The sequence below is a fragment of the Crotalus tigris genome, unplaced genomic scaffold (genome assembly GCF_016545835.1).
Source record: "Crotalus tigris isolate CLP2741 ecotype Arizona unplaced genomic scaffold, ASM1654583v1 scf7180000024362.2655971311:6658466, whole genome shotgun sequence".
Taxonomy (NCBI): Eukaryota; Metazoa; Chordata; class Lepidosauria; order Squamata; family Viperidae; genus Crotalus; species Crotalus tigris.
Window position 1 is genome coordinate 3,816,908 of NW_024100530.1, and position 288,358 is coordinate 4,105,265.

The following is a 288,358-nucleotide window of genomic DNA, read 5'->3' on the forward strand; positions in this document are numbered from 1 at the left end:
TTAGGTATGCATATTGTGTCCCAGTAGAGGCAACTGTATAAAAAAAAATTCAAACAAACTTTTTTTTTTAATAGCCTAATGCAGGCTTAAGGGCAGCTGTTAAAATACTGACATGTACCTTATTTAATAAAGACTATATACCTGAGTTCAAAGATGACCCCAGATTTTGGCCAGTGTGAGTCTGCAGATACAATTGATATTCAAGGCTTCTTTTCTGCTTGCGGTAAACATAAAGTCCATGCTGGGCCTTTTCCATTCAATTCTGCACAGCATACACCTTCTTGCAAATGTGGCCTGAACAGATTGTACCTCCAGTCCTTTCCACCTGAGCTATTTCTACACAGCTGGTTTCCTGAATGGGGCTTTTATCAAACAGCCCTATCCAAATAGATCACCCTGGAAGGTCGAGTAAATAGCAGTGTATTTGACAATTGGAGAGAGAAGCATGAATCCTGCCAAAATGCAACATGGGGGAAGGGGGGGGGGAAGGAAAGCTACCATTGAGTTGACTTCTTAACGTCCTAAACACACCTCCATGTCTTGATCGTGATTGCTTTCTTTTCTGTGGTGTCAGCCCAGTTCCCCCCAAAAGGTTTCTTTTTTTTTTTGGGTGGATGTTGAAATGAAAATAATATGAGCAGCTCAAAGAGGAGGAGGGAAATGGCTCTTTGGGAAATGGCTCTTCTCCTAATAATCCCTCCACCTGGCATCAAAGCTTTTGGAGGTGTTATATTCCCACCCCAAAAGCCAACAGCAGCGCACACAATATTATTTGCTCCAACCCACGCCCCCCCCCAAGCATCCACTTTATGAAGATGGTCTGAGAGAGAGAGCAACTGACTCAGAGTTATCTAGTGAACATCTATGATAGAGAATAAATATGGATCTGGAATAGAATAGAATAGAATAGAATAGAATAGAATAGAATAGAATTATGGAATAGAATTATGGAATAGAATAGAATAGAATAGAATAGAATAGAATAGAATAGAATAGAATAGAATAGAATAGAATAGAATTATAGAATAGAATAGAATAGAATAGAATAGAACAGAATAGAATAGAATAGAATAGAATAGAGCTGGAAGGGAGCTTGGAGGTCTTCTAGTCCAGCCCCTGCTCAAGTAGGAAACTTTCTTCCCTCATGTAGATGTAGTTCCATTGAAGACTAAATGTTGAGTGTGGTTTGTTAACCAGTTACAATCCCTGTGGGGATAATGTAGTCTTTCCCACATTTTTCTAGCTTATCAAGAAGTAGATTGTGGTCTGCTTTGTCAAATGCCTTACTGATCTTCCATGTACCATAGCATTTCTCTAGTCTCTAATTTAATCACTTTGTCAAAAAAAGAAATCATATTTATTTGGCATGCTGGCTTCTGGTTATAACTTTGCTTTTTTCTAAGTGCTCGTGGATCTGAATCTTCCAAATTATAGTCTGAAACCTTAATTGCTTATTATCCTCGTCCTTGGTGTAGAACGTAGAACTTAAAGTTCAGTGAAGGGTGGTGGTTTTTTTTGGCATCTACTGGCCATTTGGATGGATGCAGTCAAGTTCTGATAGCTCTCCACTAGCTTAATTGAAACAGAAAGCAACAGCGAGCTGCAGGAATAAGCAGCATGCTGTGCAAAGAGCAAGATGAAAGAGCTGAATTCCAACATCCCAGAATAATGCCTGGAGAATACATCGTTTAAGATATTGAACAGGGACTCAGGAGACCCAAGTTCAAATCCCTGTTCAACCATGGATATTTACTGGATGATTTGGGCCAATAATTTTCTCTGGCCTAATTTGTTTAATAGGCTTATTGGCGAAAGTTAGCATGATGAATAATCTCCTAAATTACTGGCTGAAAAAAGGAGGTATATAAATCCAACAAAGGGGACACGATTCAACAGTTAAAGACGCTGAGCTTGTCAGCTGCATTGTTGACAGCCCTGGTTCAAGACCTGAGCATCGCACCATGGGATGAGCTTCCATTCTTGCTCCAGTGCCTGCCCACCTAGCATTTCAAAAATATGCAAATGTGAGTAGATACACAGGTACCACTTTGGTGGGAAGGTAGCTGCTTCTGTGCACCTTTGACATATAGTCATGCTGGCTACATGACCATGGAAAATGTCTTTGAACAATGCTGGCTTCCTCAGACAAGAAACAGAGATGAGTAGCATGTTTTAGACTCAGACATGACAGGACAAGGAAGTCTTAACTAACCGTAGCCCTAACCCTTCTTATAAATCCAACAAATGTAATGCATAGAAACACATATGTCAGCTTGACCCAAATGGGATTAAGTCTGGAATCTTACTCTGAAATTGCAATGTTTCTTTGATTCTGCCTTGCCTTTGGTCTCTCAACCTAAGGATTGAGTTAAAAGGAATCTCAAATATCCCTTAGTCCTGAACCACAGCTTTATTGTGCATTATATAATAAAGCAAACACAACGTTACTTAATTTTGTAATGTTTTCTCATTTTGGTTGGGGATTTTTTGGTGGATGCTTCAAACCAGTGGGAATGTATGCTTTATGACTGAAACAGCCATTCTTTTACATAGGTACTCTGTTTTACATATGTTCTTGGATGGCATCCGTCACATATGGGTTTTTTTTTTTTTTTGAAGCCAGAAACAGAGGGAGCAGGCTGGTCCATTCAGTTGGTTCATCTAAGAGACTAACTGTCTTGGGGTCCTGAACCATCTCGATTCAGATCGTGATTATAAGAATAATCCTGCAATTTTAACAATGGCTGACCCCCAACTCTTTGTAGGATCTGTATTAAAATCAGTGGCATTTGACCTTGGAAGCACAATCGGGGCATTGTGCTTGGGCAAGGGCAAACATGGAATTTAACTGTAATTTATAGTGAATTAGAATGTAATTAATTCAAGACAGTTATGCTTCTTCTCCATCCTTGTCATAGAGTTGTACACAAGGCTTCCTAAAGTAGCTCTGAAGGGCTACTTTGCTTGTTGCATCATGAAAGCAAAGCACATTTCTGAAATTGCTTTAGGAAGCAAATTGCACTCCCTCCTATAAAAGCCAGTTGCCAGATGTGCGAAAGGAGCTGCCAGCAAAGTTCCTTGCTGAGGCTAATTGCAGTTGCTTTGCACAAGAAATTTATTAATTTCCCACTTTTGTCACATTAAAAATTTCAATTCCCTGATAACTTTTTGAGATACTGTAGGAGTCACACTAATATTTGGATAGATTCACACATTCTTGCAAACACTGGCTGTGCATATTGATATTATTTGAGATCCTAGTAACTATAACAGCAAAAGTTAGCAGGCAATATTATCACCAGTTGATCTAAAGATAACATCACCACATTGATCAAGACTAAGGCCAAAGGTGCTTTTTCAAAAGGCAACTGGACTCCCTTTGTTTTTGCTTGAGGACATTTCACTTCTCATCCAAGAAGCTTCTTCAGTTCTGATTGAAGGGTGGAGGATGGAGGAATTTGTATTCCTTGCAGTCATCTGGTCATTAGCACTCTTTCTGAGAATCATTGACGCCACTTGGAGGTTTATCTGTACCCTCAGGACTGTGTGGTAAACAAGACATATGTGTCTCCATAGACAGATCAAGGCAAAAAACTATTAACAGCCAGTAGCTCCTTCAAAGTCTATGTCCAAACTACATTTTCCTGGAAATTTTACTTAAATAGGTTCAAATCTTGAAATCAGCAAGCGCAGAGTGAACAGTATGACTTTTATGGTATTTTCTCACTTTTGTACTTGGAAAAGTTCTGACTGGATTTCTACAATCATGAGCTCTACTTGCAGCATCAAGCAAGAACACATTTCACTTAACATCCCCTGAATTACAGATGGCTTCATTAGTCAATTAGGCAGAAATTCTGAAAACTCCAAGCAACCTGTCACCATGCAGGTGTCATACAGCACCACTGGTGAGAAAGTGAAATCATCTTGTCAAACAGCAGGAGTAATAGCAAAAAAAACCCCACAAAAAAAAATTCACATTGCCATTAGACCAACAACGGTTCCTTCTAAATTTTAGTGATCCAACTGTGTATTTATTTCCCATCGGTTTCACATTAGAATATTACGCATTTACATGGATGTTTCATCCATGTGAGAGCCGTATTAAGGATTATTCTTTCTTTAACTGTTTTTAAACTAACAGTTAACTAAACAGTTACCTCTCAAGGGATTGCAAGATGGAAAAACCAAGAACCATTACAGCTGTAAATTGAGGACTGCTTGTATGAGGTTAATGTGTATTATGTCAGTTTAGCAAAACTATGAAACAATGTCTCACTTATTTGGTCATGCAGGGAAATTCACTGGAGAAAGCAATTATATTTGGAAGAATTGGCGGTAAAAGGAAAGCAGGCCATCAAATAATACAGTGACTGGACATCAGCCAAAGCACAAAACATCTCAAAGAGATAGTGCAAGATTGGAAGATGAGGAGAGACCCAGCCCATAGAAACCCCAAAAGTCAGACAAAACTCAATAGATAACATCATCATGTCAGCCTAGGTATTTTAAGGAGATATTCCATTTCATTTCTTCATCTAGAATTTGTTGTTGTTAATTGCGAAGTCGTGTCCAACCCATCGCGACCCCATGGACAATGTTCCTCCAGGTCTTCCTGTCCTCTACCATCTTCTGGAGTCCATTTAAGTTCACACCTACTGCTTCAGTGACTCCATCCAGCCATCTCATTCTCTGTCGTCCTCTTCTTCTATTGCCCTCAATCTTTCCCAGCATTAGGCCCTTCTTCATCTAGAATAGGGTTGTTCAATATAAGAAACTTTAAGACTTGTGGATTTCAATTCCTAGAATTTCCCGGCCAGGAATTCTGGGAATTGAAGTTCACAGATCTTAAATTTGCCAAGGATAGATATTCCTGATAAATGTAGATAAAAATTTGATCATCCAATATACTTATTTTGTTAACTGGATGTGGGTACGAAACCTAGTTGAACATGACTCAACTGCAAGTCCTATTAGCATGCTAATCTCTGACATCAAGCATATGTATGATCTTTGCGCTGGCACAAACTAAATGGGCATCTCATGAATACAGCTCAAGTGAAGGTGACAATTTGTGGGTTGAGAATTTTCCAAAGAGAAAGGAAGATGGAAAGTCCATGACCCCACTCTTGTTTTATGGAAGGTGCTAGTAAGAGATGGGGCTGTCCTCATCCCGTGTTCTTGGTTAATTAACTTGTCAGGAGCCTCACCCTTCTTTTGTCTTCCTGGTTCTAAATCAGTTTTGAAAAGCACTTTTCTAACACATGAATTGCAAATTTATCATTGCACATCTATTTGGCCTGGCTGATGCTGTTGTTATTTCATTCTTCTGAGAATAAGGATGCATTTGCATTACGTTCTGTATACTGGCAAGCAATTCATTTTCCAAGTGTCTATCTTTTGGCAGCTCAGAGAGGAAGACTAGATAAGATTTGCAGCACCCATGAGTAAGAAAGAGGTTTGCAGCTTCAGCACAGCTTTTCCCCTTCCAATCGATGGATTCAAAATCAAGACAACCTCAGCCTTGGGTGAGAATTTTGGGACTTGAAAACCTGCTACCCCAAAGGCATTCAGAAGTAAAAAAGGCTGAAATAGGGAAGTTATGAATGGGAGTGAGCAGTGAGGATTGATGCTCTCTTGATGAAATGGTAAAGGTCTATGGGTAGAGACAGGTGACTGGGAAAACAGAATAGTGCAAACCGCAAGTCAGCATGCCTGACGAGCAGATAAGCAACAAATTGGAACACTGCAGCTAGTCCTAGATTTAAAACCATAATGGAGCCTGCCCATTAGTTGTAAGTCATAATGGTCCTAAAATGGGTCACCATGTGACCAACCTGATTTTGCAACCACAAAATGGTTGTATATAATAAATGCTGCAGTCATTAAGCAAACCCATTGTTTGCTGTAGTGTGGTTTTGGTGAAAACCAAAAGAAAGTGCTGTTTTTTTTAATCAAACTGTTGTAAAATGTGGTCACATGACCATGGAATACTGTAAATGGACGTAAATGTGGCTGTGTTGCTGGGTGACCAAAGTGCAGTCACGTGACCATGAGGAAGAGTGCCTGACACTGGAACTTCAGATTTTGGTTAAAACTCCCCCCCCTTTTTTTGTCTGTTGTAACTTGGAGTAGTCGTTAAGTAATTGATCATAAGTCAAGGACTACCTGTATTCTTAAATGGCTAGTTCTACATCTCAGAATTTGCACTAAATGCCTCAGAGCATTCTTTGTTTCCCCCTGACATTTTAACATACAGTACATGTATGATCACATCTTCTCCAAATTCTGTTTCAAGTTTAAGCCAGGCAATTCAATTTTCCAAACAAAATACACAATCTAAAAGGTATGCAGGCATTGAAGAGTTTTTTTTCCATTTTTTAAAAAGAAAGCTCCTAATAGCATCACTTGTTCACTAAACAGTTGGCTAAACAGCTATTATAATACATTTTAGCTATTTATACCCTTCGTGACCTGATGTTTATTGTTTTCATGATGTTTCTTTTGTATAAAGTATATACAATATGCTAAATTGCCTCTTGTAGATAAACACCTAGTTTATGACTTAAGATAATACAAAGGAAAGTTTGTGTATGGGGAGATTGAAGAACTTTGACCAGGAGACTATAATTTGTTTTGAAATATGAGCAGGAAAATGATCACATTGAATGCCCTTAGTTCATAAAGTACCATGCTCTGTGTGTTTAGAGAACAATTGTATGAATGTTTAAGATTGCAATCCTACATCAATTACACAGCTGAACTGCATGGGATTTATATACTGGTAGAGGGATGCATGATTGTAATACTTGATTTGGATTCAGAGTTGAAGTAGACACCATAAATGAGTGCTGATTAAACTATTCATGACTATGTGCTCTTTTGAGTACAATGACCTTCCTAGAAATATGACTCAGCTTGTTTCCAACAATAGGAGTACAAGTGGCAGGACAAGAAGCAATGGATGGAAACTAACCAAAGAGAGAAGCAACCTAGAACTAAGGAGAAATTTTCTGACAGTTAGAACAATTAATCAGTGGAACAACTTGCCTCCAGAAGTGGTGAATACTCCAACACTGGACATTTTTAAGAAGAGACTGGACAGCCATTTGTCTGAAATGGTACAGGGTTTCCTGCCTGAGCAGGGGATTGGACTAGATGACCTCCAAGGTCCCTTCCAACTTTATTATTATTATCAATCATCGCACAGTCAGCCAGATGTTCAGACTGGATTTGGCATTTTGTCTACCTATCGAGTCCTTACCCAGGACCTGGGATAGGCAGATGTAGATGTTTGATGGTATTACAGGTATCGTCGCAGGATGGAAGCAGTTCCTAATAAGGCCGCCTTTTGCAATTGACTAATAGCGAATTTGTCAATGCCAATGGTGTTCAAGTGTGCTCCAGTTGTTTTGGGATTGCACCCAAGGAGCCTATGACTATTGGTACTACCCTTGCTTGCTTTTGCCACAGTCTTTCTATTTCTATTTGTAGGTCTTTGTATTTTGTTATTATTATTATTATTATTATTATTATTATTATTTAAAGCCATTTCACTTTATTCATTCCTCTGCTTTCTATAAAAAGACAAAAGTCATTATTAATTTCATATTTTTGGGGACTTCCTACTTTTGCTTGTTTATTTACTTTAATACTTTAATAGTTACAACTTCTAGCGGCAAATTGTTCCCACTGATTAATTATTCTAACTGTCAGGAAATTTTTCCTTAATACTAGGTTGGTTCTCTCCTTGATGAGTTTCCATCCATTGCTTCTTGTTGTCTCTCTTTATTTTACTATTTCTTGTAGAAACAACCAGCCTTATGGATGAGTTGTGGATGCTCCATCACTAGAAGTTTTTTTTTTAAAAAAAAATGCTGGCAGCCATTTGTCTGAAATTATTTGACGTTTTTCTTCCCTGGACAGTTAGTTAAACTAGAAGACCCCAAGTTTCCTTCTAACGCTATGATTCTTTGGGAATTCCTCTGCTAGTACTAACACTTCTACTAGTGATGTTATTTTTATCTCTTTGGAAGTTTCGGGGTTTTTTTTAAACAGTTTTTACATCTTTCATATGCAACCATATAATTAATTTATTTATAATTATTCCATAGTTTCAATTACTGGGTTTTCAGGGAAAACAGTTGAGAGACAGATGGAGGATCTTTGTACGAGAAAACACTTGAACTCCTGCACAGTAAAAAAACAGACAGGGAGATGCATAGGCACCCGAATAAGATTTGAAAGGTTAATTACTATTAATTATTGTGAAATGCAGGCTTATTAGCCATTCATAAATGCAAAACAAATCCCTTTTGCTGACAAGGAAACTTTTGAAATTGACCTCTCACTGTGGATTAGGTTCTGCAAAACTGAATAATGGAGAAACGAAGAACCATTTTAAGAATTGTGTGTTTATCGCACAAATCCACATACAACACCTTCCTTTTTTAAAAATTAGATTGATGGACTAAATTCATGCAAATTAATACATGTTATTGCCAAATTATGACCATGTACTTGCTCAAAATAACTCCTGAACTAAGTTTGAATAGTATTATAAAGCTAGTTATATTTTTGTATCTTTTTTAATGATAAAAACACCCATTTCACTTTCTCTCCTGGTACAAATTAATCCAGCTCAATTCATTTTTCCTAAATTAAACCCAACACCAGAATATATTGATACCCCCAAAATCACATCTTTTGCAACATAAGAAAGAAAATGGAGAAATAAGTAAATCAATAAATGTTTGCTCCAAACCACATTATTTGGAAATATTTGGAGAAAGATGAACAAATTTGTCTGCATTTTTCTGCAGCCTTTTGGATGAAGTAGACTTGCAAATCAATGTGAAATGAAACCAAATATGAAATTTAGAGGAAGGAGAGAACTTTAGATTAACTGAAACTGACAGTTTTCACAGGAAGGGTTTATTATAAGGATTCTGTCCAAGCAAATTTATTAGCAAAGAAAGATCCAAGAATGCATGTGTATGTATGTATGTGTATACACACACTCACAGAGAAAGATGCACAAACACACACACACACACACGTGTGTGTGTTTGTGTGTGTGTGTGCATGTGTTTGTATATCACACTCAGATATTTCTTTCTCTCTCTCTCTCTCTCTCTCTCTCTCTCTCTCTCTCTCTCTCTCTCTCTCTCTCTCTCTCTCAGAATTATATACATTTCTCTACCCAATTTTGTTCAGCCAATATCTTTACTTCTTGTCTTTGGTTATAAACATGAGGATAACCTTCTCTTACTGTGGAAGTATGGGCTGCTAAACTCTATTGATAGGAAATAGTTTTCTGAAAAATATCATAAAGTGAGGGAAAACATGCCACAACAATAAGTCACAGACAATCTGTGCACCTGTTGCAGAGAATTGCATACTGCATTTTGGATTGTTTGTTCTGGTTCAAATTCATCTACCAAACATCAAAGTCAGTTCTTATTAATATATGTATGTATGTATGTATGTATGTATGTATGTATATATATTTCCTATTAGGAGAATAACATTTCTGAGATGTGGATTTTTGGCATGTACCTTAATAATGATCTAGTCAATGATATAATTTTTCCCCTGTAATGTCATTTCCTGGAAGTCCACATCCTTCCTGGATTTCCAAGTTTCAGTTGCACCTCACAGGAAATTATCACAACACCTTTCTTCTCTGGGACCTTTCCAGATCAAGAAGGTCAGCCAGGGAGGCTGCAAAGGGATGACACAATGGTGGACAGAAAAACAAGAGAGCAATTGCCTTCCACGTTCACAACAATAATGTCACCTCATAATCATTATCTTAGGACAGCCTGAAAGATGTTGTAACAAATGATGACTTTGAAAAGAAGGAAAAAAAGAATGAGTCAAAAAGTAGTAAGCAACCAAATACGAATCGATCTGCCAGGAAGAGAACACTTGGAAATCAGAAGATAGTTTTCAATACAATCTTAAGAACCGAAGAAGTAGAAGCAGTAGGACAAAATTGTTTTCCTACATTACGGCTTTTACTACAAGCCACTTCAGTTGCTAGAGCAGGAAGAACCGGTGAGAAAAATGAAGTGGACTCATAAAGGATGCAGATGGGATGTCATTGTGATTGAGATCTGCAGAAATACCGTGCAAGGCAGTGTTGTTTTCTTTGTATAGAAAAGTCTGTCATTGCTCCTATCTATAGTAAACAATTCATAGTTTTTTGCCTGGCCTACGAAATTCTCAGCTGTAAGATTGTCCCAAAAAGAAATTACTGTACAGTATATTCTCATTATAATGTTATGTCTGCGGCTCAACTATGAATCTGCCTTTATGTTCATGTTATTCAGGTTGTAAGTCTAATACCTACAGTATATTTATTTTCCAGTCTCATTATCTTACGTTTTACAGCCTGACCTCTGCAATCTCATTATCTGTTAATGGTTAAGTCTCTTCAACTCATTCTGAATATATTTGCTGATTGCTCCTTATTTCCTATGTATAATTCTATCCAAGCATTGTAAATCCTACAAAGGCCCAACTTTTCTCCTTTTTTATGGTTTGTTTTTATATCTTGACTTGGGAATGGCACTAAATTCTTCTTCATCATCACTTTTCCTCTGCCTTTTAAATGTATTTGCATTCTATGGAAGCTGGGTTTTGCTATGGCTGGCAGATTGCCTCTCTCTCTCTCTCTCTCTCTCTCTCTCTCTCTCTCTCTCTCTCTCTCTCTCTCTCTCTCTCTCTCTCTCTCTCTTCTCTTTCATCAAATCTTTATTATAATTATAGACCAGCATAATCTCTTTCTCTATGCCACAATTGGTATCTTTCCTCTTTACGGTATATGTTATATATACTTAATAAACTGTAACCTCTATGAAACCAGTCTTATGCATTCAGTACCCTCTGCATTTAAATGTGGTGGCTTATCATTCATTGATGTATTTGCTGAAATAATACTTGAAACTTAGCATAAATATCTTTTGTGACTATACTGTTCGTTTTCTTTGATATTTTTTTTTTGGGGGGGGTGTCTATTTGTATTTATTCTTACTCCTCAACATTAGATCACTTTTTGGAGTTATTGCTTTCATCCTTAATTTTCCTTTAATATTTTCTAGATTGCTTCCATTGTTAGCTTTCATTTCTTTAACATGTTGCAGTGTCTTTCCTAAAATGTGTTGCCATGATATCCTGTCCTGCTTAGTGGCTTGCTTATTAGAATGAATGCTAATTGGATTATTTTTAGTCAGGGTAAAGATTTTGTGATGTTGGTCCCTGGATTGATTTTATATTCATTTCTATTTTTGTTCCGAAGCCCAAAAATAGAGGCACTATCAAAAAATGATGGGAACATTTCTGTGTTCATATAGGGAATCAATTTATGTTCATTTTACTGATGTTCCTTCCACCTGGAGGGCCTGAACTGGTTTGAATGTGCCTACTTTAATTCTAAGGTTGTGTTTATTTGTCTTCCATCACAATCAAAGATGATTCTAGGTCAAATGTTGAAGTTAGAACAATCATAAAAAAGTAAATACAACAACCTTATTACTAACAACAAAACAAAGTCCTAGGTGCTCTCTGAGCTTGGTTGTTTGTAGTAATAATAATAATAATAATAATAATAATAATAATAATAATAATAATAATAATAATGACGATGATAATAAAGTTGGAAGGGACCTTGGAGGTCACCTAGTCCAACACCCTACTCAGGCAGGAAACCCTATACGATTTCAGATAAAAGGCTGCCCAGTCTCTTCTTAAAAACTTCCAGTGTTGGAGCATTCACCGCTTCTGGAGGCAGGTTGTTCTACTGATTAATTGTTCTGTCAGGAAAATTCTCCTTAGTTCTAGGTTGCTTCTCTCCTTGATGAGTCTCCATCAGTTGCTTCTTGTCCTGCCTTCAGGCACTTTAGAGAATAACTTGACTCCCTCTTTTTTGGGGCAGACCCTGAGATATTGGAAGACTGCTATCATGTCCCCCCTCGTCCTTCTCTTCATTAGACTAGACATACCCAATTCCAGCAACCATTCCTTATATGTTTTAGCCTCCAGTCCCCTGATCATATTCGTTTGCTTGAAGACATTTTATTACCCAACTAGGTGTCAGACCTACCACTACTTAAATCTTTAAGTAAAAATGATCCTTGGCTCCATTCGGTGGGAAAGGAATAGTTTTATTAGAAGTCAAGTGTATTGCAATCAAGCATAACTAGAAATGCCCAAATCCCTAAGTTCAATTTCCCCTCCTTTAACTGCCTGCTATGCTGACCCTCCCATAACCAATCAGGTTTAACAAGATGTTTTCAAAATGGTCACTTCAAGTGTAGGTTGGTATGCAGCTGCCTTCTTCTCCCAGCCAGGTGATCTTGAAGCAGCCTCTCAAGGAGATACAGAGGTTACTTTCATTTTCCCTCAAGCATTCACCCTTCCCAGAATCCATGGCAGATTGTCACTGCATAGTAGTGAAGCACAAGCAAGCATAAGGTGGCAGCTGACATTAGACAACATTATCAGTGTTAGTGTTTCAACCCTGAGCTACATATATTCTTTTCTATTAGCGTAAGAACAATAGTTGTGAATACAGAACCTCCAATATAACATTTGGGTTGGTGTTTCCAATTTTTTACTAGCTTCCTGAAGATTATGACAGGGAGAACCATCCTTCCTTTGGAGGGAAAACTGTTCTTTAAAAACAGCCTACCTTTATACCTTCTCACTCCATGCTTTTTGATAAGCAGGAATATTCAGCAGACATTCTCAAATACACAAATCTAAGTTGGAAAGACAGGCCCAAGCAACTATTGGCTTGAAAGATAGCAATCAGAACCTAGCATTGGACTTCAAAGCATACCGGCAACCTTATGAGGCTCCTACAAGCAGCAGTAGTCCAGCAATACTGTGACTGATCCTTAAAATAGGTCAGTTAGAAAGCCAGTTTGCTATATTAAGTTAAGGCATCAGCCTAGAAACTGGGTGAGTTTTTGTCCTGCCTTAGGCACAAGTGATTGAACCAATCACTTTCTCTCAATTTTAGAAAGCAGACAATGGAAAACTAGTTTTGAAATCTAGCTAAGAAAATTTCATGGACCTGTCCAGGCAGTCACCAGAAGTCAAACCAATACTGGTTTGAAGGCACCTAGAAATATTAAGATTAACTAGGTGTTTGCCATCTAGCTGGGCCCTAGCAGTGAACTGACAGTTATTCTTTACCTACCCATGTGTATTCTCTTTTTTATATTTGGAGAATCAATTCAAATCCTTCATTTTAAGCTTCAGTGAGTAGCTAATGGTGTTTATATATACATATATCTACACCTAGCCCAATCTCTATTCAATCAGTGCAGCATAAAATTCATCCCCTCTGCCCACCCACTCATGGCTTTGCATCTCTTTTATATCACAACTCATTTAGAAAGAATTAATTTCTCATCTGTGGGGCAATCATGCCTAATAATTTCTATATTTGTTTACATGGTGGAGTCATATCCATCAGCACCATGTCAATAAAACAATTACAGTCTAACCTTATTAGAAGCTTATTTATAGTACCATCCTTCCAGCCAATCTTCAGTGCCAACACATTCATCACAGAAGGACCATAATCATTTGCTGAACATTCTGCAAATATGATTTTGCATATGAAAAAATGGGAGTACACAAGAATCAACACCCAACAGGAGATGACCTTGGAGTAATATGAGTAGGGGATTACTGTTCGGTAGTAGATTACATGATTGACTTGCTTTTTGTCTCTCTTTTGCATATAATCCTTTGTGCATTTCCTGGGATCTCTTATGATGCACTTTTTTGGGTACATGCTCCAGCTCTACCTAAAGACAATAGTGTGATTTCTCCCCAATGCTTTTTAAAAAATTGTTCTAACTCAATCATAGATGAAAAACACACCATCTGGGTTTAACTGAATATCTTATATTTCATCCCTGATGTTGGTGGCTCAGAGGTTAGGACACTAGACTTGTTGGCTGGAAAGCCAGCAGCCCATGTTCGAGACCCAAGCACCATGTGACGAGGTGAGCTCCCATCTTTGCCCCAGCTCCTACCAACTTAGCTGTTCAAAAGCTTGCAAAAGCAAGTAGATAAATAGGTACCACTTTGGTGGGAAGGTAAAAGCACTCCATGATGACATGCTGGCCACATGACCATGGAAATATATTTAGACAGTGCTGGTTCAATGACCTTGAAACAGATATGAGCACCACCTTCTACAATTGGCAGCAAATAGCAGAGTAAAATCCACAAGGACTCCTTTACCTTGTTGTTATTATTTTTTACAACCCAGAGATTATAATTTCCCTGACTCCCAATATTTAAATCCAAGGAAAAGCAATACACGAGAATACATGTATTCATTTCAGATAAAAAAATGTGGAAAACCAGGAAGCTTTCAAACCCACGTCAAAATGTGATATTCAAAAAGATTGGATAGTACTTTTAGTCCCATCTCTCAAACTGATACTATGAAATACACTTAACAATAAGTCAGCAAGCTAAATTCTGAAACAATTATGAGGAGGAGACAAAGGAACAGGGGAAAAAAAAACCTGTGGTGAAGTGGTTTCAACAGAGATGAGACTAATAAGAGGCTGTTGAACTACACTGTCATTTCCAGAATATGTAGATAGAACACAGCTAACTGCTTGGATGATGCACCTCTGTGACATTTTGAGATGTCCTTCTTAGCTCTGATGCTGTATATAACAAAAGTGTGTGTGTGTGTGTGTGTGGGAGGGGGTTCTTGGTGCTGTCTGAGTTTGGTTGTTTTCTTGCAGACATTTCATTACCGAAACTTAGTAACATAATCAGTGCTGGTCTAGATTAGCATTGATGCTGTTACCCAGTTTGGGTAATGAAACATCTGAAAGGACACAACCAAGCTCAGAAAGCACCAAGGATCCCACATTTCAACAAATATTCTCTTTCATGGGGGGGAGGGGGGTTTCAAATATTGGTATTTTAGTGAAAAGGCTATACTGAGGGTAGGAAACCTTGGCTCTTTTATGATTCATGGACTTCAACTATGCTGACTCAGGAATTCTGGGACTTGAAGTCCACGAGTCATAAAAGCCAAGGTTGCCTACCCCTGGGCTATACAAAATGTAATGTTGGGGGAATGTTGTTGCATATGGAGAAATCCAAACATCCACAATATGAAATGAAAATGAAACAAAAATGAAAACGAACAAAAAGGGGGACAGTTCCTTACTGGAGGTGGCTGTTAGTTTCATGGCAAACTCCACCTCCCTCCCCCTTGCTCTCTGCTCTCCATCCACCTATCTTTTTGGTCATCATATTGATGTATTTATTCTTGCGATGTCCCTTTGTCATTGTTTACTTTGTTTATTCTATTATTTTACTTTTGTTCTGTTTGCACCCTTTTCATTTCTCTTCCTTTTTATTATTGTGAGTTGCCTAGAGTAGCCCCATGGCAAGATAAGTGGCAGATAAATCTAACAATTAAATAGAAATGAAATATATAAACTAGAGTGGGTGTAGGTGTCGGCCGTCACCTTATGCTTGCTATGCTTATGCTGTTATGTGGTGATGGACTGCCACAAACTGTGGGGACAGGGCATAGAAGGGGGATATTTGGGGAATGGAATGTAGAGACCGTATCTCTTTGAGATGCTGCCCCAAGGTTACCCAGCTGGAAGAAAGAGGGAGCTGTGCTTGGACTGACCATTATGAAAACATCTGGCCTAGACTTGATTGGTTACAGTGGGGTGTACAGCGAGGAACAGTTGGATGGGGAAATAGAATTTAGGCATTTTGGTGTACAATTCTCAGTTCTGGCTATGCAGTACTGCAGTACACTTGACCTCTAATAAAACTATACCTTTCTCAATAAGTGGAGACAAGGATTGTTTCTATTTAGAGGTGTAGGTTGTGGCAACCTGACAGTAGGCTTGTATATAATTCCTACTGGACATAGTAGGGAAACCCCAGAGACTTTCAGCAATTAACTCCATCATGTATTGTCTATATAAATAGCCTATCTTTGAGTTTGTAAATAGAGCAAATATTTCATATGCGCTCATTGAGAATGCCCTTGTAACATGCTTTTTAACATTTCTGCCAAACGCTAAATAAATAAATAAATCTCTAAATCTGACTCGACACCCAACCGTGGTGGGATAGCCCTATCCAACACCAGTGTCCTTTGGTGCACCCGTTGAGTGGGTTTTATTTTTTTAAAAAACCCAGATTAATTTAGAAAACAGACTGAGAATAGGAGGGAATCAGATACTGAACTGACTCGGTTCAGAAATCAAGTGATACGCCAACCCCCGGATAGTGGAGTAAGGCCACGGAAGCCAAAACGCAAGGCTCTTGAAGCCTAGAAAGGGGTCTATTAGGTTACCTTGCATGTTTTTGCCACTTGAAGCCAGAGAGACACTTAAGGCAGCGCGCTGAATAGACAGTCAGTGGTTTTGCTCTCTGCTAAGAGAGGGCTGCTGATTTATTTATCACTTCACCAAGTGCGAAAGGAAGCTCCAGGCAAATGCTTGGTCCTGCTCCATGGAATGAGTTATTTTCTCAGGTTGGCAGCCAAAAGTGACATGCCGCCGTGCTTCTCAGATGTTTCTCTGTTGCAAAAAACAAAACAATAAATAAATAAATAAACAAACAAGCAAGCAAGCAAGCAAGCTCCATAAGGTTCAGCAGAAGACATAACAGCTGTTCAGAGGTGGTTATATGGATTTCCAGTGACATTTCACTTTATGTAGAGGAAAATGTCTTATGGATGAAACCTGATGAATATTCCTGCCAGGAATACTTGTTCTGCCTTTCTTAGGACAGGATGCTGGTGTGCTCTTCTAGGTGCTACTTATCAAAATGAAGACTTTAAACTAAGGCTGATTCTAAAATGAGGAAGTTCTGCTTAGAAATCAGTTGCGAAGGCAATTGAGAACTGCTCTTTCATCTAGGACAGAAGTGTCCAAAGCTTGGCAACATTAAGACCTATGGACTTCAACTCCCAGAATCCCCCAGTCAGCATGGCTGGCTGGGGAATTCTGGAAGTTGAGGTCCCCAAGTCTTAAAGTTATACATCCCTGACTTAGTAGGACCAGGACTAGAGCATTGGTGTGAGGACATCTGAGATCAATGTCAGGATAAAGCTGAGAATGATCATGCCCATGCCATACCAAGACATATACCTGATGGACCAGCCATAAACATAAATTAATGTTCACAGTCCCAAGTCTTGAGAACCATTATTTGGGAACCAAGATATAGAGCATAGGAGAACCCCATTCATGCCTTAGAAACTCAATCAAACTTCAACCTCACATCTTCTGTGAAAATCAGACTTGGATTATTACATAGTGCTGCACTCCAGGATGAGAGGTGGGATACAAACCATGTTTTTTCTGTCGACAATTTACACAAGATAAAAATCCTCTGTAATCCTAGTAAGAGGTCTTGCACATCCAAAACTTTTATTTCACCACTATAACTGGCTCCAATACATTTGTTCTTTGTGGTGAAGAATAAGACAATGTTTTTGCTGATCTTTCATGTCTAAAATCTATTTGGACTAGTAGATTAATCTTTGTTTACCGTTGATGATCTATGTAGGATCTCTCTCCCCTCCAAAAATTCATAAACTCCATAAATATGTGGTGACATAACTTTTAAAGAATGATATTTTTTGTCCTGTATGGTGCCCAGAGTGGCTACGAGTTGGGCTGCCCATACATTTGAATTATTAATAAAAAAATTAATAATGGTATTAGAAGTCTGGTCATGTTTCAGTAATTCACTGATTCATTTCATTCCTTTGATTCATTCATTATGCTCACGCATGCCTGAACAGAAATGTTTACAAGCAGGTTTACGGCATATATATTCCACCAAAGTAGGAAGTGCAATACAGTTTATGGATCCACACATAATTCTTACACAGCAAATCACTCTTCTCCCCTTGAAGTGTGGTAGTGGAGCTCTGAAGGACTGTCTTATTCTTATAAGTAATGGATGGAAGCTAATCAAGGAGAGAACCAACCGAGAACTAAGGAGAACTTTCCTGACAATGAGAACAATTAACCAGTGGAATGACTTGACTCCAAAAGTTGTGGGTGCTCCAACACAGGAGGGAGGGGGGGTTAAGAAAAGATTGGACAGCCATTTGTCTGAAATGGCATAGGATTTCCTGCTTGAGCAGGGGGTTGGACTAGAAGACCTCCAAGCTCTCTTTTAATTCTCTTATTCTGTTATCCTATAGGCATCTATCCTTGCTGTTGTTACCTTCAGTAGCATCTATCCTTGCTGTTGAAAAGAATTACATTACAGTAATTACAGTAAATCCTCAATTTGCAGCCATTGTTACAACAGTTCCAAGGTACTAAAATTATAACTTATAATCAGTCCTCACTCTTATGATCACCTGATCAAAATTTGGATGCTTGACAGCATGTATTTGTGATGGTTGCAGCATCCTGGAATCCTGTGATCACCATTTGTGAACTTCCCAACTGGTTTCCGACAAACAAAATCAATGGGGGAAGCCAGATTTGCTTAACAGCTGTATGCTTCATTTAAGAATTGCAGCGATTTTCTTAACAACCATGGAAAAAGGTCATAAAAACAGGTGACTTACTTAAAATTTGCCTTGTTCATCAATGGGAATTCTGGTCCCAATTATGACTGTAAGTTGAGGACCATCTCTACAGAAGTTTGAAGCATATAATCTTGGTGAATCCTGATAGGAACTGATTAGCTACGTATTATAGGACTTATAGTCCAGATACATTTAGTATTGACATACACTGAGCTGTGGTGAAGCAGTGGTTAGAATGCAGCATTGCAGGCTAATTCTGCTCACTCCCAGCAGTTCGATCCTGACCGGCTCAAGGTTGACTCAGCCTTCCATCCTTCCGAGGTCGGTAAAATGAGGACCCAGATTGTTGGGAGCAATAGGCTGACTCTGCAAACCGCTTAACGAGGGCTGTAAAGCACTGTGAAGCAGTATATAAGACTAAGTGCTGCTGCTATTTGGTGGATGCTGATTAGGAAACACTGCTTTCTGCTTTTTCAGACAACTCATACACTCAAATACCATTGATTGAAAACTATAGTTGGACATACAAAGGAAAGGTGAATTCATCCTTGGGCGGAACTCAGTGGGATTCTGCTCCTCTCAGTTCTTATTCTCATTTGTTAGATGGATAAGCCCCTTGTCTTCCAGAAAACCAAGGGAATATATGTGGCATGCTCCTGTTCAGATTTTCCACTCAGTGCAGCCCTGTGAACTGGGTTAGGCTGAGACATCATGTAAGCAAATCATTTAATTGATCTAGTGTGTAGAATTAATTTGGACTCTTTGAAGTCAATGGGCTTTTGACAACACACAGAATTTTTTTTTTGTTAAATTGAACTTTTGAATCAATATATTCTGTCCAAGCAAATAGCTCTTTGAATCAAACTGCAAATTTGGGTGAATCGGCATTTCAAATTTAAGAATAATTTTGAATTGATTGAGAGGGTTTCCCCCCCCCCCATACCTATAATATCTGTTTTGTGATCAGAGACCAAACAAGCCTTACCTTACTAAAACTACTGTTTATACTGCCACCAGTGGGGTTTTTTCCCTCGGTGCTATGCATCCTTCCTTATAAAAACTACCCATTAGTTTTATAAAGGATTAAAGTTTCCAATGTGAAAATAATGGGGGAAGCTTTCTAATCTCCTTTCTGCTAAAACAGAAACCTGAGCATATTATTCTTTGCAACATAAGGCAATGCTCATAAGCCATTCAAATCAGGGTAAATGAGAAATGGTGGGAGAGAGAAATAAAGATTTTTTTCCCCCCTGACAAGCTTTGATATATTCACCTCAACCTTCCTTTGGGCTTGCTTTATTTATTGCCTGCTGATAAAAATGAAAGTGTTGGAGAAATACAGCAAAGAAAATATAAGCTAATACTCAATTAGTTTTGGCACTGAAAAACAGAAATTTGGAGTCAAATTATTCTTTCTCTCCTCAAAAGTACTTGGCAAGTCCAAGAAATGACAGCATTTGTAAATTATACTATATACTTGGTATCCAGGGCTTCCTGCTGGAAAGATATAAGGAATTTCAAGGCTGGTTCACACCATACATCTTTTTTTTTTTTTTTTTTGCTTTGTCAGCAGTCACAGGCTCACTCAGATTATTCTCCTGCCTAAAGGAATGCTAATGTTGGACTAGGACGTTTATTGTTACCATCAGTAAGAATTTATCCGAAACACACTGAAGAGTTGGCCAAGCATAGTTGCTGTTGCAATGATCTCTAATTGTTCTTGTGAAACTAATGATCCAGCCACCTTCCCTGCAGTCAATAAAATTCACCCATTGTACACGTTAGTTGTCTTTCATAGCCTCTATGGTTTCTGTCTGCCCCATCAGATCTGGCATGTTGCAGGTCTCCTTCGCAAAATAGGATCAGGATACCTTTTCTGTCCTGGTGGAATAGCCTCTGTTCTGAGATACAGATGGCTCTGGCAGCCAGCTGGCTTTCTGAATTCAATGAAAACCTGGCTGCTCTCAGCAATCCTTGGACCAGAACATTGACAATCCTTTGGCGTGTATATCATATTGGTAATGAGATTTTTAGATGAGGACCCTTGACTTGGTTTGATTTAGTTAATTGTATTAGGTTTTGATCTCTGTTTGCCACCCAGAATTCCACTGGTAGGTAGACAGTCATAAACTTTGATCAGCTTATGAAATAAATAGTGCGTGGTACAAGATCAGGGCAGGCTGCATTGGCATGAAAACAGACCCGATTTTGCATTCTCTCAGCTTTTGCAATTGTTGCTCTTACTTTTGCTTCTGTTTATTGTGGCTATTATTGTTGGTTCCTCCCCCGCAAATCAGAGCAATTAAAATATAAAGGCTGAGTTCAGAGGGAATATTGCTAATTTTTTTACTCTCCTCTGACAGCACGGGAATGGGACTAAAAACAGAGAACTGGTTGTTCAGATATTTGAACCGCACCACTGAACTAAAATATATGTTTTCTGAATTAAACAATGATCTCTTCCTACTTTGGTCTGCTACAGGAAACCTTAAATAAATATTTAGTTGACACATTAGCCAATATAAATAATATATAGTAAATTGATGCTTTTTTAAAAAAAAATCATGCATATTTTTTTTTAATTGCTGGATCTCTCATGCCAAGCTCAGAGAAAGTTAGATGTGTTTTATGGAGCAATTAACTTGCAACTTTCAACCAATTTGTAGGATAGCTTTATCAGTTGGACTCTTTTGATTGCCTAACTTCAAAAATGCCTCCTCCCTATTAATTTGATTGCATCTTTCTGTCTTCATTCATTGACAAAAGGACAATCAAAAGCTGTGGATGGCAGATGCCACCTTTGAAGATTCATTCCACTTTCTCTTCCTAATGCATGAGGGAAATTCTCTTCTAAGATTATGCCTATTGAGGCATATTCCAGTATATTTTAAAAAGAATGAAGCCATATGTGTTTCTTACGTATTCCTGTTGTTGAAAGATTTCTACTGGCAGATTAAAGGGAAGGAAAAGAACCACAAGAGATCTAAATGGGCGAGTCTCTAAGCTCCCTGCCCAGCTGTCATTTCTTTAAATTAATTTTGGAAAAAAGGGTCAAATCTAATATTTGTAAAGTATCATGTATTTTGGGTGGTGGCCCACCTTTCGTTTGGCTTGGAAACCCACTGGAACAATCCCAAAGGTGCTTTTTCAGGAGGCAGTTGGACAACAGCATTCCTGAGAAAGCACCTGTCAACCTCCAGCTCTATCTAAATAAAGGCCTAGCTACATGCCTTATTGGTTTCATCTTGTCAGCAGCTTTGGGACAACCATGACCTGGATGACTGAGAATCTCCATAGCCATTGGAACAATATTGGCATCGTTTTCTTCTAGTGTTGGTGTTTCCCAGTCATGGCAACTTCCAGATGTGTACATTTCAACACCCTGAATGTTTGTCAATAGGCATGTTGTCTGTGGAAATTTGGGATCTGAAGTCCTGACACCAGGAAATTGAAAAGGTTGGGAAGCCCTGTTCTAAACTAAAAGAATAATGGTTGTCAGCTGATGAGTCAGCTTTGATTGGAAGTCTCTAAATATTTTGCTTTTTGGAGGCCTTTGGACTCAGCAAACTCAAACTCTTTTATGGTACAGGTAATCTTCAACATACAACCGCAAGCGAGATCAAAATTTCCATTGCTAAGCAAGACAGTTGTTAAGTGAGTTTTGCCCCAATTTATGGCTTTGCTTGGCATGGTTGTTAATTAAATCACTGCAGCTGTTAAGTTAGTAGCACAGTTAAGTGAATCTATCTTCTCCATGGACTTTGCTTCTCAGCAGGTAGCAAAAGGTGATCACATGATCCCAGGACTGTGCAACCATCATAAATACATGCCAGTTGCCAAGCATCTGAATTTTGATCACATGAGTGTGGGGATGCTGCAGTGTCATAAGCGTGGAAAAAACGGTCAAAGGTCATTGTCGTTCAATGCTGTTATAACTTCAAATGGTCCCTAAACAAATGGTTGAGAGTTGAGGGCTACCTCTACATGGTCATATCTGTCTTTTCCATGAAATGACCTTACAATTGTAATAATAGGACTCTTTGTCCTATCCTATATAAGCAGGGCACACAACTACTGACAACTAGCCCTTGAAATCCTGTTGCAGGGGTAGGCAACCTTGGCTCTTTTATGTCTCGTGGACTTCAACTCCCAGCATGCTGGCTCAGGAATTCTGGGAGTTGAAGTCCACGAGACATAAAAGAGCCAAGGTTGCCTATCCCTGTTCTAGACTATGTTGCCAAAATAGAACAGAAAATGGTCAGAGATCCGTGGCATCATTTCTTGCTGATTTCTGGCAGAAAACCAAAGGAACAATCTACTTTAAAATATGGGACTGCCTTAAATAAAACAACTCAGAATTTTCATAAACAGTAATTAGATTAATCATCCTCATCATCTCTTGGGTCCCCTGGCTGCTGAAACTAAAAAGGAAATATTGCCAGTCCATTTTCCAATAGGATCTCTTGTTGTGTTTGTTTATTTATTTAGGCATTTACCCCCTCCTCAATCCAGGGAGATCTAGGTGGTTAATTATCAATTGTACAATGTAAATCATGGATTGTATAATAAGACTGCATCAAACACATGGAAAATATATCAAAGTTCCACTGTACTTTGAAATAACTCTTTTTTTTCTTCTAAATAAGTCTTTTGCTTCAAAGTAATTGCACAAAGGACGTTCTCTTGAGTTTCATTATTTTCATACAGTTTTCCTGCTATTCTGTACAATGTTATCTGAGAGTACAAAAATAACTGAATTAAATTTGACCTACTACTGGATAGAGATATAAAGGATTGCCCTGTTCATTTGCAGTATTTTTTAAAAACGGCCCTGAGTTTTTGATATACACACAGAGACACACATATATGATTACTCCTTCCTACTGAATTCTCCTTCATCTGAAGGAATCTTGCATGGAAGTGTCAATGGAGATTTTCAATCATCCAGGTCATGGTTGGCTTAAAGGCACTTTTTCCAATAGGCATCTGGACTTTCTTCTTAAGTGAGAAGCAAAACATTTTCAAAGAAAAAAAAAATAACAAGAAAATCCAGTTGCCTTTTGGAAAAAGCACCTTTGCTTGTCCAGTCTCTTCTTAAAAACCTCCAGTGTTGGAGCATTCATAACTTCTGGAGGCAGGTTGTTCCACTGACTAATTGTGCTATCTGTCGAGAAATATCTTTTTAGTTTTAGGTTGGTTCTCTCATTGATTAGGTCTGATCCTTGTATTATTCTTATTTAGAATCTGATGAGCATACTCTCTAATCTTTGCACACAAAGACTGGGGAAAAATTGTGTGCCACAGCAGAAAAACACAAATAATGAGACTGAGCTCTGTGATGACAACTTGGTGAGGAAAAAGTTACACACAAATAGTTCAAGTAATTGATTCTTAACATCAACCTAATTAAGTATATTACAAATAACAAAAGCTGTTAAGCAGGCGGGGCTTACAAAGGAAAGAGTAGAAGTGGGCTAAATTTAAGTGGATTTTATTCTTTCAGGTGCCAAACATCGCAAGTGGAAAATACTATTTTGCATCTAATACTGACAAATGTGAAATAATCAATGTGTAGGCAATGAAGCAAACTAAAGAGCATACATAAATGGAGCGGAGCTGCCACAGAATGACAAAACAAAAAGAGAACGGCTATTATGGATGAATCTATGAAATTATTAGCATTATATGTATGGCCATGTGGATTGTGAACAAAGCACTTGGGAAACGTATGTATGTATGTATGTGTGTATGTATATATACACACACACACACACACACACATATATATTCAAAATTTGTGGCTGGCAAAGAGTTAGTGGGAGACTAGTATAGCTATTTCAGGCTCATTGGCCCTCATCAGCTATTCACATCCTTCAGGGATTCGAACCTGGGCTGCTTGCATGTTAGGCAGCTGTATTAACCTATAGGCCATGGGTTCTCCTCACTTCTGTCAGCTGAATATAACTGCCTCACATGCAAGCGGCCCAGGTTTGAATCTCCAAAGGGTATGGCTAGCTGATGAGAGCTAAATAGCTTGAAATAGCTATACTAGTCTCCCTTTAACTGTTTGTCAGCAAAATCTAAATTTAACAATAGTTTATCGCAGTAGCGACTTTAGCCTGTAAACGCTCCTAGATTGGGGCTGAAAGGCAAAAGCAATCATATTCTATTAGACTGGTTTCACCTAGGATGAGGGAGGAGGTTCATTCTCCAAGCTTGTGGGTTGGTTTCCAAATGTTTCGTTACCACGCTAGGTAACATTTTCAGCAGAATTTAGGGCATATTAGTATTCTTCTGCTTATAAGGGCTTTGTGTGGTCAGTAGGTCTTGCGATGGGGAGGTCATTTCAGGTGAGGGTCTTGTGATGGGTCTTGTGATGACTCAAGTGTGAATCACATAAGATACACACACACACACATACACACACAACATGAGACAAAATACAGTTGCAAGTATGTGAGTTTTTTGTTTTGTATTTTTTGTTAACTGGGCCACCAGTTCCTGGCCACAGTTTCATTTAAATGATGACATGCAATTTTCAACGTGGCACTCAAAGTTCAAGACTAACTCTCAGTTCAACGGAAAAAAAAGATTTTACACTCTTGGTGTATTCAGCCTGGAAACAATGCTCCAATTTCTCTGGCAAAGGTTCCTTCCAAGGACTCAAGATATTTTCCCAGCAGTTGATCCTTTCACTAAAATGCCAAGGAATGAATTCTCATTTTATGAATGCAAACTATGTAGAATTCCATCAACCCTAATACAATTTGATTGAATCTCGTGATTCATCTTTAGAAGAAAATTGATTTCTTTGGGCCTAGTTCTAATGTGATACGTGGGTGATGTTATCAGTGATACAAACAAAGCCCTTGTTTTAGGTGAACTTGGGCAAGTTTTTTTCAGTTGCATAAAATGCTTTTCTGGAATTAAACAGTTTGCTGAAGTTAAGCTCAAAGACTGAAACACGAGAGTCCTCCAATATGAAGGCTGCAGAATCGTAACAGGTTAAATCTATTTTGTGTGTGTACGTGAGCATTTGTGTTGTGTGTCTTCAAGTCGGTCCCTGCAGTTTTCTTGGCAGTATAAGAGAGCAATTTATATGCCTACAAAAATCCATCACCAGATTTCTGGAAACGACAGATTTTTGCCTTCCTGTTTATAGTCAGCATTAGCATATTCGTTACCTTGCAGAATGAAGCCATTGTGACATTTCCTCTAACTATATGAGCCACAAAAGTTAATTGAGGAAGGCAGATCTCATTTGAAATCCACATTCCATTGTATTTTATCACTTGCTCAGAACACAAGATGCATTTACCATTGTTGAACAGCAGATATAAATGGCTGCATCCACAGGAATAGCACCGTTGGAAGACCTAAAAGACCTTGTTAGGAACAGATTATCATGGAGAAAATATAACTGTGTGGTTGCTAGAAATTGAAAACAACTTATGGCACATAATCAATCAATCAGATGATTGATCTTGGAATCTCTAGAACAGGGGTGTCAAACTGCCGGCCCGCAGGCCGGATGCGTCATGCCAAAATCACACCTTCCCCAGCTCTGGCAATGAAAAGAAAAATCTCAATACATTGTTACACGTCACATGACATTGCGAGTTAGAAACCAGTTAGAAACCGGCATTGTACCATTGTCCTCTGATGTTCCTATGTAGAGCTTCCATTCCTCAGACTCCCCCAATCTATTGAAATACAATATCAATCCTGACCATTCCTTCAAAAGAGATAGGAGTTTCTGCAAATTTTACTCCACTAGTAGTTGCTGTGGAGGGGGGCAGCATTCAATTCCATTTTAGGTCATGGGCCAGCACTGTCCAAAGATATTTCCATGGTCCTATGGCCAGCATGATGTTTCCTCCTCACCAAAGTGGTACCTAATTATCTACTTGCATTTGCGTGCTTTTGAACTGCTAGGTAAAGATGGGCACTCACCCCACCATGTGACACTTAGGTCTGAAACCCAGGCTGTCAGTTTTCCATTCAACAAGGCCAGCATATTAACCACTGACCCATTGCACCGCCTGCAGAAGAGATAGAGATGTATACAATTCACTTCATAACTAGCACTTCGATGTTACCTAGTTTTTAGATAATGGAAGGTCTGCAAGAAAACAACCAATCTCGTAGAGTACCCCTCAATTCACTTCATATTGTCTACATGGGGCTTCCACAGAATTTAGAGGGTTTCTGAAGTAGTATCTGTCTCGTTTTCTAACAGGGAAGAATTTCAATCACTGGGTTCACTTAGAAGTATCCAAGAACATGCTTTCTTCCATTTGCTTTGGTTCTTATCTGCTGCTCTTTTAGCTTGGGGTCTCCTAGCTTGCTTTCTGGCCTTGAATTAACTATATTATCAATGAGAAGGATAGAATATCCTATTCTTATGGATTATTCCTACCCAAACGTTACCTCCTTGACCAATTTTTTTTGACAATTTTGAGTAAGATGTAAAATTGGGCAGTAGTGACAAGAAGAGCAGATTTTCACCTGGCTATGCTACTATTGAGAATTTCTTCTCCAGATGTGACTTGGGAAATGAGAAAGTGCAAATTCATGAGTCCTTAATCTTCCTCCTTGAGGTTTATTTTGCTTTCCACCACAAAATTTATTTTGTATAGGCTGACACAGAGAGAAAAATACTGCATTGTCACCTAAGGCCCCAGAAGATCTTATTCATTTAGTGCTGTTCCCCACACTTCCTTAGAGGCCTTAAACATCCTATGTATATTACTAAGTGATCCCTCAGCAATGGCCAAAAAATGTCACATTACAACGATACTTCTCAAAGCAGAGAAAAGGCAACGTTACTTTGAAAAAAAGGTAAAATTATTTGAGCTTGGAAAGTTCAGACTGAAAGTAAATCTTTAGGCCCTTTTATTAGTCTGATATACTCCCTAGTCATAAACTAACTCCTTTACTTCAAAAATAGTAAGCACCGAAGAGCAGATGAAGAACATACTATATTGTCGTAATTACTAATGAAACTCACTCATTTCACACCATTTATTTATTTATTTGTTTGTATCCCATTTTTATTATTTTTTACAAACAACCCAGGTAATGATCATCTTCTTCCTCCTATTTTCCCTACCACAACAGTGCTGTGAGGTGTTGGCTGTGAGGTAACTGGCCCAAGGTCACCCAGCTGGCTTTCGTGACAAAGGTGGGACTTGAACTCACAATCTCCAGCTTCCTGACCTTGGCTTAACCCCTAGACCAAACTGGCTCTCATATCTTTGAACATGATTGATAATTCTTTATATTTATGCCTTCCCCCCAAATCAAACCTCCCAAATACATACTGAACTTATATATTATTTAGCTAATAAATTTGTACTGAAATGGTCACTGAGGAGTTCTAAACAGAGATCCTAAAGAAAATGCCCTGTAACTGCTGTAGGATTTCCATCAATATATAGGGTATGGCTAGCTGATGAGAGCTAAATAGCTCGAAATAGCTATACTAGTCTCCCTTTAATTTTTTGTCAGCAAAATCTAAATTTAACACAGATTCCTAGATGTATATCTTTAAAATTAAATCTAAACATAAGTTCCACAGTTGTATATTCAGAGTGACACAGTCTGGTGACAATTTATACACCAGGAGTGTGCAATCAATGGCTCTTCAGTTGTTGCTAACCAAAATTTCTAACACAGCTCACCCCAGCCATGCTGCTGAGGCTATTGAAATTCAGCAGCAATTGGAAGGCAATGAGCAGGACTAAGAAACTCTTTGGGTCATAATTTTCATGGACTTCAACTAAATCGGTACCTAAAGCCAAGGATGAGTCATGGAGCGTATTCGGAGAGTGGGGTTTCCTAGGCATTTAGATGGGTGGGTGGGTGGATGGATGGATGGATGGATGGATGGATGGATAATTGTTCCATGCAAAGGGGAGGTATCAGCATGTATGAGGAAACCACAGTTTGAAAAAAAAAATTCCATGGGAAAATATATTAAATGGCAAGGAAATCTAAGAGCCCTTTAATAAGATTGCAACATGTTAAGTAGGTTACCAAATTTCAATTGGCTGCTCTGGAAGTAGAGTGGGACAAAAAATGGGATCAATCATTTTGTGAAAAGTATATAGCTTTGTAGCTTGCATTTTGCATTACAATTACCCTTTTAAAATGAAACAAGTAAAACCAGAGACTACCAAACTCAAGTCTGGGAATAATGTTCATTAAAAAAGAATATGCATGCACTGGAAAAATGTGTTTATAGATGTTCAATTAGAGAGGCCACATCAATCCTCTACCAAGAATAATCAAGATGCTTGTTTCACATTCCTAATGTGGGATACTATTGCTTTCTTTAGTAAACTGGCAAATAGTTAGGCTTGGTCTAATCTTTGCATACTTTAGCTATGTCTGTATCTGGCAGGATATGAAGTTATGTCCCCCATGACTTCCTTTAGACACCCTAGGAGGCTTTGAAGTTAAACTTGTTTATGGTACCTTATCTACTGTGGTCCGAAGACATTTGTCCAGAAAACCTTCATCTACATCAAAGGAATGACACTTTGACGTGTGATTAAAAAGTTGACTGGGAAACCCCAGACCAAGCACAGATGGCCACTCACTTGTCTTGCCTTTTAGATGATTACAGTTGTTTATAGGAAGGGAAAGGGTCAATATCTCCTGAGTTTATCCAGGACTGTTCTGCTGACTGTCTTCTCAGTGACAGAAATGATTACAATAGTAAAGTTTCAACTGTGATGTCTTTTTCCCACCCCCACCCCAAGTAACCTTTCTTTCACTAGTGACTTTGATTTGTGTGCATGTTTGTGAGTGAAAAATAGGGACAGGAAATGAATATGGAGATATGCATTCACTCAATTTTAGTTTATGTGAGAGCAGAAAAACCTTTGACAAAGAACAATTTCCTGGAGATCATCTGCAGATAAGTTCTACATGGACTGTTACGATCGCTTCTTAAATAGGATGTGATTTATTTGCTGCAATTTGTCAGAATTCACAACAGTTTTATCTATTTACTCAGGTCAACACAAATACTGTATATTTAAGTAATTATTTTTTAATTATTATTTTTTTTTAAAAAATTCCTACAGAAATATGATTTTTGGATACTACAAGAGAAATTACAATGCACAAAGGACTAGCGAAGAGCTCTATATTATCAGAAGTATGGAACAGAATCTGGGCCACTAAGAACACTCACTTCCTTCTTTTTAGCTTAATCTGAAACTAAATTCTTCAATAGGCCCAGTTCCTAATAAAATAAGGTGGAGTGTAACTATAGATCAGTGGTTCTCAACCTTTTTAATGCCGTGAGCCCCAACTGGTCGTAAGTCGAGGACTACTCGACTGGTGCAGCACCGTTTGCAGAATGGGACTTTTGGCGGGCTCAGCAGGGCAGAGACAGCCTGGACAATTCCTATTGGCTTTTGAAAGCCAATAGAATTAGACTCTATTCAAGAGAGTCTATTCTATTGGCTTTCAAAAGCCAATAGGATAAAAGGAAGTAGCACAACTAAGGAAAAGGGGAAAAAATGGTGGACTGCGTTGTTTAGCGACCTCCGTGAAATGGTCGTTCGACCCCAAATGGGGTCCCAACCCACAGTTTGAGAACCACTGCTATAGATATAGATATGTTAATGGTATACGTTACAATGGCTTTTTACATACAATTGCTGTTATCCGATCAGTATGATGCAGCTTCTTTGAAGGGAGCTCAATTTTGTTACCCTGCCTAGAAAATTAGGCAGACTGTGACTGCACACTGACAATCTACCACTAATTGTTGTGTGTATGTGTTTGTGTGTGTGTGTCTGTATGAATAGAAATTATTCTATTCATTGCAATGGCAACTGGGCAGCAATCTCAACATGTTTATCTTTGATTCTGTCATCATCTGTAGCACTTAGATCTGTCAGTCTGTAGCTAAAGAAACTGATCCAACCAATCAATCAGAACAGAGCTGGAGGTCTCCTAGCCCAATCCCCTGATCAAGCAGGAGATCCTATACAATTTCAGACAAGTGGCTATCCAGTCTCTTCTTAAAAACCTCCAGCGATGATTCCCTAGATTCCTTGGCAGTCAAATTCTGGTTCTACTGAAAGGACAGTTAGAATTATTAGAACCATGATCTCCCTCATCCTGGAAGGGGAAACCGGAAAGGAATTCTTGAGGAGATCAACAAGTTCCTCCAGGCAGGGGTGGAATTAGATGTCTTTTGAATCATGGCAGCTCCCTATGGTTTCAGCTTGGCTTCTCATTTTGCCGAGATGACAGCCAACATGGAATTCTTAAAAGCATTGCTTTCTCTGCCTCCCTTCCCCACCCATTTCACAAAAAGATTTCTGCCCAGAAGCTACCAACTGATCAACTTAACTGAATGACTTTGTAAATTCTAGCATTCCTGACTTCCCACAAAGCTTCAGCAATCATAGAATAAGTTATGCTCCAGATATTTATGAGACTGATCATGTGGATATGTGTTAATATAAATTGGGTTACCCTAACTGAGAAAGAATCCTATATTACAAAAGCAGCGTAAGATCAAAGTGCAAGAAAATAAGAAAGCCAATTTTATATATATTATCATGTCACTTTTCACAATTTATGAATCTGGTGCTAGTCTCCTCTACAACTTTGATATTGTCAAAAGTCCAGATGGAGGTTATAGTTTGAAGCTGAGAGTGATTATTTTTTTTAAGAGACTTAAGAAAAATATCCCAACTATGCACATTAGTCTATATTTCATTTCCTGCACTGGTTAATGTGAAATTGACTCCTTTTATTTTTTAAAAAAATATACAGTCCTATTTAAGAAAAGCAGATAGATATTCAGCAGAAACACCAAATACTGATCCAGTTGTATCTGGGCAATAGATAAATAAAAAGCTGCAGGAAAGAGTAGGTGACAATAATTAGTTTGTTGTTTTTAAATTAAGAAGGTCTCCTAGGCCAGATGCTGTCTGTCAGGGTGTGATGCCCCCCTTCTGGGAAATGTAATGAAACCAAGATAGCTACAGGCCTTGGTGAAACTGGAAGCAATGCATTCTGTATTTGGGGATTTTTTTAAAAAAAACAAAGCAATGCTTTTTTTCCCCCCTATTCAAAATATCTTGGGTCCTGCCCTGGTGAAAAGAAGCATGCTTGAAGTGACAGCAGGAATGTTATTGCAACATTTGTATTAAATCATAAATGTGGTCATCAAAGGATGCTTTTAATCAGAGAAATGGAGAGGAGCTGGTTTAGATTCACCATCAGAATCTAAACAGGAAAAGAGTAGGGTTGGGTGCCAAATGTAAGATACATAAAGTATATATATCTGGATGTGCTTGTAACATGTCTTTCATTTTTAGCACCGTGTAGACATGCTGATCTGATCCAAATCACAGACATGGGGAAAAAGAAGACTAAAGTCCAACCTTTATCCCAGCTCTTCTGATTTAAAAAAAATGGCAAATTCCCCAATATGAATGAAAAAGAATCCTAAACCCTCACACCTGTCCCTTCTGTGTGAAAATAGGAGGCCCCACCAGAAACAGTAAAGGCATGTTTGATGCTCACAACTTCAATATCATGTGCATATTATATGGAAAAGTACTTTTATTTTCCTCTTGGAATTTTGGAGAGATTTGATCATTTTCCTTGGAGAAGACTTTCTTTCCCCTGCTCCTTGTACACAGAAATTTGTGTGTCATGGTGGAGGAGACTATAGCCCAATAACTGTTGGGATAGTTATTGTAAAAATAATGGTGGCAAGCTTGGATATTCAGCTGTCTGATGGACCAGCGATGCCATCCATTGTCTGCAGAAGTTGTATTAATTTGGGAGAATATATATAATCATCTCTCTACAAGGGCAATGCAGCCTTCTAGGCTTCTAAGATGCATCCTAGCAATATCAGAAAGGGAGAGGTAATATTTAATTTGATCCCATGTCCTAGGTTTGGCATCTTACTCATCCCTGTGCTCTCACCATTGTATCACACTGTTTTTCATGCCATCCATTTCCTGTACAGTCTTTATATGTTTTAAATATGCATGTATTAGACTCTAGCCCTTTATTTGAAGTGATCATAAAATCTACAGTATATTTTACAACTTCTTACTGTTCATTGAATACACTGCATCGTTTTGTAGAAGCAAACTAGATTTGGCATTTTTATCCACCTATCAAGTCCTTCCCAAATATACAGTATGTGCCAGCAGCATAGTAGTGTCCTATTAATATCATTTAATGACTTCTAAATAAAAAAAGCTCCATTTATGGAGCAATGCAGCATGAACATTATAATGATAGACTGAACAGCTCCTTCATTTCCATCAAGGGGCAGTTTCAGTGCAGCTCTCAAAATTTATAGCAAGGTTACAGATCCAAAATATTGAGGAGCAGAAGACATATCTCACAGGACCTGGTTAGCATTTGATTGGGAGACCACTAGGAGATCTAGAGGATCAAATAGGAAATTGAAGAAAGGCACAAGACACTTCCAAATTGTTGCCTAGAAAATGACATAGCTGTAACAGCCATCTAGAATTGAGTCCAATTGTATCCTTTTTATATTTCTTGTAATTACTCTGAAACTTTATTTGGAACATAAATTGTGGCTCTGAATGGCTCTGGGTGGCTTTTTCTACCGGAGGGATGGTAGAAATCACACACACACACACACACACACACACATGCACAAAACCCATAAAGGGTAAAACAGTAACATGAAAGGGCTTAGGAATATAAGCAATGTTTGGAACTCTTTCTAAACAATTATGAAGAAGGGTCCTAGTGAATCTTGGCTGAACCTGAAAAGCTAAGCAATATGGATACAGCCAGACCTAGTTTACATTTTGATCTTAGAGCTGCTGTAATCTGAACCGAGAAGTCAAGAAAATATCCCAGAACAAGCGAGTAAGAAACCATTTTTGTACTGTTGTCAAGAAAACTACATGAATGTGTCCCTGAAGCCACCAAGATACAAGCTTGATTCAAGAGAAATTTTATCTAACAAGTAAAAAAGCCCTCCAGGGCTGTTGTTAAATCTACATTGGCAGGATCATGGACAGGATCAGGGGTTTAGAATGTGGACCCAGTTTTGAGATCTGAATATGCCAGGCATTTAAGTGATCTCAGTATACATATGCTGGGATGGATCATAAAGTGTAAATTCAAATACACTTAGGCAGAGAATTAAAAAAAAAAAATAACTGCAGAAGTTATTCCATCTTTTTCTTTTAAAATTAACACAGGGATGGACACAGCTCTGTCTGCTATCTTAATTCCCCAAATGCTAAAGTTTAGCACAGGGAAGGAAGGAAGGAAGGAAGGAAGGAAGGAAGGAAGGAAGGAAGGAAGGAAGGAAGGAAGGAAGGAAGGAAGGGAAGGAGGGAGGATCAATTTGATGCTAAATGCATCCTTTGTAACAAAGGATAAAAAAGTCTTAGAAAGAAACAATGATGCAGTAGATGAACAGATTACAATGAGATCCCTTTTATTTTTATTTTTTTTAATTCTGGGATGTAATCAGGCTAAACAATGAAGAAGAAAGCAATGATACCATATCTTCCCTCTATGTGACCTTCCATACTGTGGATTCCTGCAGCTTCATCTTATTTATAATATCAGATGCTGATTATGCCTCCCAAGGGCTTGCCTAGAAATGTTTTAGGAGTTTAATCTTTGTGAACACAAGTTGATTTGATCCATATCTCCTGGAAAAAAAAAAGTAATTATCCCTTGGTTTTTGCAGCACTTGGCTTGCACCTATGAAAATGTATGTGCATGATTCAATTGTCTTTGAACAGTTATTATTATTATTATTTTTAATTCATGGATGTAACCCAGATATAAAACAATAGGAAGTTATTAACATATCTATGTGGAAGCAGCGTGATTAGAAATAAATTGATTCCTCTGTCTAAAGCATTGCCCAATTTGTAAGTGGCAGATTCTTTGGTGCCAGGAAGCCCTCATTTATCTTAGAGGAAAGGCAGCTTTGTAATTTCAAAATAGACTGTGATTGATTAGAAAATCTGTGGTATTGATATTGTTATTTAGCCATGGTCATATTCAATTAGTGCAAATAGCACTGTTTCTAATCAACAAGCCAATGGTGCAGAATAAGTGCTGTCTGAAAAGGGTAACTATTTAAGCCTTCCAGGCAGGCATGTGCTTAGCTGTGGAAACTTATCTAGGACACCCAGTCAACGAGCCTAACTTACTGGCATTTAATATACAAAGTGCTCTATTTTATTAATTAAGATGATCCACGTTTTAATTAAAGTTGTAAGTTTATCAGTTGGCTATGCAAGCTGGGGGGTTATGGAAAGTGGCCCGCTCATCTGAGGAGGCTTTAAGCATTTGGGAAACTCAAAGAAGTTGGTTTGGTGACATTGTGATGGACGGTTGGATGCCTCCAATGACCTTGATGAATTGGTCTGATGATTTGATCTGAGAAACTTCACTTGGGGATAGAAATGATCATCTGGCCTTGATACTGTAGCCAGGGAGTAAATGACAAATACATGGGGGTCACATGGATCTTTCGGAATTTTCTGGAACCAACCTAAAACTAGGGAGACATTTCCTGAAAGTTAGAACAATTAATCAGTGGAACGACTTGTCTTCAGAAGTTGTGGGTGCTCCAAAACTGGAGTTTTTAATAAGAGATTGGACAGCCACCTGTCTGAACTGGTATAGGGTCTTCTGCTTGAGCAGGAGATTGACTAGAAGACCTTCAAGGTCCCTTCCAACTCTGTTATTCTGGAATGTTTACAAGAGCTACAAAATAGCCTTTTTTTTTGTATCCTCCTAATATCAGATGGGAGAGATAGTCATCAGGACTTCAGTTCTTCCCTTCCTATGACAGCCTAACTCCTACATTAGCCTTGGAAGAAAACATATACAAGACAAGAAGTAATGGGTGGAAACTAATCAAGGAGAGAAGCAACCTAGAACTAAGGAGAAACTTCCTGACAGTGAGAACAATTAATCAGTGGAACAGCCTGCCTCCAGAAGCAGTAAATGCTCCAACACTGGAAGTTTTAAAGAAGAGTCTGGACAGCCATTTGTCTGAAATGATGTAGGGTTTCCTGCCTGAGCAGGGGGTTGGACTAGATGACCTCCAAGATCCCTTCCAACTTTACTACTATTATTATTATATATAGTTTTCATCTGGCCAATTTAATGGGGTTAAATTCTAATTTATGAAGCTAGTGGATTTTTAAGTTTACCCGCCTAATTATCAGTTCCTTGGCTGATATGCAGATAAAAAGTTCTTGAGGCTTCATGCTGATTATGTCTTCTTTTCTCTATTTTCAGAGAGGGAGGGAGGGAGGGAGGGAAGGAAGGCACTTTCCCATTCAAGGGAATATTGTGAAGATCAGAAGCTTTTACCATAGTGCAAGTCTCTGAATAATTGCTAAATGAGAATGCTGCATCTTTCAAACTCCATCTGGGGGTAGGTTCTAAACATAAGACCTGGTTAATAATATCTACTCATCTTGAATGCCTGTCTCAATCTAAAAGGTTATAATGATCGAATCTGAGGTTGGCCTTAACTCAGAAAATTGAACTACTATCCTCTGATGCCTTGCTTTGAATGGAAATATTCAAATAAATGAAATAAACTTCAAACAAACTTCATATGCAGCTTTGATGCCCCTTTTAGTATCTACCTTGAACTGGTTTGAGAGCTGTGATCCAGAATTTTGAAAGAGAGTATTGTTTTAATCTGGCATTGGGCTTCAAGGGGATATTTCAGCATCATTGGACATTGCTACAACTCTTTTCAGATCACGAAATGTGAGCAACTAAGGAGATTGCAGAGCCCCTCATGAAATCTTTCTTACTGAAGCCCAGAAAATCAAGAAAGTTGCAGAGTACCGGAGAAGTGATTGCACAGTCAAATACAAGACTCATCTTTCTGATCAGCTTTTAAGAAATCTGTATTTCACCCATAAGAATTGTATGAACATTCTTCGTATGAAAAGAAAACAATTTCTATCCCATCACACTGAAAGAGAAGAAGAAAAAAGTTCAGCCTAGCATGAAGAATGGCATTCACTGGCCCCAACCTGTGAGCCTCCACCACCTGGAAGAAACAAGATTGGATCTCACCTCCTTTGGGATCAAATTCTGCATAGCTGACAGACCATTTTGGACAATGGATTATGATTTCTTTGGTTTGGCTTCTTTTGTCTGCCTCTTCAGCTTCAAATGCCTTTTCCTCTTTTAGCTGAGCCTTGAACTGTGTGACCTTGTGCTAAAACTGGAATTAGCTGCTAACTTTAATCTCCGACTCCAGCACTGCTGACTTGATGACCCTAGTAGAATAGGAATGCTATAATAAAATAGGAAGGGATCCTGGATTGAGGAGGGGGGATTTATTTCCCAGGGCTGAAAAAGCCACATCAGTTCTGGTTTTGGCTGGACTTGCAAAGTAAGACCACATCCTAGAAGGCATAATAAAACTGAGCCAACCTCTCTCTTGCTCCCTATCTTGATGCCCTTTACTAAATTGTGCCATCTGACCCAAGCAGTCAATCATTTATACAGGCAGAAGGAAGATCTTTCCCTATGTAGTGCTAATCAGAGAAATGCAGCGCCCTGTCCATATCCATACCAAACAGTACAATTTTCCTTTACATCAAGGGCACACATGCAAACCTGTATTTGAAGGCTACGAGATATGTATGTTCCTTCATTTAAAAAGCCAAGATACTGTAACTCACAGGTTTGAAATTTTGCAGAGCAATTGCCAAAACCATAAAGAGGAAGGCAAGCATAGAAGATGCAGCACTTTCCAATTTCAGGTATTATTCCATAAAAAAAACTGCCATTATCAGTAGTTCGGTTTTATCATCCCAGCAAAATGAATTGGCTCCAGTGAATGGCCCAAGGCCACCTGGGGAATGTAATGAATGAATTTAAATCTTTCTGAAAACCATCAGCCAGATCAATCCATTGCTTGTTAAAGGCTACTTCATTGAAGGTTTGGGATGGCAGTCTATCATGCTAGTCCAGTGTGGGTTGTAGATGTGTTTTTCAACTTCCTAGTCTAGGCCTGTAAATTATGAAAGCATTGTTTTTTAAAGCAAACTGCTTGATCATTCAGAATAATTCTGCACAGAGGAAAGTGATAAGGGGCTGAATAAACACAGAATTATCTCCTCCGGGTTTCTTCTATTTTCAGAATTACTGTACCTAGATGCTTCAATAACCCACTTTCCACCACCACCACCTCAAAAAAATAAGGGGAAAAAGAGAGTAAAGAGAAATAGTAGAGGGAAATAGCCCCTTGACCTTCATTACTACCCATCAGTAGTTTATTAGACCGGATTGCTAGGTTAAATTGTTTGTAGTGTCCAATGACATAAGGTCACTCAGGATGAACATTGGTTCCAAAGATGCTGCAGTCTCTTAAGTAGACAAGAAACAGAGCAGAAGGGGAAAGAATCCCTCTCTGACAGCCTATGATGTCACGTTTGGGCAAAAAGCTGGTCAGTCAATTCATGTCAAACTTAATCAACACTCAATTGATCAACAAAAAAAAAGAGTAGACCTTGGACTTGTGGGAAAATGCTAGCAAGAAAAAAACAATTCTAGGGCTGAGAGACAGTGACTGACCCAAAATTGATGAGCCATCCTCTAACCTCAAGTCTCCCCCCTCTGCTAGTCCACCCGCTGCATCATGTGGGTCAAAGGAAGCAAGACTGGTTACAACAACAACAACAATAACAACAGCAATAATAATAATAGTAATAGGCATCTTGGGTGCAATCCCAAAACAACTGGAGCACTACTTGAACACCATTGGCATTGACAAATTCGCTATTAGTCAATTGCAAAAGGTGGCCTTACTAGGAACTGCTTCCATCCTGCGACGATATCTGTAATACCATCAAACATCCACATCTGCCTATCCCAGGTCTTGGGTAAGGATAGGTAAACAAAATGCCAAATCCAGTCTGAACATCTGGCTGACTGTGCGATGATCCATAATAATAATAATAATAATAATAATAATAATAATAACAACAACAACAACAACAACAACAACAACAACAACAACAACAATAATAATAGGGAAGGATAGGAGGAAAGATGTGAGAATATCAATAGTTCTCAATTCAGCAAAATATTGCAAACAGTCCTCTGAGAATTATGGCCCAGAAGTGTTTGGAAGGAACAAAGAACTTATTTTTTTGCTCTCTAACATATTCTTAATTTTACAAGTAAAACCACATTTTGCCTTTTAGATAGGGCTCCATTCCGTGTAATGTCAACATGTTTCTCTCACACAGAGATGTTCTCAAGAGTCAAGAAGCAAACCCCTGAGTTCCTTTGTTGCTAGCCAGCTTGAGTAGTAATTCATACTTTATTGCAAATCCTAATTAAGTAAAAGAATCAAATGGGGGTAAAATATAAAAGCATAAAGGTTTGGAGGCCGATAGGCAAGTAAACCAATATGCGTACTAATGTCTATTATTGAGCTGTTTTCTGCTTGGTCAAAGCTTGGTGGAAATAATGCAATGTAAATAAAAGGCAATGCATCTCATTCCAGTGGGGAAGGCTTGGGGCCAGATCATCTGTCAACCTTGTCTGTTTGTTGCTTGTAGAGATTTGCCATGGGCAATTCAGAAGTTCCTGCCTGACCTTCTTCTTGCAGAGGAGAGAAATAGATGGCCTATTTCAGGCCAAGATGAATAATAAGCTGGCCAGGATAAAAGTCTGAATTTGGTCAAGGTAATATAAAATTAACTTGATTGAAATTTAAGCAATTCATTTGATTCATTGAGTTATTTCTCTTCAGAGGCCAGTGGTTGAATTGCTGGACTAGAATAAGGGGGAATCTAGGTTTCAGACCATACCCAGCCCTGAAAATTAACTGAGTGGAACTAACTAGATGATTCAGCTTAACTTAATACACTGGATGGTTGCTGTTGGAATAACATGAATGAAAGAATATAATATATACCACATTGTTCTCATGGAGGAAAAGTGGAAGAAGAGGGAGAAGGAGTGGATTCTCCCTACAGTCTTAATTTAAGTTAGACTTTGACAGCAAATATTTTCAGTGATTTGATTGCTTCTCTTTTTTCTATTCCATAGAATAGGGATGCTTTCAAAGAGACTACTGTCCTCTGATAACCCAGCAATAAGGAGCTATCATCATTAACAATGGATACCCATTAATTACTGTCATACATCATGCTAGCTATAGCTTTCTTGGTCCTAATTGTGAACAAGCTTTGCTGTCTCAATGCTAATTCATAAATCATGGTTTGCAAGTCAGAACGAAGGGTGATAGGTGAAGCAGGCCTATGAGTGAAGATATGAAGCATGATTACTGAAATCCATGTCCAAGCATCTAACTCTGCCACACTGATTCTCATAGTTTTCAGTGTTAAGGCCAGAATGTTATCATGAAGCAATTTTTTCCCCCATCAGACTCATGAAACCAGCATTTCTAGAACTATGAGCAATCGTAGTGAAGAGAGAGGCCCACGAAAAGAATTCCCTCCCCCATAAAGTGCAGGGATAGAATTGATGCCGTGATTTGGGATGCTGGATGAATGCTAGGAGAACATCAGTTGTAACCGGGAGAGCATGAAATGCAGTAGCTTCAATAGAAGCATCTCACCCAGCAAAATTCTGATGCACATTTCCCTTGCATACTGTAATGCCAAAATAAATTAGCAGACTATCATCTGAAATTGGAAGGGGGAAGACCGATGGCCTGTGGCAATGATAAATGGGGCACTTTTGCATAGCCCTACAGACTTGTCTGATGTAACATGGTACTTAAAATGCAGCTCTGTTGTAGGCTGGCATTTGTTTCCTACCGCTAATCTAAACCCTTAGGACTGAATAGCCCCACTGCTTTTCTTAGTAAAACAAACAGAGATTGATGAATACCATTTAGTACCTAGATGCTAAGTCTCTTGGTTATCATAATTTTCTTGCCAAAATAATTAGCCTCTTCCAGTGAAAAGGGCTTATTCTCTCCCCCCTGCTATATATTCCATCAGTTCAACAATAATTCCTTGTAGGAACTGGTCAAAATAAAATAATATGTTCTTGAAATACAGTCCACTGTCAGCGGTGGGGACTGGTTGGTGAGAGAAGATTAAAATAAGTTTGTGGTTAGAACTTACAATTAGTGGTCTTGAAAGTGAAGATTCTGCTGTTTGGGAGGTAATGATCAGTTCTCCTGCACATTCCCCCCAAAAATTATTGGTACAAAACATTGGTATACAATTCCTGTCAGCCTGTAGTAATCGGGGATGTGCACATAAAAAAATAAATAATTGTAATGGTTGTGATTATGTTATCAAACTTTGACCTCTTTATATATGAGTGTAACTTCAACACAGATCCAAAAGAGACTTAAGCCAAAATCACTTGGTTGCAACCAGTATTTTGACTTTTTGACACATGTGTCCATATAGATTCTACTTACTACTGTTGTGGCAAAAATTCGGTGCTGAACATCTTTTTTCTACCAGTTTTCATTAAAACCGATGAAGAATTTGTTTTTACAATTTATTTGCAAAGAGGAAAGCATTCCATACAAATCTTCATGAGTGGAATTGGTATTTCCTTCCACCAACCTAATTTTACAGGAAGCAAAGCAATGCACTCATGTGCTGACTTTTATTGTACCACAATCTGTGCAGCCTGTGCTTTCTCATGATCAACCCTCCCAGCTAAACCAGATGGGAAACAGGATTAGATGAACTAATTCTACTTTACTGGAGGGCTACTTTAACAGAATCTTGCCACTCTGAAGGCACAAACTTTTAACTGCTGGATCCATTAAGTCAAGTTCTTCCTAAGTTTCTTTCTCAGACTTTTAAGCTACTGAGAGCTCCTGCTTCTCTTGTCAGATTGTTTCTTAGGTAGCAGCTCTCGCCCCTCCCCCCTCCCCTTCACCCTAGATCACCCACAGATTACACTCATGCATCCATTAAATCCCAATGGAGACACGATAAGAAAACGCTTCAATTTTTAAAATTATTTTTCAGAGTAAGAAGTATAGGAAGCCAGGATGTTTTGGAATGATAGAAAGTATATGCAACAGAAAACAGCACCAGAAGCATAAAGTCTTTCCACCATTTGTGGATATACCTATATGGTACAGAGCTGGCTGGTTGGCTGGCTGGATGGATGGAAGGAAGGAAGGAAGGAAGGAAGGAAGGAAGGAAGGAAGGAAGGAAGGAAGGAAGGAGGAAAGAAGGAAGGAAGGAAGGTTCATCAAAAGGTAGTAGCATCATGACACAGATATACACAAATCACGTAGTTTGATTCATGCCATTGAAGCACACAAGTTCTTGTTCTTCCAACCCAACCCCAATGGATGAGAATAATCAGGAAACCTTCAAAAGAATGTCTCTTTTACAGGGGAAAAATAAGTTTTGAAGCGCTACAAGGATGTCTTGGCATTATAAAAAAGAAAAAAAAGAATGGTCCCCTGCTCTAAAATCTATACTTCTTGCTTCAGAGCTGCTATTTTATTTTATTTTTTTAAAAAAAGCATTTTCTGGAAAGGAAAAACTTTCTGTTTTGTATAGTATCCCAGTATTCACATTGTGGCCCTAGGCTTCACTACCAAATGAGAAAAGCATATGAGAGTTACATGATGCCAAAACTTCTATGTATTGAGAACATATGGACAACTCATACCTTTTACTGTGTGTATTACAAACAGGGAACTATTTCTGCAATATTATATAATTGGAGTATATTTCCATGATGAAAGATAAAAAGTTGTCAAGGAAGACAATTTATTGGGAGCTAGGGAGCTTGTCAGTGTATTGTGATAGATCTGGCAATATATACATATACATGGTCCTCTGTCTTGTTTGTACACTAGCCAGCAAGTAATTAGAGTACAGTTTTCATATTCTCTGTAACATTATTAAATAGGAAAGAAAATCCCTCAGTCCAGAGTGCTGTGAACAGGGTATTTTTAGCTATCTTGGGATGGGGGCTGGGAAGGGGGAGAAAAAAATAACTAATTATGTGGTTCCAATTTTATATTTTCAGAAATGATTTATTTTTTTTGTCAAAGTACCAGCTGTATTGGTTAACTTTAAATAATCTTTTCCCTCAGTTTCTTTGTAATCATTTCACACATAGAAAACTAAACCAAGAAGAGAAGGTGTAAATGAAAGAAACATAATAACTTCAGATCTTATGCCTCCAGTAGGAGAAATGCTAGGGGAAAACATACTTATCCCATAGATTATTTTAGATAAAGATTCCCCGTGAAGAGATGCACAGGCATTCAGGTATTCAGTGGTTCTGATTTTCTAATGAATGACATTGGTCAAACTAGATTTTTTTTTCATGCTTGTTTATTCTATGGGATGCAAAATGAAAGTCACTTACAATTTGAATTTGACCTCTGCTGACTTCATGGATATTTCTTGGTTTGCCACTGCTTTCTGAAATTTTTATTCATTTCCCAATCTAGCCTAGAACTCTAGTATGCTCTGAAAGTTTTCTACTCAAAAGTAGTGAAGCCCAACCCTGTATAATTTTCAAGCTCTTAATGCAATTTTTGGAGCATGTTCCTAAGTAGAGAGAGGCAACTTGATATTCTCCTTGGTTTTTTTTGTTTTTTTTGGACTTCAGTACCCATTAATTCCAGCAACATGGCCTAGGACATGGGATTACTGGAAGTATAGTCCAAAACATTGGGAAAACACTGTTTAAGAATGAAGATTTTCTGAAATGGGTTGCTCTTTCGGCCATAACAAGAAGCAAAGCTGAGAATGTGAAAGTGTAACAAGTCTTCAGATATAGAAGAATATATGTCTTCTTTCTCTGCCCCCACTGCTATCTTTTATTTACTTCAAAGTAGATCAATGAAATTTACAACAGAAATATCTATCTATCTATCTATCTATCTATCTATCTATCTATCTATCTATCTATCTATCTATCTATCTATCTATCTATCTATCTATCTATCTATCTATCTATCTACCTGTCTGTCTGTCTGCCTGCCTGCCTGCCTGCCTGCCTACCTATCTACCTACCTACCCACCTATCTATCTCTAACATCTCTCTCTCTCTCTTGTCCACCTCCACCTCCACCTCCACATCTCAGTCCCATAGGCAACAGGAAATGCTTCCTTCCGGACAAAAACAAAGCATTCCTTTGGGAAACCTCTTAAGAAGAAGAAACACTGTGAAAATGAAGCTGAGACCAAACTTAGAACTTTAGTGTCAGACTTCACGCCAGGCTTTGCAATAAATCTCTAGTTTCCAGACACTTAACTCTGTACTTTAGGACTTGCTTACAGCAGAATTTCTCCAAGACAACACTGCTATAAAATTTGTTTTATTGCAGACAAGATAGAAGTCATACATAGACAAAGATCTGCTTTATGCAAAGCAGAGATCTCAAGGTCTCTCTCTCTCTCTCTCTCTCTCTCTCTCTCTCTCCCTCCCTCCTCTATTTTGAGAGAGGAACCATACCTCCTCCCTCAAAATATTTCTTTATTTGCTTCATTTGCTTTCAAATTTTTACAAACAGAACTGCAATTTGTTTATGCTGAGCATTTGGACACTATATTTCTAATTATCTCCTTCCATTCTTTACTCTCCTGCCCTCTCCTAGCTATTTCCAGACAAATGTCCAGTGGAGAGTGTTGCAGCTTTAAAAAGATGTTCTTTCCCCATGAACACAAAAAAGTCATGCACTCATAAAAATGAATAAATTAGGATCAGCAGCTCTGTTTTTATGATAGTTCGCTTCTCTTTTCCAACAAGAGACTGGATGGCTCAATGCTACTGCCCAAGTTCACTCATGTGAATCTAGCTTTATATTATTTATCCATAGCTTCCTAAGGGAAGAATCTCACCATTAAAGCTTTAGTGGGATTTGATGGCCTGTGTTAAACAGCAGAGCCAGCAACACCTTTTCCCACAGATATCTGAATACAAGGAGTTCCTATTTAAAGGTCCTGTTTTAAAGAAAGAAGCAGAAGTATCAAATGTTGACATGTACCCGAGTTATGTATATTTATTTATTTTCTCTGCTACAAAAAGCAGCCTGCGAATGGTGGTGTGAAAAACAGTGAGACAGGGAAGCAGAGAAGATGTCTTAAAAGGGATAGGTCAATGGAAGAAAATGGGCCAACTACCCAATGTTTGCATCCGAAATAACATCTTTATAGGTGAATAAACATTTTAAGTAGAGCTGCTGATTTGAAATCAGTTGCTTACATGATGAAAAAGCCTAGAAGCACTAAAATTTCTCCTATTATTTACTAAAAAGTGTGTTCCTTCCACTGTGAGGCAGAATAAAATTTAAGACAGAGCTAAAGCTCTCTATAATCAAATTACGCATGCTTTTTGCCAAGTGATTAGAACAAAGTCATGGAAAAAAAATATTGTCTACCTGTCTCATGATAAAGCAAAATATCTCATATCTCACGTATAATTGCTGAAGACTGAAATTTATAGGCAACTTAATGTACTGGATAAAATGAATCCAAATTTCTTCTTGTTCAAAATCTAGCTTCAAACACTAAAATGATTAATCTTAACTCGCGTGTTATTTGAAATGTAAAATATATCTGACATCGTAAAACAACTTAAATGGAATCATATTAAAATTTATTTTAGCTCCCGGTAATAATCGTAGTGTTTCTCACTCTGAGAAAACAATGGACTTTTATTCTTCAACCTCACCTCCCAAGATAGCAAAACAAAACACTGAATCAATTTGAATATAATAACCCAAGAATGAATGTCCTAAATTTCTATTGTGTCTTCATTTTCCTTGATAAAGTAAAATAATGAGGAACACTTTTGACCGTTTCCGATTAGCATGGTGAGTAAAAAGACAACTAACAGAGCCCGAGTGTCTTCTTAGCATGCTGAACAGAAAGGGGTTGTTTTTATTTCAATTTAGGGATCTCCCATTTTGTCTCTAGTATATACATTTGTGAGGATTTAGAGTATCCACACAGGTAAACTTCAATCATGCTGATCTTGACAAGGGCGTGCTTTTTCAATCCAGAGTCTAAAAGGAATTTTGCAGACACAGGCAGCTCTTGACATGGCTAAGCAAGTTGAGTTAGCTTTCTTTAAGTTGTCATGCCAAGGCAGAGCAGAAGCAAAATTTCATTTCTGGAAGAGCCAAGTTGGATCAAAGTTGTGCACTTTGACACTTCTGCTCAACGTACTGCAGACAGAGTGCTCAAAATCAGCCCCTAATCACCTCACTTCACCTCCTTTGTTTCAATCCTCTTCTTTCCATTTTCAAGTGAGCTGAATTGTCCCATTTTGTGGAAAGAAACATCTAAAGCAAGCAAGTGGTTCCTCGGTTCTTGAACCATGGCAGAAATAGAGAAAACAGTGGCACTTCCATTTCCACTTATTAAAACCAGGTTTTAATAAAGGGTAAAGTTTCCTTCGAGTTATATTAGAGGATTATTATAATTATAGAACTATTTTTTTGCTGAATTTCAGATCAAAAGGATAATGTATTTTATATTTGTAACTATCAAAGACAATTGGAAGTTACTTTTGTTTATTTTCATTTTTTCCTTTACAATTTTTCCCCTCCTTTTTGATTTTTTTGCTTTTATACATTATTTTTTTATAGAAATTTAATGAAGAATAATTAATTTAAAAAATAAAAAAGAAATGCACACAAGAACGATTATAAAGATTAATAGTGATACTTTCTTTACACTATTTTGTTTACTAGGCTATGAGTTATCTCACATTAAAAAAAAAAAGAATGTTCAAGGCGATCCATGGTCTGATTTAGGCTATATTTATATTCAGTTCAGTTTTGATTAATACATTACATGTGTTAAAAAGACAAATGGTTCATCAACACAAATGTATTATTATTTTCATTGTTTGACAGCCCTAGAATTAAAACCTCAAACAGATATGGGCAACTGAAACAGAAGACAAGGCCAACAGGGAAAATATCATTGAGCAGGAAGGCGGCATATTATTTGCATGTGATTAGGGCGATTTACATATTTTGTCATTGCCAACAAAAATGTCAAATGACAGTTGTTCCCAAATATGCTTACCGTTACTTCCAAATGGTATTCACTTCAGTTTTCCCCCTGTCTTTACCAGACCTGATTCAATATATGAACATTGATACATGAGGGGGTGGGAAGGGGGGGATTCAGAAGCCTGTCTCTATTTTTCCTCATTTTGCTGTTATTTTTTGATTGTTTGTTTTTCTGAATGCTGTGAGAAAGTAATTAAAAGAAAACATCTTCTAATCTTTCAGGGCTCAATTAGATAGCAGCTAACAGTCATCTAAATCCTGTGATTTTTGGTATCTCATCATTTTAAACACATTGACACTTTTGAACATATTGATGCTTTCATTAATGTGATGTCTATAGAGCTAAATGCTCCCTTACATAAGCCAGCAGAATAAGCGGGTAAACAAGTCCAAATATCTGAAAATCTAATGGCTAAGGACAGAGATGCGATTTGGCCAGTTCACACCACTTCGGAAGAACCGGTAGCTCATTTTTTGTTGCCCAGGCCCAGAATGGACTTCTGGAAGCGGCATCCACAAGATTCACATATTTGAATCCCACCACTGGCTAAGGAGGCAGACAAGCAATTAAACATTGTGGACAAATCTGAAACAGAAGATGGCGTGAGAAAGGAAGGTAAACATGTTGAAGGAATATGAGAGGACATGGGTTCTCTTATATTTACCCAAATTACTAGTGGCTTCCAAAACCTCAAAGAGCCAACACAACCCTACTTGGCCTCTGGCAAAACACTCATAAGTACTCAAGAAAGGTGAAAAATAAAAAAATTCCCCTGTTCAGTCATGTCCAACTCTAGGGAGCAGTGCTCATCTCTGTTTCCTAGCGGAGGGAGCCAGTCTTCTCTGAACACATTTCTGTGGTCATGTGGCCAGCATGACTATATGCCAGTGTTTCTCAACCTTGACAATTTTAAGGCATGTGGACTTCAACTCCTAGAATTCCACAGCCAGCATTGCTGGCTGTGGAATTCTGGGAGTTGAAGTCCACATGCCTTAAAATTGTCAAGGTTGAGAAACACTGCTATATGTCAAGGCGCACGGAACACTGTTACGTTCCCACTGTTACGTATTTATCTACTTGCCTTTGTGTGCTTTTGAACTGAGAGGTTGGCAGGAAGTGGGGCAGGAACGAGAGTTCTCCCCATCACATGGTGTTTGGGTCTCAAACTGCCAACTGGCTGGTTGATAAGCTCAGTGTCTTAACTACTAGGCCACCAGGCATAAGTACTCAAAGGCTAGTACTAGCTGGTTACTCTACCACTCTTCCGTCAATTGTAGTACAACTCTGGTTCCTCCACTACTTTACTTTGTGAGTCCTGCTTCCAGAGAATAGTAACTCTTCTATTTGCCTTAGGCCTTCAGGCTATTTTAGTTTCCTAAACAAATACAAATTAGTTTCCCAATCATATCAGCACACCCAGATGCTCAGTTTTTATAGGCATCGGTTACTGGCTGGCTGGAGAGAGGTCTTAAATGGACAGGGCACCAGCAACCCAAGTGCTGACCATTTTGAGGCAGCCTGTCCTCTCAGAGGAAGAAATTTCTTCTTTTCCTTTCACTATGTTGTTGTTGTTAGCTGTGAAGTCGTGTCTGACCCATCGCGATCCCATGGACAATGTTCCTCCAGGCCTTCCTGTCCTCTACCATCTTCTGGAGTCCATTTAAGCTCACGCCTACTGCTTCAGTGACTCCGTCCAGGACCTCATTCTCTGTCTTCCCCTTCTTCTCTTGCCTCAATCTTTCTCAGCATTAGGCTCTTCTCTAGTGAGTCCTTCCTTGGCTACCAAATTATGGGGCTTGTCAATGACCTCCACCCAAGATGAACTTTATGTCGGAATGTGCATGATTTGAAATTGCTTGGGTGATTTGCTCAGGGATGGATTTCAGATTTCCTAAAGCAACTTCTATAAATGAAGTACATTGAGCCACCAGAATCTTGCTGGACTTTACAGAAGAATGCCCCAATTTGATCACTCCAAAGCAGCCTTGAAACTGTGATCCAGCTTCACTTCTCAGTGGCTAACCCGATTACCTTGGAAGTTTACAAAATGTAAACTATGGTACTAATTTTCTCTTGGCAGTTTGAGTGCAGCAGTATGATTCAACGTCATGCTGTCTGAAGCAATTGTCAGACAAGTTCATTATCATCAGTCAATTTCACTAGATAATCCCGAGTTCTGAAAAGCAGTTTCCCAGCCTTTTACAAATTGATAGTTTTTAAATATGCTACAGAATCACCAGCCAGCATCAGACTGCAAATTTTGCATTCCGATGCTCCAATACAGCTGGAAGGCACCAAGTTTTTTTTTTAAAAAAAGGCATAGGTTTCCAAAAATTATAATGTATATTTTGAATTGCTAGTCACTTACATTGCTAAAGGTAAATCTATTAGGAAATACACATATTTATAAAGCTAAAAAAAGGAGCCGGGTATACAAAAATGTTTTAAAAAATCTGTGACAAATTTGCAAACAGTGAACTCTAAAACAGCATATGGAACGGAATAGAATAGAATAGAATAGAATAGAATAGACTAGACTAGACTAGACTAGACTAGAATAGAATAGAATAGAAGCTGGAAGGGACCATGGAGGTCCTCCAGTACAGCCCCCCACTCAAGCAGGAGAATGTATACCATCTCAGACAAGTGACTGTCTAGTCTCTTCTTGAAAAGCTCCAGTGATGGAGCGTCCACGATTTCTGGAGACAAACTGTTCCACTGGTTAATTGTCCTCACTGTCAGGAAGTTTCTCCTTAATTCTAGGTTGTTCAGTTTCCAACCACTGTTTCTTGTCCTGCCCTCTTGTCAGTAGGGTCCAGTATTAAACAACAGAAAGAAAAAAAATTGAGCTGTCTTTGGAAGAGAAGACAGAAAAAGAACAAGAAACCCCACCTATTTACAAGGTTACATTTGACAGGTCAAGGATTGATTAAAAGAAATAAGATAGAAGTGAATTCAAAGATAAATTAAGACAGAAGTGAATTCTCTATGTTTTTCTCTGTATCTACAGTATGTCTGAAATGGAGGATCACCATGGATGGGACAATGATGCAAAACCATTGGCTTGCATCACCCTAGGATTTTCTTTTGCTTTCCTAGGTTTATTTCCAAGATTTTTGGAGCTTGGAATGTAGGATTTTTAGTTTAAAATAATTTGAGGTAGCTTTCCCCTGCCCATCACTTACGCTACATCTGTAATGTATTCTCTACCTCAAAAAGTGTCAAAGTAAGCTGCTGATTAGATTGATTAGCCTGCATCATAGCAGCCTTCAAATATTTAAAGGATTATCATTGGGAAGAAGATGTGGATGCTTTCTCCATTAACTCCCAAGGGTAGGACAAGAATTAATGGGTAGAAGCTTTACAGAGTGAGAAACATACTAAAAAGAAGAATTTCCTGACCATGAGGGCAATTATGCAGTAGAACAGTCTGTTTTTGGAACCATGGGTGCTCCATCACTGGAGGTTTTCAAGAAAAAGATGGCCATATTTTGTCCGGGATGGTTTGAAGAATCCTGAGATGAATTCTGTTTCTCAGAGGATACACCATGCGAAGAACAAAAGATGGCGATTTGTAAATATTCTCATAATTAACTGAATTTGCTAGCCTATCAAGGGTTCCACTTCACATGTCTGATGAAGCAAAGCAGTACAAGCTTATGCACCGAAGGAAACCATAATAACAGAACATCTCTCTAAGGTGCTGACTATCAGAGCTCAGGGTTGTTTCTTTAGTACTCTGCCCTTTTATTTTTCTTTTTGACAGGCTTATTATGGATGTACATATTCGACTTCCTGCACAAGAGTCGGATTTCCCCCCTCCCTTTCAAATCCAATCTGTCTTCATCAGAAAGGCTTTTCACTCTCCCTCCCCCCCAACATATACTTTCATAAACATCTTTGAATGCTTTGCTTGGGAACAGGAGACAGGAAATTACCTGTCCATCTTCCCCTAGGCACAGCTGTGAGAAGGCAGACAACATGGCTTTTGTGGTGTAGCACCTGTACTTTTATTATAAGGAACATCCGAAATGCTGGCTGGTGTCAGCTGCTGCCATTGTTCCATGTGCTGAACAGAATTAACCTGCAATACAAGTAGTTCTCCACTTGCAACCACAACTGGAGCCAGAATTTTGGTTGCTAAACAAGGCATGTGCTAACTGTGCCTGATTGTATGCCTTTTTTTTGCCATATTTGCTAAGCGAACTATTGAGGCTGTTAACTGAAGCATATAGTCATTAAGTGAATCCATTTTCACCCTGCTTGTCAGAAGACAGTTGGGAAAGTTGCAAACGGCAATCACATAACTCAGGGACTCTACAACTATTGTAAATAGAGGCCTTCCTGCAAGTACTCACATTTTGATCATATGATGATATAGATGATGTGACAGTCATGAGCGTGAGAACCGATTGCAACCCACTTTTTCTCAGTGCCATTGTACCTTTGAATGTCTGCTAAATGAATGGTTGTGAAAGGCTATTTGTAATTCTGTGCCGAATTAACTCCTGTTCTGCTACTGGGAGAAATGGGCCAATTCATGTCCTACATATAAAACCCATTGGAAAAGGCATCATAATGGGCAGAAATACTTTTAAGATTATGTGGATAGGACTGTACCAACAGAAGGAAATATTTGTAGCTCAAGAGTTGAACTGTGGAGTCCTTGGCCCTTGGTTGTTTTTGTTTTTGTTTTTGCAGACATCTCCTGATCCAAGTAGGTAACTTTTTTGAATGATGATTGTTGTTGTTAGTTGCGAAGTCGTGTCCGACCCATCGTGACCCCATGGACAACGTTCCTCCAGGCCTTCCTGTCCTTTACCATCTTCTGGAGTCCATTTAAGCTCACGCCTACTGCTTCAGTGACTCCATCCAGCCATCTCATTCTCTGTTGTCCCCTTCTTCTCCTGCCCTCAATCTTTTCCAGCATTAGGCTGTTCTCCAGTGAGTCCTATCTTATCTAGTTGGTAGTATGTACTTGGGTAATGAAACACCTGCAAGAAAACAACCAAGCTTGGATAGGAATGTCTTCTTAGGACTCACTGACCCTGCTCTGAAAACTACACACAAATACTTAGAAGGTAGGATGATCATAAGAGGCGCAGAAGATTGTGCCATCTTACTTGGCAATGTGGTTGATGATATTACCCTGTAACATTTGCATAAGAGAACAGCTCCTTGCGTCCCACATTTTTGTGATGCCAACAGGGCCAAAGCTAGAAGATGCTGCTATGAAGAAGCAGCACTGATGCTGTAGAACAGACCTTCCCACTGAGTTCAGATTGGCTTCCCCCTGGTAGCGTTTAAGACTTTATTAAAAACTGAGCTTTTAAAAAGAAACTTCCAGCAGCATTACTGCTCTTTGAGTTGTTCTTATTATCTTGCCTCTCCTACTTCACTTTTATTTTTGCCATTTGGATTATGTGTTGTTTTAATTCTGTTGCTTTTACTGTGATGCTCTAGCCTCTGAGACTCAAGAGATTACCATGCGATAAAAATCAGATAAATAACATAAAATAGGTTTTGAACTCATTGAACTTCATTCATTTCCATTATTACTGTTTTATTACCCATTATAAAAATTACAGAGCACTGGATTGCTGGATCTTTATACTCAAACTCTTGTAAATTGAACTGATTGTATATTCTGAGATATGGAACGCAGGCCACTCATAACCAGATGATGAAAAGTGTTTATTGGTTCTCTTCTGCTTAATGACATTTCGGTTCCTTCTCTTTCTTGGACCAACATGATAGCCACTGTCCGACACAGCAGAAAAGAAACTCTGTTGGACTACAATACTATAACTAGCTGTTCTACAGGAAAAAAACGGCTTAAGAATTGATATAAATGATGTTCAAAGAGTAAATTCCATTTAACGTTTAGAAAATGTAGAGTTTTTACAACAGTGTTTTGGTTTTTTTTTTTTTTTTTTGCGCACTAGAAGCTTCTTCTCTACGTTTCCTGGAATGACCATGTAATGCAAAGTTATGCAGTCAGTTCAAGAAGTCTAGTAAATGGAAGAAGCCTACGAACAGGGTGAGTTTGATAAAAGTTATTTTTTAAGTTCTGGAAGAGATCTTAAGATCTCTTAAGAGATAACAGAATAACAGAGTTGGAAGAGACCTTGGAGGTCATCTAGTCCAACCCCCTGCTCAGGCAGGAAACCCAATACCATTTCAGACAAATGGCTGTCCAATCTCTTCTTAAAAACTTCCAGTATTGGAGCATCCATAACTTCTGGAGGCAAGTCATTCCACTGATTAATTTTTCTAACTATCACGGAATTTCTCCTTAGTTCTCAGTTGCTTCTCTCCTTGGTTAGTTTCCATCCATTGCTTCTTGTCTTGCCTTCAGGTGCTTTGGAGAATAGATCTCTTCTTTATAGCAGTCCTTTAGATATTGGAACATTGCTATCATGTCACCTCTAATCCTTTTCATTAAATTTTAAACTGAGTACTTTTTGAAAAGGAAGCAGAATTATAATTACCAGTATCAATCCTGGGAATTTCCCCCCTTCTTTTAATTCTCAGAAAAAGAATTCCAGATTTGAAATATGCTACTAAAACAGAAATATGAATGGATTGAACCTACTGTGGCCCATTTACCTATATCTATGACAGTTTTTTTAAGACAGGAGCTATGTGTCCCTATGCAAGCAACTATTATGTTACTGTTATGCTATGAATGGGATTTTTAAAAACCATATATTGCTTTTTTGATGAACATACTGTGTTTAGAAGAGACTAATAAAACTTTAATCTATCTTCAGTTAACTGATCCTCTGAGGACAACCCATATTATGTCAAGCGATTATCCAATGAGAGCTCTGATGCACGGGCAGCTCGTACCTCATTTGTTCATCTGAGCTTGCTTTAAACTCTTCTCTTCCTCTGCTAAATACCAGGGTTGAACACAGGATCTGGCACATTCTTTCTCTCCTCCAATTTCACCTTGCAAATGAATAATAGATAATAAAGAGCGGGTCTATTACATGAATAAGGCACTAAGCTTGTTCCCTTGGGATTGACATTTCCATTGAATCTGCTGTGATCCGTTGCAATAGAGGAGAAAAAGACACATCTATTCAGTGCAAAGAAATGGCTTCTCTAGATTTCTTTTCTTTTCCGTAGAGTATATAAAAATGCAGCACAGTACATCACACACCTTCTGTGTGGGGAAAGGCCAGAGATTATGTTAACAATGAGGGCAATTTCCCTCCCTCTTGTTCAGATGAAATGCTCTAGGTCAATATCTAATAGGCCGCTACATGGAAAAATTGGCTGGTAGCTTTTTGCTACAACGTGGTGTCCGTAAGCCAAGTTATTCTTCCTCGTGTTTATTTTATACAACATTTTGTAGAGGCAAAACACACTTCTTAGTGAGTTTTATTTAGATCTTGCTTTTTCCTCCATGACAGACTTCAAATTGGCAAGGTAGAGTTGAACACCTGGCTAGACTGGGCAGGTTGGTCCATCTAGATGAAGGCTTGGCTGTTGGTTCACATGGATACTAATGTGCTTGTAGATACCTCCTTGAGCTACGGCCAGGCCACCTGATTATTTTCATACTCTTTTAATAAAAACAAATTAAAATGGGAAGCAGACTGCCAGTTCCTGGCATGCCTTGTGTTAAAAGAACGTGCTTTGGCCTCAGGTGGGACTGCTGGACATTCTTAGGAAATAAAGGCATGTGTGGTTGAAAGCAGCGTGCTTTGTAAACAAATGTGGATTGCCCAGGAGAGAGGGAAAAAAGACTAGGGTTTCAATATGTGTGCATTTTGTTATTGTTGTCATTATTGCTGTTTTTGTTTTGGGTGTTTAACAGCTGACCACTCCTGTTCTCTGAATCCTCTTGTAAATAGGAAACCTAGCTTCAAGCAGACACTTGTGACATGTTTCTAAACTTGCTGTCAATATTCCATATGTCATAAACCTGGTCATACAGTTTCCTGCTTTTTGCAGAGGCATCTGCAAGGCACAGTGTCCTGGGGGTGGGTTTTAATGAAAGCTGTGTTGCATTATTATCGTTCATGTTCCATGTCTTCTGAATCTGCCTGTAGCATCATGATGCATATAGAAAAGGGTCAGAGCTTTCACTGTCTTGGTGCCATGCCACTTTCATCCTTTCCCTCCTGTTAGGATGTCCCCTCCCCCAAACATCTCTAACCTCTTATCTGAGTCTATATTATCTTATCTGACAGCAGTCTGTTGGATTCCAGGCTCTGAGAAATTGTAATTTGTCTCTAAAGTATGCCTTTCACCATTGAGAAAAAGTTGGTCTCTTTGCTACTCTCTCCAGACTACCACAAAATGCTGGAAGAATAGGTCTAAACATTTGGATCAGTAAAAGCTTTTTCCAGTGGGTGGCAGATGCATTGAGAGTACAATTTTTCTCGCCCCATGGACAATGAAACCTAGAAGTTGCAGATGTAATAGTGGGAGAAGATGGAAGGTTGATATTTAGATGTCATGTTGGATCTAAAGATGCATGAGCCAGTGCTTGGCACTGGGTGCTCAGGTTCCCAAGCCTCTGATGATCCAACAAAATACATGGATCTATCTTGCTGGACAAGACTCCTATGAGTCCCCTGGACTGCAAGGTGTTCAAACCGGTCAGTCCTAGAGGAGATCAACCCTGATTGCTCTTTAGAAGGCCAGATACTGAAACTGAAACTCAAGTACTTTGGTCACCTAATGAGAAGGAAGGACTCACTGGAGAAGAGCCTAATGCTGGAAAGATTTAGAGCAATAGAAGAAGGGGACGACAGAGGATGAGGTGGCTGGATGGAGTCCCTGAAGCAGTAGGCATGAGCTTAAATGGACTCCAGAAGATGGTGGAGGACAGGAAGGCCTGGATGAGCATTGTCCATGGGGTCGCAATGGCTTGGACATGACTTCACAACTAACAACATCAACAATCTTGCTTATGGTCTATAGATGACTTCACAACCGTGTTCTTCTCTGTGCAAAATACAAGTAGATCTTGACTTGCCACAGTTTTCTTAGTTACCGTTTGAAGTTACAACGGCACTGAAAAAAGTGACTTACGGCCATTTTTCACACTTATGACTGTTGCAGCATTCACATGATCATATGATTTACATTCGGATGCCTGGCAATTGGCATGTATTTAGAAGGTTGCAGTATCCCAGGCTCATATGATCATCTTTTGTGACCTTCTGACAAGCAAAGACAATGGGGAAACCAGGTTCACTTAACAACTGTGTTACTGATTTAACAACTGCAGTGATTCACTTAACAACTGTGGCAAGAAAAGTCTTAAAATGGAGCAAAACTCAGTAAACAAATTTCTCACTTAGCAGCATAATTCTGGGGCTCAGTTGTGGTTGTGAGTCAAGGACTGCCTGTATAGAATATGTATTGCATGAGCTGAACATTTTCAAATACAGTAATGCTAATGCACCAAACCTTCTTCCCCATATGCCCATGATATTTGAGTGAGTCTTGATATATGAGATGTTTCCAAATGAGATGGTTCAATTTAAAAATATTTTTTACTGAAATCTTTGATGGGTTTGAAAACCGCCATGTTGAGTCCTTGGTTGATCAGGTTGCCTTAACTAGGAAGAAAAAACTAGAACCTTGTAGTTACTTGATGTGATGTAATGAATCTTATTTTAAGGGCAAAGTTAGGGTTAGGAAAAGATGTTAGACCGTCCCAGGTGGGGTATTAAATAAATTAACTCCTATCAATGTTGGAAGTGTTCACTACACTTGAATAGGCTGCCTATGCATTCATACATTTCTACTGTGGATTTGCATGTTAGGAGCATAAGTCTAAATTAGAAGCTGGAAGAAACTTGTTTTGCATAATTTTTAAATCCACTGGAATATAATGGCTTTGAAAGATTGATTCTGCCTCGGATGCTTGCTTTCCCCTTGTGAATACCACATAGAAATCTGACACAGTGAAGGAAATAAAATGAATGTTGCCTAGGATGAAAATAAGCTTTTCCAAACAGAGCAAAAACTGGCTTGGTCTGAACTAAAGTGAATAAATGGAGATGAAACCTCCATAATATGGAGAAAAAGTCTTTTCAGCTCTTGTGATTAAATCTGATTGCCCTATATAGGGCTTGGAAAGAATTGGCCATCAAGTTGAATTTGTGAGGATCTGTCTGTTTGCATCTAGTGGATGCACTGAGTCCTTGGAGTTATTTGAATGAGATCTATAAGCACCTTCAGTGGAAAATATAGTATCTATGGTCTTTTTGTGCTAGTCAAATATGGATGTACACGATGCATACTTCATATACAAATTCCATGTATGTATATCCATAGAAGTGTCAGGGTGGATCCATTCCAATGCAGTCTGATCCTGCATTCATGCAAAAACATGAATGAGACAACATGCATTATATATTTTTGCACAGAGAAGAACACAACTGGGGGCCACAGACCGTAATCAAGATAGATCCATTTATTTTGTTGAATCATCAGAGGCTTGGGAACCTGATCACACATTTTATATAATATATATTATATCTGTATATCTACTATATTAAATGCTTCTATTTCAGATCTTTGGAACTATGTGGGTTGAATGGTTGAATCAGACTCAGTTCAGTTTCATTCCAAATGACTATTAAAATGCATGGACATCTGAATTATGTCGATTATTTGGAGTTCTTAGAGGAACAAGCTCATAATCTTTGGCTTCCTCTTACTTTTTGTTTCATTGAAATAATGGAATAACTAATTAAATGGGAGGTATTATGATCATTTTATGTTGTTAAAAAGATGGATCAGAAATCCTCACTCAACCTTTGCAAAACACCAAGAGATCTACCATTGATTTTCAGTGCTACTTATTTTCTATCAAACTTTGAAATAGTGCCAGTAAATAATGTTCTGTTGCAGGTGGAGTAGGAACAAATGTTTGTGGACACAGAAGCTTGATTTTATCACAGTTGAAAGGGATTGAGCATTAGTTTCAGCAGAAGTCAGATTCTGAAATAACATTTTGCACCTATGGGCTAAATTGCTGAATGAAAACATCCAAGCAAATGTTTTGTCAGAATAGCTCAAAGACAATACAATAAATCGGACCAATTTTTCCCCTTCAGTTTCAACACGCAACATCATTACTAAACAAGTTTCATGAACGATTCATTCTGGCATTGCTGTTTCTTATATGGTAACAGGGCAATTATTGACAATTCTCAGTTTATTTATCTTCCAAGGAAAAGACACAGACAGAGCCATTTTGGTGTAGTGTTTAAGGCATCAAGCTAGAAACTGGGAGACTCTGAGTTCTAGTGCTGCCTTAAGCATGAAGTCAACTTGGCGACCTTGGACCAGTCTTTCTCTTTCAGCTCTAGGAAGAAAGCAAACCACTTTCAGAATCATGCTAAGAAAAACACAGGGACTTGTCCAAGCAAGCACAAGGAACTGTCAATCATCTGAAGAGCTCAGACTGCCATGAATTCAATTCTTTTGATCCTGACTGGCTCAAGGTTGACTCAGCCTTCCATCCTTCCAAGGTTGGTAAAATGAGGACCCAGACTGTTGGGGGCAAGATGCTGTAATTCTTTAGAGAGGGCTGTAAAGGACTATGAAGCAGTACTGTATATAAGCCTAAGTGTTATTGCTATTCAATGCCTGCACGTACATATGGACACACATAGACACAGACCCACAGACACATACAGAGAAACACACACAAAGCAGAGACATTTACAATGCCTTTTTAAAGGACCTCTTTGTCAAAATAACTTCGGTAATGTCACTAGGATCAGTATTGGTGCTGGTAACTGAGATCAAGGTTTTGGTTTTTTTTAACAAAACTGAATGATCCACATCTTACAACAAAGCTGGTTACATGTCCACAGTTTAATGATTCCAATATTTCGTGTAGCTCTGCTGGTGGTGGGGGAAGTGTGCATGTCAACAGCATGTTGAGATTTTAAAATAAAATGTTTCAACAAAAACATCTGAAGTGTGCCACTTATCTACAATAGATGAATGAGCAAAATGTTAAATGTTCTCACTCAAGTGCTTCTTGTGGTAATTGCCCTATTAAGAGCTTTTTATGTTTCTATGATGCTTATTCTATATCCCTAAAGGTAGAGCAAAAGGAGCATAGATTTGAGAGAAGAAACTTAAATGAGGTGAGCTACACTAAGATGTAACACTAGATTATGGCTTAGTCTAGGAAGAGTTGAAATTTGGGAGGCCCTAGGCATATTTGGAATTTGGAAATCATGTTGCAGACTGTAGAGAAGGAGGAAGATGACCTTGATGAAAATATGCAAGAACCTAGAAGGAGGAGGAAGAGGAGGAGGAGGAGGAGGAGGAGGAGGAGAAGAAGAAGAAGAAGAAGAGGAGGAGGAGGAGGAGGAGGAGGAGAAGAAGAAGAAGAAAAAGAAGAGGATCATGATGAAGAAGAAGAGGATGAAGAGGAGGAGGAGGAGGAGGAGGAGAAGAAGAAGAAGAAGAAGAAGAAGAAGAAGAAGAAGAAGAAGAAGAAGAAGAAGAAGAAGAAGAAGAAGAAGAAGAAGAAGAAGAAGAAGAAGATGATGATGATGATTCTGATATCAGAGCCACAATAAAAAGTAGTTTTGGCCTTGGTGTGGAGTTAATTTCTCAGTCTCATCTTCCTATTGAAACTGACACAGATGATCCAATCTGGCTCAGTCACTGGGACCAGAGGTTTAGTCTTCTGAGCTTTCTGGCTCATGCTGGAACTTCTGTCTCACCAAAATAATCGACCCTTATTGGATTCTGCAACATTATCCTGGGACACAGTATAGTTGCCTTCATTCATGACACAGATGATTTCATAGATTGCTACTGTGAGAAGATAGTTCCTGACTCACAAAATTTATGGCACGGTGGGTCTGGCCAGTTAAAGAAAAAGAGACTGCCATTAAGGTGAATTAATAGGTTGACTTTGCAATTCTTTGATGTCCTCTAGGATGTTGTCTAGTATCCATTCTTAATTTACATTTCCTTTTGAGAGGGAAGGATAAGCAGAGAACTGTGGGCTACTTCTATTTAGCATTATTGTTTTCTAAGACTGCCTGTGGAGCTTAAACGGGGCCCAAAATGATGATGATGATGATGATGATGATGATGATGATGATGATATAAAAGTTAGACTCTGGCCTTTTGAGTGGCCTGATTTTAATGTCCTCGAAAAGTGTGATTAAATATGTAAATACCATGACTTATTTATTTGTGTTTGCAAAGTGGGATTTCCCACATAAGGCCACAGCTGTGAATTTTGTGTCAATGTGGCTAAAAGGACATGAGTAGCAGAGCTGTTCCTCTTTCCTCTCCATCATTTTTGCCCTTTTGTGTTAAGCCCTTTAGACCATCAGCCTGTAAGGAGGGAACCGTCATTTTTCCAAGGATTATATGTACATATTAAAGTAATGCTCAAAGGAGGTGTTAGTTATTATTTGATACATATTTTTAGGGCAAGAGGGTTTTTTTTAAAATAAATAAATACATTTTGACATATTTTGGTTCTAATGAGACACAGAGGGGAAAAAAATGAATCTGATAGAGAAGCGTTTGAGAAAAAATTGACAGATGTTGCCCTCCCTAGCTGGTTATAATCTGGTCTGCATTGGAAACAGTGGTATGGATTTTTTATTTGCTCCACAATTGATGAGAATCAGATGTGCCCATTTGGTGCTGCAGAAGGAGGCATTTCAGAGAGCGAGCCACCTACAGCTTCCTGTACCAAATCCGGCAGAAGCAACTTCCTGTTTATGAGTTTGAGAAGCAGGGGAGAGCAGTTATTTCTACCAGTTAGGCCAGTGATGGCAACCTTTTAGAGACTGAGTGCCCAAACTGCAACCCAAAAACCACTTAATGTATCGTTGGGTGCTGGGTGGGTGTGGCCCATTGGGTGGGCGTGGCTGCAGTGGTAACAGCAGACTGGGTGGGACTAAAAAGTTCAATCAATCAATTCCAATTTTGCGAGATCTTTTTTTCCCATGAAAAGTTGAAATTGATTGATTGAACCTTTTTTTTTTTTTGCACCCGGTGGCGGAGGCCTAAAACGAAAAGGTTTTATAAAACCCAGCTGAAGGCCTAGGACTGGGGCGATGGCGCACGTGCCCACAGAGAGGGCTCTGCGTGCCACCTGTGGCACGCGTGCCATAGGTTCGCCACCACGGGGTTAGGCAGAAAGTTCATTAGCATTTACCAAGCATCCTTCCATCATTAATAATCTCTCTGTGATTATCAAGAGCTACAAAACAGTTTGAACACTTCCTCTGTAGCGTTGCAGGTAAAAGTAGCTGCTGCACATTTTAAAGGAGATGAATTTTCAGTTAGCTGATCAAACAGTGGTTCTTGTTTTGCATCACTTAGGGAAAACCTCAATTCTTTCAGCCTTAAAATCTAGACAGACATGTCTGTTTGTCTAATATGATTGTGATGAACCACTCATGATTATAAATAGCCTTTTTTTTTTACAGTCATAGTTTCTAGATGTACATCAATGGGTCCTGACTTTACTACCCAAGGAGTGCCATTGTATTCTTTCAACACCAAAGAAATTATAGTACAAATCCGGAAGGAAGGAAGGAAGGAAGGAAGGAAGGAAGGAAGAAAGGAAGGAAGAAAGGAAGGAAGGAAGGAAGGAACTCATCTATAAAAACAGAAGTAAAACAAAATCCTGCTCCTACTATATAAAATATCCCCCCATTCAGCAGCTCCTTTCTTAACAACTTTTTAAAATAATGGTCTATGAGCTTCAAATGTTTACTCAACCTGAACTTGGATGATATCAAAGTCAAGGCCTTTGAGTGATTCCCTATTTTCATTGCAAAAAAAATAAAAAATCAAACATTCTTTAAGAGAGCCAACCAATGATACACACTGTTAGGGAGCTAGGGTGCACAACAGCAACAAACCAGCAACCACCCAACCCTTAAAGAAGCAAGAGGAATACATTTCTTGGAAAGTCATTCAAGTATAGAATCGATCATGTAAATGTTAATAAATTCCTGGACACGTCAGAATGATCTTCATCCTACAATAATAGGCTGGTCATTTCCTCTTACTATCTGGCAGCTGTAGAATGGAGTATGCCATTAAAATAAGAAGGACAAAAAATAGTAAGATAATTATCCTGAAACTATTCAGCTATAGCTTTTAGTAGAGGCATTCGTCATACGTTTGAGTTTCTACTTGAGCATCAGAAGCATTTAATAGTAACAAAATATGCCAAGATCTCTCTCCCTCCCAATGGGCGAGAGAAATGATAATTCTGGTTATTTCAGTCTCCCCAGCCTAGCTACATCTACAAATGTTTTATTTTCTGGAAAGTGGCTGAGAGATTTGAGTTTTGCAGAAAGATGTACTTGTAGTCCAAGACAAATTTCCATTAACAAAAACCATGTTTATTCACAATGATCCATCCTATTTAAATGGTGAGTTTGTGTGTATCCCAGCATAATGAATAATTGGATAACGACATCAGCACAAATCAATTTAAAGTATACACATCGTTTGCATTACGATGACCTGAGAACACACCTGAATAGATTGTCGCTTTTTTTTTAAACCATGTTAACCAAGCCTGGCATTATGAATTAGCTTTAACTTTAGCGCTGAATGTAAATTTTGCTGGACAATGACTGAAATAAAGGATCATTCTATTCTATTCCTTCTTCAGTTCAATTACCAGGTGTGTGAAATGAAATATTTTGAATTTTTTTTTAAAAAATGCATTTTTGTCCCTTTTGCACTAAAGGTAAAGATTAGGTTTCATACATTCAGAGGGTAGAATTAAAAAAAAATAGGATCATAGACACTGGCTTCAATAAAAGTGAATATTTGTAATTCAAGGTTGAACTATGGAGTCCTTGGTGCTCTCTGAGCTTGGTTATTTTCTTGAAGATGTTTCATTACCCACGCAGATAACATCATCAGTGCTAGCAGAAGGGTGTGGGTTTAGATACAACCCTAAACCCTTCTACCGGTCTCTTCCTCACCAGAATCTCCTAATTTGAAATCTGAAGAGATCCGAAAAGGACTTACAATCCCATTTATTCAGACAGCATAAAACTCACACAATTCCACACAGGGAAGTCAAGGAGAGAAAGAAACAGAATGAAATAGGAAGCAGAACCACTACATACAACTTACCCTCTTCTCTTTTATTTGCCTAGATATCATACTTATTTACTTATTTAACATATTTCCACATTGCGTCAACCAAAAGAACTTTTGGCAACTTATGTTGAAAAATACAATATAAAATATATACAATAAAAAAAGCCCACTGCAGCTATGCAAAGAAGAAAGATTAAAATGATGACAACATCAAATCAAATCAAATTGCAGGAAGGCTGTCCAAAGCAGTTTGGTTTTTAAAGAGCCTTTGAAAGGTTAGCTACTTTGATTTTTATCATGTTTTTTTTAGTGCTACTTCCATTCATGTACACGCACATAAACACACACACACACATGCATACACACACAAAATTGTGAGCCAAGGCCAAGGGACACATCCTTCCTTGATTGCAACTTCAGTGGAACAGGAAAACAACAGGACCCAGTCATTAGCAACTTCATTCAATAGTGTTGTACCATTATTCCTCACTTTCTCTTATGCTTATATATAAGTGACATTTCACTTGACCTATTTATGACTGTGGCACCAGAACACCTGGAGGGACTAACATTTTTAAATGCATAGAGGCTGACCTGCACACTGCAGCTAATGATGGAAGTTAACTTCCTTTAATAGCCATGACCTGTAGATATGCCTTCCGTGCTGCCTTGAGGATAACCGTATTCTAAACAAGTAGCAGAAGAAAGGAGTACTAGCACAATACAGTGTCAATTAATTAGAGCCGGAGGATTACAAAAAACAGATGCTAGAAAGCTTTCTTGTTGTAAAGTTGAACAGATTCTCCCCTGCTTGGATCCAAAAAGGACTGGTGGAAAGCATTTCTATATTAGCTTTGTGACATCTTTGGAAAGCAGAAGCTTTTAATACCCAGTTCACTTTGTCAAAGTTGAAATGGCAAAATATTTATATGCCAACCCATCTAAGCTAGAGAGACCGTTAGGGGGCTTACAATCAAATAAAAGCAACATGATGAAATAGTATTAACACTATTCCCTTGGTTATCATCAAGGGAACGCGATGCACCTGGGGAGGAGATAGCGTCTCATCTCAGCCCATTAACACCTCCAGGATGACATGCCCCCATAAGGACCCCAGGCCAATTGGCAGAGCCAGGTTTTCGGGCCTCTACTGTCAGGCATGAACAACCAGATTCACACATGAAGAGTTCAAGCTAACTACTTTATTAAGCTCTGCCTAGAATACAGGAATCTCCCAAGTCTGGCAGCTGTTCCCTAAGAACAATTAGAAAAGGCTCCAAGGAATTCAGAGAAATGCAGGGTGAGTCTGGAGTCAGCCAGCCCCTTTATGGTTGGGCAGTGATTCCAGGCTTGTCCTGCACTTTCTCCTTCCTCCCCGACAGGTTGGATATTTCCCAGCATCCAAATGGGCGGGTGCGGATCTCATCTCAGGGGTCACAATGTTCCAGATGATGGGAGCCATGGTATTCCTGGAGCCCTGCAGCTGAAATTTCTTAACCGACAAGGTTGGTATAGCCACAGAGTGACAGGACTGGAAGAAGACATTGGGTCTAGCCTCATCTCAATGGCACCCACTTGAACAAATCCAGAAAATGTGACCTTTCCCCTTCTATGGGTCAGTGATTCCCCTGCCAAACTGTCTGCCCTTCATGTTTGGGAGTGTTTTCCTAAACTTCCATTGGAATCTGCCTTCCTATAACTTGGTCCATATCTTGCACTTTGGAATGAGAGAAGAAGTAGAGATCTCGTTCTATGCGACAGACTTTCAGGGTAATTGGAGAGTGTCCTCACATCCCTCTTAAGTCATCCTTTCTCAGGGTTATTCCAAGATCCTTCACTCTTTCTATACAGAGCTTAATATGAGAGAGAGAGAGAGAGAGAGAGAGAGAGAGAGAGAGAGAGAGAGAGAGAGAGACAGACAGACAGACAGACAGACAGACAGACAGACAGACAGACAGACAGACAAAGAGAGACAGAGAGAGACACAGAGAGGCTGAATAAATTATTGGTCCTGATGGCATCTGACATGGAAGAATGGGTCCAATGTATTATTTTATTTGTTTGCTTTTTAAATTAGTTCATTAATACCTAACCTTTTCTGCATGTATAGCACTTAAGGGGGCCTTAAAGCAGTTACAGATGCAAATTATGAAACCAAAGAATAAAAACAAGGCAATTAAAATCAAGGAAAAATTAAAATCAGGATCATTAGCATCAGTGGAACAAACAATTCAAAGGTTGATGGAAAAAAAGGTTTTTTGTCTCTTTCCTAAATACCGGAATCATAGGAGCCAACACATCATTTTAGGGACTGCACTTCAGCATGAATGCCCTGCACAGTAGACAAACCTCTGGCCATGTGGGGATTTTCAAAAGTTCTTTTCCTCCTGATATGAGCAACAACAACAACAACAACAACAGAAGTGTTACAAATTGTTGTTCTTCCTTGCAAGTCACCTTTCCAGTATTTTTTTAGCAGTTCACAGTAGCCACCCGTTCTCAAGACCTATTAAAATGTGGTTCCAGCCATCAGAACCTCATGCACTGAAAGAGTTTTCGGTAGCAACAAGAACAAACATAGCCTTCTGGTTCGAAAGACACTACAGCTTTATTACAATATGCTTGAGGAATGTTTAGAGGGAAGCCACTGATTATCTGGAATGCAATGCTCAAGATTGCAGTGCAGAAAAGCAATTCAAAGTTTGTTTCTGTAGGCAGCTTATTAAAAACAATGATGTCCTTTCAAGGAGAGTTCAGACTAGCAAACTGTTCTTCAGATGTCTTCCTTTCTTTTCGAAACAGGTATTTGATTTGGATTCCCCTCCCCCTGCCTCATTTCAGTTGTCAAGTCCTCAGAAATTATTTCTGTAAGAAATCAAAGGCTGGCTATTTACAAGTCTGGTAGTTGCTAGCAAGTTGAGGAAAAAAAATAATTGCAGGAATTCATTTCATTTCACAAATGCCAAAATATTCAATGCGTTTTTTCCCTATCATTTTGATTTAATGTATATCCCCCGAAAAGCAGGGGTACAATGGTTGTCAGTGGAAAAATTGACAGCCTGGATTTGAGACTCAAACCCTGCACAATGGGGTGAGCTACCATTTCTGCCTCAGCTCCTGCCCATCTATCTGTTCAAAAGCATGCAAATGTGAGTAGATAAATAGGTACCACTTTGGTGGGAAGGTAACAGCATTCCATGTGCCTTTGGGTATAGTCATGCTGGCCACATGACCACAGATGTGCCTTTGGACAATGCTGGCTCCCTTGGCCAAGAAACAGAGATGACCATCATGCTCTAGAGTTGGACACCACTGGACAAGGAAACCTTTATCTTTTATATCCTCAAAACCTATTCAGTCATGGTAACTTCCTGAAACAGACTTCAAGTCCACAAATTTCCCAAATTAGCTTGACTGTTGAACACTTTGGGAACTGAAGTCCACCTATCTGAAGGGTGTCCTAAATTGGAGAAAGCTGTTAATTGAGTGGAGGTACTATTCAGACTTCCAGTGTTTGAATGCAATAGATAGATGTAGAGAATAAGAGACTAAACTCCAGCTTTTAAAGCATCTCTATATCTTCCTAGTCCTGAATGGGCAGTTTTATCCTCTTGTTCCTTCTTCTATCTATATTATCTCTCTCTAGTGACCAACTAACTCTTCAAGAAGAATAGAACCTGCAGCTTCTTCTGTTTCCCGTTGTTTGTCTTTCACAGGAAGAAAATGGGACAAAAATAATAAATAGAAGGAACATCAAGGAAAGAATTCTAAGACCTTCACAAGTGTCCACAAATGCCAATTCCTGGTGCTTACAGTTTTCTTCATACTGGCACTATTGGCCCAACAGGAGATAAGGGGGAAAAAAAATCCGCCATGATGGATGGCTTGTAAACTGTTGAAGAATGTTGTAGTTGAAAGGATGTCCATGACTCAGATCTAGTCTCTGTTGCAATTGTTCTTTGTGGCTTGCTTGAAATAGTTTCCAAGAGGATAGTAAATTGGAATGTCAACACATATACACGATTTATACATAAGAACAGCCTTTCTTAATTTAAACTGTAAAGAACCTTATGGCCTTTTTAAAGGTGTGGATGCTTTATTTTCACATAAGCTTTAGAAGATGACAATAAGCTTCATCAAATTTGCAATATTAAATAATGCTAAATTCTTTACAGGGATTCCAGCTTGTTTGTTTTTATCTTTACATAGATGTCATGAAATTCTGACTGTCAATGACTCTGGGAGCTTTTGTAAAAAGCCAAAAAGATGATAAAGGTAGATAAGAAAGGAAATGTTGTGTAACCAGAAAGACAAAAACAAAAACAAAAAAACCCCTACAAAACAGCAGAAGATCTTACAGGGGCTCACCCACCACCTTACCCCAAGTCTTGGAAAATAACCAGGTTTCCAATGGGGTAGGGGACATTCAGATCTCTTGGGAGATCCTGTTCTAGAAGGCAGATGTCCTGACAGTGAAGATACACTTCTGGGATTCCACTAGATGTCATTGTTTAATTAACCTGCAGGTTTATTTTTAATTGGTTTTTCCGCAAAAAGTTTCACAAAGATCATCATTTGGTAACTTTGTGAATTTAAGCCACATTTCATAGAAATATAACCACATCACATGCGTCCCCTCAATAATCAGCTGTATATTCATCTGACAAGACTGCCAGATCAAGGTTACAAATATCTGAATTATCATTAGTTGAAGCAATACATCAGAATTTTATGTGTCACTTTGCTACCATTTATTGGTCATTGGATTTTTTGCAGCCTATCATACGACTACGTTATTGCATCTTGAAATAAATGTATGGGGGGGGGGAAATAAATCATTGACTTATGACAGCAGATTCAATCTGTGTCTTAAAAGTCATTTAGACCAGCTTTTTTCCAAAAGAATCTATTATAATCATTGGATTTCCAGCTTAAAAAGACGTGATTGGTATTGACCTTCTAATACTATTGATTTGATATCATAGGATCAAAGGGCTGGAAAGGAGCTTGCAGATGCTTTAATCCCAAACCCTGCTCAAAGCAGACCACCTTATACCACCCCAGGCAAATGGCTGCCCAGACGAGTCTTGGGGGGAAAAAACGAACAAACCTTCCAGTGATGAAAAGCCCAGTCAAGTTGTTCCATTGATTTATTGTTCTGGGAAATTTTTCCTTAGTCAAGCAAGGCATTTTTTTAAAAAAAAATCTCTCCCTGAGATTTAAAACAGTTGGTTTTGGGTCCTGTTCTCTAATTCAGTGAAGAACACATTTGCTCAAACATCTATGTGACAGTCCTTTGATTTCTTTTTCAAAGAAAGCTATTGTATTGCCTTTTAAATTTTTCAAGTGTAAGTTCTAAAGGCACCTTCATCTTCTTTTGGTCTTCATCCTGTCCCCTTTTCTGAAAAGGGCTCAAGGCACTTCCTAGAGACTTGGTGTGAGTTCTTCACTTTGATAGATGTTATTGCCCAGCCTTCTTGAGAGAAGTCTAGCAGTTAAACAATTTCAAAGGGAAAGGAAACCACAGTGCCTGTCAGAGATAGACCCATGACATCACTTTGTGACAGATGTGGCTGTCAACATCACCTTACGTCAACCAGTCTGAAAGGGAGTGGATACAGGAGATAAAGAAGTTTGCTATTGCCTAGGATCTTTCATGTTCACTTAATTGTACTTATTCCTCAAGCTTGAAACATTACACTATGGCGCCTTGTGATTCTACTGTGATTTCCTCAGCTGCTTTAATCTACAGATGCACCCAAACTCAGCCCTGTTTTTCTGGAGAAAAGCAGACTGAAAAAAATCTAGGTGGCGAGCAAAGGTCAAATTCTTTTTATTAGAGGACTATTTCTTATAACTATTTTTTTCTGAGCAGCAGAGCAGAAATGGGGAAAATTGCTGGACATACTTAAACCCATCCTTCATACTTTTCTACTTTCTATGTGTCTTCATCTCAGTGGTGTCTGCTACTTAGGTGTCCAAATGGTAGCAACAATTCCATCTCTCCTCCTACAGAATTAAGATAATGGCTGAAAGAAAGTCTAGGTTATGGGAAGGTAACCAGCTTAAGAGAAACAATACAATCTTAACCAAAGTCACAAGGAGGTAGAGTGCTACTAAATACCGTAGGAATTCTTTTCATTTTAACAAATCCACAGCTTGTGATATATCTAATTTTCCCCTAGAAAAGAAAGATCTTCATATCAAGATCCATTACCAACATTCCTGTCACGCACAAACAACCAAGAGCATTTGTTGAGTTCAAAACACAGAAGACTTTATTAGTGCTACCTCTACTACAAAAATCTTAATCAATTAATGTTCAAAGCTAAATTGGGGCTAAACTATGAAATTCATGGGGGGCTGGACTTGGCTATGACAACGAAGTGACTCAAACGGATGACACGTTTAATTGGCTGGATTACAGCCAATCACATCAGGTTGAATTTTGCAACCAGCGCAAGTAGCTTTCAGCAGAAAGCTTCATCTTTGGAAGACTATGCACCACAATTGGTATTTAGGTTGTGTGTTTGTATGTGTGCACACACTCCCCCAAAACATGTAGACTCTACAGTAAAAAAATTACATTTAACTAGGACAAAGCTAAATTTTATTTGCCTATATTTTCATTACATTAAATCCAGTTCACAGGATTAGCCTCTCTGTTATTATATTTTTCTCTTTCCAAGAGAAGTGGAGTTGCAATTTAAGCATCTTTGATTTATATTAATCAATCAAGAGATCGGTACTATATCTATTTTCCATTAGCTAGCAGTTAAGTGCAGACCATCTTTTTTAAAAATGGAATATGTATTTAGGGTCTGCTAGCCAGTAAGCAAGGATCAGTTCTATATATTTTTAGAGCATCTGGGATTATACATGCTGCAGAAATTCAGCATATATTTATTTGCTAGATCCGCCAAACAGACTCATTGGAAACAAGAGAAACAGCACTGAACAGAATTTACGTCTTTTCATCTTTCTTGATCAAGATAAGGTAAAGGTATGTTAAAGAACACATTTTTAATAAGAAGTTTAGGAAAGACTAAAAATAAAGACTAGGGGAAAATATGTTTCTCTAAATATGTGTGTGTAAGTTACACAGAAAGAGAGAGGGAAAAGATGGGGGGGGACACTCCTTACATAAACAAAATTCATATTTTAAATGTTAACATTAAGGACATTAAAAGAAAAAAATGATGACAGAGGAAATTGAAGTCAGATATGCTATCAAATGGAGATTTGATACAAGAGGAACTTACACAGAAGAGCTCCATGTATTATGAGAAGCTAGAAACAAACACAAACATGCATTCTTTATGCATTTGCTTATGAATTGTAAAATGAAAGATGGATTGAATTACTGCCTTGCAAGCATTAATAATGAAATGAGTCAGTCCTGCATAGAAGTGCAGATCTTTAGTTGGTAATATTCCAAGAAATATGTTGAATCCAGCTTGCAATCCTCCCTCACAAAGAGAAGCTGAATTTATTAATGATATTTTGGCTGGACCCCTGCATGCCCACCCTGAGAAGTTCTATTAATCAAGAACTCGTATCTCTATGAGTTTATTTTTGATTACAGCCTCACAACGGGTCAGTTAGTGCCCGTTCAAAGTGTCTTATGACCGATTTTCACACTTACAACCTTTACAGCAGCCCCATGATCATGTGATAAAATTCAACTGCTTGGCAATTGATTCATACTTAGGATGGTTGCAGTATCTGGGGGGGCTGTCACGTGATCCCCTTTTGCAAGCTTCTGACAAGCAAAGTCAATGGGGAAGCCCAATTCACTTTGCAGCCATGTTACCGACTTATCAACTGCAGTGATTCACTTAACAAGAAAGCAAGAAAAGTCATAAAATGGGACAAAACTCACTTAACAAATATCTCCGTTAGCAACAGAAATTTAGGGCTCAGTTGTGGTCATAAGTTACAATGTAACAGTAGTAAAGTTGGAAGGGACCTTGGGGGTCATCTAGTCCAACCCCCTGCTCAGGCAGGAAACCCTATACCATTTCAGACAAATGGCTGTCCAGTCTCTTCTTAAAAACTTCCAGTGTTGGTGCATTCACCGCTTCTGGAGGCAGGTTGTTCTACTGGTTAATTGTTCTAACAGTCATGAAGTTTCTTCTTAGTTCTAGGTTGCTTCTCTCCTTGATCAGTTTCCATCCGTTGCTTCTTGTCCTGCCTTCAGGCGCTTTGGAGAATAGCTTGACTCCCTCTTCTTTGTGGAAGCCCCTGAGATAGTGGAACACTGCTATCATGTCCCCCCTCATCCTCCTCTTCATTAAACTAGAGATCCTGAATTCCAGCAACTGTTCCTTATATGTTTTAGCCTCCAGACCCCTAATCATCTTTGTTGCTCTTCTCCGTACTCTTTCTATTCCTTGTACATTTGAGGGCCCCACGGTTGGCTAAAAAAATCTATTTTATAGCACCCGGCGAGGAATATCTGCAACAGCCAAATGATTTTCAATTATGTATTTTCTATCAGTACTTGAATTAGCTCCTCCCTCTTAATGATAAAGGAGTTAGCAATATAGACACTACGTTCCTCTCTGGCCAGTTTGGTCTAGTGTGTAAGACATCAGGCTAGAGAGCAAGAGGCCTTGAGTTCAAGTCTTGCCTTAGGCAAGAATGAAGACTGGGTGATTTGGGCCAGTCACTCTCTCTCAGCCCAACACACCTCACAAGGTTCTTGTTGGGGGGGAAATAAGAAGAGGAAAGTGGATTGGATATATTTGCAGCCTTGAGTTATTTGTAAAAATACTAAAGGAGGGATACAAATAAACAAATATAATTAAATAATTCAATCTTAAATTCTGAGCCCCCTGTCCCCCAAACCCTCCCTTGTGTCTCTAAGTCTCAATGTCTCTGCATCTCTTTTCTCATTCTAATTAAGATTGAAGTTAATATGGTTTTATCAATACTGGCAATCAATCATATTATATGCAAACATGTTTCCCTTTTGTTATTTAGTTATCATAGTAAAACAACAGAAATCAATAAGAAATAAACTGAAACGTGAAACAAATCCACTCATCCTAGTAGAGACCATAAAAGGGTTGCTTTTTTCTGAATCATAAATAAATCAATAAATATTGATTTATAACTATGGTATTCCAGCTGAAAACTGGGTATCAAACAGATTTACACAAATAGGTGTGTACAACTACATACCACGTATATACCTGTGAATGGGTGCATACTGAAACGTATATTTATTCTTTCCTCAAAGTCTGTCTATATAACATGTGTGTATGTACTTATGCATCTCTGAGCACATAAACTTATTTTTAAATTGTCAGCAAAATAAAACCGGTAAAAAATATATGCATATGGTTGGGAATTTATGGTGAGTTTTTATTTCTAAACAGATCTGTAACTAAAAACAGAAATATCTTTTTATGGGAGACAGCTGGTTGGCAAATTAAATAAAAGCAGCAAGAAAGAGGGTTCAAATTAACAAACAAACAGACACACACACACACACACACACACACACAGAGAGAGAGTTTAGAATGTGAGGACAGCTACTTGCTAGCCTTATTTTAAATGTACTGCAAAACATGTACTGCAAAACATGCTGTCGAGGCACTAGTATTCAAGAACAGAGGAAAACTCATAAATAGGAATATGGGGAGACCCCTAATATACCAGCAAAAGAAGATTATTGCAATAACAAGCCAGGAGAAGATTAGTACTGTATTTTCCGGCATATAAGACGACTGGGTGTATAAGACGACCCCCGACTTCGGAGACGATTTGCATGCTTAGAAAGTCGTCTTATACACCGGAAACTACCATAATTTCCAGCGTATAGGATGACTGGGTGTACAAGACAACCCCTGACTTTGGAGAAGATTTGCATGGTTTAGAAAGTCGTCTTATACACTGGAAAATACGGTACATATATATAATTATACTAAAAATGAATTTATTCAGAAGAGAGTCTCAGATTGTTGGGTTGTTATTTGTGTTGGCTACTTTTTCTTGTCATCCTCAAAAAAAAAAAAAAAAAAAACTGGCAGGGTCCAACCTTAGAGAAAAAGAGAAATAAAGAGCTTTCATGTGGTTAGCTTAATGCAGCACCACAGAGATTCACATGTCCTGACGCATCTATTTAAGTGATTAAGACTGGGCTAACATTTCAGGAAAAAAAGGAAAAAAGAAAAAAAGACTTCAGGAAGATAAATTTATGTCTATGCTGATGTTCAGAATGTTAGGCTTTGATGTTGCATTAAGTTACTGGTAAAAAAAAAAAGGAGTGTGTTCATATTTTGTGTGTGTGTGTGTGTGTGCGTTTTGCTATTTATTTATTTATTTTCCCAGAAGGCTTCAAACCAAAAAAGAGAAGAAGTTTGATTGCCCTGAGTCAATCTGGATGGCTGAGAATCTTCATGGCCCATCTGGCTATAGTTACTTTTGCATAGAGAAGTATAATCCAGCTCCCTGGCCTGCATGCATGAATCTTAGATCATATCATAACAATGGTTTATGCCTGCTTCTCTGGTTTATAACACTACTTTGCTTTGTTGAAGGTAAAAAAAGGAGTCCCTGCAGATTTTACTCTGCTAGTCATTGCTGATTGTAGGGGCTGGTGCTCATCTCTGTTTCAAGGCCGTTGAACCTGAAGTCTGAAAACATTTCTGCAGGTCGTAAGGCCAGCATGATGTCACTGAACGCTGTTACTTTCCCCACTGAAGTGGTACCTATTTATCTACTTGTCTATTTGTATGCTTTCAAACTGCTAAATTGGTAGGAACTGGGGTGAGGATGGGAGCTCACCCGTCGCGTGGTGCTCGGGTCTTGAACACATAGATGTTTGAGCAAATGTGTTCTTTACTGAATTAGAGAATAGCACCCAAAACCAACTGTTTTAAATGTCAGGGAAATATTTCCAGCCAACAAGTCCAGCATTATTGAGCCACTGCATTGATCCCTTGTTGAACCTGGAGAATAAATCTTTAAGTAGTTCTGTTTCTTTCCTTTTGTGGTTATTGTCTCCTGAGCTTCTATCTCAATTTTGCTCCCACAGAAATGGGGAGCAATTTTATGTCTTTTAGGTTTGTTGGTTTGTAAAAATTATTGGCAACCCACCTTACCACAGGGTAACTCTGGGCAGCTTACAATTTTAAAAAGGTAAAACTATATAAAACTTAGGCCATATAAATAAAACTTAGGTCATATAAGATCCAAATACTAAGTTTCTTTGTTTTAATGGCTTGGGTGAAAAGAAGAGAAATAAAAGAGCTTTGAACCAATGGTGGTTTTTTTTTTTTCAATCAGAGTTGGATCTTTTGTCTTCTTGGCTGTTAAGTACATAAAAGAAGTCCTGCTGGAGCTGGTCCAATATTCTGTGTCATACAGGAGTCTTCCTTGTGACTCTGCTCGATAGCATCCCTTCAGCTTTTGAGGGGTCAGAACCGTATACCAGCAAACTTTGCACTGCCTCGGTAGCACAGCTGGGGAGTGGTGCATGATGCTGTTCTTGCAGATTTACTGTAGGTATAAGTTAAAAAAAGTGACTGGATGATTTTCCTTTGACTTCCTTTGACCTGCTGCAAACATCATCAGATGCTGGAGTAAAACCTTATTAGCAGGGGATTCATGTATGCTGGCTATGATTCTTGTTTGAAGCTTTAAGCATATGACCTGGAGGGAGCCTGAAGAGACATTTCAGAGGCTAGTCTTATAGCTCACTGCTGAGGTCAAACAAATTGGCAAGTATCAAAGACGTAGCTTTTCCTTTGGTGATGGTTCCATCCTTGTGGAATTTTTTTCTCTGATAGCTTTGCCTGTCCACTCTTCCATCCATCACTGTTTGGCAACTGTTAAACTTCCTTCATCTGCCATGCTTTTCTTCATTAGATTCCTGAATTCCATATATAATTTAATCCAGCCTGCATGCTCTTTTCTTCATGCTTCACTTTTTAAAAAACCGTGAACAGGAAAGAAAACAAACAAACAAGAACAATTGGCCACTCATTGTAGGTCTGGCTTTTTCTGAGAGAAGTCTGTTCAATCAGATTTTAATTTCTCTTTTAATGATCACCACCTGGCATCAGACATTCCTTCAAGCCAAGATGGAGATAATGGAAAATGGGTCATTCCCTGGGCCATCAGTGTGAACTTTTATTCTCCTTGAGCTGTTTCTAACCTAGTTGCTCATTTCAGTGATTTTGTAATCAGGACCAATGCCTGGATTTGTTTTCCTGTTCCCTGTTGTTTTTCAAATAGATAAGTCTTGGGGTAGGAGAAGGTTTGCAACTTAGCCATTTTAAGCCAAAAAGACAGGGGAAAAAAAATGTTCCAGATAAATAAGTGCAAAAACGTTTATGGAGGAAACGATAATTCAAAAGACCAACTTGATTAGAATTAATGATCAGTGCAGGAAGTTCTAAATGAAGTTGAGATCTTTGCCACTTCACATTTATTTTAGTTTCTTTTATTTAAAAAACTTTGAGTTGCCCAGTCTTCTTGTGGAAGTCTTCTGGATACAAGGGTCTCTTTGTTTTAGTTTCTCTCCAACTCAGGTCCTTTCAACTAAGCCTTTTCCTTTGGATCCCCACTGAGAACATGTAGAGTCTTGATGGACCTCCTATTCCAATTTTTTCCCCTTCTCTTGGCTCCGTTTCTTTTCTTAACAATTTACAGAATGAAGTTGCCCTTAATTTGACCTCATTTCTGCTGGGGTTCTACACTCCATAACCATTCTGAGCTATGGGCGAGCAACTCTACTCTACTCAACTCACAAATAAATACATAAAAATGTCCCTTGCACTCTAAAGAGAAGCAACATATATATCCTGGAGCAATTTCTGTACAGGTATAAGTGTTATTGAAGATAAAGACTCATACTCAACTTTGAACTGCTAAGACACTTAATAGTGGTTTTTTTTCCCCTCAGCTGCCAAGTCAGACCTTCTTAATAGTGTTCATCTATTTTGTACCCAGCCAGACTTTTACTTTTATTCAGGCTGAATTTCATTGTGTAGGTTTCAGTTCAATGTCCTGGCCTTTCAACATCATTTTGTGTGTTGCCTTTGCTGATATTTATCAACATCATAGGACCGTATTAGGCCCTTGAGACTGGCCATCTCAGCAAAGAGAAACCATTGGGTTTGATGGAATTATTTTTATTGCTAGTAGGGTAAAGCAAAAACATCATGCAAACCTGACAAGGCAATTTTCTAGCTTAGCTTATACCTAGCATAATTAAGGCAGAGTTATTTTGAGTTTCTTCCTCATGTTTTCGCCCCTCTTCTTGACTCAGGAATTTTTTTCAGTAAAGGTCCTGCTCCCTCGGTGTTCCCAGAATCTGCTAGACATTTCATTACAGATAGAACTAACTTGTAAGACAATTAGACAAGAAAATATAAACAAACAAACAACACAAAAAATAGAATCTTCTTAAACAACAACAGTTATCCAAATAAAGTGTGCCTATTCCCACATTTCATCAACCCAAGATAAGAATGAATAAAATCTCTCTCTCTCTCTCTCTCTCTCTCTCTTTCTCTCTCTGAAAATACTTTCACATTTTGGAACATGCTACCATTTCTGTCTTAGTGCCAGCACAAATACATCAGGCTATAGGAAGAGAAAAGTATACTTGGGAAATAAACAAACAGGGAACCACAAAAATAGCAGAATTCATATGGCAATTAGCACTTTTTGCATCCTTGCACGTCTAACAGCCCTACAAGAGAGTTTATTTTCTCTTTGATTTCTCTCAGGTCCTTAAGGTATGGAACATTTTTGATTTTATAGGTCACTTCAATGTCATCACATTCTTTCTTTCAAGTAATTTACACTTTGAACAATACAAAGTCATTGCTGGCTTTCTTTCTTTTTTTTTTCTTTTCTTTTCTTGGTTCCCTTTTAAACATATTCCCCAGTCAAGCATTTGTGTTTTTCTCAACATTTAATTATTTGGGGATGCTGAGCAGGATGCTTTAAACAGGAAATATTGGATTCATTTCTTTTGTCACATCTTTTACAATGAATGAAGATCACTTCTGGAAAAAAATGGGATGAAAAAACTCTAGATACTGATTTTCTTTTCCCAAATCATTGTCCCATCAGCTTTAATTAGCAATGGTAAATGATGCTTCAATAACATGTGAAGGGACAAATGTTCTCCATTCCTGTTATACATGGAGATCTGAGATAAGACAATCTGAACTTACCAAGGCACTACTTTTAAGAAGATATAATAAACCCTTTGATAGAAGATTAGAAAGAATAGAATAGAATAGAATAGAATAGAATAGAATAGAATAGAATAGAATAGAATAGAATAGAATAGAATAGAATAGAATAGAATATGAAAATTGGGACAAGATAATATAGAATAGAATAGAATAGAATGGAATGGAATGGAATGGAATGGAATGGAATAGAATAGAATAGAATAGAATAGAATAGAATAGAATAGAATAGAATAGAATAGATGACAGCCCCTCAACTACTGGAATATTGCTATTATGTCACCCCATAGTACTTCTTTTCTCCAAATCCTTCAACCATTCATATGTTTTGGTCTCCAGGCCTTTAATCCTCTTAGTTGCTCTACTCTGCACTTTTTCCAAAGTCTCAACATTTTTTTTGTAATGTGGTGACCAAAACTAGATGCAATATGGTATAGAGTCTCCAGCTTTAGCAGAAGATTGGACTAGAAGACCTCCCAGATCCTTTCTAGCTCTATTCTGATTGATTGATTGAATGAATGATTGATCACCAGAAACAAGAATGGTGAGGTTAGTTTTATGCGATAGCCAGTGTCACAATCTGGTGGCTTCTTTTCACCTCACTGATCCAGAAGATGTTCAGTCTTTAGCTGAGGTCAAGAAATGATGTTTTTCTCTTAGATGTTGTCTTCTTCTATGCATATGTGACCAGAAGTGCACCTTTTCCCAAAAAAATGTGAAGCTCTGGAAATGTTCTTTAGAAGAGATGATTGGTGTAAAATAAAGCCAAAGGTGTGAACAGTTTCTCTGTCTCTCTTTTCATGTATATAAGAAACACAAGAGTACCAATTTTCTTTCTTTACCAGATTTACAAAGCACATCTTGGGAGATATGAGTCACTGGCAGCTGAGCAACCTTGTCCCTTTCTGTTGTCTGTTGTAGCTTTGGGAATGGATTTCTTCTCTGCGGTATGTTGGTAATGGCTGAAATGGGACAGGCTGAGAAATGTTTGTGGTTTTTTTTCATCTCTCGTTCATGATTTCGATGATGAAAGAAGGTGTGCTTCATTTTTTCCTCCTCAAATTCTCATGCATGGCATTTTGATATTTATTTTGAAATAAAAAATTATTTCATTCACGTGGAATCATGGGTGTTTGCTTCATTACCCAGCTAAGTCACCTCAGTGCTAATGAGGGTGGCTTTATCCCTGTTTATATATAGTAGCTTGTGCTGGTTTGGGGGGTGGGTGGGCTACTTCTTGGTCATCCCTTGATTTTGGGTATTGTTTTCTGCTGGACTGTCTGGGTGTTGGTTTCTAGAAAGATAGTATTCTGGTCTTTTTGTTTCCTTCTTAGCTTTTTATTGTCTGTTTAAATGAGGTTTAAATGTGATTTATCTCTATGTGCCTACACAGACATAAGATACTGTATATAAATAGGGAGCAACTTCCGCCCTCGCTACCATTGATGATGTTATCTTGTTGGGTAAATGGAACATCTGCAAGCAAACACCCAATCTCGGAAAGCATTAAAGACTTCACAGTTCAACTCTGAGCTACAGATATGCTCTGCTATTAAAAGTTAAAATCTAGAGTATACACTAAACACATTTACTCATAACGTAGACAAGGGGGTTCTGGGAAAGTGTGACATGCATTGGGCACTCATCCTTCCAAAATTCTGCAGCTTCTCAAGGTTCAAATCAACATCAAAGGAAGAGAGCTGAGGATTCTTCCAATGAAACTTTCATTGAGGAAGAAATGGGGGTCCCTGGATGACTGTATCAAATTGTAAAAAAATTCAGCAGAGAAAGAAAAGCTGTATTAAGAACCCTAACCATAATAAAGAAATGTAAAGAATCACTCAGAGAAACTATACAGAAATACAAACGTTTGCTCACAATGATGCTGAAAAAAACAGGAGCTCTTTTGTAGAATAATCTTTTAGTAAAGTGAGGACTAACTCTGGTGGAACATTAAAAAGAAAAGGTGAAATAACTCCCAGTGAATGCCTTTCCAGTCCTTCCTTCCTTCCTTCCTTCCTTCCTTCCTTCCTTCCTTCCTTCCTTCCTTCCTTCCTTCCTTCCTTCCTTCCTTCCTTCCTTCCTCCCTCTCTCCCTCCCTCCCTTCCTTGTGTCAATACTCTTCACATTTGTGTGTTCACATTGTCTCTCATCTTAACAACTCCTATTTGGACAACAGGGATGGATCACTGAGAAAATTCAACTTCCAGGTGTATTTTCCTACTGCTGCTTTAAAGTATAGTCTCCCCCCCTCCCCCGTATGTAACCTTGATGTAGAACATTTCAGATTTAATAGCCAATAGAGACTTTTTTTAATTAATATTTTTCTTTCTTTGAATATTTTATTATTCCCTGTGCTTTTTTAAAATAAAAAATAAAAAAACGATCCAGCACTGCACAATGTCCTTATCACTTCAGTCATTTCAGGGTTTTGTCTTTAGTGCCCAACAATCTATTTATAAGGCTTACTCATTTTTCTCAACTGAATCATTATTTTTTTCCAAGTCACTTCGACCCAATGTAATTATTCCATCCAATAGAACTGACTCAATTTTATGAATCAAACAACTGATTCAAAATAGCCTGGCCAGATTCATACACCCCTGTTGATCAACATATACCATGCTGATCGTTTCCTATGCATTACTACTTTTCTCCACTTTTGTCAATTTAAAAGTGATATTTTGAGAAGTGTCTCTATCAAAGTCTTTGGGGCTGAATGCAGACTTACAACCTTCGGGTTAAATCTTTTATAAAAGAACATCATATTATCTCCTCTTTTAATATATGTTTGATTTTGTAGTAGAGGCACAAGGCTTTCAGATGCTGCTGAACCACAATTCCACTATCCATAGGAATTATGGGAACTAGGTTGCATGTTGGTGGAAAATATCATGTTGCTAAGGAGGTGGTGATGAATCTGGCAGAGTCAATGTTGCTGATCAACACCTCCCACCCCTATACTGACATTAACCTTCCTGACTGGAGGGCCATTGAGTCCTCATCCCAGATTCCAACTAAATAACATGTTTAAACAAAGGGAGTTCACAGAATAACGGTTGGGTTCTTGGAGGTCTTCTAGTCCAGCTCCCTGCTCAAGCAGAAGATCCTATACCAGTGATTCTCAACCTTTCTAATGCCGTGACCCCATAATACAGTTCTCCATGTTGTGGTGACCCCCAAGTGGGTGTGGCCACCAATAAGACGGAGTAGGACAGCTAGGGAAAAGGGAAAAAAATGGCGGACAGCGTGGTTTGGTGACCCCCGTGAAATGGTCATTCGACCCCAAATGGGGTCCCGACCCACAGGTTGAGAACCACTGTCCTATACCATTCCAGACAAGTGAGTTTCCAGTCCCTTCGTAAAAGCCTCCAGTGATAGACCACCTACAACTTCTGAAGGCAAGCTGTTCCAGTGGTTAATTGTTCTCACTGTTCTTACTGTTCTCAACAGTTCTGATTCCTTCCCTCTTTTTTTTTTTTAAAAAAAATTGCTTTCACAGACTTTGAATACAGATTCAGTATTTTGATGGTCAATGAGGCTTATATCTCATTCCATACAAACAAATGCCCAATAGCGTAACCTTGTTATCTTTAATATTATTCTTGCTCTAATATTTAGCTTTCTTTAACGATTCTCATTCATCTTTGCATATCGTCAGCACTCTATGATGAAGAAGTTGCAGTGTTGTTTTCAAATCTGCTTGTATAATTAGAAATGTTTGCTTCACAGTGTTCGTACCCTTAGTCTTGGTTTCCAATTATTTTAAAAGTTAGACCTGTGATGATGTTTCAATGTACCCCAAAATGTAGGAAACACAGCCATCACATGCTTGCAATTAAGCTCTCCTATTATAATTATGTATTTAAAGAGATCTTATCCTGCTGCCTAGCCACAAATGTTCCCAAGACAGATTATAGCCAGAAAAGCTCCACGAGATTACAACGGACAATCTGGAGATCTTTTTACACACCCCAGGTTTATAATTTAAAAACTATGGAAAAGACGGAACATGCATTTGTGGATGAGGCAGAAAGAAGAAAAAAAAATCCCAGGTATACTTGTTAAAGCTACAGTCCTTACACATGGAGTGAAAATGTTTTGGGTACAGGATCTGATTCAGAATGTTTAGTGTTCACCGGTCCTTGATAGTTGCAGGAGACCCATTGGGGAATGTTTTTTACACTTTGCAACCAAGCATATGATTAAGGGCTTTTGAGCATCAGGACTTAAAAGGCAAGCTGTCAAAAAAAAAGGACCTAATAAGTAAGTGCCAATGAAACATTTCTATTGAAGAACAGAGTGGAGGTCTCATAAATGTAGCTTTGAGATTCCTTACCTTTGCAATTGATTACCTGTTATCTCTCCACTATGTTCTTTCCATTGTTCTCTGTTGCTTGCCTGCCAACTTTTCAAATCCCCTAAACAGCCTCTCCAGCAGCTGCAAATGTATTTTACTACAAGCAGCAGCTCTTGAAATGCATCCAGCTCTCCTCTAGTCGGGCAAATCTTGCAAATTGAAAAACCATGGGACCTCAAGGGAAGGCTCTGCTTATGATCATGTTTAACCTTGTATTAATATCCTCTTAGTATCTGAGATCCTGAACTCACTGATTAATATCCACGGAAACAAAGAACAACCAACCCATTAGCTTAGGAGTTCAAACAAGGTAATGTGTAATTAATAAGTGTATGTGTTTGAAAATAGATGCAGAATGATTTAATTGACCTTTTGAATTCAGTGAGGAAAATGTAAATCAGCTTTCTGTTTTATAATATTTTGATCCAAGAATTATACACCGATTTAGATATACGCGCTCTTAAGCTGCAGTGCCCTTGAACCATTTTCGTTGCCTTCAGCAGCCTTCCTAAAGTCTTTGGCAGAACTTCTCATCCTATTGCATCAGGAAATACATGAAGCCCCTAAAATAGTCTGGATGCAGTTAAAACCAAGCAAAACCAAGCAAGCAAAGTAGCAAATTCTCATATCCCAAACAGATCTTAGCTAAGGTAACATATCAGAGAGGAGTGCAAATTTTATTTTATTGCTTTGCCCGGTTCTGTCCTTGCCTACATATAAAGGCAGCCTCCAAAACCTATCTGTGTGTACCTATTCTTGTACATCTGGCTGAATAATACCAATTCTGGTAGTTCTCAAGGTGACATCTTTGTATTGTGTTCACAAAGTATCTAACTCTGGCTGAAAAAATACCTGGGAAATTAGATATTGGGAGTATCTGGAGATTACTGGATTGGAAAAATATGTAGTAAATTTCTGGAACTCCTTCTCTTTCTCCTTTCTCCTTCTTGATTCCTGGCAACTGCCTGGACAAATCCTTACAGTTTTCTTGGTAAGACTTTGGAAGTAGTTTGCCATTGCCTTCTTCTCAGGCTGAGAGAGGATGACTAGTCTAAGGTCACCCAACAGACTTTGTGTCTAAGGCAGGACTAGATTTCAGAATCTCTGACTTTCTAGCCAGATACTGTACCTTAATCACGACACCAAACTGGTTCTCTTATGGAAATAATCAATTTGGGGCAGAGCTCGGGATGAATACTGTATGCATAGCAGATCCAAGCAATGAATTTACAATGGGGCTATCAAAGAGAAAGTTTTAAATTGGGCTTAAATTTGGAGAAGGTGTCTCTTTGCATCTTTAAAACAGACCTTTATGCAGGGATTTTTGAAATCTTGGGCTGGTTTTTACTGAGAGTCTCCATGAAAATATGTGCATTAAAAAGATTTTAGGTGGTTTATTAAGTCACCTAATAAACATACAATAAAGTGAAAAGGTACAATCATTGTATTTGGATCTGAATTGCAATTTTTAGGCTTCTGAGGAAAGATGATCAGGGAATATGATAGCAGCAGCTTCTGGAGTGAGTTTATGTCAACTGCCAACTCCTATACATTTTTTCGCTAAGAACTCCTGACATTATTTGATGTGTGAAACAGATAATCTTTGCTAATTTCTGGAGGAGAATAATTAAAGGGCAGAATGACACTTGTTCCAGTTATCAAATAATTAACTAAATCTAGGAATACTGTTTCATCTTCTGGGTTATATTTGGTTCTCAGAAAGAGGTGTCAATCAAAGCTAGCTGATCCCAGAAACATGTCATTGTCACACTTATGAAAAACTTGAGCTATCCTGACCAAGGTCAAATGCCATCCATGTGAAAACAGAACATCTTTCTTATTTAATAAATACACAATCCAAAGTGGGCACTCTCTCTGTGTGTGTGTATGTGTGTGTGTGTGTGTGTGTGTGTGTGTGCGTGCGTGCGTGCGTGTGTGTGTGTGTGAGAGAGAGAGAGAGAGAGAGGGAGGGAGGGAGGGAGGGAGGGAGGGAGAGAGAGAGAGAGAGAGAGAGAGAGAGAGAGAGAGAGAGAGAGGAGAACACAACAGCCTATTGAATCATCTCTCTGTTTTTACTGGGAAATCAGATGCCTACACAACAGTTGCTCAAATTCTCATCCCTGAATGGAAACAACCAAAATCACAAATCCCAAAACAATTCAATTGCCAGGACTGGCACTGAGGCTGGCATCCATGTTGGCCAATCCTATTAGTAGGTTATTAATGAGAAATATGTCGTCTCTTTTTTAGCATCAGTGAGATCTGTGTCACAGCAGATAGAGGCCTCCTACTCAGGAGCAAGGAAATAATCACCTTAATGTATGCAATCCAGGTGTTTGATTACAAGTGTATAGGCTTCACTCATGACCTAAGGGTTCCCCCCCTCTCCACGGATATTCCATTAGTGGAGTAAAGCTGTGAAAATTAAATAGGGTGTGCTTTTTCTGATTAGCTATGGTGCTTACGCTTTATATGTATGAGATTTATACTTGCAAAGCTGTACTTGTATTTCCTAGTCTTCTAGTATTATCATTCCATTTTTTACTATATTTATCTATCTACTCTATAGTACACTAACCATATAGTATCAACCTTGTTAACTATGAAGATATATATATATGAATATGTGTGTGTTTATATGTATATACACACACACACACACACACACACACACACACACACAGCAAGTGTATGTGTGTGCGTATATATAAAATGAAATTCTGATGCCTACCCCCCAAAGAAGATATGGGTATCAGAATTTGAGTGAAGGCATTAGAATTTCATTTTTTAATGTGGGCCAATGGGTTCACAGAAAAAGTGACAATAAAGATTATTTTACTTTATGCTGTCTGCCTGCCTGCCAGCCTGCCTATCTACTGGTATCTACCGGTATCTACCGGTATCTATCTATCTATCTATCTATCTATCTATCTATCTATCTATCTATCTATCTATCTATTAATTTATTTTATTTTAATTTAATTTTCCATAGATTCTAGTTGGTAAAAACAATATATAACTATAATATAAAATGTTAAGAACATTAAAAAAGACTAAACACATTCAACATTAAGAATTAAAACATTAAAATTAACCAAGAACTAACTAAAAATAAAAAATAAAAGATATGGACCTGTATATGTTTGCTTAGACCAAGATCATTGTTCAGTTTTAGCTGTGCACCCAATGACATCTGAATCCAGTCCACAAGATCACCTAATAGGTTTGGGGAAACACCTATCTGAAATTGTGTGGAGGCATCACCAGTTACCTAAGCAAGATGAAACATATTGAATCAGAAATATGTCTTGCTGAGTGATAGTTATATCTGAAGAAATATGTAAAGGCTTCCATGCCTTTCAGTGACAAAGCATTGAGATTAGCCAAAACCTACAGAATACAGAATAATAAAGTTGGAAGGGTACTGGAAAGTCTTCTAGTCCAACTCGCTGCTCTGTCCAGACCCTAAACCATTCTTGACAAATGGCTGTCCAGCCTCTTCTTGAAAACTTCCAGTCATAGAGTACCCTCAACGTTTGGAGGCCAACCGTCCCACCTATCCTTGTTGAAAGTAAATGCAGGTCTGAATGATGATGATCATTATGACAATGATGGTAACTTATTATTACATGGAATTTAAATAATTGATAACACATTGGTGTAATATATCTTCGGCATGGATGCTATTTTCAGCTGCAAACAGGAAAGGCTCCATTTATAATTGTTCCCAGGGAGGCAGAAGATAACAACTGACTCCTCAGACTAATACAAAACTGCTACTCAGACAGCAGGGATAACAGTGTCACTGATAAAGACCTTGAATAGGTAGCTAAATAGCTATGGAGTCATAGAGGCAAGAAATGCATAGTGGTAACAAATCACACCGACACACACACACACACAATGTGGACACACACAAATTGCCAATGATAATAAAAACCAAACCTGGAATACATGCTGGGCATGACTGACTATCTCAAGCTGTGGGCTTTAAATGAAGAAAGTATTACTGATAAGTATTACTGCCTGTAGTTCCTCAGCACAAAAGGGTTAGCCATGGTGTCCTCTCGTAAATCTATTTTGCATACATCTTGAGATGTTTGCAATCCGGGGAATCAGATGTAGCCCAAAGCGAGCATAAAATAAGCTGAAATGCACTTCTTGGGAAGAGAAGAAAATCGGGTCTTTAGAAGGCCGCAGAAATTGGAACAAAGTGGAAAGGGGAAGATTTTAAAGTACTTCTTTTGATACGAGCTTGAACAAGCCAAGCCACTGATTAATAATGCAGTCGCTTTATGTGTACGAGAAGCAGCAATCAGATCAGAGTGATTTTTGAACCAGGTTTTCCATAACAAGGGAAATGTACAGACAACACCTTTGTCTGTTTAAAAAAGGTAGTTTGCTGAAATATCCAGGCGTATAATTCTTTGTCAGCTAACAAACTGCCTAGAGTCACCTTGGGCAAGATGGGCAGAATACAGGTTTACAGAATAATAGAATAACAGAGTTGGAAGAGACCTTGGACATATTCTAGTCCAACCTTCTGCTCAGGCAGGAAACTCTATACCATTTCAGACAAATGGTTGTCCAATCTATTCTTTAAAACCTCCAGTGTTGGAGCATTCACAACTTGTGGAAGGAAGTTATTCCACTGGTTAATTGTTCTAACTATGAGGAAATTTCTCCTTAGTTCTAGATTGCTTCTCTCCTTGATTAGTTTCCATCCAGTGCTTCTTGTCCTGCATTCAGATGTTTTGGAGAATAGCTTGACCCCCTCTTCTTTGGGGCAGCCCCTGAGATCTTTGAACATTGCTATTATGGCACCCCTAGTTCTTCTTTTCATTAAACTAGACATATTCAATTCCTGCAGCTATTCATCATATTTTTTAGCTTCCAGTCCCCTAAACAACTTTGTTTTTCTGCTCTGCGTTCTGTCTATGGTCTCGGCATCTTTTTTGTATCATGGTGACCAAAACTGGATGCAATATTTCAAGTGTGGTCTTAGCATTATAAAGTGGTATTAATATTTCACATGATTTTGATTCTATCCCTCTGTTAATGTAGCCTAGGACTGTGTTGGCTTTTTTGGCAGCTGCTGATTCTGGCAGTTTGATTGATAAACAAACAAACAAATAAATGTTTCTTTCCATAGTAGAATTTAACCATCAAATAAGCTGTCATGGCAGTGCTAGCACATCAGCTGCTATGGATGTCCTAGCATTTTGACATTACTTACTTTAAAACTTGCCCCTGAAAATTCTCTGTGTCTGTCTGTCTGTCTGTCTGTCTAGCTAGCTAGCTAGCTAGCTGCTTATCTACCCATCTGTCAATCTATCACCTATCACATTTATTTAGGTTTCCTGTTTGAAAATTTGAGTTTGTCTACCATTGAGATTTCCAGGAATACCTTTAAGCATTTCACATTAAGGAGAACAGAGCAGGAGATAAAGATAATGCCCATGTTCTTCATGTTGCCTATGTTTGTAGCCTAAGAAAGGAAATGTAAATGCCTAACCTGTAAAATAAAATCTGATTGAAGTAAATAGGATGTATTTACAGGATTGCACAACTGCCTGGGTAAAAAATAGCACTGATGTAAAAACTGAAACATTCAATACAAATGATATTATGGGAATTAGATAGGATAACCTTTATTGTCACTTTTTTTTCTATGAACACACTAGCACACATTAATTATGATATTCATGATTAGGTTTATCTTGACTTTTATCGTATTTTTGTTTTAGTCCTCTGTATCCACACAGTTCATCTTGACCTCTGTCTGAAGACCTAGGTTTCTCCAGCAACCAGCAATTATTTAATAGGAATCAAAGAAGCAACTTATGAGAAATATTCTCATTATCTTGGAAAGAGGTGAATGGGGCATGGCTTGAATATTTTCCCCTTAATATCTATCTATCTATCTATCTATCTATCTATATTTTTAAAAAAGTGTGATGTCTGAAGTGAACCTCCAGTTTCTAATAGTAAATAATACCTTATCTAAATAAGAAATCTCACTTTATGAGCCATGTCTCTAAAAGCCCATTATCAAAAGCGGTGAGGCATTAAAAGCTTTATGAGGTCCACCATACAGTATACCTCTTCAGCCGTCCTTTTCAGTTCTTCAGCAGTTATGTTTTGTCAGATATTAGGTTAGCCTTGTATAAAATAGATTGTTAATGAAAAGGCCAGAAAATCTGAAAGCTGCATCTGCACTGGAATATGCCTATGTCTTATGCTAATAACAGGCATAATGGTATACTTTACCAAAGTTCACCTCCCCTTACCCAGCAGTGAAGTGTCAGGCAAAAGTAACTTCACGAATAAAATCCTGAAAACACCAGTGGATAATCTGAATGCCTTTAAAATGTACATGGAAGACTTCCTTTTTTGAAAGGTAGAAGGCCTCAGTTGGACAATCACTGAAATATGAGCCAAAAGTGTGCTGCAGCTGCCAAAAAAAAAAAAAAAGCCAATGCAGTCCTAGGGTGCCTCAACAGAGGGATAGAAAAAAGATCACATGAAGTACCACTTTATAAGGCCTTGGCAGGGCCATACTTGAAAAATCCAGTTTTGGTCACCATGATATAAAAAAAAGAGGTTGACACTGGAAAGAATGCAAAGAAGAGCAATTAAGGTGATTACAGAGCTGGATTGGAGGCTGAAACATATGAAGAATGGTTATAGGAATTGGGTATGTCTACTCTAGTGAAAAGAAGGACCAGGAGTGACATGAGAGCAGTGTTCCAGTATTGGAGGGACTGCCAAAGCACCAGAAGACAAAACAAGAAACAATGGATGGAAACTAACCAAGGAGAGAAGCAACCTAGAACTAAGGAGAAAGAGACACCAATGTCCCTTCTGTTGCTCTGGATTAGAAAAAGAGGTAAGCTGGAACCAGGTGTGTGACATAGGTATGGAGGTGTCTGTTTTCTAACCCTAATGATATACCCAAATGACAAAATGTGCCTAGTGGTATCATAATGCAAGATGTGCCTTTTTTGTATTTGTGTGACAACATGCAGTGCCAGTTTGATGTAATGGTTAAGTTGCTGGCCTAGAAACAGGGTCAGTGAGTTCTAATCTCATCTTACGTATGAAAGCCACCTGGGTGGACTTTGGACCAGTCACTCTCTCAGTCCACCCAGCTCCGAGGGTTATTGTCGTAGGACAAATAGGAGGAAGGTTAGGTATGTTTGCCATCTTCAGTTATTTATAAAGTGATGAAAGCATAATTTTAAAAAAAATATCTAATGAATAAATAAGTACAAAAGGGGTGAAGCTTACGTTTTGACATTTCCACCAAGGCTTCATCACTTCATCACACACAAAGAGCAGCCAATTTATAAATTATAGCAGTTTCAGAACCACAGCTCATTGGAATTTTAAAGTTTTCTTTCCTATAATGTGGACTCAACACAAACAGTGACCTTCGAAAGTCTACATATTTATCTTGGAAGGGGAGCTCTATTGATTCCTATGGAAGACCTTTCCCCTCTCAATGCAAAAAGCAGGTCAAATGGACAGTTTTATTCACAATTATAGCCAGGGTGTGGATGTCAAAATATCCCCACCAGCATTTGGCGTAATGACTTTTGTCTCCTCTGAAGCTGCTACTTAGAATTTTTAATCAGGCAATTTACGTCACATCTCGTTGGGGCCTATAGGAATTGCAAATATTCTGCAAGGGGAAGAGAAGGGAGAAAGGGAAGAGAAAGGGGGAACCAGTTAAATTGGCAGAAAACAAGTCTTTTTATTTTTGCTAATTCATTTGGACAGAAATGGTGTGCTTTTAACTGCATTCCTAAATCACGTTGTGTAAGAGGATTCTGCTGAGTGTCATTCTCTTCTCCTTCTTCTTCTTCTTCTTCTTCTTCTTCTTCTTCTTCTTCTTCTTCTTCTTCTTCTTCTTCTTCTTCTTCTTCTTCTTCTTCTTCTTCTCCTCTTCTTCCTTCTTCTTCCTTCTTCTCCTCCTCCTCCTCCTCCTCCTCCTCCTCCTCCTCCTCCTCTTTCTTCTTCTTCTTCTTCTTCTTCTTCTTCTTCTTCTTCTTCTTCTTCTTCTTCTTCTTCTTCTTCTTCTTCTTCTTCTTCCTCTTCTTCTTCTTCAACAAATCTAAATGTATTGTTAACTCAAGACAAATATAGACTGTGTTATAATGAACATGAAATATATACTGTCTTGCTGTAGAAGAAGGAAACAATCTCTTTACCTTTTGCTCAAGTGTGGGGAGCAGTGAACATGCAGTCAAATCATAGATTAATCCTAAACAGGTTCCGCCTCTCTTTAAGAAATAACTTGGCAATTATTCAAGTTATTCAAGAAATGTGGAGGTGATAAGCCACCAGGGAAAGCCAAGGGAAATCATCAAAACAATTAAAAAATGAAAATTAGAATATTTCTGACATGTGATGCGACACCCAGAAAAATAGGGCATACTCCATTTAATCCTCCAGGGAAAGATTGAAGGCAAGCGAGGTCCAGGGCAGAAGAAGAACATCATGGCTTCAAAATCTAAGGGACTGGTTTGGATAAAACTCAGCAGCACTTTTTCATGCAGCTGCTGATAAGAACAGGATCGCCAACATGATCGCCCAATGTCTGATAACAGATATGGCACAAGAAGAAGAATTATTCAAGTTATTTTCTTTGTGGGTCCTGGATCAAGTAAGCTGCAGATCCAAAGCTTTCTGAGTAAAATCAGAAAAAGACTGCATTTGTTCTTCTGCAAAATATTTTCCTCTCCTCCTATCTCACATTCTTAAAAATGCATTTCTGTGAATGTGCGAGGATTTTCCTTCTGTCTCTTTCTCTTTCCCCCGCACTGCCAGATTGTTCTCTGTAACCCAGATCACATGTTGCAGCTTTTTATGGCCAAAAAGGAAACCCTATCTTTCCAAATAGCTTTAAAAAAAAAAAAAAAAAAAAAAAATCCATTATTTCCTTGCATGTGCAAGGGGGCTGGGAGTCTGTGTGAGATCATAACAATTGGGTCTAAAGGCACTTTCTGTCGTGAAATGTTTTGGAGAGGAAATGTTTTTAGTTGCACCAAAATCAGAAGTATTAGAGACACTTAAGGAATCTTTGTTGAAAAAAGGAAAAAGAGTAACAATGAGGAGCTGATTGTGGAATAAAACTCTTTCCCCATGTTCCAGTTTTACCTCTAGATATTTTGTTATTGTTCTTCCTTTGTCCTCTTTTTAGCCTTTAAAATTTGTGGAATTACAAGGTATTGGATTCCTGGAATAGACAAACCTCTCATATCTACTTACTTTTTATTTTGCAACCAGGGTTATTTGGCATCAATATGTGTATTTTTCTAAAGTGTATATTTTCTCTATTGTACTTAAATTTGGGGGCGTAATTTTCTCATTAATATCTACATTCTTTTGCAAGAAATTTTCCTTAATAGAAGCAATACATTGTTACTTTTTAGTGCATTTGTTTTTTTCCTTGTAGATCATTTCAGCCATGAAGGGTTAGAAGATATACATACATACATACATACATACATACATACATACATACATATAAAGTACACACACACATACATATTTATTTTCTGTTTTAATACATTTAACTTCTAACTTCATGGCTCAAATGACCTTTGAGAAATTATATATATATATATATATATATATATATATATATATATATATATATATATATATATATATATATATATATATAGAGGAGCATAAGAGGTTAGTGTGTGGAAGGCCATACAGTATCTATCAAATTACAGAGTAATGTAACATGACGAACTAGGTGTTCATTAAGTCTACATTATGAAACAGGTCATATTTCAGTGAATTTTGAATACTGTTATGAAGAATTGGTAACATTGCACATGTATTCCTCAAATTACAGCCTGTCTCTGCATGATCCACACATGATCATGATCAGGCACATGATCCAAATTTGAAGTCTCAGAAACCGGCATTTATTTGCAAAAATTGCAGCGTCCCAGGGTCATGTAATTGCCATTTGTGACTGTCTCAACCAGTTTCTGATAAGCAAAGTCAATTGGGGAAGCTGGATTTGCTGATGACCACATGACCCACTTAGCAACTGAGGCACAAAAGTTTGTAAAATTGGACACAAGTCAATAAAAAATTGCCTTGCTTAACAGTGGCAATTCTCATCTCAATTGTAGTCATAAGCGGAGGACTATTTGTATATTATAGCAAGGCTGGTATCTGAAAGTAGCAGGGAACTGTAGAATTGTTCTCTTCTTATTTTGGCTTTTTGGCTAACATCAAATGTAGAGCAACATCTCTCTCTCTCTCTCTCTCTCTCTCTCTCTCTCTCTCTCTCTCTCTCTATATATATATATATATATATATATATATATATATATATATATATATATATATATATGTATATGTGTGGGCTTTATTGGCTGGAATATAGCCAACTCTGGTTATTTTCTTTTTTAAAAAAATGATAAAATTAGCTAAAGTAGAAAGCTGGCTGCAAAGCTTTAAAACAACATCTGTATTATTCAACAATAAGATCTCAAAGCAGACAAATCACCTTTCTCTTTAAGGTTTGCAAATGTGTTATCACAGATGTTGCTAACAGAAACATATTGCTGTGTGTAAGTGTGTGTGTGTGTGTGTGTGTGTGTGTGTTTGAAAGTATGTATAAACTTCCTATGTTTATGTCTGAAACTTATGTCACTTTAACAACGTATGAGATAATGGAACGTCTGAGCCAATCCTTGCATTCACTTGAGATTAATGTAGCCTCCCAGATTCTGCAAATCTGCTAGAGAAACATTAGAGCAGAGTAGACTTCAGCAATTCTTCCCAGCGTATTCTTCTTCACTTTATTACTTTTTTTTTTATTAAAAGTTTTATAAATTTTACAAAAAAGAAAAAAGAATACAAAACAAGAGACAACATATACAAAAAAATAAAACTAAACAATACATATATATAAAAAAAAAAAAACCCCACCCCTCCCAAAACCCCCCCCCTCCCTTCCCCCCCCCCCTGAGCTTCCCAGAGCAGAATATAGGCTTAAGAAAGTAAAAATAAAAATTAAATTAAGAACTTTATATTTATATATATAAAAAGATTATCTATAATATATATAAAAATAAAACTTATGAAAAAACTATATAATATTTTTGTATACCCAATCTAAATTGTATAAATTTTATCCATTTATCCCAAACAGCAAGAAACTTCTCTTGCGTTTGTTGCTTTAAGAAAGCCGAAATCTTTGCCATTTCCGCCAGATAAGCTACTTTAAGAAACCATTCCTGCAATGTAGGCAAAGATTCCTTCTTCCAATATTGTCCTACTAACAGCCTAGCGGCTGTAATCAAATTTAACATCAAAACAACCTCCTTTGTATCACAATCTGTAACAATACCTAACAAAAATAATTGCGGAGTAAATTTTACCCTCCTTCTAAAAATTCTCTGGATATTCCACCATATTTTGATCCAAAATGCTTTTATCTCTCTACATGACCACCAAATATGATAATAGGAAGCCTCCTTATAACCACATCTCCAACATTTGGGTTGCACGTCAGGGTACATATAAGACATTTTTTGTGGATCAAGGTGCCATCTATAAAACATTTTATAAAAATTCTCCCTTAAGTTCTGTGCTTGTGTAAATTTGACATTTCTCACCCAAATATTTTCCCAGGTGTCCAATGAGACTGGCTCACCAAAATTCTGCGCCCATCTTATCATACAATCTTTAATTAGTTCCGTTTCTGAATCCAATTCAACTAAAACCGCATAAATTCTCTTAATGTGGGTTTGTCTTGAATCCTTCACTTGCTTGATAAGATTTTCATCTTCTCTAAAAAAACCCACCTTACAATCCATCTTCCATCTGTCTAATAATTGCCTATATTGGAACCAAGAATAAATAAAGTTTTCTTGCGCTAACTCTTCCCGTGATTTTAATTGCCAGTTTTGTCCATCCCATTTAAGTAACTGTCTGTAAGACACCATATCCATTTTAACCCCTCTTTTTATTGCTTCTATCGCATGCCAAGGTATAGCCCATAATGGTACTTTGAAATCACTTTTATAATATTTTCTCCAAATCCTAAGTAAAGAAATTCTTAAGATATGAGATTTAAAAGCCCAATCCATTTTTTTATTGAATATTAAATAGGCATGCCACCCATAAAGTAAATCCCATCCCTCTAGATAAAGTATCTCAGAATTTGTCAGGGGGTGTCCTTTATCGCCATTGTTGTTTGTTTTAACATTGGAAATATTATTGATCAAAATTCGAGAGTCTCAGGAAATTAAAGGAATATATGTTAATAAAAAAGAATATAAGTTAAGAGCTTTTGCGGATGACTTGGTTGTTACTTTGTCGCAACCTGATTATTCTGTAGTAAACTTATTACAGTTGATTCATCATTATGGCTTGGTCTCGGGTTTTAAGATTAATGTAAATAAGACCAAAATTTTACCTAAAAATATGTCTAGTCAGGAGAAGCAGATTTTGACTAACCTGACGGGTTTTGAGATTGTTAATAAGGTAAAATATTTGGGGGTGATGTTGTCTGTTTCTAATGTAAAATTATTTAAAAATAATTATGAAAGGTTGTGGGTCAGGGTACAGAAGGACTTGAAGAACTGGGAAAAGTTGCAATTATCCCTCATGGGAAGAATTGCAGTGATAAAAATGAATATTTTACCCAAGTTTCTTTTTCTGTTTCAAATGTTACCAATTTTGAAAAATGAGATTAATTTAAATGAGTGGCAGAAGGGTCTTAATAAATTTATCTGGGCAGGGAAAAAGCCAAGGGTTAAGTTTAAAATTATGCAAGACTTCCGTGAGAGGGGTGGACTTAAGGTACCAAATTTGAAATTATATTATGATGCGGTGGTTTTAACACTAATCAGTGACTTTATTACTTTTTTATGTACTTTGGTCTCAGGCATAAATGCAGGAATGTAATGTTTTTGGAGTAGTGGTCCCACCAAAAAGGCTAGATCCGTCATGAAGCTCTGTAAGAATAAAAGCTCAAGATGGAAAATTGATTGTGCTATTAACATTTGGCAGCTTTGCTCTTGTTGAATGTTTTCTTTGGGTTTCTTTGATTGATTTGAATTTCCTGCTTCAGATGCTGCATCTTTTTCTCTTAGCTATTTGCAGAGGAAAAGGTTATAATTCAGTTGCAGAGCATGTCTTCATCTGTGTTAAAGTTGCTTAGAGCAGAGGCTCCCAATTTTTTGGGCACCAGGGACCAGTTCCATGGAGAGAGGTTTTTCCACGGCTTTCATCTTCTGCATGGGGCTTCGCTTGTTTGTGCGGACGGGTTGCTGGCATGCCGTGGCCCAGTACTGGTCCATGGACCAGGGATTGGGGAACCCTGGTTTAGAGAAATCTTCCTGTATTTTTTTTCTTTCTTTCAGTTCTCATTTAATTTGATGAAAGATAATGCACCTTCAAAGGGGAAGTGAATTTTGATGCAATTGTTGAAAGGGAACTGGGTTTTTTGTTAAAACAATTTTCTTTTAACAAAAACAAGAAGAGGGAGCCAACATATTTTCTAAAGCACCAGAAGGCAAGAAAGAATGGATGGAAACTGTGCAAAGAGAGAAGCAACCTAAGGAGAAATTTCCTGACAGTGAGAACAATCAACCAGAGAAAAACTTGCTTTCAGAAGTTGTAGGTACTCCAACACTGAAGGCTTTTAAGAAGGGACTGGACAACCATTTCTCTAAAATGATATAGGGTCTCCTGCTTGAGCAGGGGGCTGGACTAGAAGACCTCCAAGATTCCTTCCAACTCTGTTATTCTGTTGCATTCTTGCATTTACTTAATGCCAAATGGCCAAGAGAGAGAGATATGTTAGTCTCCTGCCTTTCTTTGTATGATTTTGCCTTTAACGGTTTCCATCTTCCCAACAGGAAATATTTTGGTTCTTTTTTTTTTTTCAGATGAGGAAGTTTAAACAGCTGGTGAAAAGAGAGGTAAGGAGAAACCACAACACCATCCATAACACCCACTGATCCCTCCAGTTATAAGCAAGTCCATAAATATCACCAAGTGATTCTCAAAAAAAAAAAAAAAAAAAAAATGTTCAAGGTGAAGAAAGAGAAGTGACTTTTTTGGCATGAAACTCCGAGATCAAACAAGGTATATTTTAACAGTGCATTATTTTGAAAAGAGTCATACTTCAGTTTGAGAAGAACATCTCTAAACTGCTATCCTTTTCCAATTCTCAAGTGGGCTTTCTTGGTTTTAAATAGAGATCTATTGTGGCTTAAGGGGCATGGTAGATGCTTCTCAGAAGTTGATAACCAAAACAATTTGCATTTTAGTTCTGTAAATATTGTTAATATAGCTGGACACAGATTAAGTAAGCCCCCAGCTGAGTCTATTGATTTTGAAATGAACTGTTTGCTGGCATGTCATCACCTTCACTTCTTTAGGAAGTGAAGCTGACAATACAAATGTTCACAAGGATGAGACTTGATTAGTTTCCATCTTTGAGATTTTGTCTCAGAAAGCTAAATCAAATACCAACCGACCACTAACACCAGGTCAGATAAGCTTACATTCATTTGTTACCAAGGTACGAATGAAACTTTTCCATTATAGATCAATAACTAGCATATGGCTTCACAGCAGCATTTATCCTGTAACTTACAATCAACTTTAGTTGTGTGAGTTTACAACGTAACTGATTGTGTCAAAATCTGAGTTGGCATGTGCATTCAGGCGCATGCTTGTGTATGCGTGCAATTCTCTGTGTGTATATGCCCCTTTGAATCAGTGTTGACTTCTGGCAACTGCCCGGACAAGTCTCTGCAATTTTCTTGGCAAGATTTCAAAAGTGGCTTGTCATTGTCTATTTCCTAGGGCTGAGAAGGAGTGACTGGCCCAAGGTCAGCCAGCTGTCTTTGTGGCTGAGGGGGACTAGAACTTACACTAGACCAAACTGATAAACTGGCTTGTGAACAGAAAAGTCGTAACGGAGAAGGGGCGTTGTCTTACCTGAACGCCTTTTCTCAGCACGGAGATGGAGAATAACCAATTCAATTTGCTGGTATTTCCAAAAAAAGTCTGGCGGTTATGCAGTTGAAGGATAGTTTTGTGCTCAATCTTCTAGAAACAATTCCCTGGTTCTGAAGGCTGAAGCTGATAGAAAGAGAAACAAACAGTCTCAGTACAAAAAGGCCCAGCATTAAAACACTCTGTTGGCACCGTCTACACATAAAAGCCAAGAAGACAATAATAATAATAAAAAATAAATCCCACATCATTGAAGGATGATCGAAAGAGACCTAGGATTTAAATATGGCTTTATTCCTTTAGATGAACTCCTTTGGCATGTGTAATAAAAGCAACTTATCTTTCCAAGCCTTGTCCTTGACTCTTTACTGATAGCCCCTGAGTGAATGTTTGAATTTCTAGAGAAAACGATTTATTTCCATCCCCTGGGTAAAGCTCTGACACAAGGGATAAAATGAATGGCCATGTCATAGATCAATTTGATTTAAAGAATGAGATGAGGTAGAAGAGGCCATTCAGGAAACAACACTGTCTCCAAGAGGAAATGATGATAGGTTTTGAAGCATTTAAACAACAACAACAAGAAACGATCGAAAATACCATGCTTGAAGGTGTCAATCTGGAGGACCCGGAAGAAGGAAAATGAGACATATTCTTCTTCCTAGAATTCTTCACTTCCAACTGCTTTTGGTAGCATGCTGCTTCCAACCTCAAAATAACTTCTAGTCTTCAACACCAAGACCTTGACAGACGTGTTCTCCAATTCCCTTTGAAGCCATCCAAGTTAGAACATAGAACAATAGAGTTGGAAGGGACCTTAGAGGTCTTCTAGTCCAACCCCCTGCTCAAGCAGGAAACCGTATACCATTTCAGATAAATGGTTGTTCAGGTTTTTTGTGGGAGCACCCACAACCACTGAAGGCAAACTGTTCCATTGGTTGATTGCTCTCACCATGAGGAAATTTCTCCTTAGTTCTAGGTTGCTTCTCTCCTTGATTAGTTTTCATCTGTTGCTTCTTGTCCTGCCTTTTGGTGCTTTGGAGAATAGGTTGACCCCCTCCTTTGCAGGAGTCCCTCAAATAGACAATTCAGTGGGTTGATCAAAGCAACTAATTCAGGATCATGGTTTGACTTCTGATCAGATAGTTCTACAATACAATGCGATACAAGTTAATGGCCATCAGCACACCATGGGATAAGGACTCCCACAGATTAATGGGGGGTGTTATTTGATGTAGTTGTGGGGAATGGCTTTTTTATGATTGAAAGGGAAAATAAAACATTGACAGGATAACCTAAAAATGTTTAGAAACCAGAGCAGATGCCAGCGTCAGCAGAAAAGCACTCCTGTCAACATTGAAATTAATAATGTCTCAAAATCAGCTCGAAAATTGGCTTGCATAGTGAAAGGGCAAAAGTTTTCCCTTTCTTTCCTTTGGTTTCAGGATGCTTTAGAATCTCTTCAATTTCTTTTGGTGGCATTTTTAAGTTCGCTGTTGTAGTAGCAGAACATACTACTGGTGGCATTGTTGTTTTGTGTTACCGTATGTATCTTTCCATCTGTATCAAAGCTTCCTGGCAACATATATTTTCCATTCTGGGAAAAAAAAATCACACGTGGGTTGTTCCTCAGGACTAATTGCACTAAAACAAGCCAGAGATACCTCAACAAACTAGGAGTTTGATGGTATAAAGACAGGGCATTCAGGCAGATATTTTGCACATCCTGTTACTAAAACACACTCCTCTTGAAAGAATTCCCTACAAATCCTTTTCTCCTTTGAGACCAATGCTGAAAGCAAATTTTCTTTCATGCACCTGAGCAGTAGTTTGAAAAATTCAGATATTTTTTTCTTCAGGACACTACTTCCTAGGACAAGAGTGTCAAACTGCTGGCCCACGGGCCGGATGCATCATAGCAAAACCGCACCCACCCCATTGCCAGCAATGGAAAAAAAGTCACAATATGTTGCAACACGTCAGGGTGACATTGCGAGTTTGACACCCCTGTCCTAGGGGAACAGACACATCTCCTATGCTCAGTGCTTAGTCCGTCTCTTGCAGATCTCCCTCTGAGTATTTCTAGAAACCCTTTCTCTAGTTTCTCAAGTGGATGCTTCACATATGCTTAGCAGAAGTTGTTCTTCTCCAACAAGAGGGAGGATGAGAACATGTTGTTGTTTTAATTTGTTTGATGCTGATTGTGCTGCAGCTGCCAAAAAAACCCCAATAGGCTGCATCAACAGAGGGAGAGTATGAAGATCACGTGAAGTGTTAGTACTGCTTTATATAGCTTTGGTAAGACTACACTTGGAATAATGTGTCAAGTTCTGGTCGCCACGATACAAAAAAAGATGTTGAAGACTCTAGAAAGAGTTCAGAGAAGAGCAGTAAAGATGATTAGAGGACTTACAACGAACAGTTGTGGGAATTTGGAATGCCTAATGAAGAAAAGGACTAGGGGTGACATGATAGCAGTATTCAATATTTGAGGGCCTGCCACAAAGAAGAGGGCGGCAACCTATTCTCCAAAGCATCAGAAGGCAGGACAAGAAGCAATGGATGGAAAATAATCAAGGAAATCTTAAAACTAAGGAGAAATTTCTTGACAGTGAGAACAGTTTATCAGTGGTACAACTTGGCACCAGAAGCTGTGGATGCTCCATCGCTGGAGAGTTTTAAGGACCACCATTTATCTGGAATGGTATAGGGCAGGGGTAGGCAACCTTGGCTCTTTTATGACTCGTGTACTTCAACTCCCAGAATCCCTGAGCCAGGATGGCTCAGCTTGGAAACCTCTCCCTTTCCCCTCAGCATGGCTGGCTCAGGAATTCTGGGAGTTGAAGTCCACGAGTCATAAAAGAGCCAAGGTGGCCTACCCCAGGGTCTCCTGTTCAAGTAGGGGCTCAGATTAAAGACTTTCAAGGCCCCTTCCAACTCTATTATTTTGCCTTCTATTCTGAATCTAAGTCATCCCTCATATAAGTCTCTTTTTCTTCTTTCATTTCCTTCATTCGTTTCCATGACCGAAACCCACAAAGCACAGCAAGACATCCGATCTGTAATGCTAATATAACCATCATGGAGCCGCATAATTTATTCTAGCCCCCTGATTTTAGAATATATATTTTATCTTATTTGGGCTTAGGGGAAATGGGGAAAGAATGCAGTTTTGGCCCGGGGTTATGGTGAGAAGAAATATTTTTTGGTTTCTCCAATAAAACATATGCACAGATGCTACCTCTGCTTTCAATCAAAGCCAAATATTTAAAGAGATTTTTCTAAGTGGATAGTTTGGTTTAATACCATTACAGAGCTACCAAAAAGTAGTATGAAGTTCTTGCTGACCAAATCCTTTTCAAACAAAATTCCCCTTTCTTTTTCCTGGAAGATTAGTACATTGGTTTAAAAAAGAAACAACAACAAAAAAAACCCTCTGCTTCTCAGACACATTCCTTCCTTTTCCAGTGAGCTCCCTTGGGCCTTTTCCTATCACTTAAAGATTAACCATCTGGACCTCCCATATCTGCTTATCTCTCTAGATTTGAGAAAATGCTGTTTTCCTCCTCTACCTCCTTCATGATAGTTTATTAATAACTTTAGAATGAAAGGACGTTTTCTTCCAAGGCCCTTAAATGACTGTCCTACATTGAATATGAAAGCTCATTTGTAATAGTAAGAACCTCTATATCCCTTTAAAAAAAGTAACAAAAGTTGCTAGTCCTCAGATTAACAAAACAGAAAGGGTGTTGCCCCCTGACTGATTTCCGGTTGAAATCCAAAGAGACATGTTTGTTTGTTTGTTTGTTTATGTCACCCTTCTCCACATGTCACATGGAGAGTTTGACACCTGTGTTATAAAGGGAAGACAGATTCCTTTGGATGTTTTTGCTACATGCAAAGGGGAAGGGATATTTATTGACTTGTTTATTATTTATTACCTTTATTATTTGTACAAATAACTCAAGCTGGTGAACATCTTCAACACACCTTCCTCCTCCTCCTATTTACCCCACAACGACCGTCCTGTGAGGTGGGTAGGGCTGAGACAGAGGGATTGGCCCAGAGTCACTCAGCTGTTTTCATGGCTAAGATGGGACTACAACTCACAGTCTCCTGCTTTCTAGCCGGGCGCCTTAACCACTAGATCAAGCCGGCTCTCATCCTGTTTATGTTTGTTCATCCCATCCTAAAAGTTTCCCAATGTAGTCAAAGAGCTGAAAGTCAGTTTCACGACAGGGATTTCCCCAGAAATTCCATCACAAGTGCAGCGGCCATAGTTTGCTTCAGGGATAAAGACACCCAAAGTCCTATACCGGAATTCCAACATGGAAGATAGAACGTTTAGATCGGGCAGGTTCAGGCCCCAGTCAGGATTTACAGATAGTTAGGCAAGTCTTGGAAGGAAGGCACAGATGGTGCCACAAGCTGTCTCAAAAGATGTTTTAACGCTTGAGTGCCAACAGGTAGACTTTAGACCAGTGATGGCGAACCTTTTAGAGACCGAGTGTCCAAACTGCAATCCAAAACCCACTTATGCATCTTCGGGTACCGGGTGGCCCATTGGGTGGGTGTGGCCCATTGGGCGGGTGTGGCCTATTGGGTGGGTGTGGCTGCAGTGGTAATGGCAGACTGGGTGGGACTAAAAAGTTCAATCAATCAATTCCAACTTTGCAAGATCTTCCCCCCCCCACAAGAAGCTGAAATTGACTGATTGATTGAACCTTTTTTTTTTTTTTTTTTGTACAAGGCTGTGGAGACCTAAAGCGAAAAGGCTTCATAAAACCCAGCTGAAGGCCTAGGACTGGGGCGATGGCACGTATGCCCACAGAGAGGGCTCTGAGTACCGCCTCTGGCACCCGTGCCATAGGTTCGCCACCACTGCTTTAGACAGTCCTCATAGGCACATGGTGCTGGCTATAGCATGTTGCAGACTGTGGGCTATCTGGAAGTCTACCTAGAGACCCGAGTGGTCCATTTTTCTCATAAGAGTGTAGAACTCTCGAAGTAACCAAATACACCCCTGCCTCTCTGCTTTTTGCATATCTATGTTGTAGCAAAGTTACTCTCATGGCTGAGGGGGCTGGACCTTCAGATCACACTAAGAATCTAGGTGTGAAAAGTCAGGAATTATGCAGATTGTTTTTGCTATGATTCCAGGGCTAGCAATCCCCCCCACACACACACACACCCGCACACCCGCCTCCTGGCTTTCCAAAAGCAGCCTGCCTTCTCTGCCTGTGCTTTTCATCGTCTTCCTCACATGAAGATGGTGAAAAACCCCTTTCCTCTTTGAATCCAGCAAGAGAGTCTTCTCTCCATGGTGGGTGGGAGGCGCAGGGATGATTGAATTTTAGCAGCCATCCTTCACAAAGACAGGGGTTTGGAGTTTGGAAAGAAAGAAAGAAAGAAAAAAGTATGTCTGAACTGGAACAGGGAACCCACTGGGAATGGCTAAGCCTGGAGAGCAAACTGTGCTGGGGACCCAAAATGTCTGGGACAAGGCTGATCTGCTCCTTCCCTATTGCTTCTCCTGCCCCAGGCAGCCTGGTGTACACTCTCCCAAGCCAAATCTGCCTTTTTAAAAGGCAAGCAAGGGGAACGGAGAGGCACCCCACGAAAAAGGAAAGGAGGGGGGCAGCGCTGAGGTTACCCCAGCTCTTCCCGGCAGAAGAAGCCCAAGCCAAGCCTCCAGCCTTCTCCCTTGCTCTCCCCCTCTTTCCCCCTCCCCCCTGTGCCTCCCTCCTCTCTCCCCCCCCCAAGCGCTCTCTCTCCTTCCACTAGCTCCAAGCCTCATTCAGCCGCGTTGCCAGCGGAGTGGAATAGGCTGGAGAGCGAGCGAAGCAGCAGACACTGCGCCTCTACTTGTGAATGGGACTCGCCTGCTCGCCTTTCTCCAGAGGTGATCCGGAGAGAATCCGGGGCCGGCAGATTTCCAGGTAACGGCTGCCTTCCCCGCCGGCCCTGGGGTGGCCCTAAATTTCTAGGGAAGGGGGTGGGGTGGGGGTGCTTTTCTTAAATTCTGGGCTCCTTTGAGACGGATTTGGAAGGAGGAGGAGGAGGAGGAGGAGAGCGAGCGAGCGAAAGATGAAGAAGTCTGCTCAGCCAGCCGACGGGGCAGAAGGATGCTGCGGAAGGAGTTGGACCAGAGCTTTTGGACTCGCCCCGGCCATCAAGGACGTCTGGAGAGGCAGGGAGAGAAGCAGGGGGAAGCTTAAGGGGGCTGGAAAGTGCCCTGTAGCCCGACGCGGAGCTTAGAAGGGGGATCACCAAGCGAGCCGGGCTGGAGAAGAATTAAATAGGCACAGGGAAGCCTCGGAGGCTGAAAATGAGCCTTCAAGATCTCTGGGGAGGGGGCGTTGGGGGGGGGGGTGTCGTCGTTCCTCCTTCTCCTGTTCGTGTATTTCTCTCTCTTTCTCTCTCTCTCTCTGTGTGTGTGTTTGTGTTGAAAGTGAGCTCGGGAGACGTCTTTATTCCATTCCGTGGTTTTGGCATCCCCGACCACCATTGGCCAAAGCGGAGCCTGGGCTAGCGGAGCATCGGGGTTCAGACAATCTTAAGCCTCCCAACAATCCGGGCGTTGAAAGGGAGGAGCGTGCGTGGCACCAGAGGCATCTTGAGCTCTCTTGCTGGGTTGCTCCAATCCCCGCCCTTCCCCATCCGACTACAAAGCCCATCTTTTAAGTTCTAGATTCCGTCGTTCCTTCTCTCGAGGTCGCTGTGTGTGTGTGTGTGTGTGTGTGTGTGTGTGTGTGTGTGTGTGCCCGCGCGCGGGCGCGCGTCTGTGCGCGTGTCCTGGCACGCGCCGCTCTGAATCTCCGGCGGCGCCTTTGCAAAGCCCACTCGAGACTGCGCGTTCCGACGTATAGCAACCCGTAGGAAAGAAAGTGGTTCCACTCCGGTTCGCTTCTGGGGCGGGGGTGGGGGTGGGGGCTGTTTGGGAAGGGGCGGCAGAATCTCAATAGGAAATGCTTAGATTCACAAATATTCTCCGAGGAGATGTTTTGTGCAGGGAGAAGGGAAAAAAAGCGGCCAGACGTTTTCCAATCCGAGATTCGGGAGATTTCCCCCCCCCCATCAGAGAGACTTTTATTCTGATTTTTTTGCAAACGGCTCCATTCTTGCTCCCAACCGCCTTTCTCTGTGGCTTTGGGCGGAAAATCGTTATAGCCTTTGGCTGATCTTTAGGAAATCTGAACCGCGGGGAAGAGGGAGAGAAAACTGGATTAGAAAGGTGTTTTGGTCCCACTGCCTAACGGTCTTTTTCCTCGGAGGCCCTCAAGAGCCCCCATCTTGCCATCTGACATCACCAGAACAACTTTCCCTTTTGGAGCGATGCCCGTGGATCATCGGCGCCTTTAAATATTCATTTCACTGGGCGCTGAACGGAAAGGAGAAGCTAGCTGGCACAGGGGGATTGGAGGGGAGAAGGAGACGGGAGGTGGGGGAGAATTCCCCTTTTTATACTTTTGTTGTTGTTGTTGTTGAAAAGGGAATGCTGCAATGAAGTGATGCTAGGGCATTTGCCCATCAAAGACAAAGGCAAGAAAATCAGGTCACTCTTTCAAGCTACCTTTAACTTCCAAGGAGAAGCAGTTTCTCCACTCACTTTTACATTTTCAGAACTTTGTGTTCATTTTTTGGAAATGGCACAATGAGCATTTCGTGGGCCACTAACTGAGGGTTAAGAAATTAATTATTTTTTATGACTGAGGGTCGTAAAAGAGATAGTCAAGTCATAGGGTTTCTGTAGATGTAGGCAGAATCATGAAGCTTGAAAGCACTGACTGTCCTTCTTCTTCTTCTTCTCCTCCTCCTCCTCCTCTTCCTGCCCCCCACTTCCCTAGCACTACCATTAGTGTTTGAAAAACATACCATCCTTCTTAGATAATATATCACCTTCTCCAGTTAATATTTGCCGAAGAGTACAGCCTTTGTGTGACAATTAAACCTAAGAGTGTTCTGACCATAACTATACATTCTGCAGTTTATATTTATTTTTTTCTATCTGGGGAAGAAGGTACTGGGAAAATGTTGCGAATGGATGGATGTGGAACTATTTTGTTATGTGCTGCATTGGGTAGCCTGGCTTCAGCACCATCCAGGCTAGCAAAAGAGGCAATAAAATAGAGGTGAAATTTGAATGCAGGCAAAAGCTGCAGATTGTGATCCTTGTTAGAGCTGCTTCAGCACATTTTAAAATGGCATGTCCCAGCCCCCAGAAAATATTTGTGGGAGTGCGGTTACAAAGCAGCTGACCTCAATGCAGCCTGAAAGAAGAGAGATCGGTCTGCAAACTTAAAAACAAAAACAGGACACTCTTTGCCAATGCCAACAAAGCCCTCCTTGCCTTCTTTGATTAATGTGTGGCCAGTTGCAATTCTGCATTATAGAATTTCTATTTAAAACTCCAATTCCAACAGTGCAACCAGAGGAATCAGATGATGACGTGGAAATACTATTTATACATTCCTCATTCAGGCCTGACTTTGCAGAAATGCACAAAGTTTGCACATTTGGCTAAATTCATTAGCGCAATGAACTGCTACAATCAGCACCAATAGTCCAGGAAATGATAAGGATTTAATCAAAATTATGATGGACAATTTCTTTATTGCGGGCAGGGCAAGAATCACCGCAGACAGAGGTGACCTGACAAAATGTATGTTTTCTATCAAGTAAATGAGTATGGATAAAAGGAGGATAAATAGGGAAATTTAACCATACATAATTCTCTCATTAGACGCAAGCAAATGTATTAGTCTGGCCAAGTATAATTAGTACTATATCTATCTACATATATATATGGTCTTTTCAGTTAATTAAAGATTTGTATTTAGAATTTAAGTAATATAGTATAAAACAGGAGAAGTGAATCAGAAAGCTTTTTGTAATGCATAACTAGCTATCAAGTAGAACATCTTGCTCTTTGTCTGTTTGGGAACAACTTAATAATGGAACAATAAGTTTTTATGGAAATGCAAGGATTTCTGGAATGTGCACGTTTTATTGCTTCTGATAAATTAGAAGAATCATTTTCTGGAGAATTTGACTATGTAGCTTGTTTGTGGGAGAGTTTGCAGCTCAACATCTTCGGGCCTTCTTAATTGATCATGGAATTTAGTGGATGGTTGATCAGTTCTCTATGACCGCTATGTATGTATGTATTTATGTATGTATCCATGAGTTTTAAAACTGGTGCTATTTGGCTTCTCTGCTTTTCAACCTATCTATCTCACAGCTTCTATGAACATTTTTTGTGGGTGTGCATGGATTTCTAAGTGGGCCTCGGGATGTTTAATTAGCAACAATGCTCCTAGTTTGTTGATTAATATTGGGATGCTATATTGAAGTTAGAAATATTTGTTGGAAAGGAAAATGTTAAATATGGCGCATTAATTTATATCACCAGCACACTGTAATTTTTAGGTCCCTGTCTCCTGTGCCTGGTTTTATGACATCAGTCAATAAATAACACAGCATAAAAGTATTTTTCTGTGGGCTTCAAGCTGACAAAGTCATTATTACGTCTTTTAAGTTAGAGTCTGTTAAAAGTAAACTTGGAAAGGGTCACAGTTTTATAATACCAGATGATTGCATCAGCTCTTGTTATTGTACCGTTCTTGTGTTTGTTTTAATAAAGGCTCTCATTTCTTGGTAAAACATTCTTTATGCTTTCATCCCTTTAAGCTGTGTTAGCAAGAAATCTATACTTCGGTCTACCTTCAGTCGTAATGTCTTTAAGAGCTGGAGTTTGGGATCGCCAGAGGGCGCTGGCATTCTTTTCTAGCTCAGCACTCAGCCTGTCAGCTTTTTAGGCCAGTGTGAAAAACTGTATTGTTACCACTGGTGTGTTGTTTGTCCTCTCAGGGGAGACGGAATACAATTGTGTTGCAGTTCAGACTAATGCTCAGGCAGTTTGTCACGACTAACATCTTACTACTCAGTCTTTCCAGCATTACTTTCAGACTTGTATTATTCCACTTCAAGAGTTTTCAACCATCTTGTGGAATTTTGATAGTCTGGTGTGGCTGAGGAATGGAGTACAGGTGGTCCTTGACTTACAACAATTCGTTTAGTGACCACCTGAAGTTGGAACAGCACTGAGAAGAAAATGACTTATGATTTACAACCATTGCAGCAAATCACGTGATCAAAATTCAAATGGCTTGGCAACTGACTCGTATTTGTGATGGTTGCAGTGTCCCTGGGTCATGTGATCACTTTTTGCGACCTTCCAACAAGTCAATGGGGAAGTAAGAATCACTTAATAACCATGTTACCAACTGAACAAGTGCAGTGATTCACTTAACAACAGTGGCAAGGAAGGTTGTAAAATGGAGCAAAATTCACAAAACAACTGTCTTGCTTTTAGCAACAGAAATTTTGTCCTTCATTGTGGTTATAAGTCAGGAATTACCTGTAACTAGCTCCAGTTCCAATCTTCCATCTCCTCAAGAATAAATGATCCTCAACCTCTATGCTGCCTCTTCACAACATGCTAAAATAGAGTAAAATGGTAATTTCTCATTGATCCCTTTTTTGAAATTCAGCTACTGCCTCTGCATGCTTTATGATCCAAGCCATCATGTTTAGCCATGATGTGATTTATTTATCTAGCTCTTCCATGTTAAGTGAAACCAGTCATTGTGATTAATCTGGATATAGTTTAGCATGTTGAACGAATCAGCCTTAAAAATAAGTAAACTCTCCTTCAATTCAAGCTTGATTTTTGATGATTTCATGGACACATCTACTGTATATAGTCTTTCTAGGTGGGAGTCCGATAATGCAGAATAAATGAAGCTCAGGCTGAATTGTTAGGCCCCTGGTCTTCTCCAAGCTTCTTGTTGCAGATATTTCACTACCTAGCCTGGTGATGAAATGTCTACAAGAAGAACAGAAGGATAAGAGAATATGAAGGTGGAAATGGTTTACCACTGCCATTTTCTGGGCTGCCTTGCTGCAACTTTAATAAGAGTTTGTATCACAGTACCAAATAATAAACCAGTTTAATGGTAGCATTTGCATACTTGACTGAGAGCTTTCTTTTGAGAATTTATCCTGCCAAAATACTTAAACATAGAGAGTATTTTTTCTATCTCTTTCTTAATTTTGTGAGAAGCCATTGGCCATATCTTACAGATGTTGGAAAATAGAATAATGAGAGATTTAGAAGAATGAGCCTCTTCTTAATATTTTTACTAATGGATAAATTTCAGAAATGTTCATCCTCCAAGATGACTTGAATAGTTCTAACCAAATATAATATTCCCCTGGCATTTTTTATTTCAATATGAATTTGTGTAGCAAAAGCCTCCAGGGTTTCTAAGAATATAGATTTATTCATAATAATAAAATATATCAAATGCCTTTCCTGAGACCTTGGCACCAGATTAAAGTCAGTCAGTCAGTCAGTCAGTCAGTCAGTCTGTCTCTATCTATCTATCTATCTATCTATCTATCTATCTATCTATCTATCTATCTATCTATCTATCTACACACAGTATGTGTGTGTGTGTGTGTGTGTGTGTGTGTGTATACATTTTAGATTGCCAACAAAGAATAAAGGGAGAACTGGAATAGCTATTTCGAGCTTCTTAACTCTCTTCAGCCAGACATACCCTTCTGAGATTCGAACCTGGGCTGTGTGCATGATAGGTAGCTGTATTAACCTCTAGGCCACATATATATATACATACAGACAATTGAAAAATTCATTTTTTTCTTTTGTTTAGTTGACTGAAACAGTTGTAGGAATTGCATTAATGATTAGACTATTACTTTTTCCTCTTATAATTAATAGCTTTTATATAGACCATCCTTTAGGGGTGAATATGAGGCTTTGTAAGTTTTAAAACAAACATTTAATCTAATAGTTATAGGATGTGTTTCCAAGTCATGCCCTTTCTACACAGAAGAATGACGTATAGAATTTTTGGTGGTCTTTTTTTTTTTTTTTTGAGTTGAACTGTTCTTACTTTATTTACTGGAATGCTAGATTGAATTACTAGAAGTCCTTTGTTGGAATACTTCCAGTATTATTTAGAGTGGTCCCTGAGGTTTTTCAATAGTTATGACTCTCATCACTTTCAAGCAATAGTCATCCTAATGAAAACTGTTATATAATGTAGAGGTAGACCTTGACTTATGTCCACAACGGAGCCCTAAACTTTTGTTGCTAAGTGTGACATTTGTAAAGGGAGTTTTGCCCCATTTTACAACCTTTCTCGCCACAGTTGTGAAATGAATCACTGCAGTTGTCAAGCGAGGAAACCCTGTTGTTAAGTGAATCTGGCTTCCTCCATTGACTTTACTTGTCAGAAGGTCATAAGGGGCTCACGTGACCCCGGGACCGTCATAAATATGAGTTGGTTGACCAGCGTCTGAATTTTGATTGAGCATGGGGATGCTGCAACGGTCATTAAGTGTGGAAAATGGTCATCCGTCACTTTTTTTCAGTGTTGTTGTGGTAAGTCGAGGACAATCTGCATGCTGAGTCAAGAACAAATGATCTAAGCCTCCATAAACGGCATGTCTTATTTAATTTGCACCTGAACTTTGTACAAATTACAATAATTTGTAATGCAAAGTTAGTATTTACTGGGGTGTGTGCTACCTCAATGAAGATGGTTGAGCGTGGTTATGAAAATCCGTGTCTGAGTGGTTCACATAGTGAATTGGTACTTTTGACTATTCACTGCATCCCCCAGCTTCCTGATGGAACCCCAGCATGGCTAAATCCAGATCAAGGTTATTTACCTGACTGGATATGGATATTATTAATATGACGCTGCTATTTCATAGTTCCGAGGGAGAAGCCTCATCAATAATGTGGCAAGTTTAAATATGGAGCTTCATTTTCCTCCATAGAAATATAATTACAGATCAATCTCTCAACTGCACATAATAATATTCAATATACAAATAGTAACACTTTTTGAACAATTTGATTTTGTTTCCAACTAACATTTCCATTTGTTCCTCCATGTGCAAGGCAAATATTCAGATTAGCTTCTCACACTTGTGATTTTTCTCACTCAGTTCAATGGAGCAAATACAATTATCTGCAAGATTGCTAAATGAGGATAAGTGTAAAAGAACATAAAAAGATGTCAGAATAAGGAGAGCAAGCTTCTACTTATCTGTGCATGGATATTTGAAATCGCTGGGAACATCTGCAGATCATGCTAAGTCATAATCAGTTACTTAACCATGATTTATGATTTAGAGTACAGCAGGCCATTGTGACCTAATCAACAAACCACGATTAAAGCAATCCAGAGCTTAGCGCAATGTATGCATTGTGCCAATGGGCCAGATCCTGGGGGTTTGGTCTTATTTCAGGTAAACCCATTGAAACCATTACATGTGCATAAATCATAGCTAACGTACTGCATTAATTTTAAAAGGTCCGATTTTAGCATAAGGTTGGATCCAACCTTGGAATTGTTAGCAGATATAATTTTATTATATTTGAATGACATCTCAGAAAGATATTTCTTGAAAAAGAAATTTATCATCTGAGTTGTACAGAACCAATGTTTTATACACTACTTAAGTATGGAGATAATTTAAAATGTAATCAGAACCTTGGTAATTAAAATAATTGAAGTATCAGTGTTCTTCCAATTTCTCAGGTGAATAAAAATGTGTGTGTACATGTATGTGAACACATACATATGTAATATATCTTTACTTTGACACTTTCTCTGTGTCTCTCTCTCTCTCACATACACACATATACTTATCCCATTGATAAAATAAGAATCAAGACAGTTATATTGGAGAAGTTATATTGTTCAAAGTAATTGCTGATATCATATTTGCAGCAATACTTCTAAGAGATTTGCTTCCCTGGAAAAAGCAAAAAGTAACAGAGTCTCAGAAAACAGCAAATACATTGTGTAAGAAACTTTTGTGGGCCACATAGCAACTGTTAGTCAGATGCTTGCAGTGAAATGAAATGGAAAACAAAACGAGAAATGCAAAACATGGATACACAACTTATAAAGTGGGTCGCCTGAAACTTAAGGCAGCAACTGTAAACTTCCAGATGTTTTTTGGTTTCCTGAAAGCCCCAGGGATGACGAGATTGAAGGTAGTAAGAAACATCTGGAATACAACTGCTTCCCCATTTAATGTAGTACCTCAAGATTCTCTCTTCTTGTGCCCCTTAATCATCTTAATCTGGGTTTGGAGTGTTATGTGCACTTAGCCATTTTATGATGGAAGATCATCCTTGAGAAAATCTATCTATATACTTGCTAAGAATTGATACTGACTTGGTGACACAAAATCAGTTAGTAATGGAAGAGGGCTCTGAAATTTGCTAGCTCTCTAGTTAGGTCTTAACCCATGCAATTTCATTTTTCAAGATCCTGTTTTCCTGGTTATCTCTCGCAAAGCAATTATTTTGCATGCTGGTCTGCAGCCAGATGTGCCATAAATTATGGCAGTCGTCCACCTTCCATTCCCCATCCCCCAGTTCCTCTTTAGATAATGAAAATCAGATTTGGGCCATGCATGCAGGATATTTAAATGTTTAAAGAACCAAATTGGTTTTAAAAACATCCCCTTTTGCAATTTTAGTTAACTTCAAAAGTAATGGAATTTTCATTGATAGGATTATTTTCTTTTAAAAAAATAACATTACAAGAGAAAAGATTCAGAGTAAGCGTGCTCAAAATATCAGGAGGTATGTGGGAAGCGTGTTTTGTTTTGAGCCTGAATCAAAATTTTACAATAAAAGTTGAGCTGTATATATTTTGTGGGAACAAAACCAGAAATGAGTTAAGTGTTTGTCCTGATTTCAGAATGAACCTCTTATAATGTTAGCTGTTTTTCCTCTCTTTGTGGAACACTTGAACATAGCTTTATGATTTGAAGCTGCATTTCAAGTTTTCAAACACGTTGCACATCCCTACACACCAGCATGCAATTGGTTTTCAGAAGATGGGAGTCTCTTAGCTCATGGTACTTGGAACTGGGGAACAGAAGAATTAAAAAAAAAAAAGCTAATGTATAGAGAAAAGTTGATTGCTTAGGCCTTACTGCAGTTAGTGTGTCGTCGAAGCATTTTATCTGGGAGTAGGGCTGTGATTTGGGATAAAGGTGTTTATTTTGGTTCTTCCCAAGTGACTGGGTTGATGGTTGCAGGAATTGGGTTTGTCTAATCTAGTGAAAAGAAGGACTAGGGATGACATGATAGCAGTGTTCCAATATTTAAGGGGTTGTCACAAAGAAGAGGGAGTCAAGCTATTCTCCAAAACACCTAATGGTAGAACAAGAAGCAGTGGGTGGAGAGAGAAGCAACCTAGAACTAAAGAAAAAAAAATCCTAACAGTGAGAACAATTAACCAGAAGTTGCGGGTGCTCCATCACTGGAGGCATTTAAGAAGAGACTGGACAATCACTTGTCTGGAATGTTATAGAGTCTCCAGCTTGAACAGAGGATTAGACTAGAAGACTTCTGTTATTCTCTCTATGTGTCAGAATTTATTTATTTTTGTGGGGCAGAGTTTAACTGAAGTGTGTAAGTTCTGGGTTATTAGTAAAGCACTAGGGTGGAAACAAGACTTGGAACTCCACAGTTTCTTGGATGTTTCAGTCTACAATTCCTGGCATCCACGAGCTGTCGGAATGAGACTTGCATTCCAATACATAAAGAATTGAAGATACAGAAGCCTGGGAGACATCCTTTAATCCTTGAAGTTAACAGCATTTTAATATCTGACTATCTGTCACTCTTCTGGCTTTACCTAACTCCTTCTATTTCTTCCAGCTCCAGTGTGATCTGGTCCTCAGCCCCAATAATATTTCCCCATATCGAGTGTTCTTCCCTCTGTAGAAAGATTTCTCATGCAAAAGTGTCAATCAAACATTTTCCTTGAATTCTCATCATCAAAATAATATAAAATCTGTCATTCTCTCTATCCTTGCTCTGGAGATTTACTGTGAGATTGTCTGCTTCAAAAGAGGAGGTGGGAAGGCAAGAAATATTTCAAGGAAGGAAGCCAGAAAGTTTAAAAGTATCACTATAAAAGAAGTGTGTGTGGATCAGTTCCCATATGGTTTCTTTGCAGAAGCAAGTTTAAAATATATGAAAGTGTTAGCTCAGCCTCAAATAAGGAACTTCATACATTTTTGCAAGCCCATTGACTCTGTCACCTTGGTGGTTTTACACACACACACACACACACACACACACACACACACACACACACACAGTATATATATTTCCACACACAGTAATTCCAATTATGAGGTTACTATGGTTGTCCCTTGCGATTAACCACACAAAAAAGTCTTAAAGGAATAACATATTTCATGATCAAGACATTATTTTTTTTAAATAGCATATGATCCTAGAGCCTGCGTATTCCAATCATAAGCATAATTATTCCAGTCGATTTCAGCAGACTTATTCTCTTGTATAAGAGCATTCCCTTGCTATAAATTTTGAGTTAATTTAAAATCTGCACTAAGGTAAAACCGAATCTGATTTGGCATTGAGAACTGTGCTGAAATCAAAGAACACTTCTGTCCTATTTCCTCAACCCCCAACCTCCTGTGATTCATTTAGTCCTATATTTAATGCCAAGTACAGTACATTTTAAAATAGCCTCCCCCCCCTTTCAATATGCATAATGTAGATGAGCCTGTGCAAGAAATTGTACTAATGTTAGTTTAACGTTCCTATGAAATTGGGCCAGAGATAAGCTTGGTTGAAATAGTCCTCTTTTAATAATTTCTCTTTTTTTGGATCTTATTGCTTATTTTCTTCTTTCTCTGCATTTATTTCACATTAACAAACGAAGGAAAAAGGGTTATGTTCCTTTCCTTGGGATCGTTTGTCTCCTTATTTCAGCAGGGTAGAGTCAGAATAAAACGTTGGTCACAGATATGACATTTACAGTGTGCAGATGCAGATAAGATGCTTCAGAAATGAAGACAAAGATCTAACACTGTAAATTTAATAATTAGGCACTTCTCACCTGCTCTCGTTTATCCCTGAACTGATAATATTGGGCCAACTTTTTGACATTTTGAAGCTTAGCAGATGGTGATATTGTACTATCTGTGCATGCATGTGTGCGTGTGTGTGTGCGTGTGTATGTGTGTGTGTGTGTGTGTGTGTGTGTGTGTGTGTGTGAGAGAGAGAGAGAGAGAGAGAGAGAGATTGCAGAATCACTGTAGTTTATAAATATAGCGCTGGAATTTATGCTAGGGAGAAATTGCACAGGGCTGGATTATTTTTAAAGCATGGAAAACATTCTTGTAGATGAGGTGGAACTTTTGAAAAACTGGGCAAGAATGGATTTAAAAAAGATTTATACGGATTTATATAGGCTTAGAGAAAGCTATGGATTATAGCCGTACAGGTAGTCGAGTTTGTTTAGTGACCGTTTCAAGTTACAACAGCACTGGAAAAAGTGACTTATCATTGTTTTTCACACTTACGACTATTGTGGCATCCCCCATGGTTATGTGTCAAAATTCAGATGCTTGGCAACTGATTCATATTTATGATGGTTGCAGCATCCTGGGGGCATGCGCCCTTCTGACAAGCAAAATCAGGAAAGGTTATAAAATGGGGCAAAATCCGCTTAACAAATGTCTCAGCAACAGAAATTTGGGCTAAATTACAGTCATAAGTCAAGGATTGCCGTATAGGCTTGTAGACCTAGAAAGCCCTTTATTGCTTAAAACCCAGATACCCACAAGACAATCTGCAACTGGGATCAACTTTACTAGATCACCTAGTGAGAAACACCACATTCTCCTACATTTTGGAAAATTGAAAGTAGTTGAAGCTGGAAGATAGGGCTGTTCTGTGCTAAGGCCAGGGCTCTGGAGTTGTCTCCCAGTGGAAGATCAGGCTATCTTCTCTCCCATATACTAAATAGCTCTGTAGGATGAGCTTCATTAAAAGGATAGCAGTCTTTAAATTATCTCTAAAGATCTTAAGATGTGAAGAATCATTGCCAACACTGTCCTGTTCCAGCTTTGTAAGAGTAAGCTCTCATTATTGGACTTGTTTTTCTGGAATGTCTCCTCTTAGCAAGACACTCAATCATAGCTGTTGAGTTACTCTTACATTTGCTACCTCTGATCACTTGGTTTTGTGGCATGCCAGCAGGCTTGGTGCAGTTAGTTGACAAATTTGGTGCCTCCTGGGAAGGATATTCTCATCACACACTTTGGGGGAGTTGTCAAGCTGTGCAGGATAATTGGCAGATTTTGACTTCCCCTCAGCAGGACTAAAAGAGCAGTTATTTACTTCGCCATAATATATGTTGCAGCTTTACTGCCTCTGATCACTGAAGGAAGAGTAACACAAAAGTTGGCAAGCTAGGACTCTCCTGGGAAAAACCCCTTCAACAGGTAGAGGATTTGTTTGTGTGGGATTATGGCTTATTGACAACACTTTAAATTAGTTAGTTAATTAGCAAAAACAGCAGGAATTGGCTAGCACAGTAAAATATAAGACCATAGAAGAAAGAGCTGGTATTTGACAAGTGGTGATGGTAGATTTAGCATCATGATCATGATCATGATCATCATCATCATTATTAACAAAAAGTAATAATCAGGTAATATCAATAGCAATAGGAGCCTTGGGTGCAATCCCACAGTTGGAGCACCACTCAACATTATCGGCATTGACAAAATCACTATCAGTCAATTGCAAAAGGCAGCTTTACTCAGAATAGCTTACATCCTCAGACTAAAGCTCTAACATCATCAGGCATCAACATCTGCCTATCCCAGGTTTTTTGGGAGGGACTTGAAAGACGGACAAAAAATGCCAATCTAGCCTAAACAACTGACTGACGGTACAATGACTCATAATTATAAAATCAGTAAAGTTTAAAGAGAGCTAGCCTGCCATCCATCTATTCATTGTCAAGAAGACTAAGGCTAATCCAGCCATGCAGAATTTAAAAGTGAGGTTTGATCCAAGAATGCCTACCAGACTGATCATCCTACAGTGATGGAGCACCCACAACTTTTGAAACCAAGCTATTCCATTTGTTGATTGCTCTCACCATTAGGAAATTTCTCCTTAGTTCTAGGTTGCTCTTTTCCTTGGTTAGTTTCTATCCATTTTCTCTTGTCTTGCCCTTTGGTGCTTGGCAAATAGTTTGACCCCTGCTCTTTGAAGGAGCCCCTCAAATATTGGAACACTGCTATCATGTTTCCCCTAGCCCTTCTTTTCATTAGCCTAGACATACCCAATTCCTGTAACCATTCTTCATATGTTTTAGCCTCCACCCCCCTAATCATTCTTGTTACTCTTCTCTGCACTCTTTCCAGAGTCTCAACATTTCACAAGGCTGGCTTTCTCACAGAATTGTTCTAGGGGGTCATAAAAATCATACAGACATATGAATAAAACATTTTAGACTCTGTTTGAATTCATGAGCAAAGTTAATACATATGGTTCATTGTATTGAAGTAGCTAAGAGTAAAAGAGAGAAACTCAAAGTATCATTTTTGACCGAAAGGACTCTGATAGGCAAAATTTAAGTGAAGAAATATAACCCAATATGAGGACCCCATCATATCACCCAACCTTCTCCTCTTTCAACATCTCCATATACAGAGTTGTAGCATTTATTGCCTTTAACAACCATAAAAACAGTAGGAGATCCATTGAATGTGCAAGGAACTTTAAAACTCTATGAAGTGCTTCAAAGGCACCTAACTGGATTCACTTCTTTGAAGTATGTCCTCACTGATTTACAAATCTGCTTCAATCGAGTCATTCAATTGAAGCTTTATTGAACTGAAATACCCTTTCAAACCTCTGCACGGCCCTGGGATTAGCACTTCCAAATCGGTTTAGAGACACTATCTCTGATCAAGTGGCAGTTCGGTCTAATTAACTAAAATAAACATCTGTCTTTGAGATCAATTGGGTTTCCATTTGATGAGCATAGTCCATTGAAGCAGACAGGAAAGAACAGTTAGTAAAATCTGAAGTGTGTTATCAAAAGCCAGGGGTAAGAGTTGTTAGTTAGGAGTATGATTGATAGAGAATAGAGAACTTCACTAGCAATAATTTCTTGTCATTAACACTTCAGTTTTTTTTGTCTTTGTAATTATGAATCCTTTCTTGAAAATAATAAATAAATCAAGTGAAAGGGTATCATTTCAGCCCAATCAATCTAATGCTTTAACATTTATGTAATTTTCTTTTTATTGCACTTTAATTTCTATTATGTTTAGTTATGGCTGAAAGTAGACTTGATCTTGGGTCTTGCCAATCTTAGTACAACATCTCAACCACTATATCATGCTGGCTATTGTATACTACTCATAACCAGTCTTTCACAATTTTTCTACAGAGTTGAGTTTTTTTTAAATAAAATTTTTCATAGCTATTTGTGTCTACAATGTCATGAACATATGGAGGCATAGCTTTTGAACACTTCTCCCAATCTATTTAGCTGTTAATGCAAATTGTTCAAAGATTTGGAAAAAAAAACCAGCAACTCTCATTTTTTCTTTTCTTTAGGATGTTGTCATTTAAAATGAAAATGCCTACAGGGTTTTTTTTTTTTTTTTTTTAAAAATGTAACTACCATTGTTGGCATGGTCAAGCTTTCTTCAAAAGGTTTTCGTATCTTTTGATTGTTGATCAGAGAAAGATGAATATTAGGAATGATGCTTATCAGCTCCTAGTGCAAAATCTATTTCAGATTGTTATTTACATCTTAGAATAAGGAACTCTGCAGTGGCCAGCGGGCTTGAAATAAGACTGTGAGCTTCTAGAAATAGACTTAACATGGTTACTTTTCTGAAAATGGCTGCTCTGCCATTTTCAGAGTTCGCTAAGGAAAGGATTATGCTTATAATTTGAAGTAGCATCCAACCCTCCCTTTGGGGAGGAACCGTCAAGTGGAGAATTAGTCACAAGAGCACAAGATATGACTCCCTCAAATGCCTCTGAGCCTTAGCTAGTCTTTCCCAAGTAAGAGTTGCCAGTTTGGGGGAGATTCCTGTGAAATAGGCATAAAACAGTAAAGTGTCTAGTTTGAACTCTACCCTTGTAGTTCTGGTTGTCTGCACCTGACATTATCTCAGTTTATACTATATTTGCATCATCCACAAATAAAAAAAATAATTTGTGTTCTTTTTTTTCTATAGTCTTTAAAAAGACTTCCAGCTTTTTTCTGCCCTCTTTCATTTGTCCTAGTTCATTTGATTGTTTATTCTGACAAATTTTGGACCTTTTTTCTGATGGTGCAGCATGAAATTATACAGAAGGAAGAATGTAAAGCAGGCAGACAATAACCAGTAGCTTTGAAATGGAGGTGGCTGAGTGAACTTGGAAAACCTGCCCTTTGAAGCACAGCTGAAAGACCATGCTTTCCAAATCCTCCCAAAAATAGACTTGATGAACTAGCCCTTAAGGTGAAACTAGTTCTATCCGAAGTGAGCTTTCCAAGAGAATTAGGTTGCTAGGATTCTATCTTCCACAATTGCATTTCATAAATAGATGATAGTGAGCTAGAGATGTATTCCCCCCCTTCCCATGGGTTGAAAATAGCTCTGTAATTGTGGGTAGTAAATGCCACAGCAGAACAGCAGACAAAGGTTGAGTAGTTTTTAATCAAAACAAACAAACAATAGACTGAGTAAAAAAATAGTATCTAATGTATTCTGCAGGATGTCAACATGTAGAAAATTCGATCCTCCACCACCTTTACAAAGATATTTCTAAACGTATTGTTCCTTTTTCCTTATTCATAGATTTTGTTTCATGCTTTTATTTGGAAAACCTTTGCCATATGGATGCCAAGGCGTGACTAGCTGCGTTTCTCCATTGTTAGAATGCTAGGGCTACTACAAAATGTCATGGCTTCTAAAGTTCAGAGAAGAGCAACTAAGATGGTCCAAGGCCTGGAGACTAAAACATATGAAGAACAGCTGCAGGACTTGGGTTTTGATTAGTCTAAAGAAAAGAAGAAATAGGGGTGACATGATAGCAGTATTCCAGTATTTGAGAAGCTGCCACAAAGAAAGGGGGTCACATTATTCTCCAAGGTACCACAGGGCAGGACAAGAAACAATGGTTGGAAACTGACCAAAGAGAGAAGCAACCTGGAATTAAGGAGAAACTTCCTAACAATGAGGACAATTAACCAGTGGAACAGCTTGCCTCCAGAAATCACTGGAGATTTTAAAGAAGAGATTAGACAGTCATTTGTCTGAGATGATGTAGGTTCTCCTGCTTGAGCAGGGGCTGGGCTAGAAGACCTCCAAGGTACTTTCCAGATTCTATTCCATTCCATTCTATTCTATGCCTGGGCAAGCAAATTGATCAGTTACTCTAAGGCAGGGGTTCTCAACCTTGGCAACTTTAAGACTTGTGGACTTCAACTCCCAGAATTCCTCAGCCAGCAAAGCTGCTCTAAGGGTACAGCAGAAAACTGCACTGCTTCCTTGAGGCATGGAAGGATTTAGAATGGGTGGCCATGTAAATTTTACACTGGCTGATGGTTTCAGAATGCACAATGCTTACTTTTCAGCAGGCATTATTGACCTAAAGGGGAGGCTGTCATCTTGAAAATGATTATATCTGAAAATGGTGTGCTTACAGTTGCTATTGATTAATACAACTGAAGGATGTTAGGGTGAAAAAAATCTATTTTCCACAGGCTGTTTATTTTGTAACGTAGTCAAGCTTTATGCTGTTATATACAGAAGCTCTTTGTTTGTCGTTACTGAGCTATGGATGTTTTCAAACAGACAGCAATGGGGCAGCTTCTTAGATTTCAGGGAGGAAGTGCCATACTTTGTAGGATGTGATATTTTGTAGCTTCTTGCTATGGGGTTAAACCAGACAAATGCAAGAAAACAGGTTCAACATCATGGACTTTTAACAATAACAGAATAACAGAGTTGAAAGGGACCTTGGAGGTATTTTAGTCTAACCTCCTGCTTCCATAGGAGACCCTATACCATTCCAGACAAATGGCTATCCAGTCTTTTCTCAAAAGCCTCCAGTGATGGAGCACCCACAACTTCTAGAGGCAAGCCATTCCATTGGTTAATTTTTCTAACTGTTAGGAAAATTCTCTTTAGTTCTAGGTTGCTTCTCTCTTTGATTAGTTTCCATTCCTTGTTTCTTCTCTTACATTTTGGTGCTTTGACACCCTCTTCTTTGTGACAGCTTCTCAAATATTGGAACATTGCTATCATGTCACCCCTAGTCCTTCTTTTCACTAGGCTAGACATACTGAATTCCTCTATAAGTCTGGTTCCAGCAATAAACAGATGAAGGATTTCTGTTCAAGGCACCAAATATGGGGTTTCATGAAAGCACAAACATTGATTGTTCAGTTAACTTACTTCTATTTTATATTTGTTCCTAAGAATGAAGAGATTTGTTAATGACATTTTTAGATTTGTATGCAAAATATGAGACACCGTTTGATGTGGTGATTAAGGCACCAGGCTAGAAACTGTGAAATTTAGTCCTGCCTTAGGCACGAAGCCAACTGGGTGACCTTGGGCTGGTCATTCTCTCAGCTCTAGGAAGGAGGCATTTCTGAAAAACCTTGCCAAGAAAAATGCAGGGACTTGTCCTGGCAGTTGCCAGGAGTCAAAAACTGACTCAAAGACAAATGACAAAATAATTTCACTTTATATAGTATGCTCCTTGATTTAGATTGGGGAAAGAAATATTACTGCTCTTCCTCAATTCAAGCAGCAGTGGATTTTAGGCTGATTTTGTTCCATAAGAAACTTTCCCATCTGATACAGATATACAGTAGGAACTTAGAAGAAGCTTGTGTCAGGTTAGTCTGTGCATTTGATATTGGCTATGCTCATCTTCCCAGGGCAGTGTTATAGCTGAGTAATTAAGACTCTGCACTTGTTGCTGGAAAGCCAACAGCCCGGGTTCAAGACCTGAGCTTTGTGCAATGGGATGAGTGCCTATTTTCACCTAACTCCTGACCACCTAGCAGTTTGAAAGCATGCAGATGCGAGTAGATAAACAGGTACCACTTTGGTGAGGAGGAAACAACATTCTACGATTTCATGCTGGCCACATGACCATGGAAACGCCTTTGGACAGTGCTGTTCAAGTAGATAAATAGGTACCACTTTGGTGGAAAAGTAACGGTGCTCTATGACATGCTGGCCACATGACCATCATAATGTTTTTGGCTCAATGATCTTGAAATGGAGATGAGCACCTCCCCCATAGTCGCCAATGCAAGATGGATGCAATGTCTCTTTTTTATCTTCTACCATGATACTGGTGCAATATTGACTGAATTTATAGCAAAGGAAAGAGATTTATTATAAATGTCTGGGAGTGGGATAGATAGATATTTTCCTCTGGCTCTTCCCTCTCTCATTGAGACAACATTGAGAAAAATATGATTCTCTATAAAATTATACAGTAGGAAAAGATACGCAGTGATAAGTGATGGATTCAGTGTGCATCCAAATCAAGGGCTTTTAGCTCCACTGACCAGATGGGATTGTTCAGCAGTTCTGTGCTTTTCTACTCAACAGAAATAAAAATGTCAGAAGAAGCGAGAGAACAGGAAAGATTCATAAATAGCAGATGTGGTGTTGGCCATCAGTTGAGATGGTTTTAAAGGAGACATAATAAATAGGTTACCGAAATCTTCTAGGTCAGATGGAGTAAGTTGTTGAATTCCAATAGCTAGAAATTGAGACTATAGCTTTCATGTCCTATTGGAAGTTATGGTGTTATCCACAAGAGTCAAACCTTTTATGGGTATGAAATATTTGTGGGAAGAGCATACATTATAAAAATGATACCTATCATAACAACTTCTATTGATCTACGCATACTGCCATTTCTTAAAAACTACAAAAGTTACTAATAGAAGAAAATATTTATAGCTCAGGGTTAAACACTGGGATCCCTTGGTGCTTGTCTGAGCTTGGTTATTTTCTTGCATATGTTTCATTACCAAACTAGATAACATCATCAGTGCTAGTAAGGAAGTAGGGTTTGCTGTCATTTTATATACTAGTGACCCTATACCGTCAAGTCCATTCCTGTCAACACTGATAGGGCAAGCCACTAGTATATCAAAGAGAGCAAACCCTCTCCTCTTATTAGCACCAATGTTACTTAGTTTGGTAATGAAAGGTCTGCAAGAAAACAACGAAGCTCAGACAACCCCAAAGACCCCACAGCTACATAAGATTTTTTTTAAAAAATCTGATGTACAAGCAGCAATGATTGAAACTGTTGTGTCCTGAGCCTGCAAAAGCAGGCTTGGGACATTGCAATGGTCCCGGACTGTTGCAAGCTGCCCGGGATCAGACTGAGTGGCGCCAGCCTGTACGCATGTGCAAGGCGCGGAAGCGTGCCAGTTTGTTACCTTTTTGCCCAGGGATTCTATTAAAGGAGACAGAGGCCTGCAAGCCTCTGAGTTGTGTCAGAGAGAGCTGCTGAGAATAAAGGCTGTTAGAATCAACAGAATGTGTGCTCTTCTTTCGCCATTGACTCGAGGACTCAACAGAAACAGTTTTGCATGTTGGCAGCTTCTTTTAGGGTTAGGATTCAGTTTTAGAAGAGAATATGGAGGCTGGAAGTCACAAGCCAGCCTTTGATGAAATCATTCATTTTACATCAGGAATAATATCAATCTTCAACCTGTCGTAAGATATTAGGGAGCGCCTGGCTTTTAATCAAAGGAAAATCAGGGACACTACTGCTTGCATTGGAAGAATCTCCCCACCCCAAAAGAAATGTTATTGTGTAACTAAATGAAGCTCTGCAGTTCTTCATTGGGACAGTTCACAGACAGTTTCCCCAACACAATTTGATTTCATTCAGACGGGAAAGTGTGAACAAGGAACATTCTGTACTCTTGTAACACAGTTGGAAGAGCTGTTCTGTGTTCTTACAATGAGTGACAGTGGCAGGAGTTGATAGGAAATTTGGCATTTAAGGCATTTTTTTTCACCCCACACTGCTTTGAGGCTCAGTAAATAATGATTACTTGGATTTGACCTGCATTGGTGAATCTGGTCATGCACCAGTGTAAAATTTGTACCCCATCCATCTGTGACAGTTAAATTTTGAAGAAATGAGGAGAGAGAGAGAGAGAGACTAAATACAACCAACTTAGTCAATAATGCTTGGCTTAAGCAAAAGCTATAAGGTAATAATTTTCGTTGGCTTGAATTTGTTTTCAAGAAGGTAGCAAGCACTGAAACAGGGCAGCTAGAAAAAAAGTAAAATCATAGGTTATTGTTGTTATTAGGGTTCCATTTGAAAAAATAGCATCATTTTCCTGAACAAACTAGCCAGCCCTGAAAACATTGTTCAGAGAGGGAACCTAGTGATCTATTGACTGGATCTGAACTTTTCATTACTTTCAGTTTGATTTCTTTCTTTCTGTCTTGGTTGACCCCATTTCAAAATTCAACTGGCTGCACAATGATACTGGTTACAGTATGGGATTAATTAAGAATGAATTAATTTTGGAAGGAAGCCCAAAAGGGCAGTTAAATAATCTGATATGCAATGAGTGGACATTCAGACAGGAAATCTATCCTATGGAAAATACGAGCTGCTAGAAGCAAAAATGAAAACCTGGAAGATATGTAGAGTAGCTCAAACCAAAAGACTTCAACCCAGCAAGCATTTCCTTGTGTGGTTTATGCCATGCCCACATATAATTCAGGCAAAATTCTCCCTAGGCAGGTTGTTTCTTGAAATAATAACAGTTGGAAGGACCTTGGAAGTCTTCTGGTCCAGCCCTCTGCTTAAGCAGTCCAACCTCTTCTTAAAAATCTCCAGCGATGGAGCACCTTGTTCTTAATATAAACAAGATCACTACTATATAATGGTTATGGAGTTTATGCTGCTATGAATATCCATTCAACTCTGCAAACCAGAATTATATGGCTAGCTTCCCTGTGCAGTTTCATTAAATTTGATAGGAGCAACATTGTTTTCAATGGTCAGTTTTACTATTTACCACTAGCAGTTTACCAGTTTCCTAGCTTCCCAAACGTCAATGAAAACCTAAGGAAAAACTGCTCCAGTTTAAGACCATTCACAAATTAAAAAAACATTTCTTTAAGGAAGAAGAAAGACCTTCCTGATCTACTACACTGTTATGCCCATCATCTATCTATCTCTCTTTTTAAATCAGGTTTGTTTGTTTACAGGTTGGGTCTGATAACTGTGGACAAATGTGATTAATGAAGTGTGCTAATTGAAGATGAGTGCAGATGATTGATACAGGTCTGGAACCTTTTGTTGAATTGTCTGCATTGGCACTTTGTGCAATCTGAATTTTGGCAAACCCTCACTAGAGCAAAGCTTTACATTTATTGGAGCGGAAATTTCCAAGAATATTTTCTCCTTGCATTCCTTTACGATATGCAACAGAAGGATGTTTTCAATGTATCATCTATGCTTTTTAATTTTTAATTGAGTGTACCCCACCCCAGCCTCCTTCCATTTGGTAAAGGGAAAGGAGTCACTGCGGATTTCACTCCGCTAGTCATTGCTGACTTTAGGGGGCAGTGCTCACCTCCATTTCAAGGCCATTTAGCCAGCACCTGTCTGAAGGCGTTTCTGTGGTCATGTGGCCAGCAGGATGTCACAGAGCTCTGTTACTTTCCCCACTGAAATGGTACCTATTTATCTACTTGCATTTGCATGCTTTCAGACTGCTAGGTTGACAGGAACTGGAATGAAGACAGGAATTCACCCCATCACGTGGCACTCAGATCTTGAACCCAGACTGCCTGTGTTCTAGCTTTCCAGTAGTCCTTCTTTGAGCTAATAAATATTAATAAATATTTAAATAAATAAATAAATAAATAAATAAATAAATAAATAAATAAATATAAATAAATAAATATCTCAGTATGCCAAAAATCCACACAGAACATGAAATCAGAAAAGGAATGGTAATGTTGATCAACTGACTCTGCCCGTAAAGCCTTTGCAAAATGTTCTTTGAAACCTGTGTTGAGTTATGGCTGTGAAGTTCCATCCTCTGCACTCAGAAGTAATTCTCATCTTCTGCTTGCTTCTTGATGAGGCAGTTCAAATAACGCCAAGAGTTTGCTTACCCCTGCAATATCTTTAGGCATTCCTGAAAATATCCTTCTTGCTAAAGAGGTGCACCTCAGCACTTCCATTTGCAAACAATTACAAAATTAAGGGGAAAAAATGCAACAGTCTCAGATCAAATGTTTTCATCTTTCGAGGAAGAGAAGCTCTTGCAGCCTCTGGAGGATCTTGACTGTGGCAGCTGCCAGGAAGGTTAATGAAGAAGATTTGAATTATTTATGCGAGAATATTAAAGAGGTATTAAGCCCAAGGAGATGTCAGAAGACTACCTAGCACTGAGTGATCAAGATAAAGCTTTTCTACATATTCCATTATATGCTGTGTAATTACTAAAACCTAAGCTGGTCCTTAGGCGCATTTTTTCCCTAATATGCTTGTACACTGAAAAACAGGGGAAGCCGGGATTTCTGACTCGCTACATCCTTGTGCCTTATCTTCAGTAAATGTGCTAAATAACCAAAAAAGACTATCTGGAGGGTTGTGACCCAGAAGAGCAAACAACTTAATCTCTACTGCCCCAGAGGGCAGGACTAAAATAGTGGGTTAAAGAAAGAAGGGAGGAAATTCAGCATACACATTTGGAGAAATTTCTTTAGAAACTATGAGAGACTCTCATAGTCAGAAACTGGGTGTTGTGTAATGGACCCTATAACTGAAGGGGTTGGACTAGATGACATTTAAGATCATTTATAATTTATGATCCAGAGGAATCTATGGGGTGGAACAAGATGGGGGAACGTCAGAATGTTACTTACAATTGGAATCTTAAAATTTAGTCCCAGATATAATAAACATTGACATCAGAAGACTCTGGAATGGAGGTTCTGCCAGGACTTCAATACTTTCTACTCTAGTAACTTGAGTCTGGAATTATTTGCAGAGTCCATTCATTTTATGGTGTTATTCTTACTTGTTAAGAAGGAGGAGTTCTCTTCCAAAGAAAATCTAGTCTCTTAGAGCATCACCATCCACCTGCCAAGCCCTGACTTCATCAGGGAGCATCTACTTACTTTCTAGGAAAGATTTTCAGTTAAATCCCCATAGAAGGCAGAGAAGTATCTCCTTCTCTAATACTAAACCACCAGATAATACTTGGAAGCATATTCAGAAAAAGATGCAACCTCAATATCATAGGTATCTTGTCTTAAGGAGCAGAAGTCCTTGGGAATAAAATTTACTTATGAGTACAGACTTGAGCATAATATAATCTCTGACAGTTTCTTTCTTCTGGCTTGTTCCTAAGCCTTGGTTGAAGATAAGAAAAATCAAGGTGAAAACCTTTCAAACCTAGTTCTTGGTTGTTAGCACTATGTTTATTGCTTCTCTTTTGTCCTTCTTAACAAACTGCCTAGTTGCCTTGAACTTCTTGTGCTTGGATTTTGTTTCTCTTGATGAGTTACCCATGACTAATTCTATAAGCAAAATCAGCAAACAAAACTATCATGCTGCTTGCCCTCCTGCATGTACATATTGCATTCCAGTGTTCACGCTCAATTATATGTTTCATTCTATTTCTGCATAATCTATTGTTTTCACTACAGAAAAGAACTTATTTTGGATTGGATGGAGAGAGGGAAAAAAAAGGAATTGATGCAAAAAGAACAAATTGGGGGTCAGGAAGATGAACCTGAAGGAAATAGTCTGTAGAAAAATATGTATGTCTTGCCTTGTTCCAGAAATAGTTGTTTTCACACTCTTAAAGTGGGAAATTCCAATTAAACCAAATTGACGTGTAACCTTGATAGTATAAATGAAGTTATACAACATACTCTTTCTATCATAAAGAGAACAAGCAATGAATCAAACAAAGGATTCAAACAACAGTGCCACATTGGTCCAGTGAACAAGGTGTTTGCCTCACAAGAGCATTCAACCAGATATTTCAATCCAGCTAAACTGTTTGGTAATCCTTGGATTGTGTGAGGAGCAGGGCATTACCCAAGTTTCATTAAACTTAATCTTCCAGCTCTGACAGCTCTGAATGGACCGAAATGTGAGGATGCCTATTTCATTTCAAGAGATTAAAGAAGGTTAAATGACTGTCCAGTTAGAGAATCCAGACTCAGGAAGAAATCTACCTTTCTGAAATTAAGTCATAGAGAAAAGTGCTGGCTGGTGGTTAAGTAAGAGTCAAAAGCCATAGGTGAACGTATTTTCTGTATATAATGAGATATATTGTTATTTAGTAGGAATGTAGCACTATACTTGTGCTGTATGATCCTTTTGTCAATGAAAAAAACTTAGCAAACAAATTATTAGTCCCATAATAACAACAACATACGATAACTAATGCTCTATAATGTACAGGTAGGCCTTGACTTACAACTGTTCAATTAGTGATTATTCAAAATTACAACCGGACTGAAAAATAAGCGATTTATGATCCATTTTTCACACAACCATCACAGCATCCCCATACAGCATCAAAATTTGGATGCTTGGCAACTGAGTCATATTTAAGATGGTTGCAGTGTCCCAGGGTCACGTGATCCACTTTTGCGTCTTTCTAACAAAGCGAAGTCAATGGGGAGCCAGCTTCGCTTAACAGCTGTGTTACTAAGTTAAAAATTGCAGTGATTCACTTAACAACTGTAGCAAGAAAGATCATAAAATGGAGCAGAAGTCACTTAAAAATGCCTCACTTAGCAATGGAAATTTTGGGTTCAGTTGTGTTCACAAGTCGAGGACAACCTATATGATGCAACCGAGGTTTTACTAACGATAGGCAATTAATCTCTGCTTCAATGACTATGGAAGAGAAGAGCACCATCACTCTGAAATTTCTCTTAATAATTAGCTATACTTTTTAAAAATGTTTGCAGGTCTCCCCTGGAATTCCTATCCTGCCCTCTGAAGCAAGAGAGAACAAATTGCTATCGTGTCTTCCCTGGGGTTTATCTTCTCTAGATTCAGTTACGGGGACTTGTATTTTAGGCCTTTCACCCATTGCCTAATTCCTGATAAAAACAAATTAAGTAACAGTTTGAAGTTTCTCCAGGTTCTTTACCTGATGTGGGAATTTGCTATGTGACAAAATGTCAGCCTGTAGTATAGTCTTTAATTACAAAATATATCTGGCGTTTGTGATGCCATTCAGATGGTGGTTTTTGTCAGTCAGTCTCCATCATGGATATCTGTCGAAGTCATAAGATCCTCTATTTGCCTTTTTATGTTGAAATGAAAGTACGAAAGGCAAAGTCTGCATTTTCAGGGCATCATTTACACCATCCATCACACTCATCATCATCCATCACCTCCATCAAATGGTCATAGTCTCTGTTGGATGTAAAAATAGCTTTAAAAAATATTGCAAAAGTAGAAGACAAATACGAGGTTGATGATTTTACTACTGGACAAAATAATAAGGTTGCTATTGCTATGTCAGCCTAATTAGAAAACCAGATTCTTATTCTTTCAGTTACCGTCTATTCAATTTCACAATCCTGCCTAACCTTCTCCAACTTTTATACCATGGCTGAATCAAACTCCTACTTAAGCCTTTATTCTTCCTTCCAAACATGTATAACATTGCAGATGGTATGGGAAGCTGCTGAGAAAATTCCTGCCTTGAAAAATATGGTATCATGGCATTGCCCTAGCTGTCACTAGCTTAGCATTTCAGCAAAGGAAAAATAATGGCTAGGAAGCTGCCCTCGTATACTAATAGCTCAGATTGTTTTGGAAAACAGCCAATCATACCTATTATGTCTTCAGAACACAGGAGATTAGTAATTTATTTTGTCCTTTATGTAATACAATGACAGACATTTTTTTTTTTTTGCTTATTGTAGTCCAGGGAAAAAGAACACTGACCAATGATTATTTTTCAGTCCTATATTGATCTGGAGGGATCACTAAATAGTTCATGGTATTCCCTGACTATACTTGGTATACAAGATTGATAGGAATGAAAAAAGGTTTGCAAAAGTGACTTCAAGAACTTTGGGTTGATTTAGATTTATGGAAATTAAAAGATGCTTGTTCCTGGGGAGGAAAGCTATGGCAAATCTAGACAGCATACTAAAAAGCAGAGACATCACCCTGCCAACAAAAGTGCGTATAGTCCAGGCCATGGTTTTCCCAGTTGCAATGTATGACTGTGAAAGTTGGACCATAAGAAAGGCTGAGCACCAAAGAACTGAGGCCTTTGAACTATGGTGCTGGAGAAGACTCCTGCGAGTCCCTTGGACTACAAGACGATCAAACCGGTCAATCCTAGAGGAGATCAACCCTGACTGCTCCTTAGAAGGCCAGATCCTGAAGTTGAAACTCAAATACTTTGGCCACCTAATGAGAAGGAAGGACTCACTGGAGAAGGGCCTAATGCTGGGAAAGATTGAGGGCAATAGAAGAAGGGGATGACAGAGAATGAGATGGTTGGATGGAGTCATTGAAGCAGTAGGGGTGAACTTAAATGTACTCCAGAAGATGGTAGAGGACAGGAAAACCTGGAGGAACATTGTCCATGGGGTCGCGATGAGTTGGACACGACTTTGCAATTAACAACAACAAAAATTTATGGACAGTGCTCTGAATGTACTGTAGTTCATGATATAATCACATACCCAACAATCTGCAGTTTTCTTGTTCCATTCTATCCAAGAGAAGACATAATGAAGCAGCTCTTTTCATGGGTTTATTTATTAATAACAATACTACCATTGGAAAAAAGCTTTGTCCTTAGATATTATTTGGAAAGGGATTTTGAAAGTTTGTCATTCTATTGGAAACATCATCAGTCTAATTGCTCTGTCCATAGGTTGGCTGGAGACTTTTAAAAGATGATCTCTGACAAGCTAATGGCCATCCTTACCCAGCAGATCTTTTTGAGCAGGAAAATTTTTTCCCACTGCAGCTGTTTTAATAACAACATTTAAAATTGTGTCTAAAAATAAGAATAATAAAAATGATTAGGTTGAAAAAAGCACTAGAAAAGAAAAAGTTTGTCCTTTCACAGTTCCAAACAATTGACTGATGTCTGAGACTTTAATCATCCCTTGAACTGGACCTCAGGTTTGGAGAAGAGAATCTGAGAGCATTGTGTGAACAAGGTGCTTTGTGTAAAATGGGCAGGACAACAGCTTGAAAGCCAATTATCCCAATGCTTCACGGTCAAGACTTTTTATTCAGTCTATTTTATTATTTTATTTTGTCTCAAGGAAACACAAAATGTTGTACGGCTGCTGGGAAAATGAGCATAGAACCTTGCTGAGAATGTGAGTTTGAGTTCTTAGTTTTGAACCAGTTGTGGTTATAATTAAATAATTGTATTAAAAGAACTTTTAAGGTGAGGGGATGGAATACCTGCAGTCCTGCACTGGTTCGTTATCTTGTTAGCGAGCAAAGTGTTTCTTTTAAAGCTGGATGAGAAAATGAGGAACAAGAGAAACTAACATGTGGGTTGAAAGGAAATGATTGTATATGACAGGGGCCTTCAAACTTGGCCCTTTTATGACTTGTGGACTTCAACTCCCAGAATTCCTCAGCCAGCGTGCTGGGGGAAAAAAAAGAGAGAGGAATTTAGAGGGAGAGAACTGGACAATCTGGGGATCACCCCCACTTTGAAGCTTTCATCTCCCAGGATCATGCTAGCCAAATTCTCTCCTTTTACAGAATACAAAATAACAAGACTTGGAAGAGAATCTTCTAGACCAGGGGTCTTCAAACTTGGCCCTTTTATGACTTGTGGACTTCAACTCCCAGAATTCCTCAGCCAGCGTGCCTGATCAGGCTATCTTATGTTAGCCTGAGAATCCATGGCTACAGTACATTTAACTCCTCTCCAACTCTTTTAACACCATCCCAAGTTATTAACCATGTAATAAATAAGCATATCATATTTAACATAAAGTTTAGATTCTTTTCCTTTTGGAAATATAGCCTTTGGCATGTCATTCAAAGGTCAAGTGGAAGGATCAGTGCAAAGATCACTATGGTGTGATCTTTTAAGTAGGTTGAGAGTTGCAACGCTATTAAGGCATCATTTAGTCTTAAAAAATCAATATTACAAAGCTTTGATGGAACAGAAAACCACCTGCTATAATCCCTATCTGTAACACAGAAGGTGACAAGTCTGATGGGTAGTGTCCAACCATTTTTCAATTCCTTGCTATGGACCTATAAATCAAAGCTGGGGAACTCTGATTGGCCTATGTATGAGACACCCACCCAATTTGCATAACTGCCATTTCCCATTCTGCTGTTGCCTCTATCGATAATACGAGAATTCCTGAACACCAAAAATTCTCCATTTCAATGAAAACATGACAGTTCGTGTTAAGGCAAAGATTAAAAACTTGCTGTTTTCCAGATGATGCTGTCTGGTCCAGGCAGCGTAAGCCTCAGCCAGCATAGCCAAAGGAGAAGAGAGAAAACCAGTAAATTACAATCTTCAACTTACAACCTTCATTTAGGGACCTTTCAAAGTTACAACATGACTTATGATCATTTTTCACATGACTGTTGCTGCATCCCCATGGTCACGTGATCATAAGTCACGTGATCAAGATTCAGACAGCTAGCAACTTACTCATATTTATGACGGTGGCAGTTTCCCAGGATCATGTGATCATCTTTCGCGACCTTCTTACAAGCAAAGTCAATGGGGAAACCAGATTCACTCATCAGCTATGTTATAATGTAACAACTGCAGTGGTTCACTTAAAAATTGTGGCAAAAAAAGTTGTAAAGTAGAATAAAACTTACTTAACAAATGTCTTATTTAGCAACACACGTTTGGGATCTACTTGTTGTTATAAGTCAAGGACTACCTGTAACAACTAAAGGAAGACAGTCTATCCCCTTCCCTAGATCATAATTTCTTTTCTTCTTGGGAAGTTGTTTAAGAATTGAAATCACATCTTATTCGGAACAGCATTTACCATTTCATTGTAGGTAAACACTTTGAGTTATACCATTATAACTCAGGATTTATGAATTCTCAAATGCAGCAGTATCTGCCTGGCAAGGCTTTAATGCTAAACTTATTACCTGTAGTGTATTTCCAGATCATTTGAACGAAATTGTGTTGTAGTGTGATATAACTGAGGCAACTTGATCATAATGCGAAAAAAAAGATGGATTGTAAGGTGCTTTTCTGACACAGTTTATGAAATAAGGGATGCATATTATATTCAAATAATGACAATTTATTAAATTTGTATCGTGTCCAACTCTAATAATAATAAAGCTGTTTTTATGGAGGAAAAAGTATGGAAGGCTATATATCAAGGATAGATAAACATTGACACTCCCATCTGGAAATAGCTGGAAATCAGATCTTCTTTACTTTATGTATATGAAATGACTAGAATAATATGGAAAATTAGGTGAGGTCAGTCTGTGAACATGCAAGAAGCTCATTTTTTCCCCTATTCTTTTTTGGATAGAGTTTCAAGATTACACATAGTCCTTAACTTACAACCACAACTGGGATAACAAATTGCATTGCTAAGCAAGGTAATTGTTAAGTGAATCACACCCAATTTTGCAATGTTTTTCAACATGATTGTTAAGCAAATCACAGCAATCAGGAAGCATATCTAGATTGTCCCATTAAGTTTGCTCATCAGAAGCCAGCTGGAAAGATCACACATGGTGACCACATGACCCTGGGATACTGCAACCATTGTTAATTCATTCTGGTTGCCAAGTGCTCGAATTTTGACCATGTGATCATGAGGGATGCTGCCATGATTGTTAGCGTGAGTAGTCTTGTAAATCATTTTATTTAGAGCCATTGTAACTTCAAATAATTGCTAAACAAATTGTTGAAAGTTGAGGACTATCTGTATACCTTCGTTTCAACACTTGGTTAACAACACCTTTTACTTGTTGCCCTATAATGTTGGGAGTGTTTCCTTTCTGCTTCAAAATAATGGGAGTTATTGCCATTCAATTTTTACAGTCATGTTGCAAGAGAAGTCAACACACACACACACACACACACACACACACACACACACACACACACACAATAAGCCTGGGGGCATTGGCATCTGGTGTAGGAAATGTGGTTTCTCTACCCTTGACATAAATCTTTGCCATCAAAAATAGCTCCATTGAATTCAACAGGATTTAATCTGGAACAGATACTCATTGGGAATGAAATTAAAATAACACAAGATAAATTTACTGAGAATTGGCTGATGTTCATTCAGAATAAAGGAAGGGAATCTTTTGACAGCAGGCAACTTTTCTCTTTGTTCTGTTTCATTATTACTGTAATTACCCTTTTACTTCTGAACAAAAGTATTTATTTAAAAAAAAACATCCAGTAGCAAAGATGAAATGAACATTGAGTCACCGCAGTTAGCCTTGATCATAAGCTATATATTGGTTTCTTTCTCATCCTTTTCTTCCTCATCTCGTCTACTTTGCCTTGCCCCTAAATCATCATTAAAAAAAAAAATGGGCATGGGATTTAGAAATCATGACTTATTAAACTGCCAGATGTTTGTTTTAAAAAGGTTCACTGGAGATACAGCTTTACTGAACTTCTCAGGAACTTAAATTAAAATCAATGAGAAGTGTATGACTAACATCCCCAATGGAATTCTTGGAGAACCTAAGAAGCTGTAGCATCTGCTGACTTCAGTAACTTAAAGTTTTAGCATTATTGTTGTTGTTGTTGTTATATTATTATTATTATTATTATTATTATTATTATTATTATTATTATTATTATCATCATCATCATCATCATCATTTATTCATTAAACATGAACCTCAGTCAACTGAACATTCAAATTGGCTGGCGCTGATGGTTGACATGGGTTGCTACCAGCATCCTAGGTGTCAACCAGGTATCTCCTTAAAATATAAGATGTTCCGAGTAGCGCAGTTTTTTGTAACATTGCTGGAGTTATTGCAGGAAGCTGCAGTTTCTTGTTGTATTTTGCAAAGTTTTGGGACATAGTTCCCAGTGCCCCAATGACAATAGGTACCACTGTTACACATTTCATCCATAATTGCGCAGTTTCGATGGCCAGGTTGCGATATTTCATAATTTTTTTTAGTTCTTTTTCTTCAACTCTGGCATCTCTGGTATAGCGATATCAATCAGCTGTATGCTTTGGTTCTCTACACAATATCTGGCATATTGTGTTCCAAATGGTGATCAGTCTGTATTATTATTATTATTATTATTATTATTATTATTGATCATCGCACAGTCAGCCAGATGTTCAGACTGGCATTTGGCATTTTGTCTACCTATCGAGTCCTTACCCAGGACCTGGGATAGGCAGATGTGGATGTTTGATGGTGTTACAGGTATCGTCGCAGGATGGAAGCAGTTCCTAATAAGGCTGCCTTTTGCAATTGACTAATCGCGAATCAAGTGGTGCTCCAGTTGTTTTGGGATTGCACCCAAGGAGCCTATGACTATTGGTACTCCCCTTGCTTGCTTTTGCCACAGTCTTTCTATTTCTATTTGTAGGTCTTTGTATTTTGTTATCTTCTCCAGTTCTTTCTCTTCTATTCTGCTGTCTCCAGGCACTGCCACGTCCACTATCCAGACTTTTTTGTCTTTCTTATCGACAATTGTTAAGTCTGGGGTGTTATTATTATTATTATTATTATTATTATTATTATTATTATTATTATTATTATTATTATTATTATTATTATTATTATTCAGGGTATCTCTCTGCTGCTCTTGTGACATCATTTATCAGTTAATGGTGACATAGCTCCTTGTACCCATGTATGGAATCTTTCAGCTCCTGAATGAAGGCAAATATGCGTGCCCCAGGATAATGTTGTAGGATTCAATCTGGGTTGGTCACCAGGAGGCTTAGTCTTCCAAGCTTTTGGACTCATGCTGGAACCCATCTTCAGGGAACTTCTCTACAGCAGAGAAGGGAGCAAGGGTTTAGCAGCACCAGGAAACAAGACCCAACAACTTAATAGCTGGCTATCAACACCCCAATCAACAATGAAAAAGCCACATGCAGCCATATAAACACCCAGAACAGCCTAAAGCATGCACTCTGCTGTAGAAAGGTTCTTGAGCATGGGCTCCAGCACAAGACCAGTGACTAACCCAGGTTGGATGCTGCAATCTTTCAGCTTTATATTTTAAAAGGTTCTTGCATGTTGTTTGGATATAACCTACAACGGATATGTGTAATCATCAAAGAGAAGAGGTTTCTTTTGATAATGCTTCAAGGAAAACATTGAATCATCTCTATGAATGATTGTGCTCTCCCCGAAATCTCAACGTCTTAAAAGTAAAGTAGAAACACTGCTCATTTCAGGACATCCGTGACAAGCAGTTCTACAGAAGATGCTTCTGTATTGTACTATCCATAGTATCCATGCATATTATCCATGCATAGAAGTTTCTAAGCACTGGATGCATTAGAGGAAACAGTTTAGAGAAAACCCCAGTTGTTAAGATATGAATAGCCTTGGCCTTTATGCTGTGTCATTTCTATGGTCTAAAGTGCTTCATGGAAATAAATTGTGTCTGTCCATAATAGCTACACGAACCAAGCAAGGAGTTGATGAAACCTATTTATTCTGAGTACAGGAATTGAATACGTGATTAAATCTCCTTCACTAGATTTTAAAGGTGGTGGCTTGAACTTGAATATTATTCCAAAACTCACATTAGTGTATGAAATTTGGGGGCAGCACTTGAGGTATTATGCTTCATCAGAGTTATTGCTCAATCATAGTCTAGCCTGACTTCGTGTTATTTTCATTATCATAACCCAGCAAATGGGTCCGCAAGCCTCAATCTCATTGATACCGAAAGCCTCAAGCACAGTATGTTATATTGGTGAAGGGAAATTATTAAAATGTTTCTAGGAGCTTTTGCAAGAGGGATGATGGGAGAAAAATGATAATAATAGCCCTGTCCATTCATAAAATATCATGGTAGAGCTTCTAAAGTAGTGGTTCAATAGAATACCTGTGGTCTACTCTTCAGCCTACCTTATAAGGATTGAGGTAGAACTGAGGTCAGAGATGGCCAGTATGCAAACATACAAGGTGGCTCTGAGGCCAATATGTACTATGCCAAGTATCCAGAAAGGTGAGAGGAAGAAGCCATGAGTTTCAGCTAAAAAATCTGTGAATGTCCTAGCTTCTTTTCACTACAGTAGACAAGTATCTGCTATGTGTGACTTCATTCTTGTCTGTAGTAAAGATTCTAGCTGAACCATGTCTGTGACTCTTCTGCCAAGTCTTATGAGGAGTCCAGTTAAACTATGAAGTATCAACAGTTCTGTGGTTTACTGCCCGTCCAAGTCATGGCAGAATGATACTGGCTCCAGGTAATCTCTATTTGCCTTTGCATTTGTGTGTGTGTGTGTGTGTGTGTGTGTGTGTGTGTGTGTGTGTGTGTGTGATGGGCACTTTTGCAAACAAGCTACCCAAGAAAGCTAAGTTGGCTTCATGATTTCAACTGTTCCATAACATTATAAAGATTAATCTTCCCTGATTGTTCTCTAACTTTGGTTTTACTGTTCTTCAGCAATCCTTAGATGTGGGGCCACATCTTGCTAGTAGTTTAATGACAGATAAAACAACAATGCCTAATTTTCATAAAAGAATTTAACCTTAATTTCTTACCATTCAGTGCCAGGATAGTGGCAGGCAAATGGTAAAGGCATTAAAGGATGGGAAGAAAGTTTCTGATCCCAGAATTGGAATCTTCCCTGGTGCTGCGCAGAACTGTGGAAGCAATATGGTACCTGGCACATCACTGATAATGCCATTGCCCATCACGGGCATCAAGGCATTTGGTAACAAGTTGCACATTGCTGTCTAACAGTGACACTGTAGAGTATGCCTGCAATCTAACAGGCTACTCATATCTCTTTATTGTGAACAAGGTTTTTAAGGTAGGTAGCTAAATAAATGGTAGCTAGACAGACATACCAAATAGACAGAACTGGAGGAAAACTGCTGCTGATGTATTTGCCAAACCTTTTGTTCAGCCATCAACAGGTTCATTGAGGTAAACAACATCTACACACCATTCAAAAGAGAGAATTAAAAAAACTAAAAATGGAAACAAGAAGAGAGTAATACACCTCTTCACCAGCAGCAAATGCCAGGATTGATTGTACACCAACAACCAGGGTGGAAACACACCAATCACAAGGAACTACCATCTCAGACAAAACAACCAAACAGTAAATAACATCCACCAAGAACACTCCCACCAACAGGGACAGTGCAAGCCACTTGATTATAAACATGGAATGTATAAACTACATTCACTTCTAGCATAGATACTGTTAGTTGTGTAATGAAATCACTGCAAGAAAACAACCAAGCTCAGACAGCACCAAGGACCCCCACATTTTCTTTATCCACTTCTTGTTGATAAACATTCATTTAGCTTTTTAAATTTTGTTTTTCATTCCGACATTGCCATAATATTGATTCATTATACATGTATCAACAGAAACAACCAACTTAAAATCAATTTTAGCGTGGGCATATTGACATCCTGAACCAATTTGGAAAAGCTGATTCTTGTTTTGTTTATTTTTTCCTATGGATTAAGCAGGATAAATCTTCTTTTCTTTAGCATCCCTGTGGGACATACTTTAAAACCAGCATTGATCCAAACCCTATCAAAAATACACTGAATCCTGAGATTTAGCTTCCATCTACTGTAACTAAATGCTGAGATCTGTTGCTTGCATGTCACATCTCTCTGCTTTTTTTCTAAAGTCTGTCTTTTGTTCACTAGAATAAATCTGTCATTTTCAGAGAGCATCCATAATCAAGTCAAGCCAAACAATTTTTTTCAAACATTGGAAGTTATTAAATATTGTGATATTAACTGAGAAAATGGAAGCCTAACTGATGCATTTGCAGAAAGAAAAGTAGAGAACTAAATACTTTTTGACTTTACCCTTAAAATTTAAGAGTGCTAGAATCCACATATTGTGCTATATGATAATGTTTTGTGTTTTGGACTGATCACGGTTTGTGCAATCAGCCCATTGGACTTGAGAATTGTGGTTTGTAGGTAAAATAGATGACAGTAGCTTATTATTTTAACTGTGGTTCAAATAAGCCATGGTTTAGTGCAATTCATGAGCTGAGTCATAAATCCAAACTGGCTTCTTATGTAGGTAATATAAACAGAATTTAGTACTTCCTGAATTAATACAAAATATTTCCTGGGTTAAATGATGGATTCTTTTTCAAACAGCCCAACACTTTGCTATAATGGCAAAAAAAGGGTGAGATGAGGCAGCCAGTATATTTAATATCATAAAGCCCCAGGTTCAGTCTTGACATCTTTTATCAAAAAGATCTAGAATATCATACAAAATGTCAAATGTGGGGTTAATGCTAAATAAAGGCAAAACACTGGGCAATAAATCTAACTTTATATTGATGCTAATGAGATCTTACCAGAAAAGAGCTCCTGATATTTTGGTTGTTGAAAATGCCAGCCCTTTGCATAGTGCTTTAAAAAAAATCATGGGGATAATGGAGATAAAAAGAATTTAGCAACATTATCTGTCTATATCTCATCTATCTGTCCACCTGTCCAACTACCTTATCCTATCTATCTATCTATCTATCTATCTATCTATCTATCTATCTATCTATCTATCTATCTATCTATTATCTATCTATCTATCTATCTATCTATCTATCTATCTATCTATCTATCTATCTATCTATCTATCTCATCCACTGAAGAAAGTTTTCTAAAATGTTACATTCAGAAAATATTCATAGATACGGGGTATTCCAGCAAAATGATGGAAGTTTGGGACAAAAAGAAGGAAATTATTTTTCACAGAGCGCATAGTAAAACATTTGTTCCAACAAAGTATCTTGATGAACGTTTATCCAAAAGGCTTACATTCAAATTTAAATTTGAGGAAAACAATTGTTCTTATTTCTACTGGTCTCATCTATCGGAACCATTACAGAAGGTTTACTAGAGGACAAGTTTATCAATGCCAAGTTGGAACAAATTTTGCTCCCAAGATTAGATTGATATCCAGAGCATGGCAGCTGTATTGTTGATTATATACAAGTCTTTGATCTCTTCTTCCACAGATCTTATTTTTCAAAGTTAAATAACCCAGAACCTAGGGGAACAAATCATCTCTCCTGTTTAAGCCATTTTCTAATGTAGAATGGATAGCCGCATTCATAAACTTGTCACATAAAGAAGCATTATATTCAATGTACATTGGTAAGAAACCCTATCATATTAAATTATTATTTGTACATGCCAGTGAGCACTACCACTACACTGATGTTTCTCAACTTTGGTGACTGTCAGATTTGTAGATTTCAACTCCCAGAATTCCTCAGGCAGCAGAATTCTGGGAGTTGAAGATCACCCATCTTAAAGCCATAAACATTGAGAAACACTGCACTACAGGTAGAAGATCAAGAAGACTCAAGAAGACTGACTTCCGGTGGTTAAAGCGGTGGAGATGGCGGCTACTTTGTAGCCGTCCTCCTGAGAAGGTGTCAGATCCGCGGAGCACAGCGTTTACCAGCTGGCCCGCGGCTCGCAATCCCCTTCCCGGGCGAAGGGAAGGGGTAGAGATTGCATGAATAGAGGTAGAACCTCTTAACTCTCCCTGGATTTTTATTTTTAGGGGGGTAGAAAGAGGGTTCCCTCGGAGTTCATTGCCTTCTCCGCCTCTCAGCTGTCTTTGTTTCTTCGGAAACAAAGCGAGACGCCGCTACCATCTCCGTACTTAAAGAAACCGTGAGTAATCTTAAACCGGACAGAACTGTTTAAAGGATTTTATTTATAGTTTAGCTTTATTTTATCTTTTTTTAGTTTATTTAGTTTATTTAGTACGTGCTGATTTTTTTTTATTTTTTTTGAGCTTTCTCTTTTTTTTCGGGCGGAAAAGTGAGAGTGAAAGTAAAATGGCGTTTTGAAAGTTTTTTCCTTTAAAAGACGGATCGGTTGAACTGTTGTTTAATATTGCTTTTTTTTTACTTTTTTACTTTTTTATTCTTGGGGACTTTTAGATTGATCTTATTTTATTCTATTTTATCTTATTTTTAATTTTTTTTTGGATTACTTATTTTTATCGGTATTTTTAAGAAGAAAGGAAGATAAATTAAAATGGCTTCAAAACGACAACCAGCTACTGCAGCTTCTAAAGTAACTTCTTCTCCTGCTACTTCTACTGTGCAACAACAACTTAAAATAATACCCTCAGTGCAGCAACCTAAATCTACTCCACCTTCACCTCCCCCATCTGGCACATCAGCACAAGACATTAAAGAAATAATGGTAAGTGCCGTCTTACAGTTTAGGGAGGAAATGAAACAACTTTTGGACCAGAATAAATCTGAATACTTCTAGCTCTATCTGGAATGGCCTCAGTGGTTGTGAAGCTGGACTCCAGAGTAGAGGAAATTGAAGAAACAGTTGAACTTTTGGATTATAAATTTCAAGATATGGAGAAAAAAGTGGAGACTTCACAAGATGATATTCTTATGTTCCAGTATAGACAGATGGAATATGCTTTGAGAATAAGGGGTCTGAAAGAAGATAAAACTCAAGATTTGATGGAAATGGTGATTAATGACTTGGCTGTTATTTTGAATATTGATAAAGAAGAGTTACGTGGGGATGTGGAAAGAATTTATAGAGTTAATTCTTGGATTGCAAAACAGAGGAATTTGCCTAGAGATGTGGTGATATATTTTGCTAAGAAGTCTTTGCGAAATCAGATTCTACAAACTTTTTATAATAAAAGATTTCAGATTGCTGCCCAAGATATTATTATTTTAAAGGAAATTCCACCTAAAATTTTAAGAAGCAGAAAAGATTTTGCTTTTTTAGTAAATGAACTTAAAGCAAGACAAATGCCATTTAGATGGGAGATTCCGATGGGCATTGTTTTGAGCCATGCGGGGACACGTTATAGACTTAATACAGTTGCTAAAGCTAAGGAATTTTATAAAACGGTCCTGGGAGCAGGCTCTCCTTTGCCCATGATGCATAAAGTCTTGAGTGACAAAGAGATGGAACAGAAATCTGAAGGTACAGGGATGATGACTGCTGGACAGGTGGTATGGATGTCTCAACCAGAGGTTAAAGAACAGAGAATGACCCGTGCAGCACATAAACGTAAAGAAAAAGAACAACAGAAAAAAGAAAAAGAAAAAGAAATTGAAGAATCTACTCAGCAAATTGCTTCAGTGCCGGTGGGAGGAGCAAGACCCAAAAGCTCTGCTACATATTCATCAGCAGCAGAATTTGAGCGGATCTTCTCCAGGCTGAAGGCCAAGGGAGATGGCAAAGCTCCTGTCCTGGAATGTTAATGGATTAAACATTCCTCAAAAGAGAAAAAAAATTTACCACTATTTGAAACAACATAACAATGATATTATTTGCTTGCAAGAAACTCATATTACAGCTAAAGATCAAAAATATTTAAATAATCCTCGCTTGGGATCTCATTTTGTATCTCCCGCCCCTGGGAAGAAAGGGGGTGTGGTAATCTATGTTAAACAGAATTTATCTGCTACCTTGTTAGAATCAGATCCTTACGGAAGATATGTTATGCTTGAACTTGGTTTATATGGCAAGAAAATTCTTATTGTGGGGTTGTATGCACCAAACCAGCAACAGGAGCAATTTTATAGGTTACTACATCAGAAAATAACTTTGTTGGACTATAGATCTGTGATTTTAATGGGAGACTGGAATGGTGTCTTAGATATACAAATGGACAAAAAAGGCTCTTCTACCTTTTTTAAACAGGCTAAATTACCTAAAGCCTTTTTTGATATGAAAGAAGATTGGGAATTGAGAGACTATTGGCGTGAACGTAATCAAGAAGAAAAGGATTTTACGTTTTTCTCAGATAGACACCAATCTTTCTCAAGAATTGATTTCTTTTTGATCACAACAGATTTATACAACAGGGTGAAGAATGTAAAAATTTTTCCTAGGACATTGTCCGATCATAGTCCAGTTTGGATGGAACTGTTTGTAGAGAAGGAAGATAGGAGATCCTGGAGGGTGAATGAGAATTTATTTAAACAAGAAAAAAATGTTCATAAATTAAAGGAATGTTTAAAGGAATATTTTACTTTAAATATGAACAAGGGAACATCAATGTCAATGGTCTGGGATGCAAGTAAAGCTTTTATGCGTGGTATTTTGATAAAAATGAATAATTTGCATAGACAGAAACAGACTCAGAAACGGAAAGACTTGGAAGAGGAGATTAAATTAAAAGAGAAACTTTTAATTTCAAATCCCTTAGATGAAAAGGTTAAAGGAGCTTTAAAATTGTTAAAAACACAATTTAACATGCTGATGGCTGATCAAGCTGCAACTAATTTGCTATTTATGAAACAAAATACATTTTGTAATGCTAATAAACCAGGGAGATGGTTGGCTTATCAGTTAAGAAAAAAACAGAAACAGAGGAATATAGATAAAATAAATTATAATGGTAAATTGGTTTATCAGAAAGAATTGATTAAGAAATCTTTTTTAGAATACTATCAAAAATTATATAAGGGTACTAATATTCAAATTACAGATATAAATAATTATTTAGGCAAAGTTAACTTTCCTAAATTAACAGAAGATCAGGAAAAAAAGATTAACGGTTTAATTACTAAGGAAGAAATTGTTACAGCTATTAAACAATTGAAATTGGGCAAAGCGCCGGGTACGGATGGGTTGACATCTATTTATTATAAAGCTTTAGTAGAAGAGATGATTCAACCGTTGTGTGAACTGTTTAATAATTTATTACAGGGGTTAGAGATCCCTCCATCCTGGCGTAATGCATTTATATCATTGATTCCAAAAGATAGTCAAGATCTTACTTTGCCTAAAAATTATAGGCCTATATCTCTTTTAAATGTGGATTATAAAATTTTTGCAAAAATTTTAGCTAACAGGCTTATGGGGATCTTGCAGCAGTTTATACATAGGGATCAATCGGGTTTTATAACTGGAAGGTATATGAAGAATAACGTTAGACAAATTATTAATTTATTAGAGTATTTAGAAAAGAATAACCAAGTCTCTGCAGGCCTGATATTTTTGGATGCTGAAAAAGCCTTTGACCAAGTGAATTGGCAGTTTATGCTGTGTTTAATCAAGGAGATGAATTTTGGACAAAATATATTACAAGTATTATCCAATATATATCAAAACAGACTGCTCAAATTATTGTAAATGGGGGCTTGTCAGAGGCTTTTGTAATAGAAAAAGGAACAAGACAGGGATGCCCGTTGTCTCCGTTATTGTTTGTTTTAACACTGGAAATTTTGTTGATTAAAATTCGGGAGTCTCAAGAAATAAAAGGAATAGAAATTAATAAAAAAGAATATAAATTAAGAGCCTTTGCAGATGACTTGGTTGTTACTTTGTCTCAACCTGTTTCTTCGGTGGTGAAATTATTACAATTGATTCAACAATATGGACGTGTTTCTGGCTTTAAAATTAATAATAATAAGACCAAAATACTAGCTAAAAATATGACTAATGGTGATAAACAGGCTCTAGTTAACTTAACAGACTTTGAAATTGTTGATAAGGTAAAATATTTGGGGGTTACATTATCTGCTTCTAATGTAAAATTGTATAAAAATAATTATGAAAAGCTGTGGATGGAGGTACAGAAGGATTTAAAAAACTGGAATAATTTACAGTTATCCCTTATGGGCAGAATTGCAGTTATTAAAATGAATGTCCTGCCAAAGTTTATTTTTTTGTTTCAAATGTTACCTATTTTAAAAAACGAACGTAATTTAGATGAATGGCAAAAAGGTATTAATAAATTTGTTTGGGCAGGGAAAAAACCAAGGGTGAAACTTAAAATAATGCAAGATTTTCGTGAGAGAGGTGGACTCAAGGTACCAAATATGAAATTGTATTATGATGCTGTAGTATTGACATTGATTAGCGACTGGGTGAATTTAACAAATACAGAAATACTTCATTTGGAAGGCTGGGACCTATTTTTTGGATGGCATGCCTATTTAATATTTAATAAAAAAGTGGATTGGGTTTTTAAGTCTCATATTATAAGAAACTCTTTGCTAAGAGTGTGGAGAAAGTATTATAAAAGTGACTTCAAAATACCATTATGGGCTATACCTCGGCATGCCATAGAAGGTATAAGGAAAGGGGTAAATATGGACAAGGTCTCTTACGTACAGTTACTAAGATGGGATGGCCAAGACTGGCAGTTAAAATCTTTGGAAGAATTAACACATGAAAATTTAACTTATTCATGGTTCCAATATAGACAAATAGTGGATAGATGGAAGATGGATTGTAAAATGGGCTGGCTTAGAGAAGATGAAATTTTTTTAAAACAAGTAAGAGATCAAAGGCCAACCCATATTAAGAGAGTTTATGGGGTTTTAGTGGAATTAGATTCAGAACCTGAACTAGTTAAAGATTGTATGATTAAATGGGCACAGAATATTGGTGAAACGATTTCAATGGATACTTGGGAACTTATTTGGATAAGAAATGTTAAATTCACACAAGCGCAAAATTTAAGAGAGAATTTTTATAAGATGTTTTATAGATGGCACCTTGACCCAAAGAAAATGTCCATTATGTACCCTAATCTACAGCCGAAATGCTGGAGATGTGGATATTTGGATGCTACCTATTACCATATTTGGTGGACGTGTAAGCATATAAAAGCTTTTTGGATTAAGATATGGTGGAATATTCAAAGAATTTTTAAAAGGAGGGTAAAATTTACTCCGCAATTATTTTTACTAGGTATTGTTATTGACTGTGATGCTAAGGAGGTTATATTGATGTTAAATTTGATTACAGCCGCTAGGTTGTTAATAGGACAATATTGGAAGAAGGAATCTTTGCCTACTTTACAAGAATGGTTTCATAAAGTTTCGTATTTGGCAGAAATGGCAAAGATTTCGGCTTTCCTAAAGGAGCAATCTCAAGAAAAATTTTTTGCGGTATGGGAAAAATGGATAAATTTTATACAACATAATTTGGATATGGAAAAATATTATTTAGCCTTTTTATAATTTGTAATGATTGTTTTTTCTTTCTTTCTTTCTTCTTTTTCTTTTTTATATATATACATTTTTTACGTATTATTATTCATATATATATTTTTTTTTATATATATATATATGCTTTATTCTTCGTCTACTTTCTTCTTTCTTCTTTCTCTCTCTCTCTTCTTTTTTTATTTTTTTTTTCTTTTTTAGTATATATTATTCATTTTAAAGTTTATGTTATGCATATTATTATTATATATATTATTACTGTGATTATTATTATTATTAATTATTTTATAAATTGCAAATGTTATTTTTAAAATATTTCTTAAATAATCCTATATTCAGTTCTGGGAAGTCGGGGGGGGGTGGGGTGGTTGGGGAGGGGAGGGTGGATTCTTATTTGTAAAACTTTTGAAAAATTTTAATAAAAAAAAAAAAAAAAAAGAAGACTCAAGAAGACTGCTTGTCAATGGAATTGGTTAAGGCATTTCAAAAACAAGAGTCAAAATGTCAAATCTTACCTTCGATCTACACTAACTACAAATAAACCAATAATTTAGCCAGCTGCACAATTAATGTTGCCCATGAGAGATGATATAGGGTTTTTGCTATTTAACACTAAAACCCGAACTCTCTGATAGGTGCCCATCTTTCCGGTAGACCCAACGGGTTTTTTTTTCCATTAAAATTCTAGGTCGCATGAAGTGCCCCTTGTGCTGTGTTGCTGAAGCAGTACCATATGTTTGTATGCCACAAGATGCCAAAGCATGACCCCCCCCAAAGAAAAATAAGCAAACTCTTAGAAAACCCTCAAGAAACAGCTTCTCACTCCTCACCACTTCTAGCGCTGTATGAAAAGACCACCGTCCAGAAAGGCAAACACAAACAGCTGGATCGAAACATTTTGCAAAAAAAGCAACAACAATTCCTCTCTCCTTCCTCTGTTCTAGGTCAAAATGCATGTATCCTAAGGCCAGCCAAGGGTACTTTGGCATCTGAGATGGAAAATTCTATGTTTTCCTAACTTGCAAGAAGCACTGCCAAAAGTAATTATCTTCCTTTTCTGAATGATTGGGTGGGGGTCTGCTTTTGCTGAAAAGCAATTAGTTTATCTGTTTTTCCTTCTCTGAGGGAGAAAAATGTGGTTTTGTACAAAGATGATTTTTTTTCAGGTATTTTGAACGGTCAGATTTTGTTTTTGTTTTTATTAAACAAGTGCTTGAAACTTTAACAAGTCCAGGGAAATCAATGCTGAAATAGTCTACTTACTATTTGTCTTATAATTATATTAACTACATGCAAGAAAATAAGAGCTAGAGCAGATACTTGGCAATGCCCAAAGGCATCTGTAAAGAATCATAAGGAGATGAAGACTTCTTCAACTGAATGAAGACTCTGCAAAGTCATTATGGATTAATAATGACTGAAGTGGCAAATTTTGGTACTGTTCCTTTACTCTAAGCAAGGGTTGGACTAGAAGACCTTCAGGGTCCCTTCCAACTCTATTATTCCACTATTCTCTGCTTGGAACCTGGTGTCTTGTTGGTACTGTGAAGACTCAGAAAGACATATCTACAGAATTATTCATTGAAAAGATTTATATGGCGATCCCTTTGAGCAATTCTGGGTGACTCACCATAATAAAACCAACAAAAAAAATGACCATCATAAGACAATCAAAACAATGAAACTGTAAAGCAAAACACCTTGCCTTCTAATTGTCTTCCTTGGAATGACTCACAGTAGGCTCAGCTGCCTTCCTTCCATATACAATTCCATATCCTTCTTGTACAATCCTAGCACCCAGTAAAAATCCAGGTCTTAACAGCCTTCTGAAAGACAGATGGGGATCTGTCTAATCATTGGCGGGAGGGTGTTACACAAGGTAGGGGGAGATCCAGAAAAGGCACAAGGTCCCACTAGACAGCAAGATGCAGGTAGAGAACCTATCTGAGCTAGTGGGGTGGGCAGACATTCTTACAGAGAGACTGCCCTACAACAATTTCATGGTTTTACAATGTGATAATCAGCATCTTAAACTGCATTCCAATTCATCTGATTCTTGTAGGAAATAGAGCACCTGCTTTTAGAACAGTGGTTCTCAGCCTTTTTAATGCCGCGTCCCCAACTGGTCGTAAGTCGAGGACTACTCAACTGGTGCAGCACTGTTTGCAGAATGGGACTTTTGGTGGGCTCAGCAGGGCAGAGACAGCCTGGACAATTCCTATTGGCTTTTGAAAGCCAATAGAATTAGACTCTATTCAAGAGAGTCTGTTCTATTGGCTTTCAAAAGCCAATAGAATAAAAGGGAGTAGCACAGCTAAGGAAAAGGGGGAAAAAATGGCAGACTGCGTTGTTTGGCGACCCCTGTGAAATGATCGTTCGACCCCAAATGGGGTCCCGACCCACAGGTTGAGAACCACGGTTATAGAATAAGGTTACAATTCTCCTACAAAGATTAGGCAGGTTTTTTAAAAAAAATTCCCAAGTCCCATCTTTCTCAATTATTATTAGTGATTTTTGCAACTATCTTCACATTTAAAAATGTTTGGCTGTTGGGAGGGTTTTTAAGAGCCTATTTACTTCATGATCATTGTCAAAATGTCCCTGTAATTAAGACCCTTGTTTTGAAGCTTTTGTGTTCTTGATTCCCCCTCTTTATCAATTAAAAGACCATAAAGACATAAATAAACATTAGTGCATCTGCAGGAGCCACTGTAATGAGATAAAATACTTGTTATGTGGCAGAGCTAGTTTGTTATCTTTCAATAACAATCCATATATTTAAGGCTGCTCCATTGTCTTGGCTTGGTGATGGCCTAAATTGGATCTGGCTTAGAGACCCACCCACAATGCATTTGTGCAGCTCTGTTGTCAGGGCGTTCATTTTGACCAATATAGTTGCCAGCTGTGGGGAGTTTTCACTGAGTGTTTGGACTGTTTAACCCAGCCAAGCCCATTTGAACGTACTTTCGTTGCCAGCACCAGGTTTAGAAGCAGCCAATGATTTTGTGGAGAACAGCCAAACTGAAAGAAGAGCAGTGGGGGAAAGGAGAAGAAAGATGTGTTTTATAAAATTGTGGATCCTTCAACATAGGAAGAGAGGAGTTTTAAAGGATGCATCCAAGTTAAGAAAAAAAATCTTTTGGACTGACATACTTCCATTTCAGATTAAATAAAATATTAAAATAATAGAGTTGGAAGCAGTGATTTAATATTGAATCCAATTCCCTGTTCGGTGCAGGAATTTAAGCTGATGAATCTTTGACAGATGGTGTCTAGCCTCTACTTGGACCCAGAAAAGGGAACCTACAACTTTTCTGAAAAATTGGTTCCAATGTTGAAATTTGTTCCAAACCTTTCTACTAAGATTTACTTCCTTCCAATATTCAAATAGAATTAGCTTCCCATGACTTAAAACCATGAGTCTATAATCTGAATTGGTAGGGGAAAAAAAGTTCTTATTAGTCTTCTCTGTGAAATGTGAATAGTTCTGTCTACAACCTTGTCTGCTTAAGGTTAAATACTCCCAGTTTCTTCAGAATTTAGTTTTTAGTATACTGATAATTGGTTTTTTGGGGAACCTATTTAAATTTCTCTGAATCCTTTTTAAAGCACAATGCCCAGAAGTGAAAAAAAATTGATTGGTCTAACAAAGACAGTGGGGGAAAAAAAAGAGAAACAAATTCATTTCTTGATTTGTTAGCTATACATCTTTTGGCAGTCTAAAAGTGTGTTTAGCTTTTAAGTAGCTGGGTCATGCTCTTCACTTATAATCAACTTGTAATTAATAACTATTCCAAGGTCTTGCTAGTTAGTGCTATTGTCAAGTCACTGTTTTCTCTACTTAGACTATGCATTTGACTTCTGCTTCCTAATGAAGCATTTATCTGCCATTTCAACAGTTCTCCAAGGTTTTTTGACAAGTAAAAAAATTGAAAAGAGCACCAGGAATGACTTCGGTATCCTAGCATACAATTCATCTGTTTCTGGAAATTTCACTCAAAGTAGAAAGGCATTTTTGGCTTTATTTTTGTATCACTTTCATACTTCAGTCCTATATTTTCACCCTGTTTTTTCACAATTGTCTGATGGATTCCATCTCTTTTGTTGAGCAAAAATAAAGGAGTTGAATAGATGTGCCTTTTCTTTCTAGCATCACCAAGGAGCTTTTTCTTTTCCATTTTTTAAACTTTAATTGCTTACTGAACACATATTCAAGCTTCCGAATACTGCATTCAATATTTAATTATATACATTGGTTATATATGTGTTTGAATAAAAGAGTCTTTTGACATTTTAACAACTGAAGATTATTACAATATAGTGACATTACTTTGGTGTTATATACGGTAGGCATATAATGAATGTAACATATGATTAATAAAATCATAAATGCATTTTTAGGGTGCTATAAGGCTGCTCTGTTATCAAATACATATATCTATATTTATATCTATATGCTTGTCGTCTTGTCTGTCTACTGTCTATTTTTCAATATTCTAGTGTGGGGTCTTTTCAAAATTGTTCTTGCAAAGAATTACTGTAGCTTATGTTTGCTCTAAATTTTATTTTAGTTATCTTTCACTGGGTGGTAAGTTTAAAATTATGGATCCTTCTACAAATGTGCTAAATTGGGTAGCAGGTGAGAAATATCTGAAATAAACATGATTAATCATCACCTGATTTGAATATAATGTGGGTTAGATGAGCTTCAATCAGTGAGCCATTGTGTTAAATATGTTCATTTGCTGGTCTGGGGAAGATTTACTCTGATCTAGTTTCTCACAAGCTGAAATCAGTGAATTGATTGAATAATGGACAAACTGCATTGTCTGAGAGGGAGTTACAATTCCAAAGTCCTGGATGACCATTGGGTTACTTTTGTATGCAAATTGTTTTGTTAGAAGAACTTTGCACCCCAGAAATAATGAGAAGCATTAATAAATCAATCAATAAATGATCTGAAAAGGATTGCCTGCCATGATTCAAATTGGGTCATTTATTAAGACATTGCCTATTAAATATAAGCCTGGAAAATAGATGTTTGTGGTTTTATGTTATTTTTCTTTTCTTTTCTTTTCTTTTCTTTCTGCCTTGCAGTTAGGATTGACATTGCCTGGACAAGTCCCTATAGTTTTCCTGCCAAGATTTCAGAAGTGGTTTGCTGTTGCCTTCTTCCAAGGGCTGAGGGTGACTGGCCTGAGATCACGCAGCCGGGTTCATTTATAAAGGACTAGAAATCAATAATTGTTGCTGGTTTCTAGCCTTGTGTCTTAATCAGTAGGCAAAACTGGTTGCATATAGTTTTATTAGTGATATTTAACAATGATGTTAATCAATTTTCATTTTTGTTGTGGTCTTACTACATCTGTCCATAATGAGGGAATGGTCCTTGATTACCATTCAAAAGCAATGGACAGCCTTCATCTCAGACATCTTGTCTGTCTGCCTGCCTGCCTGCCTGCCTGCCTGCCTACCTACCTACCTACCTACCTACCTACCTACCTACCTACCTACCTACCTACCTATCATCTACATCTCCTAACTTAAAACGATATGGAAGTGTTGCAAAGAAGGCAGGTAAACAGACAAAATTAAGGAAAAAAGTCAGAGGAAAGAGATTCTGGGGAATGGAACAGAACCCCAAAGAGCATGCAAGGGTGGGGGCTGAAAAATGGGAAAAATAGAAAGAAAAGCACGGTCTCTTTTCTCCCCTGTTTTCTATTGATGCCATTCATGCTAGCGAATTTGCCATAGAACTGTGAATATTTATTTAGTCTTCTTCATAATAGGGGTGGTTTAAAAAAAAACTAATGGAGAATTATTGGGGGACAATGAAAGACATTTGTAAATTAAATAGATAAGCCCGTTGGCACACAAGGGATGTTTTGTCCAATACAAGAATTCTATTGTCCATTGCTTTGGTTGTCAAGAGCCAGGGAGCAGAGGATTTATGAGGATGACACAATGATCCTTTCACAGCACAGGCGAAGGAGCTGTGAGATTCTGTCCCTCTGCTTTTCAGCCTCTATAACCTTTTTTTATCGTGCAAGGACAATGTAGGATTTAACTGGTTCTTCGGTCTCAGGACTGTCCATTTAAACAGCCAGGGACTGTGAAGTAATTAATATGGGGACAATAGAGTTGCTTTTTTTTAAAAAAAAAAAAAAGATCCCTTTTTTATACCTGAATTACCAGAGGTTTAAGAATCACTATGCCACTTTGGATAAACGGTCTTCTTAAGACATGGCTTATTTGCAAGAATAATCCTGTTTTCGAATTGGAAGGACTACTGTTTGTTGGCGGCACTGAATCAAATGTGCTATTCTTTCCCCTTGGCTATCTGTTGCAATGGGACTTCCAATGCTGCAAACGTTGAACCGGGACAAAATTGTGTGATTTAAAGAACTTAGCTGATTAAAGAACATTTTAAAAAAACAACTACAAATAGATATTGTGACGTGTTATTTGAGAATTACAGTAAGTCCCGGCAGGAGTTATTAGGGATTATTATTTTTTTTAAAAAAAGTCTGAACCCAGTATTGTGTGTTGCTTCATGACATGCTATCTTGAGATAGGCCCACTAGATGGATTTTTTTTTTGTTCCCTCTTGACAAAATCCTTAGATAAAAATTCCCCAGGCATTTCCCAGACAGCTCTTCTACACTTCTTGAATGTTTGTAGATTTAAGTCTCACAAAGCATTTTCAGCTACATTTAATAGAGTGCTTTAAGTTGAAGAAAAGACATTTTCAGAGATTTATTTTTAGAAAAGGTCAGTATATACAGTAATGGTCCAAGGCAGGATTTGAAGCCACAATAAACCACGTCACAACAAAAAGAATAGTTGGAAATAATCCCGACTTTCCTAATTCTGTAGTTTGTTCTTGGGGATGGGCAACCGTCTTCTGCAGGCTGCATGTGACAACCAGTGTAATGACTTGTCTTGAGAAGTTGTGGGTGATCCAACACTGGAAGTTTTCAAGAAGAGACTGGACAACCATTTGTCTGAAATGGCACAGGGCTTCCTGCTTGAGGAGGGAGCTGAACTAGAAGATCTCCAAGGTCCCTTCCAACTCTGTTATTCAGTCTTCCATTTTTGCAGTCCTTAAAGTCTTTTGTAGACCAGTGTTTCTGAATTTGGGCAACTTGAAAATGTGTGGACTTCATCGCTCAGAATTCTGAGAGTTGAAACCCACACATCTTCAAGTTGCCAAGGTGGAGAATCACTGCCTTAGAGATTAAACTGAATGCCATTCCACGCCAAGTAATAATGCCTATTTTGTCTTAATTTGTAGTTCAGCACCCAGAAATATTAAATATGGGGATCCACCTAATGAATAACTAAGTCTCAGCAATGAGATTCTACTAGTGCTGTAGAATTTTGTTTTCATGATGATGCTCCTGAGCATATCTTTTATGAATGTCCATTTTACTTTGAAGGGATACTGACCTGGTTTCTCTTGCTTTAATTATGGGAACATTTTGCATCTGTTATTTGTTAAGTCTAATTTGGGCCCAAGATGCTGTTTCTTTTCTGCAGCACAGAGAGGGAAGGAAGGATAATTAAAAGTTAATGTCTTCTTTTGGGCATCTCTGTTGTTACTCTAACTTAAATCTTGACTTACTTCTGTGTCCTCCCTTTTTGTTTTTCAGAAAGTCTTGGGTGATTAAATGCATATCTGTGCATAAACACAAGCTTTACTGGAACTGTTAATTTTCTCAAATGGATGGAATATGGTACTTTAACTGGCAACAAGCTTCCAAAGGTTAAAGGTAAGATGTTGTATTCCAAAAGCTTGCACTAGTCAATCTCTGTACAGCTGTAAAATACTAGAACATTCTGAACCTATTGCAGCTTTGTTCAAGCTGCCTTCCAGATTGGTTAGATTATAATTGTGACATTGCCAGAATGCCTGATGCATGAAATGTCGGTCCTTTATATCTGGGGAGCAAGGAGAGTGACAGTAAAGTTTGCTTTTTAACTGCCAAAAAGAAGAGAAGAAACACAACACTAAACAGTGCAAAGAGCAAGAAAGATGTTTAGGGGACAAGAGGCTAAAGTGTATGATGAATGGTTGAGGGAACTGGGTATGTCTAACCTTAAGAGAAGGACCGGGGGGGGGGGGGTGAAATGAGAGCAGCCTTCCAATAATTGAGAGGTTGTCAGAGAGAAGAGTGGAGGTCAACCAATTCTCCAAAGTACCTGAGGGCAGGACATGAGGTAACAGATGGAAGATCATTAAAGAGAGATCAAAGCTAGAACTAAGGAGAAATTTCCTGACAGCGAGAACACTTAATCAATGGATTGGCGTGCCTCCAAAAGTTGTGGGTGCTCCATTACTGCAAGTTTGGCTGAGGAATTCTGGGGGTTGAAGTCCACAAGTCATAAAAGGGCCAAGTTGGAAGACCCCTGGTCTAGAAGATTCCCTTCCAACTCTTGTTATTCTGTATTCTGTAAAAGGAGAGAATTTGGCTAGCATGATCCTGGGAATTTGAAAGCTTCAAAGTGGGGGTGATCCTCAGATCGTCCAGCTCTCTCCCTCTGAATGCGTTTCTCTTTCTCTCTCTTTTTTTTTTTTAGCTCTTTCCATTTTTCCCCTTTTGGTTCTTTTACTGGTTCTATAATGGTATGTGGGAAAGAACTTGGAGACTGGGCCAAGAGATGTTGCCAAGAGAATGGTCAGATAAGAGACAGCATAGTCTGCAGATGGAGAGTGGATGGGGTAAGAAGCTCAGAGGAGACTTTCCCTAGTTCCTTGGGCTATAAAAAGATGATGGAAAGGGAAAAATGTACTTTCAAACTTTAAAATTCTGTCAAAACATTGGTTTACAACAAAATAAAATTAGCTCAGATGGTGATGATTCCTGCTGAGGCTGACCTCAATTTTTGAAGGTACAATTCTCTCCATATCTCTTTAGAGCTTGAGAAACTGAGGTGTGTAGGTGGAGGGTCTCTTCTGAGGGTCTTCTTAGCTTTCTTTGAACCTCCCACCCACTATCCAAGTGCTGGATCATGCTATCTCTTACCTGACCATTTCCGTGGCAGACTTTCTTTTCCCAAAGTCTTCCGAAGTCTTTCCAACATGAGCACATTTGCATACAGGTAATCAATCATGCTTGCCACAAACCTCCTTAGATACTTTTAACATTATATCCTCATTTGAACTTAGATGCCTGTAGTAAGATTCAGGCAACTCTGACATTATCATGCGGTATTTAGCAGACTCGTTTATATTGTTTCATTGTCAAGACGGTGATGTTCTGCTTGATAGTGGCTTCAGTTCTGCTCAAAATGTCCTTGACTGTTCATAATCTCATTTCTGGCAGCTAAATGACAGGCTTTGTGAAATTTCTTAAAGAAAAGCAAGTGAGTGTACCTTTCAATCAAGAGCTAATGCAAACTGGAGCAATTAGAATCACAGATCAATAAACCCCATTTGGTAGTCAAACAGATAGATATTTGTTTTAATGTGTGTTGAGTATCCACAAACTTAAATAATCTCATATTAAGAACATCTGCAAAATCACAAATGACTCAGTAGAGCACATTACTATGCCATGTTGCTAATGGCATAATAATTATTGCTTCTAGCTACTAAAGTCCATAAACGTTAAAACATTAACTTCATCATTTTTTTAAAAAAGTATTTTTTAATTATATCAGATCTTTGATATATTTATTTATTGCACATTTTTGTTGTTGTGTACTGCTTAGAAGTACAAAGTGTTGTGTGTGGTTTAATGATGTTTCAAATAAGTACTTTCAGCGAAGTCCATACATTAAGGAAACACCAGATAGAACATCTGTAAAACAACCATGATGGATTTCCTATGTCTATACAGAAATGTTTCACTAATTCTTTCAGAAGTTAAGCAAGATGAATAAATAAGTGAAAATATGCAGAATTGACATGGACCAGGCTTCCATTAATCCATATTATAACTTAAGCACCACTTAAAATATGCTATGGTAAGCAGGGGCTAAGAGATGATGTGAGGTCTCTATATTACAAGCTGTTTATTTTTTGATTCATATTTTCCCAAATCTTTTAGCATCACAGAATCCCGTAGCAATATAGAAATACAGTAAAGTGGATATAGTAGATTAAAATTATTTTTTTTTAAAAAAAATCATAACCACAGTAATAGTCTCCTAGTAAAACAATAGTCTGTCATTCAAAAGGAGCAATTGCAATGCCAAATAATTTAGAAAAATAGATGTGGTGTGTATGGATATTTTCACCTTTATAAGAAATACAACAGTAAATGCACATCCATATGAATCAGCACTGGTGGGAATGTATGCTTGAAATCTTCAAGCAGCTTGAAAAACAAAATCTCCTTTCCAAAGGCTGAAAACTCTGGAGAAAATAGAAAGTCAAATTAAGCATTTTCAAGCTTGATCTCTCAATCATCTTTGATTTTGTTCAATAGTCTACTTGCCACCAAGTATATTTTTTTCTTCTGCCTAGCTGAAGCAGAGAAAAGGCTAGCAGCTACTTAATGAACAGCCCCTGGTGTGCGCCTTAACAAGGACTTTTATTTCTCTGGAAACTCTGTAAAAGGGTTCTAGAGATACAACAAGGAAGTAGAGGGAAATAGAAATAATTTGCCAGGCTTTGTACCCACAACACTTCAAAACAGGAGATATAAATGCATTATTATTATTTTTTGTTTTCTTTCTCTCTCGGTGGCCTTGGTTTGAGAATCTATTTTAGTCAGCAGCGGGAGACAATGGATGCACAATCACAGTCTTGAAAAGTCAACAAGGTATTTTGCAAATAGAAGAATATTATCTAATTTCTATGAACTGCCTGGACATCCATTGTTATGGGGTGCATGGAAGAAATATCCAAAAGTCATAGTAAATAGATGTCTTTATTAAACCCAAGCAAAATGCCACATCATAGTGAGTTTCCTGGAAGGCTCTATTTTCATTTAAAAAAAAAAAAAACCTCTAGAGGAAGGAGAACACAAAGCAGAGCAGGAATGCCATGGAGATTTTAAGGAGACTTGCTGAGTGACATTGAAATCTCTTCAGACTGTAGACTCATGAAACTGAGCCCAAAGTGGTTGAGTCATGATGACAGTTCCGTTAGCTTGTTAGTGATTCACTACTCTAACAGTCACTTTGCCAATGGATATCTCTCTCTCATCTCTCTCTCATCTTCTATCTATCATCTTCTCTCTCTATTATCTATCTATCGATCGATCTATCTATCTATCTATCTATCTATCTATCTATCTATCTATCTATCTATCTATCTATCAACTTATTGACCTATCTGATCATCTATCATCTCTCTCTCATCTATTAGATTCATGGGATGCAAAAAATCTTCACTTGAAATATCTCATTGTTTGAGATATTAAGAATATTGAAACATCCTGTTTCTAGGATTTTAAAGCAGAGATGCTATTTTCATTCTGAAAAATTGTAGAGCAAGGAAGAAAAAGCAATTTGTCAGTCCTTCTTTCAGACACTGAACAGGTTCAAGCAGGAGTTAGTCCCCAGAAGTATTCTATTGATTTTCTTGGGTATTTTAAACTTGAAAATCAAGAGAAATTGTGGTGGATGTAATGCTGTTTCTTGCCTAAGTGATTCTGTATGTTCGCATTGCCACATATTTCTATCATTCTCTCCACTCCCACAAAGGAAAAGCAAATAAGCCTTGCTTATATTGACTGGCATGTAAACCTAAATATCTATATGGGATTTGCATTTTCCATTTCTAACCCCATCTTTTTTGTGGTGGTGGTACTTCTGTTTGAAAAGATTTTTCTCTCCTGCTGTGCCCACTCAGAAAAGAAATTTCCTGTTTCAATATCAAAATCATCAAAGCTCACTGAAAGATGAAATATTCACAGGCAAATATTATCATCCAGGCAAAAAGTACTGCATCAAATCCACCTAAATATGCACTTTGCATATGGATTTGGCTCAAGAAATAGTTCCTGATGTCTTCCTTAGTACTTAAGGGGACTAGGGGAGGCTAGAGAAATTCTAGACTTTTAAAGAGATGATTGCATGATGAAATAATCCTTTAAAATGCACACACATGTGCAACTTCTGCATAGTTCAATTTTTTTGTGACAAAGCTACAGCTAGTTCTCTATTGTAAAAAGCCAGAAGTTAGCTTGGCAGGGAGAAGGGAACAAATGACAGCCAGACGAGGGTAAATGGCTTGAAAATCTAACATGTGCATAACAGCTTTGCTTATTTCCCTCGATAAACTTTATTATGTCTCTATTAATTTACTAATTATTTACATTTTTTCCAAGCTTGCATAAATGAATTTCTAATCAGAAATCCTAGTGATCACAAAATATGATAGCAATTCCAGCACTCTATGCTCCTCTGCATATACATGAGGCTTAGGAGATGAAAAGAAGATAAACACTTTTCAATCTTTTGTGTTCTTTCACTTCAGCAATCTAAAAAAAGCTAGTAAATGGAAGATGTAACATGGAGATTATGTCATTTAGATAAGGAAATTGAACTTCCTGATAAAGTCAAGGACCCATCAATTCAGTTGCTTTGGCATGATATGAAAATGTGTTCTAGATTTTCCAAGGTTATTTAAATGTTGTTTGTTGAGGTCCAAATGTCGTTGAAATGTCTCTCTTTTGTCCAGAATATTGACTTTATCATTGATATTTCTACACAACAGTAAAGTCTTAGGATCACAGGATAATGTTTTAAGCTCAGTCGAGGTTGCCCAGAAATAGATTATAAAGTTTTATGATGTTGCTACAATTGTATAATTTCTAAACTATCCCAAGACTAATCTTTCACACCTAGACCAAACTAAATATGGTATTATTTGAAAATTTATTTGTTGGCTTTTTCATGCACTAACCAAGAGCTACACCCAGCAAAATACAGTGTCTTGTCTTACAATGTTTATGCTGGAATTCATCAGAAAAGGACTGTTCTAGTATTAGTTATATTCCCAAGAAGGTCTGCTAGACTTAATGATAAATAAAATTGTAAGATTCCAGGAGTGTTATTAAACGTGGCTATACTTTTGTAAATAAGAACACATTTTTGTTGTCTTCTCTTAGATTTAATTGTTTTGTATTGTATAGTATTATCTGTATGTGAATTATTTCTGATCAATATTTAATACATTGGTGTGCTGATCTAGTGACTGTATGAAGTGCAGACTCTAGTGACTGAAAGATACATATGTATTTTGCTTTTTGTTGATAATTAAGATTGCATGCATATGTATATACACATATGAATATATATAGAATGTCTACATGTGTGTTATGTATGTGTACACTTTTGGGAACAGGCAACAGAATTTTATTTTTAATGTGTGTCAGTATGACAATAAAGGTTATCTAATCTATCTAATCAGGTATCTAAACTTTTATTTTATTTGGATTGTAAATATTTTTTAAACATACCAAACATAAATTTATCATTGGTATTAGTAGAATGTTCTATACCCAGGAAAGTACAATTATAGTAGTGTTGCAGTGGGCAGAATTTTCTATGGTAAATTTTGGAAATTCTGAGTTCAATTCCAAACAACAAATAGCTGAAGAAGCTACCAGTAACTCGAAATTAATCCAAGCTGCCATTTTCTGGAAATACTTATTATTTCACAGTCTTTTATGGTCTTGTGATTGTTATATTTATTGGTTTTCCTGTTGTTGTGAGCCAGCAGAGTTCTTAAATGGGCAGCCATATAAATCTTTTAAGTAAATAAATAAATGTTCTAGAGAAAAGGTAGCAAGTTGTTCTGGCATTAGCATCTGGGGACTTTTAAAGCTGTTTGCAAAGCCACACGTAGCTGTAATGCATCAGTGTTTCCCTAGAAAATATTCTGTTTATCAGCAGGACCTTATTCATAGAAATTATGGAAATCAGACTTGAAAAGAAAGCAAATCATACTCCCTCTTCTGTTCAGAAATTCAAATTAAAACCGCTCAACAGAGAGCAGCATATACTCTACGCTTAACATAGCCGGTGAAAGGGACTTTATCATCTCCTTAGTTGACTAAGCAACTCCATTTTCTGAACTGCTCTTATAACCTGGAAGATCTTCCTAACGTTTGGCTGATATTTTCCTTCTAGAATTGTAATTTTATACTGGGAAATAGAATCTGTTTATACTCCTTCAGGTACTTTAAGAGCCCTATCATATAGTCCTGCAGTTTTCCCTTCTCACAACAAAACAAAACAAAACAAACATACCCTCAAAGTGATTTATAGTGCTTGATCATCCTTGGTGCATGGAAAAAAGTTGCAAATGTCAAAAGTTATCAAATTAGAATATTACTTGTGGTCTTGATTGTGTTCTATCTGAATCCTTCATCAAGTGTCATGAGTCCCCAGAACATGAGATAGTAACCTAGTGCAGAGTCTGACCAGCATAGAATAAATAGTCAATAGAATACAATAATTGGGCAACTATTCTTTATAAAAAGCATGTAATATCCATTGACAAAAATGTATGCCATCCTGGATACCTTAGAAATGAGATTTCTCTTTAAAGAAAACAGTCAATAAATGACTAGATAGACCTTAAACAGCCAGCATTCCATTACTAATCTAGAACTTTGACTGAAAAAAGGGTCTTTTTAATGTTGAGACATTTACAGTCTATATTTACACAGGACAATGTTCTCACTTGGTTCCTGACATCATAATGCTGCTCTGTCTTTTGTAATAATGGTGTCTAGTATGCTTTGGTTCTGTGGGTAAAAGGATGTTTCAAAACCTCTCACAGAATAGTACTTATTATTTATATTTCAGCTCCATCCTAATCTTTCAGTTATACTGTCTGTCTGTCTGTCTGTCTATCTATCTATCTATCTATCTATCTATCTATCTATCTATCTATCTATCTATCTATCTATCTATCTATCCTGATCATCATAATCATAATCATCAACTTATTGTAAGGAAACCATACCACACTACTGTATGTCAAAGCTTTGAATTTTATGGATATGAACAAAAATATTTCCTTGTATCTCAGATTTAAGCCAGAATTATTTTTATTAGGTACAATTGTAGGAAATTATGAGAAACAATGTATATATTTAATATTATATGTAATAACTGCAGCAAGAATTGTATTCTCTCAACACTGGAAAATTTGCAAAATTATCAACGGAGGAAGAGTTAATCAAAAAAATTCTAGATTGTACAGAAATGGACACGTTGACATTGAAAATGAAAGAGAAAGAAGACTCAGTATATTTTAGAACAGGAAATACTTTTTATCAATGGCTAGAAAAACGAGGTAGAGAGAAAGGAACTTAATATGTATTAGTAATTTAAAGAATGATGGTTATTTCTGATACTTCTGACAAAGGAGCAGATTTCTTAGACCCACTGTGGCTGCAGAAGAAAAGGTTGTTGGTGACCCCAAAAGCTGAACACGGCTCAGTGTTATGGCAATTTTTTTTTAATCTAATATCAGGGGATATATGAATGTTAAGTATTTTTTTCTCCCCTTCCCCATTTCATTTTACAACAGGACCATTCTACTCAACTTGTAAGCACACAAGGGAATTGTGTGCTCCAAGTGAGACCAATTACAGTTGAAAGAACAACTACATTTAACAACTTTGTCCACATAGTTGTAGGCACTGATTTTCTCAGATCATCCAACCAAAGAGACACCCCCCATGATTAGACAATCTGTCTTCCAAAAGAGGTTTTTCTATATATGCAGAGGGGCACATAATGCTGGGGATGACTCTGCTCCTGTCTGCTTCTTCCATCTCTTTAGGTTAATTTATCATCATGGGATTTCAAAGAAGGTTAAATGTGACATGTGACCTGCAGAATTACAACTCCTGAAATGTGCTAGTTCCTGCTGGTATTTCTTGAATAGAGTCAAAAGGGAATAACAGCAAGAAAGAAAACGACTGAAGTTTTAAGGACAGGAAGAGCTACTGTGTTTAGAAAATTTATGATTCAGAAAACATATGTAAATACATGAGTTAAGCTTCTGAGTCTGGTTCTTGCATAGAGAAAAAAACCCATAAATAAATCCCAAGGACAAGAAAACATTAAAGGACAGGACACATGTGTATAATAAATATACATAAATGTCACTCTACCTCTGACTGGGATTATAAATCAGACAAATCAGAAAGACGGGAAGCTTTAAAAGACAGGAACTAAATTAAACAAGAAATCCATCAATATTCCAATTTTTTCAAAACAACGAAGGGGTAATTTGTTTGTGTGTACAAGGGCACATTCAGAAATCTCATGTTAGATTTAGAAAATGGCCAGAGACTGTCTGCTTTGGCTTCAGCCTAGGCATAAGTAAGTTCTTCAATAAATCACACTTATACCAGCAGAGACTGCTTTAATGAAAGGCATTGCTTTGCGTATTTTGTGCTTCTTAAGCAATTGTTGAATTTTAGTTTTAGTCATTATACTTCCTGTGTCAGGAAGTATCAGCTATTTATTAAATGATCTCATAAACCAGAATGAAAATGGCACTAAACTTTTGAGAAGATTGTTGGCTATTGAGTTCTGTCAATTTCTCCAACTTTCATAAACATTGGCAGTGATTATGCAATTACTGTAATGTGAGGTTGTATCTGTGTGTGTGCAAGAGGGAAAAAGAGAGGCTGTATACTCAGGAGTTGAGCAAAAACTATTCCTTGAATTTTTTGAGCTTACAATTTCACATTTCTAGAAAAAGACTACTCTGAAGAAATATACTTTTTAAAAAGTAGCTGCTAAGGTTACTCCTTGCTATCCTGTACATCAATGTTTGATTATGTAAGATTGAGGAAGAAAGAAAATTTGTGTTATCAACATTGCTAGTGATGAGATACGTTTGTAGAAAAATACCTGGAGAAATTTTATTCCAAACGAAGTGAGGAAATTGGGAAGTTTGTCTCTTGAATTTACCTAATCCTAAATGCAATTCTGAATCTGTTTATTTAAATGTGCACAAACTGCAGCAACCCTGCACAGCAGGAGAAGGAAACAGAGCATCTATACATCTTCCAACAAAAAGGATATCCACGAAATTTCATCAAAAATTGCATGACCACACAACCCAATATAGCACAACCAATACAAGCCATACATCAAAAACATCTCAGAAGTTACCAACAGTCTATTACAAACACATGAAATCAGAGTAGCAAGCAAGCCAACTAAAGCCCTCCAAAGCATCCTAAGTAAACCAGCCAGAAGACATGTTGAAAACGTTTTAATTTCACAACATATGGACTTAACCATAGTTTCCACTATCCTAGATCAAGTACAAAAACATTAGGAGAATTTCTAGAAGTCTGGCACTTTGACAAATTAGCCAACAATGGACACATAGACACAATCATACTGTGCATACTGTGCAAAAGAGACAATCAACAAGCCAAAAGGGGAACAAAAAGACCAAAACACCAGAAATTAACACCCAGATGAACATACATTGATTCCAAACTTAACATAAGACCAACAGTCAAAAAATAAAGAATACTCCAATCAAGGAACTGCCAAATAACCTAACAATAAACAGCCCAACCAAAGAACTTCCAAGATTGCTCCCACCAACACTGACAGGGCAAGCCATTGGAATATAAGTCGAGACAATATCTCACTCCTTACTGATGATGTTACTTAGTTTGGGTAATGCAAGGTCTGTAAGAAAACAACCAAGCTCTGAGAGCACCAAGGACCCCCGCTTTGCCATTTGTCAAAGGTTCCTCCTGAGACAGAAAGGATATCTACTTTTCTAGCCTATTTTCAGGGTGTTTCAGCATTTCAGTTTTCACTTTCTCCTGATGTCTATGGACATTCTCAATCATCCAGGTCATGTTTGCCCAAAAGATGCTTTTTTTCTGGAAGACAACTGGACTTTTTTGAGGTTTTCCTTGAAAACAGTTAGAACTGAAGAAGCTTCTTGGATAAGAAGTGAAACTTTTTTGGGGAAAAAAAGCATCTTTGGGACTTTTTCTTGACGTTTTTGTTGAGCGTACAGGGAGTCCTTGACTTACAACAGTTCCCTTAGTGACTGTTCGAAGTTACAGGTTTTTCCCACTTATGATTGTTGCATCATCCCCAGGCTCAAATGATCAAAATTCAAACTTTGGGCAACAGGTTCATATTTAGGACAGTTGCAGTGTCCTGGGGTCACCTTTTGAGACTTTCTGACAAGCAAAGTCAGTGGGGAAGTTCATATTCATTTAACAAATGTGTTACTAGTTTAACATCTGCAGTGATCACATTTAACCTGTGTGGCAAGAAAGATCGTAAAATGAGCAAAACCCACTTAACAGAAATTTTGAGCTCAATTGTGTTCGTAAGTTGAGGACTACCTGTATTTTTGCAGAAAATGGATGGAGGTGACTCTTGTTGGGTTGTTTTCATTTACGCAGCATTCCATTATATGGCTGCTCATATATTCCCACCAGAAACAAGGTCCAGGTAGAAGGAATTCTCTTCCGAGACCTGTCCTGGGGAATGAAAAAGTGAAAAGCCAGGGAAGCAGCAGAAAGCTGGAGAGAAGACTGTACAAGTAAAGATAAGACATTCAGATACATCTCTTGGCCTAAGCAACTAAATAAGTACAGAGACACCAACAAACACACATCCATTTCTTTTACCAACTCAAAAAAATTCAAAATAGTCTTTAATTAAATTTCATCAGAATAATCAAAATACCAATGAAGAGAAGGAGAAGATTTCTGCTCAGTACAACTTCCAAAAGCTTTTCAGCCTTGGTTCATACAATGGTGGGCATTCCCCCCCCCACACACACAACAATTAACAGTTTGCACAAACTCCAGACTGGGGAAGACTATTAATCATTTCTCCCTAAGAACAAGACTGCTGCTAAAATCTTGATTCACCAATGATTCTTTTGAATGAATCATTTGCTTGTGGCAAGAAAAAGTGTCAGAGGTCAAATATTCTCCTCCCCACTAGCAGATGTTTAGATAGAAGAAAAGACAAACTGATGATAGTATTCGAATTTTCACTTACCTGCTCAGGCTAGTAACTTTTGTGTGGATGTGCTCTCTAATCGATGATCGAAAAACTCCAATCAAACCTTTAATTGTTTCTTTGGATGACAAGAGCAATTTGTAAATCTAAAAACAAAACAGAAAGTAACATGCAACCTGTTAAAAGGATGTAGAGCAAAACTGTGGAGAACAAATTCATTCTTAAGGGTTGTATTAATTCCTAATTGATAGGAAAATGTTCTGCATTTCTGGTACCTTCAGCAACCCTGAGGCTTATTCATCTAAAAGACAGAATTTTTACACTGCTATTTAGAATTGCTACATATTTGGATTAGAGCCAGACAGATCATAAATTACAATGATTTTTGCCACAGTATTTTTGTTGTTTGTAGAGTGTGCATGCAAAAAGGAATGTTCTTAGGCTAAGCCTGACCTTGAACAAAACATACATGAGAACTGGGTGAAAATAAGTGACAAAAAGACAGTTACTTGACATGGATTATTTCCTCCTGGGTCCCATCAACAACCTCATCATATAACATCAAGCAGAACTGGGCAAAGGGGACGGCAATATTGTATTTTGAGTACAATGTGAATTATGAATTTTTCACTTAGTTCTGAGTTGCACAAGTACACAATTATTATTTTAGAATAAACTTCCCCCAAAAGCCTAGCCATTATTTCAAATGATATTGTCAATCACTCTGTTCCATAATAAGCCTATTTATTTATTTTTTTGGTTTAATGTTGCTTGGTTTGCTATTCCAGCAGAGTTTATATTTAAAAACAGACAGCTGATATCACATTTATCTCAAGAGCATCTCCCTAAAGGCAGCAAAGGAACGTTAAAACCATTTATAACCATTTTTCATTTCCTGAACCTTTTAGTCCTTTTTCTCCACCCCTCTCCCTTGTTTTCCCTTAAGACAATTTCTATGTCATTTCAGTTTGGGGGCTGTTTTGCTTCTATTACATGTTTAAATTGGGCTTTACTAGATCCACACTGCACTTACCTGCAAATTAAATGGAGACTGAGGAAACAGAATAACTGTGGCAATCGAATATAAATAATACATCATATTGCTCTTGTCAAAACTAGTGCAAAGCCTGGGAGAGATGCCAGCATGCTTTCACGGCATAATTGAAATAGAAGTGGGATCATGCTTCTCACCCACCACTCCATTACTGATGTGCAGTGATCGACCAAAGACCCAGTCACAAGCATGGATGGCTCCGTGCATCAGAAACCATCAGTGCAACTAAGAAGTTCACACTTAAAGTTCAAACTCAAGAAGCAAATGCTTTGGGTGGCTGAACCACTCAATGTATGCAGGAACCTATGTGAACAGCTTTAGAATCTTCTCATATTCTTCACGTTCTTTACACACTATAATTGGAGAAATTCTCAGCCTAAAAGGCAAATAATAAGGATGGCTCTCTCTCGTATTTTACTTTGTTCCATTTGCCATCTTTATTAAATGCCTAAGAGCGACAGAAGGAAAAGCTTTTTTTTTTTTTTTTTTTGGGAGTGGCTCCACAGCTCTACTCACAGTATATATTTGCTCTGCTTTGATTTCCGGCTAACCTGATTATTGAAATATCTGATAGGTCAGTGTTCATCAAGATTTTTTTCTTCTACGGTCCTCTTGAAAATTGTTAAGGCTCATGGTGACAGTGCAGTGCCTCATCGGTTAAGACACTTGATTTGAATCTCATCTTTTCCAGTTAACTTTATCATTATCCTCTTAACAGCAAGCTGGCCAGAATCACCTTGAACTGTGACATACATGGCATATAAATTAATTAAATAAAAATGTCAGCTAATGTAGGGATCTCTTTTGTTCTAGTATCTTGACTCCAAATACCTGCAATCCCATTCATGGTTATTTGGAAACAACTTGCATTGCCCAAATGATCATGCTCTAGCATGGCTTCAAAAAGTAATATGAGCTCTTAGGCTCCTGGAATTATTATCATGCAATGCACCATTGGCTTTATATACCTGTAAAGGAGGTGAGAAAATCCTGACACATGTCACACCATAAATATATTTCTATATATATTGGAAGGGAAGAGAAGGATCTACTACAAAGATTATTAGGGGGCTGGAGGCTAAAACATATGAAGAACGATTGCAGGAATTGGGTAGACTAGTCTAGTAAAAAGAAGGATTAGGGGTGACATGATAGGATGGAATACTGCATCCAGTTTTGGTCACCACAATGTAAAAAAGATGCTAAGACTCTAGAAAGAATACAGAGAAGAGCAACAAAGATGATTAGGGGACTGGAGGCTAAAGCATATAAGGAACGGTTGCTGGAATTGGGTATGTCTACTTTAATGAAGAGAAGGACGAGGGGGGACATGATAGCAGCCTTCCAGTATCTCAGGGGCTGCCACAAAGAAGAGGGAGTCAAGCTATTTTCCAAAGCACCTGAAGGCAGGACAAGAAGCAACGGATAGAAGCTAATCAAGGAGAGAAGCAACCTAGAACTAAGGAAAAACTTCCTGACAGTTAGAACAATTAACCAGTGGAACAACCTGCCTCCAGAAGCAGTGAATGCTCCAACACTGGAAGCTTTTAAGAAGAGACTGGACAGTCATCTGTCCAAAATGGTGTAGGGTTTCCTGCCTGAGCAGGGGGTTGGACTAGATGACCTCCAAGGTCCCTTCCAACATTATTATTATTATTATTGTTGTTGTTGTTGTTGATGATGATGTTATTGTTATTGTTATTACTTTCCAAAACACCAGAAAGATAAGTCAATAATTCTCAAATTAAATTTTAGTACATGTCCTGGATCATGTGATTTAACATGGAGAATGACATCAAGTTGTATCCTTATTTGCTGATATTGCTTCACTTCCAGGCAAGTGCATATTGTCAGAAAAACTGACACAGGGAGCATTATCAGTGTCAAATGGATTTAAGAAAAAAAAATCATTTTATCAGCCTGCACTGACAGTTTTGCTATTTGCTGATGTTTGGAATACTGATTGAGACTGCCTAAAAAAGTTAAAACACATTTTTTTGAAAAATCATAGTTTTCAACCTTTTTTTAACCATTGTTTTTCCTAGACATTTAGCAATTAAAAAAAATGAAAGGTCTTATAGAACTTAATGTCTATGTCTTTTATTTGTTATATGTGTGGATTTTAAAATACAATTTAGGCTTTAGTGCTACAAAAGAGCCAGGATTTTTTTTGTCTAACAAATCATAGTTAAAATAAATCATGGTGTAGCACAATATGTGAAGCTAAATTGTGTAACATTTATCACCGTTAGGCAATCGTTATTTATGATATTTGAAAGTTTTTAGTAAAATTGTTCAATTTTACTCTCTACAGGAAGATTTTAAATTGAATTTTCCCCTTTCAATAGTCCAAGAGGCTATTTTTCTGGATGATTGGCACTGGCATAATTTGAACCATTAGTGTAATTTGTATGCATTAATACATACAGATGTCCATATGTGGGCACATGTAGAAAAAAACACTTTTCTGTAAAAGAAGAAACAAAATTTAAAATAACAAAGGAATCACTAAAAGCGATTTAAAGGTCTTAAAGTTGTTGTCTTTCTCCTCTTAAATCTTGTAAAACATTGTGGGTGTAATTTTGTAGGGGAAAGATAGATGGATTTTATCTCCAAAGGGAGATAAAATTCCATAGTCTGGAAATGATTATTCTGTTTTATGACTGTAATAGCTATAAATCACTCTTAAATAATTGGCATAGCTGGTCTAATGTGGAGAAAAAAGAGCAGCTGGCTAGAAAATCAGTGATTAGTAGCCTTTTACAGATAGCATGGTTCACTGTTTATAGCGAGGTCTTTTTAACTCTGTGACCAAAGTCAGATCCTAAGGGGAAAATAAGAAGAGAAAGTTCTTAGTCCCAGAATCTTGAGATGATCAGGAAGAATCTCAGTTGCAAGCAACCCTGAGGGAGGTTGGAGAAGAGTCATAAATTCAGAAGTATAGGATGGCTTCTCCAGATATTGCCTCATAACCTTTGCAATGAAGTTCTGATCTCATCAGCTTTTAATTTCACTACATCTTCCATCCAGCAGCTTTAGTTGTCTCTAGTCTTTTGAATACAGAGAAGGAACAGTTTCCAGGAGCTAATCTCATTGTTGTCCTCTTTAGAGAGAATGCCCATTTTAAACGCTTCTCTAACAGCTGGCTGGAATGTTACTATCTCCTCAAAGTCCTGAAGAGATATTAACTGTTCTTTATCAAGAGCAGATATGAGGAAGAGATAAAGCCCTCTGCAACTGGATTACTAGGATCACGCCTTCAGTTTAGCCTATTTGCCAGTAGGAGAAGCTCACAGCCTGCTCACATGACATTCCTTCCTGCTTTTCTTCCCTATTCTACTACTATTAGCTTTTTTCCTACAAAGTTAGCATCTTTCTCTGAATCACTTGACTGTTTCTTATGAACTGCAGCCAAAATTATTAAGATACCAGAAGTGTATCCTCTAAAGCAGGGGTGTCAAACTGATGGCCTACGGGCCAGGTGTGTCACATGCAGGCCACACCCACTCAGGCTCCGCAAAAGCAAAAAAAAAAAAAAAACCCATCACAATGGTCATGTGACGCAATCGAGTTTGATACCCATGCACTTTAATTTGGAGGGAACATATGTAAGGCAAAAACCATAATCTAGATATGTGAAATAATATAGGTCAGTGTTTGTCAACCTTGGCCACTTTAAGATGAGTGCGCTTCAACTCCCTGAATTCTCCAGCCAGCCAGCCAGTTGAAGTCCACCGGTCTTAAAGTGGCCAAGGTCAAGAAATACTGATATATAGGTCATTAAAAATGTAGAGAGGTGTGTTTGTGTGTGTATATGTTTGTATGTTTCTCCTTGTGCCACACTTTACAATTGGGTTTTTTCATTAAAACCGTATGAGGAGATATTTAGATTTAGGATAAAAAGAAATACTTGCTTACACAATTTGCTGTCATGTGTTGTGTTTAGAGGTTAAAAGGGGATCAGAGAGCTCCATGGAGGATTGATCTATTAATCGCCACTAGCACGGACATCTGTATGTGGTACCTCTTGAATCATGTGAGATTTGTGTTTGTTGGGAAAACAATGGCGGAAAAACATTACTATTGTCCCAAAGATGCTTTTTCAAAAGGCGATCGGACTTTGTTTTTACTTGAAAAAGTTTCGCTTCTCATCCAAGAAGCTTTTTCAGTTCTAACTGAATGGAATCCTTCCATTCTCTACCATTCAGTCAGAACTGAAGAAGCTTCTTGGATGAGAAGTGAAATATCTTCAAGGAAAAAAAGGAAGTCCAGTTGCCTTTCGGAAAAGCATCTTTGGGACAACCTAGATGACTGAGAATTCCCATAGACATTACTGCACTATTGTCCATGTTTATGATGCAGAATAATGGCTCTGTGTGGCGAGGCTTTTGTTAACTGGAATTAAGCTTGTATCCATACCTAGAGTCAAACTGGACAAGTCTCTATCACTATTGATCTGGTGCATATCCAATTCAGAAATGTTAATACAGTCAAGCTCCAATTTCTTGAAATGTAAGAGAATTCTTGAATTGCTAGAGGAATACAGGGCTGCTAATAACTAAGCGGACTGAAGCCATTTTTCCCCCTATTGCTCATAAAAATTCTCAGCAGGGAAGCAAGCTTACTTAAAACACCTTTCCATAATAATTCAGTTCATTGAGACAGAGTTGGGAAACACAGGCAATTGTTTATTCCACAAGTGTAGCACAGAGGAATAACATTATTTATATCAGCCTTGCTGCATATTCACAAATGCATTCTTCCATAAATAGCTATAATGGAGTACACACTTGCAGATGCACCCAGGGACACTTCTGGCACTTTTACACAGGTGTCCCTAAGCCCTTCCTGTCCAATTCTTATTGTTGCATTGTCTCATATTGTTTGGAGGGCTGAGCTAATTGGTAGCCTGGCAGCACCACTTTTATTTAAGAGCAAATTTCTCCCCCGTGGTTTACTCTGGAGGGAGAAAGTAGAAGTTCTTTTCTGCAGCATCAGAGCTACCAAACATTTAGCTACATTCCCGCCAGAATGAATGCAGCATCTAATGAGAAGACAAGAGTTGCCTATTAAGAGTTGAAGACCCAGTATAGTATTAAAAGAGCAGTGGGCAAAGGAAAGCAAGGATATCAGAATTCCTGTCAATAACAAGGATTCTATGTATGTATAAAACCAGAGAGAGAAGTAGAGTAAGGCAATAATTAGCATTTCCGTGCAAGCCAATTCCTAATATGAATAAACAAAGGGATTCTTATCACACCGACTCTCCATATTTCCTTTAGATCACTAATTTCTTCTGAATCCTTAATACTTATTCTGGGACTGGGATGACTCAATTTAGCTGGCAGAAGCCAGCTTGGAAGGATTTCCTCCTCTGCAATGGAAGATTGTCTAAGGCAATGGTTCTCAACCTCTTTAATGCCGCGACCCCCCCCAACCGGTCGTAAGTCGAGGACTACTCAACCAGTCGTAAGTTGAGGACTACTCAACTGGTGCAGCACTGTTTGCAGAATGGGACTTTTGGTGGGCTCAGCAGGGCAGAGACAGCCTGGACAATTCCTTTTGGCTTTTGAAAGCCAATAGAATTAGACTCTATTCAAGAGAGTCTATTCTATTGGCTTTCAAAAGCCAATAGAATAAAAGGGAGTAGCACAGCCAAGAAAAAGGGGGAAAAAATGGTGGACTGTGTTGTTTGGCGACCCCCATGAAATAGTCGTTCGACCCCAAATGGGGTCCCAACCCACAGGTTGAGAACCACTGGTCTAAGGCAAAAGAGAGATGACTCTTCCCATTTTCCCATTCTCACGTGAGAACAAGGGAAAGATTTCTGCTTCTGATTGGTTGCTTAGACTTTGACTTTCTGGGGATTTGCTGGACTTTTTTAATCTAGATCTGTTTCTCAAGCTTGATAACTTTAAGATATGTGGACTTCCTCTCATGCTGGCTGGGGGAATCTGGGAGTTGAAGTCCACAAATCTTTAAGTTGTCAAGCTTGAGGAACACTGGCTTGGATTGATTTATTGTGTACTGATTGATTAGCTCTGGGAATGTTTTCTCTTTGACTAGCAACCATTCCCAGCCTTCAATAAGGGGAATGTTTGATGTGACATCTCAGTGGAGAGACATTCAGCAGGCACTCTCTGCCTTCTCAAAGTGTATAGGCTGTTTCTGTCCAGAACAGATAGCAGATAACCAGACCACAAATGACATAGGGCTTTGTGGGTAACAACTAGCCCCTTGAACTGCAGCCAGAAACACACTGAGTCAGAACATCTCTTACAGTATTTGCATTGGTACACACTCCTGGGTCTGATTCATTATCAATGGGAATTTGAGTTCTGTACCCACTGAATGTGATCTTCAACAGCAGGATCTAGTACAGCAACTTAAGGTAGTCTAGTCACAATTCTCCAACATAATATTTGAAGGTATATAAATAGTGGTTGACTGAGGTTCCCTGGGTTGGCTTCCTATGGTAGAAGGGAAGAGATTTTTTTTATCAGGTTTCAGCCTTGGAAGCATGTGGGTCACATGTGGCACCAAAAGTCTTGGGTGTGTTTCTTTCCAACATTCACAGAAAACAATTCTGAATGTAGCTGAAAGGGAAAACTGTCAAAAATATGAAGAATAAGCCTATAAGCTGCTCTATGTATCTTTTTGGAGGAAGGGGGTTCATTCAAGTCAATATTAACTTCTGGCAGTTCAAAATCTAAGGGACTGGCTTGGACACAACTCAGCAACACTTTTTCATATGGCTGCTGATAAAAACAGGATCGCCAATGTCCGATAATGGATATGGCACAACAACAACAACAACAGGTTGCCTGGAGAAGTCCCTGCAGTTTGGCAAGGTTTTGAAAGTGGTTTATCATTGCTTTTTTCTAGGGCTGAGAAAAAGTACTGGCCCAGGGTCATCCTGCTGGCTTTTGTACCCAAAGCAGGACCTTTAATCATGAATCCAAACTGACACCCTTTATGTATCTTGAAATAACTAATTACATACAAATGAAATCCAAAATAATTGTCATTCTGATCCCATCCAAAGTGCATGTCTATATTTTCACCATTGGCTCTCCTTGGCAATACAGTATATAATTGGGCTGGCTTGACTATTACGCAGCAGATTTTATTAACAAAGTCATACAGCGTAATAACATCATTATAGGCAAAGCAGCCCATAGGAACTTGAACAGTCTAAAGAAGCCATGGGAACGAAAATCTATATTTTTTCACAACTGTCCTGATTTGCTAGAGATGAAATCAAATCGATTGGAGCATTTCAGAAATTCCTTCCCCACTTCATTTCAACAAATGCCTCAATCTTTCATGAGGTTATTATTGGGTGGAGCCTCAAAATCTGCTTTATGAATTCTGTATTCTGGTGGAACAGCTACCATTTCATCATGCAAAAATGCTGGTTAGACAAATGTAAGTGATTATGTAGCCTAATGAATGTCAAATGAAAAAGCACTCTATAGAAATATTTTTGGTCCAGCTAGGATTATATATGTAGACAGAGAAGACTTTGGAAAATAATCAGACTTGATTTCTAAGTTCTTGCCTTGTCTTTTTATTACCAGATGATCATTTTTATCTCCCTTTTCCTTTAAGAAAATTGATGTGGAACTTCTGCTGTGTAAAATTAATATACTTTTTGGAAAGCAAAAAAATGTATTTTTCTTAAAAGGTTGTTGTTTGTTTGCTTGCTTGCTTTGGAGTGAGGATGCCACTTGGTATTTTACAGAATGGTGCTTTTTCATGTTAATTATACATTTTAGTTTTAAAATGTCAGCATCTAGAGCTGTACAAATCTGTTTCGTTTTTTTTCCCCCTTTCACATTTTACCCCATTTTCCACACTATTTTCTTTGGGCTCTGTGACAAGGAATAGCAAGGAGGCTGATGTCATTGTAAGTTTAAAAATACAATATTCATTTCTACTTTTATTCAAGCCTCCTTCAAGAGTTCTTAATAAAAGTATCAGGACTAATTAGTGTCTCCTTTATTTGCTGCTCAGCCTTTTGCTTTTCCAGTAAGGAGCTCTGGAGGGGAGATTTATGCATATTTAAGAACTCAGGTATCACCACAATTCGCCTGGTCTTGGAGGTTGCTTACAACAAAAACTGTAGAAACCAACACTAAATCCACAATGCATAATACAAAAGTCAGAGGGTATCCTCTCAGCATTCTCTAAAGAACATTCAGAGCCACACAAAGTTCACTCACTTGTAGAAGGTCATCAGATTGGACACAACCCTGGACTTAAAAGAGGAGGAAGACTGTTCCAAAATATATTGGCTGCAGCTAAAAAAATATTGTCCCCTCCCTGTTACAGGAGACCACTGACAGATTTTGCAAGTGAGGGATCATCAATTAGGAGAAGGGAAGACAAGATGTATTGAGAGTCAGGTCTCTGGGATCTTACAGATGAAAACCAACATAGTGAATTGCACACATATAACCTATCGATAACCAATGCATAGCTTGCAGTCCAGACTTTATTCAGCAATACTACATCGGTGAACAGTTCTGTGTTGCAATTTTGGACCAGCTGTGGTGTCTGAACGGTGCTCAAAGCTGTCTCACAAAGATGGCAATAGTCTTGTTAGATGTTAGTAAGAACATGATTTGCCCTTTCAGTATGCATTTTATTAAAATGTACTCCCTCCCAAGAGGAGTTTTGTTTTCTTTGTGGTTTGTGTGTTTAAATGCTGAATTAAACAAGCTTCAGACTGGTCCAATATGCTGTTGTTGTTGGTTTTCTTTTCTTTTTTTCCCCCTTTTTTACATTCTTGTGTATTTTGAGCTTTGTCTGATCCTAATTCTTTAGTGTTCTTTTTACAGTATTTAATATGGTAAGAAAGCCCAGATGCTTTTAGAAGAAGCTAAAGGCAACAGTAGGGCTGACATACCATTATTGTTCAGATGAAAAGGGCTTATTTGCTTTTATCCCAAGCCCACATGAAGATTCTGGTTTGTAAGCTCAAAGGAAACTTGTTGTTTCATCTCAACAAGCCCAGATACAGCCGGGCTTGATTCAAAATAGACCCATTCTATTTTGAACGTTATGCAGAGACTCCACAGATGTCACTACACAGAGACATTCTGAAAAATAAAGGGATTGCAAGTGATTACTGCATTAAGCCCTAATTAGTAAATTAAAGATAATGGCTTAAATGTGTGGTTAATGTTTTGTGTTCAGTTTTTTTCATGCCTGAACAACTGATAGTAAACACTTTCATATATTTGCATCTCCCCCTTTTGATATTTCTACTGGCTTTCCATATAATTGCATTACCAAACCCAGTAATACAGTTAAGCTACATTTTAGAAGTTAGGGGGGATATTTGATGATTTTTCACATACCTACTGTGGATGGGATCATTTAAAATTAATGATCTGGCAAAACAAAAATTGTTTGTACATTTCATTTATCTCCTTTAATTTTCCCCTGTCCTCTTTTTTATTCTAACCAGGATAGTAATAGAAGAGTAGGCAGAGCTGAGGGGCAGAGTTAAATGTGTTATCAGGTTAGAGTCATTGCGTTGCTTCTGAATTTTGTTGACTCTTATCTGGCTCCAATTTAGTGTTAAACTTTAGTTGACTAGATTCTCTTATATAGGCTTGAATGCTACTTTATGGATGGTCCTGATTCTTTGCATTTGACACGTATAAGGTTTTCCTTAAAATGTAAAATGTATTCTGATGTTTTGTTAACAATCTAGAACCATGATAGGAACTATTGTAAAAGGATCTGTATCTGGTCACCAAAATAACTTCTGCTGTAGAAAATAAGTTATTCTCTACAGCAAACCCACTATGATCTGCCCAACAGTTCACACATTATTAAATATAGCTCATTGTCCAGGTACAGCCTGCTTTTTCAAGCTTCTGAGATTAGAAAGTGAGAAATATCCATTTTATGTGCTAATTATACAGTTTGGATGTAATGAACAACAACTGAGCAAACAGTAGGAGCTCAGTTAAATTTTGAAAAAGTTCTTATTGAAATATCTGATGAAGTAGAGATGCTTTAAATAATGCTTACATTATTTTTTTTCTTTATATTTCTATTTATTTACTGTATAGTACTTTCAGTTGATCTTTCTGTTGAAAGGAGAAGTTCCTTTAGGGTGGACATATCAAATGAAGATAAACCATGTTTACAGGCAATAATGTTTCTTTGTAGCCACTCCATCAATCTCCCAAAAATTGGTACCCTTGCTGAACTAAAGAACCTGGTAGTGATTGCCAGGTTGTTTAAAGAACTAGGAATTGATTTTTTTTTTCTTTTGTACTATGGAAACTAGCTATATGAAAGTGCAGTATAAGGCTTAGTTGGAAATAGAGAGTGAATAGGGTAGCTAAGATTATAAAGATTTTATCCAGATCTAGCAGGCTACCAGTATCTTATCCAAATCCAACAAGCTATTACTTCCAACCAGGTATACCTGACATTATGACACTAAAAAAGGTTGGGAATTTAATACTATACCACTAGCTTTTGGCCTAGTTGATTCCTTATCTCTCTGAAGATAACTTCCCAGAATTTTTTTACCTTAGTTGGAATTTTCATCAGTACCAGGGAGGTCAAAATGTCTGAAGCAACTATATTTAGGTAAAATCCAAATTATGTAGGAAGGTAAAATCATAGTGATAACTCATGTTATGTTGGCATCAGCCTTAGCAGGTAGAGTAGATAGGAAACATAACCAGATGAGCTAATTCTACTTTATTGTAAAATTGTATTAATGGAATCTTGCAAATCCATAAGTACAATTCTCATCTTCTCTCATTTATAGCCCGAGATATCAGGGAGGGTTTCTTCTGGGTTTTTTTGCCCTGCCCACTATGGACTATGTTGTCTCTTATCTCACTGTTCCCAGTATCTCTTTCCCTAGTCTCCCAGATCATTCTCATATCCCATTGCAGATGGATAGCTTTTTGCTTCCCAGCCCAAGATAAGGATAGATTACTTTGCACACTGTGAGAAAGTCTCCTGTTCTTTTAATTGTAGCAGAAAGGATGGGCCTTCAGTGTGGACTCTAGAAATGATAAATGCTTTATTGAACAAAGATGTGGTCTTTACTGCCCTCCAAAGGTAGCAAAAAACCTCTGTTTAAAAATATCAGATCTTAATTTGGACCACTGAAAACTCCTGAAAGTATGTGCCCCAAAATTACAACTTTTTAAAAAAAAAAAATATAGAGAGGATGTTAAAAGAGTAAAATGAGCACTCATACCTGTTTTGAAAATTTTTCCAACTAATACAAAGCTTTATGTTTTTGAGCAAGTTATTAAAAATACAATATCCTGAGAATTCTAGATATTCTTAGATTATTGTTTCCAACCTAGGGAGACCATCCAATCTTGGCCATCCTAGTGAATAATTTATGTAGTGTCTTTATATTTCATTTATATTACCGTCTTGGGAAAGAAACAAGCGTCTTGGTTTCAATGGTCTATTAAGCTTTTGTTACGTGCTACGTTTCTGAAATGCTGAGCTTAGAATAAACACAGAGAACTAATTTTGTCTTGTTTGGTTCTTCTTCTCACTCTAGGAAACTGTCTGGAGTCTATACGGAGTTAAAGTGATGGACTTAAGGAACATTGACATCTCGGTTGCGGAAAACCTGTGAACATTCCAGAGGATTATAGTATTCCTCTTCACTTTTGTGGTGACCCTTTGAGAAGAAAGGGGAAAAAATTGGGGAGTACTCTGGTGCCTATACATTAACCAAAAATGAAGGAAGATCATTGTTTACATGCTGCCCTTATCTGTCTGGGAATGCTGTGCTGCAGCTTTGTTATGGCAACAGACAAACTGAACCATTCAAGGCCATCACTGCATGGCCATCACGAGAAAGGGAGGGAAGGGCAAGTTCTCCAGAGGTCAAAAAGAGGATGGGTATGGAACCAGTTTTTTGTAATAGAAGAATATACTGGACCGGATCCTGTACTAGTAGGCCGAGTAAGTTTTTTTTTAAGTATCTTTTTCTTCTTTCAGAATCGTAAGACGCATGTTTTGGTATAATGATTTGTTCTTCAAAGATGTGTGACAAGACATCTCCTATCCAGTTAGACCAGAATTGATTCATTTAGCTATAAATCCAGCCAAACAACAATCCATTCTTTGGTATTTAAGGTTAATAGTCCAAGACCCAAATGAAAAGGCTTAGCGGACCATACGAGACAGATTCATTTATGCTTTTGAGAGTTTCTTACACGAAGGGAAGAAAAACAAATTCTTAGGCAGAGACTTGGATCCTACAGATAAAATTAAAGGATTTTCTATTAGCATTTAGCTTGTTCAGTTTAAGTTGAAAATGTTACTTGTCTAAGGCATTTGGTCAATGGGCTCATATCTGGTTTGATTACTTACCCATATTGATTATTTTTTCCAGATATACATTCTCTTCCTTCTTGCCTTTTCCGTCTTCCCTGTCTTCTCCATGCAAGGCATTCATTGTACCATCAAAACATTGTACCGCATTCTAAGTTAAAATGAATATGATATTGACTTTAATTGTAGTTTCTGAGCTTTACTGCTTTGTTTTATGGTCTGTACTGCTCTTTTTGTCTCTGATTATATGTTGCTTTTATGTTCTGTATTCTAAAATAGCTTATACATTTAATTGAAGGAGAGGATGGACAAATTAAATATGTAGGACAGGAAAATTATATCTTATTTAATCACCAGATGTAAGATCAGATAATATATTTCAAAACTCATTTTCATTATCTAAGATGATTTCAATATGATTTTAACTAATCCCCAAGCTAATTCTACTGAATTTGATAATGATGGTTGTATGGAATCCAAAATGCCTTTTAAAATTCTCCAAATTTGGAATGTAATCATAAAGACTATGGCCTTTCAAAATGTAATTCTTCAATTTCTACACTCCTCTGAATTTTGATGATCCATATCTTTACAATATTAGCATAGTATCTGAACAAGCAAGCTAAATACAACAAAATAAATTGCAATACATTGGCTTAATCTGATAAACTTGCTCCAGACATTAGGCAGGCTCAATAAATGCAGAACAATCTAAACAAAACAGAACATTAAAAAAGGTAAGCTTAAAGTAGAACAAAAAACAGTATGCAATATTTTTTTTAAAAAAATGCCAAAGTGAAAAACCACAAACTTTCATTGTTCTAATTGTGATTACATAAATGCAGTGCTGCTAAATTAGGTATGACTCCTTGATGACATCTGCCATAATATATGTTTAAATCTCTTGACATATTCATTATTTGCATTAGCCCCATTGTTGTTATACTGTCAAGTAGTAGGACAACTCATATTTGAATATCTAAAATCCTTTTTCTAGAGAACATTGGACTATCTACTAAAATACTCTGACATGATGTGATAAATCAGACCAGCTGAGCATTCTTCAAGCTTAAATAGGATGAACTATAGGAAAGTAAAGATAGTCTTAATCTTACATGCTGTATATGCATAGCCATCAATGGAGCTGAATGCCTTTACTGTTGTGGAAATTTAAGCGGCAGAATTCTGATTTCATTTCATGCATTAATTGCTTTAATACTATTCATTAAACTATCACAATGGGCATTAAGTGGCTATGAAATGAGAGATTAGTTGAAATCAATGGGTGGTTCCCTTTGTTGTAGCTTCATAATGGGCAAATCTACCTTTTTTTAAATAAAAAAAAGTACATTTTATCAACAAAATCTGTTAAATAGAAAATCTTTCCTAAGATATTCTGTGCCTTCTTTTACTCTTACGAAATAATAATCAGCTTTTCCTTTCAAGTTTATCCTTTTAAAAATCCAAATATATTTTAAATCCACCCCCATAGTACGGTATACTTTGGAGCAATAGATATACTTTCTAGGTTACATGAAACTACTTTCTAGTTATAGCCATTTTTATGTCTTTAGAGATTCAGTGTTCAAGTTTTTGCAAAAGAAGACAAAAAAAGATCAATAAAATGAAGGAACGTCTAGAACTTGTCCATTCCTCTCTAATAAACATTTACTCTAAAAACAGTTTATTTAACTTCTTCGTTATAACAATTCACTAACATTTTCAAGGTAATGTGATGACTAAGAAGTATCTAATACTCATTTCCTACTTTCCAATATATTTTTCGGGGAAGTATATTTGTGAGATGGGCATCATTTCTTTTTTAAAGAAATATGCTCAGGTGTCATAGAATTTGAACTTATTTTATTATCGTAAGATTAATGAATTAATTAATGCTTTTAATTTTATTTTCTTTATTGTACACATCCTTCCTGCTTTCTGAATTGAAAAGAAAGCCAACATTCTCTAATGTCATAGTCACTGAGGTGGGATGGGCAATGTAGAAATAAATAAATAATGGATTTGGGTTGAAATGTAGAAAGCCAGGGAGGCAATGGACCACTAGAGAAAGAACTGTATAATCAACAGACATCTTTATGTAGGTTTCCATCCTTGGAAATTAAACTTTTCTTTCTCCTTCTTTGAAAAAAAGAAAGAAAAGGAAACACAGTAATTATGTACAATGAAAGTTGAAGAAGAATATTTGGGGAAAATATTAGAGATATTTGGCACAGCAGTAGCCTTTGTTGGCTTTGGAGACTTTATGTGAATATTTATTTTTCATTTTGCAGCTTCATTCAGATATTGATTCTGGTGATGGGAACATCAAATACATTCTCTCAGGTGAAGGAGCAGGCATTATTTTTGTTATAGATGACAAATCAGGGAACATCCATGCAACAAAGACACTGGATCGAGAAGAAAGAGCTCAATACACATTAACTGCCCAAGCTGTGGACCGAAACACCAACCGGCCTTTAGAGCCACCCTCAGAATTCATCGTCAAAGTCCAAGATATCAATGACAACCCTCCTGAATTCCTTCATGAAAATTATCATGCCAATGTTCCAGAGAGATCGAATGTGGGTAGGTAACTCAAACGTGCTCTATTATTCTCCTGCTGGAATGTGGATGTTTAGAAAGGAAGATATGTAGGTATGGGTTAAATTATGGAGGCTTTGGTCAACTAAGCTCAGAGAGCACCAAGAACTTCACTGTTGGATAATTACTTGATTATCAGATAGTATTTGTATATAGCATATGGTTAGACTAGATCATATTTATTCGTATCCAATAATTATTATTTTAACAAATAACTCAAGGTGGAGAACATACCCAATACTACTTCCTCCTCTCAACTACCCACTGACATAGATTGGCTGAGGGAGAATGACTGGCCCAAACTCATCTAGCTGGCTTTTATGCCTAAGGCGGCACTAGAACTCACAAGTCTTTTGGTTTCTGGTCTGGTGCATTAACCCTAGACCAGATTAAAGTTGTCTGGTCTTAATTCTCATAAGTATTGTTGAAGAAGGAAAACATAACTTTGAAAATAGGCCTGCAATACAGTGAAAAAAAAATCAACGGCTGAAGGAGCAGGTTTTATTCTTCTGTTCTAGGGAAGGAACAGGATAATTTCTCCTCTCCTGGTTTCTGAGAAGCAGAGCAATTGTAGGCAAGTCTTTCATCCTGATGTTTGAAAAATTCATGATTAGGGGCATTTACTTGCTTCTTGTCCTCTTGTTTGGAAGAGTGATAAGCCAGAGGGAAATGTATCTTGTGTTTGGTACCTTGCCTTGAATGAAATCAATTGTGGTAGGACAAGGCTCCATATTCCTTCAGACAATGCTGAGGATTCTCCAGCTGATAAAAGATTTCCCATCTAAGTTATTTGAGAAGAAATCTGGATGGATTTCTTCCTCATACACTAACTTCTCACATGCATGGATAACAGTGTTTTTCCTTTTGACTGTAAGCAATATAAAACACTGCTATCTAAGTAGAGATTTATTTATACATCTAAAGCCTTTTATTCATTGGCAAATATATATATATATATATATCCCAGAATGTTTTAAAATATGAACAATGAGAGTACATGACGTCTTTTTTTTATCGTCTAAACTCTAAAAGCTATGCTGCAAAAGAAAAATAGAAGGGGGAGAGAAGATGGGGGGGAAAAAACCCCAACAAGCTAAGTTGCAGCTTTTATTGTGACCACCAGGGATGAAAACAATTCAGGTAGCATGCTGAAATAGCTGTTGGCTAAGTGACAGTTGGAGAACACTTAAAGCAGCTGATTTTCAACAATCTGGAAGAAACAGCTCTTCTATTTATGAGAAGCAAGAAACAGCTAACCGGGGACTTAAACAAGTTTTGGAAAGCATGCCAAGTTTCTGGAATTTGTTCCTGGCCTTTATTAATTCATTCCTGGCCTTTGCTAATAGCTCTCCTTTTTTTTATTGGTATATGACTTTGAGGGAGGATCAAAGGAGACTTAGAATGGAGAAATCAGCATTTTTCCAAAATGCTAACCAACTGCTTCTCCTATTACAATTCTGGAGCAGACAAGGATGCTTTGAATCTGGTCTACGTCCTTTCCCTGTACTTGCAGCAATTAATAGACTAATTTCCAAAAGGTTGCATGATAGCCATCAGGACTCAAAAATATCTCTTGAGTTTGGACAGTGTTAAGGTGACAACAGCAAGAATTGTCAAATTTTATCTCTTTAATGCCTCCTTAACTCAAATGCATATTCAAGCCCTGGAAAAGACTCCTTTAGAAGATGTACAAAAAAGCTCAGACCAGATCAGATCAAAATGGGCCAGAGCATGCCAAAGGTTAAGAAAAAAGCTGCATTATAAATTTTTTCCCAAATGGCATCCTTATTTGATGTGTGCAGCATTTGGTTCCAAAGCCAGCAAATGTGCTTTACATCCAAGCACTGCACACATCAAATCAGGATGGCACCGGGGGAATTTTTAATGGACTGTTTCTTAGCCCCTGACCTGATCTGGCTCATTTTCAAATTCAGTCTCTCTTATGCTGGCTTGTTCTCAAATTTGGTCTTGTTCCACTTCGTTTGGGGAGAGTGATTCCGCCTCATTTTCGTTATTTTTTTCCAGCATTCCATTAGTTGGAAAGAATTAGAACAACAGCTGTCCTTAATCCAATCCCACTTGTGATTTTTCTTAAACAGACAAATAACAGTCCTTAGAGGGAGGAGTTATCGTTTTTTATCCATAAAGGAAACAAACAGCAAAATTTTGCATGAGCATCTACAAGACTTATGCACCAAATACCAGATCATAATTAGCTTGCCAATCTCTGCTGATTATACTGTGGTCTATATTGTGCCAATAGTCACTTTCCATTTAATATATATATATATTTGTATCTACTACAGTACTGGCCGACTAAGGCTTTTACACAATACAAAATATAAAGCACAATTTAAATGTCCTTTCCAGGCAAATAAACTCCCTTTACAATAAAGCAATTACCCTTGAAACATGCAGAAAAAATGCTGAGTGAATCACTGCATATGCAACAAAGTTCACAGAGCTGGATAGTTATAGGTGTGTTATAGGAACCTTGTCTTTAGCATGTTGGGGAATCAAGCAAGCAGATTCAGTGGCAATATAATTTATTTCTTTTGATATAGTACATTATTGCACAGCAAACGTGGGGAGAGATGTGACTGCTTTAAGATGTTGCGGGCAGGTGTCATGCTCACACTCCCAAGCACTTTTAGAGATTGGATGCAAAGAACTGTACAACCCTAAAATTAATACCCCAAATCATAATATTAACAAATTTCAAGGAAGGGGGGAGGGGGAAGAGAAATGCATTTAGCAAATAGAATTAACTCAACTGTTTAATCCCCCCCAAAATAAATAATATTAATTGAATAGAGATCTCCTTTAATCCCTGGTACAGCTGTTGGATAACCATTGGTGATTTGTTAGTAAAATCTTTTTTAAAGAAATGAAATGTGGATTTTCCAGAGTGTAATTAGTAAAGATAACCTCTCGTATGTTTCTCATTGTTCCATTGAAAGGTGAAGTTGGCACTGTACTTAATGTAGAAATTTTGGAAGTGGGGAAAAGCATATGTGTATCTAATATATATGTGTTCCCTTTTCTGTTTGCAGGTACATCTGTTATTCAGGTGACAGCCTCAGATGCTGATGATCCTACCTATGGAAATAGTGCCAAACTTGTTTACAGCATTCTTGAAGGCCAACCATATTTCTCTGTAGAGCCACAAACAGGTACTAGTCAACCGTGTGATAACTAAAAAAGAATTTTAGAACAGAAGTAAGCAGCCAGAAACTTTCCAAATTTATTCAGTTTATATCACCACCCATTTTTAAATACACGACTCTGTCATCCAGTTGTTATTGGGCTACAGGTTCAAGCCATGATCATTGACTTTAATGGACTGGCTAATGACCTGAAAGAGATTAGCAACAGCACTAGTGCTTAGAGTTATGTACTGCTTCATAGTGTTTTACAGCCTTCTCTAAGCAGTTTACAGAGGCAGCCTCTTGCCCCCAACAATCTGGGTCCTCATTTTACCGACCTCAGAAGGATGGAAGGCTGACTCAATGTTGACTCAGTCAGCATTGAACTTCTGGCAATTAGCAAAATTAGCCTGCAATACTGCATTTTAACCACTGTGCCACTACGAAGATTCCTTTATGTGTCCCAAATATGATGATCAAAAGATAAAACAAAATTTGCCTGCTGATTCTAATAAAAATAGCAACAACAAGGAACAACAAACTTCCTTTATATATATGACAAATCCTGGAATTTCTAATTCAACCTCAAACAAAAAACTTTCTTTTCCATTACCAAATGATCACATAGTTCCAACCGGCCTTAAGAATCTTGCTTTGAAAGCATCGGTGTATTTCTGTTTGATCTGTAATTTGCATTCAGCCCTTGGATTTATTTTAGAGAAAACAATACCTTTAATTTTCTTGCTTGATTTAAAGTAAATGCACCTTCTGCATATCAGAAGAATTTGACACTTTTTTCAAGCTACAAAAGAATCTCTAATGGGAATTATACCCACATCATAGTATATGTGATTCCAGGGGTTTATAAAAGAAATTACTTCCAAACTTAGATAAAGGTTAAATTTTGTTATCAACAGTGGATCCCGTATAATACATATGAAAGAAGTGGCTCCCCAAACTAAATACAGTTTGTTTATCAAGAAAGTTCACACTCTTCTGTGTTATGCTTACACTCACTACTATTCTTTCCTATTTCTGTTGTCTCCATTACAAATCTTCATGAAAAATAGTAGCATAAAACAGTTTTAATTTCAAAGAGTATTTAGGAAACAAGGGATAAGACTTTAAAATGCATTCAGGATGTGGAAGAGATAATACTCAGTATAATTTTATATCCACATTGTTTTCAGCCTCCCCCCCCCCCAAATCTTCACAAGCAGTGGAAGGTGGTGTACAGTTTTGAACACTGCTGCTAACTTGAAGTGCTGAGAACCAGGAACAAAAATCTGTATATTTTGTTAAATATACTCCATACCCCAAGTACCCTGGTTTTATTTATTTGCTATACGTTCAAAGACCAAAACTAGGCAATCAAGAGGAGAAAAAAAGAGAAAAGAGTTAACTCGACTTAAATACTAATGGCCGATTAAAAAGCTAAAACATAGAAGTGGTAGAGAGAGAGAGATTGTATATGAGCAGAGTATATGATGGGGAGGTCAATAAGAAACATTAGCTAAGTGGTTTTGACATAAAACCATTTGCTTCAAAATGGTCTAATCCTTTTCTAATTGTAATTGCAATGGTGCAGAATGAAGTGGCCTTTGTGGTGATTAAGTGAGACACTGATCTCTTAGTAGAAAGAACAGAATCACAGATTGGGGCCTGTCCAAATATTTGTTGATGAAGTGCTCAGGATGTAATATAATATACTTGCAGCTCGGGAAGATGTGGGTGATAGTCTTAACCTTTGCATCCAAAACAGATGCAATCATTATTGAAAAGGAATGTTGTTAAATCTCCCCTTGTTAGATTACTCTATGACTCTATTGTTGGATAGAAAGGTTGTTATACAAGTATTTGGGGATCTCATATTCAGTTTGCCCTGTTGAATATGAGCTGGTGCAGAGCTGTGGAGAAGGAGGAAATTGGATAAAAAGTTTATCGGTTTAAGATACGCTCATTTGATATGTCCTAGATATAAAGCCATCAAAGTAGCCCTTCCTTCCTTCCTTCCTTCCTTCCTTCCTTCCTTCCTTCCTTCCTTCCTTCCTTCCTTCCTTCCTTCCTTCCTTCCTTCCTTCCTTTTTCTTTCTTTCTTGAGAAAAAGAAAGCCAAGATTTCCCTCCATTGAGAAAATAGCATCATAATGTCTCAAATTCCTACCAAATCCCACCACAGAACAATAGTCTTGATGTCTAGTGTGGAAATTTTGAGATCTAAGCCTAGCTTTGATTCCTGGATTACATATGGATTAGTGAACCCATTCTGATCATGATTCCAAACTCAAAAGACCGATAAAAACCAAAATACAATAGATGATTCTAACAATGCGGCCTCACTTTCATTTTCCTAAAACAAACAACAGCAACATAATCCTTACTGGGATTACAACAGCCTTGGAATAACATTTTGCTACTGGGAGGCCAGCTGTTTTTGGTAACAATCTGAGATGAGATAATATAAATCAACCCTTTGTGTGCAAATCCTAATGCCCATTCTCCTATTGGAAATGGCAAAGATCAAATTCCTCAGACTTCTCCATTAAAACCTCAACAATCATCATATTATAAGCTGGACCAGGCAAGATCACGGAAAAAGCTTATCAAGCCCTTGCAGAATCCAATTTTACAGATGGATGCTTCTATTGTGTTTGACTTCATTTTTTTTTTCAGTCTTGTGCTTTTTAGACAACGTGTTTGAAAATTTTCTTCTCCCGTGGAGTATTCTACTTGTTTTTTTTTTGGGGGGGGGGGCAATACATTTTCTAAGCAACATAATGCAATTCTAATGGATGTATTTTCCGGAATATAGATACCCATGTATAAAATACAGTCAATGTATACATTTTTCTACTGAAAAGTTCACAATTGTCTATAAAGTTGCATTCTAATTATCCTAAGTGCAGGACATGCAAATAGATTAAATTCATATTAACTTATGACAAGAACATATTCTTCATCCATCTGTTTGGTTTTTTTTAACCCACCGCAGATATTCTGTGGAGTATGGGTGGAGTGACTTGAGGTTGACGTATGCTACAATCACTAAAGGCAATTTCTCTCTTATACAATCATCTAAACAAGTATCTGCCAATGAATAGATGTAGAGCAGACTTACTATGAGATAAGCCTTTGAAGAACCTATTGTGAACCCTTTCTTCTGACTTTTTTTCCTGAAGGCATTATACGAACAGCTCTTCCCAACATGGACAGAGAAGCAAAAGAAGAATATCATGTTGTGATACAAGCAAAGGACATGGGAGGACACATGGGAGGGCTTTCAGGAACTACCAAAGTGACAATTACCCTCACAGATGTCAATGACAACCCACCAAAATTCCCACAGAGTAAGTCCAGTGTATCCCGTTTCTCGTACCAGAAGCCTCACCGAAGCTGAGCAATTCTCCTCTTCCTCTTTTACTTGCCAGCAAACATTTATTCCGTAATATATGGGTTCTATGCAATTAAGTATCATGTTCGTATTATGATTACTAATGATTTCTAGAATGATGGGGCTGCCTGTGCTCTAAAAACGATTCAGAGGAGGTGCTTTTGAAACATGTAAAAGTGTAAGTGCAGTGTGTCTGTAAAAGAGCTACATTTATTCAGAGGCTTTTGTCAAAAGGAGGACATGGCTGCTTTAAGGAATCACATTAAAAATGCAGACTCTTTAAGGAGTCACAAGCCTGCAAAAAGATAAGGCAGCTTTAAAGAGATGCTACACCCCTGTTCTGAAGCACCTTTTTTGAAACCCATGCTCCTCTAATGTAAGATCCCTGTTCTGGCCTCCAGTAACTTCAGTGGCATGTGGTCTTTAGAAATGAAAACCCAGTGTCTCTGGTTAATAATGTTATATTTTCAATCTCAAAGCAATACACAGGGTATCCCAAAATATCTCTGTTCATAAGGTTATGATTTTAACTTTCTTGGATCAGAAAGTCAAGAAGACTGTAGCTTAACAAGCTTGTAATATTTTTTTTTATTTGATTCTACTGGGTTCTTTTAGATCCTGTCAATCTGGTCCCAATCTGGTCAATTAGAAAACAAAGACTCTTGTGTCCATTATTAGCAAAAGTACACTTGTTACAGAGAGGCAAAGCCATATTTGAGATTTTCGTGCCCAAAGCATATGGCTCACTTTCCCCTTACTCCCACCGTCCCTCTTGGTTATATCCAATTGAATTCAAACAAATTGTTTGAGCAATAGTCCCGGTCTTTCCATAGTGTGACCTTGGAACTGCTGGTGGCTCTCAAGGGATGGCACAATGAGTAGCTTTGATTCCTCTCATACTAACACCTCCACCTTATCCCACCCCGCAATTCCTCCCCCTCCTTGGATATGCCGGATTGGCAGCACGCAAAGCATACCGAAGCAGGATGGCAGTCCTGACAAAGCCACACTTGCTTTCTTAACAATTAAGAATGGTAAGTGGCGGTGGCCAATACTATGGAAATGTGCCTGCTTGTCTAGAAAAAATGCAAAGGTAAACTAAAATAGTAGAAGGTAATGTTTCAATGGTCCATGATTGCCATAGTAGCTATTTTGTGAAGGAGCCTCTTCCTCCCGCTATAATAATAATAATAATAATAATAATAATAATAATAATAATAATAATAATAATAATAATTAGGAACTGCTTCCATCCTGCGACGATACCTGTAATACCATCAAACATCCACATCTGCCTATCCCAGGTCCTGGATAAGGACTCGATAGGTAGACAAAATGCCAAATCCAGTCTGAACATCTGGCTGACTGTGCGATGATTGAGATAATAATAATAATAATAATAATAAATAGGTAGACAAAATGCCAAATCCAGTCTGAACATCTGGCTGACTGTGCGATGATCCATAATAATAATAATAATAATAATAATAATAATAATAATAATAATAATAAACAATAATAGTAAAGTTGGAAGGGACCTTGGAGGTCATCCAGTCCAACCCCCTGCTCAGGCAGGAAACCCTATACCATTTCGGAAAAATGGCTGTCCAGTCTCTTCTTAAAAACTTCCAGTGTTGGAGCATTCACCGCTTCTGGAGGCAGGTTGTTCCATTGATTAATTGTTCTCACTATCAGGAAGTTTCTCCTTAGTTCTAGGTTGCTTCTCTCCTTGATTAGTTTCCACCTGGTTGCTTCTTGTCCTGCCTTCAGAGGCCTTGGAAAATAGCTTGATTCCCTCTTCTTTGTGGCAGCTTTTATCTTTTTATTATTCCATACACAGTCCCAAATTCCAGATAAGCCTACCAATCCATAAAGATTCTTCTCTGTCTGGAATAGATTCATGTACACCAAAAGGAATCAAGAGGTATCTCAGGCATATTTTACATTCTGAGGTTTTGTGTGTGTGTGTTTTAAAAAAAACTCTTTCATAAAGGAAAAAAATACATAAAAGAGTTGAACCATTTCCAGGGACACACAGTGAACCATTTCAAAGATGAGGATTAAGGCACAGGAGGAGGTAGGGACTTTTGTGCTGCCTCATTTTGAAAACATACTGGACGATGATGTTTTAACAATATGTCCCTGCTGAGATCAATGGCATGTGGTCTAGACTTTTGGTGGGGCATGCTGTTAAGGGAGACAGATGGAGGATGGAAGCAATGGAAACACATTTTAGAGAGAAATCGTTATGCACTGTAAGATAAGAGACCAACGTTAAAATTTAAAAAAAAAAATACAAAGCAAAGTACCCCCCCTCTCCATCTTTTTTTATGAATTTGTGAGCGCAGCAGAGACAACATCCAAGTTCTTAAAAAAGCAGGTTTCATGGTTGCTTCTCAATTTAGACTGGTTTCATCAGCAGTCTTCAAGAATGACAAAACCCGCACGTCAGTTGCTTTTTGATGGCTCCATTTAGTTTATGAAGGTGTCAAGTTATGACAGGTTTTTAATTTGCTTACATATTTTATTTTTTTGTATTTAGAAGTGAATAGGTACACAACCATCACTAATGCCTCCAATATGAAATGGACATTAGGGGGAGATTTAATCCTTCTTAAATATGCGGGCAAATAAAAGGCATCAACAGCTTGTGGGTAATTTATGAGTGAAAATGATTAAATTATATAAATACACAAACTCAGGCACAATGTCTACTGCTGCACAGCATGACCCCAATTAAATCATTAGCAGCTGTTAGAACTTCACTTGTTCTCTGCCACAATCCTGATTGCAGCTCACTCTCAACATCCCCAGTCAAGGCACACAAATCATTCAGGTCACTTGTACCTACACCAGGTGTTCCTCTAAATACTTTACAAGCCAGTCAAAATAGGACTTTAAGTGTTAAAAATAGCGGAATGATTTCTTCACTAAAGCCTACCCAATACCAGTGCAGTACCCACAATATGGCTGTATGTGGATTCTGGTATATTGAAAAAAAAGTGAAATGAACAGTCCCTCATCCCTAATTTTTATGACAGTTTTCCTTTATAATGTTTGGGTGTGGCATTGTTTTTAATAGTTCTGTGGATAGGAATGAGTTAGGAAGTCAAATGTTGACCCAACTAATCATTTATAAAGATTAAATTATAGTTGGATACAGTTTCTCTGTCTTAGGGGTCCAGGGCAATTGTTTCTACATGTCAAGCTTGCACTCTATGTATATAATAAAAAGAAATACTGGTTCTTTTATTTCAGTTTTCTTCAACTTTGCTGCTCTTTTAAGTATTTTGTTCACAGCCTTTCCAGGCATTCCAACAATTTCTTTCTTTCTTTCTTTCTTTCTTGCTTGCTTGCTTGCTTGCTTGCTTGCTTGCCTGCCTGCCTGCCTGCCTGCCTGCCTGCCTGCCTGCCTTCTTTCTTTCTTTCTTTCTTTCTTTCTTTCTTTCTTTCTTTCTTTCTTTCTTTCTTTCTTTCTTTCTTTCTTTCTTTCTTTCCTTCCTTCCTTCCTTCCTTCCTTCCTTCTTTCTTTCTTTCTTTCTTTCTTTCTTTCTTTCTTTCTTTCTTTCTTTCTTTTTTTCTTTCTTCCTCCTCCCTCCCTCCCTCCCTCCCTCGTGTCAATATTCTTTACAGTTTTGTGTCTACTGAATTGTGTTCACATTATCCCTTCTCTTAACTGGGTTAATGTGTTCCAGAAACTCCAGAAAGAGCCAAATGTTTTGTGGATTAGTTCAAAATGGATTTATATAAGCACACATCTGAATTGATTTCACTTAGGCAGCAGTTGCATATTTTATTCTATGAAAAAAAAAAGCTGGAGAAAAAATAAGTAAGTGGAAAAGCAAGAATTTCCATTACAGTCTCCATACAAGAAGTTAGAGCGATTTTATTTTTTAAAAAAAGTATAAGACCACCCAAGTCCATAAGGACTGAGAGAAGAGTTTTGCCTTATAGCCTGCCGAAATAGTTTTTTTTCTACTTTTTAATTAAACCATTCTTGAGAAAAACAAAGTGTGATGGGGCAAAACACGAAGTGCTAAGAGACCTTTTAATGGGTGAATTGCTTCATGAATCTGATTTAGAATCTCTGAATGTCCCTGTTCTCTCTGTTTCCTCTGCTAGTTTTTGCATATCGTGATGGAGTCAATAAAATAAATACTTCTGATGGAATTAGTAGTAGCTCATTTACTGATAAGCACCGGTTTTTGCCTAGGTGTTTATCAGATGTCAATATCGGAAGCTGCCGTGCCTGGTGAGGAAGCCGGGAGAGTAAAAGCCAAAGATCCTGACATTGGAGAAAACGGTTTAGTAACTTATAACATCATTGATGGTGATGGTATAGAAGTGTTTGAAATCACAACTGATTATGAGACTCAGGAAGGGGTTGTGAAACTTAAGAAGGTAAGAAATGCAGTCCTTTCATTCCTCAATGAATAATACATACTTCACTTTCTTTCCATGCACCACAGAACATATAATAGCCATAGAATTATCACTCATGGTAAAGAAAAAAAAAAATCAGAGCAAAAGCAGTTTGGGATAATTTGTTTATGAAGCTATGATTAACTTCCGGCATCCCATTCTACTCTTACCTCTTAAGGTTTGGAGCCAGAATGAAAGGAAAGAGATTATAAAAATAAAAGTACTGGTGCATAGAAGCTGCTTAACATCATTTTAAAGTGAAGAAAAGTACATTATTCTTTTACTGATCCTCCTCTTGAGAAATCAACGCTGTTCCCTCTTCAAAGCAATACTGCATATTAACTTGGAAATAAATGAAGAGGATTGCCTTAGTTATAATGAAGCATTTATTTTCAAGTTGGCGAGACAGCGTGAATTTTCAGATAATGTGAAAATTACAAGGGATTTTTTTTGTGTCTGCATGCTTTTTTTTCCTGAGGAAAACTTAATTTGGGCTGTCAGGATTCTTTCTGAATGCAGTCTCTGTTGATTGAAAGGAAGAAAGAAAGAGGGGGGAAATTAAAAAAAAAGGTGGAAATAAAGCAGGCATGGGTTGATCAGGGCTGTGTTTCTGTCCTAGAACCATCTCCAAAGCTATTTTGAGGTTCGGAATAAGAACCTTGTGGTCAAGCACGTATAGTTGAACCTAAATCTTAATTAGATTGTGTTGAAGATTTTATCTTGGGTCCTGTATGAGTCTTTTTATTGTTTTTCTGTTATCTGTTTTATCTTCTTTCCATTCGCTTCTGTCAATTACCCAGAGTCATGTGTTTGAGTCTGAAGTATTTTCATTAGTTTGATTTGTATGTGGATTAAAGATATAAAATTAAAGAGAGACGGTTGGATGTAGTGGCCTAGAAACCAGGAGATTGTGAGTTCTAGTCCTGCCATGGGCATGAAAAAATGGCTGACTGACATTGAGCCAGTCACTCTTCTTCAGCCCAATTCTCTTCACAGGGTTATGTTGTGGGGAAAACAGGCGAAGAAAGGTGTATTGGTATATTTTCTGCCTTGCGTCGTATATGAAAAAGTTGGCATATTTTTTTAAAGATAGCATTTTGGAAACCTGTTACAGCTTTCCATTCTGTTGCTTGCCTATGCTCATCCATAATTCTTAAGGTGTATTTAGGTGGTTGGGTGCTTTGTCATTATTAGATTTATATGCTAACAAATCTATTTTGACTTAGGCAGGTCAGAATAAACTCACAATAATTGTGCATGTTAGAGACCTACGCGCATATCTATGTATGTATGGAAATGGGTAATGTGAAGTATTCAATTGGGTATCTATATTTTAACTGGAAATGAGCCCAGACAGGAGCAACTAGATATCAGAATCTATAAACTGTTATAGAATGGAGCTCCCTGTTTTGCTATAAGAGCAATGCTATCAGTAACTTGGGAGCATTTAGACCAGGCATTATTAAACATGGGCATCCAGATTATAACTCCCCCTTCTGATACTTATGCCTTGAATAATATAAAAAAAAAATAGGAAATGTTACCATGGCTTAGTTAACAGTAGTGTCCATCTATACCACAGTTTTTCTTGTAATCTTAATAAGATCTTATTAATTCTTAAGGTTACAGGCTGGACCTTGGAGATATAGAAATGGTCATAAAACATAAGATGCCCTTTAAATTCATATTGTTCAATTCTACAGTTTTGAACATTGGTCAGTGAAGGAGTAATTTCCGTTCCCATTCTACCCATAAATCTGCATGATTCTAAAAGTTTTGTGATCTGACCTACCATTTTACCTCAAACAAAGACAACCCTAAATTTATTTCTATCCCCAAAAGCAAAGTAGGAAAGATACTATATTCCCAATGAATCTAAAATGATGTTCATATTTTAAAACAATATTTTAAATATTGTTTCGGTAAAAAAAATAAGCTTTTAAAATAAATATAGGAATTATGTGTGCATGGGAGTACAAAGGTGAAATAGATGTGGTTTCAGCATCTGGCAGGATCTGGCTAACTTAATCTAGGCTGGAAACTATGCAGGACTGGTTCTGGTTAGTACTTTGCGGGAGATTATGAGGAAACTTCAGAATGGAGGCCAAACTGGGAAATCAAAAATGATCCTGAGAGAAAGCAATGGCAAGCTACCTATATAATGCTGACCAAAAAAAACCTCATGGATGGATGGATCCATGAAAGCAATAAGGACTGAACTCAACTCGAAGGAGCTTTATCTTTTATGTTGTTGTTGTTTGTAAAGAAAAAAATCCTCAGAATGATACCTCGTATTGTCTTTTTTTCTTTTTGACTCCAGCAACTTGATTATGAAACCAAAAGAACCTACAGCCTGAAGGTGGAGGCAGCCAACATATATATTGACCCCAAATTCATCAGCAATGGGCCATTCAAGGATACCGTGACTGTGAAGATCAGTGTTGAGGATGCTGATGAGCCCCCCATGTTTTTAGCACCATTATACATCCTCGAAGTGGAAGAAAATGCAGGGCCGGGTGCTCCAGTTGGACGGGTACATGCCAAAGACCCTGATGCTAAAAACAGCCCTATAAGGTATGCTTATAACAGGCAATGATGCCTTAACATAGAAAATGCTGAAATTCCCATCAATAATAACTTAATCACTTGCAATGCAATAATAATGTGAAGTACTATAGCAAGGGTCTTCAAGCTTGGCAACTTTAAGACTTGTGGACTTCAACTCCCAGAATTCCTCAGCCAGTCCTGGCTGGCTGAGGAATTCTGGGAGTTGAAGTCCACAAGTCTTAAAGTTGCCAAGCTTGAAGAGCTCTGCACTATAGGGAGGAGCAATTTTACTTTTTCCTCTTTAATTACCAAGCATAGCAATTTCCAGGCATAGTTAGTAGTATGAATGTTAAGAAGAAGAAAAAAAGTCTGATGATCCTGCACAAATGTTGTGCAGATACCTAAAAATAACAGTGGGTGTGATGTGCATTGACAACCTATAGGGGGATATAGACATTTTTAATGATTATTTGTTATTTGCATACACAATCATGACATTAAATATTTTAGCCCTAGTGTACTGTCAATGTCATCATTGAAAGCATTACAGATTCAACAGTCTCAAAAGTTGTATTTTCCAAGGTACATATCAATCATAAGATTTCAAATGCATAAGAAAAGTCCACTTCCCAAACCTCTTCTATCTGATACTGTGATGGCATGTAGTGGGTTGGATTCCTGGAAGAAAGGAGATGTATTCCAGAGGGATAAGAGAAACTGAGTTTAGATAGCTTACATGAGAGAAAGAGGATGAAGATCGAAGACAGATCCTCCCTAATAATTAGTGTAGAGGCAATGGAAGAACTCAGCTTGGGAGAATCCCCACATGTCATTTTTGGCTTTGGGCCTGACATCAATCTTGACAGAGTAAACACTCTACTATCTGTATCTACTATATACTCAGTGTATGATTAGGGAGGGGCTATCATTACCCTCTTTCTCCATAGCCCCATCTGGTCTCCATTGTCTCACTTCTTGGAATCCAGCCTACTACATTCCATCACAGATACACTGATCTAAGTAGCTGGAAAGAAAAGAACGGATATCTGGACCTCAGATTTTGTAAAATATATAATCCACCATTATTCAGCCAAGCATTAAGAAAATAATCTAGGAAGACACATGAATCCAGCATACACTGCTCTTTGCAGCAACTAGAATTTCACTGTTGGAATGCAAGTAGTTAACTCCTAAATAAAAGATAAAGATTTCCCTGTCCAGTCAAATCCTAAGGTGTGTGCTCATCTCTGTTTTTTAGCCAAGGCAGCCAGTGTTGTCTGAAGACAGTTTTCCATGGTCATGTGACCAGCATATGCCAAAGGCACATGGAAGGGTGTTACCTTCCCACCAAAGTGATACCTATTAATCTACTCGCATTTCCATGCTTTCATATTGCTAGGTGGCCAGGAGTTGAGGCAAGTAACAAGAGCTCACTCCATCATACAGTATTCAGATCTTGAACCTAGTTCAGCTTTTCAGTTGACAAACTCAGTGTCTTTAACTGCTGAGCCATAGCTCCCCTCTAGCTACTAAATAGGACATAGCATTTGCAGCCAATGAGCTAGCACCATTGCAATAAACTGGTCTGCTTTTAGCAATATATAATTATCAGTTTTAATATTAGCAATGTTAAAGCGATTCCAACTATTTTAAAATGACATTTGAAAAATATTAAAATAGATTCTGAATAAGAGCTCTTGAATAAGATATAAGGCAGCTGACAATTAAGTCACACAGAAGAGTAGGAAACTGTGACATTGAATTATAACTCTCGGCGGCTCCAGCATAGTCAGTGTGAACAATGCTAGAATTGCAGTTCAAAATCCTCTGAAGAAGCACATCATGGATGAGCTGATGAAAATCAGACCATTGCATCAAGTTTTTCCCCAAACACTACAACATGAATTATTCCTTCCAGAGACATTATTACATCATTGCTTGCTTTCATTTGGGATAAACAACGATAGAATATGTGACAAGAAAACACATCCAGTGGCACCAATGTGTGGGGCATGTGGAGAGAACACTAGATAGGATACTACTTTTGTTGGCAAATGGAGACCTACACAGTTGAGAGACCAGAATTTTATATTGTGGCTTCTTTGCCATTCTAGGTCCACATATTAGAGGAACTGCTGAAGAAAGGTATTTTTTCCACAGACATACTTTCCTGCTGTGACATATAACTTTGCATCATGCAGGATTCTAACATATGAACAGAGGCATGTCACATATTTATTCTGTATAAAGACCTTTGCTCATTTGGGATCCAAGTAAAATGTCTATGCCCACCGAATAGTTGAATAACCTTACCTTTACAAATAGTCCCTACTACCAAAAGCAAAGAAAAACAAGACATATATTGCACTTTACTCATGGGTTGTTACTCCATGCTACTAAAAAAGAGCACAGTGTTTCCATTTAGAAGTGATCTAGTCATTCTAATTAATATTTTCATCTTGCTAAGCATGTTCCCACCAAGCTATTCTTATAGTAATCTGTGCTACGCTGTTTGGGAGGCATTAAATGAACTGAGGACAATGAACAATTCTCTTCTAATAACTTCATTTGCATCCCCTTTTAGATATTCAATCGATCGTCACACTGACCTTGACAGATACTTCAGCATCAGTCCAGAAGATGGCTCAATTACAACCACAAAAAAACTGGATAGGGAAGAAATAGCCTGGCACAACATCTCCGTGTTAGCATCAGAAGTTCGTAAGTGTTCAAAAAATAAAAAACCTGTTCTAGTATGCACAACGGTCCCCACTTTTGAAGATCCCAATATCTTTGGGACTGATATTTAACCTATGGTCACTTTCATTTCGGATGAGATTTCACATTGGATCTGAGATAGAATAGAATAGAATAGAATAGAATAGAATAGAATAGAATAGAATAGAATAGAATAGAATAGAGCTGGAAGGGACCTTGGAGGTCTTCTAGTCCAGCCCCCTGCTCAAGTAGGAGGTCCTATACCATCTCATTCAGATGATTGTCCAGTCTCTTTTTAAAAACTTCCAGTGAAGGAGCGCCCACGATTTCTGGGGGTAAGCTGTTCCATTGGTTGATTGTCCTTACTGTCAGGAAGTTTCTCCTTAATTCCAAATAACTTCTCTCCTTAATCAGCTTCCAACCACTGTTTCTCATCCTTCCCTCTGGTGCTCTGGTGAACAAGCTGCCTTGTGGCAGCCCCTCAGATACTGGAATACTGCTATCATGTCTCCCCTATTTCTTCTTTTCTTTAGAGTAGCCAAGCCCAAGTCCCGCAGCCATTCTTCGTACATTTTGGTCTCCAAGCCTTTGATCATCTTAGTTGCTCTTCTCTGATTTTTTTCCAGTCTCTCAACATCTTTTTTGTGATATGGTGCCCTTGGTTGGGTTATAGCTTGAAATAAAAGGTAGAAGGCTGCTAAACCTGTCTACTTATAGGAATACAAATAGACCTTGACTTATGACCACAATGGAGCTCAACAGTTCCGTTGCTAAGCGAAACACTTAGGTTTTGCCCCATTTTACTATCTTTCTTGCCACTGTTGTTAAGTAGATCACTGCAGCTGTTAAATTAGTAATGCAGTTGCAAAATGAATCTAACTTCCCTATTGACTTTGCTTGTTAGAAGGGGACAAAATGACCCCAGGAGAAGATAGACCAGTCTCCCCAGTGAATTCTGTCAAGTAATTATCACCTGACTCCATGACCATGGATGTGAAGTGAAATTAGGCAGGACTAAATTCCTATAATGCTTAACTTCATGCACATATATACAGGCATGTATGGATACCTGCATCCTGGCCACTCAAACCAATCTCAGATGGGGGAATCATGCATTTCAAAAACCGAAGCCATTTAAAAGAAAGTCATCCCTTGTTTTCTATTAAGCCCATGCTTGATCAATATATTGCTCAATAACTCATTGCCACAAATTCATCTGGATTTCCATAGACCCAAGAGGAACAAAGAGGTAATTTCGGATAAAGCAACCTCAGCACACAATTGTTGACTGCTTGATAGAGCAGCCACTTAATCTTTTTAATCCTGTAGCCGATCAATTTCTAGTTTTTGGTGGGGCAGGGAGAATAATGCTATGCTGATCATCAATCTATCCCTCTCCAGTCAGCCAAAATGCACATCAAGTTCTCCAATTTGTTAGTGTTCAGTTTCAACTGTACAATTTTAGGCTTTCTCTGGAACTGGAAGCTGTGTAACCAGAGATCCAGGATGTAGGTATCTGATGCATACGTTTATTGTAAAAAGCACTATATGTAAGGCATTAAGAAAGAAACCCAGGCAACCCTCCAGCATAAAAAGGACACTTGATTCATAGTTGAAGCCAGTGCTTAATCTTTGTACTTTTTGCTTCTGACAACGAAGTACAACGGGACTGAGGGTTTCTATTTTTGAGTGGGAGAAAGAGCTTCTACACCTGTCCCTTGTTATGATGATAGAGTAGACTGATTTTATGCTGCTTGTTTCTGACCTTGCCAAACTAGAAAGCACGCCAAAGTAAAATATTAATGAGCAGAGCTTTAAAAAATTATCCAATTTACATGGTTTATTAGTGGGAGGGTCTGATGATGCCGAACTCATTAATTCTGATAACATTTTACTAATCTTCTACTAATACCTAGAAAGTTGCTGGTCATGTTTATATTATATATTGTTAGTTGTGAAGTTGTGTCCGACCCATCGCGACCCCATGGACAACATTCCTCCAGGTCTTCCTGTCCTCTACCATCTTCTGGAGTCCATTTAAGCTCACACCTACTTCTTCAGTGACTCCATCCAGCCACCTCCTTCTCTGTCATCCCCTTCTTCTATTGCCCTCCATCTTTCCCACCATTAGGCTCTTCTTCAGTGAGTCCTTCCTTCTCTTTAGATGGCCAAAGTACTTGAGTTTCAACTTCAGGATCTGGCCTTCTAAAGAGCAGTCAGGGTTGATCTCCTCTATTGATCGCCTTGCAGTCCAGTGGACTCAGGAGTCTTCTCTAGCTGTACCCAATAATTTATCTGTTGGGCAGTTGGCTCTTTCAGTGCATGAACTCTCCTCAACTCTCCTCTCCTCCCCTCTCTTCTTCTCTCCTCCCCCGCCATTTCCTGTTTTGTTTTTGCTTTTGGCAGAAAGGGAGGCATTCATTTTGTTTTTGCCATAGATGCAAAAAAACCAAACATTCACAAAGTTTGCAGGATATTTCCTTTTAATGAGCCTTTCTGGGAGTTTTTCCTCTACCACTGAGAAGAGAGTCTAATCACTTACTATCAACTGAAATCAATCATTTGAACAATATGGTTAACGAGCAGAGATATCTTAGTTAGTCCCAAACAGACCCAGGTTTTTTTTTCTGGTTTTGTGTACGCCAGGCTAATCCACACATTCATTTAAGGGTGTCATGTGAACAAAGTCATTGACAATCTGGGTATCCGAGTTATTGCTCCGTGAGGATTACAAAAGAAAGTTGAGTAGGTCAAAGGCTGAGAAAGGGTCTACTTGAGACATTTGAAGTAGAAAAACCAAACAAAAACAGACCGACAACTTTGTGCTGTGTGCTATTATGTTTTCCTTTTCAATAACTATTGCAGATAATCGGCACCAGGAAGCCAAAGTTCCAGTAGCAATTAAAGTCCTTGACCAAAACGATAATGTCCCCAAGTTTAAGGAGCCCTATGAAGCTTTTCTATGTGAAAAACCCCAGACAAATAAGGTAAGCTTGTCCAATTTCTCTTTTCTTCCTCAAGATTGTCCATTTTGAAAATCTTTACAAGTTGTTTTATAGATGGCATTTCCCAACCGTAAGGCTAGCCAAAATGGGTTCAAACATCTCACCCCTATGCTGGAAATGTACAACAGCAACAGGTTCATACTACCATATGTGGTGGGAATGCCCAAAGACCCATGAGTATTGGAACAGGACACAAAACTGGTTGAGGGATATATTAACACTGGACTTAGAGTTAAAACCCGAACTCTTCTTGTTGGGAATAACGACAGAAAAATATGACAAGGGAACAATCTACCTGCTACTACACATCCTGACTGCAGCTAGGCTTGCTTTAGCGCAAAAATGGAAGAGCAAGGAAATTCCCACAGAGGAAGAGTTAATACATAAAATATTAGCATGTGTGGAAATGGACAGGCTCACAATGATATTAAAAGACAAATGTGGATCAGTTTATTATGAAACCTGGGATAAATTTTACCACTGGAGGAATTTGAAGAGGACGGTCGGGATTAAAGATGAATGTTAAGATAGAAATATGTTATTTTAGAACAAGTATTGTATATAAAACTTAGATGTATATGTAGAGATGAAGAATTGATTGTAAAAAATGGAATAATCTGATAAGAATGTATATATTGGAATGTCATGTTAAATCCAATGTTTGTTTGTTTTTAACTGTATTATAAATAAAATTTGTAATTTTTTTTTTAAAAAAAAGATTGTCCATTTTGGTTTCTCTGGGCAGCCCGTAGAAAAAAAGGAGAAGCAGGAAAAGTAGGCCAGGATTTATGCTAGGTTTCAAGAAATAAATGTAATGATGAGCATCTCTACTAAATCTGTCTAACTGATTGGTAGTAGCAACAGTGGGAAGACTATTCTTATTATTGTTACTACAGGTAGTCTCCTACTTACAATGGTTCACTTAGTGACCTTTTGAAGTTACAACGGCACTGAAAAAGGTGACTTATGACTGTTTTTCAACCTTTGTAGCATCCCCAGGGTCACGTGATCAAAATTCAGACATTTGGCAACTGACTCATATTTATGACGGTTGCAGTGCCCCGGGGTCATGTGATCAGTTTTTGTGACCTTCTGACAAGCAAAGTCAATGGGGAAGCCTTTGACTTAAGACTTAAAAACTGTGTTACTAACTTAACAACTGGGGTAATTCGCTTAACAACAGTGGCTAGACAAGTCGTTAAATGGGGCAAAACGCGCTTAACCAATGTGTCACTTAGCAACAGAAATTTTGGGCTCAACTGTGGTTGTTAAGTCAAGGACTGCCTGTATTGAACTTCTCTGAAGCCCTATGGTTACTGCCTTCTTATCCTAAAACATGAGTGATTTAGAAGGTGCTTTGATTGAAAGTTTATTCTACATAGCAGATCCCAACATGGGAAGTCTAAAAGTTGAGGCAGGGAGGGGAGACTTCAAATGCATACTGATAAGTGCCCTTTCTTTCCAGCCACTAATTACCATTTTCGCAGAGGACAAAGATGATACAGCCAATGGGCCAAGATTCATCTTCCATTTGCCGCCTGAAATGATGCAGAAGCCCAATTTTACTCTCAGAGATAACCGAGGTTTGTACTTATATTCATTATATAGGATGGGAGGAAACTAATTATCCTTGCACTAGCTTTCCCCCCCCTCATTAGCCATGACTGATTTTCTGCAGCAATGACTTAGTGTGGGGAGTGAGTTTCACCAAAATACATAGGATGCAGTAAAATACAACTAAAAACCTTAAAAATTGCTCTGGTGGTTTTGTTTTTTTTTTGTTTTTTTGCTAGAAGAATTCTTTTTGATAATTTCAACTGGGAGTTGAAAACCACATATCTTAAACTTGCCAGGGTTGAGAAACATTAATAAAGGAGAATATTTGTAGCTCAGGATCAAAATGAGAGGTCTTTGGTGCTCTCTGAGCTTGTTTTTTTTCCCCTTTGCAGATGTTTCATTATCCAAATTAAGTAACATCAGTGCTAGTGATGTTATCTATCACTGATGATGTTACCTAGTTTGGGTAATGAAACTCTGCAAGAAAACAACTGAGTTCAGAGACTACCAAGGACTCCTTGTTGAGAAACACTGCTCTAAATGAGAGGGCAAAACACAACCAGGTTTTCAGAATTCTCTTACTATTGTATATCAAACAACTACAGTTCCAATCTCATTTGTGTGGCCTTTTCCTGACTTGCCCTTCCTCAAATGACAGAAATTGTTATCACACCTATTTTCCTTTTCCCTTATTCACAACCCAATATAAAAGATACCAACAAATTCAAAAAGATTCTGCTCTCTGAATTTTATAGCTAATGAAGACTGGAGATAGATGGCAAGTTGTTGGATGTTTCAAATGGTACAGCTTTTAAAAAAGCAAAATGGTACATGTTAAAATGTTCTTACCAAGTTTTGTCAATCTACCCTCTACTTCATACAGATTTCATGTAGTTATTAAGAAGACTGATAGTGACAAAACACTAGAGCAGTTATTATGATCTTTAGTGGCATTTTATGCATTTTTGCAAAGCGCTCTGAGCTGTTTTTCACAATTTCACTGTTGCCCAGGCTTAAAGTAAATGAAACGATTGTAGGAAGGGTTATAGACAGGGGGATGTATGGATGATGTATGGATGGGACAGAGACACACACACAGAGAGATGATAGGTAGGTAGGTAGGTAAATAGATGATAGATAGATAGATAGATAGATAGATAGATAGATAGATAGATAGATAGATAGATAGATAGATAAAGAGAGATGACAGGGAGATAGACAGATGATAGATTCACTTTACTGCAAATGTACTTTAGGAGTTTTATAAAAGAACTATTGGATACCCTTTGCTAGGGTGCTAAGATAATCCATCAAAAACTAGAAATAGAACTCCCCCCCTTCCCAATTTATCTTAAATCATGATTTCCCTTCATAAATGGAAACACATTTGAAATGGAGGAATATTTCATCACACTACTCTACAACTCACACAATCCTATACATGCCAAGTCAAAATAAGTTCCACTTGATTCAGTGTGGCTCTCTCCCAAATTTGCGGTTATGGCCGTGCATCTGAGGAACTGTTGATCCCCAAAAATGTAAGGGCTAAAATAGAAAAGTAATATTTTTTTAATTAAGCCAGAGCTCAATGGTGCATTACTTGGCTGTTTTTCAAATGTTTGTACCAGCTAGTTTCCAAATACATTTCCCCCACCCCCCAAAAAACATCCCCCTCACAGATCGTGGATAGCTATAGACATCACCCTCCCACCCACAGCATTCCTAGAGGCCCTGTGGATTATAAAATTTATTCCAGAGCTTCCCCAATCCATTACAGAAACAATGGTTCTATCTGAGCCAAAATTATTCTACTTAAAGTTATTTGGGAATGTCAGGGATGTTCTTGATTGTTCATATTTGATTGATATCATATACACCCTGTTGACACTAGATGCAAGATAGGCACTTAGGCTAGACATATAGCAATGAACAATTGCTACATTGATCCAGCAGTATTTATTCTGCAACTTTAGAAGAGTTTGTGGTTTGAAGGCAAAAACTAGAAACACATGGTGAATTTTATGTTACCATTTGACTCAAAATACGTCTTTTTTTTTTAAAAAAAAAGCCTTTTAACATGTTCATCCCACATGAAACATGAAAGCTCAGTCTTTTTACTTGATTTAACGTTTGGAAAAATTCTTTATAGTAAACCTTCATTTTACTTCAAATATTGTTGGGAAATGTTAGAGAAGCCATCTTTCAAATCAAGTATCTGTTATGCAAGTACAACAATCTAAATCTAACACAGTCCAAAACTGAGGAACTAAGAGTATAAGACAAAGACAATTTTAATGTAAAATTCTGATTTTTCCTCTATGAAAAATCATAGTATTAGTAAGATATCAGAAATCTAATCAATGCATTTACACAATATCAGGTAGGATTTGAAAGATCATATATATATATATATATATATATATATATATATATATATATATATATATATATATATATATATATATATATATGAACAAGAAAAAGAATCAAGAACATACCTGACATTCCTTCATTTCCATTTAGCTTCCTTCTAGCACAAATTTGGCTCCAGGCATCTACTAGAATTTCAATGAATGGAGTGTGCAATTCTCAATTGCTGTGTAACAATCAATAAGGTTATGCCAAAGACTCACTCAGAGATGAGGTTCATAATCAGTTCAATAAACTCTTCAAACCAAAGGGAATTTCCTAATCAGATGCAAAATTCAGACAGAATCCCTGAATTGTATCGGAAGATTCTTTTTTTTTAAGTATACAGGCAATTAAATCCACCCTACTCAATACTTTGGATCAAAGCTTTTATTGGTTTGGATTTCCGAATTGATTCAAATCATTGTATTAGCCAACTGAATGAAACATATGTTCCTAATTTGTCAGAAGCAATCTGAACACTCTTTCTGGTGGGTGCCACGGGAGGATGTTTTACACTGAACCAGATAAATAACCGGCCAACCTTTTCAGAGATCAAAAGTTTAAAATGAAAGAATTTCACCTTCAGCTATCAATAGCTTCAGATTAAACAGTCAAACCCACCCCATTTGCCAATTAGAAAATTGCAAATAGTACATATAAGAGAGGGGTAGCTTAGATAAAGCTTATCTTCTGATTGTCTCAAAGGTACTTTTTTTTCAAAAGGCAGATAGATAGACAGACAGACAGATATTTTTCCTTGAGGAAGAAGACATTTTGAGTCTCATCTAAGAAGTTTCATCAGTTCTGTCTGGATACTAGTCAATTAGTCAATGAATCCTTCCATTCCCACCCTCCCTTCCAATCAGAACTGATGAAACTTCTTGGATGAGAAGTGAAATGTCTTTTTCTTCTAAAAAAAAATAGTCCAGTTGCCTTTTGAAAAAAAAAAAACACCTTTGAGGCAGCATGACTTGGATATCTATGGAAATTCTCAGTCATCTAGATCATGGTTGTCCCAAAGGTGTTTTTTCAAGAGGCAACTGGACTTTCTTGTTTTTCTTTGAAGACATTTCACTTCTGATTCAAGAAGCTTCTTCAGCTCTGACTGGAAGGTGGGGAGGAATGAAAGAATTAGGTTGACTAATTGATTAGTATCCAATGGTCCAATGGTATCTATCATTTTTGTAACAGACCATTAAACATTTTTACTTTTTCATTAATTGTTTGGAAGATAATTCCAATCAATGGAAAATAATTAATGATAGAGTCATTGTAACATCTAGCTGCCTGGTTTATTTTTAATTTATGGAAGTCAACCTTGACTATTGTGAATCTAGAACTTCTGTATTCTATCTGCAGGTTATATCTAAGAATTGGTTATAGGAAGTCACATACAAATAGAGCTGAGTTCAAATAGTCTTTGAAAATTCTCTACCAGATTTCTGGACAAAAAGCCCCCACCTTTTTAAATTTTAATTAATTACCTTTTAATTAAGGAAAAGGAGAAGATTTCCAACAATTTCTCAATGGTTAGATTTTTCCTTATTACCACTACTAAAAATTTCCCAGGGAGTTGTGGGAAGTGCGGAAGTCAGGAAGACTAGAGATTATTATTATAGTGGTAAATTTGACATTCCCTCACATTTCTTGACCATCAACTAAGTAAATAATTGCTCTAATGTTATTCCCATAAAATTTTCTGAAATTCTCTTCATTGAAAGACATTTCTATACTAAATTCTCTTTTATTAACCTTGCTGCCTACCTGTTCAAATAGAACTCAGAAGAAATCAGTAATGACTACTCCTTAACAGGATTAAATCATTGTGTGAATCAGACCTTAAATTTAATCAAGCTGCCTTCTTTTGTGACTTAAAAAAAAATGAGGTATATGTTCATAGGCTATTGAAACTCTTGTTTTACTGACCTTCAAATTCTTTGCTACTTTTTTGCTTTCTGCATGACTACCATCAATGATATTAGATCTGGTCCAAAGAATTGCATTTCTCCTCTAGTTTAGCACTTAGTAAATATAACTACTTACAATGACCTTTCCTTGGTTCACTCTATCTTCTTCCATCCAAAATACACACACACACACACACACACACACAAACACACAAACACATTTCAGTGACAATAAAGCAACTGGAAGTAGCTTTCCAGGTTGTTCAGAGGAAAACTAAAGGTAATGAAATAAAGATTTGCAGATTGAAAGCACAATAAATAGATAAGAATAAATAGAAATAACAGCAACCAATATACAAAGAAATCTTTAAGTCTTTTTTTTTCAAATTTTCAACTATATGAAATGTGTATTTTCTTTGTTTTCTCCCTTCACCATCCTGAGCAGTGGTGGGATTCAACCAGTTCGCTGTGGAAGTGATTTTCCCTGACCTGATAGTTCGGTGGTTCAGATAACAAGCTGATTATACATCAGTCATTTTCATTTTTTTAGTTAATATTGGGATATCTGTCACTTCCAATCTTACATCAAGCTTCCAGTTTTATATACCAAAATACTATGTGTGGTAACAGTTATACCTTGCTTCCATCTAAAGAGAGTTCTCATGCTACTATAATGCAAACACGTCTCCATGCTCTTTCCAGGGAGGTATTTCTTTTTTACCATAAAGTAAGAAAAGAAACGACACTGAAAAATTATCTAGCCAGGATTTCATGATATAAGGTCTCTTGCTTCAGCAGAATACCAGAGTATTTCTCCAGAATGTTATAGGGTCTCCTGCTTTAGCAGAGTACTTGAAAATCTGTAGAAGATCTCTGTTATTCTGTATCCTATTCTGTATATATCAAATATTTGATAATGCAGAAACCTAGCTGACATAGAAGCCAGTGCATACGTTAACTACGTGTGATGGTTTTTATTCTGCAGACAGTTGGACCTGCAGAAGGAAAATCATTTATGTAAGATCAGCAAGTGCTAAGATTTCATTGTAGTATCACCTAGGCCAGGGGTACCCAACCCCGGTCCATGGACCAGTACCATGCCAGCAACCGGTCCGCACAAACAAAGCAAAGCCCCATCCACGGGATGCAGGCAGCATACAAAACCACACACCCTCCAGTCCCTGGTGCCCAAAAGGTTGGGGACCTTTGACCTAGGCTCTTTAATTGAACTGCCCATAGTCCTTGGTCTGAATGCAAAAACTCTACATGAGTGACCAGTTCAGATCTCTATCACTTTCCTGCCATGGAAGAGAAAGAGAAGGTACCATCTGAAGCTTAGAGTTGGAATGGGGGTGAGAATGACAGAACATGTATATCCAATTTTTGATGCTAGCCAGTTGCTTTCCAATGTCCTTTTGCAGATTGCTCCACAGGGGAATTTGGTCCTCAGTGGTTACCTGCTTGCTGTAAGCAAATCTCTTGTTGTGTAAGGCAGCTACTTTGGATCCAGGAAACTCCACTGGTAAAAAGTTGCAACTGGATCAGGAAGTGTTTAGTCCCTCCTGTGCTTCAGAGCTTAAAATACTTTGCAAGACAGACCACACAGTGCCAATTATATTTACCTAGAAGTAGCTCCTACCAAGCTCCATGGGACTTCCAGATAAATGTATTTAGGATTATAGCCTTGTGTTGCTTTAATGACCGTTTGCTCCTAAAGTGGTCAGTTTAACACACACACACACACACAGACACATAGTCTTAGCATAATCCTTTCAGACAGAGAATATGAACAAATTTAATACTAGCCCGATACTGTAAAATTATCACATCTGATTATAATGGCAGATCTAGGATAGAAAAATATACAGTAGGTTTTGGCTTCCTCACCCAGTTTTAAATGGTAAGTAAAATCATAGGAAATGATAGCGTTAGAAATTTCTGCACTGAGCTAAATTTAGCTTTTGGCCTGGCTTTTTTGGAGGTCTGCCTGGTGACATTATGTCTGAATATCTGCCATTTTTTTTATGTGCTTAAACAGCAAAATATCTGCCAAAAACAATACCCAGGAAATATAGTGGAAGAAAATTTTGGCAACTAAATTTATTTAGTTCCATTGAGAATGATCACATAAGCCTTTATCATTTTTTTTACTACTTCTCATACAGTGCAGTCTTATTTGAGGTATGCTTCACTTTTGGCACAAAGATGGCTCAACCGAGGGTGTTTTCTTGGCCGTAGTATGGGAGTTATTTGTTACAACCATCTTCCAGATTTTCTTTTCCTTTTTGCAACTTCCACGCTAGTCTGTTCCAAATTACAGGCACTATCTGAATATATCCAACTAAATAAACAAAGCAAATGTATAAAATAACACTCATCGTATGAAATGAACTGACTGATTCTTTAAAAAAATCTTGCTACAATTTAAAGACTTCAGGTTTCCAAATTCAACAGAAACCTAATATAATAAGCAGCAACACAAAGAAAATTAAAAATCATAAAGCACACCATGCTAAAGAGGTGTTATGACCCAAATAGCCTCCAAAAGAACTCTGTCTCCAATAACTTTTAAAAGTTGATCAAGAGTGAAGCTGATCTATGTTTGGTGTAGAACAGAGGTCTCCCAACTTGGTAACTTTGGCTGGTTGAGGGAATTGAAGCCCACAAGTCTTAAAGTTGCCAAGTTTGGACACCCTGATGTAAAGGAACACTACTTAACCCAAAAATAATGCCTCAAATTGCCTAGAAATGCTTTACAGTCATTTCCTTTATGGCAATTACCATGAAGAAAGCATCTTCAGATCACCTCCATTTTTAGCAGCTTGAAATCTCACTAAATTGTCGACTTGCATGATTTCAGGGTTTTCAAAGTACCAAAACAGAACAAGGTGTGCTAATCTTGTGGAATACTGGCATTTTATTTTTCAAATTTATTTATTTTACAAAATGGACCACCCGTTGTATGTTTGTGTACTACCAACAATACATGCTGAACATGTGTAAAGAGGCATACATGGGCAAAATAAGAGTTGGGTTTGCAGGACATAGAATTTGTCTTTCTGATCACTGTGGGTTTAAGGAAGGAATCCACATACCTAACACAGAGAACTCTTTCTTTCTGGGTAGTTCTCGACTTACGACAACAAATGGAACCAGAATGTAAATAAAGATATTGCTCATGCTTCTGGGTGATTTTCTTGACTGGATTACCTCACAAGGTTAGCACATCACAAAGAAACTCCTTTCACTGAGGCGGTTCATTAATGGCATTTTTGTGAACCAGGACAATATGTGGATTAGCCATACCTTCAGACAAGGTATATTCTTTCCAATAGTACCTTCGATTCTTAAATGACATGTTTAAGAATATGTTATTCTGACAAGAATATTTGTGTTGGGGAGGAAGGGGCAAACCAGTTGAGTAAGTATATGAAGGCAGAGAATTCTGTCCTCCCCCCGAAAGGCTTCAATATTGAAAGACAAATACTATTCTTTTATCTAAAACAGATAACTCTGCAAGCGTTTATGCAAAACGCACAAGCTTCAGCCGACAAGTGCAAGATTCCTATATTTTGCCTATTGTGATAAGTGACGGTGGGAACCCTCCTCAAAGCAGCACCAACATGCTTCCTATTCGAGTTTGCAGTTGTGATGGGAATGGTGGTGTGATCTCTTGCAACCAAGAAGCCTACATCCTCAATGCTGGGTTAAGCACTGGAGCTTTAATAGCAATCCTTGCTTGCATTGTGATATTATTAGGTAAGGCTCTTTTAAGTTCTTCCTCTCTCTCGCAAACACTCTACCTTATCTATTCTCCCCTCTTTTGAGTATGATCCAAGAATGAAAGCAATGTTCTAAGACTCCTTTATTTCATTGGGTGGAGCTAAGAGTCTCCCAAACTACAGGCAGCATGGAGCAGGATCATTATCTTACACCAGGGGATCTCCAAACTTGACATCTTTAAGACGTGTGGACTTCAACTCCCAGAATTCCTCAGCCATCCACATTGGCTGGGGAATGCTAGAAATTGAAATCCACAAGTCTTAAAGTTGCCAAATTTGAAGGCTCCTGTCCTATACCAATTCAAATGACATCTAAGTTCTCTCTCAATCAACACCTTCCTTTTGAAGAAAGAAAGCTCTAAAATACAAATTGTAATTTATTCTAGGTTACAGCCCTGGTATCTAATATTGTGTCAGTTAATTTAGGAAGAAAAAAAAACCACAGCAGTGAAAATTATCCTCTTTTTTTTCCCCCTGAAATCCCCAAGTTGGTTTTCCTGTCTCAACTAAACAAGTAAATGTCGGATAATGAGACACAAGTTGAGATTCTTTTTTGCTATTGTTGAAGATGCTTTAGATATCCTCTAATATTTTGTGGAAGCTTTTTTTCCCCATGTATGCATCTTCAAGACCACCACTCTTTTTTGCCACTTTCATACAAAGACCCCCATTGTATCTAAGGGATCACACTACAGTATTCAGCAGTTTAAGGTATTGTGCTATTCTTTCTAATATCCAAATAGAAGCTCTATAGAGTTATAGGTTTTAGACTAGTTAAGGAAAGGAGAATTGTTTGATTGGAAGTGCATTTTTCTCTTTTAAAGCATACCTTTACAGATAAAGCTTGAAACACTGCCCTGTTTTTAAAATGTTGCTAAGATACAGTGGAAATTTAGGGAGGATATTTTTCCTCAAATATTGCTTCTGGTGGGACTTAGAAATGCCTGTTTTTCATGGTTTTTTGGCTCGAACTGCTTAAATTTATGTTGTATAATATGTGGTAGGACATCTAAGAAATAAAGCATACCTAAACAGCTCCTGTCCTGAAGAGGAAAACAACAACAACAACAACAAAATGTATAAATCAAAGAATTGTCACCCAGGTTTCAAATAGATTTTCTTATAGAGATCTACACTTCTCAGTTTTCAGATTTTCCATCCCTATTTCCCTTCTTGCATCAAGTTGTTAGATTTCACAACCCCACAACCATTCACTGAGGTTGTGGAAAAAGAGATTTGAGACTTCTAACCTTTCACCTTATGATCAGCTTAGTCCTGCTACTACAGATAGGTTTGCTCATTATATTAAGCCATGGTTTGTTTGTCCAAGCATGATTTATTGAATAAAACACAACTTGGTAGTTGTGAACGATCAAGCACATTGTGGCTTAGCATGATGTAGAAATCCAACCTGAAATAATATATGACTTTTCTCAGAGACAAACTGGAATTCCAATATTATTTTTTTGTTAAAAAAAATCTTGAAACTATCAGGCTCACGGCTGAAGATGTAAAGCTGGACCCTGAAATTTACTATCCTTCCATTTTTCCTTCACATCCTACATTTTCTGATTAGATGGTTTGGCTCAGACTGGTTCAACAAGCACCCCCCCCCCAATACTTTTGCTGTCCCACAAGAATTCAGAGCTACCCATGAGGTTAAAGCTAGATGAAAAATCTATTTCCTATGGATTAATTTTAGAATATACTGTAGCCTAAGCAGATGGATTCCAAGGACTAGCCTCTTCAGTAACGTAGGCACTTTTTATTCATGCAACAAAGGGTGCTGGGGATACTTCCATAAACATATCATTCTCTGTTTTTTTCCCCCCATTTCATTTAATTACAGAACCTTCTTATACAATTCAACAAACCTTACACTTTATTTTCAGATAGTGAACAACTAGGACTTTTGCATGAATCATTGCTGGGTTGTTGTTGTTATTTTTTAAAAAATCTTCTCTTTCCCCAGTGATCGTTGTGCTCTTTGTGACACTAAAACGACAAAAGAAAGAGCCTCTCATTGTTTTTGAAGAAGAAGATGTACGGGAGAACATCATTACTTATGATGATGAAGGTGGGGGTGAAGAAGACACCGAAGCTTTTGACATTGCTACTTTGCAAAATCCAGATGGTATCAACGGATTTATCCCTCGCAAAGACATCAAGCCAGAGTACCAGTATATGCCACGTCCCGGGCTTCGGCCAGCTCCCAACAGTGTTGATGTGGATGATTTTATTAACACAAGAATACAAGAAGCAGATAATGACCCCACAGCTCCTCCTTATGATTCCATCCAGATCTATGGCTATGAAGGGAGAGGATCAATAGCCGGTTCGCTGAGCTCATTAGAATCGGCAACCACGGATTCTGATCTAGATTATGACTATCTACAAAACTGGGGACCTCGTTTTAAGAAACTAGCAGATTTATACGGCTCCAAAGACACTTTTGAAGACGACTCTTAACAATAAAGTTCTCAATTTGGCCTTAAGAACTGTGTCTAATGTGCTAAAAAAAATAATGAAAAAAAAATATTCAGAGGAAATGTAAGCAGGTATTTTTTAAACAAAAAGTGAAGAAAAGTTCATATTCAGCATTTAGGTTTGATGGGGAGGGGGTCCTTTGATGAAAAAAAATGGACAGGAAATACTGTGAAGAACCTTTTCATGGAAAAAAAGGCTAAGATGGGAGTTGGGTTTCAACTTTGCTAGAAGGGGGAAATGATCTCTTATAAAGAATAATGATTAAAACATATTTAAGTAAAGGAAATTCTAAATGCCATCTTAGAACCGAGGGGCAGTCTTTTTATGTACTCTGAACAGTTAAATCTTTTATGTCAAAGAAGCTTCCACAAATTAGAAAAAGATAACAGTTCCGAGCTGTAATTTCGCCTTAAACTATGGACACTCCCTACGTAGTGCATTTTTAAACTTGAAACATATAATATTCAGCCAGCTTAAACACATATGATATATGTACAGGACAATGTACAATTATAATGTCTCTTGAGCATCCAACTTGTTTCTGCTGACTCTTGTAAATCTTTTTGCTTATACTTTCATCTTAATCTAATACGTGCCAGATATAAAACTCTGTCTTGTTGCAGTGGGAGAAGCCCTATTTCTATGTCATTTTTAAATGTATCTATTTGTACAATTTTAAAGTTCTTATTTTTAGTATACATACAAATATCAGTATTCTGACATGTAAGAAATGTTACATCACACTTATATTTTATGAACATTGTACTGTTGCTTTAATATGTGCTTCAATATACGAAGCAGACTTTGAAATAAAAGATTCTTTTTTACTACTTGCTCTGCTTCTTAAACATGGAAAAGGGGACTATATACATACATTTATTTATTTATTAAATTGTATTATAGCAATATTTTGAACTAGCACAGTTGTCCTTTAAACACCCTATTTATTTGTGGGTTACGTTTTTGTGGAATTATTTAATGTGTTAGGTAATGTCGTTAAGTAAGTTCTTGCATTTAAAGAATTACTGGCAACATCTATATTGAATTGGAAGATACTTGACAATCACTAGGAAGCTTCTTCAGTTGAATCTGACAGTACCCTAGAGAGTAGCTGGATCAAAAAAGTTTCTGCCCTTCCAGCAAACAATAAAACCATAGAGTTTCCTTCATCTACATCTCAATTAGGAATACCACTGAGATAATGACAAATATATATAATATAGAGGATTTCACCTCCAATAAGAGAACAAGCTGATGAACCATTTGGATCACAAGTAGCTTTTGAGAAGGAACATCATATCTTTAAACGCTTGCAAAACGACCTGTTGTAGGTTGAAAACTACCTATATGTAAAGAGGCATGGCTCTTATGAGAGGATAAAAATGTTATAAATGTAATCAATGAATTGTCATTATTGTTACTTTTCTAAGGGAACAAGAAAAAGGGAAACCTTTGGAATTCCAGAGGAAAAAAAATACCTCATTAAAATGTCTTTCAATTCAATCTGAGACCTCTCTAAATATTATTAATAATGCTTGAAATTATAATTATTAATATTATTAGTCTGCTGTCCATTAATTTATTTTTGTTTTTTAACTTTTAACTAGTGGTCTTCTGAAAGCAATGTTCATTGGCTGCATTATTTATAGGGAGCTCTTTTTCACCACTTAAGATACATGCTGACTCCATCCAAATAATGGTCTGCCAGCTCTTATGCAAAGGATATTGCAAAATGTTCCAGGAAACCAGACCTTTAACAAGCAAATGAAGAAAATATGGAAAACATGAGAAAGCTAGGCCTGATGCCATTATTAAACAAAAGAATCAGGGACCTAAAGGCATTGCATACCAGCTGTGATGGAAAGAAATAAAATCTAAATTTGGGAAATGTGATGTATATCCAAGAGGAAGCAGAAACTATATTAAATGTCATTCTGTTTCCAAACATTTTGACCTAGAATACAGGAATGCCTGCATTGGCTGAAATCCTACAACCTCCATAGTTAGGTTCACATACTAGATGAAGTTACAATTAGCCTATAGATAGTTGAGTAAGCTTTAACTGGCTAGGTTAAGGCTTCCACCACCTTAATCAGCAAACCTATGGTTTACAAGCCATAATGACTACGGTAGTTTGTAAAGAAACATAACATGAAATGGAACAAATCATGTCGTGATTTAGAAACCATTTGTATGATACAAAAAGAGACACATAAAAATCTTGAGATTAGGGACTTACTTTGGTAGGCATGCAAGAGACTGCACAGAATTAAAAATAAACTGTTCCCAAAAACTAAAATTAGATCATATATTTGGTAGAAATTTAGTGTTTTTTTAGTGTTGTCATTACAGTATAGCACTACAGCCCGTAAGATTTTTTTTTTATAAGCTAGGAAATTTTTTTGGAAAGGTTCATGAATAAGATGACATTTGCTTTCACTTATAAACTTCATATTTGAATTATTTTCCAATTATATTATATTTTCCAATTATATATATATACTTTATCTTTCCTGACATTACTCTTCTCACTTTCCCAACATTATGAGTTTTTAGATGTGTACAATGTATTTTTAGTTTTATTTTTATTAGTTTTATTAGTTTATCAAAATATAAAATGTAGAAAAAAATGAAAATAGTGGGAAAGTAGGGGGAAAAAAGTGTAGGGTACGATAAAAAGGGGAAAGCAAGGAAAAGCATTGACTTCTGACACTTTTTAGCACAATAGAATAAGGTAATAACATGCCAACCCCATCTTTTTGCCTTTACAGAGTAATACATACTAGCCATTTCTATAACAATACACCTATCTAATCAGCAAAAACCAAAGTCAAAGTTTCATTTTTTTTTCTCACCTCAAGCACATAGTCCAGAAGTGGTTTCCAAGTGGAATCAAAATTAGCTGTATTTGATTACGGCACTCAAGTTAGCCATCTCTGCTGATTCCATAAGTTTTTTCAACCAGTCATTCATTGTGGGAATTAAAGTTAAAATGTGTTTTTGTTAATTCTTATCACTCTGTATTTAAATGAAATCTACTGTGACAGATTTTTTATATTTGCCCTAAATACAACAGTGGCACATTTCTATCTCTAATTTGAACCCTTAAAATATTTTAATGCAGCTTCTGAGTATGTTACAACCAGTTTTTGCTGCTGTAAGTCACTTTTGTTTAAGATTCAAAGCTATCTAGGTTAGCAATGTTCACACCAATATTGAATTTCAGAAGACTCTATATATCCTAGGTATTTACAGACACTGCACAACTGTAATTGTATATATGTGGTCTATTAGCTGCCTGTCTTGTTGCAGAGAATCACAATCTTTACACAATATATATGAATTTTCGTATTGCACATTTGGTTCATATTATTTTCATTTTCTGTACTGTGTATGCAAAAGAGAGCCAAACTTCTATATGAAAATTCTGAAAAACAGATGATTATGGTAAATCAGCCACTTTTAACAGAATGTGAAGAAAGTGAAAAATCAAAATGGAAGTTAGAGATATTTTTGTTTGTTTCTTGGTAGTGATTCCATTTATAACTGGCTTTGATTTTGTTTGGGCTTTTCTAATAATTTTCTAATCAAATCTTAATTTTGGTGCTAGAGTAGTACATAACAACATTAATAATAAACTACATAAAACCTATGAGAAATAAAATAATGTATTTGCTGAAATAGACTACAAGTAAATATTCTGTCCATCTCACTTTCTGGAGTTATTCTGCTATTTGTTTTCAGAGGAATAAATATTCACTCGTTGATGGAAACCAACTGACGTTTACACAATCCAAACCACAAATTGTTTCCTGAATTCATAGGAATTAACTACATTATGCAAGTTGGATTTGATGAATCAGCTTGGAATTCTTTCTTCTTCTTCAAATCTATCACTACACACACATACATACAAACAAAATACTCTTCCAAAATATTTCTAAATTTTGAGGAAAGGCTACAATCAAATTGGTACAATTTACCAAATGCAACAGCAATGCTTATTTGTTTTGTTAAAAATATAAATTGCAAAATTACTTATAGCTAATTATTGTGTCGTGTATTTATTCCCCACATTGCTCAAGTTTTATAAAACATTGCAACACAAGAGTTTCCTTCTTCACTGGTTTAGTTGCCAGATTGAGTGTTGCACAAAGAGGAATATATCACCCACCCACACCATGGACTCGCTAAAGGTAGACAAGACGTACAGTTGTCCAGGAGAAAAATGTCCAGATTCTTAGATGCTATCATCTATTAGCTAGAAATTCTTTCATTTTTTTGTTAAAATATAGAATGCTAAATAAGAACTTTTATTTTCATCTAAAACAGAGATGAAGCACAGTATTTATTTTATGAAAAAAAATCCGTAATCCCAATATTCCTTGATACTTTTTTGTTCCATAAATAGCTATCCTTAGATCAAGCATCCTCTGTTTTTTTTATCAAAGCAACTCATGGAGGGCAGGAGCTTTTGAAGGAATTTATTGTAAGCAAAGGGTGTTATCCCACTGAATTCTTAATTCAAGGGAGAAAGAAAGAACTAACACCAACCCACTCAAACAATCAAGCAGTAAACAACAATCAAAGAACATCAAAGAACTATTAAAGAAAAAAATACCTCCACCAACAACAGCAGGACAGGCTTCTGTATATAAATGGAGAACAAACCTCATTCCCATCTCGCACTGAAGATGTTACCTAGTTGGGTAATGAAACATCAGCAAATAAACAATCAAGCTCAGCAAGCAACAAGAACTCCACGGAGTTAGCACCATTGTTTTTCTTCTGTGATAACTTCTATCTCCACTTAACTACTTACTCTCACTTCAGAGATGTATTAGCCTTGCAATTAATTGGCACTTACACTATACAACTGAGAAGAATTGTCCCCAAATCATAATCAATACCCACATTTCTGCTAAAACTTTAAAGATGTCAGAGATTAAAAGCCCATGAGAAATAAATGGCCCAAATATTCAAAGAGTGAAGTTAATTTTCTTTATCCAAACCAATCAGTCCAGACAATTTTTTTTTTCACATTAATCTTTCTCCTTCCTTCTCTCCACAAGTAACAGATAGCACTGCAGGTAAATAAATCTATTTCCATCTTTACAGATTCAAGTTGTAAAGCACTAACATTTTCTGATGTTAAGTCTCAATCTGAACATAATCAGCTTGAAGAATAACTTTATTATGTAAAAAAAAGACTTGATGTAAAACTACATTTTCCAAAGAAAATATTATAGTATAACATATAATGGTAGGTTATAAACACTGACACAATGCAGCATATACATTGAACACTAATCTGGTGCAGATTTACACTGATTTCTACATGGAACACCACAGAATTAGTTCTCTTTGTATGTAAATATTTTTAGTGACTATAGACTACACAGAAGACTTTCTATATTCAGTGTATCAAAAAAGATATCATACAATGAACAATGAAATGCATACAATTTATATTATAAACCATTCCAGAAGTCTTTTTAAAAAGCCAGTGTCAACAGCTGAGAAATTTACTCAGCTGAAGCAGGCTGTGTCCTCTTAAAATGAAACACTGGAAAAGCTGAGAGCCAAGTGAAAAATAAAATAAAATATTATGAGTGTCAAGAGGCCAAATTCATCTCCGAGTTCATCTATTGTAGTCAATGGACTTGTACAAAGATGTGGTTGGCCATATGCAGATAACCACACTGGTGTTTTAGACTGCCAAAAATCATAAGGACTTCATAGGCTGCCAGTGTATATTATTCAACTTTCATTAATTCAAGAACCATCCAATGGGTTTAATTTAGATTCTTGATGGAAATGACTGCCGGCCATCTGTTTTCCATCCTTGAGCACCATTAGGCCAATGTTTTAGATGAACATTTTGTTCAAAACAGAAACCTGGAAAATGCTAATGCTTGGATACTTCAAAAAAAATCTCGGTGGCTCTTTTAAAGGGAGGTGGGGGAGTGGAGTTGAAGCTTAGCTTCCTTGTTCCAGTTTTGTTCCAAGGCTGACTGTTGAATTACATATTCCTCCCATGTTAAAAATGATTAAAGGGTTTTGCTTGACAAACTGTCCCATATGGCTTCCTTTGGAGTATGTAAAGGTCATTGCTTCTGTTAATACAATGATTGCAAATAGCTCTCTGCCATATGACTCTGTTCCTCCTAACTCAGATTGGCAGTTTTTATTTTGACAATATGCATTTTTTTTCCAGTGTGGGTGGCTTGAGGTAGGTGTGAATTGCAAAAGGATGCTCAAAGGCCTTCTGCTAACACAATATACATCTTTAATTAATGGGATTTTATACCGGTTGGCCCAAGAGGAGCTGGGTTGTTATCTGTTTTAAGTCAATGGCTTTGTCGTTGATTTAAATTACGTATTTACCAGGGCCATATCATAAACTATAAAACATTTTGCTGCAATTCAAATTTTCTCTCTTGGTCTGAGAGAAAAACAAAACACTGCAGTACGCAAAGGAAATATGCACTTAATAACATCATGAGATTATTTAGTGCTAAAATAGAAAGGCCTGTCAAATTACTGAACGTACAAAATTCAACTAAAACAGCAATTCTGAAATATCTCTTTGTCTCAGAAGTTGAACGCTTAAAAGGAATATTGTGTATTTTGGAACGTATTGCTTGCTCTTATTCAATAAAGGTACTCAGCCATTCTATAACTCTAATAATCTGTCCAAGCCTCTTAGAGTAGGGGTATCAAACTCCTGGCCCGCGGGCTGGACACATCACACGGAACCCGTGCCCACCCCATTACCGGCAATGGCAAAACGGTCCCAATATGTTGTGCGACGTCATATGACGTCGTGAGTTTGACATGTCTGTCTTAGAGGCTCATGAAATATAAATAGTATTAAAACATCATTGGTAAAGAAACATGATAAAACTTTAGTTGTAACATGTTATTAAGAAATAATTAAAATAACAACAGCATTAAAAAAAAATCTCAACATCAACCAGTAGCATACAGACCTTGATAGCATCATCTTAATCAACAAATACTACTTTGAAGACAGGATTTTTTTTAAAAAAAAAAATGTAGGAAATTGCGTTACAAGAATATTTTTTTTTTTAAATTCATATCCATCTTTGAACTGAGTAATATGCATTCAAACAAAGCCTGTGGCCCAACCCTCATTTAGACTTGCAGATCATGGCAGATCTACCAACATCTGGGTAGGGTAGGTTTAAATTGTGGATTATTAACTGTGAATTTTTAATATTGTATGCCAGCTGGAATCACTATGTGTGAGTTTGGTGGCTATATAAATATGTTTAATAAGTAAACACTAAATAAAAACTTACAAAGGGCATCCCAGGGGCCAATCAGTTCATCCAACCAACAGCATAGCCAATTCATTGAATATAATCGCTTAAATGCTTCCCCTGCATATTTTCTCAATATGCATATATTTTCATATTAGTTAGAAGCTATACAATTGCCTTTGTGATAGTCTAAATCACTTTCTCACCTTCACCCTGTGCCTCAAAGGACATTCCCTTAGGAAGCTCATTAAGCAGTGTTAATTATGGCAATCAGCCCTATCCAGCCTGACCCAATTAAAGCTAATTAGCAGATCCCTTTATTTCCCAACTCTTTTCTCTAGTGAGACTTGGCTTTCCCATTTTCAAGATTTTCTTTCCAAACTTAGTTGCATAGTTGCTTAAAATATGTTTTCCTTATTAAGGGGGAAAATAGGAAAGAAAAGGAAAGGAAAGGAAAAAGGAAAATATTATCATAAATTAATTATAGTGCCATGCAAAAGATGCCAAATTTTGCAGTTCATGTTTTCAGATCATGATCTATACTATCATATTTGCCTGGATAAAGTAAGAGCAGATTATCATCCTGCTATAATAACATTCTAGCAATAACTTGATTCTTACTGGTAAGGTTACCAATGTTTATATTAACCTACCTCAAAATACAAGTACAGCCAACAGGATATCATCAGGCTAATTTTGCAATTCCTCGGAGAAACTCCTGTTTCTCTTCTATACTTGCATGGAGTTGCCTACATGGTCTTTGAGACTTCAGCAATCAGTTGTACTATACATTTCTTGGCTGTTTCTCAGAACTATTTTCCCCATCTGTAAAGACAAAGCAATTAAAATTATTCTACAACTGCAATAATTAAGGGAATCCAGTTATTTTTCAGAATTGTCTTCCCTCCATTCTTGACATTTAAATAATTTTAATTTATATACCCCACAGCCAAGTTCTTCAATTATTTGTTCTGTCATTGTTTCAATAAAAACAATATTTTGGAGTCACGATGGGGAAACAATACTTTATTTTTTTCCCTGTTTGGTTGACTGTTTAATTGTTGGTTCTCAAAGGATGTGTGTATGTATGGATGTGTATACAGTATTTAGAGAGAAACACACAGATCATGTTGTGCTGTTGTTTCAGCAAAGGTTGTTTACTTGCTCTGCAGTTGCCATCTACACATTAAATAATGTGGGCAATTTTTGGCAAAAAGAAAAGAAGGCCTAATGTGTAAGTCTTCCCTATGGCTTAATTTACAATCCTTAATTTAAATAAATAAATAACTCCTAAACCTTAAAAAAACAATCCAGAATTCCTTGGCCTTCCAGTTGTAAAGTATTAGTTAGGACTGTGAAAGATGTGGTAAGGCTAGGAGTGTACATATTTTATAAGAAAATACTTGTGAGTCTTTTACTAAAAGACAAGGCTGTATTTCAAAAATGACACAATTATAGGAAAGTCTCAGATACAGAGATCTACTGAAATCTATAAATCTATAGCACCTTTTCTTCCATTACAGAGAGATAGCTAGTCAAAAAAGAATCTGAACTGCCCAAGGTGGAATCAGAAAACCAAAAGAAAACTGAATTGAACAATGGAGAAGGGGATGAAAAACATTTTAAATCGGTCTATATAAGAAGAATGTTACAAAGTATTTTTTTAAAAAGAGAGGTGATAAAAACACACACACACCCTGTTTCTACTACTTAGTAAAGATGAGATGTGCAGAAATCCAGTGAACAGAAAGTTGAATTCCAATATCCATTTCAGGGATCTACTGCATCACTAACCACCCTTCTATTTACTAGCTAAATAATTTGAATAATACATATTTCCAGCTACAAAAATGATGTTCCCTTTTGTTCTTCGCTCTCACTCCTAACTAATCTGGAATGCCAAAGTTGAATTCATGTTCCTCAGTCAGTGTTCTTTGGAAAACTGAAAGGGCTTCTTCATTTACCAAAGAAATAGGTTTGGGACAAAACTGCATAAATAATGCAAATCTTTCTAAATAACAAAAGTGTATCTAAAAAAATTACTTTCTTTTTTAGCTTGGCTTAAGTAACTTTTCTTTCTCTCTCCAAAATGTCTGTTCAAAAAGCGAACATTATACACTCTTTAGACTACAATCTTCCCCCTAAAATTCTTTATAAATTATATATAATTTGGAAATGAAATATCCTCTTCAGAAGGCCTTATTTCATTTCAGAAAATGAATATATATCAATCAGCAAAAAGCATATGAAAAGAATGTATATTAAATGGGGTTGGATCCAATCATATTAGGATTCAAGGTAATAATGAAAAGCAGGCCATTTTTGTACCCCTTACAGCAAATGCTATCTAACTTTCATTATTGTACAGCCCAGATTCACAGATATTTTTAAATGTCTTTATATTGGCCAGTAAGAACTTTCATTCACCAATAGTGAATTTAGAATGTCTTTGCTAGCAGAAATGGAACCAAAATGGAGATACTATGAAATAAGAGGAACCATGGATACTCTTATTATCTGGATCCGATAAGAAGTCTTGGATCAGTGTTGGGGGACAGAATTGTACTGCAGTAGGTTTGATATGTCATTGATGAAGGGGGAATTCTTTGGGGTTTTGTTTATTTGGGGCACCCTGATCCTTCACATGACGAAGGTGACTCATTAAGCTCCCTGCATCATTGAGGTTTCCTTCCTTAGCCAATGTATGGAAGATAACAGGTTTTGTATCAGGTATGATGATCAAAGACATGATAAGATGCTAACATGCCAAAGAATTGACATCTGTAATTTTTTTTTTATTTGGGACATCACTCTAAAGGCAGAGCCTCCCAGATGTTGGGTGGGATTGTAGTCTTGAATGTTTATTAAATCCTTGAATGTAAAATATTTAGTGGGCCAGGAAGATTGTAATCTGCATCCACTATTCTAGATGGAGATTCTAGGAAAGTTTGAGAGAGGTGAAGATGATCTCACTGTGACATCTGTCAACCCACGGATGATGATGGTTAACTTAATTGATTTGGCTGGCTAGGTTCTCCCTCTCCACTTCCAATATTACATGGGTATCCCTCCTGAAGTTGATTGCTTGGAAGAAGAGGATGACCATCCCAGATAGAAGGACTGTGATGTTCTTTGGTCAAAAATATACAGTAGTTGGGTATAATAAGTGCAACGTGTTTTGAGGGGGGGCCAAAGGGCATAGCTGACTTGAGGCTTTTCAGTTGAGAAACAAAGTTAAAAGGATGCCTTGTCAGAAAATGTAACACTGTATAAATCTCTCTAGATTAAATTAATTACTTTTAAAGAAAATGCTACATTGCCTGATCCTTCTGACAGCTTAAAAGGTTAAAAAGGCTAAATTGGAGGGCTGGAGGGCAATGGATGGAGTCTGAAATCAGCCGCTCACTGCTATTGATTCATTTTTACAGCTAGAATTTAGAGCTGTGTTATAAGATCAAACATGACTCTGAACTGAAAAGAGGTGAGAGAAAAACACGATATATTACATTTTGCTGGTATAGATGTTCTCCATTCACAAAAAAAAAACCCAACCTATTTTTGCTTTATTCAGGTATATTAATATAAGTATTTCAAGACATATTTCACTCTAAATAATATAACACCACATTTCTTTTGTTTTTAATTGTATGATATACAATATAGTTTCACTGGTCTGCAAGTGTCTGATCATTTGTTAAATTATAAGTAAGGCATTACACTGAACATTCTGTCTCACATTGAGGCTCACAGTGAGAATCTCCACTAACAAGGGATCAAGGCATCCATCTCATACAGCTAATATATAGAAGTGGAGTAGGAAGGTGAAACACAGAAAACAATATCAGACATAGCCCAACAATAAAATAAGCACAAAACGCCACCAGGAGAAAGAAAGAAAGAAAGAAAGAAAGAGAAAGAAAGAAAGAAAGAAAGAAAGAAAGAAAGAAAGAAAGAAAGAAAGAGAAAGAAAGAAAGAAAGAAAGAAAGAAAGAAAGAAAGAAAGAAAGAGAAAGACTAAGGGATAGAGGGACAGAGGGAGGGAGGGAGGGAGGGAGGGAGGGAGGGAGGGAGGAAGAAAGATAGTATAGTTCCTATACCTTGGGGGAGAAAGAGAACTACAAAAGATTCACAAAATCAACATTTTAACAGCATCTGAGGTTCCATTCTCTCATTGGAAAATTCCTTTCATGTTTTCTTTCTTGGATTGAGTAAGGCTAGTTTTTACATTAGGAATATATTTGTCTTGGTCTTCTCTTTATCTTATTATCTGCTTTATAGGTTTTCGTTTGTCCAATACACCTCCTGTCTTACTTTACTTCTTCTGTATTTCCCCCATGATTTTATTGTAATCAAACAAGAATGTTAATGCATATTTGCTAAGCCTACCTGCTTAATTCTTCTTGTCTGCAAATATGATTAAACAAACTAGGAATATGCTCATGTTTGCAACCATACAGCCTTCGGATTATTTTTAACAATAACGCTGGACAGAAATATTGAATGTGATCTTAAAAGAGTCCCTGTTAGTTCATCCCTATCAGATCACATGATAAACTAAAAACAGATTTGGGATAATAATTCTGTCTTGTCTTTTGTCTTCGGTAGATCATAGACAATCAAATTGTTATCTGCATAGACAACTAGTCTACCTCATTGTTAGCAATGCTACAAATATGATGGACATGAGCAGAATGTTGTGCTGTAAAGCAAAGCTGATTGGAAGCAAAACAACAGTTTAGATTGAACATTTATTTCATGGAATTGCTTCAAAAAGCATTTTTCATATGAACATTAAAGGCAAGACTGTCTTAGAGAGAGAGAGAGAGAGAGAGAGAGAGAGAGAGAGAGAGAGAGAGAGAGAGAGAGAGAGAGAGAGAGAGAGAGAGATGATAGATATATAGACAGACAGAGAGACACAGAGAGAGAGAAGCAGATGACAGATCTGTTAGATCACAAACTAGACATAGAACTCTGACCCCTTCCCAATTTATCTTAAATCATTGTTCCCCTTCATAAATGGAAACACATTTGAAATGGAAGAACATTTCTACAATTCGGAGAGAGAGAGAGAGAGAGAGAGAGAGAGAGAGAGAGAGAGAGAGAGACACTACATGCACAAACACATACACACATGCATAGAGAATATTATATTCTGCATACTTGATTATACTCTGTATTCAGGGACCACAATTATCATCTCAATTCACATGTCAAATGACCCCAATCACTTTTCATTAGATGGAGACAGACCACGTACCAAACTTCGAGCACATCAGCTTTTTCTCTGACCTTTAAGGTATTGATCGCTGTAATTTTCTGAAAAGCACATTTATTCCCTGTATGGGGAATGCACACTTTGGAAGCTTCTAATCCAACTCAAACACCTACTTTAATGCACCTGAATGACTCTCATATAATGTGCATATTAGGAAAAGTTGCATAACAAAAATATCTGCGCAATGAAATAACAGATCCTGAATCATATATCTGCAAAATTTTCAAGCAATAATGTTCAGAAAATAATGGAAACTTCTAATGCAATAGATTTCTTACTGATTTCATTCAAAATTAAATAGATGAGATGTAGACTATTCTGAATTTGCTAAATTCAGAGTAGGTCCAAATTATGGGTTTGATATCCATCTTTAAAATACCAGACTAAACACTTCTTTAGGCTAGTTTTAGAAGTAATTTTTTATTTCTCCCAGTGTGATATCCCTACAACAACTATAGAGCATTTATTAATTAATCTAGAGAATTGCAAAAGAAAACAAAAAAAAATACATCAATAAATTCATGCTCAATTTACAGCTGCCAATCAGAGACATACAACATTATTTCTTAATAAGGTGCTCTCTTAAAAACATGCTTTTGTTCCTACTGTTTGGCATTAGACTCAGATAATTCTAACATAAAGACATCAAATACAGGCCATTATTTTGTAGAAATAAAATGTTACATTTTCCTTTTTAAATGTAGGGCAACTAAAAGAAGGGAAAACAGTTGTAACTGCCTAACTAAGAAAGTATTATTTTTGGTTTCTCAAAAGGACCAGTGGCAAGAAAACAATTAGCTCTTTTGTCAAGTTAATTAAATTTTACTAAGTGTAGTAATCTCAATAGGTTTAGTTCACCAGAGAAAATGCTAATTAAAAACACTGATTCATCTAATAAAGATCCCCAAGACTGGAAATGGACAAAATTTTTATGTACAAATATAAAATAAGTTTTAAAAAGGAACCAGGAGAAATATTATAAATTCAAGAGCCTTCTATTTAAAAGGTCTTCCTTGAGAATAGTAAGATGCATTTTAGATATGAACAACTTTTGCCATGGGATATCAGTATTTTTGTAACCAAAATTATATTTGTGCATCTATTAGTACTAGACTGATTGCATTTTTTCTAGTCGACTGATTACTTTTTTGAAATTAATTAGTAGATTGATTCTTTTGATTCACTGCAATATTATTTTGAAGATACTCAAAAGGCCAGACGGACCTCTTGTCCATAATTTTCTCTTATTGTGCACCAACATTAATGTGATTGGCAGTTGCTCACCAAATCTTAATTTGGAAATTAGTAGTGTAGTATTTTCTATTTAGACTGATTCTGGCAGCCATGGATGCATTAATTATTTAATTGTTTTGTGTTTATTGGACTTTTTATTTGAAAGCTTTCTCCTCCTCTCACAGCCATTTATATGGTGATGTTACAGGCGATAAAACAGAGCTGAATAGATTCTGTGGGGAGAACAAACTCATTGGAATTAAAATGTAATGTGGGTATGTATTTTAATTGGAGTTAATCAACCACACAACAGCTTTCCCTCTAAAGTCACAGTGCCTCTATTACTTCAGAGCAGATCCAGCCAAGATAAAAAAAAGTAGAAGTTTGCATTGTGCCTTGATTGAACAAGGGCTTAGATATTGCTGTTTCTCATGTGATTTGGCTTCTGTCAATAAAATCCAGTCCAAAGCACTGACAGTCTGCAATCTCTGCTTGGCAGTTTGGAAGAGACAGAAGTGGGTGGGATGAACTTCATTTAATTCAGAATTTGAAATATGGGGGTGCTTTCTGTCTATCCATCCTTCTTTTTCTGGGTGAGTCACCATTCTTGTGAATACAGTTGCTAAATTTGCTTCAAAAGATGTCACTTTGTCTCCGATTTAATACAATAGAAAGCAACTCCCTTCAGCCTTTTAATTTTTCTGCCACTCAGTGCTCCTATTTTGCAAAGAAAGTATTGGCTATTCAGTTATGGTTTGGTCTTTCTATATTTGTCCATCACTAAAGCCATCCAAATTCACTGGAGACATAGTTATGAAAAGATTTAAATAGAAAAGTCCTTCGTGGCTGGAGAGAGGCTTCCAAGCATCACACATAAGCACATATGTATACATGACCCAGATTTTGAAGACCTAAACATACCATTTGTTATTAAATAACTATAAGAATCTGGTAATATGTACATGGCTGAATGGATTTCACTAATTTGTTAAGAATGAGGTTGGTCTTAGGTTCATAAGAGAATCATTGCAAATCTTTTTTTAAGGAATCATTGCACATCACTTGCTTTGCTTAGTAAACAGATTTGCAGAGTTGGATCACTTGTAATTTTCTGTTCACAGCAAGATGTTATAGCAGCGATCTCCTCCTCCTCCTCCTCCTCCTCTCAGCAGCACCTCGAGAATAAAGAATAAGCTGAAATACCAAATTCTAGAAGAACACTTTTGGGGGAAAACTGGTAGATTTTGGCAGAACATTATTTTTGACTGATGTTATGATTCTTCTATTATTTTATTTTATTTTATTTCTTGCATTACTGAAATAAAAAGGTGCACGGATCCTTCTTTTCCTGAAGAACTAATGAACTCATTGTTTGTATTTTTTTTTCTTATTAAATCTCTGAGAATTCTTTTTTGGGGAGTGGGGATGACAATTAAGGAAACTTCTCTTTCTGATGAATTCAAAGGAAACTAATTGGACTAATGACTAGAAGAAATAAAAATGAATCTTTTAAATCAGCTCCAAGATAGATTTTTTTTAAGCGATGTCCATCACCAAATACATGCTGTTCTATTATCTGACAATTGAACTTCAACATGATTGATAGGGATATATTAGTCAGTATAAGGGACCATATTCTGCAATCTTAATGAGGTGGTAGCAGAACAGTCTACAGTCTATTTCTCTTATGGCAATTTCACTGAAGATAATGCATTTTACAAAGCATTTCTGTAAGACTGTTTAGTTGTAGCAAAGATCTTGCAGACATTGTGCTACTGAACTTCTGACAAATTGTATGTGTGAGTGCATATGCGTAAATATATGTTGAGGATTATAGTGAATAAATAAAGTACCAAACACATGCCTGAGGCCAAACAACAAGTAAGGGAAGCTTTTACTTGTTCTGAAGAAGCTTCTTGGATGAGAAGTTAAATGTTTTTAAGCAAAACGAAAGTTCAATTTGTCTTTTAAAAAAGCACCTTTGGGACAACCATGACCTGGATGATTGAGAATCTCCATAGACATTTAGGAAAGTTTTAATTCCCCCACCTGTTGAAGCAGATTTGGGAAAAAAAGTAACACAGCATAGTTTGGAACATATCTTCATTGGTCCTTTGTTACTAGACAGTGCACTCCACAACAGCTGTTTGTCTAGAATCAAAATATCTACTCAAGGTGAATTGTGCCTTTCTTGATGCTTCGTGATGCAAAACATGTCATCTCCTCAGCTTGCTTTAAGGGCCAATGCAGATTGCATTGCTTCCTATGCTCAGAGAGCAATATCTACTTAGGTTGATTGATTGATTGATTGATACATACAAAGTCAGACACATACACAATGACTTCAAATGTCCAGATAGAGAAGAAAAAGCTATATCAAGAGTTCATTTGCTCACAGAAAAATCCATACCACTAATAAGCCTAAGTCAGAATTGCTGCTGACTAGTTTGATTAATATATTAAAACATTTCAAAGGATGCTGAGCTGCCTAACACATTCAGTTATAATCAGATGATAATTACTCACATTTTTATTACTTTCTAAGTACTTTAATTTGCTTGGGGATGCATTTCATATGTCATTGCAGTTCCACAGATTTATCTGTTTTTTAAAGAATGAGAAAATTGTAAATCAGTGTGGGAACGCATCCATCAGTTCTATGGACTCTAGAGATTAAATAACAACTATTATCACTTATCTCCTGTACTCAAGCATGTTTAATGCAGACAGCATAAGGAATGTATCTTAAAGGTAGATAAAGCAATTTTAATAACAACCTGTACATGATGCATCTTTTAAAAATTATATTTTAACAAACAGCTGTTTTCTTGTCCCAACCCAAAAAATCATCTGTTAGACCTAGCAGTCAACAGGAACAGCCAATCTTTATCTGAACAAATGTGAAATGCTGGGTTATAATTCTCAAGGTTCTTAATGGGGCAGAAACACAGATTTTCATGTTGATAGTCTACCATTAACTCTCAGTTTCATTGGACTGTAATATCTGCTCCTCGGGGAAAACATAGATAAAAATCTGTCTTGGTTCAAAATTGAAACTATAAAAGTTGCAATTTTGACAGATCCACTTCACATAAAGACTCAGTTATTATGGATTGGCTTTTAATGATATGATCTATGGATGGATGGATCGGTGTAATTCTAGCCCATTTTTATATGTCATGTTTTGGGTGATTTTTGAAGTTATTTTTTAACTGAAAACCACACTTTCACTTCAAGCCATGCACTACAAAATATGAAAAAAAAATCTGCTTTAATGTCCTCTCATTCTTATTTCTAAGATTTCTTTGCCTCCTCACTTTTAGATTAAATCAGTGGTTCCTAACCTTTTCTATACCCCGCAACCCTAGAACACTTCTGATATATTCTCGCACCCTTTAAAAAAGTTCGAAATAATGGCAACAAATTATGCATATACACTATAATTTGGAAAAGCCAAGTTTTTGCACCCCCTGGAATATCATCTCGCACCCCTGGTTGGGAACCCCTGGATTAAATAATACTGGGTTAATATTATTAGATTAAATACCTAAACTATTAGAAAGACTAGCTATTTAGCAGTCTATTAAAGTTATACTGATATAGCTACATACTGTAATTCCTAATATGGTGCTTGACTAATACTTTTAAAGTTGTCAAAGGAGGATGTTCTCACTGGTACAGATTGCTACTGTAAAAACAACAACTCTACATAGTATTTGTAGTTATGCAATGTACATATTTAAGATATAGATATAAAATAAGAGAGTTGGAAGGGATCTTGGAGGACTTCTAGTCCACCCTCTGGTCAAGTAGGAGACCTTATACCATTTCAGACAAATGGTAGTCCAGTTCCTTTTAAAAACCTTCAATGATGAAGCACCCACAACATCTGAAGGATTATTCCTTTCGTGTATGTGTCTTTGAGACAGTGTTGACTCTTGGTGACTATCTGGACAAGTCTCTGCAGTTTTCTTGACAATATTTTGCAAGTGGTTTGCCATTGCCTCCTTCTTTAGGCTGAGACAGAGAGTAACTGGGTCAAGGTTTCAGATTTTGTGCTAAGGCAAGATTAGAACTCACAATCTCCTGGTTTCTAGTCTGGTACTTTAACCATTAGGTCAAACTGGCTCTTTTGCATTCCATAATTAGTTATGAGTGAAAATGCATTGATTTTGTACTTCATGGTGAACTTAAACAACATTCTTTATATAATCAAATCAATATATGAGTTCAAATTAAGTACTTTTTCCCAAAGACATGCTTTCTATGGGGTTTTCAATATTCTCATTCAACTTCCCACCATATATATTAGCAAACATCTTCATTAGAATATATATATTCACAAATAATGTGTACTAGGTTGCAGTTCTGTTAGAGAAAAGTGTTCCCCAAAGCTGTCCAGAACAGATAAAAATGGGCAATTAAATATATGGAGAAAGAGACAAAGGTATTGCTCAAAAATATGGAGTAATAATGCCTCACATTTGTGGAATAGAGTTTAAAGAAGAAAAAAAAATGAGGGAAAATGAAACTCTGCCTAAAGGAGAGAGAATGAGATCTATTCAGAAAAACAGCCACAAGCCGCACCCACAAAGTTTACGGCTTCCACTGTTGGATCCTTCTTAGTAATGTTGGAACTGATGCAGTCAAAGCAAAGCCTGTGCTATAATTAAGTTGCAATTACATTCTGAGAAACAGGAGTGAACCAATTTAGTCCCATGGTTGGGTAATCTTAGATTCCCAGCTTTTCAGTGTCCTCAAAGAGAAACCAATTCAAACAGGAGGATGACAAGGGCTCTATGATCGACTCCCAAGTGGCATTTCCTTCTCACAGATAAGGCTGCCGTTGCTTTTATTGCAAAAGTGAGAGGCTTTGTGCCAAAATGATTAATTTAGCATATTTGCATAGCTGCCTAATAACCCCGCGTAGTTGTTCTGCATTAATGGACGGCATGTCGGTTTTTAATAGAGCAGCCCGTTGATTTGGCTGGCAGCTGTTTTGCCATCGCTGTTATCACTCCCAAGAAGCTGGCTCTCAGTCACCAAGTTTATTTCGGAAGTCAAATGTTCCCTTTCAAAGAGGGGCTGCTTGGCCATCAAGACAGATTTCCACTGAACTGATACTGTGCTCCGCTTAAAACAAAAGAATCATTAAGAAAGAGTTGTGTATATGTTCCAAGAAACAGAAGGAAAAGAGTGATAGTCTCATTTCCATACCAATAGGCTCAACGGTGAACAACTATTAGTGTCTCCCATTTAAGGTTATTTATTTTTAGTCATACGGGTGTTGTTGCAGGATGTTGCTTGGCCTATTGGTCTGAAGGAAAACATTTCCAATGTTGGCAGGATCCTTTATTGAGAAATAGTACAGAGAAGAGCAACAAAGATGATTAGGGGACTGGAGGCTAAAACATATAAGGAACGGTTGCTAGAATTGGGTATGTCTAGTTTAATGAAGAGAAGGACGAGGGGGGACATGATAGCTGTGTTCCAATATCTCAGGGGCTGCCCCAAAGAAGAGGGAGTCAAGCTATTTTCCAAAGCACCTGAAGGCAGGACAAAAAGCAATGGATAAAAACTAACCAAAGAGAGAAGCAACTAGAACTAAGGAGAAATTTTCTGATAGTTAGAACAATTAATCAGTGGAACAACCTGCCTCCAGAAGCTTATTACCCATAATGTCCCAAAGGTGCTTTTTTTCTTGGTTTTTAATTTGAAATGTTTTGCATTTCTAGTTGCTTTTTGGAAAAAGCACCTTTGGGACAACCATGACCTGGATGATTGAGAAACTCCATAGACATATTATCTACAACCCGCTTTTTATTCTTTCTAAACTTAACAAAGAATGGAATTTATGTAACATGTTTCCATCTATCCATCCATCATAGGGAGATCTTCAAACACAGACAATGCTCGATTTACAACAGTTCATTTAGTGACTATTTGAAGTGACTTATGACTGTTTTTCACAATAATGACCACTGTAGTATCCCCATGATCCTGTGATCACAATTCAGATGCTTGGAAACTGGTTCATATTTCGGACGGTTGTCGTGTCCTGGGGTCATGTGATCTTCTTTTGTGACCTTCGAGAAGCAAAGTCGATGGGGAAGCAGGATTCACTTAACAACCTTGTTACTAAATTAAGAACTGCAGGGATTCACTTAAAAACTCTGGTACTTAACAAGAAAGCAAGAAAGGTCGTAAAATGGAGCAAAACTCACTTAACAACTGTCTGGTTTAGCAACAAAAGTTTTGAGCTCAATTGAGGTCGTAAGTTGAGGACTACCTGTGTTGCCTTGTATTTTAAAACATTTGCTAGAAAAAGAGGAATATCTGTATTTTAGTAAATGTAGGATAATTAAAATGATCGACTTTCCTACCAATCTATGACAACCTGTCAACATTTTACTTATTGTGTCCTACACAAATAGTAGTCTGGAATCAATAAAATGATCCATTTCAATATGGAAACATTTTATTTTATTTTTGCAAGGAGAGGAGGAAAAGACATTTTAGGATTTTGCCTCTTGTGCAAGTGCATAAATGTATGTTTAAACAAAGAATTATTTGTTATTTGTGAAAGCTGCTCTAGTATAAGAAATGTTAACTTTAAATGTTTTAAAAACAGCTCTACTAAAAGCACATATTAAATTAAAAATAAGACAAAGAGATAGAAGAAAAAACTGCCTTCAGAGGTTTACATATTGTTAAGTGTTTTTAAGTATAAAAATTTACAGGGAATTTATTCCAGCCACATTCAGTTCTACCTGCAAGCTGAAGTGGAAATGGAATTTTATTTGACTGCCTGTACTGTAGTTAATGTGTTCCAGGCAATAAGGCAAGGTTGACCTGGTCATTGACCAAAATAAGGTGATATTGAATAAGGCGAGGAATCCTTGCTCATGTACAATTTTGCCCTTGTATTAAATTGAATATCGTTTCAATTTCATTTTAGGTACCCAATTTAAAACAGAGAGGTTTGGATAGAGGAGCAAAATCTGTATGCGTATTCCAACTATCTTTTCATGCTTGTACATTTTGAACATCTGCCTTAGATTCCTAAGGAAATTCTTCTATTTTTATGAGATGTTAATAGATACATATACAATGAATTTAAACAAAGAGAGAGGTTTTTTAAAAAAATTAAACTGGGAAACTAAGAAGGGAATATATGCTTGAACAACAGACAGAATGGTAGAAAGCTCCACATAGGAGGAAAAATGCAGAAGAGAAATATTTAATGAAAATGTGAAGGAAAAGAAGACAAGAAAGGTGTAAGATGAATAATCACTGATAAACTTATTATTTGAAAGAGGTTCAATATAAACCACTGGAAGCCAACCTATCAAAGTTCAACATTATGGGAATAAAGAAATAATTTAAAATTAGCTTGTAAAGAGAGGAGAAACAAATGGTTTCTAGGGTTGTTGAGTTAAGAAAGAGAAAGTGGCTCTGGGCATGATGTATTTCAAGAGTTTGAATAGTTCATTCAATTCAAACTGGCAATGCCAATTTGCATTGTTGGTATCCATCCATCCATTCATCCATCCGTCCATCCCTCATTTTATTCCTGCTAGCTTGTGTAGATACCACTTACTAGAGCTGCAGATTGAAATATACAATTAAACCATTCATAAAATAGATGATTAAACGATGCATTGATTAACATAGAAAATTGTTTCTCTCTAATTAAAAACTTCCCAATTTGCCCAAACACTCTTTGTGTATTTCCCATAAGTCTTAGCATGCAGTTCAAAGCGGAAATTTCAGGATTATTACATTGTAGATTAAACCAAACAAATGCAAATTATTTTTTTTAAAAAAGATTATGTTACCTTGACACATTTCTTAGGTGAAAAGTAATAAAAAAATAAATAAAAATTGACAAGTGTTATAGTTTTTCCAGGGCTCTGTTTTATCTAGATGCCATGTGAACTGATTCAGAGATTAGCACAGGAGAAATAACCAAAGCAACAGAACAAGCCCGAAATGAAAAAGGAAATCCAGACTACAACCTTGATAAGATGGAGAACACTGTTGCCCAGAGGAGGGAGAAAGTAATAATAAAGATTTGTGCATGTGGAATATAATATAGTGATGTGGCATCTGTCAGAAATTGGACATATTCCTGGAAACAGAGGCAGAGAAAATGGGGAACAGAAAGGACTGAAAACTGTCTCTTCAACAATTATATTTCAAGAAAAAAAGAGATAATGATATTGGCCAGAGGAAAAGGCTAACACACAATGGATGCAAAGATAGGGACAAGAATAATCCTGAAAAGACACTGAGTGAAAAGGATAGGCCAAAGAAAACTCAAGGCCATTGACTAAGTGCAATAAAGAATTTATTTTCTTGAGCAAAAACAAGCAAGCAGGACACTATCCAAACTTGAGCAATCAAAAGAAAGAAAGAAAGAAAGAAAGAAAGAAAGAAAGAAAGAAAGAAAGAAAGAAAGAAAGAAAGAAAGAAAGAAAGAAAAACTAAAGGGAGTACTAGTAGACTGATGAGAAGAAAGAACCCTCACGGCAAAAATAGCAAGCATTGAAAATAAACAGTCTGTAGGCTCTGAACTGAACTTGTTGAGTTTATATCCATCCGTGTAAACCTTCAGAGAAATTATAAACAATCTCCTGGACCTGAGCTTCATTTTTTTATAGAGGGCAAGGGAGGTGGTCGAAAGCTTCAATGGGTGAGGGGCTGACGTAAGCTATAAAAAGTTTACAGGGCTGGGATCATTTTAGGGTTGGAGAAAATGTCTATTCGTATCATAGAAATTGAGCATCAAAGAGTAGGAAGATGCTCTTGAGCAATCAAGTCCTGCCTTTCACTGTTGGAATCCAAACAGTAGCATCCCCAACAGATAGCTCTTTAGCCTCTGTTTGAATACATCCAACATTACTCTTTGAGCACTTGGATTCACTCTTGAACTCTTACTCTTAAGATGTTCTTTTTTCTTTTCTAACATCTAATTGGAATCTCTCTTCCTGTAACTGAAATCTATTATTACATGTCTTGTCCTCTGGAACAATAGAAAACAGACGTTGGCTTTCTTCTGGATATTTGCAGAGGACATTTCTCAGTCTGTCTTCTCAAGATTAAAGATTCCCAGGTCTCTCTCCCTCCCCCCCCCTCCCTCTTTTACAAGACTTAGCAAATCTTAGTAGCCCCCTGACTATGCTTGCCTTTGTTGAATTCTCTTCCAGTTTGTTTCCACCTCTTCAAATGGGATAAATACATTCAACATGTTGATCATAGGAGGGGAAAAAAAGGATTAATTGTTCCTTGTTTTCATGAGGAATCTAGTAGTTTTTGTTTGCTGATGGCCCTGTTTTCCAGAGGACAAGTAGAGTCAATCTTGATGAAATCCTGGAAGATGATGAAGTTGGAACTTCTAGTTCATTTTCAGGAATGGACTTTGTTGCTTGAATTGGAAAAATAATCTTATTTTTTGAGTATGTGCATTTCAATTGTTATGTTTTATTGTGTTTTATATATCATGTTCTTAGCCATCAAGAATTTACTATGTGATTAAGGGAGGGAGAGAGGGAGTGGGAGAGAGGGAGGAAAGGAAGATAGATAGAAGATAGGTAGGTAGGTAGGTAGATGATAGATAGATAGATAGATAGATAGATACATAGATAGATAGATAGATAGATAGATAGATAGATGACACATATATTTAAATGTGTGTCTACAAATCAATCATATTAATACATTTTTATTCTATTTAAGTTTAAAAGAAATGAAACCAAATTTACCTTTTGTCATACTCCCACCCATCTCTTTTACTTTGAAGTCACCATTTTTAATCTATCATGTGTCGCTATGAAAAAAAATGTCTATTCATGATTTAAGAATTTTCCAGAGATATCTTTGGCCAATATGAGGGGAAATTATACATTTGATGTTTTGATGTTCTTCATATCTTGAAACACATGAAGCAAACATATTAACATGGACCACACTCGGAGTAGAAGAATCACTGCATAGTACAGAGCAGTGGAGAAGTGTAAAAACCGCAGAGGTGCACCATCTGCTCATTGTCTCATTAGAATGACATCTGTTTGGAAACTGTCTCAGTGTTGAAATGGCTTTTGCCATCCCTTCTAAACTAACAGTGTGGGTGTCTTAAAGGGCAATAAATTCTATACCATGATGCTAAATGAAAAAATTGTGATGCTGTAGAACTTAGTAAAGTTTAAAATATGCCCACTGAGTGATGATCACAAAGTCAAATAAAAGAAGTGGAAAAACAAAGACTGCTCCATTAAAATTCTTCTCTTCTAAACACAGCAAACCAACCCTGGTTGTTGGAGAAATTATAAACATTTAAGTGACAGGCTTATACAAATAATTTTAATGTAATTAGGAAAGAGTGAATTCTCCCTAGATATACTTTAAAGTTTCATCCACTCTCATTTTAAACCAAACCACATTCTCATTTCTCAGAGCAAAATATACTTATTGAAATGCAATTATCTTTTGGCCTCATTATAAATTTGAATTTTGTGATTTAATTCTCAGCTCAAAATCTAAGGGAAGATACATACATGTAGAGCAGACATGTCAAACTCGCGATGTCATGTGACATCGTGCAATGTATCAGAGCTTTTTTGCCGTTGCCAGCAATGGGGTGGGCGTGGCTCCAGTATGATGAAACCGGCCCGCGGGCCGGCAGTTTAACACCCCTGATGTAGAGGAATAATATACAACTGAGATGTGAAACTTAAAGTGATCTTATGCTTGAGCTGTGAAATTTAACACTGACCTTACGATAGTCTGATCAAAATTAAGATAGCCCAAGATTACTTAACATATTTTTTAAAGAAAAGAATAGTTTTATTAAAGATTTTAATTATAGCAATAAAAATGAATACAAAATAAACTTAGAAAGAGAAAAAAATATAAAATGGAAAGAAAGAAAAAGAAAAGGAAGTAAGATAAAATATATGTATACTATATAAGAAGTGAATCCCAATCTTTATCAAACAAAGTAAAAACAAATTTGATAATTCTTCAACCCACCCACCCCCCCCCACACACATACAGATACAAACATATTTTTTTTCTTCCATTAATCCATTTCTTATCTATCTGCAAATTCATAAATCATCAACTTGTCAGTCCTGGTTTAAGCAGGAAGTCTGTAAAGGGTTATCAAAACTTTTTAAAAAACATGTCGTATTTCAAACAAACCAACTCTATAATCCTTCCTTTTACTTCTAACAATCTTGATATTTCATTCCTTCAGATGATGTAAGATTTTGTTTCTCATCAGTTTTTTTCTTTCCAGTCATAGAAGCTTTGTCAAGGCTTTAATAAGTCTCTTTTGTAAATCCAGTAAAAAATAAAGCACAAATCTTCTGGCTCTTAAACACATGAGAGATCACCATCCTACAGTCTTCTCACAAGAAACAGTCATTCAGTGCACATGTGGGACTTCTCATTATCTGGAAGGAATTTGTCTACTCAGTGGTACTTTGGACTTTGCTATAGTCATTGTCTCTATCTCTGTTGGGGATGTGTTAGTTTGACATAACCTCACCAGAAGTCTAACAAATGTTTTATCTATCAATGGGAAGGGGTTTCTAAAATATCATCCAGTCAATAATTCCAGAAGTGAGGATTATACTGTATACTTATCTATGCTCATGCAATATTAAATATGTGGTTAAATACTTTAAAGTTAAGCAGAGTGAAGCAATCCTCTCAGATGAAAGATACTGAGCCCATTAAACAATTTTTTGTGTTAGAGGACAAGACCGTGTCACCTTTAAATGATGTGGACTTTGATATTCCATCCTTATGAGTGAGCTTCAGGGCTGTTCATGTTCAACTCTAATTACATTCATGAAACAAAATATCTTAAAAGCTCTGCATCTATTCCTGAATTCCAATTGTTTAAAAAGCATTTAAGATTTCTGAAGAAATGTAATCCTTCATTGGAGAAAATTACACCAAACTGAAATTGAGTTTCCAAGTATGAATGCTCAGAATCCTGAATTCTGTGTCTTTGAGGCTGTAGTTTTGTGAACATGTACTGCTGAGAGAAGAAATGTATATATAGTATTCTCAATTGTGTGTCCTTTTCTTGCTCATCAGAGGAAAAATATATTACCAGCTGTGCAGCATCTGCATGAGATTCTGGTATTAGCAATACTAACCACATACCAGTGATACAAAATCTTGATTGCTGACTTTAACAATCAAGGATAATTAGGATAAAAAACACATTGTGTCTAACTGTCTATCAGAATCAATTGGGGTAAACTCCACATAAAAATACACAACTTGGAGTCATAAACTAACAATATGTTGTTTGATGAAGGAGAATAACAACTGTCGTTGGGCTGCAGATTATCCTTACTAAGCAAAAACAGAGAACATACTTTCATGGTCATCATTTCAAATGGGCAAATACTACGCACTGATTAAATTGTCTGTGGTTAATTGCTAGGGAATACAATGAGTGCTTTAAAGAAATTAAATTCCAGTAAGAAAAATGGTAATATATAGAAAAACAATTGAAGGACCTTTCATTCATGTCTAAAAAAAGGAGATGATTTTCTCAGCATTCTAATATAGCCATTGTGTTGAGACATTCAGAACACTCTTTCAGTGGATGAAGATATGTAACAACAGACTCCTTTCTGTGTTTCTGAATGGGGACTAATTTGTAAAATGTTAGGTGACCCAGGAAATAAAACAAGTCAGAATCTAAAGAAAACACATAACCATCTTGCAATTGGCAGAGAAAGTATTACAGCCCATAGATTTAATTGCTAAATAAATCTGTGTAACAGGCTGCACTAAAAATAATTTAACTAATTTTCCAAATGCTATTTTTCCCATTTTTGACAAGGATTCTGATCCCTGTCAGCTTGATGTAGAAGCCACTAATCATCCTTCCTCAAACAGTGATAACTTCTTCAGGCCTTTTTGACATAAGTCTGCTTATATGAACTGGATCTCAACAACAACTAATATTTGCTAAATAATGATGACTTACAGGTACAGACCTAATGAACTATCAATAAACCATTTACCAGACAACACATTAGATCTCTTTTCTATATTTAATGACTCTACCAGTTCCATGATCCACCTTGGGAACTCAAGTAAAGAATCAAGGTGGGATGACAACAGTTTTTTTATTGCAAATTCCAGGCAAGAGATTTGGGTATTCTATATTTCTGAATGGGACTACATGTCCTTTCATAACAAAAGATCACAGCACAGTCAGTTGGAGAAATTCCACCATATCTATCAGGTACTCATATACAGATCTGCATTCATGTTTGTGAGCTACCCACCCAATCCAAGGCTTTGCCTCCCATGAACAAAAAATAACAAAAATATTTTATGAATATTCACACCATTTACTGATTACTTTGTCTGAAAGTTGATAAAATGAAAGGAATCTTTATTAGTTTAAATATATTACATAATGTAAAATGCCATGGAACCCAGGACATCAAACAAGTCAGAATCTAAAGAAATTATAGATCCACATTGCAATTGGCAATTTTCTTCCATAGCAAGTTTTAATGAACAGAACAGTAGATTTTTTTTTAAAGCCCTGATAAAACAGAAGATGGGATACAAGACTAATGGAGAATTTTAGACCATCATTGAATTCAGTATTCATTTTGAGTGCAGACAATCCAAATGTTAACTTTGTGACTAATGTGCATAAATAAAATTCTTACTTTCTGCAAGGGAGCTGATATGCACATTGTAAATAACTTTATTAAACATGTCATAGATGAGCTCTTGGCACTGAAATCAGTCATACTAGACTAGATTGTAGTCTAGTCACTCACCAGACTAGATCAAAACAACACCATTTCACAGAAAATCTGCATTGGGGATATGTTTTCTTTTCTCCCAAACTATTAGTTCCATACGTTTTGGCTTTTTAACAATTCCTTGAAGCCCTGAATTCACAGGAAATAATGCAACCTTTAAGACTGGGAATAATATTCTTAGATATCTGAATCTGAAAGGTAAAGAGTGATTTACAGTTGTTTTCTAATAACAAGTTATAATGCACCAATACCTCCTTTAACAACTTTCTTTATAACCACTGCTCCTAAGTGAGTTTATACAACAATTGGTTTGCCATTTTGGCAGCTTTCGTCTTGCTATCCAGTTTTAATTGACTGGATGTCTGACGAGTTTACCGATCAACTCCGTATAAAATGCAAGCATTCTTCCTATATAGGATCTTACGAAAACAAAAGATGAAGAAATGAAAAATGAATTTGTAATTAGAGGACGAAACCTCATTATACCTCTGTCACACCTGCAATATGCAAATATATCTTTAAAGCAGCATTTCAAGTAAACCAAAAGTTTTAAGAGTCAATGAAAGAGCAGAGAATCAATAAACAAGAGAAAACTGGGGACTCATTTATCTTCATTATGAAATCATGGGAAGGCTAGAGGGCAAATCATCTCCCTTCTCCTCTGCACGTACTGCTCAAAATCAATGTCAACCAGACACATTTATTTCCATATAGAGCAGACACTTGAATTTTGCCTCACAGGCCAGGAAAAGCAGCATAAGTCATAAAGAACTCAGTGGAGAGTTTGTAAGGCACGGGTTACTATCTTTGCAAAGAAGAAGTTTTTGGTTTATTTATTTATTGAAATGGTTTGAGACTACTTTTCCACTGGCCAATCTGGCAAGGAAGTCCCATGTAGTCCATCTTGTTTGATAACAAATCTTGGGGACCGCTTAACATGAATGTACAAAATAGACCAAATAGACCAAACTTAAACAAAAGTATTGAGGAACAAAAGAAAAGGATAATGATTTAGTTTTCTCCCGGGGGCTCAAGAAAAGAAAGGACAAAAGGGAGACTGGAGAGATACAATGTATGTACTGCCTTTGGCCGAGTAAACCATGTTTTAGTTATCAGACTGAAAGTAATAATGTGTGAATTAGTTCCCTTAGACTTTTTGACATTGTGTCAATCTGAAATGCATTTGCCATAAATACTATTTTCAGCATCTCTTAAGAGAGGTGCAGAAAAAGCCTAAAAGGGAAAAACACATGCTGCATTCTTCAATTCCTTTTTTTTTAATATTACAAGGGAAAGGCTGATGATGGATTGTCTGCTTTGATTTTTGAATTCCCATTGCGTTTGTCTATTTCTCTTACTTCTCTTACTTGTGAAGTGATACCAAAATGTAGTTTTTGATGCTTAATTACATTCAAAATATCTCCTACAGGAGAGAGAAAAAAACACCCAATCAAACAGCCCTCTTCCTTTTGTAACTTCAGTGGCAAATTGTTACTTACAGAAAGAGAGATTTGTGTGTGTGTGTGTGTGTATGTGCCTACATGTATGTGTATATAGTATATGTGGGTGTATACACACATTTGTTTGTATGGATCTTTGTGTGCTGTGTATGTGTGTCATGTATGTGTATGTGTGTGATTAAAATGGTAAAAGTGTAAGATATCCAACATGTAAAATGGATCAGATAGAATTTCTTATATACGCTCTGTACAGATTCCAAATTTGTGCTACAGCAGTCTACCTTTTATTTTCATTAGATCTTTTGGCATGTACTCCATATCTTAATCCCATTCCATGCTGAGCTATCTATGGTCCTGAAAATTTCTTCCCTTGCCTCACTTAAAATTTCATCCCAAGTATTTTATTCTCCTAAATTCTCCCATAGCTATAGATCATGAACAACAATGCCAAATCTATTTCTGACCTTCCAGAGAAGTGCATTTAAAGGAAAAAGGTTACAGGTGAAGGGAGAATTAGTTGTATATTTTAGAAGAGTGACACACAGGTCAATGTAAGACACCAGCAGTCTGAATCCCACCCATTTAGATTATAGGAGTTAACATTCTTTCATAAGGCCAGAAGAGTGGGGATAAAGTGCTCCAGAGGGTGGGGGCAATGATTAAGAAGACTCTCTTCCTTGATCCTAACAGCTGGAATTCTTTTACCAACAGGATCTGCAACTTGTCCTCTCCACCTAATCAGGTGGGATGGACTGATGTGATTGGAATGAGACAGTTCCCCAGGTAACCTGGTCCCATACCATGAAGAGGCTTAAAGGTGATAATCAACACTTTGAGTTGGACCAGATGCAAACTGGAGCAGTTCATTACATGCACAAACCTAGTGGCATTCAGGATTGCCCATGCTGCTGCATTCTGCACCAGTTGCAGCTTCAACAGACTTTTCAGGTTTAGCCCCAGGTAGAGTGCATTGCAGTAGTCCCTACAGGAAATAACCATAGTGACTGAAAGAACCAAGAGACTGAAAATGAATTCATAAAAGCAAATGAATAAAATACACCTTATCAATTCATAATAGACTTGATGATTCACACCTCTACATATTTGGATTGTGCACTTTGAATTAATTTTTCCACTTCTTCTTGATTTAAGATTTTTTTACATAAAACAAGGAGCTGATGTTTTGGTTGTCCCATAGAACTCAAAATGCAAAGATTCCATTTCATTCTCATTGAGTCTGATTCTCTCCATTTTCATATCAGCAGAAAGGAGAAAGTATGATTTCAACTTTGTCTCCATCAAAGTGAAATGCACTCACTTAACTTGAAGTATTTGTCTTGCAATGATTGATCAAGTCATGTCAAGATAATACATTTTTATGGCCCTGAGGAGGTGCAAATCTAATTTGGGGAGATATTTTGATCTCATGGTTGCTGCTTTATCTCTTTTAATTTCAACATTTTGATTTGAATTTGCTCAGCAATATCCAATACGCCTTCAATTGACAACTCCGCATGCTGAATATTCTCACCTCCTCATATTTTGTTTTGTCAACTTCACGTTTTAAATCATGTTATCACTGTTGTTAACAAATACAGTTAAGAAGCTGTTTTACTGCACAGTAAATTGGTATAATTGGTAGAATTGCCCCAACATAATACCATAAAACATATAACCTTTTTTAAAAAAAAATCTATGAACATAAATTAAAACTATATATATAGTTTTTAGCCCTGACGATGTTGGGAGTTCCCAATGAAAGCTAGGCAGCTTTTAGTAAAGTATTTTTCTTACTTAAACTTTCCTGGTGATCGCATATTATTTATTCTATTCATAATTATGCCCGGGAGTCGTATTTTTACAGATATGCTAGTACCAACTACATCATTTTAGAATGATAGAGATAGAAGCCCCTCTATGAAGGAGATGGGCTATTAAAGTAGTTTGATGGATGGATGGATGGATGAACAGATGATAGAAGGGGATAGTCACACTTTTTTCACACCAGGAATGTATAGAACTATAAAGTTGGAATACATCACCTTAGACTATCAAGTACAATTCAATTCAGAATCCCAAATGAAGCCTCTTTGATAAGCTTTCTTGAATCCAAAGAGCAAATGAGAGCACACACTATTTAGGACATTGATTTCAGTGTTACCTTTATCTCTGCATTTATGTATAATAAAAATAAAATTCTAGCTCCCATGGCAATATGGTTTATTTACAAAGTATAACAGAATCAATGGCTATTAAGCACAAAAGCTATAATGATTTTTCTGGTATTGTGCAACTTAGTGCTTGAGAATGAATGAATAAATGAATGAATGAATGAATGAATGAGTTTGATGGGCAGCCAATAAATTTTACAAATAAATAAATATTTAAATCATGTGTTTCTAGACTCCCCCTCTCACTTATATAATATTATCTAAAAGATGCTAATTTTAATGTCCCCCTTTAACTTCATGGTGCCACAAAGTTTAGGACAGGGATCCGCAACCTTGGCAACTTTAAGACCTGTGACTTCTACTCCCAGAATTCCCCAGCCAGCTTGGCTGGCTGGAGAATTCTGGGAGTTGAAGTCCACAAGTCTTAAAGTTGCCAAGGTTGGGAACCCCTGTTTAGAACATCTGGTCTGAATTTGGATGCTTCCTCTGTTATCTTTATAGTCTCCTTGCTAAACTGCAACATTGTCCTACAAAGAAGGTGTCTTGTAATTTAGCAGATGAGCTCTTAATATCGCATTATATCTTTTTAATTGTTCTTCACTCTTGTAAATGTCACTTATTGTTCTACCTCCTGTATTTGTGTGTGTATATGGTTATACATTTTTGCTGATTATTTCTCTTTCTTAATCTTATTACTTTAGATTTCAGTCTTGAAGCTGAATGCATGAGAATACAATATTCTTATCCTATTTGCCTGTCTTTGTATTTGCTTAATCTCCTTTCCTTAATTTTGTATCACAAGCAAAATTAGGCCAGCCATGAACAAGACAAGATTATCATTTTGGTCTGTCCTCTTTTGATAGTCTTTTGAAATGCACTTTTTTTTTACAATATTGTAGTTTATTCTTTTGATTCTTGTGTTTCCCAATCTCTCAAAACAAACGTCATTTATACAGTTTAGAAATATAGAAGCCAACTCATGTTGAAAGGAAAAATCTGAAGGACAAGAGTAATTTCATTAAAATGAAGATGATTATAGTACTCTATGCCATACTATTGCTATGAAGAAAATTCCCCTGCATTATTTTTTTCCTATCAATTCTCATGCAATCAGATGATGAAAAAGAGTTTTCCTTTGATAGTGCTTTGAAAATAAAGCAAAAGACTGTAGGAAGATGATTCTAAATAACTTTGCTTGACTTAGGATTTTATATTTCTGTTCCTTGTTTTATTTCAACCTAGAAATATATTGTACTGAAGCAGTTCCTTTCCTACACTTAGAAATTTCATCTAATTCTTTCCAAACCAAATTCTATACTTCTTAGGTAAAGTAAAAGAAGCTAGTACCAAACCCAAAGTATCTACTGTTGGGGAATAAAGAGGCATTTCACCAAAAGTCCTTTTAATGATAGACAGAACATGGCAGGTGGAAGAGACAATCCAAGATAGATAGTCCTTCAAGTCTCCTGGGTCTATGCCCAGAAGGACTTTGTGGTGACGCAGTGGTTAGCATGCAGTATTGCAGGCTAACTCTGCCCACTGTCAGGGATTCAGTCCTGACCAGCTCAAGGTTGACTCAGCCTTCCATCCTTCTGAGGTCAGTAAAATGAAGACCTAGATTGTTGGGGACAATATGCTGATTCAGTAAACTGTTAGAGAAGGCTGTAAAGCACTGTAAAAGACATAAGTCTAAGTGCTATTGTTATTGACATTATTAGTGACAACTAGCACTCTGAACAGACTAGAAGCCTGCCAGTATACAGTGCAAAATAGTGGTGTCATAAAAAATAGCTGCAACTGGCAGAAAGGATGGCTTTGAAGACTCTAAGATTGTATACCAGTTTTGATTGATCTGGCCACCTCAGAACTAATGATATCCATGATCAGGCAGCCCTAAACCAATAGCATTCGGTGTTGATACAGACCAGGTATTCAGTTAAAAATAAATTGTGCATTAAAAGAGAAAAGGGATCAATGAGAATCTTTTGCATCCTACCTTAAGCCTGCACCTCTCTTCCTGAAACAGTCTCCATCCATGATTAAACATACTTCTTCAAAAACCATTCTACTATATCCAAGAATATGACATACTACAGTATAGAAGAAAGGATGCTATTTACTTCTTACTTGCAGGCAGGCAACAAAACACTCCAACTTCAGGATGTATACACCACTAATGGCTTTTTGCTATAATTCCATAACAATGCTGTATAGTCTTTTCAATATATTTTACAAGGTTATTGGCTATTCAGAATGTCATGAGAATCAGCAGCTGAAATAGAAACAATGACTCTGAACAAGCACATTGAATATCATTTGAGCATCAATGCTGTTGCATCCACATCTAAGCTTCTTAGACTAGAAACACTAGAATTTATTTTCTAACTATACCAAACATTCACCCTGTCCTTTTGCGTGTCAATCAATGCACAGGGAACTGGAAAAAAGGAGTGACAATTGGTTGTTTCTTGTCATTGTCCCCTTCATAAACAGAAGCTAAAACCCCACAAAGCTTTGGCATGCTCCCAGTCTATAAAGCCATAATTTGGAATCAGCTAAATCAATATTTATTTATGTCCCAGCTTTCTATTTCCCTGTTTTTTTCAGAGTGAACACATTGCAGTATTAATGGGAGGTAAGAGGGAGAGGTTGGGGTTGGGACAGAAAAAAGAACAACAACAACAAAAATCTGGCCCAGCAAGACAGCTTAATTATTTAATTAATTAAGCCTCTAATATTCTGGCTGTTATGAAGAGCACCTTGAGTGCTCATAAGCAATTATGGTGATGATAACTTCAGATGAAATGAAGCAACATGCGCAGAATTTATCTTCATGTTCAGTTTTCTACATAATCAAATGGCCTTCATTTATCTTAGTTCACTTTCTGTTTGGCTGATTAGTTAACTGGCTTCAAAAGCAAAATATGAACTAGCTGACAAATTGTTCCTTTTAGCTCCCATGCTGTCCAAGAGTTAATCTCAAACTTCATCATTAATCATGTAAAACCAGGGATTCCTGTTAGAAACAAATACTCAGAAGGTCATGCTTATTTAGAAGCTTTCTAGAGGACTCACTTTGTTTTCTAAAATGTTTCACATCTACTAACTGGACAAGTATGGACAGAATTTCAATCATATCTGCAACATGCTATGGCATATTCTTCAATTTATGGAAAGTTACAAGATCCTTGAAAGCCCATTTATGAACAAGCTTCATTTCAGAACAAGTTTAGCAACCCTATTCTAAAACCAGAAATCATCAAACAGTCCAAATAGATACGAGGGTTGATAGAAAATATATTACACATTACACTTACACATTAGGCTGAATAACTCAAAATCTTGGATTAGATCAATTGAGAAAAACATTGTAAAATTTCCCTCCACAAGACTTTGAGAATTTTCATAGCCAGAATATACAATCCTACCTGAAAAGTAGGATAAAACATTGACAATGTTGTTTAATAATGGGCTTGATGGGACTATTTTCCAACAGTTTGTAAAGTATGGTAAGATCACACTTGGAATATTGCATCCAGTTTTGGTTGCAACATATAAAAAAGATGTTGAGACTTTAGAAAGAGTGCAGAGAAGAGAAACAAAGATGGTTAGAGGATTAGAGGATAAAACATATGAAGAATGTCTACATGAATTGGGAATGTCTAATTTAATGAAAAGAAGGACTAGGGATGATATAATAGCTGTGTTCCAGTATCTAAGGGGCTGCCACAAAGAAGAGGGGGGCAATCTATTCTCCAAAGCCCCTGAAGGCAGGACAAGAAGCAATGGATGGAAACTAATCATGGACAGAAACAACTAGAACTAAGGAGAAATTTCCTGACAGAACTATTAATCAGTGGAACAATTTGCCTCTAGAAACTGGAACTTGGATATTATCAGGTTTCCTGCTTGAGCAGGGGTTGGACTAGAAGACCTCCAACAACTCTGTTGTTCTGTTAGTTTCCTATATTTCTTTAGGCTTTTACTGATCCTATTTTATAGGGTGATCATCAGCAACAGGATATAATTCATGGTCAGCTTTATTGCTTTCAAATAGAATGTTCATGTCCATATGGAATAATTTAACATAGCCTAATCTGTCTACTCTATTGAAACTTGTCTAAATGCTTTTTCATGAGATGTACATTATCCTGCCCATCAGGTTACATTTTATTAGGGCACACACCAGCCTCAGATGTTCTACGATTTTATTGCTTGTTAATGGTTTTTCTAGATCTTTCCACAAATGATTTTTAAGCCTATAGCACTGTAATCTCTTGTCTCACTTGAAGTATTTTTAATATAAAAAAATAATGTAAGGTACTTTCCATTTTGCACTGTTGATGAAGGCTCTGTTCAAGGAGGCTATAATGTGTAACACTGCACATTAAATAAAGATATTAAAAAATCGACCATGGCAGTAAATCTATTCTATCCATAGAAATATCCCCAGAAAATATTTCAATAATTTGAGATGAAACGATGTGATTAAAAAATAAAATCATTTTGTAATGCAACGCTCCTTTTGGGGGGGATTATTTGTTTAATTTTAGTGAGCAGTTTCATTGTGTAGCTTAAATGTTCACTACAAGATGAACAAGCAGGAAAGAGATGTAATAAACAAACATTGGCTTGATATATTTTCTATTTTGGCACAAGTGAAGGAGAGACTCTGAACATTCCCTTCTGCTTGTCTGAACAGATAAACTTTAGCTGTTTTATTTATTTTTTTGATGCAATGTATGTGCTATTGTAGTCCAACTATAGTACAATTCAGGCAAGCAATCCTACTAGGATTTAAACTGTAGCTGCTGTTAATCATAATTCTGGATCAATGGATAATATGGCAGAGAATGGTTAAGCAAAAGTTAAAACAAAGTTAAGAAGCTTCCCAGTCCTTCACAAACCGAAATCTTGATCCAGCTAATTGAAATATATACTTACTTATAAATTAAATTGTGTACAGATCTTTGTCTAGAACATCATCAATCATAACTTTTTTAAAAAAATAAATAGGTAAACCAACAATAAATTACTAGCAAAAAAAAATCCCAAAGAAAGATTAGTTAATCAATAATGTCATCATAAAGGTGTTCATCAGTCTCCTATATTAAGTATTCACATATTGCTACCTCTTGAACAATCATGTGAATGTGTGAAATTCCTTTTATTGGAGAGTAAAACAATAAACCATATATTATAAAATGAAACAATTTTGTTTATTTTATATTGTTACGGTTGTTCATAATCAAATGGACCTTTTATTTTCTTTTTTTCCCGAAAGCTTATTAAAAAATCAGAATCAGCTTCCAGATTAATTGCCTGTAACAATTAATTGCCTATGAATATAAATAAAAATAATATTATCATCATACTGAGGTGCTTTCCCCCTCTCTAAGGATGTGTTCCTTTACATTTTTATCTGGAAGAACCTTGTCATGTTTAATTGGCAGACATCCAAAGGTGATTATGACTGAGCACAGCATAAGAAATATCCACACTCTGGCATCAAGAATGAGAGAATCTAGAACTATTCTGGATGACAGAGGAGCTAAGGGGGATTATAGGAGGCCTCTTTGAGACATCATTGGCAAACTGAAGTGTGTGTGTGTGTGTATGTGTGTGTGTGTGTGTGTTTGACAGATCCTTATATCCACAAGGAAATTGAAGAGATCGTTAATTAGGATGACAGTTGGTAGAACCCCAGAGCATCTACTTGTCCAATTGTATTGCATCAGTTTTCATTTTTAAAGACATGGACAATTCAGATTACAACCTGCCCATTGGGTAATGCAAGAGGTAAAGGATTTCTTGAAGGAGAGAAAGCTTCTCCTATTCTACTATTAATCCTCCCCTCTCTCATAGGGTGATGCCGGGATTTAAACTCACACACAGAGTGGCTAGGTGAGAATAGAAATTTACTCAAGGCTGAATAGATAACAGCAGACAAGGAAAGGAATGTAAATCCAGAATTTCTGAGAAATTCTAGTTAATTGTTCTCACTGTCAGGAAATTTCTCCTTAGTTCTAAGTTGGATCTTGATAAGTTTCCATTTGGACTATTGGATTCAAGACATTTATTTCTGATTGTTCCATTTCTTCTCCACCACAACCACATTTTTAATCTGGCATGTATTATTTTCTTATATAGTGCATTGATATCCTGCTGACACATTAATCCAATATAACGGTGGATACTTTTATTAAGTACTATTATTGCTCACCATCTACTCTTATTTCTGTGGGCTGTAATAAAGAAGTGGAACAGATGGAGTCAAGCAGACGTGCAGTCTTATATTAACTTTAGATAGCACTTTCCGGCACACATCAGAATATCTGCAGTTTAATAACTCTGCAAATATTGAGCAAATTTCTAAATTAAAGGATGTGCTTGTGACAAAATAGTTTAAAAGAAATGGAAACACAGAAATATTTCTTGTTCAGTTGAATGAGTAAGATGGGCAAATATTAACATTAGTTTCAAACATGAATAATTTTCTATCATCATCCAGATTATCCAGAGGTTTGACAAGTTTATGTTCACCTCCACTGAACAGGAGGTAAAGGCCAATAGAGAATCAGTGTTAATGGCCATGAAAATACGGGATTCTACCAATTTATCAGGGACAAATGTCACTGAGTTTACTGAGAAGCTGGTTCTGATTAGATATGATTCAAGTACAGACTCTATATTTTATGAAGCCAGATACCTTGTTTCAGAGTGTATGGAGTGGTTGGGAAAACTAGAGATCATCTGGGCTCATGATGTGGAATGCAGGAACTGGAAGTATAACATTCAGTGGCTCCAGAGGAGCTTTCATACCTCAGACACTGCTGGATGCCTTGGAGATATGTAGGAGAAGAAGGTTTGGGATCATCAGGAGTCATAGTGCTTTAAGATCAGGACAATGGTCAACAAGGCACATAAAGATAATGTGGAGGCCTAAAGGAATAAAATATGCCATGAATAACCTCTTTTGAGACTCTTCCTATCATCCAGTTGCAGGTGGTAGGACTAAGGTAGCTGCTGGACTGGTTGCTGACCAGATAAGGCTAGTGAGATTAGTGCCTATGCTCCCAGAGACCACATGAGTTGGCTTATCTGTTGTTGCCCCCAGTGTTAGGAGGGTCCTTTAATGTGGGTTGAGTTTGTTGGTACCTCAATTCCCTGAATGGCTTTTGCATGGAGGAGGAAAAATTAGGGATGGTGTCCTAGAGAGGACATGGAGGACCTTGGAGTGGGACAGGCATTGATGTCTTGGGAGCTGCTTTTGGCAATTAAATATATATACCACTCAGTTGGTGCCCTGAGTGGTCCTCTGGATGGATACCATTGGCACCTGATTTTAAGATATGGGAATTGGTAAATGGTTGCCTATCATTTACTTGATATATATACAGTGAACACATTGTGGTCCCTTCAATTAAACAGTGTCATCTCAAGAGATCTATGAAGGGGCAATGGCCAAAGTTATGCTAATTGGTGGTTTGTTTAAAATATGTTTGCATATTTGAAAACAAGATGCAAAAACTGGTTAATATAAATTTGTTTCAGTAGATACTTGGTGAGACTAAAAAATGTTCTACAAAACTCACATTATACTCTCAAGGGTAGAAATTATTATATGAATTTCCTACTTCCCAGCATTTTTGATAGTTCAAAATTTAAGGAGAAGCTTCTCAAAATCTATTGTTATTAAGGGATACTGAGTTGGTATTTAAACTGCAATAAATGATTATTAGCAGTATGAAACAGAGACTGCGGCATTTTTGTAAACCCTCTGGGATATTTATGCAGTTGTACATTTCATAACCCAATGTCAAACCTCTGCAATAAACAGAATTTTCTTATCAACCTAAGCAGACTGACTCAGTGTGGAAGATAAAAAGAAAAAGGGAGGCAGGGTGTAACTGTTTCAGATTTCAGAGTTTACTGTAGCACATTTCCTTTTATCATTGCCTTATTATCAAGAGAACAGAATAGCCATCCTGTATATAAATCAGCTTAAAAATGTAGATCTGCTATCTCTTTTTTTTATAAAAGAACCCTAAAGTTAGAGGGCATCAGAATGGAAAAAGGGAGGGCGTAACAAATCATTAATTTCTGCAGTTCACTATTTTTACCCTTTTAGTTTAAATTAATTTGCATGAAAAGCAAGCGGTAATTAGATGAGATATCCCATAGAGTTCATGCACTGGGTACACTATCTGATGCCATTAGCAGAAAAGATAAGAGTCAATAGACAAAAGAGTTTCTCTAAACAAATGCAAGGCATTTAGTGTAATTGTCTTATTTGAATGTTCAGAGAAAACTACTTTTTATCTAATGCTTCTAATCTGCAGGAAAAAAAAAACAAAACAAGGTAGGACAGAAAGAGCAAAACTTTTAGTCTCTTAGGTTCTTTTCTTACCTAGGCTTTGAGCAGATTCCATCAACAGTAACCAGTCCCAAACCATAAATATCATAAAATAACAGCAACATTCACCATTCATTGTTCCACAGGAAGGGAGACCATGACTGACTGAGATTTTTCTACTAGTTTGTATAGATCAGTGGTTCTCAACTTTTTTAATGCCGCGACCCCCAACTGGTCGTAACTCGAGGACTACTCAACCGGTCGTAAGTCGAGCACTACTCAACTGGTGCAGCACCGTTTGCAGAATGGGACTTTTGGCAGGCTCAGCAGGGCAGAGACAGCCTGGACAATTCCTATTGGCTTTTGAAAGCCAATAGAATTAGACTCTATTCAAGAGAGTCTATTCTTTTAGCTTTCAAAAGCCAATAGAATAAAAGGGAGTAGCACAGCTAAGGAAAAGGGAAAAAAAATGGCGGACTGCGTTGTTTGGCGACCCCCGTGAAATGGTCGTTCGACCCCAAATGGGGTCCTGACCCACAGGTTGAGAACCACTGGTATAGATAGAACCAGTATTTCATCAATGGAGAGACTTTTTCCATGTGGGCAGACTCAACTGGTTTATCAGGACTCAATAGATGGGCAGTGATATTAAAGTATTAAACTATTAGAGGCAACAGCTTGAATTTCACCTGACAACCAACAGAATTCCCATAATAACAGTGGCACAAGACCAAACCTAGGCATGTCAAGATGCCAAACTCAAAGAATCCAAAATAACCAAGAATTCCAACCTGACCTCTGTGTAATTCTCCATTTTGGCAAAGCTAGATATGCATACTGCTTTTCAAACCATCTTATGCTGCCCCAGCTGAAATCTCCAGGTGGATATCAAAAAGTGATTGTCCTGTAGGGCAAATTGCAATAGTCTTAAGCATGAGGTGACAAAGTTGTGAGTGCAGAAAAAATTTCTGAATGTTTGCAATGGGCACTATATGCATGAAAGATTTAGGAATATTTCACTTACTAGATTGGTCATTGTGCATCAATTTTAATAAGCTAGGTTTGTCTGTGTTACTTTGAAAAAAAATAAATCTAGTTAAGAACTGAATTTATTTTGCTAAAAATTACATTCTGGTTCACCAAGCTTTGTTAAAACATTTATCCTTTGTTAAACTATTTATACTAATTTGTGAACTCAGCCGGTCTGTTATATTCAGACAGTGCCTGACAAGCAATACAGAGGATTACAGAATCTCTCTCTGCTCATCCCCAAGTCTCAAAGCTGTAGTCCTACTCTACAAGCCCTGAAAGCACTCCATACATCCCTCTCCCTTCTCTTTCTCCGCAGTGCAAATGCACTAGTCACAAAAGAGCAGATGATGCTCTGAGTCAGAATAACAGAAACTGCACTGAATTTTGAGCAACCTTCATTTTAATCTACTTTTCATTAGATTAGCAGCATCCAATTTAGTCCACATGAGTGAAATCCATAGAATGTCTGACTTAACTATCCTTTTCTTCTCTTGCAGCAATTTCACACTAAGAGCCAGTTTGTGTAGTGGTGAAGACATCAGGCTAGAAACTGGGAGACTGTGAGTTCTAGTCCCATAAGTGACCCTAGTCACCAGCTCTCCATCCTAGCAAGAAGGAAATGGCAAAGTGACTCCTGAAAAACCTTATTAAGAAAACTGCAGGGACGTCCACTTGGATTTGGACATTATTGAACATAACATTAAAAAAAGCTTGTAAAACTGAAAACATACGTAAATATGATCAATGGCTATAATAGTCCGGAATAAATGTCCAAAATTGAAGGGATAAATTGATCAAATAAATTTCCCAAAACATTACAATACCACGCTGTCTCCTGTACCTGTTATTTGTAGCGCTGTCTTTCAATCTAACTTCAAAACAGTTTTATCCTTCATAAAAGACCTTCTGTTTTCTATTTCACTCTCAAGGTTTTTTTTAAAAAAAAAAACAAAAGAAAACAACAACAAAAATGTCTAAGGATAGCATACTTTAACATTATGGTTGCAACACGACAATGGTTATTGCTGGCACGTATTTCACATCTTTCCATCACACTGAAGCCTCTCCAAATGTTGCACCTGCATGTTTTGCTCTAAAAAATGTTTCAAAGGTAACCTAAAAAATAAATCCACTTCTCAGTTCTTTTTTTAGTCCATATACCCACACAGAGGCTCAAGAACCCAAGAGAAGGAATTTCTTTCCCCAGGAAATGAGTAGTTGGACGAGTGTGTGGTGGAAAAATGGGGAAATTTGTGGTTAACCCCACATTTGTTTGAACTCACAATCCAAGCTGGAAAAGAGTTCAAAGGCACTAATTCTTAGTTCTGCAGGAGATAAAAATAAAGCACCACACATTTTCTCCATACAAGCTCCTACTTAATTGGAAGAAAGATAATTATATTTTGAAACTTCTTTCAAAGGAGGAGAGGCATTCTTATGGAAGAGTGTTAGTTCATGAACTGAATTAGTTATGACATATGAAATGGTATGCCTCAATGTTCTGCCTTTCCTTCAAAAAACTCATATATCCAGCAGAATGCAGCTTCTCTGGCTTTGGATATTCCCCAAGAGAAGAGACTAGGAGCAGATTTCTCTCAAGTTGGGAAGCTTGGCTAGCCAAAGAGATTCCAGTTTTATAAAATTATAAAAGATATGCAATACAAATCTATTACAAATGCTACACACTTCACAACTTAAAATAATAATGCTTCTTCAGGATACCAGCAAAATGTTTTTTTTTTAAATTAAGCTTCCTGAAAGATGTTTTGGCAAAAGATGAACAAAATATAGGTTTTAACACCACTACAAGAGTGCATGGTTTCAGAGTGAACTGTAATGTGTCACAAAGTTTATAACTGTAACCCAGAGAATGTCAACAATTGCTAATTTTGATGTCCAGGCAAATTCTTAGGAAACAGGCTGCTATTTAACATGTTTTTGGAACTCAGAAATCATCTTGATATATGCTGAATAGCAATGACAATGACACTGAAATCCAAGAAATGAAGAATTAACATGTGAATCTGTTTCAGAGAAAAAAAAACTTGTTAGAATGATATATTTCTACTCCACACAATTCTTCAAACTATTAAGATCATAGCAAGATCACAGTTTAAATCTCGCCAGATAGCTTCAGAATTTAAGCTGAAAGCACAATTCAGTTAACAATTTAGAAAATTTGGCTACAAGCAGTTGACTCATGGCTATATCTTGAAGAACCATGTTTGCTCTACTTCAAGATTATTATGTTTCTGTCTCAAGTCATATTATGTCTGATTTTCACAATCAGTTTCTCTCACTACATAGTAGCTTTGTCAACTCCTTTAGGGAATGATAGGCTTGTAGGAATTGGTCTTTTGAAAGAGCCCCCATAGTCTATTTATCTGCATGTAATTTAAATTTAAATTTAGTTTAAATATCTAAATACCTTCATTATAGCAGCCCAATCCAATCTGGTGCCCTCTAGACTTGTTAGACTAAAATTCACAACATTTCACACATTTGCTGCCTTTTGTGACAATTTTCTAATTTTTATTATACTTTGTATTTATCCTGATAATTGATGGGTATATAATTAATATATCTATTTCAGTCAACCCTCCCCTATTGCCCACTCAGATGAAGAAAGTTTTGCCGTAGTAATTGAAATAACTCTTATGTATCCCAAGCAGGTACCATACCGTACTGTTACATCTGTCTTTTCCAACAAGTCCAGAACAGGGCTGTGCAAAGCTTTGATTCAGAGATTAAATTTGAAAGCCATTTGATCTATAACTCCAAACTGAACTGACTTTACACACAGGCAAAAATCAAACTTTTCATATCCCTTTTTAAAAATGCAGAAGATCCACTTGACATGCTGAATTACTTTGAGCCCACTGTTCAAATTACATGCTGAGGTACTTTGAGCCCACTGAATCAATAGTTCAAACTGAAGTGTTGATCTCAAATAGGATCAACACTGATCTTCACAGTTCGAACAAAAACCATTCCCAGATCCCAGGAGATTCTCCTATCTGGAGTCTCTCATGAAGAAAAAAAGAGGGGGGGGCATACTGTTCTAGGAACAGTGTAAGGAGGGGGCAAGGCAACTTGCCAAACAGAAGAAACGGAATTCCTTTTCTGTCTTAGTTATATTGTATTAAGTGGAATGACTTTACTTTTACCAGATTACAATGGTTTATCACTCAACACAGTTTAATTTTTGTGTGTGTGTGTTTAGATGCCTACCAACTAAAATATCTCTTTACATTTCTTCTCTTTCATTTTCCTTTAATTTCACCCTGCTTCCAAGTCCCTAGGAGAATATATAAGTATTCCTTACGCGGGACTAAGTTCTATGTATCTGATGAACTAAACTGATTCCACAAAAGTTTAAAGCAAAACAAATCTCTTAATTCTTAAGAAGCCACAAGACTGTCCTTTTTTTGTGACAACAGCTTACCAACGTGGCAACTGAGGATGTTTATAACATTTTCCCCAATTTTGTATTGTTGCATGCTTCCCCCCCTCACACACTGCATTCTGTGCATGTTTGTGCTTGATGCTACTGTCTTGCTCTCGTCCTACATAGCTAGCAGCTGCTTCTGAACATGTATGTGCTAGATAGTGAGGCTTTATAGACAAGAACATTCTCATGTGAGATAAACATGGGTTAGTTTGTCTCCTTGAACTGAATTTTTCTTGTTTCTCTCTTTGGGATTTTCTGTTGGCTAACATTCATACAGTATATGACTACCATATGAAGCAGGGCTAGCAACTGGCTGATGTTCATATAACTGAATCACATGTAGCATAATCACAAAGCCAATAAAAACAGCAGATGTGAATTAGCAGAAAATATGCAAACATGTACAGTGTGAAATGCCATCTTCAATCATTCTCTTTCCATCATTAAAAACAAACTAAACCAAAACATCAAATAATAAAAAAAAGATATTGTAGACAAAATAGAACTGGGGCTGGTTTCATATTCAAAAGATTTGGGTGGTCCTTTTTTTAAAAAAAAAACAAAACAAAACTGCTTTCTTAAAACCATTTCATTTTGTCTGACAAAAGAAGAATTTGAGTTAATCCCCACATGTCAAAAATGTAAATCAACAGCCTATTAGGGCTTCTCTGAAAAATCTTCAGAGGTGAATAGAGACCCAGAAGTGTTATTATGGACTCCATTGCTTTTAAAATAAATGAAATAAAATAAAAGATTTTGATATAATCTTAGATATGTATAAGCATGCTTTTGATAAAGATACAAAACTACTGAACAGTGATTTGGTTCTGCAAATTTAATCAACTTTCCTATAAAGCACATATAGAGCTACTTTCTTAACTGCATTTGGTTAAATTGATTTAGTTTAATTATAATTACATTCCAATTTAAACTGAATTAAATCCATTTCAGCCGCTCCTCTGGTTGAAACTAGTGGGGCAGGGGCTGACAGTGGCACTATATACATTTCCAAAAGGACAAATTTAGCTTTCAATTACAAAGATGTTGTGCCCCAAGCTGTATGACTGAATCATACAACAGGACAACTTCCTGACGTAATATAAAAGCAATTTCTAGAGGAAGCTTGAAGTGACTAGACATGGATAAAGGAACATTTTTGAAATACATCATACATCATATGATCTATATGTTAGAAGGTACACTAATTTGGCGTTTCTCAAGCTTGGCAACTTTAAGATGTGTGGACTTCAACTCCCAGAATTCCTTAGATATGCTAACTGGGAAATTCTGGAAATTGAAGGCCATGTGGGTTAAGTTGCCCGCTCCACTAAGGGGAATCTTTACATTTTTAAAATTACTTAGTCAAGTAGAGATTATGGAATTTAATGCATTTCTCCTCCTATCAGATTAAAAATAGCAATTTTGCAGAAATCTAGAGAACCTCTGGACCCAAGGTTTTAATGGACTGGAAGAAGCTGTAGCATCTTGAATCATGGAGATTTTCTCTACAAGGACACACCAGCTTGAGGGAGGGAGGGAGGGAGGAGGGAGGGAGGAAGGAAGGAAGGAAGGAAGGAATGGTGGGAAGCTTATTTGCTTATTTATTTTCCCAGTGTGATAGAAAAAGAGATAGACAGATAAACCTTGCAGAGGAAAAATGTGCATTTCTCTGACTTCTTAGAAATGTAAAATTATTGAGACTGAAACAAGCAGTGGAATGTATTGTTTGGATCTGTAGGACTAAGAATGTTCTGAAAACAAAGCAGGAAACTAGGACATTCTCATTCAATTCCATGTTTGCAGTTAACACTGATCTATAGGATTAAACTCCCAATTCATTATGTAAACATCAGCAACAAATTACTGACTTGCAGGTGTACAAAAGACCTAGGCAGTGATTAAATGTTTGCGTGTATAGTTTAAGGCATCTCTCAGGGATGCTTTATTTAGAAAGTTTCTTTCTTCTTCTGTTCTGAAATGGGATTTAGAGGTTCTTAATAGAATTTAGATGGACTTAGTATCTACATCAAGGCAAACCTCTGCTTGCTGTTTTATTAGGTGAATTTTGAGTTGAATTTTTATGTGACTTTAGATCTACCCTGAGGGGCTTGTTCAGTTCTGATTGGGTAATGTACATTTCCAGTGGAGATTAACCACAAATGAGCTTAAAATTGATTTATTATAATAAAGTGAAATTGAGGTCAGAAGTCTTTTCTTTAAATTTTTAAACAAGTCTATCAAGATGACTGTTTCTGTAACATTCTGGAATCAAGAAACAGAAGAAAATTAGGGATGCATTTTTTTTTCCAGTGGCACACTGCAAATTAGTTATGAGAAATGGTTTTCGATTTTCTATTCATGGAGGAATTGCTGGTAAAGATAACACCCCCGTAATTATATTTTGGAGAAAGTTTGTGCTGCACAAGTTTCCTGGATTTTTCAAATTTAAGTCCCAGAAATAATTCAGTAGATAAAATCAGTGGTATCTATAGAATTTTCTATAAGATACAGAATATCTTATTTCACATGCAGGATATATCACTCAATAGATAAATATTATCTCTTACAACAAGATATTATGTGAGAATGCTAAAAAACCCTCACATTCCTATAACAGCTCGTGCACAAACACCACAATCTTACATTTTTCACAGTTCAAAGAAAGATTCTGCTAAAATTTCACAAGATTTATCAAGCCATTGCAGAATAGCATTAAAAGCCTCCAGCCACGTGCCTCAAAGTTCTAATCTTTGCTGAAATAGTAATAGTATTCTTCCGTCTATGTCAAGTGCTGCCCTTCAGATATTGGAAGAGAATTATGACATCTCCGTTTATAGTCTCCTCATTTTTAAAGTAAACAGTTTATAGCTTTCCCTAACGATCTTCACACATGCATATATATATAAAGCTGGCATTATATAGAACACCTAGGAAATCTATAGAAAATAGTTCTCAACCTTTTCTTCACCACAGACCCCCTTTAAATACTTTTTGTGACCATGCACCGTGGCCACGGACCCCCAAGATTTAACTCAAGATTTAAATCGTAACATTTTTTTCAATCCTTTGCAGACCTCCTGTGATAACATTGCGGCTCAATGCCCTAAAACTGTAATGTCACCACAAATACATTTATCCGTAAGTATATTAAACATTAATATTACACTTACTTTTTAATGTTGAACCATTTGCTATGCATTACATTTATCCTTACACAGGTTTTCTTCCTATCATAGAGTAAACTTATTTCATTTTTTAACTCCATAGTTGTGCAAAATTTCCATAATTTAAGTCTTTCTGCTTTCTCTACATATGCATACACACAATGTTGTCATTCTCATATGTTGTTGTTATTGTTGTTGTTTTTTGGTGTTAAATTGAAAAGTGAGAATTTGATATGGATATTTCAAGCTTGGCATAAAGCCAAAGAGAGCTTCCCTATTTTGTACATAATTTTGTTACCCTTTCAGTCAGAATTGTGACATTTAAGAAAATATATTTCTAGAGCACCCAACATACCATCCAACTTTTCTTATGGAAGGAATTTTACAAGTAATTGAAAGTATACATTTTTTGGTCATACTCACTTTATTTCTTGAATACAAGTTAAAACAGAGTTGAATTTGGTCTTGCAAATTCATGCTAAAAAAAGAGTAATTTGCAGAAGGAATTATGAGAAGAGCTTGGTATGTCCTTTAAATGACCCTCTGTAAATGTTTGGACAGTAAATAACATATTGTATGCAAGGGTGATGATTTTGGAACTATAGCCATAAAATCCTCAATATCTCTAAAGAGGTTTCAAAGATTTCAAATTCTTTTTAGTAACATCCAGAAAGGATAGTCCAGGAGAAGTCAAAGTAATTTAGATCCAATCTCCTTCCAAAAATGAAATGAAAAGAAGGTTTATTAAAAGGAAATGAAGAGGAAATTGAAATTTCATACTTCATGGTGCAATTGCAATGACAGAAAACAATATTTGTCAACATAAAGTTTAAGGAATAGTATTGTTTGTCTCTTATAATAGAAGGCAAGTCTTCCACATTGTAGACTTGGGGGGGTTATGGTCACAGAGAGTACAAAACTGAATGGCACCCCTTGTTTTGAACCGTAAAGTTATTGAAATGTGACAGTGAAAGCTGTCCAATCATTCTCCTCCTTCACAAAATACTATTTTTATCACAGTAAATAAGTTTGTTCATTATCCCTTCATTATGGGATCATGCAAAGCAACACTCAGTGAACATTTTTTTGGCAGGGACTTTGTAGCTGATTGGGTACTGAAACTGTAGACTCCCTCCTCTCTCGGTTCATACATTATGTGAGATGAGAACATGTTAAGTGATAGCTTTGATAGACTTTGACAGACTTTGAATGTCAGTTAGCTTAATCAGCAGAGTTCATAATGACAGATTTCTTACCAATATCCTCTGATCATTGGAATTAGCTGGTAATGATTTTTTTTTGTTAACCTTTAATTCTTTAAGAAGAAAAAAATAAGAACTTTATATATATATAAATCTTTATATACTGTATTTTCTGGCGTATAAGACAACTGGGCATATAAGATGACCCCCGACTTTTGAGAAAATTTTCATGGTTTAGAAAGTTGTCTTATACGCCGGAAAATACGGTATATATACTGTATTTAGTATACTGTACTAAATATATATATATATATATTTGTTTTCTGAGGTTTTCACGGGTGTTTGTATGTAGATCTTTGGTTGTTCGGGTTTTCTCCCGTGTAAAATTGGAAGTGTCTTGGCGACGTTTCGACAAAGTCCCATTCGTCATCTTCAGGCTGGTGTTTTCAGCTTCGTGCTTCGAGCAGCAATGTGTGGTCTTAGCTGTTTCTTCCTTTTAACTTCTAGGAGCACGAAGCCGAAAGCACCAGCCTGAAGATGACGAATGAGACTTCGTCGAAACGTCACCAAGACACTTCCAATTTTACGTGGGAGAAAACCCGAATAACCAAAGACCTACATACAAACACCCGCGAAAACCAGAAATTGAGCAAAGTTTTTCATTTTATAATTTATTATTATGATTTAATTTTTAAACAGTGAATTGTCCAAATTACCCAGAATCTTATTGCCTGGGTTTAACTCTCATTGGATCCAAACCTAAACAATGGCTGAAATGTGGAATATTCCAGTAACCATGTTCTTTAATCTGAGACATCAGTATCGTTTCAAGACTCTGAATATCTTTTTTGCAGCAAACCAAGCTCAGTATATCAAAATTCTTCATATATTGAGATAATCATTGAAAGGTTCTTCCCCCTCAAAATGGCTACAATATTGTTTCCTAAGTCTCTCTCTTTCTCTCTTTTTCTTTTCTCTTTTTCTCTCTCTCTTATTCCTTTTTCTCTCTCCCCCCTTTCTACCGATAGTAACCTGAATTCAGAAGGCCATAGCCCTATTTCAGAAAAAAAATATTATAAATTTTAAGCATACTACAGTAGATACAGAAGTGTTAATCAAAATCATCTTAACATCACATTAAGTCATCATTGTACCAGTCACTCACTCTCAACCTAGCTCACCTCACAGGGTTGTCCTTGTGAGGAAAATGGGAAGAGGGAGGAGCATTAGGTATGGTTGGCCACTTGAGTTATTTATAAAAATAATAAAGGTGGGATAAAAATCTAATAATAAATAAAATAAAAATTAAGTTGTAACGTGGTTTGATTTTAGCTTTGCATGATGGAAGGACCCATATAATTTGAAAACCTTGTTTGATGTTTTAAGAATCCTGCATGACAACTCATAGCTTAAAATGCTGCCTTAACACAGCCGTTTACTTGAAATTTGAAACTCATGCGCTCTGGCTAAAATGAATGGGGGACTGAATTGAATGCTAGCAGTTACTATTTAGAGAAATGCAACACCAGCCAAACATGCACTGAAGCACAAAAACTATTCAACATTCTGAGACTAAAGAAAGCCAAAGCTGGCTATACAGCAAGATCAAGTATTACCTCTGGCACCTTCCATTTTGCTAAAGCAACCCGACTGGAGAAGCACATGTGCTTTAAATCTGAACAAGCAAAATTGATTCATGATACCTCACAGCATTTAGCATAAAGTCACAGCTGCTTTTGATCATACACTGCATCTCCCCACCCCCAAATCTCCAAAGCTTAGCAGAAGCCTGCCATTTGGTCTAACTTCCACATGTTTATATTAACACAAAGGAAGAAGAAAAGAAAAGAAAGATCAGTCTCTAAAAGGAAGGACATGTTTGCATCTCAGTGATCACATCAGTCCAATTTAAATAATAATAATAATAATAGAGGGGTACAATGGCATTTATTTTTTGAACCTTTTTTCCAGAAGAAAAAAAAAATCAGACAAGTGTGCAGGAGGTGCGGTTGTTAAAGTGCAGTATTGTAGGCAAACTCTGCCCATAGCCTGGAGTTTGATCCTGATGGGACTCAAGCTTGACTCATCTTTCTATCCTTTTGAGGTTGGTAAAAGGAGACTATTGGGGGGTATATTATATGCCAATAATACTAGCATTGTAAACTGCTCAGATAGTCCTGCAAAACACCTAGGGACGATATATAAACCTAAATGTTATTGCTATTATCTGCATGTTTGCACAGAATGTCACCCACAGTGTAGCATTATTAGGTCAAGCTGATCTAATAATGATGGGACGAATCTTGGCCTTGGGGTTTAGCAAATTGTGTACATCCTCTAAGAGAATGAAATTTTGATAGCGATTTCTCTTTCTCTTCCCTGTATAAAGGGAGGATTCTCTTACTATGCAAGAAATGACTCTGCTTAAGTATATTGTCTGAGACTTTGAACTGTTGATTTCCCAGGAAGCAAGGTAAAGGAAATTGGTCTCCATTCCATGGACAACAGGTTGCTACTGTGAAAAAAAGATGACTACCAAAGGAAAGAAGAACTGAGAAATAATCCAGGGAGCAACTAATAGTGCAGAAAAACAGCAAAAATAGACATCTTTCCTTCTACCCCCAGGAGCCCAACAGAAATGTAACTACCTAGTTTTAACCAAGAGCACATCTGCTCCCTGGAGAAAAGAGAAGTCTCTCTTCCTTTGAAAGAGGCTACATTGACTCCCATGTTTTTTTTTCCCTTTTCCTTCCCATTCTTTAATCTTTAAAGCAAACTTTGTGCTTTTAAACGTATAAAAAGGCTCCGTTGGTGTACTTATTTCTCTTTGGAGCTGGTGATCCTGCAGAAACACTCTGGTTCATTTCCACCCAGAACTGCAACTGCACATCTAAGCAATAAATAAATAAATAAATAAATATCCCACACTATTGCAGGCAGGTGCATGCAACCGCAGCAAGTTTAAAGCAACAACTTAGAAAAGACAGAATAACCTCTCCATCTGTGCTCCCCTCTGAGAATAGAAAAGGTTGCATCGCTCCCCATTTCCTTCGCTCCCTTTTCAATTTGCTTTTCAGCTGTCACGAAAAAAGGAAGCTAAATGAGAGAGTAGGAGGGAAGCATTGCCCATATTGCTGCATTAAATACAGGCTTTTCATTTTCCCAGGGGATCAGCTGGCTCAAACATAGTTACTTCTCTTCGTTTCTGCTCTGCTGGCTTTCCAGCAATGAGGCACTGGAAATATTAAAGCATTCTCAAATTCAAGTGCACTAATGAAGGCTTATTACAGATTTTGTCCATCGCAGTGGTTAGAATGCAGAATTACAGGCTACCAGCAGTTCAGCAGTTCAGTTCTCTCGGGCTCAAGGTTGACTCAAAATTTCCATCCTTTTGGGGTCAGTAATATGAGGACCCATATAGTTGGGAGTAAATTGCTTAGAGAGTGCTGTAAAGCACAGTGAAGTGGTATATAAGTCTAAGTGCCATTGCTATTATTATTTCCATTCTTTCCTAAATATCCTGGTTGTTCCGATATGTTTTATCTTAAGACCTTATTACTGGATCATTCTGATTTTATTTCTTTGACCACACCCAAGTTACTGTTCAACAATCTGCAAAGTGTGCCATAGGATTTACTCTAAGTCATTTTAGATATTTTAGAATAACAATGCTTTTCCTTTCATCTTATTTAAATGTGACTCTTGTGTTTTATTTGCTGGTCTATGATTGAATAAAGATTTGATTTGTCCATCATTGAAATATGTTAGTAACATTTTGCTAGTTGACATGGAAGATCTCTCTCTCTCTCTCTCTCTCTCTCTCCATATGTCTCTTTTTGAATTTTCTAGACTGCATTGCTCTAAAATTACTTATTCAAATAATACATCTTTGCCTACCAGCTTTCCCCTTTCCAATGCTAACTCAAATTCTGGCCAGTGCAAAAGGCATAACTTTTGCTATAATGAAGTTCTCAGCAGAAATTGAAAAGTGGTTTACTTTTGAAGTGGCTTGGAGTAATTTCAGTTCATCAGAGTGGCCAATGAGAAACCTCTAACTTCAAAATAAACAAAAAGAGCAAAGATCCCTTTTTTTCCCAAGTCATTCTCAACACTGAGCAGAAATATTATAGTTATATAGCTTCCTATAGAGCATGGGTGTCAAACGTGCTACATCACATGACATGTCACAATGTATCACAACTCTTTTTGCATTGCCGGCAATGGGGTGGGTCTGCGGGCTGGCAGTTTGACACCCCTGCTCTAGAGGATATATTATTTGCTCAGAAGCAGATGTAATATAGTTAATTCTGTCTTCAGTAAAAGTACATTGATCCATGGTTTTTTTGCCTGGAAAAGCAAATGAATTCATGGCAGAATGCAATTTTTATTGCATTATGCAGGTGTCATATCTAATTGAAATAAACAGTCCATCCACCAGGAGAGAACACCTAACAAGCATTCCTTTATGCCAGAAGTAATAAAACATAGATCCTGACCGTTATTCAATTCTTTTTACCTCTTTAAAAGAGGCTATTTTGAGAAGTCTTTCCACAGATGTTTCAGTCTACAAAGTTATGCACAAATTTTCATTTGCTTTCCTGTTTTTTTTTCCACAAAAAAGAAACACAGATGTCTGAATAATCTTATTTGGTTGAGCAGAATTTAAGCTCCACTCTTAAACACGATCTTCATAATTTCCAATTATCGTTTGTACTGCAGCTTTTTATCATAGCCATAAATGCAGCACTATTATCTTTTTATTCTTCCTATAACCCTTGCACAGCATACATATGCGCATGTACATACACACAATAAACACAGACTTCTGTTCTGCTTTACTTCTGAAAACTTCAAAGAAGTTTTTGCCACCACCAACATATTTTTATATTATGTTACTGCAATTCACCCTATTATACTGCCAACATTTCCTTATTCAGTTGACTACTTCTCCTTCAGTTGACCTGGCCAGTACAAGTTCAAATGCAGTTATGAAGGCTAATGCTTGGAGAGATTATACAATAAGCATCTCAAAGATAAGATCATTTAGTCCATAGAATAATTTGCCTCCCTTCCTCAATCTTCTCCAGGCATTCCTTTCCTTCCACATATTGGTAAATGATGCTTCTTCCTTGGCTAACTTGCTGCTTTAACAATGGCAGATTCTGAAGTGTGACATGAAATAGGTTATTTCAGCAAGGTGGCTAAGGTGGTTCAAGTTGAAGGAGGGAGTGACCAGAGAGCAGAGCAGGCAGTCACTACTAATGGCAAATGCAACATTTTGATAGACTAAAGGTCGAGCAATGAATTTCAATTATGGTATGTCAGGATGCCAAAATGTAGGTACCTGATAATAATTCCACAGCTTCCAGCTCATTAGATTTTCTTTCTTTACAATTTCAATAATGCTCTTAGCTCTTAGCACATTTTTCTTTCCCTCCCTTTTAATAAAAACAAGAAGCCAATAGATATTATCTCTCCTATAAGAAAATCCAGTTTTGGCTTTCTTTCAGCCAGAAGGGTATAATAATTAAATGAAACATGCTTTCAGAAGACTGCAGATACCCAATGGATTCCCTCTTGTTCTCATTTTTTATCATTCAATTAGGGAGCAGGCAACAACTTTTTTATGCCGCAAGGATACACAAAGACCTGCACCTGGTTTTTGAAGAGCATCCCTGTTACCAAATTTGATTTAAAATCACACTCACAAAAAATATTGGTTATAATGAACATATACTAGTCCTGCATTTAATCACTTCCCCTATTATTAAATATTAAAATTTGCTAATAACTTGAAGAAACAGGGATTGTTTAACCTAGATAAAAGAACATAACTAGGATATGATAATGCCAGTCAATAGCTAGGATGTGGGCATTCATAGGCTCTTCTCTGCTTTTGTCAAAATGACAAAATCAGAAATGTGTGGTTGTTCCAGAAGCTGTACTCCTTCAGAACATGAATGAGATATCACAATGCATATATAAAAGGTGTGGGCTTGCCTCAAAATGGCACAATACTGCTGCTATTTAACTCTCTTTTTATCTCCTGCTTGTATGGCTGATCTGGAGGGCTCACACAGAATTTGTTCTCCATTCCCAAGATTAAATCAGGGATTCAAATAACAGGGAGACAAACTCTACTTGAATGCTAAAAAAACCAAATTCTTCACACTTTTCATTAGATGCATTCAAACCATAAACCAGAAATGACTTAACTCAGATTCCTGCATTGATCAAGGATTGTGAATCAATAACCTAAATAAGCCCATTTCAACTCTTGGAACAATGAAACATTTGATTGTCTCTTTGGACAAAATCCATGTCTTTTATGGTTAGCCTACTTCTCTGAGGTTTCTCATTATTCATCTCAATTCTATATTTTCTACCCAGGAAGTTTGCTTTGTGTCTAGAGATGAATCCTTTAAGACTGACTATTCCTCATTTCTGCATCTCAGATTTCATGCCAGGTCAGCATAACTCTCTGGTTGCTTATGAAAAAAAAAAGTTCAAAATCTTGCAAACTCCGATATTTGCGAATGCTGAACAAGAATGTAAATGAGTGCTTTTCAAATACTTCTGTGGTTTACATAACACAATGGATGACATGCCTTACAAGATAAAGTTTTGTGCAAATGAGTTCACCATCTGGAGGTTCATGAATACTGAAAAGAGTTGGCTTTGATAGCAAACTGGATGCTTTTGAATTCCGAAGACAGGATACTGAGATCTGCAAGTCTTGGGTGATATTTCTAGCAGTTAGTTCTTTCCATCAAAGTGCCAGGTTTCTTTGATTTTTGTAGGATTTAAAATATTAAGCAGTAAATCAACATTTTTTTTTTGCCTTCTGATTACACTCACTGCCAACCACTTTGCTCATACCACTATTTTTCCTATTTGCTCATTCAGTATATTACAACATTTAGCTATTCTTTTTCAGCAGATTTTAGCTTTTTTGCAATGTTATGAATACTTCAAGTCTGCTGAAACCTTTGCCTTGTGTGTTAGTTGTGCAACTTAATTCTAACTTAGTTTTAAATCCATATTAATGGATACCTGAAGTCCTCAGAAATCAATCCCTTTTGGAAAACTTCTATCAGATCCCTGCATCTTAATATTTTGATGATATTTTTACAATGAAAGCAATGTATACCAATACATTTGTTTTATATGATATTTTATCTTACCAATTCTTATCTCAACCTTCATTTTCAATGCACTTTTCTACTTATAGACAAAGATATTTCGAGAGGCAAAAATGAATGAAAGGAAACCCAAGAAAATTCAAAGACATGTAGTATTCAAGCTCATTTTCTTACTCGGTTTTTAATTCAAAACCACAGTGGTGATCAACATAAATTAGATGGAAGCTGGAAAAAAAATCTGTGCATTACAAACAGAAACTGGATAAAATGAATCAGTTAAGGAAATTATAGAGAAAGTGTTAATTTTGGAATAGTTAATGCTGAAAGTTCAGTGACATTCCTAATTTATATGTCTTAATAGAAGATCTGAGAACCAGTTTGATACAGTGAGTTAAGGCATCAAGATAGAACCTGGTATACTTTGAGTTATAATCTTACCCTAGATATGAAGCCAGTTGGATGATCTTGGGCCAGTCACTTTCTCTTGGTCCTAGGAAGAAGACAAACCAGTTCTGAAAATCTTGTCAAGAGAATTGCACAGACCCAATCGAAATATTTACCAAGGCTCAGCACTGACATGAAATAATGGCAACAATAAAAAAAAAGTAAAATGGATTCAGGTTTTTCACTCTCTTTTTTTTGACTTTTGCAAATGCTTCCTTTTCAGAAAGGACATTTTTATATATGATTAAAATATGAATACAATAAAATCAGCTTGAGGGCTTGATAGAATATAACTAAAAATATCAAGATGTTTAAAATCCAAAGAATTCATCTGTTCTGCTCAGTAGAGGAGGACTGTTAGTACCAGCCTGTGTTCGGTATTCAAAAAATATTTGTGCTTGCATTGTTGGCAGATTAATAGTGCTTCACACAGGTTTTTCACTCTTGTTTCATTCTAAGTTGCCTCCATATTTCTTGCCAGCATTAGAATATTCTTTATTGACCAAGTGTGATTGGATACACAAGGAATTTGTCTCTGGTGTATAAACTCTCAATGTACATACAAACAACAAAGTAATATAATCATAAGATACCAATAGGAGACGTTTGTAGGAAAGATGAGAAGGATAATAGTAATACGGTCCTATTACATAGGTAAATATCCTTAGTGTTGTGGGAATTAGGGGTTTAGCAGAGTGATGGCATGAGGGGAAAAACTCTCTCTCTCTCTCTCTGTCTAGTTGTTTTGGTATGCAATGCCCTATACCAGGGGTCTTCAAACTTGGCCCTTTTATGACTTGTGGATTTCAACTCCCAGAATTCCTCAGCCAGTCACTTTGGCTGAAGAATTCTGGTAGTTGAAGTCCACAAGTCATAAAAGGGCCAAATGTGAAGACCCCTGCCGTTTGGCGACATCCTGAGGGAAGGGGTTGAAACAGTTTATGTCCAAGATGTGAGGGGTCTGTAGATATTTTTTATATAAATAATTAGTATGAATATGAAGGTGGAAAGAAACATGGAATTTGGAATTCAGTGAAAGAACTGAAATTGCCACTGTGATTTTGAGTCTATTCTTTCTAAGGATACCCATTAAATGCTGCAGAGTATCTCCAAACAGCTATTGTTGAATACACACACACAATCACACACACACATATATATGTATATGTGATTCTCTTTCACCGAACCAAAATTCCCTCCTGTATGAATAATACGCTGCATTATTTTCTTAATCCTGTTCACTTAATTTTCTTCTTTCCAGCCTAGCTTGAAATTTTTATTATTACATGCTCAAATATTATCATAAACCACCATTTGCATAATAATGAATTCAAAAAGCATGTGCTTTCCAGAAAAAAAAGAGAACTATTTATTGCGATAATGCTTTAAATTAGATCCCTTGATCTCTCCTAGATTATTGTATAACTTTCTGGTGGAATGTGTTAAATGCTTTATTTAATGTACTGTGAGCTTTATGTGGTAAAGCAATTTGTACTATTAAACAATGAAAACAAAATGAAATAAAAAAGCTCCAGCTTATTCAATGGAGTAAACTCTTGCTGCTTTATAATCTAAAAATATGAGAGCACTAAGTAATCATTTCATGCTGTTTCTGTGGCCACGTAAGCGGCAAGACCGAACAATTTAAAGGCTTCAGATGAGGACCAAAAATAAAAATTAAAGCTTAGGTTTCTTTCATCTGTCTTTGATGGTCCCACAGCAACTGAACTCCACACAATAAATAACTATAATTTGCATCTTTTATAATCAGACTGCTATTCAAGTGTGCAATCAGCTGCAAGCCAATGGGAGCTGAAATGAGTTCTCCAGAGGTATTCCCTTTGTCAGAAGATGTGGTATATTTTCAGCTCTCTCGGTACTTCACATTCTCTCCAAGTTTCTCATTTGCAAATAGATCAAGAAGTTTTTCCCCCTCTTCTCTAAAGCTTCTCAAAGGTTTCTTTTAGGAACATGCAGAGGGCCACAACCATTTTCATAATGACCTATTTCTCTTAATGTGCCTTATGTGAGAGGCTACGGTGACAGAGTTTGCTAGCTGATGTAGATGATATGGTATTCCTCATTCCATGTACAAAAATCAGGTAAATTAGAAAGTATATTGTATATTGTAGTTTTAGGACAAAGTTCTCCATCTGTTTAGGGTGACATGTCTTCAGTATGTGGACCATGCTCAATTATCCATCATTATGGTATCCTTGGTGGTTTTTGAGCTTGGTTGTAACTTTGCAGATGTTTCATTACCCAACCAGATAACATCATCAATGCTACAGGAAAATGGGGTTTGGTCTCTGTTTATATAGAAATGGTCTGCCTTGTCAGTATTGGTGGGACTATTCCTGATGGTTCCTTGATACATCACTACCCTGATCCAAGCTGAAGACTGATGCCTAGAGCTGTGAGGTCTTGATAATAAACTCAAATTAAATCCTAGCAGGGCAGTTCTGCTGGCCTTCAACAAGCATCTATTAACAGTGTTCCCATAATTATTCTGGATGGTGATGGGGTGTGACTTGACGGTTCTTTTGGACTTTCAGTTTCTGCTCAAGCAGCAGATATAAGCTATATGCACCACCTACAACCCTAGCTGACCACAATAATGCATGTTCCAAATATCATCTAATTGGTCTACTTCCTTGCGGTCAATGTGTTGGTGGAAACAACCTGGAATTGGCACAGAAAAAAAGGCTACTGACAGGACAACTTTGCTTGTACAGAATTATATCTATCCTAAAATCCTACATTGGTTGCCAGTAGGCTTCTAGGCAACACTTAAAAATCATGATGTGAAATGGGAAGGAAATTAAATCCAAAAACAACAGGGAGCAATAACTATCCATAGATGGTGGACATTTACACAACAGCTATTAAGGGCATATCATAAATTCTTGTAAAGGTGGACTAGTTAATACATACTGTAATCTTCAGTTCAAGAATATGTTGTTTTCCCCAGCTATGTTCTTGAGGAATATTGGAGAGTGCATATTTGAATATGTTTAGAAATATTTGGATCATGAAGAGGCATGAAAGAATATTTTAATCTATTATAATGAAGTCCATACCTAATGTGATTTTAGACTCTGCAGAACGTATAAAAACTGCCAATACAAATTAACATGAACATATAGGAAATTAAATCATTTGTAGACTGATTTGTTTAAGACCGAAAAGAAGAAAATCCTCAAGGATATAAATCAAACTTGTCTATCTAAGTCATATAAGTCATTAGCAAAACCAGAATTTCAGATGTATTTTCCTATTTGAGTTGAAGAATGGCCATATAGAATAAATTCATCCCTTTGTTGATAAGTGCTGCCTTTCCTCAGAGAACTGACCTCTAACACTAAGAGATGAAAAACTAATTTAATTTTATTAGTCCCACTTTTAATCAGGGCCTGTCAATCATGCAGGTCTACATTGGCTGAAAATAAATGGAGATTCACCACATAAAGACAATTGCTTTAAAAAATGGAAAGTATTTTGCATTAGAGTAAAAAATTAACTGGGAAAACATTGGGGTTTTAGAATTTAATTCAAAATGATAATTGAATCTTGGAGCGAACTATTGCTGAATGGAAGACCGTTCTTAATACAGCTAGACAATTCTGGTTGTTTTCAGCAGCCAACATCAATAAAATATTAGGTTTTGTTGCTGACAATGATGGTAATTATTCTGCATTTCCCAGGAAGAATAGATGTTGGAGAGATAAGGCCTGACACAGTTTATCTTTGATTTCTGAGAACTGTATGCTTCAAATGCTAATTAGTACTAAACTAAATGGCAACATATCACTGTACCTGCTGTCTTTGGCTTTTGTTTTCTTCAAAAACAAAATATGAAAGGATCTAATTTAAAACCAGGGTCATTTTTTAAAAAAATTTATACTGTCCTGGGGAGGGTTCTGGAAAGAGAGAGTATAAAATGCAGCATTACCACTATGTTTCAAGCTGAATGGGAACGATACAGTAGTTTTTTTTTTTAAATGACTCAAGAAGCCCTGTCATGAATTTGCATCACCACAAAACTGGCATGTGTTTACTCTAGGGAAGGTTTAAACAGAATTCCCTGTGGAATCTGCTAGGAAGGTTTGATTTGAGACAAGGGTGAATTTTCTTTTGCAAACATTGATTGATTGCTGGAGCATTCCTTGATACTGGACATGCTGATGAAATTACAGTTATACAAGTGTATCCATGAAGGCACAAGAGAAGTTTACTCTCTGTTGAGTTGCATTACAAACAAGATGGATCCTGCAAAATTAATTGTTGGCCAGAAGGCTTAAATTAGTGATCAAAGAGTTCTTGGGGAAAAAAGAACGAACAAAACCTATGCATTGTCCTCTTCCTATTCTTCCAAGATTTAAAGAGAATGATATATTTTGAGATTAAGAAACTACAAGTGTGCTATCATAATTTTAGCGTTCATCTCATGAACTTCAGTGAACATATTAGTAATGACAGGGTTTCAACCAAAGGAACACGTAAGCATCTCTTGTTGCTGTCATCATGGAGAAACTCATCTTGGCAATATTTCCAAAGGGTGTGCTATTTTGAGCAATTTTAATCAATGAAACCTATCAAGGAAAATAAGGCTGGGGCAAGGTTCATAAGATTTGGATTGGTTCATCAAATTTTGTCAAGGTCTATTTGAAGTAAGTCCTTCAGAGGGAAATTTTCAGTGCAGATTTTTAAGTAGGCAAGATTCTGGATTAAACACAAAACAGGCTGCATTTTCCCTGGTTTTAAATATTACCCAAAAGATCCTCAAATAGGAAGTCCTAACCTATAGCGTATGGAAGTTTAAAATTCCTATGCTATCAGTTGTCCAATTAGAATATTTTAAAATAGTCATTGTAACTTAATGTGAATATTTATTAAGAACTGAGTTAACTACAGAGCCAAGGAATTTAATTCAGTTCATTCAGATTGCTATTGACTTATAAAGAGTCCCAATTCTCTGATACTTTGGAGAGAGGTTAAGTACTTCCAAGAACTGATAACTATTATAACATGCACATGCCACTTCACTGATGACCTTTTCATTCCAATTTTATTTGAAATGAAATTATAATGAAGCCTGGCTTATTAAAGAGCAGGAATTAATAATCACTACGTAATGTGTCAGCAGATATTTATTTATTAATCAAAATAATATAGCTGCTCATCTCACCAAAGGCAACTCTATGTAGTGCCCATTAATAGATAGCCAATAGCAATGGCAATAGCACTTAGACTTAAAAATTGCCCCATAGTGCTTTACAGCACCTCCAACAATCTGGGTCCTTATTTTACTGATCTTGGAAGGATGGAAGGCTGAGTCAACCTTGAGTCTGTCGGATTGAACTCCAGCCTGCAGGCAGAGTTAGCCTGCAATACTGCATTCTAATCACTGTGCCGCTAGTGCTCAGTATAATAGCAGATAAAAATCTAAAAAGCAAAACAAAACCCTACAGTAATAAATAACATAAAAACAAAAATATTAACCCTGGATGAAGGGAGAGTAAACAAACTGCCCTCAATAACCATCAAGCCAATTCTGTTTTCTCTGTGATTTCCAGACTTTGAGGGTCTTTTTAAAAAAATAAAAAAGTGATGGGATCAATCTAATTTCAAGGAGAAGAATATTCCATAAGATGGGTCCCATGGCAGAGAAGATACTTCATTTGGAACTTACCAAATATAGGTCCTTAACATGTTAGCTGGGGAATTTGGAGAATTGAAGTCCACACCTTTTAAAGTAAATTTTTGTCCATAGCTTTTGAAATTAAGAGATAATGTGTTTTACCCCTTACAAACTTTTTACTGATACCAGGATTGAAAAGTTAATATTTTATGGATTTGCTTACAAATAAGGGATGAGGTAAGAGATAAAGAAATATCTAATATATTCAGGGGATGAAGAGTTACTAGATTTGTTGTAATTAAAGTTGGAAGTCACAACTTTATATATCTTTTTTTCTTTATTATATTTTTGTTTCCTCTTTTCTTTTCCTTTTTTCTTGTACATTTCTTTCCTTTTTAATTTTTGTATCATGATGACCAAAACTGGATCCAGTATTTCAAGGGTGGCTTTATATTGCACTGGTAAGACCACACTGGAAATACTGGATCCAGTATTTTCTCAGAGAATCCTGAGAAAAGCAACAAAGATGATTAGGGGGCTGGAGGCTAAACTGAGGAACGGTTGTGGGAACTGGAAATGTCTAGTCCTGACAAAGAGAAGTATTAGGCAAGACATGATAGCAGTCTCCCAATATTTGAGGATTTGTCACAAAGAAGAGAAAGTCAACCTATTCTCCAAAGGGCAAGACAAGAAGTAATGGATAGAAGCTTAGCAAAGAGAAATCCAACCTAGAATTAAGGAGAAATTTTCTGTCAGTGAGAAAAATTAATCAGCGGAACAGCTTAGCTCCAGAAGTGAGGATGTTCCATCACTGGAGGTTTTTAAGAAGAGATTGGCCAACTATTTGTCTGGCATGATGTAGGATCTCCTGTTTGAGTAGGAGGTTGGACTCGTAGATCTTCAAGGTCCCATTTGATTCTATTATTCTATTGTCTTAATTTTTCTATTGTAATTAAAATCCTTAAAGTAAAAAAAATATAAATGTATTCAAAAATGTTCTCTTTGTGTATGAATAGAAGTAACTCTCAAGCCAAAGGCATCATCGCAGAGAAAAACTATGAGTCTATAAATGTTCTTATTGATCAGATTTGTATACCACACCAAAGTCTGGGTAGTTATTGACTTAAACTGGACAATAATGCCTTAATAATAAAGGGTTTTGTTGTTGTTTAAAAGAAGGAAAAACAAGTCTGCATATTTTACATTTTCAGGAATATTTTCATCTTGAGGTTTCTTAAAACTCACAGCATTCACTTAAAATCCAAACAATACCAGAAATTTCCAAAACATTTCACTCAATTATTTTAAACTCTACCTCTCACAACTGTTAAAAAGTGAGCTAAAAATACATGCAATTTACATTAAGGAAGATACATACTCATACATAGCCAAGCTGCCAAGCTTAAATATAATAGCTGTAAAGCAAACCACACATTTTTCTGATTAATGCAAATTCAATATCTTTCATTCTTTCATTCAACTGATCCTAAGAATAGGCCTTTTCATTAAGGATTATCAGTCGTCTTTGCATAGACATTATTCAAGATTAATGGGTTTAATATAAAAAAGCCACATGTAAGGATCAAACCAAAAATTGTGTTCCGTTATGTCAAATTGCAAGGTTTTTATGTTTGCTTAATCCAAAACAGACAGTTGTGTTTAACAGATAGCTGTTTCTTACAGCAGAAGAGAACTCTTTAAAATTTAAAGAAGTTAACTCTTTAAAAAATGTGAACTTTGATCCTTGGGACGTTGAGCCAAAGATTTACACATCTGTTCTTGCCCCTCTGCTAGCTAAGATCAAGTCCTCTTTTAAAATCTGGAAAAGCACTGGCCTTTAATTTTTCTCTTATTTTCTTACTCTCAGATCTCAAAAGAAGAGTATATGCTTATGAGAAATTCAACACTCTTACACAGTGGCTAGCTCAGTCAGAAGATGCTTCAAGTGTCAAGTTTCTATTTTTAATTTGAAGCAAGATAATTTTTAAAAAGCAGATGCTGAAGAGAACTAAGCAAGAGAATGATCTTTGACATCCTCTGAACAGACATTTGCCCCAAGCCTGCAACTCTATCTAGGAACAGCTTTATGAAATGAATAAACATTCTTGAGAGTACACAAGAACAAAATTGAATTATAAGATGGAGGAAGGAAACCATCAAGCAAGGAATAACATTAGCTGAAGGATCTGACCTCCCTTGTATTACCTGGAGGACTATGAATAGGTTGAGAGTTGGAATGCCTAAATGTAAAACCAATATGCTCAAATGGAGACTCTTAGTGATAACAACACATGATATGAATGTGGATTGTGAAACCATGGTATTTGTCTTTTCTAGTTGTGTTTGTTGTGTAAGCAAAATAGATATATTAAATTTTTAAGAGCCAACTTGTTAGCAAATACTCTGAACAACAAAATTTGTCCCATTATAATTCTACTTTATAAAAGTAAGGTATATAAATGACATTAGTCCAATAGCCATATAGCAAGCTGATATAATTCCTTTTAAAAAAATGCTATTTCACTATGGTTTCTGAACATCTGTAGTGGAAGGTATGACTGTTCCCCAAGGATAAGCCTATACTTAACAAAAATGGTTGATGATTATGGTGTTCTTCCTGATTTTAGGTCAAAACAATTGTTGGAAGTACAGTAGAACAGTTTTATGCTTTATATAAAATAGCTGTCCACCTTCACCCCTATGACAAAAGCCTCTCAATCTTTCCTTATTTTATTGTAGGGTTTGTTTACATGTCCTAAGAATGATGGTGTGAAATGCCATCATCGTAGAGTGAAAAGACTTGACAAATTATATGATTGAATGTCAATTGTTCCATTACCCACTCCAAATAGTTTGCCTTCACACAATGTTTTGTGGGTTGATAGAAAAAAGTAGGAATGTTATTTCACATGTAAACTAAAGGTGCTTAGTCGTGGATGGATGGAGAAACAGAGAGACAGAATTTTTTTTTTTTTTTAAGTAAGTGCCCATGAAGGATAAATGCTAATTATTGTTCTGGGGATCAACATGTTTAAAGAAGAAAATTCTTTGCTACTGTCTTCTGTGACTAATTTAAGTTGAGAAATTGCTGAATAATTTCAGTTTTCCTGAAGAAATCCTTTCCTTACCCATACTGATTTATTTTTTTGCCCATAAACAGGAAGAATTTCAGGAGATTGTCCTGCTCCATGCTACTCTCTTAAAATAGGCAGGAATTTCATGAACAGCTTGGATGCTCTGCTAGAAAGCAATCTACTAATCCAGCCCTTGATCACTATTTAACTATCAGCCAATCTTGTGTCCAGCTTCTGCCTATAAATTCCTGGAGCAAGCTGTTATGTCCTACAAGAGAACAAAACATTTGCAACTGAATATAATCATGATATGTAAGAAGATGGAATAATTGTCTCCTCCTATGTTATTAGTCTAATAAATGTTGACATTAGCATCAAAGGCAAACCTTCCCCTTACAAATAGTTTTCACCAAGCTTTGACACACAAAAAAAATCCCCCTTTTCATATATTGTGGCTATGATCATCACCATTTTGTCCATTTTTTTCCAGAAATCAAAACATGTGAGAAGTAAACATGTATCATATCATCCTATTTGTCCGTCCTAACAATACTGCACCTTTGGCATCTCCCAAAAATGTATATATTCATCACTTGCCTTCTCTTTTATTCCTCTTCAAACCTTTTTCTTCATGCTTCTTTCTTTCATTTCTTCTAAGTTTCTTATTCTTACTCAAAGTTGTAATAAGCTGCTAGTATATAAAACTGACATTTTCCCCAAGCCTGGCCTGGCCTTGCCCATCCCATTCTTTCTCTTTGTTCCTTTTTCTACAAATGATGTAGCTTCTTGAATATAAGCTTCTTGAAATATGGACACATCTGTTTTTTTCCCCTAAGATGGCGCAATAGAAACAAGAACAGCAATTTGCACCTGGCACAAAAGCAAGTATTGTAGACAGAATCAATTATTTCAACTGAAGGACAATTTACACATTTAGATTTGGTCTTTGAGTGATGGGTACATTTTCCAGTAAAATATGAAATAGAACCATCCTCAGGTTTAATGATAAAAGGTTTGCTTTTGTATAATGAAGCCACGAGTTAAGTAGAAAGGTAGGGATTTTGAAATAAAAAAAGATGTTTATTCTATCTTTTTTTTTCTAAAATAAATTACCTATCATAAGAAATGGAAAACATCAGACTACTTTTATATCACCAGAGTTAGAATATAAACCATGACTTAAAAGTTTTAATTCAGCATATAAGGAATGGTTGCTGGAATTGGGTATGTCTAATTTAACGAAGAGAAGGATGAGGGGGGACATGACAGCAGTGTTCCCATATCTCAGGGGCTGCCACAAAGAAGAGGGAGTCAAGCTATTCTCCAAAGCCCCTGAAGGCAGGACAAGAAGCAACGGATGGAAACTAAACAAGGAGAGAAGCAACCTAGAACTAAGGAGAAACTTCCTGACAGTCAGAACAACCTGCCTTCAGAAGCGGTGAATGCTCCAACACTGGAAGTTTTTAAGAAGAGACTGGACAGCGATTTGTCTGAAATGGTGTAGGGTTTCTTGCCTGAGCAAGGGGTTGGACTCGATGACCTCCAAGGTCCCTTCAAACTTTATTATTATTATTATTATTATATTATTATTATTATTATTATTATTATTATTATATTTTAGTCTTACAATTTAGACCAGATATATGGGAGGGGGAGGGGAGGTGAAGGAGGAGAAGGAGAGACAATTCACTTAAAAAAAAAGTTGCTAATTTTGGAGAGAATATGTTATCCAATAGGTGTTACCTTGAAAACGTGTCCCCGTTTCAACCAATAAAATGTCCAGACTAGGTTGGCTGATGCATACTATGTATATCTGGGCTTGTGTTCTTTGAGGATATAGATTTTTCATGCCCTGGAGTTTACCTAAAGAACATGAGTTCTTCTTTTCATTCTTGGGTGTTTTCTTTTCTCAAATGGGATGTTGTAATGCAAGTCAGCTGCTGTTACTATATATGATCTTCAACCTTGCACCTTCAAGAACTCCTCTCTTGAATCTATATTTTTGAGTCATGTACCCCAATATAACCATTCAATTAGAGGCAGGACAAAGTTCAGTAGGAGCAGGATTTTGGATAGGTCAGAAACTTACCATCTTCAACTGCCAATCTTTTCTGAGGATTTGCCCCCGTTGACACTAGTAGATAGCTTTTATTCAACTTAGAACATGACCTTGGAGATAAAATTACAAAAAAAATAGCCTATATATAATGGGCTTTTTATTCTTTGGGTTTTACCAAAGCTGAAGAAATTATGAAGCAGCAAATAATGGATATTGATTTGCAGAGAGATAATGCCAGGAGCTTTCCTTGCTTAGAAAAGAGAAACCTCAGTAAACCTTTTGTTCTGGCTAAATATCTAGATAATCTTGCAGCTGAAGAGTACTGGTGCTGATTTATTCACTTTGTAGTCCCTATAATTCAGGGGCAGATCAAACTGTGGGTCATGTGTTACTGTACTTCCAATTTTAAGCTGAAATTTGTCACCTGTATTTAACTCCACTTCTAAGTAAGTTCTTGACAGATCAGGAAAAAAAAAATCTATATTTCATTTCTTCTTGCAGACCGAAAGGATTGTGTCATTTTTAAAGGTGCCAGGTTCTTTTTCAGAGTGTGCATCTTTAAGAAACTGATAATAAATCAAGACAATTATAATTGAGCCAAAACAAAGGAAACATTCTGGCAATATGATTTAAATTTCACATCAATTTATACTGCTCCAATTTATGTTTATTTTATTTTCTTCCTAATTTAATTAGACTTTTAGTTTTATGTATTTCTATTTCACGGCTACGAATTCTATTCAATAACTTTATAACTTTCAGGTCAGTAATGATTAGATAGAACATTAATAAATAAATAAATATCAGGAAAGATAAGCCACATCTTCTGTGGTAGACCCATTGTATGCATTGAGGGCTTTTAAAGTACTTTTGATGGAATCTTGGATTTATTCATTCAAGCTCCCTTTGTTGGGTTTTTTTGTTTTTTTTGTTTGTTTGCATTGTGTCAGAAGCACAAAGGCACTTCCGGGTTGAAAGGATTAGCAAGTGGCATCGCTGTTGCCCTGTGGGTGCCCAGCTGGGGGCTCCTTTTATGTCTCTGGCAGGTGCTAGAATGAAGGATGAATGCCCAACCCCACCTGACGGCAGTTCTTGGGTCTCAAAGACCGCCTTCATTCCAATCCGCCTTCGTTCCAATCACTTGAGCCACCGTGCTCCTCCCTCTGTGGTTAAGTCCAAGAATGAAGGATGGAGGATGTTACAATTTCAATGAGATTTATTTTAATTTACTCAGCTTTACAGGACCTGAGATTTCTTTGTGTGACTAATGCCATGTTAAACTGTTTAGTGTGTAGTATTTATGACACTAAATTTAATTTCATCTTTGGACATTCAGGAATCCCTATTGTAGAGGTGATTTAGAGAATGACTGTGCAAATTACGGCTATTTTATTTCTCTCTTTTTAGTGGCTCATTAAATGCTTCACGAGTGTAACCCCAACGTTCAGTTTCAATCTGCCATGATTTTCTACTATGTGGAAAGCCGGAAGGGTATATCTGTGTTAAGTCTCTATTTAGACATGTCCACAAACAGTGCACACATAAATTCTAGCTTTCTTATGAGGCAACTGGACTGAAGCTATTGGCTGAGATGAAACTCTATGTCTTCCACAAAATAAAACATTTCAATAGACTTCCAATAATTTCCAGAAAACCTGTCCTCCCCAATCATCAGATTATCGATTTTTTTTAGTTATTTATGGCAGCTTTGTCCTTTCCAAGAATGGCCTTTTCATTGTTTCCCCTTTGACTGCAGATACTGAAATATATCTGACATTCGCAATAAACTAATTTTAGCTCAGAAATTCTTTTTTCTTTTCAAAAAGGAAGATTCTTCATTGGGTAACACATAAAGGTCTATACAAATAATGCTACTGGCTGGTATTATTAGGATAAATTATGTAGGCCTTAAAAACCTCAGGGATTATTTTTATGCTGTGGTTTCCTGGTAGAAGGCAATAGTATGTGAAATGCAAATACTCATTTTCTCAGTACACTTATCCCACTGCAAAATAAATTAATTTGTGATCAAGTTCTCACTGAACTTGAGCTAGAATTTAATCTGCTTTCCAAACAACTAGTTCCCAAATATATAACAGTACAAAATGAATACCTGGGATATTCACCTGAATTCAAGCTCATATAAACCAGCATGCTTAATTACTTTTCTCTGGGTGTTTTTGAATGTATCTGTATTTAATCTAGTGACACCCTTTACATTTTGAGCATGCCAAAGAAGCGTATGAAACATGGAACCAAAGGTTTTGGACTTTTGATAAGGGCAATCAATTCATTACTTGATCAAATACCTATAAGTGAGGCAGAAGTTCAAAAACTCCTTCCTGTGAGATGCTAGTGGGAAACATTTCTTTTCTTTTTTTCAAATAATCTCTCTCTCTCTCTCTCTCTCTCTCTCTCTCTCTCTCTCTCTCTCTCTCTCTCTCTCTCCCTCCCTTCCTCCCCCCCTCTCTCTCCAAGTCTGGTCACTATATACTCCACTTCCATGTTATCCCAAGACGTAGTGCTACCTTGTTCTTCAGAATCAAAGAAGATTGTTGATCATCATCAAATTGTCCTGAGCTTGACTTAATTCGTGACATACACTTAATTGTGTATGTCACAAATTAAGGCGAATATACATGTCCCTGGATAATGTTGCAGGATCCAGTCTGGGTCAGTTACTGGGACAGGAGGTTTGGTTTTCTGAGTTTATGGACTCAGGATGGAGCCCATCCTCTTTGGGCTGTTTTCTGTGTGGTGTCTGTTGTGGACAGCTTTTTAGATGTAGATTGGGGAGTTGATGGCTGGCTATTAAATCATTGGCTGTTGTTTTCTTGTGCTGCCAAACCCTTGCCTCCAGCTTATCAAATATTTAGGAGGATGCACATAAGCACATGTGTGTGCACATGCACATCCATGTGCACACATGCACACAAACACACACACAAAGAGAGAAACCCCCCAGCGACAGGCTTGTCTTTTGCTCATTTTGGGGTTCAATTCTTCATTTTTCAGGTTATTTTCTCATGGGGGGGTTCTCTCTTTATGTGTGCATGTACCCTATGTGTGTGTGTGTATAGACACATACACAGTCTATTTAGTCAAGCTCAGGGGAATTTAATGACAATCAACAATCTATTGGCTTTTTACTGCTGACGCTTCTGCCTACCTGTCTTCTTATACCAACTTTGTAAGAATTTCTACCGACTCCTGATCCTACAATGAATGTTCATATGATTTATCTAGGTCTTTTCTGGCACACAGAACATGTAAATCCAGATTAAAGAGAGGAAATGCTACTCATACATGTCATGTTTTCTTTTGCTTTGCTTTTGGTCTAAATATAGAAGTGACATTAATTAATCCGGGGGAAAAGATCTAACTCTCTCCACTGAAATCCATTAAAAATAGAGAAAGCCTTCTCAGTAAAGTTTTACAGAACATTTAAACAGGTTAAAAAAAGTCAGAAAAGAAAAGTGTCAGGCTACTAGATTAATATTTTTTCATGCTGTGTCTTTATCAGCTTTTTGAGAAGATAACCAAGTGGTTGCAATCTGGCCCTCATATCGAAACAAATCTGGTGGTAGAATAAAAAGGAAGCTGTCCTTTGGCTGTTAGACATTCAGATTGTTCTTGAAAAGGCAAAAAGCAAAAATGTCATTTCTTTTACTGGGAGATTGTTTACACAAATCTTGACATTTGGGCTAGCAAGTCTAACCTTCAGATCTGGGCTTTCTTGGGATGCTAAGCACAAACACAAACAACAGACAGTGAAATATGTTCAGTCTACATGTTATTTCTGTCACATTACTAAGCTGAGCTCATTTCTCATAGGTCAGTTTAGGAAGCTGAAAACTACTGAGATCTAAAGGTATAAAGGAACAACATCTAGCTGACTGTGCAGCAAACCATAATAATAAGCAGCTATATGTCATCAACCATTAAAAATGCATCCTGCATATTCATTAAGGCAGCTAATAGATATAAACTTAAATAAATAAACTTCAAATTCCCTCTCTATAAACTATCCGATACTAAGTTCTAGATACAAATGGGGTTTCATAAACCATTTATTATATTGCAACAGTAAAAAAATGTATCATCTAATGTCTTTAAATGGATATGCACACATGCATGCAATGCTCCAAAGGAACACATACTTTATGCACATTCAAATAAAAAACCTGAAGGAATGAAGCAATAGCTTCAGCTCAGACCTTGCTCAGACATTTTCCTATTTGCCCTGAAATAAAGTCAAGAATAGCCTTCTAAAGAGTCAGGGCATAAGCAGCTGACAATCACCATTCTGATACGTTGGTACTTTCTAACTGGTTTATATAGGTTCTGCAGCCATTTTGTGGATGGGTCATACCAACAATCTGTAATGTTCTGCCAACTCTAAATGTGGTCATCATTTCCTAGCCTATGGTGTTTGTTAGCTTTAATTTTGTTTCAACAAATAATAATAAAAAGCTTTATGTTTTTAGCTGAAGTCACTTTAATGTATACCACCTGAAGTCCAGTAAGGTAAGCATACTGTGCTGATCGGGGACAAAGGATTTAAAAAGCTGCACTCCCAGTTATGTTAAGAACCTGACTGAAAATAAGAAACTTCATGGATTGCTGTACACTGTACAGAAAATTTGAGAAGGGAATGTCCTCTGAAAAGAATAGAACTTTTCCACTTTTCATAAAACCTTCAGATAGATAGATGATAGATAGATAGATAGATAGATAGATAGATAGATAGATAGATAGATAGATAGATAGATAGATAGAGTGAGTCATAATCCAAAGTGCCACCAATATCAATATTCAATAGATACCTAAGCATTCAATTTTAATGCAGAAAGATTGAAAGAAGAAAAAAATATCTCAGGGAAAATATGGCTCTGACAGTACAGCTGAGTGGCAAACATCTAAATCTTTTCCTGAGTACTCCTCCAGAGACTTGCAATATTTATAAAAAGTTATTGTCCTTTAGCTAAAACTTGCAGAAGGAACAAAAACAGTGTGTTGCTGATGCCAACATTTTCATCATATAAAATATAAAACAGATGATGCAACTATGCTGTTAAAAAAATATCATGAATCTAAAGAAGGTCTTACCACAACTTTAAATCAAGAAGTCAACTCATTGCATACAAAGCTAATCCTGCTGCCTGGATGAAATTCAAAAGTGAGATAAACTTGCAAACCCACCTTCTCTTTTTATCCACCAGACACTGAATCATTCTCTTCTTCCTGCCCCAATCTCCCTCCATGGAAAAAACACACATATACACACACAGCGAGAGACAAGCCCAAACACACATCGAATTCCATTTTCACATGAAAGGAAATAAAGGAGCAGGAAGGTGTATTGCATATGTTGTCCACTTTGAGTTATTTGTAAAGAATTATAAGGGCGGGATACAAACAAACAAACATCTAACTCTTTAAAGATCAAACATAACATTGGGACTTTCTTACATCTACTCCATTGCCAGAACAGCAAGGGTAGAAATCTGAGAACTGAACAAAATTTTAACACAGCAAGAAGAGTTCTGCTTGATGTCAATGTGCTTGAGACACAAAGTAGGAATGGACATTGGAATTTTTTTCAATTCCATATTATAATTTGAAGACTATGGGAAATGGTCATACAAAACACTAAGACTTTACTTAAGTATGGTTTACTGAACAAACCACAATTTGATGGATTCACAGAATATAGTAAACTAGAGAAATTAAATTTGAGTCTGTAGGACAGCTGGAAATTCTTGAATGTCACTGCCAGAAATATCCAAAAATTGTTATGGCTTTTACCAGTTTAATGGCACAGAAGGGTAGAATTACTGAATACATAACTAATCCGATTAAGTATATTAAACATTTTTCATTTCTTTTCATTTTCATTTTTAAATTTATTTTAAATACACACACGAACATAGGAGAATATGTTACTGTGGAGTAAAACAGCTTGATAGCTATATCTACTGTCTAAAATATGGAACAGCATACTATTTATAATAATTATGGCAGGGAAATGCTGTAAAACAAAGATGGGGAAGTGATAATTTTGATTGTGAGTCTAAAATGCATAAGAAGCCTCAAGCTGGTCAAGAACATAAGGACACTGATACATAAAATAGTTTCTGGATCTTATATCTAAAAGAAGCCCTATCACAGCAGATTCTTAAAGCAGAAATTGAGGATCAATTATTATTAAATTACTGCATAACCACATGCAGTTCAGAAGGTAAAAAGTTTCTAAATGGTAAAAAAAAACAACCATAACAGCCTTTGGTCACAAAATCCAGGCATCATATTTAGGATATATTCAAAATTAAGCATAATGTAGATGAAAACATTTTTATACTAACTATACTCATTGATTTCTAGGGTATGGTATGGTCTTTAATATTCCACTTAAAACCAAAGGCATTCTTCATAAACTATAGCTTGCAAGCCATTCTAGGTGGATTCAGACAGCAACCCAAGTCATAAGCCAACCAACCACAGTTTGCCTTAATGATATATGTGAAATAACCTTATTTTTGGGAAAAATGTTCTGTACTTTTGGATTCAGAAGTAACTAACTATAATTCTAAGTAGGAATCTTATTTTTTAGATTAACATTATCCATTGTTGTTCTTATAAATTATGACATATACCCTCTTGGAGGGTTATGGGTATCAGAATTTTGGCTTGCAAGATAATATCTAGATTAGATATCCAACCTTAGATAGAATAGCATGAGGGATTTTTGCTGTACTAGTGACATATTAGCTCAGAATTACCAAAAGTAGACCAGTATTATGTCCTTCTAATAAGCAGGGAACTTTATATATAGTGTAATGTTATTACAATGGCAACTTAATCTACAAGAGAGGATTGCTTCTGCAAAACAATGAACAAATTTTAGTTCTGTATTAAAGTAGACCATGACTTGTCATTTTAACCTCTTAATGATTTGTTTTACATAATACAAATGTTCTTCATACAATGTTGTGCTGATCTTGACAAACTAGAACAGGGGTGTCAAACTGGTGGCCTGTGGGCTGGATTTGTCAACGCACAGGCCACACCCACCCTGGGTCTGCAAAGGCAAAAAACGTTGCGATACATCACGATACATCATGTGACACAATCGAGTTTGACACCTGTGAACTAGTAGTTAAAATTCAGGGACTTAAAATCTTTCCTTTATGTTCTACCTCCACCCAGAGAATTGATTGTACCCCGTTTAGTTCCCAGAGTCTCCTTGGAAACCTTAGAACCTTTATCAATTCAATTATGAAACCTTTTGTGTTTAATAACTGACAATTACATTTTGCAAAATCAATCTGTCATTCAGAAGTTTTAATCCAACAGTCAGGGCTCAGTATCTTTAATTTACTTTTTTTTTTTTTTTAACAAAGTAAATGTCACTGAATAGAGATCCTGACAGATAGAGGCCTGTTTATCAAGAGTTGAGTTCACATATCGCAGTAAGTCATAATGGAATTTGCTTTATTTTGGCTTAACCCAAATGGTTAACTCAGTCATTATAGTTTTCCTAATCAGAATTTAACTGGTAAAAATTCAAAGCTTTGTTAAATAACTTTCCTCTCAATAAAAGGAAGCATAGAATGAAATGGATCTCAAATCTGGAACTGGCTACGTAAAAATAAAACAATAGAAAAAGGATTTAAAGGTGATCTCATCAATCATTGTCAACATTATAGTTTGAAACATTATAAAGGCTAATGCAAGACATTTTGTTTTATATCAGGTTTTCAGATATGGTCCCTAATATTGGTCTACATTAGACTGCTCAAAGGCTATCTAGCTCTTAACTGGCTCAAACTTCCAAGAAATTTTCACATACTTCACATTCCTGCCTTGAGAAATCACATACCACAGAGCAATTCTATAAACTGAAATTATATCTTTCTGCCTAAGAACAAAGACCTGTGCTGCCTTATCACAATCAGTTTCTGCAAATGGTAGCAGAAAAAAAATATGATTGGAGTAGACTCAGGAGTAGTGTTTTTCACAGCTTTTCTGGCTTTAAAGCCTAAAACTGTGATTGGCAGGAGACTTATTATTCCTCAATAAAATGTCTTCATAATGGATTCAATAGGTATGAATCCTACACTTCCACTGAAAGGAAACAATGCTCCATCCAAAGATGGTCAGCTAAAGTTTTAAACTCATTCATATATATATATATATATACACATGTGTGTGTGTAGGTCTTTGGTCTTTCGGGTTTTCTCCCGTGTCAAATTGGAAGTGTCTTGGTGACATTTTGATGAAGTCTCATTCGTCATCTTCAGGCTGGTGTTTTCGGCTTCGTGCTTCTAGGAGCAATGTGTGATCGTAGCTGTTTCTTCCTTTTAACTGCCAGTGGGGGTATGAGCTGATTGGATGAGAGCTTGGCTGTGTTCTGATTGGATGGAGGTGTGTTCTGATTGGTTAAGACCTACATACAAACACCTGCGAAAACCTCAGAAAACATGTGTGTGTGTGTGTGTGTATATATATATATATATATATATATATATATATATATATATATACACACACACACACACACACACACACACACACACACACACACATATATATATATATATATATGTATAAAACACTGAATAAAATAATCATTCCAATTCTAGATTTTTTTTCTACTGCCTCTTAGATTATTAGAGATAAAACTGTGCTCAGCTATACTTTCAGAAGAGAAAGTCAGTTGACCTATACATAGTGCTGAGTACTATTATTACATATACAGGGCCCTTTTATTTGTGCCTGGTATTTAATCAGAAGCAGAACAGGATAAATCTAAATGCAATATAAGAAGAGAATTTGGAAAACCATTCTTTCTAAAATATATGAAAGTAAAATGGTCATCTTGCAGTGACAATCAAAAACAAACTAATTGCTGATGGAATCACTTGGAATCAGTGTGACAGTCTGTAGAATTTGGAGGCTGGTAGCTCCTGCTATTTATTTGGTTATTTCGATTTATCTGTGAAACTTTATATTTATGGGGAAAAATCTGAAACATGGCTTAAAATGTATCCTTCTGAAAACAAACCTTTGTTTAAAGTGTATGTCTAGGGAAAAGGCTTGATTTTTTTTTCCAGCATGCCACTAAGAAAATGTGCCTTGAAAGAATATGAATGGTTGTGTAGGAAGACAGAATATCAAGATGAAATGCATTCCCAAATCCCAAAAGGCAGAGCTGGGCTGGGGATTTTTCATTCAGTCTTCCCAGACCATGAATCAGATGGTGTTTTTGATTCTGGAAATAATCAGACACTGTCTCATCAAGATTCTTCACCTCAAGCTGGAACTGCAGGCACTTGAAAAGAAGATAAAATGACACTGCAGCAGCAGAGAAAGGAAAATAACCCAGCAACACTTTTAACTGTTGCTTGTAGTTACTCTTTTCTTTTCTTTCTTTTCAGTAATGTATATTGTTCTAGCCACAGGTTCGATGATAGGAAACACAGTGAACTTGTTACATTTGCACTGAATAATAATTGAAGAAAGAAATAATAAAGGAGCTGAGAACCAGCCACTGCCAAGCTAGTCCATCAATACTGCACAATTTATTCAGATCCGATTATTCTTGTTCAATAGTAGAACAGCCCTTGGTCAAAATTTTCAACACAGTTGTAGATTAACTTCCCAGTTGGAGACAGCAATGGCTTGTTAAAGAAACCACATGATAAAAATTGTTTAATCTCACCACACTTGGGCAGATTCAGTTACAGATTCACCTGGGAAACTGTGAGCGTCCTAGACCAAGCTAAATTGAAAAACACTCAAGAATTCCTAGAAGCCTCATATTAAGACAAATCAGCCACTAATGTAGGGATAAACCACATTTATATATCACTCAAAAGAGACAATAAAAAGTTAAGAAGGGGAAAAAAATATTCTCTTCAGCAGACAACACCCAGATAATCAGGGATTAACACCAAAGAATCTAACAGTAAACAATACCTAATCAAGGAGAAAACTGCACCCTCATCAACATTGGCAGGGCAACTGTATAGAATCAGGGAGCACACCCTATATACACTAGCCCAAGGATAGGCAACCTCGGCTCTTTTATGACTCATGGACTTCAACTCCCAGAATTCCTGAATCAGCATTCTGGGAGTTGAAGTCCATGAGTCATAAAAGAGCCGAGGTTGCCTACCCCAGCACTAGCCTGATGATGTTACCTAGTTGGATAATGAAACATCTGCAAGCAAACAACCAATCTCAGAGAGCACTAAGGACTTCACAGTTCAACCCTGAACTACATAATGTATATTCTTTTGTATTGGAGAAATACACTGCATACTTTGATTTTAATCATAATTTACATTCTAACTTGGCCAGATTCTTAATACATAGGACCACCTCATCTAGACTGCAAAAATATGGATAACAGCAAAGAGATATAGAGCAAATGTTTGTTGCCTTCTGTTTGTCACCTGTGGTTTTGCAATCTAGCCATCATAGCCCCCCAGGTCTTTGGTTGTTCGGGTTTGCTCCCGCGTAAAATTGGAAGTGTCAGACACTTCCAATTTTACGCGGGAGCAAACCCGAACAACCAAAGACCTACATATATATATATATATATATACACACACAAACACACACACACACACACACACACACACACACATATATACACACACACACACACACACACACACACACACACACACACACACACATATATATATATATATATATATATATATATATATATATCTTGCCATTTCATAAATTAAATTAGGGATGGGGAACTAGCAGTCTTCCAATTTTTGCTAGTCATAATAATTGGGCATGCACATACTATATAAAGTAAAT

General features: G+C 37.1%; 1 protein-coding gene across 4 annotated transcripts; it reads left to right on the plus strand.

The window, feature by feature from the left end:
- The first annotated feature begins 102,123 nt into the window (after positions 1 to 102,123).
- Positions 102,124 to 211,542, plus strand: CDH11 (cadherin 11). Of its 4 annotated transcripts, none has more exons than XM_039327542.1 (14): positions 102,124 to 102,248; positions 152,056 to 152,175; positions 155,109 to 155,172; positions 175,957 to 176,366; positions 179,030 to 179,324; positions 182,393 to 182,512; positions 185,664 to 185,831; positions 190,089 to 190,276; positions 192,618 to 192,871; positions 195,429 to 195,565; positions 198,428 to 198,549; positions 200,033 to 200,150; positions 207,951 to 208,202; positions 210,198 to 211,542. In XM_039327542.1, exons 4-14 carry the CDS (start codon positions 176,139 to 176,141, stop codon positions 210,692 to 210,694), a joined length of 2,379 nt encoding a protein of 792 aa, XP_039183476.1. In that variant the 5' UTR covers positions 102,124 to 102,248; positions 152,056 to 152,175; positions 155,109 to 155,172; positions 175,957 to 176,138; the 3' UTR covers positions 210,695 to 211,542. The 4 variants fall into 4 exon arrangements, with proteins under 4 accessions (XP_039183476.1, XP_039183475.1, XP_039183474.1 ...); XM_039327541.1 differs by having other exon boundaries at positions 155,121 to 155,172; XM_039327540.1 differs by lacking the exon at positions 155,109 to 155,172.
- The last annotated feature ends 76,816 nt before the right edge of the window (positions 211,543 to 288,358 follow it).

Excerpts from the sequence above, each read along its gene's own strand:
- CDH11 (XM_039327542.1), top strand. The coding sequence starts at position 176,139 with ATGAAGGAAGATCATTGTTTACATGCTGCCCTTATCTGTCTGGGAATG. Across the intron at positions 182,513-185,663 it reads CTCTGTAGAGCCACAAACAG|GCATTATACGAACAGCTCTT; the intron begins GTACTAGTCAAC and ends TTTTTCCTGAAG. Across the intron at positions 195,566-198,427 it reads CGTGTTAGCATCAGAAGTTC|ATAATCGGCACCAGGAAGCC; the intron begins GTAAGTGTTCAA and ends TAACTATTGCAG.